General features: G+C 45.0%; 7 protein-coding genes across 12 annotated transcripts; all 7 read left to right on the forward strand.

Annotated features, from left to right (window-relative positions):
- The first annotated feature begins 507 nt into the window (after window positions 1-507).
- Window positions 508-9007, forward strand: LOC142564846 (uncharacterized). 3 transcript variants are annotated; one of them, XM_075676027.1, is made up of 4 exons: window positions 508-880; window positions 2798-2975; window positions 5527-5638; window positions 8581-9007. In XM_075676027.1, exons 1-4 carry the CDS (start codon window positions 793-795, stop codon window positions 8725-8727), a joined length of 525 nt encoding a protein of 174 aa, XP_075532142.1. In that variant the 5' UTR covers window positions 508-792; the 3' UTR covers window positions 8728-9007. The 3 variants fall into 3 exon arrangements, 2 of the variants coding, with proteins under 2 accessions (XP_075532142.1, XP_075532141.1); XR_012824690.1 differs by having other exon boundaries at window positions 513-880; window positions 2798-2862; window positions 5527-5668; XM_075676026.1 differs by having other exon boundaries at window positions 516-880; window positions 5527-5668.
- A 2558-nt stretch (window positions 9008-11565) lies between these two features.
- On the forward strand, window positions 11566-20818 carry LOC142564499 (uncharacterized). Its single transcript, XM_075675518.1, has 4 exons — window positions 11566-11707; window positions 19196-19373; window positions 19955-20096; window positions 20723-20818. The coding sequence occupies exons 1-4, from the start codon at window positions 11566-11568 to the stop codon at window positions 20816-20818; spliced, it is 558 nt and encodes a 185-aa protein (XP_075531633.1).
- An 11324-nt stretch (window positions 20819-32142) lies between these two features.
- Window positions 32143-46336, forward strand: LOC142563082 (uncharacterized). The gene is made up of 4 exons (XM_075673601.1): window positions 32143-32306; window positions 37626-37803; window positions 44415-44556; window positions 45942-46336. The coding sequence occupies exons 1-4, from the start codon at window positions 32216-32218 to the stop codon at window positions 46032-46034; spliced, it is 504 nt and encodes a 167-aa protein (XP_075529716.1). The 5' UTR covers window positions 32143-32215; the 3' UTR covers window positions 46035-46336.
- Window positions 46337-105119: 58783 nt separating this feature from the next.
- On the forward strand, window positions 105120-115288 carry LOC142563888 (uncharacterized). 2 transcript variants are annotated; one of them, XM_075674580.1, is made up of 4 exons: window positions 105120-105206; window positions 110756-110933; window positions 111770-111911; window positions 115072-115288. In XM_075674580.1, the coding sequence occupies exons 1-4, from the start codon at window positions 105152-105154 to the stop codon at window positions 115171-115173; spliced, it is 477 nt and encodes a 158-aa protein (XP_075530695.1). In that variant the 5' UTR covers window positions 105120-105151; the 3' UTR covers window positions 115174-115288. The 2 variants fall into 2 exon arrangements, with proteins under 2 accessions (XP_075530695.1, XP_075530694.1); XM_075674579.1 differs by lacking the exon at window positions 105120-105206 and adding an exon at window positions 109902-110039.
- Window positions 115289-121207: 5919 nt separating this feature from the next.
- LOC142563989 (uncharacterized) lies at window positions 121208-136258 on the forward strand. Of its 2 annotated transcripts, none has more exons than XM_075674767.1 (4): window positions 121208-121324; window positions 127570-127747; window positions 128826-128967; window positions 135920-136258. In XM_075674767.1, exons 2-4 carry the CDS (start codon window positions 127587-127589, stop codon window positions 136028-136030), a joined length of 414 nt encoding a protein of 137 aa, XP_075530882.1. In that variant the 5' UTR covers window positions 121208-121324; window positions 127570-127586; the 3' UTR covers window positions 136031-136258. The 2 variants fall into 2 exon arrangements, with proteins under 2 accessions (XP_075530882.1, XP_075530883.1); XM_075674768.1 differs by lacking the exon at window positions 121208-121324 and adding an exon at window positions 121556-121638.
- A 3640-nt stretch (window positions 136259-139898) lies between these two features.
- LOC142564636 (uncharacterized) lies at window positions 139899-165823 on the forward strand. The gene is made up of 4 exons (XM_075675707.1): window positions 139899-139994; window positions 153571-153748; window positions 154600-154741; window positions 165655-165823. Exons 1-4 carry the CDS (start codon window positions 139988-139990, stop codon window positions 165757-165759), a joined length of 432 nt encoding a protein of 143 aa, XP_075531822.1. The 5' UTR covers window positions 139899-139987; the 3' UTR covers window positions 165760-165823.
- An 11793-nt stretch (window positions 165824-177616) lies between these two features.
- Window positions 177617-219550, forward strand: LOC142564026 (uncharacterized). 2 transcript variants are annotated; one of them, XM_075674836.1, is made up of 6 exons: window positions 177617-177756; window positions 187825-188002; window positions 188881-189022; window positions 212183-212366; window positions 212509-212656; window positions 219415-219550. In XM_075674836.1, exons 5-6 carry the CDS (start codon window positions 212513-212515, stop codon window positions 219520-219522), a joined length of 252 nt encoding a protein of 83 aa, XP_075530951.1. In that variant the 5' UTR covers window positions 177617-177756; window positions 187825-188002; window positions 188881-189022; window positions 212183-212366; window positions 212509-212512; the 3' UTR covers window positions 219523-219550. The 2 variants fall into 2 exon arrangements, with proteins under 2 accessions (XP_075530951.1, XP_075530952.1); XM_075674837.1 differs by lacking the exons at window positions 188881-189022; window positions 212183-212366.
- Window positions 219551-288358: the final 68808 nt, after the last annotated feature.

Consider the following 288358-nt stretch of genomic DNA (forward strand, 5'->3'; position numbering starts at 1 on the left):
TCCCGCGTTTTAATCCACGTTCTGTTAGGCCGAGAAAGAGACACCACGGACACCTTATTAGCAAGAGGTAAGTAAGACCGACCATACCAATGGGTGTAAAAGTTTACTTATTTTGCGGCTTTTTCCTTTCCAGACGCGAAACCTTCGCACGTGGCAGCATCGACTAATCGTCCGTTCCGAGCAACCAAAGAACTGCCAACGCTGCCGTACTACTTGGAGCGGTAACACATGTGCAGCCGCCGTGCGCCCGTATCTTTGCTTTCAGAGCCACAGAAAGTTGCCCGCGAGTATAGCGACCACTGCACTTGCTCGGAAATATGAGCGGGTAGAGTTCCGAGACAATGGGAAAGAGCGATTTTGACGTGCATCCCATTCATCGTCGCACGGAGCGTTTGCAGGCATTGTTTTTGTTTCCCAGTTATAAACATGGGCAGCTCTCAGTGCCATCTGTATGACTGTTTGCCGGCCACGTAGAACAATGGGCTTAGAGAGGTTTGCCGCGAACAATGGTGAAAACGTTGCGTTGGCGACAAGCCACAATTACAACGACCTATCCGTTCCTTCTCTTCTTGAAATGTAGCCCTCTGAAGTTACACTTTTCTTCAAGAACCTCCGGTAAAGGTAGCAGCAATATTTTTTTTCTTGAAGACGTTGCTCTAAGGAAGACACTGAGATGGGGCATAAATGTAACCTTAGTTGCCTGTAGCCTGAGACACGGAAAATCCAGTTGAATAACCTCTACTTTGGCGGACATAGACCAGTGCACTTGTCCTGGAAATAAGGGTATGAAATATGCTTGCTCCTTTGACTCTTATCTGCCTGATACGCTATTCACTGGTCAGTGCATGGATACAGACGCCCAAGATTGAAGAATGTTCAGGCAAGTACATCTTCCTCTGTTGACCTTCACCATGCAACAATGAGTTACCAGTGCCTGACTGATGTGGATTCGATGCTCGTGTCAGTCAGGACGAACGTGATTCTTGGTACTTCTCACCACTCACATAAATGGTCACGGAAGGTGTGGTGGGAAAACATTTAGTTTTTTTTTTGCAATTTCATGTATTTATTACAGATCGCTCTGCTGGACCCGGAGCATTGAAACTCTAGTAAATGATCATGCATTCAACGAACACTAACTTCAAACACGGTGATAAACAAATGGCTAAATAAGAATGAATGAGTAATATCCGCCAACATATCAAATAATTGCTACACTCTCAAGTAGCGTGCTACATGTCCCTTCAACCGAGATAAAAAGATCGCAATATATCTTTGTGGCTTTGTTCGTAGAAAAGAAGAGAAAGTGAAAGAATCGAGGAATGGCAGGATTGTTAACCAGACGGATGCCCGGTTGGCTACCCTGCACACAGGAAAGGGGTTGAATGACTGAAAGAAAAACATGGTTGCAGACAGATGGAGGTTTGAAATGATGTGCAGCAGGTGAAAAAATTAAGCCACTGGTTCGGCAAAAAATCTAGTCTTCGTCCCACGGTAAGAACGGCCTCACTAGACAGCATTCTTTTCTATCCTTCTTACACAATAGGAGCCTAAGCTAGTACGAAAGTGTGGGCTGGAAGGTCGGTAGCATTGGGACTTTTGCCTTTAGAGAAAATTCGCATCATTAAAGTCTGTATTAGTGTGATGGCAACGAATGAATGCATGAGTGTGATGGTAAAGTGTGATGGCAACGCAACAGCACTTGATGCCGGATAATGCTGATCCCGCTGTAGTGCAAACGTTGTTATATTCGTCGGCTAGTCTAGGCAGATTACATTGAGTGTGCTTATTGATTATTCGCCACAATTTTTTGTCATTCCTCTGGCGACAGGTCCTGTGGGACTAAAATGTTCAAAAGGCCGTTTTTTTAAATGTTCTTCGGCAGAGTGGGCTCTGGAGGTGCTGGGTTGTTGATCCCGGAAGTTGTCATCATCCATTTCTTTCATCGCACTTGCTGCGAAGCGAACAATCGGCTTGCACAGCCGCTTTTCCCAACCTGTAGAGCTATTTCGTGTTGAAACTTTCGAGTACCGTCGAATTAACCGCGAAGATGTGTCGAGCGTTTCCCATTGAACAGAAGAATGAGCGAATGAATGCATGCATGGATGTATGAATGATGAATGAATGCACCAATAAAATAATGTATGAATGATGTATGATTGAATGACGGAATTCATGAAATAATGCAGGAACAATGTACCGAAGAATGAAACCTTCGTTGTTTCTAAAAGGGGCCTGAAAGCAATGCAAGCGAGATAGCTTGTACGATTCCATGGCTACAGGTAGCACGAGTATGACACGGACAGAGGAGCCAATGACCAGGAGCGCTCACTTTAAAAGATCTTTACGTTCGATTAATTTCAATGCCGATTCAGTGTAAGTGCTAGTGTAATCAGAGGAAGTGCTTGTTACTTTATAGTGAGTACAATTTAGGACTCGTGGTTGACTGCTTCTCTTTGTTTCATGCTCGCGCTGAGTGTAACCACAAAATGTGCCACCAGACCCAGGGAGACGCAGTCCAGGTGGGGACAGCTTTGCTTGTGTAAAGCTGGTGAACTTCTCCAAGAACTTATGGATGTAGTCTACCACATAGCTTTAGTGGTGGAGCGTCCTTGCGAGAATTACCCCGTCAGGTATCAAGAGAATGCAACACCAGAAATAGGATTGGTGGCATAAAAAGGGGGGGGGGCATGCCGCGTTGAAGCAGCGCTGTTGGTTGGCGGAATATTATTCATGCCATCTAAACTTGTGTATATTTTGGTAGCACTTTAGTTTGCTTATTCTTTGTCTTCTTCAGATCTCCAAGTTTTTCGCCTGAGCAACGTCACCATCAAGGACGCTACAATTTCAAAAACCATGACCGTAAGGTTTACGATTACACTGAACGAAACACTCGGAGATAACCCGAAACTGAAGCTTGTCTTGCGCAAGAAGAACGGGATGAAAATTCCCTGCTTCCTTGGTTACGGGAGTTGGTACGGTTCTCTTAGCAGTATACAGTTCGATTTCGAGAAGCTTAATGCAGAGAAAAACGCGTATTAACTTGTACGCGACGCCTGAAAAAGCATTAAAAACAAGTTCAGAGAAATACTTTCAGTATCATTACGCGCTTTTCTCAAGGGTCTGATTCACAGACCTGTGGGATCTTTTAAAGCAGGTTCAAGGGATAGTATCAACATTGTTTATTCACACGTGCTGAAGTGAATTTAACGAAACAAAACATTCTTGATTGCCGAGTTAAAATATGTACGAATTTAAACTGACATTTAGAAGTTATTCGTGTTATTAGACAATTTAGTAAGAATCAGAAATGTAACTTCGATGAAATGATTTACTTGTTATAGAAACTTTCTGTCAAGCAAAGCAAATTTTAGCTAAACTTTAACGGTGTTTCCTAAAGTGTGCAATAATTTGTTTTTGAGTCAGTATATCAGGATATATCAATGGGGAACGCGATCACTTGGAACAGCTCGAAAATCACTCTCGCGAGCTGCTGCAACAATGCCTCCTTGGTTGGCGTGGGCGTATACTTGGATATTATGTCTCCGGCACTAGTCTATGCATTGGCTGGCGTTCCGACAGTTCAACTAGTGCGCGGCTCCGTATGCAGTACTCTCTCACACACGCACGTGGGCACGGCAGTAGAAGCAGAAATCTATCATCACTGCGTATTGTACTATTGTAACTAGCCTGTACAAGAAGGTCGAAACGCATAGCCACTGATGCCCGCCCAGCTCTATGTCGGTCTCGTTTCGAGCAAGCTTGTTGATTCTCACGCGAGCTTATAAAACTCATTTGTCATCGCGAAGTTGGTATATGGCTACAATATGTGCGAAATAACATCGAACGTCTCCCATGTATGTATGTATGTATGTATGTATGTATGTATGTATGTATGTATGTATGTATGTATGTATGTATGTATGTATGTATGTATGTATGTATGTATGTATGTATGTATGTATGTATGTATGTATGTATGTATGTATGTATGTATGTATGTATGTATGTATGTATGTATGTATGTATGTATGTATGTATGTATGTATGTATGTATGTACTTTCTTGTTACGTACGTGTTGTTCGCAGTTAATTTAAATATCTAGCTGCCCGCATATCTGTATTTATTTTTTTGCCCTCTGTATTTATTAGTTTTTTTTTTCGCTGACATACAGCTGCTCCTCTCAGGATTTACCCTTCATGGAAGGTCCCGATGTAGTCATTGAGTATCGGACCTTCTTTTGTATTTCATATGCGCAAGGAATTTTTTGCTATTTCGTAAAGGAATAAAGTGAAACTGAAAGTGAAACTCGATGGTTTATGGAATACCGCAAACGAAGATAATTGTTTAAATTATTGAAATGTAATTGAGGAATGCGCGTATTACGAGATACCCGAATCTGTAATTCAATCAAGAAAGAGAGGACAACAGAGAGTGGCACAGAGCTAGTGGGTCATACCCAGTGAGCCAAGTTTGTGTAAAAGCGGCTCACTGAGGAGCTGCACATATCCAGTTCACCTAAGTTACCCAAGTGGGCGTAAAAGACGTTCCTTGAAGAGTGGCTAAGTTGATGTAAAGAGGCCCATTAAAGAGCGGCTATACCCACTTCAACATAGCCAGAGGCTCAAATCAATATCAAATACGTTAGTTGAAGCGCAGCACATACCTAGTTTCACGTATTCAGTGGCCTATGTTGAGGTTAAATGGGTTCATTGAAGAGTGGAACGTACCCACTTACACATGCCCTCAGGCACAAATTGACATCAAATATGTTAATTGAAGTGCGGCACATACGTAGTATCACATACCCAGTGACTCAGGCTGGGTTCAAAACGGTTCATTGAAGAGAGCCACATAAGCACTGGCACATACCAAGTAACATAATTTATCCTAAATTCACCGACTTCATTGATGTCCGCCACCTAGGCAGTGGAACACGCTCAGTTATCCAAGTTGAGGTCAGGTTCACTAATGAGCAGAGCAGGCCAAGTGGCCTACCCTGTGCTCCACCTTGGCATTACAGAGGCGCAATGAACAGCAAGCACATGCGCTCTTTGGTAAATGCCCCAGTGCCATATATCCAGTGACACAAGTTTGTCCAATGGTTGGTTTCGCTCCACGTTCCATCAGCGCCACAGCCTGATGCCCTACCCATTAGATGGCCCATTTCCAGTGACCGAAGTTGGCGGGAAAATGGTTACAGACATAGAAAGATCGATCGATCGATAGATAGATAGGGCACATAGATGACAGATAAATCTGTATGCTGTCGGGTAGATAGATAGGTCCCGCAAAGAGCGTTAAGCAACCTAAGAAAGCTAATAACCCTTGGTTTCCATGGTTGCTGAAGATTTGCAGGGCCACGTTTCCCTCCAGTAATCTTGAGATAAAATTCTGCGGACGCCAGTACTTTGGAAAGCACTCGTTGAGCAGTATTGACGTGTTCCTGTTTGCACCTTTGGTGGTGCCGTTATTATACCTGATTAATAGTTTCGGCTGAGCAGCGCCTTTCTATTACTTTTCAGCTCCTATAAGCTTTGTGATGGAACCACTGAACAAGAAAGAGCTTTAACACAGATGTGGGAGAACCACTGCCCAGTACCTGTCTTCGAAGAGACACCGTCAATAGACGCCAAGGTGATTCCATCTATACAGTTGGTTACCGGCGTAAGTACAGAAAAAATGCATTGTATCCACCGGAAAATGAGCCTGTGGATATTTGTTTTCTCAGAATGTAGTGTTCTCTTCGGCCTAATGTTTAAGCTTGCAATGGGGTTCCTCACGAAATATATCAGAAATTTGGTATATATACTTACTGTTACAGATGCCACATTTATTGCGTTGAATAGAGGAGCCATAGTCCATCAGTGTAGGTATTTTGGCTTGGAGAAGTGACATTTTGCATTTTTTTCCTGTACCGCAAATAGCACAAGGATGTAGAGAAAAAAACACAGACACACAGAGGCCCTAACTTCCAACAACAATTTATTTCCGGAATGAACGCCACTTTTATACCCTTACTTTTTCTTCTTTCTTTCTTTTACAACACGTGTCTACTGACAAGGTAACAGATCACATGACAGTATAATGCACTTACACACTTGGCAAAAGCTATTATGTTTAACACATGCGCAGGTATTTCAACTTCTTCTCTGATAGTGGTGGTTTCAAAAGTGCTTAAAAAATGTGAAGGTGCTACACGCATAATCTGTGAATTTCTTAGCCCACTTAATGTGGCCTTCGAAGTAACACTTCATAGGTGTATCCGCTTTCTGTATCCAAATATTGTGTTGCCTGACGATCACATCTGCTCGTGTTACCAGCCTAGAGTTAATAAGCCTCTTTATCCTACAGTTCTGCTCATTCCAAGCTTATTAAAAGGGACATAGCGAGAATGTGTTTGAGCAATAGTCGGTTAAAAAGAAAAATTTCGCAGTAATTCCATACGACCACCGCCTGTCGCATAACTTAGAGAAGATAGGACTATGTCGAAAGGTTGACAAACAAGCTTATAAGCTTGTGCGGAAAAAGAAAGTTTTATAGTACGATAAAGGAGGCGTGCGAAAAGCAGCCCAGAAAGAGACAGAGAGATAGCAAAGAGAGGAAAAGCAGGCAGGACAACCAGACAAGCGTCCGGTTTGCTAACCTACACTGGGAATAAGGGAAAGGGGGAATAGAAGGAAGGAAGTGATCACTCCATCTGTAGTGAAGCGCCGTGACACAAAAGTGGAGTTCCATAGCTAATTTTCTGCGTTGATGACATCTGGGAGGACCAAAGGCCCAGTGGTTGTTGCGCGGATAGGGGATGCGGGTGAGCCATGGGGCTTACTCGAGACTTGCCAGCAGTGGTTTAAGAGCATCCAGCACTTGCGCTGCACTTCGTGCTGACGGAGTGTGCAATTTGCTGAAGAGAGTACGTTAACTGTAAGACACGTGATATTTAAAGAATTCCGTTGCCCTGTATAGTTATATCGGACAAATGGGCAGATGAATTAAAGATAGGCTTAGGGAGCACTCCAATGAAGTTAAGAAGCCTTCGCCGGCTGGCTTTCTGGAAATTCATTGTCACAAGAGCTGACGCGTTCCCCGCTTTGAAGATACAATTATTGTAGGGAGGAGCAAATGCGAATTAACTCGTCTAATCATTGAAAGTGCTTCCATTGAAGAGTTTGGCGATGCCTGTATTAGAAAATCGTCCCTGTCACTATCAAAGAAGGAGTTGGGGTGTCTGCGCATGCGCTGAATAGAATACTTGTTGCCTAGTGTGGAAGTGTGTGATGCTATCATGTGCTCTGTTACCTTGACAGCGGACACGTGCTTTGAAAAAAGAAAGAATTAAAAAGCGAGGGTATAAAAGTGGCGTCCGTCCCGGAAATAAATTGTTTTTTTGGAATTCAGCGCCTGTGTGGGCCTCTGTTTTTCTTCTACGTCCTTGTGCTATTTGCGCTACATAAAAAAAAACTGCAAAAAGAGCGATATAGTCACCAAGGCTCAATGAAAAAAAAAATATGAGATAAGAGCCGATGGCTGTGAGGTAAAAAAATATCAATTATACTTTTTTTATTATTGACGAGGACGAAAAATACTGTGAAGGTAACTGCAGAAATGGGCAAAAAGTAGGAAAGTTAGGGTGTACTTTAAGGAAGCTATTCCTAGCGGGTGTCCCGGTTCCATAAGCTTTGTAGCATGATCTCGAGCGAAGTGTTTTTGCTTTGTGCTTTGTGCAGTCAGTGTTGTTGGAATTTCTGTATTATACAAACTATGATTGTATTACGCCTGGAATTTGATTTGCGATTTTGGTTTCATTACTGCAGTAAGTTGTGATTTTAATTATATGAAGTGATCATTCTTAAGTTTTACGGAATCTTTACAAACTTGCAATAACAGAGAACATAATTCTAGTCTTTGAGATGGATTATTCGGGAAGGGCGACATTATTTGCAAGAGAAATCAAGACACATATTCAACTAATTAACAAAGTATCATCAATTAGCTTCTTAATTATACTACAGCACATGTTACAATTTACGAATAGTAGCCAGTGAGCCTGCAAGGCGTTCGCGACTTCATATTGTTCCCAGCTATTTACCAACCTCATCCCACTACATCAAACATGACTGAAGCAGTGTAGCTTTGCTTGTCAAAAAAACTGCAACACAAGCTGACAAGGCATGCCACTAGCACTGGCAATCTACAAGAAGAACAGTTGTATGCCTAAATAATTAAATTCTGGCGTTTTTCGTGCCAAAACCACGATCTAATGATGAAGTGCGCCATAGTGGAAGCTTCATATTAATTTGGACCCCCAGGAGATATTTAATGTGCACCTATATCTTAGTAGACGAGCACTGCCTGAGAAATGAAGCCAATAGGGTACGATGAAAGCGATTCGTTCACCAACCTGTCTTCTACTGCATTTTCTACTATTTCCTATTTGTAATGCTTCCATGTCCTCCTTTTTGAAGGCGGGATATTTCCGGTGGCACGCTTCCAGCTTGCTCGACCTCGTGTTTTTGTCTTAATTTGCATATATGTTTTGAAATTAATGACTAGTAATCTTGCTTTCTTTTTTCTTGCAGTTCGCCCCGACGACCATTAGCATGAAGTTTAAGGTGACCAATGGTGAAAACATTGTTGGGTGCCAGTCTCTTAAAGTAAAGATACGACGCGGTAAACGGAAACGTACCCACGGAGTGACGGAGAGTGCCACAGGCTTGGAGGAATAAAGAGCTGGCATGCTCTTATTAGAGCTTAAATCATAAGTAGCAGAAGCTTTCCACTTTATCAAAAAAAAAAGCATTCAGGGCTTGTGTGTCATATAAGTTCCGCCTCTTACGACCGCCTGGCAGAGTAGTTCACCTTGGCGCCAAAGATTGGAACCTGAGCATTCGGATATTTCACGAATCTAATCTGGATAGAGAACAAGCAAATTCGCATGTTTTTTTCAGAGAGAGAACACGTAACTGTATTTTTTTTTCCTAGAAATAAAGCTGGTTCGACATAACTCTTGGTCAGGAATCGTGATTTCACCTTGATACTCGTGAGATTCGAGGTCGGGTCGGCGATTCTCGAAAATGACGTAGGTGCAACGGTAGCCTCTGATGTGGCTTGGTTCGAATCCACCAGTTATTCTTCAGGTTAGCAGACTTCCCACGCTAACTACGTGCTGATATGCTGTATGAGAAAATGAAAGCGCGCGTAAAAAATTTACAAAATAGTTACGGCTGTCCTTACAGCCCCGTTTAATACAAAGGTACGTGTGGGTTAATGTACTTTTTGCATTACACATAGACTCGTTAGTGAATGAGAAGGAAGAAGAGTAGCACGAAAAATAAACAAGGACGAAACGAGTACACAGGATCGGCGCTTGCTTCCAAGTGAGGTTTCCTGAAGGCGTATTGAAGACCCTGGATTGACGTCATCTTCGCGCTTGGTTTTCAGACGCTACGCTCGACGCGCGAGGAGGGCTGAGCTTGAACGAAAATATAAACAGTCATTGCGGCGCTGATACTCGCACAATCGAGAAAAGTAACTTGAGGTGTTGACCGATACTGTCGCGGCCTTACAAACCCCCGTACATCTTCCAATTCTAAAACCTCTTCAGCGTTCTTTAAAGGACTCAATCACAACGGCGACTCGTGAAGCTCGTGCAACCACGTTGGTCGCAAAGGGGACCGATCGCAACTATTCACGCATGGTCGCTTTGGCCGAGAATCGACCGTTTTGGGTCAGTCGTTCGGGGGCCGCTCAATTTCTCAGTCGCGCGGCCGCAGTCGCAAATCTGCTGAACCAATCAGTGACGCAGGAGCAGGACGCCGGAACACGCTGACATTCATTTTGCGTGGGGATGGCGGCGCTAGCAGACGCCAATAGCGCACGCCAATAGCAGTCACCGAGACATTTCGCTGTGGCGATTGCCAGTCACACTCGCCGGTGTGAACACCAGCCACTCGGGAATCGCGACTCGCCAGTAGCGGTCGCTCGGCCGTCCTCTGACAATCATCGGCGCGAAAGCGTCCTGGTCCGATTCGCCCTCGGTTGTGGAGGCGGCGCTCCCCGCTGCTGGAGAAGTGGCAACGGATCCCATCGCCCCTGGATGTGGTGGACGTAGGGCAAAGCACAAGGAACAGCCATAGGATCCAGGCGCAGGTCTTTACCGAGGTGCGGCCCAGTTAGACCAGATGTGAAGGACAGACGGAGTCGGTGCGCATGTGGATGTTTGTGCGCTTGATAACGTGGGCTAAGGTGAGGGCACGGGTACACTTGCAGTGCTACTTTAGACCAAACACGTGGGATGGAATGATCTGCGCCCGATGTGATGGACGACTAATCATTAGGGGGAGTGAGGGCTTCGTATTAGTAAGACATGCACAAAATGAGAAGGCTCAGTCGATGTTTCACCGGCTACGGGACAAACAACCTCTATGCCGTGTAACGTTGCACGCTGTATAGTTTCCCCAAACGGGGCTCTCTGAGGAACCTGGTCTTTTTGTCGTGAGTGCAGCGCAAGCAGACAAGAATCGTGGACGTTGGCACAGCGACGGCGAGCAGTGTGCCCTTTATGGTTTTAATAATTCCTCGCTTAACCCGCCCTTCTTTAAAAAGCAGAAAACTGGAGCTTCTGCTACGTTTGTCTGATATCATAGACGAGAACTCAGGCACGAAGGAGTGATGCAAAAGTTAGATGGCACATCTGAGTGATATATTCGACCCGTCGGATCAGGTGTGTAGTCGGAGATCTGCAACATGACAGATGTCGCAATGTTTGTGGCTTAGGCTTGCATGCGGGTAACGAAACTACACCAGAGTAATGTATTTTGGCATCATCGTCGTTTCAAAATTATGCTGCTTGTTGTTTAAATTTTGCAGAAAGTTAAAGATCTGCTTGCATGAGTGGAAATGTAGCAGTTGCAAGGGTGTGTAGAGGACTTTCAGTGGGAAACGCGGACGCCGCGGCAAACTTAGCACGCTTTCTAAGTGTAACTCTATTGGACTGAAACAAGTGTGCCAGGTTTGCTGTGTTTCGTTTGTGAGGTTTAGCGCCTCAAAGCAACACAAGGACCAAAAAGACGCTGTCCGGAGGTAGCAGAAAAATGTTCACTACTTCGGGCCTGAAAGCTCGGTACACAAACCTTTTTGCATGCTGTCCCCGTCGGGGCGTGGCTCCTACGGCAGAGAACCAAACCCTCGAGCTAGTGCTGAGCAGGAAAACGCCGCAGCTACAGAGTCACCATGGTGTGTACCTTACATGCTTTGACGGCATGAGATCGAATATTTCCGCGAGTTTCCGCGCACACTGCATTGGAATAGGAAAATCAGATTTGGACAACTGCTAAATATTTCTTTTGATCTGAAGGGCTAAGTACGCGAAATGCACAGTCGAAGATCGACTATGATTGAAGCCATAAAGCTGACGTTAGAAACAAGAAGTAACACGCCTGCGCGGCACAGGCATCACAGTAACAGCGTAAGTTGGAAGAGCGGCTCCATAGGAGCTCCATATCGGCACCACGCACTACAGGGTGTCCTCGGCAAAGTCTGTTCGCGTCGTTTTCGCGAGAGCCATGCGAACTGTGAGCCGGGCGTCGATGCCGAGCAGCGCCTTGCGCTGCGGCGTGTCGTGCTCCCTGTACTGCCGACTGCTCAGCCCGACGTTGGCCGGTTACAGCCACGCGCGCAGCTCTAAGATTCGCTCCTCCATCAGCGGTTCGTACCTTGCGAGGTGGCGCCATAACATGTGCCAAAGAGCAAGCACAGCTATCCAGACAACGTGGCGCACAGATCACATCCCTTGGCCCGTGGCACGGTACGTTGCGGTTGCTGATGATGGTGATGATGTTGATAGTGATGTGTTATTGGCATCCCCTTCGAAACGGGCTGGTGGCAAATAGTACCCTAGCCTACTTGGGTTAACCGGGCACAGGTACATGAAGCATGCAACTGCTACATGGAACAGCTTCATGTCGGGACACCTGGTGGAATATAACGTAGATGCAATGCAAAGTTTGTAGGTATCGACGCTACGTGGCGCACATTTCCCATCGCGTGATAAATGGCACGATACGATGCTAATTATCATGATGATGATGATGATGATTTAGTGGCATTCCCTTTGAAACGGGACAGTGGCAAACAGTCATTTAGCCTGCTGGAATTAATAAGGTGTGACATAAACGTTTTTTATTGGAGCAATGATTATACATCTGGATAACCTTCTTTTTCTTCCTAAAGACTTCCGTATCTATGGAACTATTGGATGATGTGCCACCTGGCGTAATAATACGTAACTGCAATGAAAAGCGCGCACGCATAGACGCTGTGCGGTGCGCATGTCACCTCGCAAGGCATGTGGCATGATACGATGATCATGAAGATGATGATATATTGGCGTCCCCTTTGAAACGCAGCGGTGACATAGGCACATAGCCAGCTTAATTTCACAAGTCGCACGTACGATGCTAATGATGGTGATGATGGTGATGATTTATTGGCTTCCCCTTTGAAACCCGGCTGTGTTTCACCTAGCTACCTAGCCAGCTTGAAACGTATATATATATTTGCCTTCTTTTTCGTTTTCATCTGTTTCTTCTTCATACCTTCTTTAACTGCCTTGTGCATCTGCGCCATGGCGTTCTACCGGAGGTAATAATGCGCGGCTGCAATGCAAAATGTGCAGGTATCGACGCCATGCGGCGCGCATGTCACATCGCGTGTCTCCCCGCGCGCTAGGATGCGTTTATAGGGGATCTTTTTTTCGCGGCATGCGAGCACGCGCTGGCATGGCTCAGGACACGCTTAAGTACATCTAGTAATAACATTCCAAACGAGGCGCACGATAATGGGGAACAGAAAGCAATGTGCCTATGGGTGCGGCAGAAATTTCTTTGCAGGACGCAGTGAACATATAATCCACATTAAAGTGACCCGCAAGAAAGAGAAATCCTTCAACAACCTCCTTCAAGAAGCCCCATGGAGCCGGTCGTGCATCTCAGACAGATGACGACGCAACTATTTCTGGAAGGTAATTGATTAATCGAAGTTGTAACATCGCTCTTAGAAATGGAGCGTTTACATCACGAAAGAAGAATAACCGGGAGAAAATTTGCCTGACAAGAGGTTAACCAGGTGAAGACCCTTACTCTCAAGAGGAAAAAAAAAACTTATCACGTCGCATGGCATCAACACGTGAGCTCCATACGTTGATAGCAGGCACAGGATGAAAAGCTTGCAACCTAAGCCGCGAGCAGTATAATACCTGCAAGACATAGATAAGTCGAGCTGCTGGAAACACATTGCACGCTTCAGCTCGGCTAAACAGCTCGGCTGGAAGTTGTTAACCTTACATTGCAGTTCTGCAACTTGCGATGACCAGTGTGGATTAATATAGCGATATTGATAGAGGAGTACAGCTAAGTACTTAAAGCCTTGTCTCTACTGAATACCTGCAAAGTGGGATGGTATCGTACACCATCGTTCACCAGCGTGCCCGTCGAATGATCATTCCTCCAGGGATCAAAACTTTTTTCTTTAAGTTACATTGGGCAACCTTTCCTGTCAAAACAATGTTAGAAAAATGGGTTGTTTCGTGCTGTGCTCGACTAACTGCCGCTTGTGCCCGCATGTTTGAACGATTGATCATGGTTTTGTGGATTGTATGGATGCCGTATTCTCCTGGCACATTTTCTAAAGAAGGTTTAAAAAGGATTTAGATGTCACACGATACACTATTCGTTTCCTACCTTTTAAAGATAACTGTGGCCCACCATGTGACATGTTCATGGTACTTGGCCTACTTAGACTTTGACGCAGCAGAATGGGTGACGGGCACGCTGAACCACCTCGAAGCACTCGGTCGGTTTTTCAGGGATCTGTTGCCAGCGTTCGTAATGTGTATGCTGCACAAGCAGCAGCGCTAGACTGGATACTTTTATTCGACGCTGTCACGTGTTTGCCAGACTTTTGAATGTGTTTTCAGGTGCCTCAAATTTCAGTAGCGCTTTGTTTTTCTTATTTTGTTGCCTAGTCTGCTCCAATGTAATGACGATAATAACAATAAAAGAACTGGCGTGGCTCAGCGGTAATGTAGCTGAATCCCACACAGTGGGGTCAGACTCGATCCCGACTTGGAACTGGGTATGTCTTTTTCCCATTCCCGGCGATAGCTGCTACGGACACCGGACGCAGGCGGAAGCGGTTATAAAGAAAATAAATAAAACGGCGGCGGACACCATCGCCAGCCGGAACGGTTATCGGAATGAGCCAATAACCATCTTACGCTGTAAAAGTAAAATGTTGTTTGCCGTTTGAAGAAGCCGGCGATGTAGCACAGCGGGGCCTCGAGACGCAGATAAATGGCTTATTCGAAACGCGCTGTGGATGCGGGCGTTGAACAGTTGAATGGTTTTTTGACCCGGTCTAGGGGCAGTGCATTCACAGAAGTATTGGAGAAAGTCTAGGAGTGGGACCCTTTTTCTGAAAGCGTTACGTGGATTTTACAGAGCACTCAGAAATGATATTTAAGTGCCTTGGAACACCATGCTCAGTACAAAGTATATGACGCTATTTTGTACACCTTTGAACGGCACGTGCTGCTGCCGCACTGCATGTGGACAGACGTGCCAGTCATGGTGTGTTAGCTTTTTCCTATCCTCTGAGGCAGTGACGTTGAATACGGAAACTAAAGGAAAACAAGAACTGTGGTCGTGATCGTGCCTAGGCAGTGTGATAAAGTGTCCAATACTCCATGAGTCAGCTTTAGGCGATGTCACTAATTTGGTGGTGTCATGATCAGAACAGTGGTTGTCATTATCAACAATAGCATAAGAAGAACTCCTTTTTCGCACACTACGAACTCCAATCAGCGTGCGCAAACAGAGCTCATTCCGAATGAGCAAATGTACCAGCTATGTAGATGTTCGCCGCCCTCCAATCGAATCGCCATGCCTTCCATCCCTCAAAATTACCCTTTATCTTTTCGTAGTCGAAATATTACATGTTCCCGATTTTTCTGATTGCACAAAATGGGAATCATATACAAAGACCAACTGTTAGTTACATTAAAAGCTGTTGTAGATTGAGCAATGCGCTAATAAATCTCGGAATTAGGCTGTCAGATTCTTCGACATCTCTGTCTGATTCACTCTCACGCTGTTTATCTTGATGCGCTTGATCATTGTCCCCATGTAAGAAATTGTAACATAATGTGCGCGAAAATTGAAAACAATTCATAGATTCTACATTCACTTCAATCAGAATATTCTAACACGTAATATGTTTAAAAATATAAAATTATTGCTGGTTGTACATGCCCCTCAAGTGGACCCTGCTGCCTATTTACTTGAAAATCCGAAAGTGAGAAGAATCCCGATAAAGAAATGCAGAAGGCATTGCTGCTGTTTTTAGTTAGCCTATAGACAATTGTAAATAGAAAGTTCGACACAAGCTCAAAAGCCATAATATACATTCTGTATGCTTCATTAGAACAGTGCACGAACACGAACATTTTGTGTACCCTCTGTTTATGATAATCAGATGCTTTCTTTTGCAGATTAATTGCGAAAGCTTTGTTTATTTATTCAATACCTCGGTAGGGAGGCGTGTTTGTTGCCCCTAAACTTCGTAAGTGAAAGGCACCCGACAAGAACGCCTGGACAAAGATACATCTGCACAGTGCGCGCGGCCCGGTTTTACCCTGGCTTCAGCCACTCGAGAGTTTAGCAAAGATAAATCTACCCATATATCCACTCCTCCTAGTTCTCGTGACAAGCCGTTCAGCCACCTCTTATGTAACATAGTCTGCAGGTACATAGCGCATACATATAAGGGCGGCTGTAGAATCGGGGCTCCGTAGGCAAGCATCACTTGATGTCCGCGGAGTGCCAAAGAAAGCTGGTCAAAAATGTTGTTTGCGTTGCTGTTTCTTGCTGCGGTAAGCTCTCCGGTAGTCGGTGCTTCGTTGCAGACTCCAACGCTTACTCCATGCTCAAGTACGTATGCTTTAATTCATTGTGATAGCCTTCGAAATTTTTACAAAGTCAAGATCGTCGTGTTTTGTTGACGCCATCGATAGATCGATTGATTTGGTGATGAGTAGAAAAGTTAGCAAAATATGCAGTAGGTCTGGCTACTCAAGAGCCTTAATTTGTTGCTTGAAGGATGAGGATAAGTTCGAAACTTTTCAGTTTTTCACCTTTTCGACTATTTAGAACTTTGCTGACGAGCACATGCCCTAACTCGATAAAACAGTATACCAGGGGCACCAAAAAATGAGAAAGCTGTGCGTCACTTTTGGCATACATTCTGAGATATATCTAGGCCGTAGAACAGAGTCTTGTAGCGTTCACTGGCGCTTCACAAGAATTTCAGAAACAGTCACATTAAAGAGAAATAGAGAGAATTGAGGTTTTACGCTGCTTTTCAATGCCACGCAGAAAGCGATTGACGTCATGAAAGCTAAATAACATGAAACACAAAATCATACTTGAATACATTACATGCACAATGCGTCAATCTGTGAAGTCATTCTACTCTACTAAGTAAATAAATAAATAAATAAATAAATAAATAAATAAATAAATAAGCAATCGAAGCTCTGCAGAAAAATTTGATAACTGCGAGTAATTGCGGTTTTAAAAGCAAAATAAGAAAACAACCACGCATGCATTAACTATGAAGGCACACTCCAATGGTTGCTTGCTTTATGCAATTGTCATATATTTCTCCTCTAGAGCGCGTGTATTTATTCATAATTGTAGGGACGGACAAGAATCAAGTATGCTAAGTTTTTCTTGGGCGAACTTTTTTGCCTAGAAAGACAATCATCACTCAAGTCACAACGATGGAATCAAGCACAGTCGTCGTTCGCCGAATCTAATCTCACGGATCAAGTGCGTCTGTTACTTATACGTGTCTCACCGTAAAGACTAGGGACCGAATTAACAAAGCTTTTCGTTCGTGAGTGCTGCATTTGTTTGGATGATCGCATTCGCTAATATGTCCTGCATCACTATTGGCTGGCACGAACGCTTTTAGCTTGAGAACGTTTTGTGAATACGGGCCTAGAGTAACAGCAGATGTTCGTGCCTATTCGACAATGTGCAACACTATTCGCTTCGCACGCACGATCTGATTGGACAAGCCTGTTGTGCTCTAGAAGCAACAACACTAAACAAATTACAGATCCAGTAGGCACTTCCTGGACCGAAGGGTAACTTTATAACAGCGATAAGCCATTGAAGAACGGTTACCGGAAAAGCACTAAACAATGTGAGCATGACAATAGGCAGTTTTAGCAGAGCGTCGCATATGCTCCGATCCGTTCAAATTTAACGCGCTGAAGAACGGTCGAGATGTGGGTTGATTTGGCATTTTCACACGGGCGTCTTCCAAAAAGACGAGGGACGCGCTGTCAACTGAGCTGAAAATGATGAAGTCAAGTGGACACATGCTCACATTCCGCTCTGTCAACATTCCATAGGAGTGAGGAAAGCCTATTACGTACCGCTGCATTCATGAGCGTTGCGGGCACGTGCACTGGCGCTTCCGCTAAGCGGCTGTCTGCAAATTTGCTAGAGTAAAAGGGTGCGATCGTAGGGAACCGTTAACGTTGAGCTAACGCTCTCTGTCTTGAAATCTTAGAACTAAATCAGTTTTGAAGCCCGGGCATGGTAGCCACTGAGCTATCGCGCATCGTTAGCATTCGGCAATTTGTGCATAGTTTTGTGCTCTCTGGCGGGTCGGAGCGTTGCAGTGTCTTTGCACGTATTTCGGAGACCACACCAGCAGCAGACGGATGTAACGCTGTATGCAAGGCAAAAGAGCCGTTTTCGATATGGAGTCGGTGTCCGTTGTGAGAGCCTGCTGCGGTCGCCGTCAATGAATCACTGCAGCTTGCAGACTTCTTTTTATATATGGACACTCCAGACGAATTTACGACGTTGCTGTCTCCGTGATGTTCCACATACCTTTACGTGTATGTATGCTGTATGTTTACTAAGCCATATATGAACATGGTATGCCACTATACCACTGAGGTTGCTCAAACATTGCCTTATGTTCTGCGCTGAAGTATTCCTGATAATTTTTTGGAATTGCAGCTTGAAAACAAGAGTCACGGAACGTTTAATTCACCGCGCACGCATTTTATCCTAAATCTTCTCAGGTTATTTCTATGCAAAACAATATCAGTGCTCACATATTCAATGTGATGCAATTTCAGTGTAGCCGCTCTTTACGGGCTGCACAATGGCGCCAGTGCGATGTCATTACAGACCCTACATGGCGTAATAAATCTTTTAAATGTGCTAGAAATGTTGCCGCTCTCACATATGTCGCATCCGCCTGTAGTCACACCCGAATGTAGTTAGAACACCATCCGAAGAGTTCAAGCTCCACACTAAACGTTGCTATCGGTGTCGGGGCATCAACCTTCGGGTGAAACTGCCAAATTGCTGCATATTTACTTCGCCTACAAGTATTTCTAATTAGCATTCAGGTGAGTCTTTTACGAAGAAAAATTCAGGTAGGAAGAGGCTAATTGCAAAGTAGAGATGTTCGAAAATGTCACCGCAATACTAAAAAAAAATCCTCTTTACAAAATAAGTCGAGGGTGATGCACTACGATAAGCGAATATTGTAGGTGGTTTGCTTTCACTGCTCGGATAAAAGGCTTCCCCCAATTACGTTTGGTACAGTGAAAGTCGTGTTTGCGTCATCACTCCGAAACATAGCACTATATTCACGAATGCTCCTTTGCCCGCCTGTGATCACTCTGCGTGCAACACCCACTGATCGAAAGTTTGACGGAGAGAAAGAAGATGAGAGAAAGCGAGATGTTGTGTTTAAGAGAAAGGTGGTGATGTTTAACAGAAAGGTGGTGTGGCATGTTACACTAGTTCTAGGGGGCAAGTATGGTTTCCGTGGGGCATCTGAATATGTTCGACGAAAGTAATCATGGCACACAATGGGTGAAGATATGAGTCGTTTACATAGGACATTTGGAAATAATATATTTGATGGAGAAATTTAGGTCACACAGTGCTCAAGCAGTTCTCCCTTGTCTGAAAGACGCCGCCGGCTGTCATTACTCATTCACTGACAAGTACCTGGCGCTTGCTGCCTTGTGACGATTCGCTGAGGTGGGGTATAGATGATAACCTGCTTTGTTTGTTTCTTTAAACGTTTCACGGTTCGCAGGCGAGCAAAAATTTAGGCTGAGCGACGTGAGCGTCATGGACGCAACAATCGGGAGAACTGTAACAGTGAACTTCACACTCGCGGTCACCGAGGAACTTGCCGACGACCCGAAAATGGAAGTGACTGTCTACAAGCAAAACGGCAGGAAAATTTCCTGTCCGCCACGGGGAGGCTCATGGTAGGATATCTTTCGTGCTTTGTTATTTTATTGCACTGGTAAAGGCATACGAAAGGTTAAGGCGTATTTACGACGCTAGTACCGGGCGTAAAAGCTTAGTAATGGTAAGGCTATTATACCGCACAAATCGGAACATACTCATTTATTAGCATGACATTTATTACGCTGTAGTATTAGTAATCACCTCTGACAGTTGGTTGTGCCTATAACCATTGACTGCTGAGCACTTCACATGGCGTGCTACTGCTATTATTTTTATTCTGCGGATGCCGTCTAGTTCTTTAACTCGCGTCTGCGGACTGAACAAACTAGCGGGAAGTAACCGCCCGTTTCGCTGTTTTCCCTTCCTGCCAGTGTTTATTAACTTTTGCGGAAAACACGTCCCCCAGAAAATACCAAGTAGGCCACGAACAATCTTTTCTAAAACAGGGAGTCAAGGCCCGACAAGGCTAGAAAATTTTACAGCGAAATTGGGCAAAAAGGGGCAAGCCCACAATCGATAACCGATAAGCGAAGTCGGCACCCTTGTTCCATGCGCAATACTGCGGTGAGGAGGAAGCATGTGTTACTCCATGTTCCAGCGTCTACAAACTGTGTGGAGGAAAAAGCAACGCGGAGAAGTTCCTCGGACAGCTTTGGAACAATGAGTGCCCAGTCCCTGCGATGGAGAGGCAGGAGTCCGCCAGCTCCCGGCTGAACCCCATGATACAGGCTATCATTGGTGTAAGTGCTAAACTAGATTTGTTATTCACGTATCGAAGAATTCTATTGCCCTTGTCACTTGCAATGTTGGCAGTTAACCAAACGGCATTATTTTCTTCTCTGTCATGGATACCCGTCTTAAGTGAAGTCTGAAGATAAAATTACTTGTACTCCTTTCTTCGAGAAAGGACACGAGCACAATATGGGTTTCTGTGAAATATTTTCCCTTTCTCTCTCCCCTCGTGTAGGGTAGCCAACCAGGCATGAACTTGGTTAGCCTCCCTGCCTTTGCTTCTCTTGTCTCTCGTATCTCGCTCTCTCTCCACTATGTCTACTTTAACGCTATTTGCCTTATTTGCCTTATTTGTCTACACAACGCTTGCAGACCACAACAGGCCAAAGTAAAGAGACCTATAGAAGACGTTAGTCTATTGGAAGCATTAGCGCTGCCACGATATCTTTGTGCGGACGACGGAAGTGACTCAAGATCCTTAACAATATTTTTGTATGTGTATTTTCATTAGCTTTGTAACACACATTATTAGCGAAGGCGGCAATGCCAAAAGGCAACACTTGCAAACAAAAAAAAAACTGTGAATTAGGCCCCTGGTGTGCTATGTTTGACATTTATTTTGTATGTTTTTCAGCGGGCACCAACGACGGTCACTATTGAGTATAAGGTGAAAAATGGCGGTTCTACGGTTGGGTGCCAATCTTTTAAAGTTCGCGTTGATGCTGCTTGAACGTCAAGGTAGGATAGGGGAACTTCCACAGGTGAAATGCGACGGCTGCCGACTTTGGCGAGTAAGATCCACTCGCAGCAATAAAGAATTTCACCAACAAGTCCACCAAGCATATCACTCAAGACAACGTTCTTGCACCACTGGCCTCGCCAACCGATGACGTGCGAATTTGCCGTGGGATACAGGTGTTTCATCGTCGGTCACTCAAATGCCTGTCCCGTGATACGCTTCCAAATGTGTGCATATGTCCGTGCCTAAAAAGACACGGAACGCTTAAGAGAGCACTCTAATCACAATGGTGTAATTATTAAAGCACATGGCGTGACGCGAGCGTAGGTGGATCTCTTCCAGCTACCTTAAAAGGTACCCTGCGCATGCGCAGTAAGTCATGTGCTCGCACACTTGTAGTTAATACCCGTGATCCTATGCGGTTTTACAGCACGGCGCTAAAATGATTTTAATGAATTCGTGATAGGGTGCCTTAGACTGGGGTAAAGTTGCGCTTCTCCAGCAACAGCAGTGGTTCTCTGTTGGCTGTCACATATGCCTGGGAGATGATTCGAAATAGCGGCGCGAGTTGAACGATGACGCCAGTTATTTAGCCGTTGATCAGATGACATTACATACCATAAGCTTGAATATAAGAGACTAAACACTACACCTGAATGTCGTTTCAGATATGGTGGCTGCAACGCAAAAAAAATTGCTGCAGTGTCACGCTTCCACAGAGATGACATTGCGACGACATGCCGTTCTTTCCAAGAGTTTCGCAGTTTCGTAGTAATCGGCCCCAGAGAAGTCGCTGGGTCACTGCATTCAGATGGGCAATAATAACTGCACAATTATGCATACATATATAACAATGTAGTTGTAGACGTCGTTGACTGCATAACTGAGTTTACAATGCCTCTTAATATGACGGTTATTATAGGTTCAGTAGGAGACCAAGTCCGCAATATATTTAGCGTGTATTGTTTTCTGCGAAATGAAAAAAGAAACCTCAGTCAATCTAGAAAATTGAAAAAAGGAACTTTCAAGGAAGGTGGAAAATGCGTTTAAGCTGCGAAATAAATTGATGACACCATTTATTCCAAGTCAGAGCGTTAAACGTGCAATTTGAGAATATGCGCTGCGTACGATGCAGTCTCCCCCTTTGGCACGTGAGTCTTGACGAGCCTTGACGTCTCGCAGCTGTGGCAACAAAAACTTTGAAGGGTACGCGTCATCCTCCGGTAAAATTGCGCATGATAACCGACACGAACGCAATGCGTATGAATGGAGGCGCGTTCGGCGCAGCGTTGCGACTTCACGTACTTTGCTGTCGCCTCAAATGCCCTTGATCCTGCAGTTGGCCGAGGTTGCTATTCTATAAACTGCCCCGCACGAGAGGTATCAGAGGACATGTGACCATACAATGAGGACATGTGACCATACAATGTGCAAGCGCTACAACTGCGTCGTCCTTTGTATCGCGAGCTGCATGGACTCCACAAACACGAAAACTGTGACGATATATCCGAGGGCCATTTTGTCTCGTTGCAAACACCTCGTAGTTTCAGCCACTTACGGCCCGTGTAAATTACCTGCATGGCGCGCAAGTGTACTACGTACTATGAGCATCACTAAGTGCCCCTCCCCCCCCCCCCCCCAGGCAAACGTGAAAATGCGCTTCATTTGCTAGGTAGCGTGTCCACAAACACATAAAGTTGAGACAATGAAATGTGAAGTTATGGTGGAATACGAGTTCTTACTTTTTCTATTCGAGCGACGAGGCTGATAGTAAGTACCGGATTCGGCATTCCTCGGCTCCACATGACTGGTTGAAGTTTGCGGCATTTGTTGAACGACAGACATTTCCCAACCAACACCATCGCAGAAAAAAACAACAATGCAGAATAGCTCTCGCTGCAATTTCGACGGACAACCTCCAGTTTAATTTCTTTTTATTTGTTGGCAACCAAAAATTACCGATTGCTGCGATCGATGTGGTGTGTTACGAACTTGGCGGTCGCACGTCACAGGTGGCCTTCGACGGATGCGATTGCGATTTCGGTCGCACGTGATGGAAATCGCACTTCGGTTGGGACGAAAATCGCATGTGAAACGGCGTCAACCGAAATGCTCACCTATTTATACGCCGTATAATTATTGGGTTCTCATTGGTCGGTTCAGACTGTTCACGGCTGTGTTGCATAACTAAGACGGAAAAAGTCGTGCGAAATTACCTCGGGACAACTGCGCGTGCTACCTGAAAACATAGAAGGAATGCCATGTATATAGAGGCAACTATTTGCATCCTGAAACATTCATTAAGATGTACTGCTGTAATTTACTTTTTGTACTGTACTGCTGAAAATCTATACCTGTTTTCCTTGTGTGCTTTACGAATGACTTCAAACTTCAAGATGCCTCAATCACTCCTGACAGCGAGCGAAATATTATCAGAATCTACTGGTTAATGAACAAGACTCCTCACAAACGAAACTGAAAAAAATAAAAATCGGAGTGTCGCTCCAAACCCGAAGCATCAATAGCGATAGCAAAATATTGGACAGCTATACGAAGCAAGGATAGTAGTTTTATCGGCCGCGTAAAGTTGTAAACATAGACATACTAACTAATTTAACATGCATGGTGTCACGCGGGCACAAGAAAACATGAACACGTCTCACGCGATCACTGCGGAAACTCGCTGTCAGAACGCTGGAGTGGGGAAGTGCGGCAGCAGTAGTAGAAGAAAAACTCTATTATGTACAGGAACCGGTAGGGCCCCTGCCCCAGTTCTGCAGAGGAAGTAGGGGGGGGCGCTGAAAAACGGAGTTTGTTCGGCAGGGTGATGCCCCTACTCAAAGGCCCCACTGGCACAGGCCATCCGCTCAGCTAGTTGGATCGGTCGTAGCTGATCTTCGAGGGCAGGGCTAGACAGCAACGCCTCCCATTCGGTTCATGTGCCGTTTGTTCCGTGTTCTGCACGTCCCCATGTGATGTGAAAGAGTATTGGAGTTGCTCTAGGCACCAAGAGTACATGTATGTATGTGCCGTGGGGTAGATCATGTGGAAAGTGTGCAGATTTATGCAGGTTTTCGTCTGTAATCTTCGCAACATGGATGCTTACGCAGCACTGAGTTTGCGGTGCGGGGATGCACAGATGTTTCTCTTTTCCCCTATAGTATTGTAGAATTGTTGCGTAGCAAGGGTCTAGGGGTATAGGGTCTTCTATTGCAAGGGCGTCGGTGTCTCGGTGATTTCGAAAGCCTCGAACTACCTCATCCCCATGCAGTTTCTCGGTGACGCCCTTGTGACCCCGTGCCCAGGTCATAGTCTGGATGAATTCAGCCGTGAGGTCCTATCCCATCCACACAAGTATTCGGAGCACCTGTGCTCGAATAGTGCCCGTTAGATAGTTGCTACAACTTTTCTAAGCTGCAAAAAGACAGCGCATGGCGCAATCTGTCCCGTCGCAGATGGCTTTCAAGATACAGTGTATATATATATATATATATATATATATATATATATATATATATATATATATATATATATATATATATATATATATATATATATACGTGTGTGTGTAAAGTGATGCATAGAAGCATAGGATCCGGCACAGCAATAGTTCCAAGAACAGAAGCATCATAACAGGACTTTACTGACCTTTTGGCCGGGGTCCGGCCTTCATCACAAGTGCAACTGCAAGCGCAGAGAGTTCAATTTATGGATTATTTTATTAAAGGAAGGAAAGAAGCGAGCAAGAGGAAACAAGAACGTGAATACAGACTTTACAAACTTGTGCGTGTACAAAAAAAAAAGGAAACGTAGTCTATGACCACAAGTGACGCGTACACAGGTATCACCTTCACTTTAAAAGTGCACAGGTAAAACACTGAAAAACCAGCATGCCATTTAGACAGGCGCTCGGCTATAAGAAGCTTTGCTCGGAACAGTCAGACTATTATGAAAACTGTTAACTTCAAGAAGCTTTAATCCAGCAAGAATACCCTTGTCACATCGTTGATGATGGCGTCAGAAAATGCGATGCGCTGAATAGGAAGGATTTGTTCCACGCGATATTGCAATCGTCCTTTCGAACACAAGGTACCCTTGTTCTAAACCACTCAGCATGCGTCCCGAATGTTCCGTAAATCCTTAAGGTGATCGCGGAGCGATCACCTTAAAGTTATCCTTCCAGAACCACCTCCGACAGTCTTCGGATGGTCTAGTAATCTGCATGACATGTTAACGTCATCTAAAACGTGGATTCCTGAGACAGTGGGTTGCCGACCTTCCAGGAGAACACGGTGCAAGGTTTGTACACACACTACGACATTATGCATTATGCATTGTGCCTCCGACTTCCACATGAAAATTAAAGGTAATTTTGCGTGCGACACTAACAACTGCATCAATTTGCTCGAATGTTCCGTTTGTAAATTACAGAACGTTCGGCAGACTGAAACGCCCTTCAGATACCGCTTTAACAACCACAAGCTTCATGCTGCTGCTCTCCCGGATCTTCTGCTATGAAAAAAAAAACGTGCTTATTCCGGCCACTCATTTTATAAAATCTCCGCAATAATCCTTCAATCTGGGTTTCGTTCCCATCACGAGAGAGAGCTTCGAGAATCGTATCAAATTCATAAATTCAAAGCGCTGTCTTATGGAGTGAATGAAAGTGCTGGCAAACTTTTCTTTTTACCCGTTTCGTTGGGTAACTCGTCACAAATTTCGTGTCCCCTTATTATTATTTTAGATATACATTTATTTTTACTTCTTTTGGTGGCATGATGTCATAATGTGAGCGCGTGCATTTCTAGCTGTCATGGTTCCCAACTTTTCTCTTTCATTCCAGTATTTGATTGCGCGGCCGAACCCCCCCCCCCCCCCCCCCAGTTTGGTGCACCATTGAATAATTTTCCTGGTTGCCTTATGCATTTCCTACTGGTTATATATGATATATATCATACGGCATGTTTATAGAATGATCTGTATATTTTCGCATGATATATTGCAAATCCTTCTCGCCCGGCTCCTATGTTAGTGTTTACGAGTTCACCATTTCATATAATGTTTCGCTTATATTTTATTCTTGACACGCGCGTAGACCTTGTATAAAAAACAGCTTTCCCTACGGTACAAAGGATGCATTACCCTCTTTGCATACCACTTGTGCAAAGAGGGCAATGGAACGCAGTGCGTTCAACTCAGAGGTCAGTGGAGGTCACGTTACAGGTGTCCGCTAAACAGGTTGGGGTATTGACCATCTTCAATGTCGCTGCAGCTGCAACGCCTCACATGCTCCTTGTTAGCATGTCACCCTTGTCACCCCTGCTTACATTCCACTGGCTACATCTTTTCGTCTTTCCTCTCTTGTGGACAAGACTGGATGCGCACCTGTTGACGCGTGAATTATTCACAAACTGCTTGCACGTTTTCTTTTCCTTCAGGGTTTTTGCTTTGCTTTCTTTCTTCATAGTACCCTGCGCAACTCTGCACTTCCGCTATGGCACCACTGCATGTTCGCGCAAGTTTGCATTCACTGTTGTTTTTATCGACTTTGACAAGAGCCAATGTGCGAGTTGGTATTCATGACGCCACTAAATGTACGCGTGCTTGTGGTCATAGACTACGTTCGCTTACTTTATTTTTGGGCACGTCAAGTCCGTAAAGTTTGTATTCATGTTTTTTTTTGTTTTCTATCGCTCGCTTCTGTGTTTTTGTTTACTGAGGAAAATATGTAAATTGAACTCTAGGAGGTTGCAGTAGCACTCTTGATGAAGGCGGGACCCTGACCGAAATGTCAGTAAAGTGCTGTTATTTTGACTAGGTGCTTCTATAGTTTCTTAAATATATATATATATATATATACATGCCCGTGTCGCGTGCACTGAGGTCATGTTAATGATGCCCTCGTGCTCAAAATTAATCCGGATTCCACCAATAAGGCGTGCCTCATAATCAAGTCGTGGTTTTGGCTCGCAAAGCCTAAGAATTCAAGTGAATTCAATTCAGCGAATGATTGTATGCATTTTGAGGATTTTGGTGCTTGAGCTAAAATTAATAAATGCAGCAGTTCCGGCGAGTAGGAATCTAACGCAGCGAGGCTTCGTGTGATTGCACAAAGATTCGAAACACGAGTCTGTGTTTATTGACTGGCCTAGCAAAGTGACATGGAAGGCTTTCTTTTGGCATTGTACAGAGTCTAATGCAGTACCAACCACGCTGCCGCGGATGGATGGATGGATAAATGGATGGAGGCGATTAGCGACCCCTTTGAAACAGGACGGTGGGTTGCACCACCGAACTCTGGTCATTACTTTGCCTAACGTCCCAGCTATCTTTAGAAAAATGAAATCCGCGCATCCGTGACGATGGATGGATGTTATTAGCGCCCGCTTTATGACGGTGCGGTGGGTTGCGCCACCAAACTCTTGCTGGTATACTGCCTAATGCCCTACTTAGGTTAAACAATAAAAAAGAAGAAGAAAACCCCATGAACTACCACACCCAAATTTTCTTATTTTGTGATCCAGGACAGGAAATATTCTGATCCCCTATTTGAAACTGTGCTTTTGTACGTCTCCGTTTTTTATCGTTTCCTTTTCTTCCACCAAATCGCCTCTTACTAATGCCTATTGCGGACATGTTTACTTTTCCACTGCTCTCGCTGAACCCAAGGGCTGCAAGGAGGCTATTGGTGCCTCAATCGACCACTAGGTAAACGTCTTCACATTGTAATAAAACATGCTCCATAGTCTCCCTAGCTTTACCGTAGCAAGCACATGCTTCTTCTTCCATCTTATATCCCGCTTTACAGGTGCGTGTTCTAAGGCATCCCGATCTCGCTTCGAAAAGTAACGAGCTTCCCTTTGAGTTATCATAAAATGTTTCTTTCCTGATTTCGTTTTATCCTCCTAAGTACTTACTCATGGCAGGTTCCTTTTCCATTGCCGCCACCCATGAGATTATTTCAGCCTCTCTGACTTTCCGCTTGACTTTCTTTGTTGCTGTGTTGCGCACCCTACAGGCCGCATACTTGCTGGTAAGCTTCCTAGTTCTTTTCGTCCACTGTGACCTCCGCGGAAGCGAGCGTCATCTGGTGGTGGTACAATGAACCCACTAGCAAGCGTCGTCCACGCTGCTTGGTTGGCCTTGTCAGGATTGGGGGCTCAATCCCAACGTTCGTGACCAGTTGTCAAGATTGTAGTCCGGTATGAATTAGAGGGTAGCAGGCCCATGCCGTCGTCCAACTAATCCACGCTGAGGACGTTGATGAAGGGAAGGACTCCTTCTCATAAAGAACGAGGAATATGGGTTTATTTACAGTATTTACATGCAGTTCATCAGTCTAGCATGACTGCGAGAGAAAGTACGTCAGTCTAAGACGACTGCTTGAGAGAGTGTCAGTCGAACATGACTGCTTAAGAAAGTCTGTCGAGCATCCACACAACAGCGGCTTATAAACACTCGGTCCCTCCTTGATTCCAAGGGGACGGAAACGTTCGTCCAGTCATTGTAAACACGCCGCCTCCCTCTGGGACGGCTTACACACGCACACGTACACACACACAGGTTCACGGTCCGGTCCGGAGCCGACGTCACACCGACTTCGTAGAACTCGGAGCGAACCCTCGCAGCGCGTCCGGGTAGCCATTGTCCTGCGTCTTCGTCGGCGTGTGGGAAGGTGTCCCTGACGACGTTCCCGCGGCAACTCCCCCGCTCGCGGCCGACCCGGTTGGCGGTGTCGTGTTGCGGCACAAGGCCTGCTTCGTCGAACTCATTCAGTCACAACGGCGACGAGGCTACAGCGTAACGTTGTCGTTCCTTGAAAGTTGACGCCGCCGTCGTCGCAACTGGCTGGCAACACTTGTACCTCAGCTGGGCCGTTCTTAAGAGCCTATTCGGCCACAGAGCAGCCCCGCCGCAGCACCCACGGCCCCGAAACGTGGCGAGGTTCGCAAAAAAAAAAGCGTCGCCTTTAAAACTGATCATGTTTTACACGCAAACGTGGGACAAACAGAAAAATAATTAGGAAGTTTACGCCAAAGGGGCCGGACCGTTCGAACGCGGCGTCAAGCTTTGGCGTTGCTCCGAGACTTCTCGGACGGCGTTATGACTACGCACGGGGGTGAGACACGTTCGCGCGACGCAGCACGCTGGCGTGATGAGCGCCACCACCTGTGTTGCATGTATGCGTCGCACCGCAATGACGCGCGTGATGAGGCTTTGTAGTTTTGAAATTCCTAGATTCAAGTACACCGTTCGTTCCGCTCTTACCAGTCTGCGCACCACAGTTCGGAATGCACACACGGGCTCAGCAGGAGCGCCCGTGTTTGCGCGCGCAACGCACATGCCAGCAGTGAGGGGCAGGATGCTGCCCTCTCAGTTGCAGAGGGATTCAGCGGAAGGCGAGGCAGCGTCCCCTCGTCTGTGTCGTTTTTGCAGCCAAAACTCACTGCTCGCATTTCGCGTCGTTGGAGGCTTGTTATCCTTCCGGTCGGGCGGTCACGCTTGCGCATTCGATAGTGAGACAGCCCGGCGGCGGCGCCAAGGGCGCAAACGCGCCTCGAGTTTCTATATACTTGCTGTTACAACAAACGGAAACATGCTATCTGAACCAAGGAACTTCTAAAATAAATTTTGTTTTAGGAGATCCTTGATTTGAATAGACATTTGCCTTGAGCATCACGCACGCGACACTTTGCTTGCACATATATCAAACGTATAAAAAGGAGAAGCAGCAAGCCATGCTATTTGACCAAACCGTCGCCCTTAATTATTACGTAACCAAAATTTTGCCTGAGCGTACATATACATAGCTTATCAAAGGAAAAAGAAACTGTTTTATTTAACCAAACAGTTGCCATTGCTATTACGGAAGCGACAAATTGCTTCCATGTACATATCATCCAGTATATAAGGCCGACTCGAATAAAATTACAAATCAAGATATTCGTATGACTACTTGTCCTGCTCGCTTCAAGTGCATTGCGATTGGATGGCCCCCCTCACCCGTGAGAGGCTTGCTAACACCCTCGTCTGTGTAGTAGCACTAAACCTGTCTCGTTGTTAAACAATTTAAGTGATGACGTAGGGGCCGTCATGCCTGATTTCGTGTTCAATCAATGAATGAATGAATCAATCAATCAATCAATCAATCAGCTAAAGAAATAATGCCAAACTCAGGCGATCATTCTGCCATCGCTATATTCAACAGCGCTCGTGATGGTACATGGTAAGTGACTTGTTAATCGACTGGGTTTAACTACCTAAAGCATTGTAAGGACTACGAGAGACACCGCAAAGAGATATCCGAATCGATACTGATCACTTCGACTTTTTCACCGTTTTGCCTAAAGCAAAGTGCGAGGGTGATTTTGCACTCCAACCACATAGGAATGCGGCCGCTGCGACCAGGAATTGAACTATAGAGACTCTACGACATCGATGGCACGGCTTTCTCACAGAAAAGGTCTAGATATACCCACTACCGGAAATTTTTTAGGCCCCCGCAAGACAACGATGGCTGATCCGACGATGACAAAGACGATGTCGAAGAAAACGGAGACAGACAATGAGGACAACTGCAATTCATCGGTAAGAATGTTTCCACAGAAAGAAACCCTGCAGATCCTCCATTCTAAGAGAAATCTTTAGTACCACGCAAAACATTGATAGCTGACTGGAGGATGACAAGGACACTGAGGATGACAACAGGGACAACGACGATGGGGATCATGCTAGACATCGGCGCGAACGTTTCAGACTGGAAAACCCTACGCATGCGACCTATCAAAATATTGTCTCACACAAAACAGCAACAGCTAACTCGACGATGACGACAGGAAAGATGACGCCAATAACGACGACTACAATGATTAGAAGACTGCATGGCAACGACTAAATGAATGTTTGTGCACAGGAAAATTGCAGATAACGAATGTGTTACAGAAAAGTGCACACAACCACTTAGCCTAAAGCCTTTAGTCTTCTGACCGCGGGGACGACAGCTATGATTTGACAGCCAATGAATATCAGAAATGACGGCAACTCTTTTTCCTTTTCATAACCTGTCAGTGTTACGGTATTTGTTTTGATTTACGCCGTTAGATCTTTTTGCTAAATGTATATTTTCATATGACTGTAGGGGCGCTTGTGACGCGTCAGGCAAACGGCATAAACACTGCTGCTTTCCCAAAATAAAGCTTTGTTGAAAGCTAAACCAACCCGCCGCGGTAGCCTACTGGCTATGACCTTGCGCTTCTGAGCTCGATGTCACTGGTCCAATTTCGCGGGGGCAGAGTGAGAAAAAAAAATCGTTCACCTAGATTTAGGTGAACGTTAAAGAAATTCAGCTGGTCGTAGTTTATCCGGCGTCCACACATACGCCGTGTCTCAAAAGCGGATCGCGCATGTGGCACGTTAAAATGTCAAGAATTTTCAATTTGGAATTTGGATCGCGGTGTGGGCCTTCTTCTGTACGCGTTCCTGCTTCCGCTGTGCTCTCATACTTTCATGTACATATGCATTCGTTACTTCAAACTACAAATTCTCACACGTAATTCAGTGAAATGCGCAATTCCCTCGAGGTAGCGAATTCTGAATTTGCCACTTTTTGCTGAATCGCCGTAAACTAAACACACACGTAATTCAGTGAAATGCGCAATTCACTCGAGGTAGCGAATTCTGAATTTGCCACTTTTTGCTGAATCACCGCAAACTAAAAAAAAGGCAGTCATTTCAGCAAATACTGCAACTTCGGAAGCTTTATAGTGACCTAAATGCACTACGATGAGTCATTGTGGGAATCTAGCACAATACACCGCACGTGCGTACACACAGGATGTGCTCGGCCACATTTTCATTTGCGGCCACTTTCATTTCCAGAGTGTCATTGATCACTGCCGAATCGAGTGTAAACTGCGAGAATGGGAACGACGACAACAAAATGACGGCAAAATCATAACGAAATATTGCCAGTGACGAAATTTGCATGCCTTCATTTAGTGCGCACTTAGCTTCGGCGGAACCGTGCACACGCGTTCGGAACAGGATGTATTTGATGTTATTCTGCCACTAGCTTATCACGGTGGCCTGCCACAAGTGTATCCGCCACGGGTCGGAGGCGGACATGATGAGGCACGTGCAAAGGTCGCAGCAGCCCCACCTGAACTCCACAAACGCTACGTCAGCCTTAGCAAGCTAATGTGAAGCGCTGCGTGTAGTGAACTCGGCACCGCTGATATTGCGTTTCATTTCCCCCCGCACCCCCCCCCCCCCCCCGTACAACCTGCGCAGCGACAGCACCTGTATATAGAGGCAACTCCTACCGCTGAGCGGTTGCGAGGGCACTCTTTTTTTCCCCACTTCGACACGCTAGCACGAAGACGTGAAAATATGCTTTCCGCAATACAGCTAGTGGCCATTGCAGGCTTTCCTCTGCTTGTCCGAGCTTCGGTACAGACACCTACGCTTACGTCATGCCAGAGTGAGTATGCGTTGGGTTTCGTTTTTTTTTCCAAGCTAAATTCAGCAGCTGACCGATGTCATGAAAGAGTACATGCGATGTAGTGTATTTTTGTCAGGACTATGCTGTGGAGTCGAATTTCAAAAGACAACGGGGAAACTTCAAATGAAAGGAAAACGCTCAGATATCAATAGAGCGAAAAGTGTCAGTTTGAATTTAGGCGGCAAATGACAGTCGCTCAAGTGCTGGTCGCGGTCAGGTGGAAGGCGGAGCTGTGTTGGTCTTGTAATGCGTAGAATTGGTAAATAGCGTGGTCTGTAGGAGTAGGAGGGTGGGGACCATGGGGAGAGAAATTTAGTCTATAGGGCGGTGACGCAGCCTGCATAATGGTGAGATTATGAGAATGTTCTGGCATTGGCAACTAGAGATATGCACAAGGATAACTAGAGATTTGTACGAGAGGCCCTCACCTGTACCAGATACACAGACCTGTAACCTGTAGCAGACTACACAGATTATTGATGATAGCAACCTGGGATTACACCATATGTAAATAAGGTACTCTATCGTTTAGCTTGCACGTGTTTGGCAGGATAAGCGTTGATAAACGCGAATAACCATCTGTGGCAACCTCGGAAATCTGTATTCGGTACAGCGGAATTACCTGGTTGTTTATGGTCACGGCAGTCCTCCGTCAACCACCTTCAACCAATACCTTAGAATCTCCATACTGGAGCACTCCAGATTTTGCGGTTTCTACGCTTACATTACACATTACTGCTCGATCACCAAGTCCGGCGTCTTGGCCAAGTCATCATATTTGTTTCATTTGCCCCTAGACAAAACTTAACATTAGTTAAGATAACTTCAGATAAACCAAGATGATCTCATTAGCTTCTCTCTTCTTAACATTCAGTGCTGAAATTTCAATGCGGGGAAGTGCTTGAGTCCCACCTAAATGGACGCGGTACAGTCGCACAGTCGACATTGCCTCGTTCGTAACCGCGACCACGCATGTGTTCAGAAGGGGAAGATCACGGCAAACTGAGTCACTGCAGCGGGTGTCGCCACGGCATGATGACATGTTCGAGCTGCGCCGCATTCGACATCACCACAGGCCAGAGTCAAAAAATAAAGATCAACCTGTCTTTTGTATTATTTTTTACGCGCGAAATTTTTAAAAACTGCCTGTGGCACATGGTACATACAACGTGTGCTCTGGACTCCTCGCGATATCGAGGAGTCCTGAGCCGCAGCGCGTTGAGTGCACGCTGCTGGGTGACGTAATCAAAACGTCACCCTCGAGGGACGCGGCTTCGCGCTCGCTACAGTCACCCAGTTTCGGTTTCGCATGCTCTGGTAGCCAAAATTCATCGTGCCACCATTCCGTGGGTAAGCCAATTTTTTCGAGGTCCAAAAGTCTATATGACTTTTAATGAGAGCTCGCTTCAGTTTTCCATTCGCGATTTACCCGCTGTAACTAAATGTTTAAAAGTTAATTATTGATTGTTTGTTAATTATTGACTAATTACCACGTGTCACTAGCCAACCTGCGGTTGCCACCACTGACGGAATATCTCCGAAGGAGCCTGGATCTTCATTTAAAACGGCTATTTCTGAAAGCTTAAGTTTTAAGACTTAAAGGGAAGCTGAAACGGTTTTCAATTTCTATGAATTGCTGGGATTGGGAAGAACAGACCTAATAATTTACGGTTCCGAATTTTTTTTTCGTTTTGTTAATATAACGGGCGGAAATCGCTTTCTAAATCACCCGCGCGGACACGCCCCCATCGCTTCCCGGAGCGCCGGGTGAGGACGTTGGCAGAGGAGAGAACCGGCGAGAGTGGCGTCATGGGCGGAGACCGAGCAAACCGAGCTGCGGACATGTGTGCTGGCATGTGCTGGGATGCCTCTTTCCGTCCTGCGCTTTACTGAACGACGCTACGAGAGATCTGCCGCCGCCGCCGCCGCCGCTCACATTTGTTTTGCGATTTTCGTAAACTGTTCTTTCCTTCTGTGCTGCGTGAGTGCCTACAGCCAAGGGCGCCCAACATGCCCTCGTTCTGTGCAGCATTCGGCTGCGCGAACACAGGCGGGCGGTGGTGTTTCACACCACCGCCCGAATTCCCGAATTCTCGAAGGAAAAAAAAATTCCCGAAGGAAAAGAAGCTTTCAGCGCAGTGGGTACGTGCGGTGAGGAGAGATAAGTTCGTGCCGACGAAATCAACTGTGCTGTGCTCGGACCATTTCCGCGACAGTGACTATCATCGGAGCTTGACAACGATGCGGGCAATCGGTATTCCAATTAAATCGGCGCGACTGAAGCCCGGCGTTGTTCCGCGCTGTTCCGCATCACTCTTTTTCCATTGGCTATATCATTTTCACACCTGTGTGTAAACTTCTTGCCTTGTCCAGCCGGTTCGACTCCTTTCTGGGCAAGTGCCAGTTCCAGTACTGCTCTGCTGAGGCACACAGTCCTGAATTGTCTTGAACTTGTTACGCACTGCGTGCGCTTCTGTTTTTTCCTAATCTCTTGCACCTCCTGGCAGCACAAGCAGTTCTCTTCATCTTCCATCAATACGCAGCACATGCAGGTGCACCTAGTTTAATGAGAGCGTGATTAGGCCCACATTGATGCACTGGAGAAATACGAACATTTGCAGCCGTTAACGTCTGGTAACACAGTTTTAGCGTAGCCGGATAGCCTTACGACAAATGCGAAAACGCGTTGTTGCTAGCGTTGCTATACTCCTTTTCCTACATCAAGTGCAACGCTGTGGAGGCTTGAGATACTTCTTGCAGTGGCTGCGTTCGCACTTAGAAAAAGTTCGGTGTTTCTTGACCCGATTTTTCAGAAAGCTTTCCATATATAAGCTCAGTTCGGAATGAAAATAAAAAAAGAATTTACCCATAGAAACCATCCGTGTACTTATACGGCTGCTAACACGTTCTTTTAAAAAAAATTTCTTTTCGGTATTTTTTAATCGCAGCCCGTCGCGGCAGCTTCACGTGCATGCTCGCGCGAGCAAACGCCGCTGGCACGTAGCGAAGCATAGACGGAAACGCGCGCAGTAATAAATTTTGGTGACCGGACTTCGAGCGTAGCTTCCACAGCGATGCACCTGAGGTATCAAATTGAGTGTAGGCTTGCCTAGTGACATTCGACGTACGGTTCAGTTATCGTGTTTACCACACGGCGGTGCTAAAACTGCCTAATATCTTTATGTCAACACTAGCATGGAGCACGCATACCGATTCTTGATCGAGCCACACTCGCAAAGTCGTCGAACCATAGTATGAATATTGCAGATATACCTCTGGTCATCTCTGGATGTGTATGATAAGCAACTTCCACGACTGTACCTCACAGCACTGCATGTGCGCGCTTTGAGACGCGGCACTTATGTTCTCGATCGTGTATCAACGCTTAAATAACCACGGGACTTTAGACAAGCAGCGACAAGGTGCTTGACATCACGGAATTGCACCCGTGTAAATCTAATGAGAAGTTAGTGCTTCGGCATTCTTCCAGCAGCATGTTCCCAGTTACACTTTAGCGCATTTTTTCCCGTCATTGCAACGTGCAGCTACATGAAAAAAAAAAGAAACATACGTACGAGCTAAGATTTCCAGCGCGCGAGAAGGTGCACACATCGCTCTCGCTGTTGGCACACTCAATATCGTCGTTGACTCTGTTGCCGCCATCGTTTTCCGTATCGGCTGTGGGTTCAAACATGTACGGGGACAATACAAGCTGTCGGAGACAGCGAGAACGTTCCATCTTGCAACTCAGCTATGAAGCCAGAACAGCAGAACCGCGTGCTACCAGAGAGAAAGGAATGGTGCTACGCATTGAAACGGAGACATGCGGCGGCGCCGACCGGCGACTACCGCCAACGACGTCACAGCGGCCCCGACCAATCACGGGCAACAGCGGCGTTCGCGCGATGCCCTGAGGCGCTGGTGCGCGTTTTCTTGGAAAAACCGCCGCTTGCGTTTGTTTCCGCCCTTTTTGAACCAGATATTCGTGTTCAGGGGACTCAAAACTGTAGAATGCCGCAGAGAACTCATTTTTTTCGAAAAGTGTTTCAGCTTCCCTTTAAAGTCTTCGTAGAAACACCCTGTATATACGGACAATTTTACCTGAAAGTACGTATTCACATAAAGTATAAGCGCGCTACATCTGACTTGGCGGTGCGCTTAGATGGCACGGAGCGTCGGAACGCTGAGCTAATAGAACAAGGTTCGATACGAGCCATAGAACCAACTTGGGTTACTCTGTATGTGTAACGAGTAATTGTTGCTGCCACTTAGACCACTGGATATGTGTCACCTGGTCTTTGCCGTCTTTAAGTGCACTCCTTTCACGCCAACTTCTGTAACTGGATATTGTGCCGAAGCGCATGTGCTGCCCTTCAATGACAACAAAACAGAACCGGTAAAGTTTCTAGGAATCGAACTTGTGCCACGCGCGTACTTTGCGGCGGCACCGCTAGATGGCGCAGCGTGTGTAGCAGAAAGCACGAAAGGCAATCCCGGCTGCGTACACGTTTAGGCGTTGGCAATAAAGCTTGTATGCCAACATTGTTTCAATGCTAATCGCACTAACATCGACATTCATCATGAGATCGGCTCTGTCGAAATTCACATCATGCGATATGTCTAGCGCAAACTGAGAACGTAAGGCTACGGAGAACACGAAGAAATCGCGATGGGCACAGTAATCATAGCTGCTACTAGATTTGATATGTTGTAGTTGTGCAATATCTGCTATGTAGTAACAGTGCTATATAACACTGTCTTCGTTTTCTCTTTCGTACTGCATGATCGCTTAGCACTAAAAATCACAATATGCCCACCTATCTCAGCACAGCGTGAGATGATTGCTTCCGATGCCTGAAAAACTTCCTCACCTAACAACCAAAACTAATCTTCTGCCATCCGCAAGTGTATTTTTCTTTCGTTAGAGCCCCATTCTGTCACTCGGATAGGCCACCGGTTGTTGAGTCTTCCACGTTACGTGCCCTGCCAAAAAGAAAACGTTTCTTCCTTTTAACCTCAACTAAAGTGCTTCTAATCCTTACTACCGTCCGAACATTTCATAGCATTTTAAAGCACTCAGTGCGTTGTTGCTATACTCTGAGCTCCTGTGTAGGTGCATTTATCATCACGTTTCGGCACAAAGGTTAGTACTGGCAGAGTATATGACGTCACAGTGAACAAGGATGAAGGCCCCTTGGGGTGGGACAAAAACAGACGAACTTGTGGAACTGTCCATTTTTGGGAGACAGGGTGACGCTCATATCCGTTCGTCTTTCTCATTTTCTCGCAATCATGCAGGTTCCCAGAAAGTTATGGTGAACGACGTCACCATAGTCAACGCCAAGATTGGGCAGACGATGACCATAAACTTCACACTTGTGATCAAGGAGCCTCTCACATCGAACCCCAAGCTAGCCGTGACCATGAAGAAGAAGAGCGGTGGCACGATCGGATGCATTGAGGACGTCGGGTCATGGTATGATATCCCAGAAGCATTAACTGTGCGCGGACTATATTTAAAAGGACCCAAAGAGAAAAAAATATTTCCCCTGCATTAGTAAACTACTGCACTCTTATTGAGAAGAGGTTTGCTTTATAAGCCAAAAAGGTGAAGAAAAAACGTTGAGCTCCGGTACCAGCTCGTCTCGATGTCATAAATTTCGACGACGTGTGCTCAGCAATAGGTGTTTTTCAGACAACAAAGGTGAACAGCAATGTATTTCAAACGAGACACAAACAAAACTGGGCATGTTTCATGAACTTTTATTGAGCCACCACGGAGTAAATGCCGAAAGAAACTACATTTTGAAAAAGCGTAGGTTAGGGCGTGTTGGTATTCCATAGCTGAGGTTTTTAGTGCACGAAAAGAGACGAGAGACAGAGGCAAGACGCGGACACAGCGCTACCTATACACCTTTTTTACATTGGAGTTTTCTAATCTGGCATCCAGTATCCTGTTTACACGATCAAGATAAAGGTCACTTAATATTGGCGCAATACAGGAACCATTCAAAATTCCTTGTTTTTGAAGATAAACACTTCCACCCACTTGGAGAACGTCGAGCGCAGATACATGGATAATAGTTTAAGAAAACTCTGTGTAGATATGCAGATGGTGTTTACAAACATCAGTTCATCGTAAGCATCAGTAGCCTCTTCAACACATACTAATAACTCATCATGTGGCAGTGAATAATATAGATATTTTACGTCTATAGAGAAAGCTTTCAGATTACTGCCTACATGCGTCTTCAGGTAACCTATTACGTCTGAGTTCTTGGTCAAAAAGGATCATTCACTGCTAGCAATTTCAACTTGCGTTGAAGAAAAAGGCGTACGGACTTTTGCCAAGTTCCACCTTCCGACACTATAATACGCAGTGACCATTATGGTTTATGGGTTTTAATCGAAAAAAAAGAACCTTTCAAGGCCCCCAGATTTTTTACTTTCGATTTCGCGGAGCAGTTTACTCAGGTTTAATTTCTGACAAAGCTTCTTAGCTTCCGATTTCACTTTCGCAAGTGAGACATCTTTCCTGCTATGAAAAACGGAATCCAAAGCCTCATCTACCTTCTGTTTCAACGAATTATGTGGGATGACCACAAAACCCCCTTCTTTATCTGCAGGAAGCAGTGCCAAGCTATTTTCGGGAAGGAAATGTTTCACACGTTTTAAGGGCACGGCTGGCCTGGATGGCCTAGCTCGCGACACAACATCCACACCTACTCAGATACACATTCCTACTTCATTTCCCTCAGCGCATTTTGAAACGTCTCTAACCAAGGTTAAGAGTTCAGGAGCAGACAGTTTAGGTTCAACAGCAAATTTTGGTCCTAGCTTCAGGGTGTCTCTCACATACCCAGGCAATCGTATGTCTCCCTCGATGTGGACTGCGTTGTTCCGGTTCCCTTGATTCTTTTTCTGTTTTGCCCGTAGCTGCCTGAGCAGAGGTCTCCAGAGGGCTTCCACACTGTCGTCAATTATTGTTGAGTATTCTCGCCACTTCTTCCTTTTTGTTGCAGATTGATTTGCCTGAAGGAACACTCTTGCCTGTAGCAAGGCCATGTATAGCCGAGCTTGCCTGGGACATTCTGACCTCAGAATCTTGCACATTCTTCATCCATGTCCTCTCGAGGGTTCAAGGTCGCCACAGACACGTTGCACGTCCGGCGGCATCTGGTCGAGCCGCGTGCGTGCCCTGCAAAAGGGAGCTGAGATGACGGTGACGAGTATGGAAGGATGCAACGTAGAACACAAAACAGAGCCCGATGTGCTAGAAATGTAACTTGAAAGAGCGTAGGTTAGGGCGTGTTCGTATTACATAACTGAGGTTTTTAGCGCACGAGAAGGGACGAGGGACAGAGGCGAGACGCGGACACACCGCTATGCCCGCGCTGTGTCCGCGTCTTGCCTCTGTCTCTCGTCCCTTTTCGTGGGCTAAAAAACCTCAGTTATGCATTTCGAAATTTGTGACGTCCCACTGGCGCACTGGCACGGAGATCTCGGCACAAAGTAGAATTAATGACTGTTCCGATTTCATTTCTTTCTTTTTAAATCAACATTATGGCACACAAAGGAGTAATGTAGAGTTTTCAAAGAGTGATTTATCAGTATAAAGCGATTTCGTGTTAGTCCTAATGTCCATTCAGAATGGTAGATAAGAAGAAGCTTTACATATGGGCGAGCTCCGACCTTCCTATTCAAGAATACATCTGAAACACAAAGCCGTGGCCGTTAGACAACCATTGGACAATTTTTAATAAAGTTTATTGCATTTAGGAGGGAAAGCAGCTTTCTACACGCGTCGCAGGAAGCACAACCTAAATGTTGGGCCACACAGTTGTTTCTTTTTTTCTTTTTGGAAGGACTGCCGAAGTGAGCACGTTTCAAAGAATCTGAAGCAAAAAGTTCAAAAATCCATAAGATAGCACTGAAATCAGATATCGCACTTTTGTAGACAGCCTCTGTTACAAAGTCCGAATTGGACGATTGTGGTACCTACGTTTTCAGCTTGTTTGTTTACGGGGATTTTGCGAAATACTTACTCAACAATTACGGTTATATATTTTAAACGCATCATATAGTACATAAAATTTCAACACTCTATATATCTGAACATTAGAGATGGTTGAATATAAATTTTTTTGACTACGAATTGAATACCCATATTAAGTATCGGATCTCGAATGGAATATCGAATATCCAACTGCAGACGCATAAGCGTATTTACGGCAGAAATAATATTTTCAATAATTGGGTACTATGCTTATGTTGACAAATCTGAAGAAATAAACAGCTTACTGTCAGGAACAAAGAGTCAGTTTTAAACAAGAGAAATTTAATTGTCATTAAAAACTGCAAGAACAGCTTCTTAGCATCTTTAGAGCCTGGTTGCAAACAAAGTTTCCAAGAATGATTGCCTGCTGTATGGACTGGCGCTTTACACAAAGATTAAACAAACGGCCACGGGAAAAAATGATAAGTGGTGGTATCAGAAAAAGAAGCTTCCAAAAAACTTACGCACCATAAGGACATCTAAAAGGGCCTGCTAGGACGACATCTGTGATCGTAGCTTAAGAGATAAAAATGCTAGATGACGAGAATGTCAATAACATTAAATGGCAGACCATTAGCACAAGTTGTAACGCATTCTTCCGCTATGAAATCGGAAGCAGAACATGCATTATCCCTCTTTCTTCTACCTTCCTTGTGTTCTTTATCGTTGTTTCACTTTAGATAAAGTTCAATACTTTGACTAGGAAAGGAAGAAGAGTAACAAAGATTTAGCTATCGGTTGCTGCGAAACGTAGGGTTGGTTTCAGGTATTAAAAATAATAGTTTCTTTTCGAATTCGACTGCGAATAGTACTCGTCATCGCATTCGTAATTTGTATTCACAAACTTGAAAATATTCGCCTATCTATAGTAGATTACCAAATTGTGACATCTTGTTTTTATTACTGCATTGCAGGAAAATTCGTAAACTTGATGCCTCTGGTTTTTTGAAGCGCTGTGAGTTTGGTGAAATGTTTCAAGAAATGACAGCCGAAATGAAAACTCTGATTTCTACAATTCGTAGGGTGTAGCTTTAATATAACTGAAACCAGGCTTATAGATTCGGTGTAATGACTGGCGATAAAAGTTGTTCACCCGTTCCGATGTATTTAGGTAGGAGGGCTTGAGGTAAGGATTCGTCTTTGCGTGACCTCGTGACGGCAATGTATGCGGAAAAGGACCTATGAATAAATGAATTAGTTGTCCGGTCGCCAGAATTGTTTCCAACGGGCCAACGACATTTCTTAACTCCCACTCGCATCGTGCCTATGTAAGTTCTTAGGCAGCATTGTCTGAGCTATGAAGGTTTTGGTGAGGATGTTTAAAGGATGCGGTATAACCTGAAAGAGCGTAGGTTAGGGCGTGCTGGTATTCCATAACTGAGGTTTTTTAGCGCACGAAAAGGGACGGAAGACAATGGCAAGACGCGGACACAGCGCTAACTTCCAAAAATTGTTTTATTCCACGAAGCGGTACACATATATATAGGTAACACACACCACCGTACACGTGCGCATATGTACTGATTTTTAATCAAATGAGACAGCAACACATGTTACACATGTTTACACATGTCTCGTTGCGGTCTCATTTGATATATGTGTACCGCTTCATGGAGTAAAACAATTGTTGGAAGTTAGCGCTGTGTCCGCGTCTTGCCACTTTCTTTCGTCCCTTTTCGTGCGCTAAAAAACTTCAGTTATGCGGTATAACTTTCGGCAGGGATAACAGCGGCTAGGAACTACGCCGCAGTACGTACTCTAGGGATGCCCTAAACCACCTAGTTATTGCACTGTGAACGTAAAAATTGATGCGAAGAACGAGTTGGCACTGTATACCATCGTTGGAATGCGGCCGTCACGGCAGTCATTGAATACGAAACCGGCTGCGATGCGTCAGTGCAGGCGACCGGCCAAGGAGGTCACCGAGCGGCATAATTGCCGGGGAGGTAAGGCTTGCCTGACATCCGTCGAAAAACGCGACAGCTATTGACTGGTGGCGTGACGTCTGACGTCACGCCAATATGATAGCCATTCCGCTTTTGCCGTTATATCATCTTACTCCTTTCTAAAGCGGCGAAAAAGTCCCGGCGAACAGGCCCTCCATGTTTGATAGTTTTCTCGCGCTGTTTTATTGCGATAGCGATTAGATCTACACTCCAGGCCAATATTAACTGTTGGCATCGCCGTGATGTTCTGGATATATTTGTGCATAAGTACTTACTGTTCTACACAAAAGCTGGAGCTGGGCAGGCCACGTAATGCGTAGGGCAGATAACTAGTGGACCATTAGAGTTACAGAATGGGTCTCAAGGGAGGGGAAGTGCAGTCGAGGACGGCAGGAAATTAGGTGAGGTGATAAAATTAGAAAATTTCGGAATCAGCTGGCGTAAGACAGGGGCAATTGGAGATCGCTGGGAGTTGGCATTTGTCCTGCAGATGGACATAAAAAGAGGCAGCTGCTGCTACTGCTGTTGCTGATGATAATGATGGCGACGCTATGTTCTGCCGTATTAGCAAGGTAGATGCTACACTATTCACCCACCAAAGTTGCTGAAACCCCAGGATTATGTTCTTAACTACATATATCCTCACGTCGTAAGGCGCTTCATTTATGCAGTGAAGCAACAGCGGTAACCCAGGCGCTAGCGGCCAAAAAGAGAACTGAGGTGTTTGTCGTTGTATCTTCCGCTCGCGCGGACAGCGACCGACCCAAAGCACCTCTTCTCGTTTTTCTTCATTTTAATGGCGCCGGGAAAGAATCTGAGCCATTCTGGCGATTCATAGGCTGGGTAGAATGAGCGGGTGGTAGCTTAAGACGGCTCACATGTGCCGTACGTGTCGCGATCGCCATGGCTCAAGTCGTGTGATGGTACTATAAGATCAATGGCGTAGAAGACAGAAGATGTGCGGTACATGCGGTGGCAACCATGATAGCACGCAGGAAATATATGCGAAATGCCGTGGCTATGAGGGGGCATCCACAACCACGCAAGGGGGCCATTTGAAGAACGTTGCGTAGCCAGGCCACTGTCGTGATTTAACTTTTCGTGACCCTGGTCGGTGGCTGTGAGGAAACGAGCCAGCTACGGCTGGTATATTTCGCCGCTTGAGACACTTAAAATGTAAGGTTTTACGCGCCGAAACTACAATTTGATTAAGGGGCACACCGTAGCGGCGGACTCCACAATAGGTTTGACCATTTAGCGTTCCTTAAAGTGAAAGCGATACGCGCCACAAGGACGTTCCTCTATTTCGCCGTTATCGAAATGCGGCAGTTGTGGCTGGCTTTGCGATCCCGTGATTTCGTTCTTAGTACTGCAATGCCGGAGAATGATTGGTCGCGATCAAACGACGAGCTAAAATTATTGAGGGTGACAAGTTGCTGGTGGTGCGGCAGTTCGAGGTCTGTGTCCAGGACATAACAAAGAAATGTCTGAACTTAGTGTGTCCTGCACGGGAGAAGGGAGGGCGTTGAGTGAACAGGACGTGTCATCTGTGTTCTCGGAAAACGTGAAGCAGAGGTCGACGGCTTGAACACGACTGAGTGATTCGGCACGCAGTAAGTTCACAGGATAGTTAACAGGATTGCTGACAAGCATAGTCAATGAACCAGCAGAAGCGTTGAGGACGGCAAACGGGAAAGGTACGGCCTTGCGATGAAGAAAAGTAGGCGATGGCGTAAAACGCGTGGTAGCTATAGCGCCTGGTGTGACGGAGCAATATACGAAACAAACGCCAACATTTCGGATGCGTAGGCTCTTCCTTCAGCCGTTGTGCTGAGCGGAGGCCTCTTGTTATTGTATAGTGCTGGGTAACACTCTTACATTCCGCGTAATTTTCATTGTCCAAGTGGAACATGTTAATCTCTTTCGACGTCGGGTACGTAAAATCAAACAGATTTCTAAAACTATCCAATTTACTTAGTGCAAGATATGTACAACGAGAGGAAGAGGGAAGGAGTCACGTTGAGCTTGGCCGTATTGGATGAAATTTATTGATGAGAGGCCGAATAATTGCGTTTTCTTTTTCAGCACGTACAACCTCTGCGATGGAACGAAGGACTTCGAGAAGAAGCTGGCTCAGTTGTGGAACAACCAGTGCCCGGTTCCACCTATTACAGTGCAAGAGACAATAGAGGCCAAGCTGGAGTCCTACATACAGCTTATCATAGGCGTAAGTACTCGGCGCCTTGCTATAGCACGCACACACATAAAGGAGATACAGCGAATGAAAAAGTAGAGGCAAGGAGGTTAACCGCGTTGCGCCTGATTTGCTATCCTGTGCACTGGGCCAACTTGGGTGGGTGTTGGTGAGCTTTAGTTTTCTCTCAATAATATATCTCGCCATTACAAGCAATATTATCTTACTTATTATAAGCATACATATACTACTGCCAGAAATGTCTACATAACCCATAATTGCACATAATCTACATAATCATTAATTCTTTCACTCCATAGGCGTCAACTACAGTTGAGTCAGCCAAATCCAGAAAACCCTTCGCAATAAACCATGAATGTTTCGCACTACGTCGCATGGGCTATATAGACGCGTTAGCTGTGCATATAGCGACAGAAGTTGACAGGAATATGAAGACGAAGTGACAGTGACCAAGGACGATCCAACACGGAATGGTCTCAGGCTGCAGTCAATGCTTAAAAACGGAAACTTGTGATCGCTCCACCCTAAGTGATCCCTTGTAGACCGCTATTATACGTGCTGAATGTACAGTATGTCATCTGTATATGTGGCATGTACTAGAGCACAACAAATTTTGCATAACGGATTGTATGGGAGCATACTTGTGGTCCACTTCCAGATTATGAGGCTAAAATTAGCCGGTGCCGTATCGTACGTCAATATCGCCTTTCGATGACGTAGACTAAAGAGAAACAGGAAGGCAAATAATGACCTAACTGTGATTAAACAGCTGCCATACGTCGCCAGAAAAATGTATTGGACGGCAAATTTAATGCATACAGTGATGGCGCAAGGTAATCGATATGGCTCGCGTCGTAAATGTTAGGAAACGTTCATAATGGAAAAATAGCGGTAATGGAGAAGTTAAAGCTTCCCTGAGGCTCCGCAGGTCCTTTCCTGGAAGAGAACAAGACGCGTTCGCTGTAGTAGCCAGTGAACAAACTTGAATATGGTCGACACCATACAGTCAAGAGGAATGCAAAATCCTTCCCGGGTCGCAGGCGATCTATGGCGACTTCCGTGGATCTAGTCCGTACTTACAGCATTCGAGGCTTCCTCGCCTCGTCTGGCGGAGGGGAAAACCAATCGCTTAGTGTGATGCTCACGAACATACGTGCACAACCAATGAAGATGTAGTCTGGCAACGTGCGAGAGGGATGTCCCATATTGCGTTTCATCATCTTGGTGCAGTACTGCTAGTGAGAAGGAGCACGGAAGGTAGACGCATCAGGCTGGTATAACGCACTAGAGTAATCGATGGACATTGAACAGTAAGCGATGAGCATTAGCGCCTGACAATACCAGTAAACAGAACTCTATACGCCAATACTTATTTTTCTCTTCTGTTCTTGTTGCAGTTTGCCCCAACGACCCTCACTATTGAGCTTAAGGTCACCGACGGTGGTGCCTCGGTTGGATGTCAGTCCTTCAAAGTGAACATAGCGGCTTGAGAAGGAGCGGCTCACAGAAAAAAAGGGAGGCCAATGACAAATGCTTAATGGTCCAGGAAAGCATGGACCAATTAGCAGAGGTCCAATTAAGGCTTCCTTTGCATCTAAGGGTGAGGGAAAAAAAGCTAAGCAATGAAGAAGCAGTGTACAACACCTGAATTCTTTATGGCCACATACCAGATACTTGTTCATGGACTCGTCGAAAAAAATGTGGAAGATAGCAGTGTCATCTGCTGCCATCAAAACCAGTATTAGGAGAATGAATTTGTATGTGTGCCCGAATAAAAAGACGTTGCGAACGATTTGTATTTCTTATTTAACACAACTGAAATACGAGCGTTCAACTTCCATTACCTGGGTGTAATAAGATACACTGCTAATCTGAGCGTTCATGTTAAATTATCACGCTTTTTCTTTGATAGAGGTACAACGAAAACATCATATTATGTGTGAAAAGTAAATGCACTGGCTATGCCGTACTGGTTTTATTTGATTAACGCGCAAAAAAAGTTACGCCTGAAAAATACAGACATGGAAAATTACTAGGTAGTTGTAGCCGATGAGAAGAAAATGTTCCCAATAAAAAGTAACGTAAAGAAATGTCGCAGGAGCACAATAATGTGAAGCGCTCTCGCTAGGTGATGCGCGGGAAGGGGCGAATGGTGAAATTAGAGAGAAATACGTTAGTTAGAGCCGAATGCCTAGCCCAAATCTTGGCGTGCTACTCTAGAACAAGTCCAGAACGCTAAAAAATGAAAGCATAAAGCACATGAAAAGAAAGTTAGAAAGTTGTAAAAATTCAAAATGTAAAAGAAGTGCAAGACCAGTCATTCATGAATAAAAGAAAGGCGCAGTGTAGCCCGAAAGACGAAGCATCGATTGCGGAAGCAAATTAGTAGACAGCTATACGAAGTAAGGAAAGTAGTTTTATCGGCCGTGTAAACGTGGAAATATTTACTTGCTAGCTGAATTAACAAGCATGGTGTCAGCGCCCCATCAGATTCGAACACATCACATTCGGTGAGTGCGGACGCTACTGTCAAAACACTGGTGTGAGCAAGCGCGGCAGCAGAAGCGAGCGAAGTGACCTTCGTGCGGTCTATCGCGGCAACCCAAGACTGGTGAGAACACAGTGCCCACAATGGTGTGAGCCATTTGCAGATCCCTTACGAGGTACGGCGCGCGCGACCACGCGGGGCAATGAAAAGTAGGCACTCGTTGGCGAAGTCGCAGCTGCCCCCCTCGCCCCTTCCTCTCGCGGTGCCTCCCCGCTTTCCTCCATACATGGTGTGCGAGATTGAGCCGCTATCCCCTTGCACCCGGTCGCGAAATGAGTTGTTGCAGCCGGAGCACAACGCCACCCCTTCTTTCCCTCTCACCCCCTCACGGCCTTTCCGCGACGGAAGACAGCGCGCGCGCCAGATTCAGCGCGATCGTCGGCTTCCCTCGCGTGCTTTTACTCGCGCATGCAGCCTATACAGTATACGACGCGCCGTGACGGTGTTATCATCCTTAGACTTTATACGGAACATCACGGCTAGAGCGACGGCAAAAATGCGCCTGGAGTGCCCATACAATAGCTATCGCAATAATGAGAATAATGTGTTGCAGTTTCGTCCGAAAGGCGAAGCGCCGATTGTAATAGCAAATTAGTAGATAGCTACAAGAAGTAAAGATAGTAGTTTTATCATCCGTGTAAACTTTCAAACATACGCTTACTAACTAAATTAACAAGCATGGTGTCACGCGCGCACACGTAAACACGAACACATCTCGCTCAATGACCGCGGAAACCTGTTGTCAAAACGCAGGAGTGAGGAATCGCGGAAGCCACCAGCCAGCGAATTGACCTTCGTGTATTCCTCGCTTCAGCTCGAACGAATCGTCGAAAGCACAGCGCATACGAAGCTACCGGCACTACAAGGACCTTGGAAGCATCGCAGGTCGCTTTGAAGATGAGGCCCATGCGGGCGCGCATTTTGGCCGCGCCGCAGATCGCTTTCAATGTATGGCGTCCGCACGGGCGCGCCGTAAGCAGCAGCCGCCGCAGAAGAACGCCCTCCTCCCTCGTCCCACCCCCGTGCCTCGCGCGCGACAGGAGAGAGCGCGTTTCCGGCCTGCCTTCCTCGCTGGCGCACGCGATATTGAGCCGGGTTCATTGGCTCACCTTCGAACGCTTTCACTTGCACATACAGGATATGGCGCCCGGCGACGATTATATCGCCCTTGGACTCTATACGGAGCCTCACGGCGACGGCGACGGCGATGGCAGAAATTCGCCTGGAGTGTCCATGTAAGTGCTACCGTAATACAAAGAAGACAAAACAAACAATCTCGAATAAACGAAAACACAAAGTGAAGATTTGGGCCGAAAGATGAAAACGGTGTAGGACAAAAGTTGCATAAACCAAGGTGAAGTGCCTTAGAGAGGCTGAATGGCGTTTCGAAAGGGGGACCTATTTTTAGCAATAGTCCCCTCGTCATATCCAAAGCATGTTAGCTTTAAGTGTTTAGTAGAGCGACGTCACGTTGTGTCATTGATTGCAGCCGCTATATGCAAAAAAGGAAACTAAAACGGAAACGAATACTGGCATTCGCGCTTCTAGGCATAGTGGATATGCGAACGTGATAAATCACACAGATTAAAGTCCGTGCCACATACATAGGAAGCACAGGTTGTTAAACAAGCATGCAACGCAAAACGAAGGAAAAACTAGCGCAGTGTCAGAAGAGCCTTGCGTGACCCCGTCTATCGCAACATTTGCTTACGTAAGCGCGAAATAACACGTGGACTAATTTCAACGCCCGAGTAACCTCTTTTAGGCAGGAAGCGCCGCAGATGCTTGATCGGAATCCAGGACATGCGTCGCTGCCACTTCTCTCGCGCCATTTATTACGCAACGAGAACAGTCGAAGTACTTAGTGGATTTCGCATTTCTATATAATAATTAGCCGGACTGAGTTAGAATCAGCTAGCGTAAAACAGTGGCAATCGGAGTACTGCGTCCTGCGTGGGCATAAAAGTAATATGACAATGATTATGATGATCATAATGATGATGACATGATATTTCCAAACATGAAATGGAAACGCTGCCATCCATCGAAGAGTGATACGAAGCTGATACGGGTTTCTAAGAAAGAGAAAGCTTCGTAATTGAAGAAGCACATTTGATAGCATCCCATAGTATCCGGGATTTGTTAGTCGTGTGAACCAACCCAGCATATTTAGCGCCAGCAAACAAAGACGGAAGGGAGACGACACCGCAATGTGCTGACTTCAACAACTTGATGTTCAGAAAATACACCTATATAACCCATGCACAGTGGCGCCACCTCATCCAAATCTTAACCATCCAAAATATGCTTTCAGTTTACCCACAAGCCCAAATGGCAATGCTGAAGCAACCCAGGACAGCTCTTTTCTGTGGTGTTCGCTCTACCATCTGAGGCTAGCAGATTGCAGGCGATGTCGAATTAATCTTCAACTCAAAGCGCAAAGGTACTACATATCAGCAAATCAGTTCTGCGGAAGCCTTGATTAGTGAACCATCGTCCACCTTGCGGGCTTCCGCAGAACTGATTTGCCACGTACTTCTAGTTGCCAATGATTCGGCTTCGTTCTGCAATCTGCGATGCAGCCCCCAGGCCAGCTCAAATGGGAGCAGCCACCTAGGAAGAGCATTGGTCCTGGGTTCAATATGCTGAGACAGGACGGATGTTTCTTCAACAGCGAGGCTTCGCTTTTGAGAAACCCGTATTGGGTTTCCTTTGTAGCCTCATGCGACAGTCGCGTTGATGCCATTTTATGCCTTCATGATTCTTGTGATGAGGAAGTGAGCTGACGATGACGAAGGCATGACGTATGGAGGTGGGGTCCAGTAGAAACAATTCCGAGCATGTAACTGCATTCGAAAGGAATGCATCAGAACATTATGAAGCCTCCTAGATATTATGCAATGAAGATAGCGTCTAGCTGCTACTGTCAGAAATATTCCCTAGGACAGCTAAAGACGAGCAGCAGGAACCAACCTCTGGGCATAATCTTGGGAATACGCCTTCTTTGTTATGTTCGCAGCTAAAAATTAAAACTTTGAATTACGGGAAACACTTTTGAAGATTGTATTTTTACCAAAAAAGAACACAAGAGCAATGTAAGGTTTTTAAAAGCGTAGCTTTGTACATGGTTTGTGGTTAAGTTCATCGATGCACGCTCTTACATTAGCGCAAATGTTTACGCTTAAGCTTATACATCTTGACACTTTAATGTAGACGCTAATGAAATGAGCGCACCAATTTTCTTGGCGCTGAAGGAAAGCAATGCCGTCGTCATTTCACAATACAATGCATAGCCCATCGCAGTAATGAGGTTCTCCAAGGCGATGTGACGCCGATACCCATACTGTGCGAGGAAACAACGAAGAACGGCAATCGTGGATAAGAGGCAAGGAAAGCGTCGCCTTATTACATTTAAATAATGATACCCCTTGAGTGACCGGCGCACATTCGTTCTTAGGGTCTGGCTGAGGACACACATGCCTGGTGGTATATACCCCCTGCCAAAGTTGTCATTTAAGGGTTTATACTCCTTGTGTGAGAGCGGCATATTCATTCTGCATTCATTCTGGGTGAGTGGCCAGGAATGCGAACACAGCCAGTGACAGGTGCACAGGTGACCCTACTCAGTCAACCAAGTTGTCTACAGCGCGACACGGCACAAAACACAGCGTTGCACTATAGAGACGAGAAGGAATTCTAAAATTACACCACTGTCCAAGAACATGCATCCGGAGCGCCACAGGGAGCGACGAGAAGCAAGGGCGCATAGCAGTGAAAGCAAAAACCACGGACGTAGAGGGCGTATCCTTTCATTTCCTTTCATTTCATTTTATTTGGGCCCATTTACAAACAAATGGAGGGGGCCAAGGTAGAAGCTGCTTATTGGCAGCTTGAGTGGTCCTACGTAGAGACGCCTCAGGGGGATGTTCGTCGTAGCGATAGACGTGGACGGGGAACCCCTCGCGAGCGGACCTGTGAAGGTGGACAAGGCCGAATGATTATTGGAGCTAGAATCATCATTAGCGACTCAAGAATCCTAGTTCATAATTTCGAGAAAGGACGCATCTCGTCAAAGGCGCTCAAAATTGTAAATACTAACAGCGACCCCCATCGCGGCACCATCCAACTTATCTGGGCGCCCGCGCACTCCTCTCTCCCCGGAAACGAGGCAGCTCACAACGTAGCTCGAGGCCTTGCCGAGCAATTGAGCCGGCTCAACCGGGAACGAGAAGAGACCGCATGGTCAGACACAAATGAATAACTATCGACTGAGAAGCGCCTGGTACCCACCGCATCATCGCGCACTAAACAAGGAACAGGCGGTAACCTGGCGCCTCCTGCAAGCTAACATGTATACGCACACGATGTGCTGCAGCAGGTTCTGTAAGGGCAATACGACGATCACTGAGAATTTTGTAAGGGTAGAGCGGGTTTGCCAGATATCTTCGGGGAATGCTCCAAGGCGACTCCTTTTGAGGTCCCCAAAATACAAGACGGGGAACAGTGAGAGATCCTGGTGCTCAGCTCATACAAGCGAGACCAGGTCTGGGCAGTCCAGCTGGCCGACGCAGCCGAAGACACCCAGGGAATTTCGGCCGTCTGCTAGGCGGAGGGAGGCTGCGTCCTCCCAGTGATTGCTGGTGTCATTAAAGGAATCTCTCTCCCTCGGCAAAACATCAGCTGGAACGTACCCAATTGCCCGAGTTTTCTAGATATATATGCCCATAAGTATATCCACCAAGGAAACGACGATGAACGCGAAATCCCGGGGAAGGGCCAACGAAGTCTCCGCTTTAAAAACACATGCACAATAATACACTCACGTAAGCGAAGTGCAGTAAGACACACTTACAAAATTTCAACAATGCTTTTATTCATTGAGCATGCTATGGGCGTAATATTGGGGTGCACGTCGGAGCGAGGACACTCCCACCGTCCGAGAACGTCTCTCAAGTCGGGTGTCGTGTAGCAAGTGTAGAGAATTCCTCAAGGCAGCTCTGGAAGTTGTGAAGCGATTGAAACTGCGTATTAAGCACTCCAAAGCATTGTAAACACCGCAAGACGGGACACGACGCTGTACTGAGCAAATTAATTTAAATGAAAATTTTGGTAGAGCCTGCCTCACGATGAATCACGATGAATCACGATGTGAGTAGCGATCAGCAATGCAGCGATACATCATATTGCTGAATTCTTCACTTATGTGTAGGTGACTTCTGACGCCTACAATTTCTTCACTTCTTTGTAGCTTAACCCTCCTCCTTCAATATGCACTTTGGTCCCATTCTGTTCACTCCTTTCTCCATACTTGGCGGCTTTTGATGACGACCTTAACAGTTCTGTGTAGCGGACTTCGTCGCTTTTCGATTTCCGACTCCCTCAATTCTCGCCTTTAGTTCTGCTAGTCTCTGTGCGCTTACACAGTGAAGCATACCCATCGTAGAGAATTGGCATGGAATGCTCACGCACCTAGTGTTACATGCTCAGCTGCACCTGCCCAAACACCCAAGTTGTCTAGTCGTGCAGATGCCTAGTCGTACACACCCAGTTGCACATATGCAGTGATTCAAGTTGTCTATTCCGCAACTTGTCTATTCGGACGCATACCAAGTGGCCAAACTTAGCATGAAATAGGTTAGATACGGAGGGATGTACCATAAAGTGCGTGGAATTCCCCCCAAAATGCTAACAGCATTTTATATAGTGCCTCGTGTCTGTACCTCACGCACGGTGTGTGCAGAGCTTGTGAAAACTCATCCTGAAGTTTTCTATGTGATGTAGACGTAGACTTAGGTAATGATTAGTAACTATTGATAGATTCCTTTCAGGGCAATGTGTCGGGGAATGGACGGCACAGCGCGGCCCGACCGCGGGGTAGGACAATGAGCTGCGGACTTCTGCTCTGTTTCCATTCGCTGTGCATGTCGTCTTGTTCACCCGTATGATGTTGTACTTCTGACCAGCGACGAACTTTTCGCATAGGAGGCCCTCGGGCGGAGCGATTGCCAGCATGCCTTGCATGCCTAGATCCTCCTCCTCCTCCTCCTCCTCCTCCTCCTCCTCCTCCTCCTCCTCCTCCTTTTCCTCAGAGTTTGTGCCCTCATCTACAACTCTTAAACAGCGGAGGTTCACCCGTGTGACGAATACCACTGGTGCCACTGAAAGTGGTTTAGCTCGAGGCATAAGCTCTACACAGAGTAGTTCGCGTAGGCGACACTCAAGCGAATGAGATGAAGCTACGTTCGATCTTGCCTATTGAAGCCACGTGCTATATAAATGTTGCAGCTGGGGTCGAAACGTTGTGTGGCTCGCATTGCCACTATGCGTCACACCACGATGGTGATTATGACGTCTTTGACGCATTTCTTAAAACGAGACGGCCACAAATAGTCAGCTAGCCTGCTTTATTTAATCAGGTTTTGCTACATCTACCGCGATCTAGCCCTTTGCCCATCTGATCTCGATATTAAGTTTCATGTGTAAAACCTCCACCAGTATACTGTGCCGTTAAATAGGCGTGCGATGACACCGGTTGTATCGACCTGATTTTTTTGCCACCAGTACGTTAAAAGTATGTCCCTTATCTCGACTGCTGACTAGTTAATCCTTCCATTTTCTTTGAATCTCAATGCTTCTGGATGGTGGACATTTCCCACGGTCCTCTCTGCAGGAATATCTTGCATTAAATTACTATGTGCAGAGTCGTTTCGGGGCGTTCGTTGCAACATACACATGCCTCATACTGTGGCACATATTTTCTCCTCCATGTTTTAGTCCTCGGGCAGCCACTTCGGTACTCAAATAGCGAATTTTCCCTCCTGATTTCTTCTCATTTTGTAAATTTCCATAGTCCTTTTGTTTACATATATTTATTCAATTTACCGTCTCTATTTCTTTCACGTTCTCGTTATTGTTTGTGGTTGTCTATTTGTACATTTAATTACGCTGTACTGGATGTCAACTTTCTTGACCTTTACCTCATTCCATATTCACGCTATTGGGGTAGAAATATGCCTACTCGTTAGTCGCCCATTTTATTTTACTCATATTCGTCAGTTTGTCTTCAAAATTATTTTTGCTCTGAGGTTATTTTACATAAGAGGAAGCTTAGACCCTGTCACTGTGCAGTGCCTCATTTTTTGATTTACCGCAAGCCCCAAAAACCAGTCGGTCCAACGACCACTGGTTAATTTCCAAACCCGATAAAATTTATGATTTAAAGCATGGAATTGCATTTGCAAATGTTCCACCTGGCACCACTGCACTTTTCGAAATTCCTAGCACCGCCTATAATATAGGTCGTTCATTCGTTTAGGTACAAACTCAGGTATTTATATTGCTTGACTTCGGATATGACTTTCTGTTTAATTGAATCCACGTCATCACTCATCTCTTCAGAAAAGATCATAAATTCTTATTTCTCTGTGCTAAATTTAAGTCCTTCTATCATCGCTGCACAGCCACTTACATTCGCATGTCTCTGTAAATTCCCCGCATTCTGTGCTAGTTGCACTATGTGGTCCGCATACGCGAGCCGAGGTCTCACCGTGGTTGCTTAGTGACTTTGGTGTTGCACTGCTAAGCCACTTGCTAAAATCCTGGCCGCGGTGGGCGCATTTCCATGGGAGCGATATGCAAAGACACCTGCGTACCATGCATTGGGCGCACGTTAAAGAACCCCAGGAAGTCAAAATTATCCCTCTATACGGCGTGCTTCAATATGAATTCGTGGTTTTGACACGTAAAGCCCCACAGTTTATTTGTTTAACATAAGCCCAGGGACCTTCTGTTGCACGTTTTCCCCATTGCGGATGTTATCATCCGTCAAAATCTAATTCACTGGCTTTCAGTAGTCTTTTTATAGTCGTTACATCAGGCACGAACAACAATGGAGACAGTATAGATATCCTTGATTTAGTATTCGGTGAACTGGCTGTAGTTCTTCGCATTTGCGACCTTCCCATTTGAGTAATGCTCGTTTGTCTTTATATATCTTTCTCAACAGCTCCACGAAATCGTTGCACAGACACTGATGCCTGCGGGCCTCGTGCCACAGTCTGCAGGGCGAGTGCCACGCAATGGCCGACAAAAGCGCCACTGTGTCACTTCTTGAAAGTCATATCAAGGTGGATGTATGCAGTGACCTGTTCGAAATGGCTTGTTTTAGAGACAGTAATCCTCCTGTTGCTGGCGACACAAAATGAAGTGGTCACAAGATCGAGGGAGAAAAATTCGTCGAGTGTGGGCGGACAAGGGAAGCCTTAGCTTGAGCACCCGTTTCGGCAGCAAGACGTCACGGCTACAGCTGGCTTCCTTGAGAAGGATTATATAGCTCACTATGCGTCAAGGGCAAAACATCCTGAGGGAGTCTCAAAGAGTGAAATGAAGGTGGTGTAAGGGAATTGTTCGAAAGAAGAAATTAGTCCTGTTAGTCTTAGAAGGGGACGAGTAGTAGAGAGAGTCTTGGTAGGCGGCTTTTGAACCGACGACTTGTCTGCACGAAGTAACTGAACAAAGTGGCGACAGCAAGCAGAGGAAGAAAAAAAGCAACAAAAAGTTAAGGACATTCACGTGTGTGCAGAGGTCCTAAATCTGGTGGACTAAGTGTTCCTGAAATAAAACAGGAAGAGCTGAAATGTGCTTCGCAGTTGGAAATGGTTAAGGAAACGAAAATTTCGTAGAGTAATATAGAAAGAGCTGTCGAGTTAATAGTAAAACGCCGCGATATGAATCTAAAGCAATGAGTAGGAGATCATGTCTTGTCGAAAGCAAAAAAGAAATAGACATGTCGACAATGCTAAGTAACACAAGATCTTGCAGTTATGTTAGCTAAGGGCTGAAATATGTAACAATGATTGGATGAATAATCTATTACATTCTTGAGACGAAGAACTATCAAATAATTATATCGCGTGAAAAATGTAATTGTCAGATACAATACAACTGCTAATTGGCCCTCTTTTCTTACTTTTCACGGGGAATTTGTTTGTATTTATTTTCTACTTATCTTATTAGGATTGTTTTTCTTAACAACGAGTTCTAATACCATTCCGAGGGTTTACCCCTAATTGTTTCTCCGCTTTCAACTGCACAACACATTTATATTTCTTTTCTCCTTTCTTTTCTTACAAATCTAAGCACAGCAGATTTACAATCCCCTGTTTGCAAGTGAGGTTTATTTTCCAACTCTATAAAGGTTTTTTCTTTCGCTTTTCGATTTCATTACAATATCTTCTTGTCTCTATTTTGCTTTCTAGTTTCAGATAACGCGAATGTTCACGAGTCACCTTCTTGGAATGTTTGTGTTAAAGATATCTTTCCTATGAAGTTTGCGCGGTACTCTGCGCTCAATTCGGCACTTTCTGAATGGTATGGTATGATGAACTTTATTTAATGTCCTGAAGATCAACCCTTAGGTTGACGCAGGCGGCTCCCACTTTCTGAATAGTAAGAAAATATATCTCTGAGGAAATGCTTTACACAATGTGGCCTACCCCCTTCAATGTTCTAAAACTGCACTTCCTGTTGGGCTAGTTGGTAGCTATTCATTATAAAATATAAAGACGCCAAATAAACAGACACACACAAGAGAAGGCGCCCTTTCCCGTTTTCTTCTCTTGTGTGTGTCTGTTTATTTGGCGACTTCATATTTTATTCTAAACCTGGTTAGTTATCTGATCTGCTTCTAACGCAAAATAAAAATGAAAAAGAAGATTAAAAAATTAAATTGCGGGGTTTTACGAGCCAAAACTACTTTCTGATTATGAGGTACGGCGTAGTGGGAGACTCCGGAAATTTAGACCACCTGGGGATCTTTAACGTGCACCTAAACCTAAGTACACGGGTGTTTTCGCATTTCGCCTCCATCAAAATGCGGCCGCCGTGGCCGGCATTTGATCCCGCGACCTCGTGCTTAGCAGTCCAACACCACAGCCAATAAGCAAACACGGCGGGTAAAAAAAGCAAAAAAAAAACCATTGTTGTTGTTAGTATGTCTTGAACGAAACCCGCGGCTGGGATACGGGCGATCAACCAATCCTTGCATACCACAATGTACTACTCCCCTCCCCCTCCCATCTCACGAGAAAGAAAGGAAGGTAGACAGAAATAAGTGTTGTCAACCGGTTTTCCGAGTTCACAAAATGATTTGGACTAGTCACATGCAATGTTGCATCAAATCTTATCAAATTCCGATTTTAATATAATCGAAGTTTTCGATTTACGCTTTAATATAATCGAAACTTATTATCAACCACAAAAATTTGACTTGTAGTTGATCCCGTATTTACAAGAGACGTAAATATTTTAAATTGAGGATATACATATCGTCCTTTTTAGTGGAGCATCCCTTACTCGCTGCTATCCCACAAGCAGTACTAGAATGTCGCCACAAGTCTGAGATTCTGGACTAAATAAGCGAAAACAAACTTACGAGTCGCGTTAGCTTGCACCGTAACGGTAAAGTTGTATCGCATCTCTCATAGATAGTGAAGGCAGGATAATTCTGCATTTTCTTTCTTTCTTATAGGCTAGCTTGGTTGTTTCCCAGCCTTTCTTTCCCCTATAACTGGCAATGCACTGTAATCGAGTAAAGATTTATTTCTATGCCCAAGTACAAAGGCGTTTGCCAGCTGTTTCCTTACGCTACAGCTGCCTCAATGCACCAAGCTGACGCATTTATGACTGACGCAACAGTCTTCCGCACGACTTTCTCAGTGGGAAATACAGGCCAAGTTTTTACAGTCAGTTCCTTTTTATGGCGCGCGCGGATAAGTGTTTATCCTTCCTGTGCTACCAGGGAAAACAAAAGTTCCTCTGTGATAGAAACCGGATGTGATGGAGTTTGCTTTATTTTGGACATGTTTACTTCAGCGCAATGAGGGACACGCCTTCTGCATAGGATGCATCGGACGCTAATCTTCGAATTTCTTTTTCGCTCATCGAGGCCGACTTATGCGATGATTTTCCCGCTGCGGAACATAACGGATCACGTGACGCTGACAAGCGTCAACGCGACACGTCCACGCCTGAATACGCCATCAGAAACAAGCAGTACGTTCCGCAGCAACTGCATAAAAGCGGCGTCTGAGACCGTTACCGGGGCACATCTTCTCAGCCGCCCAAAGGCCTGCGTAGAAAACGGCTCAGTCATGCTGCTTGCCGAAATCGTGGTACTTGCGCTCGCCGGCTTTGTGCTGGCTGAAGCTTCGCTGCAGAGGCCCACGGTGACATCATGCTCGAGTAAGTACGTGGCCATGTTTAATGTTCAGCGCTCCTCGCACTAATCGTGAACCTTCCCCGTGCGTTTCGCGGCATAAATTATGAGAAGGTTAGTGACCCGCATTAATGAAAGAATTCGTCAGTCAGTGTAGCTGGTGTGGCTAAAGAAGGTACCCGAAAGTGAGAAGTGTAAGGCAAAGCTTTACCTAGAGGCAAACTTTAATATTACTATTCATTTACACGAGAAAATCACCAGAGCTTTCAATAGAGAACTAATGAAAGGATTTCGTGTAGTTAACAGAAAGAAAAAAAAACTGAGCTTTACCGGCTCAACGTTGCTCAACACGTCATTTTTGTTTTACGAAAATTGCCGAGAATCGGTAAGCTACAAAAACATTGAAGCAAGTTGCTTACAAATCCCTAACTATGCAAAAACTTCTCTGATCTCTGCGATGAGCTGCTCATGTGATCCATGGCGAAGTGGTGAGAGTACACTCTGGAGGGCTGACTTGGAATCACAGAAGATTGACCATGGATTGGGTGGTTCCTCTTGACTGAAATCAAGAGCCGCACGCAGGACTATCAGTTCAGCCGCTGTCGCTGATATACATGTGACGTTTTTAGCTGTATTTTAACGGATATTGCTGGTATCACAACAGCGCCAGCTGAACTTGTAGGTGTGACTGAGCCATCGATGTAAAGATGTACGCGTCCACTGTGCACCTCATGTAAAAGTCCTAATGTGGCCTGCTTCAGGGCAAACGACGGCACGTTATCTTTCTTCCTAGGATGATGAGCCGTACTTAAGGTTTGTGCAGGCACCTTAAAGGTGAGGATGGTCTTGCTGCAGACATGTGGTTCGATGACAAGGAGGTACGAGTGGCAGCGATTATACGACTGAAAGTTGTGTGTGACCTTTCTGCCGGTAAAGAAGCAAGATGGTGAGAGGTAGTCGGGCAACGTGCCGAATATGCGCCCTGAGAGCGTGGGTGGCTAAGTACGTTCATATTTGCTGATCTCGAGCTATGACAATCGTGGCCGCTGTAGACGTACACTTAGGAAGACCAAGACACGTCCTTAGGGCTTGAGCTTGTAGTCCCTGGAGTACACGCAGGTTAGTTTTTTAGCTGTTGCCTAGAACATGGAGGACGTATCTTGCGAAACCGACGAACAAGGCGTTATAAGGCTGCAGCACTGACCGCACCGGTGTGCCCGATAACTTCCCACTCAGAAACTTGAGGAGGCGTGGTATTGTCCGTAACCACTTCCTTATCCAAAAAACGTGCGGGCTCCATGATAGGTCGTTGTCGATAATTACCCCTAAAAGCATTGTTTCCGTGCATTTGCAATTGCTTGCCCATTGACACTGACAGAGGAAAACCTCATTGTCTTCCGAGTAAATGTAATAAGGCAGGAATTCTCTGAAGACAACCCTAAGTTCTGTTTTCGCAAGTACAGAGATGTTAACGTGACTACCTTTTCTAGCTTTGCGTGTATTTGCAGTCGTGTTACAGCAGGCGCCCAGATGCAAATGTAGTCAGCTTAGATTGATACTTGAACTATGTAGGGAAAGCATCTGAATAGGTCAACGAGCACTAGGTTAAATAGTGTCGGGCCCCCCTCCCCCCCCCCCCCCCCCCCAACACACCGCCTTGCGGTACTCCACGGAATGTTTGTTGTCGAGTCGTGGCGCCGTCCTCGGTCATATTGAAGAAATGTCTGTCGGTCAACTGCCTAGCCACTCAAAAATGCAGCCACTTATTCTGGCATCATTCAGGGCGTCTATAATGGCGTAAGGTGCTACATTATAACAGGCGCTTTTTATGTCAAGGAACAATGCCGTAGAGAGTCGTTTCAGACATTTTCGATGTTGAACAAACGTGACCAAATCAATGACATTATCTGTGGATGAGCGTCCACGTCGGAAGCCAGCCATGGTATCATCGTACACGTTGTAATTTGCCAGGTACCATTCCAGGCGCGTCAAAATCATCCTTTTCATTATTTTCTCCATACGACTGGCCAGAGCGATGGGGCGGTAGGATGACAAATATAACGGTGATTTACCAGGTTTGAGAAGTGGAACCAAGTCTGGCAGCGACATTTTACGAAAATCCCTAGAGTTAACTACAACAGGGCGCGCACCAGTACCTACGGCGCTGAATCGGACTTAAGAATGATTCCAATTCCGTGAAGCGACAGCCCCGTTGCACCTTGTACTGGAATGGAGCTGGCGAGGCGCGCAGTCGAAGCAATCATGGAGACTGATTCCCCGTGCCTGGTTCGAGATCCTTGCATGAGAATGTGGATACCGTCGACACCTTTCTCTATCTGGCATCGTCTGGTCAAATTCGTGCTAATCATCCCTATAAATATACAATTCATGATTTCACTCTGAAGATAAGCAAGGAATTTCAATATCTAGGCGTTTTTGTTGCTTCTGACTTACGATGGACGTTAGATATATTAAGCACGTTAAATATATTGTGCATAAGACAGCGTCAGTCTTGGGATTCTTGCGGCGGAGTTTTAGTCAACTGCCGATCAACTTAAAAACGCAACTATGCTTTAGTCATGTACGCTCAATACTTGAATATGGATGTGTTTGTTGGGACCCACATACATCTGGGCTTGTAAGTAAATTTGAACAAATCCGGAATAGGGCAGTTAGACTTGTTCTTGGTAACTACAGCCGGCAGCTTAGCATGACGGAAAGCAAACGCAAACTTAAATGGCAAGAACTGAAGCACCGTCGAAGGCATGTTAGATTAAGATTTTTCTACAATATTTATTATTCAAGAACATGCATAAACCGCGAACAGTATATCCAGGCACCACATTATATATCAATGCGACTGGACCACTGTTTGAAGGTCAGGGACTTTTCATGTATGGGTGACGTCCTGCGTTATTCTTTTTTGTTAGAACTGTTCGAGATTGGAACAGTTCGCCATCGAGCATTCTACATATCGCATGAAATGATGCCTTTTTCCACCCATTGAAATAACTGTTCATATACCTAGTTAAGTCTGTAACCTCCCTGCTGTAATACCCTACGTGGCGATGCAGGTAACGAATTAATAAAATAAATAAAAAACTACGGTTTGGGTTTCAGCGCGCGATACCACGGTATAAACAGTGAAATGATTGATTTACCTCCAAACTTAGGTTGGCCATCCGTGAAAAAAAGAAAAGGTACATCCAAGATCCAGCAGTGCCCAACCTTGTGTGTATACTCATGCATTTCCTTTGTTTTGTGTGACAGTGAAAGAAGCCAATTTATTCCTCAGAACAGCCCAAACGCCGGAAGACGCGCATGAGTGGCTGGCTGATTCCGTGAACAAGGCAGCAGCCTGGGTTGGCCACCATGCTTAGTCAATCTAGTGAAATTACATGCTGTACTTCTCATAAGCAAGTTTCTTACATGGAGTGATAACTGATATAAGGTTTAGTCTTTAGCGCGCGTGCAGGAAATAAACTTTCTAAGCGAATGACATGGACATGGGCTGCATGCTTGCAAACACACATGTCAGATCCGTTTCCTTTTACGAACGCAGGTGTCCAAAAAGTTAAGGTCACGGACGTGGTGGTGGAAAACGCCGTCATGGGCGGAGTGATGACAACATCCTACACGGTGCAGTTTACCGAGGCTCTCAGACGGAACCCAGAATTGCACGTGGCAATACGGACGAGGAGCGGACTCACACTTCCCTGTGTCTTTGGCGTCGGGTCGTGGTATGGCATTGTTGAATGCGTATACGTACGGACGTTCCTGTTCTGAGTATGATTCACGGTAAAACATATTACGCGAGTGCCCCGGAATGCGGGAACTGATGTTATCTGAATGGATGGGTGGAAACAAAGTAGCTGCAGGACCGGTCGAGTGATTCCGCAATATGTCGCCAGATGGCGCCACATGCTCGTGCGACCCGCGTATGAGGCAGACAGTTGTGTTTGTGGCTCGAGCGTGTGTATTGCGACAACGGTGACGACAATGACTTGATGTGGAGGGCGAGAGCGCATGCCGACTGTTGAGGAAGCGTGGTTTTTATTGGCGCAAGTATGACAGTCGATCTATTGTAGGGTGCCTATGTTAATTAGGACTTGCACAAACTGGCCATATCCTGAAGGCCGTGTAATGGCACACACTGTCTCAAAACGTCAGTTGCCAGGAGGGAAGGAAGGGATGTGTTCTGTCACTGTCAATATGAAATTGCTACTGTGTGCAAGGGTGAAAATCGCAAAGCCCTAGCTTCCGTGAGCAAAGGAGAGTGGCGAGGTTGTTATTCATTCGTGCCGGGTATTAGTCTGTGGCCTAATGGTTAGAGAACGGGACTACCCTGCTGGGGGAACCTAATTTAAGTCAAACCATGGCACGGGTAATTTTAACGAAGGGTCTGAAAACGAGCCGTGTCGGGAACCTCGAAACCGGAAATTGCCTGTAAGTGCCAACGAACGCTTCGCATTATTAGAAGTATGCGTGAATTTCGCACTCTTTGAGATACTGAAAGCGTTAGCCAAGATGTAACGGATACTGCGGCAACAATTAAATATGGCAGCACTGCTTAAACTACTATGCCCTAGCAGATCATGAAGTTGGTAGCTGTTACGGCAAGCTGTAGTAGAGAAGGGCAAAATGTTTATTTAAAATCTATATGCAGTAGGAACTAATAATTGAAGTAAGCTATGTGGTAGCGAACGTCGCCTGGTGACTTGTGCATAGCTTATCTAGAATCGTGCTTTTCTTTTCTGAGAGATATAAATTAACGGAAATGCAAAGTCATTTCACCGAGCAGAGCGCAGTGCTTCAGTCGCAGCGCTAATAAAAATCTGCGTTTTATATTTGAAACTAAACAATGACGTTGCACAGAACATTTTGCGATTCATGTTGCCAATGAAGAAATTCGCCACGATGCGTCGATTGCTTTTCTGGCGCACAAGAAGTACGGTTCCTTGACGAGTCACACGAAGGAAGGAAAAAAAAAAAGCACGCGTGCTCTCGTCAACTTCACTGCACCGTACTCGGTTTACTTTTTCCAATCCTTTCCTGGCAGCGAACGCCTTTGAGGTGCTATGGCACGTCGTAGCGCCGGCTGGGTGAGCAAAGTTTATCGGGGCTCTTCGACGGACTAAACGTAGCTCATGAAGTCGCCACGACGTCGCCATCACCATCGTGCAATCGTCTTCGCCGATTTTATGCGGCCGTCACACGCGGCGCGCTCTCGAACTGCTTCCCTGTCTACCTTGTCCCGTTTTCTGGCAGTGCTTTTCCTGTGGTCGCGAAGCAACTAGCCCGCCAGTCTATTCTCGCGCGCACACGATTGCTATTCTCGCGCCAGCACGCTTGTCACATTTTGTGTGCATCATCACACACGCAGGCACACACACACACGTGTGCACACGTGCCACATCTACACGTGCAAAAATCTTCGCATGACATCGACTGCAAAACGTCCACGATTTTAATAATTTTTTGAGCCCTTAATATACAAATAAAGAAACGGACTGTGGGGAAATGTGTGAAACTTACATACTTCTGTTCATTGACGAAGCAGACTTCATTGAAAGAAGTCATGGTAGCAGGATGGCACGTTCCGCAATTTGTAACGAGTCCTCGTAACCACAAAGAATAATTTATCTCAATTTATTGTTCAGTAACTCACATGGCGTTTTTACATTAGAAATCCTGAATCAGCAGCTCAAAGCAACTGCACAAATTAATAATTGCTGCAATAGACAGGAGTAAGAAAAATAACGTTTTTCGCCTAACTAACGGCAAGCCGTAATGCCATTAAACATGATAGCGCCTTCAGCAAAGTCTTCGCTCAAATAGAGTGACATCGATTATGCAGTTTTAGTTTGACTGGCGGCTCAATGCACACGCGACAACTTGGCAGAATTGGCGAAAAGAAGTCGCCTGCGCAAGTATTCACACCGCGCCTGAAGGAGTTACGTAGTGGAACCCGAATATAAATAGGCCGAATAAAACGAATTATTCTCTCCATTAAGAACGCGGAACTCACTGACTGATACTCATATAAAATACTTCCCCGATATATAACTGCGACTTGTATTTATCGAATTCGGGTGCTGATGTTGATTTTACCCGGCTCACTCTTTTTTTTCGAGCATGCAAGAGAGGACGCTCGGAAACGTGTCACAAGCTTATCGAAATTTTATTGAGCCGAAATTTTATCGGGTTGCGCACATGCGTCGTTTTATTAAGTAAACGAGTTGCTTGCGCGCTTATTTTCCCTTTGAACCAAATGAAGCCACGTATGTCACACTGACCACAAGAAGTTTGTTTGGGTTCGTCATGTGCGAGTTAGGGAATATCGAGCCGCCCCATTTACCGACAATTTTTAGAGCCTAAGCCAGCCAAAGCCTGTTCGTTATACCCGGGTTTCACATTGCAGTGTGTGGTGGTATGTTATTAAAAGCGAAACCTCCGAACTCGTTCCGTAGCTCTCATCGGCTTTGCGGTGGAACCTCACACTGGGAGACGAAGCTGGGTGCGCCGTGGAAGAATGAGTGCCCGGTTCCTGCGACATCAGTGAGAATGTCGACATGGGTCTACCTTATGTCCTTGACGCAGCTTCTTATCGGGGTACGTGTACGTCGATGTTTCTTACCTTTTGGTAAGTAAGCAAAGTAAGGCAGCTCTTTACGACGGCAGCTGCCCGTGAGAATAGAGGCACACAACAACCGCTTACGGCTTATGTCGCACTGAAGATTGGCTCGCATGAACTCGTACTGTAACGAGTGACGACAAGGTTGGAAAGTTCGAGCATTTACTGTGTTTGCAACTGTGCCGTCGCATAGCGCTTTCGGCGTGGCAGAGACGGTACTTCCCTCTCCCTTTTGCGGTTGCTTGGGGCAGCGCACGCGAATATATTAAACGCACAATATACATTAAACACACAATTACAACTCTGTCAGTATACCTGTATGCGCATGCGTGAATGATCGGTATGCTAACGCTAATAAGTGCTTTAAAGAAAATGTGTTTTCGCGCTTTATTAGGTCAATACTGAAAAGAAAGGCATGGGCTACAAAAAAATGGGAGGGAGAGGGTACATGAGGAAAGGGAGCCAGTGCATCTGAGTGGGGGCTTTGGCTACTGGCCGTGACAGCAGAAGAGGGAGAGAAGACCCCAAGACTCGTCTTGCATCATCTTCGTCTTCATGAAAGCCCCATCCGCCGGCACAGAAAGAGCATAAAGGGAACTTAGGGTCTAAGTTTTTTTATAAGCACATCTACACAAAGCCAACAAAGATCGAAGCCAAGAAAAACGTAGGGGATATTGCGTGTGGTTCTCATTGCAATTCAGAAACGACACGGTAAAGTGACATGAATGTGTACAAAAAAAAAGAACTCTCTACTGTTGGGAGATGGCAACAGACGACTTTTGCAATACACATAAAAGTAATGTTGAATTCATTGATATAGTGATCAACGATATATACGGCTGTTTAATCGGCAGCCTATTAGCTTCCTTTCACTATTGTATAAAATATTCAAGGTAATTTCCCGTAGGATCAGGGCAACACATCAGTTCGATCAACCAAGAGAACAGGCTGCCTTCAGGAAGGGATATTCTACAATGGATCACATCTAGGTTATCAATCAGATAATGGTGAAATCTGCGGAATACAATCAACCTCCTTATATTGCTTTCATAGATTATAAAAAGGAATTTGATTCGGTAAAAATACCAGCAGTCTTAGAGGCATTGCGCAATCAAGGAGGGCAGGAGACATCCGTGAATATCTTGGAAAATATCTACAAAGAATCCACAGCTATCTTGGTTCTCCAGAAGAAAAGTACAACGTTGTATCAAGAAAGGGGTCAGGCCAGGAGACAGAATCTCGCCAATGCTATTCCCTGCATGCTTAGAGGTATTCTGGCTATTACACTGGGAAGACCTTCATATTATAGTTGGGGTCCTCCGCCATTAATTGTAAACTTGTGTAATTAAACTTATTTATTGAGTGAGTTATGGGGAAAACAAAAAAAATGTCTGAGTAACTATAGGCTGTTGCGAATAGTATGCGTTCTGTTCGATTTGCTTCCGACGCACCTTTCATATTTAAATTCTTGGCTCAAGTTATGTGGGATACCCTGTATACACTAGCACAGTGGTTTCCCTCAAGCCTTGTGTCTAGTCCGGAGATATTCAAGTAGTGAAGAGCAGTCCCTGTAGCTATCAACGCTACTGTACGATCGCCGTTGCAGACAAAATAGTATTTTCAGGCAATGTTTGCCTGCCAATGTGGCCGCAGGCACACACGCCAGTGTCATCGGCTGCGACGCGTATAGAGGGCAGTCGCAAGACAGATGTTGGAAAGTCTCGGGCACTTGTCAGCGTTCACAGTTAGGGCTGTCCGCACGGCGTACGCTCGGTGAACAAGGTCGGCTCCCGTCGGATGACGGGGAAAATGCATTCTGCTGGCCGAGCGCTGCCGATGAGATGATGAGCATCCTACAGCTTCATCGTCGCCAGGCACGATGCGGACGACCTTGTTCACCGAACGAACCCTTTAGAGCAGCACGACACCACTGCGCCAGCGCTCCGTCACGTGGCTTTTTTTCATATTTCGCGGGATTTCTTTGCATCCCGGAAAAAAGGACTAGGTGAGACATATCCTAAAGGAAACAACTCGGTCGGTGGTTTCTGAAGGTGCTCTACGAATCTGCATATCATACTTGGGGTCCTCAGCCAAAAATTACAAAGTTGGGTGATTAAACTTAATTATTTAGTGAATTATGGTGAAAAAATTTGTCTGCGTTACTATAGGCTATTGGGAACAGTATTATGTTCAATTCGCTTCCGGAACGCCTTTCATTCTTAAATTGTTGGCTAAATTTATGTGGGACACCCTGCATATGCGTCCCACCTTCCTGTCCTCATTATCATCTTTCATCGCTCTTTTGTCCCCTATCCTTTCCTCCCTCTGAAGAGTAGCAGAGCTCAGGACGACCTCTCTGCCTTTCTAATAAATATCTCCTCGTGTCGGGAACACGTGCTGCACTAAATGTTTTTATACAAGCAAACATGGTACTTATTTTTACTTACCGTGAGCAGCGCGGGGTAAAATGTCCATGTAATTGAGATTTCGTGTTATGGTTCGGTTTTTCTTTGTTGGCGTTGGGAATGTATATGTACTACAGTGTGAAGAAGTCAGATGCAGTAATCTGCATCAATCATAATGCCGAACTCTCTATTTTTCTCTCTCTCGCACACACACACACACACACACACACGCACACAAACACAAACACACACACACACACACACACACACACACACACACACACACACACACACACACACACACACACACGCACACGCACACGCACGCACGCACGCAGGCACGCGCACCTATCTATCTATCTATCTATCTATCTATCTATCTATCTATCTATCTATCTATCTATCTATCTATCTATCTATCTATCTATCTATCTATCTATCTATCTATCTATCTATCTATCTATCTATCTAATATAAAAATAAACATTATTATGAATATATTTATTATTAATAGTATTATTATTATCATGATCAGTACCACAGCTTTTTAAATTTATGGTAATGACGTACTTTCCGCTATTCGGAAAACTTAATTCCTTCTATGTGCCGATGATGTCAAAATTTTTAACAAATTTCATACTGTTGATGACTGTCGCATCCTTCAGTATGACCTGTGTTGTTTCTCTAAAATGTGCAAGGATCGTAACCCAACCTTGAATGCTGGCAATACCAAAGCCATGACTTTCCCACGTAAAACTGCGAGCATTTCTTTATACTTTTATACTGGACTGGAGGTTCTCTACCATTGCGTAAGGTCTGTGACATCAATGATTTCGGTGTACTTTTTGATACGACCTTCCACTCTTCACGCGACAAAACACGTGTTTTATTAACACCGATGACACTAAACGTGACACGTTTAGTGTCACGTTTGGTGTCATTCTTCACGTGACACTAAACAGCTTTGTTAACACCGATGATGGACATTGTTCTAGCACTCTAAGGTTATTCTCATTGCCCTTACTTCGTTCCCGCCACATTTGCAAACACCTTCTGTTTCTTCTCAAACTCCTTCACAGTGACCTCAACTGCCCCGAACTCTTCAGTTTTATCATGTTTCGTATGCCGCACAGGGTCGTCAAAGAACGTAGACCTTTTCATGTTCCTGCTTGTCATCGCCAGCACCTCAATCATCCACAATATAGGGAGTTTTGATAACGTTTATTTTCATGATCTCTATATTTTCATAACTCGCTGTCATTGTTCTTTTCCGGGCTTTGCATTGCCATGTCATAGTTTCGCACATTGTAAACTGCCCTTACCCTTTTTCTTTTGTATTCACCTTGCATGTGAATTTTGTATGTATTCTTCAATTCAAAACTGTTTTTTATTAATTGTTTTTTTATATTCCTATGACGTTTTCTTTCCTTTTTTTATTGCCAGCATGCAGCTGCACTCAGACCTTACGGTTGTTCCTGGGCACGGTAAACAACTGATTGATTGATTACCGCAATAAAAGCGCATAAATAGCCCCCATATCTGAAACAATTAACGAGTATGTAAATATTGCGGCACAGGGACGGAATTCCGTTCTGGAGGATCGATCAAGAGTGGACACATTTCCAGTGGCACGTCTACCCAATGACCAAATGAAAGAAAATCGAATGAAGTAAATCAAAGAAGCCATTGAATGTTACACACTCTTCCATTCAATTGGCCTTACGTATGCGGCATTGTACGTATGGTTTTTATGTTGCGATTTGTTGCTAAATTACACAGAAGAACCATGCGCGGGCTTCAACACCTTTATGAGTGTTTAAAGGGTGCTTGTTCCTTCCATGGCAAATACCCTCTTCCTTGACGAGTAAGATCGAATCGTTGATGTCAAATGAATTTTTTAAAATTTCTTTTCCGGAACACGTGCCTGCTGCTGCTGGCGCTAGTCTTCTGAACGATTGTTTACTGAAATTTAAACTGCCAATAAAAGTACCTGAGTGGATTACCAACTGGATTATGGAAGATGGATTACCCACTATCCCGGCTTCAAGATCTTCTATATTCCAGATTGTGAGCAGGGCTCCCGTAGTGGGGCCGAAACGTCTTTTTTACTTTTAGAGCGCAGCTCTTTGGCGTCCGTTCCTGGGTTTCGCGTCGTCGTCGGCCTCGTAACCAGCTCCGCCCCCCTTTCATCCCCCCAGCGCTAGCAGCGACCGACTGATACCGCTGGATGCCGCTGACGCCGCTAGAGAGTCAAGATAACGTGACTGCATAGAACACCGTCGCCGCCATGCAGAAAGAGGAGGAAAGGGTCCCCCCCCCCTGTTCTTGTGTGGCGGATAGGGTGCTCTTCAGTTGCCGACGCGCCGGTTATTCGTTGTCCCTGAAACCAACTCCGCAGCTGGGGTTGACTCACTATCGGCGTCAGCGGCATCAGTCAGTCGCTGCTATCTCTTCCCTCCTCCCTTTATCGTGTTGTCCGCTTGCTGCGCGCGCTTCTGCCCCCATCGTTTGCCGCTGGGTGTACACGCCGCCCCCCTCCCCCCTCTTCCTGCGAGTCTCCGGTTGTCAAAGCGCCGGCTCGAACTTAATTCCTTTCTTCGCTCCTCCTCCAATGCAACCCCTGTGCGGTGGCAATCAGAGAGCCAGATCGGTGGCGGCGGATCTGTATATGTGCACCGCCCGAGCCGAAATTGCCGCTGCCGTTCGCCCTGTGCGGTGGCAATCAGAGAGCCAGATCGGTGGCGGCTTGACATAAAGACAAACAGCAATTTCCTAACACTTATGCGGGAGAACATCCCGTTCCTCTCGCTCGTAACGCGTCCCACGGCTGTGACAACCTCGCGAGGCACTTGTATAGATCTCGTCTTTGAGAATCAAGCATTGGTGTACCAAGTCGAACATATATCAGTCTATTTCTCCGACCACAAAGCTTCCTTCATGACTGTCAAGAACTGTTAGTGGAGTCTTTGTTAAAGGAATACGTATGAAAAACAAAAAAAAATTCTGTGATAGCGCATACATGTGTTGCTCGATTTCTTTGCCTCAATCTATCGAAAAGGTGAAACAGCTTATTTGCTGCGCTCAAATTTCGCATTAGGAAGTAACGTAATCGTCGGTAATTTTTTTTTTCAACGATTGGTCAGCGCTCGATATTTCCCGCCTATATTCCAGTACGTTGATATCACCGCCAATGCATGGTCCTCTGGGTGAAACTTCGACTTTTCTCTTTGTTCGCACAATACGATTGTCATATTGTTTTGCTTAGTGCTACATTTTTTAGTGCTTTTCTTAGTGCTTTTTTGCTTAGTGCTGACCTGACATGTCGTGTATGTTGGATGACAGCAGATCGTACATTTCCCCATCTACTCGCTGTATTTGTGTATTTCCAAAGAACGAGCGCTGTTGATCGCCTAACCATCGGTACATTAACTTTTGTACAAGAGTTGCGGTGAGCAAAAATATGCGAAGTGTTCCTGCAATAGGGGGGGGGGGGGGTTCCACACGCTTACAAGTGTCCCATTTTCTCCAAAGTATTGCTATAACTATCATTGTCCCGTAACAATATTTGTACAAGAATATAAAAGAAGACCTAACATTGCAGGACTAATTTTTCTGTTTTTTTGCTTATGTGTTCCAGGCGGCACCAACGAGTGTGAACGTGGAACTGGCTGTGACCGATGGGGGGTCAGTGGTTGGGTGCCACTCATTTGATGTGGCAATTTCCGACCCTCAAAGTTTTGACCTATTGAGCTTCCTACTTCGTGCAGGGTAGCGAACCGAGCTCAGTCCTGGTTAAGCTGCTTGCCCTTTATTTACCATCTTCCCTCTCTAAGCATGAAGGTGAATGTTCCTATTATCTGCGATGAAGCTTATTTAGCAGTTCCTATGTCTTGCCGTTAACATTTTAAAGTTTTGCACAATAAAATACCGAAAATTGTTTGTTTGTTTGATGTGTTTGCTCCGTGAAATACGGGAGTTTCTCAACCTAAGACGCTTAGTCAATTTTGCTCACAACATCTAAACTGGGCTCGCTGTCTGGCACGCCGTATCGAAATCTCTTGAAAAGCATCGATGTATCATTCTGGCAATGCGTTGGTGCCAAACTTATGGCGGCAAACTCTTTGGTAAAATCTACGTTTCCTCTTTTCTGGAAATTCCTGAGCATCAGATTCCACTTCTAATGCAATTGGAATACATTTGCTACACGTCGTTAAGCTCAGTGAAAATCTGTTGGCTGTACATCTTGGGCAAACTCAGCTACGGTCAAGCCAACTTGGCTGTTTATCACAGAGCTGAAGTTCAGCATCTCTTAGCCAAGTACCACGAATTTCCTGTTTTATCCTGCTGTAGTAAATTTTGTCCAGTGTATGCAAATTTTATATTAGCAGTCCATTCTACTCGAAGGGCGTCCTACACTACTGAATGAAGTTAGTTCAGATCACCAGAAGAAGGCAGCTAACTTGCAGTGAGCGTAATGAATCTGGAGACTATGATAACGACGAAGACAACTGCTAATAATTTTGATTTTCTACCCTTGTTTAAAACTTTCCGAATCTAATTTCAATGGTTGACAACTCTCAAAACCCCTGCTTGCGCCACCTGATCCTTGGACGATCTCTCACAGTGGATGTCCCATAGTTGTTCAGATCATCGCCATTTTCAGACTCATATTCGTTGTCATCGGCAGGAGCGTCCAGCCCCGGCCTATTTGATCAAATACTGCTTGTGAAGGCAAATGAGCGAGTGAACGAATGCAGAAAAAAAGGACGCCCACAACAAACCACTAGAAATTGGAAGGTATAATTACATGGAAAGGAATAAATAGCATTAGCAATTAATACATAAAAGCAAGAGAACATCTCTAGGTGAAGATGCCAGTGCATGACACAATAAGAAAAACTAACGTTGAAGGTTTCTTGACAAAATCGTAATATAATGCATGCGGCCTTCTGTGGGCTGCCTTTAAAATGCACCGTTGATATATTTTATGAGTTGACGATCAGCATGGCGTGCTTGCGAAGGCATAAGCCCTTTTGTTAATCGCGCATGCTTTCGGAATCCGGCAAGTACATGTCCGTCCGTATCGATCCATCAGCTTTCAGTTCGAAAAGTCCGGATCTCATTCACACACGCCGCAATGAAGTGCCATATGAAGTGCCTAGCTCTTCTGGATGGATTTACGTTCACCAGGCGGGCCGTTTTCTCAACGAGCGGCTCAATGGGCATGCGGGAAACTGTATTGAGAAATAAGGCATAAACATGGTTATAGCTTCGGTGGTCTTGTGCGTACTAGACTACGTCTGTCAAAGACCCACGACCTTCCAGAAATAGTCTCTGATGGAAGCGGCTGACACTAATACGCCGACCATGTTGTTCACCATCGAATAACGTTTAAAGGCACAGAATGTGCTCCTATAGTTAGTTCACATCCTCAAGAATTGCATGCGGCGCCAGCCAACTAGACCGAGGGCGACAGCAAGGGTCTCAAGCGTCTCAAGATTACCTACTGCTAGCACTCGTTGGCGGGACGAATGGTAAGGCTGCTTGAGAATTAGGAGCTCAATGATATGGTGTTTTTCTTTACACAAAGGCTAGTTCTTGTTCCTGATTGGCTGTCGCGGCCACGTAGCTTTTTATGCTGCGCTTCGATTTACCGATGCCGATAATAGGGCCGTACTAATGCCACAACGCTCAATCGTGGTCGCTTCGGAGAGACCAAGTTGTACGCTCCTCGGCCACGTTTTAGATAGGATATTAGCAAAAATAAAAAAAAGAGGCCACATGTTGGAATTTCTATGACCTGCCATCGCGAGCACCTGAACGCTCTGAAAGCGTGCGCACATGGTCAGAAAAACGTGTGAACTAGTTTCACGACATCGCTGACCTCGTTGTAGATGGAGCTGCAGCATTTGCATTGCAAGCGCGAGGAACTGACATGAGGTTTCATGCGCAGCGTACGATGCTTGTTCGCGTGACGCACTTACTAGCGCTGGTGACACAATGCGTATGTCGAACGTACACACCGGACCTTTTGTCATGTTCTGCGAGGCCAGGTGAGTAAAGTGACTACTATAGTGAAAGGGGGCCGCCAGTAATTGTGCAACGTGCTTACTCACTCTTGTGCTAGCAGAGGTAGATACCTAAAGGAAAGGAATGATATGCGGCAATCAATCTGTCTGAAAGAACAGTAGTCCCGTTTCCGAACAGATGCGAACCATCAGTTCGTAGTAGGCACACATTGCATCTGTACATCTTGATTGCTTTAGCGGTCAGGTTAACACCATTACTACTAGTAGTTGGGGTTGATAATGTTCAACACAATTACTAAAAATATACAAAACCCCTGTTACGTCACTCATATTGACATGCACAATAATAATATTAGTAGTAATAACAATCAATGTGAGGATTCGTTAATAAGCAAGTACGCGTTTTCTAAGAATGTGCAAGTAGTTCACAAGGAAGTGGCACTACATGGCGCATTGCAAAGTTACAGCTATGGCAATAAACAGATGAAGCAGCAAAATAGGCTAGTCCTACGATGTTGTTTTGACACATGCTAAGAGGAGAGACTGCACAGTTTGTGCAGGCAGCATGGATACACTGGCCTCAGTGGTGTTCGTGTACGCAGTGATACAGGTAAATAAGATGACTTTTCTTTCCATCGACCAGGATGAAGTGCCGTACCATCCTTGGTGCAGTGGATTATCGGGATGGAAGGAAGCACGCAAATTATTAAGGTTAACGTACAATTACCATGATCACCTCTATTGCGTGATATCTTGAAGACAGAGAGTGGTGCAACACAACGTAACTGGTGACTGCTTGTGCGACCCTTTGTGGTTATATCCGGCCCTTGCACCACTAAGCTCCACTTTATCATGGCTAGCATCCCTAACCGGTCCTTAAATAGTGTAAACCTTCTAGCTTCATAATGAAAGAATTGATTGCCCGTTCACATACATTGGCAAACATGGGAAATCAAACACATATCTTGATTGTTTCTTTGATTCATTGAGTTATTGATTGATTTATTTCATGGTATTGTATGTGTTGACAACTTCTTTAGCTGGACTTTATACCAAAATAAGACCCAGATTTGCAGCTGTCCTGTCCCGCTTATTTCTCACTTGAACCGACTGTACATGACGTTCTGCTGAATCTTATCTCCAATTCAGGCGGAAGTACGATGACTGTCACGGATGCCGAAGTCACCGAGTCCCTCGACCGTTCTTCAGTGACCGTTGTCCTACAGATTCAACTCAACGCTGAGCTGTCTACGAATGCAGAGGTTGAGGTTACAGTTGACAACGGAATAAACCCGTCCTGCTCTAGTGCATCGGGTCCTTGGTATGCTGACTTACACTGAACTGCTCTTTACATGACAAATTCGGCACTGTTGGCTCGTTCTATACTTGAATATATTGCTTAGGTCAAAAAGCAAAACGAAGGAGTAGATATTAATTTCGCGAGCAGGTTTCAGTCGAACCTCTGTGTTTTCTTCAAGTAACCCATTAATCCGTCAAGGAACGTTCAAGCACAGTAGAGGACACGCGCAAAGCCAGTGGATAGAGACAATTCGTTCCGGAAAACAGAAAACGGCTTTCACTGTCAGGACATATTATTCTTTGTGCCAATGAAAACAGCTCTGACAATATTTGATTTAAGCAGAGAAACGTTCGAATGTGCCAACTTTGTTTACTCTCCATGGTGCATAATTAGCTATGGCGTAGGGATCCTAAGCGTGAAGTCCCGGGTTCGATTTCGACCAGGGTGGCCTCACTCCCACTGGGGAGGAATGCAGCAAGGCTATTATTTTATTGTTCTTTGGGTGCAGGTTGAAGATCAACGAGTTTTCAGAATTAAGCCAAGATGTATCGCTACGCCGTCCCTCAAGATCCACTGAGTAGTTTAGTGACGCTAAATCCCAGAATTCACCCGATTCCAACTTTGATACCAACTAAAAAAATCTCAAATGCAATGTGTTCCTTGTTATTGCAGCCATTACAAAATCTGCGACCCCCTAACGGATATCGAGGAGCAACTTTTCAAGGCCTTCGGTAGCCAATGTCCCATCCGCAGTGGTAATTACAGAGTGGACGTTGTTCTAGAGGAGGCATCCTCGCCTAGAGACGCTGACAATGTAAGTACCTCATTAGGTTCTGAAGATCGAAAGTAGCAACCTCTAGCGCTCAACTTAAGGCCACGAAGCACTTTTGTGCATAATTTTAAGAACTGATTTTTAGTAGTGTGTCTTGGCTATAACACTTCCTTAATGCCCTGACGCGAATAAATCAGTGAACACATTTGCAGGAAATATTAGAAAGGTGATTTATACCCAATTTATTGGAAAATATTTCGCCATGCTGGACTACGACTGTTTCACGAAGTGTTGTGTTTCTCAGTGGCACTAACCAGACGCGAAACCGGTAAATCACCTTTGGGTGATATATATTGTTTCATTTGTAGTTCTCTTGATGGTACCCCACATAACTGAGACATAGACTACGTCTGTGAGACTATATATAGTATTATACGTTGAACAATATATCCAATAAAAGCATTGTTACACTGTTCTTACCATCTCTCAGTGGTTTGTGTTTAACATTTGGTTGGCGCAGCCACCAAGGTAAAAAATAGAAGAAAAGGGACAAAAAGTAGACCAAGCACACCAGTCACTACGAAATGGCCCCCAAATAGAACCTCGTATCAATGGTTCAAAGCTCGGAAGAAAATGGTATTCTATCGCTGTAGGCGGCTTATCATGCGCTCCCTTGGAAAGCAGGGCCAAGATTTTAATTGAATGGCGTGTTAATTTGAGAAAGCATCACCGCCTTGAGACTTTTTGAAGAGGATAGGAAACTGGGCAAGTTGGCGTTGTTTCACAGCTGCAATAATAACACCACACTGAAAACTAAGACAAGGCGCTTCCGCTTTGTCTATGCGTTTGTCGTCGTTTTGTGAGCTGTTAATATTACCCTACTCATGACCCAACCGTTTCGATTGTGCCTCAAAGTTTAATTCAAGGGACACTTATGAGATACACTCACTCAGTTTCGATTGACAAAGTATCCTTGAAACACTGTACTTTCATCGATTCCATGGCAATTTTTTCAATATTCCAAGAGAAAATGGCGGTCAAAGTATTCTTTTACTTTCGTAGTGAAACGCCAGGGCCGCTACGTCGGTGTGTTGTCTAGCGTGAAAAAGCATTCTTTCGCATTTCGACCTTCGTGGTGAAACTTCTTAAGTCCAGTCTTTGGCTCTATTAGAAAACAGTGCAGCCTGGCCCACGCATGCGCACTTCTGTAGGCGATCCGGTAGATACGGTCACTCCAGTAGACTTTGCTTGACCATTTTTACTGACGAAAATTTTGCTGCGCCCAAGGAGACCGCGTCAACATCTGTGACGTCACAGCTAGATGGTGCCAGAATATCAAGGCGACGTCACCACCTGTCTTTTGTTCCTGCTTTTTTTTTCACCTTACCAAGGGCCCCTTCTCAGAGTAAGAGTGGCTGTTTTTGCTATTGTGGACAGGTAATTTACTAACACAGTGCAAATAATTTTTTCTTTATTATCTCTTTGAGAGGCGCGGTGACAGTAGCCACAACTTCATGTAATATATCGCCCCCAAGCCACCTCTCCTTCCAAATAAAAATAATTCTTTTGTAAATTTTATAGTTTTGGAAACTAACCATTCGCGATAGAGTGAGGTAAGCATCATTGGCGCAACTGCTTCAGAAAAACTTCAGTCCGTTTTCACTAACAAGCGGGCGTCACCAGGGTGGACCATGCCGTAGTGACTGCGCTGTTACAACCTCGTAAAATAGTTCGTTTCCGGTTGAGGTTTCCCCGGGTTACTCATTCCTGATGATTTGATCAAGTTGGAATATGTTCTCGTGTTCCATGTCATCAGTAGAAACAATTTGTTGAAGAAATTCAAGAGGCTCTAAGGTATTGCTTGACTGATGTGTGTAATGAAAGAGCATGGAATACAATTTGCTTACGATAAGATTCTAGAAGCATATATTTGCGGCAAATAAAGCTACAATACTGCTGAAGCTTTGAACTCGATACTCTCAGCTTTCTCTACTTTCATGAACTCCAACAAGAAAACAGAATGTATTGCCTATTATGTATGCACTTATTTATTAAGGTATGCTAGCTCCAAGAGGCATTGCCTTATAAAGGGGAGTGCAATAAACGGCAAAGCACAATTAGATAGGGTTCGACTGTAGAAGATTTCTGCTTATGACGTTGTTTCTTGCAACAAAATTTTTGAAATGCGGTACGAGATTAAAGTAAAAAGAACCACTGCCAGGTAATCTACTTTCTCTAAGAAATATAGAAAAATAACACCATGTATAGTTACAAACAATGTGCCGTTAATTATTCGGCCAACAGGGCACTACCTACCGCAATCTATTATATAATTTCTGGACTACTGTTGTTCCAGCAAACGGTAGCCCAAGACATGAGCCAGAACAAAATTATTTTGACCAGATCGTGGTGTTTAATACAATGCTTGTATTTCCTTTATATGTACGCAGTGCTCAATAATTCTATTTTTTGCCACCACGTCCTGCCTTGACGTAGGTTTCGAAAACTCACAATATCAATTCATTCTCCCTTTGCAGGTTCAAAGCGTTGTCCTGCGACTGAATTTCACAGACGACAAAAAGCCTGTGGGTTGCACGTCGCTTTTATTCGGTGGAGACACCAATTCTCTGCGTTGACGACTCTGGTAGCCACGCTGCTTGCCTAAAATTGTCAGCCAGATGTAACGCGGCCTTTAAAAAAAGACACTTTTAAAAATGACATTCTCTTCATCGCGCCAAGTTAAAATACAGCAGAGCATCCTGCTATGCCGCAATTGTGAACTCTCAGGTTATATCTTCTTCGACCGAAGAAGATTCTCTCTCCGTTTCATTCGGCCATCATCAAACCGTCATGCCGAGGGGCTAATGACCATGGAACGGCTCACACACCAGCTCTGCAGGTGTTTCAGGCACAACATTTTCAGCCGCGATCATTAAGTTACTTCTAAGTCATTAAGACACTTACCTCAGCCGACGCTTGTCACGTTGTCTGGTTGGATGGTTAAGGCTTTGATCAATTAGCGCATCCCATAAAGAGTGAAGGAAAAGAAAAGATGAAAAAAAAAACAGGAGACAGGGCGTGCCCTGCCTCCAGTTTCGTCGTGTTCATATTTTTTTCCTTCACTCTTTGTGGGATGCGCTAATTCACCAAAGCATTATGGAACTCAAACTAGCCCAATTTGCCACTTCTGGTTCAGGTGCTTGATACAGGTGGGGGTAGCCTGGCGATCTGGGCTCGGAATCACTCCGCCTGGTTAGTCATGTTCTCCGCGGAGTATTCGGCCACCATTCAGCTCACAGATTGACTCATCGAGGCTCTGCCCCTGCGTCTTCAGCCTCACCGCTTTGACCAATGATCGAGGGGTGCAAATATCGATTTTTGAGACCGAATAGAATATGAATTGAGTAGTGGCAGAAGCGAATCGAATCGAATCGAATATGGAACAGTTCTTTAATCGTTTTCCAATACTGAACAGCCGTTATCACAATTTTTACAAAATGTTATGTTGACATCCTAGTATTCTTAGTGTCTGTCTTTGCATAGTACGTGATGAAACCTTGTTTATTAAAAAAGCACAAATGGAGAATTATGAACAAACAGTAGCTTCTTCGCTTGCACAGGAGTCTTCATAGAGTGCGAATGATCGCTGTAGAACTTTAAAGTGTGGCTACGTAAGAGACATAGCCTGCTCCATTGCGCAAGTTCTCATGTTTTAAGCCTGTACTGTATCTGCTGGGGTGAAAATTGGGCACAGTCGACATTTTGAACTATTCGAAAAGTATTCGCAAAATATTCGCATTTGCGAACAGTGACTATTCGGTTCGAGGACCAAATCGAATAGGACACTATTTGATTCGTCATTCGCATGTTTAGAATATTCGCACCCCCCCCCCCCCCTAACTGATGGTACCACAACAGGTGACCATCTTCCAAGACAGATGCTGCCCTAAACGTTCCTGGACAGCATCCTGGCATTTCTCGACTAGGCAGGTTTTCAGAACGCAATCTAAACCTGTAGCTCTTACTGCTCCTACTCCTTCCGTCTGACTCCTTCCGTATGACTCCAGTCAGCGGTGGAGCAAAATTTTAGAACGCTCGTATACTTAAATTTAGGTAAGCGTTCAAAAAACTCTGGGTGGTCAATTATTACGGAGTCACTCTATACAGCTCACCTCATAATCACATTATGGTTTTGGCACCTAAGGCACGGTAATTTTTTTATTCCACTCCTGAATTGACGCTGTAGTAACTATACCATTGAATAGAAACATTCTTCTCCATTTTCTTCGGTGAGCACGTTTGCATGGTTAGCTACCATTCCTTCCTAATTTTTCGTTGGCGCTGGTCCTGTTTCCTTGGCTGCCTTGGAAACTTTGTTAGAGTGTGTAACAAATTTCTAGTTATAAACCACACTTTTTTATTTTGGGCGAACACGACCGTTGACACTCGCTTAAAAATTTCTTATCAGTGACAAGGCGTGTGTCAGAATTTTTCAATGCAGGGAGAACATATTATGCTGGAATTACTCAAATGCTATGCCTGTTTTAAATAAAGATACTTTTTTACAATATAATATATTGCCCTCAGAGCTCTTCATGGAATCGACAAGGGTGGACATGGGGGCTCGTTGGTCCATCTTGACTAAAGAGAATTGGGCGCAGCGTAACACGAGAACACAAGAAGGCAAGTTGAACACACAGGCGTTTCGAGGAACAAAGGTGTTTACTTCTTTCGGCAAGCCCATCAAGAATACTTTCAGTAAACGATGTCACAACTCACGTGGACCTTCTTATATTGAATACCGAACACCCAGAAAAGGCAAATATCGTGACGGCATATGCCCAAAAATTAAATTATTTTTCATTAAAAGTTAGGAAAGGTTTCACGATGCACGGGTCACCCAAATTGTCAATTTGCTCATCTTCAATTATTAGGCGAGTGACATCACTCTTATTTCTGGCTACTATAACGTTTATGGAAAAGGGGGTTCACAGCCACATATCTGGCATAGTTGCGCAGGAAACCCACCAGGTGGCATTTCTTTCAAGATTGCCGCTAAATAGTTAAAATAGACGGAAGTATCAACCGGTCAGCAGTCGAAATAAGCCAGAGACCTTTAGAGTATTGGTGGAAGATAAGCAGGGAAATGACTGATACTGCCGGATTCATTGCAAGCAAAGGCAGTGGCACAACGTAGATTGAGAAGAAAAGAAACATGTACAAGGATGCTAGAAGGAAAAGCATTGATGGCATACCTGAATAACTCAAGCAGGCTAGGGGACGATTTGTCCCGGACCCGTTTCGAAGAAGACGCCAACAAATCATCATCATCGCTATGCTCCCTTAAGCGTTTGTTAACGCAACGTCCTGTTGGCGCGACCTAAGAATGCTTGCGAGACAACGGACTGCGATAGATTACAGAGGCATCGAGCTCAACAATTTTTATCGGTACTGCTCTTCGCATCTGGCGTTCACCTATTTGCGGGATCTGTTTTTGTGCACAAGCGGTCCAGTTTGCTGGGTGATGGAGAAGCCACTTGTATTAGCCCTTGTGCCACTACTTTCCTTAAATTGTGATACACCTGGTGGATGCACTGGGAACTGTACTGCTACATTTCTTTTCACAAAAGTCGAGCAAGCTGTGGTGTTAGACATGTCAGGCATGTACTCGCCTGAGTAACTCTTGCGCTACGGAAATCATCAAATGGGTTGATGGCCTGCTTCAAAGAGCCGTGAAGCTTGCTGCCTAAAACATACGTCCATTAAATATAGGCATGAAAATATTAGGCGCGTCATTACGGAACGTCTCAGTTATGCCCTTCGTAATTAACTCTGAATGACCGGGAAGGAAAGGGAGAAGTTCATTATTGGCCTTAGATTCATAACATCAACAAGTAAAGGGATCAGTAAACACAAATTTAATATCTAGGAATTTATTGGTTTAGTATTTCGACTATCATTTTAACTGCGACGCTACAATGAGAGATATTTCCCTTCCAATGAACCATTTTCCATCTGTCTATGGCATACAGGCACATCAACAGCTTTGTTGCCTTTTTTCACCACTTCTCATCTTTTTTTGCGAGCATTTGTTAAGCGTTCTTGGAAAGGTAGTCTTACAGCTGCCATTATTCCTAGAATGCTTGTCTATAACCAGACTCACTTGGTTGACAGGCTATTTGTTTAGCTTTCTTTATGACAATTTGTGAACTTGCGCGTAAAACTGACCATTCGTGCTTAACCGTTAGCTCTATTTCTTGCACTGGGAGGTACAGGCTTGGTGCCTAATCATACCGAAATAAATATTCCTGCTATAAATATATGCGTAAGCGTTTGACTATGCGATATTCGATTCAATATTCGATGCTTGCTTAACGCATTCAACTCGTATACAAGAAATTTATTATCCGCCCACCACTGATGAAATATATACATATATGCCCTCACGTCTCCGAGTTCTCAGACTCTGAAGTGAATTGCTTCAACAGCAGCAAGCGCTCGCAGTCTAGAACTACACACATGTTGTTCTTGCCTCGGCGCATGGTTCATAGCACATAGTGCGTAGTTCATAGCACAATAATAACTTACTCCTGATGTGCACAATGTAGTATTTGTTTGCTACACTGTCTCACGTCGTAGCCCTCAATATACGGGCGTATACTGGGTTTCGTGCACAGCAGGCCAAGCGCTGATGAAGCTAAGCAATCAGTATAATTAGTTTAGCTATAGCGCGAACTTCCTTACAATCAATAGCGAAAACCTAGAAAAGACAAAAACCGTCAAGGAGTGCACGCTAAAATTCGGTTCTTTGTTATTCAAAGTTAAGGAAGGTTTAACGATGCATGGGTAACCGAAATAGTCAATTTTCTCAGCTTCAATTAACGGGTGAGTGACTCCGCTTTCTTTTTTCTGCCTACGATGGCCTGTTTATTGAAAAGGGTTCTTCACGCACATCTGTGGCAGTATCTCAAAGCATGGCTTCTTACTGATGTGCACGACGTTGTATTCGTTCGCCACGGCATTTCGTCCCGCGGCCTTTAGTATGCAGGCATATACTGCGTTTCATCCGCACAGTCGAAGCGCCGCGGAAGGATCGCAAGAAGTTCAATTAGTTAAGCTATAAACTCCGCGCGTCTCGCCGGTGTGTACATGGTTTTCCAAGTTACGTTTACCTGCGCTGTTATTGTAATTAGTACACCAACGAGCTTATCCCCTTGTAGAAACGCAAGGCGCCTGCGATTAAAAAAAATCAGTGCCATTCCATTCTGTGAAGGATGATCAGTGAAGCTCAGTATGCGGGCCTGTTAATGGCGAACTGTACTTCCATCGTGGGTCGGCCCGGTATTGCACTATCTTCGGGATCGGCACGCGCATGGGGAATGCTTAAAGATTGATTCACCTCCGCCGCTGGTCGGCGCTCGTCCTGCTCATAACAAGTTCAAAGTGCAACTTCTGATAACGTCGACGATTCTCGCTTGCCCAAGTTCACGCGCCATTTACTAGCCCCTCCCGCGACGAACAAGCGAGCGAGATAACAGTAGACAGTTCGTCTCCTACCACTCCTTTTTGTCCCTCCCTCTCTACCTCACTGCCGGAAGGTCGCGTTATAGGTCCCCGAGCCCACAGGAGTATTTGCCATTGAGCTTGGACCCTTTCTGCGCTATTACTAGGATCGGCCCACATGATGTGTTCTTCCTCTCACCATCTCGGAAAAATTTTTTTGCAGATCGTAGCAGTAGACAGATTCGCTGTAAAACGCACACGCACAGTACTACTGCTTATGCGCCGAAGATCCGAGACGCGTAGCGATGGTGGTGGTTATGTATAGATCACGAAGGTGACATCGATATTATAAATGCTAACAATATATATATATATATATATATATATATGTGTGTGTGTGTGTGTGTATATATATATATATATATATAATCATACACACTCATGTGATATACATGTCGTAAATGGAGTAACCGTTCGCTGCCTAACGACGACAGCTGGAGTATAACGTGTTCAAATTTGTTCTTTGCCATGTGGCGACGGTAAGACTGCTGACGAAGAAATAAATTTCATTGTGGGACATCACGTCCAAAAACGACGACCCGACATACACGCACGCGGCATTTGGGAGGCTTTGGATTAATTTTGACTCTCTAATATTCTTTAACGCGCACCTAAATCTAACTAAGCATATACGTGCGTTTTTGTATTGCGCCACGATTTAAATGCTGCCACAGCCACCTGTATTGAACCCGCGACCTCCAGCACAGCACCGCAAAAAGTTATAGCGATGACCTGAAGACGATGACGCGATAACGAGGACGACTTGATTTTGTCGACCACGGCCGCTGGCGTCGGCGCAAAAAAAAAGAAAGGATCGACGGAGGACTGACGTAGTGAGCCCGTGTCCAGAAAAAAACGTTACAGAAAGGTCAGCTTACATGAAACGCGGGTCATGCATGATGCGCTTCGGTGGTTGTAATAACGTGCGTCGCTACCTAGACGTCAGACTCACCTGGTGTACTGTTTCGTACTTTGCAAGAGATATGGGAAACACTCAAAAGAATCCCTAATAACTTCCAAGTGGTAAAGGTCATTTCTTAAAATGAGGTGCTTCGAGTTTTGCCAGACGCGTAGCGCCACCTGCCGGTGCGAAGAGGCAGTAATTGAGTAGTGCGAAGCCCAAATCCCTTGATAAGTTGCCCATGCAGCCCGCTACTGTGAAACAACCATTTAACTAGATTTTGGTACATATTGTGTTTTGCGCATATAACACCCAGACAGAGAGTTATGAATGTTTCCGCTAGCCGGACTCACCGCCAAACTGCCATAAAGCGCTTGCTGGCTCACTCGTCAGACTGATGGCGCAAACGACAGCAACCTCGATAGCTCCGCGCGCTACGAAGAAACGCCGCAATCGATGCTACTGTTGTGTTGTAAATTGCCACGAACGTGAAGGACTGAATAACAACGTTCAGTTTTACCGATTTCCATCGCGATCGTATGAAGGGGAAAGGGGAGAGCGCTGGATGCGGGCCGTTCAACCTGTTGGGTAATCGAATTGCTTGCATTCCCCACAACACCGCGGCTTGCATGAGAAAGTGCGACAATATTGTTCAGCTGTAATTGGGTTACGTAGCCCTGACAGAGGACCGCGGTAACCAAGTGAGAACTCAAGAATCAGCAGCCGCCGCTTCGTTACTAACAAAAAAAAACAACAACATTGCGAACCATCCTGCGTTTGTGCCATCGACGTTTCCAACTTTTAACAGACGTCCGCCTCCGCTTGACTCAACAAGTGGAACGGAGAGATTTGGCAGGTCAGTTCAACCAAACATCTTCGTTCGTTTATGAATTCAAAATCCTGTTATAGAGCATCGTTGTATGGCGAGCTCATTTCTAGTTTCGGTATTTTGTATGTCCTGCACCGATACAACAAGCACGTTTCGAAATGTGCTGAGCCTGCTCGACTGCGTTTTTCAAATGTGAGTAATAAGGTTGCTGCAGGAGCACTGGATGAATAATTGCGAAGTAATGCACGTCTGTAAAGAAGAAAAAATGTCGCGTTTATTTACATTTATTTGAGCGCGCTTGTTGCTCGAAGCGTCTGCGAAAAGTTCAAAGGTACTGAGCGATGCTGTAGCTCCGGCGAGAAAGAAAGATGCGGCGCGTAGGCACTGTAGGAAGCTTACTTTCGTCTTGTTCGCCCGCAGTCTGCTGCCTTGGAAAACGTTTTCTGTTTTCGTCCCTGAAAAAGGCTATGGAAGGATTTACTATCTGTAAATAATTGCGAGAAAAAACATTACAATAAGATGCATAAGAATATAGGAGATACTTAGGTGTTGTGTTCAAGACATTTCCAATATGAACAAACTTGAAATGCTCATATATTTTTATGCTGGTATGCCTACAAACAAGCCTGATGCTCTCTGTACTTGCGAGTTGCAGCACGCCGAAACAACAACTGGTACTTCTTTTGTCTTGTACACGTACTTCGCCCTGCTGAGCTTCCTCCCTTTCTGAAGCGAGGATGGGCGGAAGAAGCTTTCCAGGTCCTTGATTTTTAGGAAACCATGCCTCAACACAACCGAATGCGGAGAGTCCATTGTGGCCTGTGCACCGCTACTCAGTTCGCGCCAAGTCTGCGATGGTGACGGGTTTTTCCGCAGCGCCGCCTGGGCAGAGTCTGAGGTCTATTGCTTGAATGCTAATTGCAATAACAACTTGTAGGACAACGGGGCACAGAGACCGTTTCAATGAGAACGCCCTTGGCATCGCTATATTGGACTCTAGGCTCTGCTAATTATGCATGAACCTCCCCGCAAAAACATTCCAGAAGCTGCCGCGTGAGCCTTTGAGATTCTGTGACACAGTCCGGAGAGGTGGTAATTGGCCTTTCCGATCAAGACGTCTATACGACCCTTTTTACTTTCTGTGCAAAAACACTTCTCAGCAGCAAATATGTGCGTTTATCTTTTGGTAGGTGGTAGGTGGTGCCTTCCCTCTAAATGTTTCAGCACTTGATGCGAGAATCTTCTTGCGCATGGGTACTAATTGGCGACAAGAGTGCAAGACCAACAAAAATTATTTTCATTTTTCGAACGCTTCAGGAACTCGGCCCACAATGTTTCGCGACAAAAATGTTTTCATGATGTCCGAAAAGGTATGCCACTTTGCTCGATTTGGACTTATACATTTAACTGACAGTAAGCATCTATTTTGAAACTGTCACTTGTGAACGCGCGTGTCGAGGCATGCACGTGACCAGAAAAGGCGCTGATGCCATTGGTGCTCGAAGGTCTGGCGAAAGTTGCGCTCAAAATTATTTTTAGTTATAGCTTGCTGAGGAGATGTCGCATTTAATGGGCGCCGCGTAGTACTTTCCAGGTAGAGATATAAAAAATGAACTAAGTTAGATGCAATCAAACTAAAAGTAAACTTCAAGCCACAATAACGCGAAGTCTAATCGCACAGGCACACTAAAGCAACAGTAAAGCTGAAACTAAACTAAAAGACGCAGCATCAGAAACTCCAGTCACATGAGTGCGCTAAAGTCAACACATAGTTAGGTCACGTGATTACAATAAAATCAGAGCACATGAGGAAAGACCGATTAGATTGAAACAACAGTACAAAAACTCAGGCATTGAATGGGCCATAGTCGGGTCAGGTTAATCGCATAGTGGGAGCTTATGATAGAAAAACATTCCACTCATTAGTTTTACAGAACGTTGGTCACTTCTAGAAATCTTCGAAGGGCCAATAAGGTTCGCATTTGCAATGAATTTGTTGGCCAAGGACCTAAGAGCTTCATCAGCCTGAAGCGCCTGCGGTCCAATGTCATCAAATCCCGTGCTAAACGTTGTCTCTGTGGATTGTGCCCTGGACCTTCTAACAGATGTATATCGTCATCCGCACGGTCACAAGTGCATTCCGAGCTATCAGCTCTTCAAAACTTTTGTAGCGTTTCAAAGGCTCTGGTTGTATCCAGTGTGGACAGTGTTTTAAATTGAAGCGACGGGACAATGTGAAACCAATTTTAATATATCGAATTCTGATCAAACCACGTCACTCGGCAACCACGGGCTGAAATCTGTCTTAGTACGTGCCGCAATTCGTGCTGTGGTAGAGGGAAACCAGATCTTTTGTTGTTAAGGTGAGCTTGTCCAGCTGCCTTTTCTGCTTTGACATTCCTAGGGATATTGCAGTGGCGAGATATCCCTTGGATCATTATTGTGCGGTTCTGTTCTCTTGCGTTTGGGAGCTTTTCTAGTTCCTTGGAAACTAACGTCACGTTTTGGGAATTGCTGATGCCGTCATGAAGTGACGACAAAGCTGCCTGTGGGTAACAAGGGATGATCCACTGGTTCCCTTCTTGCACTGAATTTATGTATCGAAACAAAGACAATGTTGCGAAAGGCTTTGATGTCGTTGATGATGCGGTGTGAGACCGTTAAAACGTCTTTGATCGGTTCCATTCTGGAATGAGAAACGCGGCTGTTGAAGAATTTGTTTGACAAGAACCATCTGTGTACGCTTGAATATTACAAGGATATGGAAGGCATTTAGAGTGTAACGCTAATTTCTGTGCTGCTAGCATTTCCGAATAATTCCTTCAATTAAAAGTTCTATCTTCAGGGCGACGAGTCGCCATGGAGGGTAGGAAATATCTGAGATCCAAAATTTTTCATGCGGTAGTAGAGTTTCGTGCACCTGAATCACTGTATCGTCGCAGGCCCTGTGTCTCTCAATAAGTGCAATTGCTTGTAGGTGGCTTTCTTGCTGCACTGAAACAGAAAAGAAGTGTTCACAGGTTACAACCTTCCCCATAATAGGAAAGGGAGGATGACGTGCCACTGCAATTACTAAGGAACTCGACGTTGCTCGAGGAATGCCTAAGCATACTCTAAGGCTTCCAGCTATTAATTTTTCAAGTCGCTCTTCAAAAGAATGGCAGCCTCTGGGCCGAACAGGTGAAGAATGTGTCATCTTTTGCTTTACAAGTGCATTATGTACTTTTGGTAGTAATGGACTCGGCGTCGTACCTGCTACACGGCGAAGAAAATTTGTTATGGAGTTTATTTGTTCCTCAACGACTTTAACGGGAAAATTCCAAGGAACTTGTCTGTCTAGTATAACCTACTGAAATGTCTGTTGTTTTATTATGTTCAAAGCCACCCTTGAAAGGTTTTAGATATGCCGTGGTGAGGGAAGGCACAGCCATCTTCACCAGTCCTGCTGTACGACAGTTCATTCCTCTTTCCATTAGGAATTTGTCCACAATGTTTAAGCCTTCCTGCAACCTAGGTTGAACAAGGTTGGCGCATGAGCCAGGGGCCCAAATACAAACAGCATCTACGTATACAGAGCAGTGTAATGCAGGTAGAAATCTCCGCGGTAAATCCACCATCACACATTTAAGGAGAAATGGGCTTAAGACACTGCCTTGGGGCATTCTGACTAAGGTTAAGAGAACAACGTTTTCCTTCGATTGAATGAGTAAATATTGATCTGACATTCAAGAACTTTCATATGCACCGTAGCCCCTCCCAGAGACTATCAGTTCTAACAGGTCCTATGATATATAGGCACGGATGAGTGTTGAAGGCTCGATTAATGTCTAGAAACAGCCCTATTGTGACATTTTGCTTTTTGCCTCCACTGAGCCACTTTGTTAGTTGTGCTTCGGTCGGTTTTAGGAGATAATAGATACGCATAATTTTTTAAAAAAACTTCGAAGATCAGTTTGAAGAAAGAGCCCAACTTCTCAGAAAAGTAATATAGCGTTAGTGGCTCATATACCTAGCATATTATAAAATTACATGGCTCTTTTTTAAGGAAATGCGCTTAGTTACAAACTACCTCTGAGCATCCATTTCATTTATAGGAGAAAAAAAAATTCCTGAGTTTTCGGTTCACGAGGGATGTGGTCAGAACCAATGTTCATTGAGATTCAATAGTTAAACCGCAAGTATAAAATATTACGTATATGTTTTTGTATTTCAAGTGCTTAGCAAGCTGTGTAAGATTAACCTTTTTTTCTTTTTACGTGAATGAATTGGGTACTTGTGTTTAAAAATGTGTACTATTTTAATTTCATATGTGCTGTCCTGAATGCCGACCCTGTACGGGTGGCACGGCCTAGTTAGGCAGCTGGTTGTCTTTAGCCGTGTCCCTTAAGACAAATTGAATGTTGTAGAAAATAAATCAATAACAAAAGAAAGAAATGGGACATGCGCGTCCCACTTTTGAAATATCGTTTATTGTCAGCGGTAGACACACTTCCGACTTAAAAAAATAAACGTGTTGTAAAGAAGCGAAATTTGCCATAACATATTTTGAAGCACCTCGTTTACTTATACCACGGCAGAAACTTCAGGGGTTTTTCAGTCATCGCGAAACGGGTTCTGCCTGACTGTTTCGTATTCTAAAACGTACATTAGTCTAATAAATACTTGCTATTCAACAGCAAACTAAACTTTTTCATTGCTAATAGAGAGGGCAAGTATGTAGAGGAAAGGACCAATGCATTGACACGACAGAAAAAAATGAATGTTGGTGAGCATTCTTTCTAATTCCCAACGTTTAGCCACGGCAACCAATGGTGTTCGTTGTCTGCCGGATGTTATTTTGATGGGTTTTTGGTGGAGTTCATTGCATGCGAAACGGCTGACCGTTGTAATGTGAGCGCTGCGAAGTACACTCAGTAAACACAGTTCTCTAGATTTTTTTCACTAGGCAGCTTGTGTAAGGCAAGCCATGCTTTCGTTTCAACATGTTTTGGCTATAACCGCTTACGCTCATCGTTTACTTGTGAGTCATATGCCCACTTTTTGTTATTTCTACTTTTAGTTCAGGTACTAGAGCAGCAACGTTATGTTAGCTTTGTGTGCATTCCGTCCCGCGATATCCAGTGATCTTCGCGATTCTCGGGATTGCTGCCAGTAGGGCAATGGTACGAAAGAAGGAAAAAAAGCTCACACTCCGGGCGCAAAGTCCATATACAGTTCGAGGGTTTTAGTATGTTCCTTTCTTTTTTACTGTTTTTCTAAAAACAGCGCTCATTAGCCTAGTCGAGGAGAACGAGATGTATATATAGAGAAGTGGGATACGCGATGGTCACATACACCTAAACGAGAGACCAACGCAAAAGCACTCTCAGAGATGCTTTGTAGACTGACACTCGTTGCTCTTGGCAGTTTTGCACTTGTCGAAGGCTCTGTGCAGAAACCGAATCTTACTTCTTGTTCAGGTAAGTGTAGAACGCCATAATAATTACATGTGCTGGAATTACAAAGCTTTGTTGAAAAATATGACAATGCCTGACGCTCCTACCGATATTCATCAAACTGGCTTTTCGAGGTATAATCTACTTGAAACCCTGTTGTCAGTGTCATTTCAGTGTAATGTAAGCACACATGCTTGACTTTAGTTAGCTGTTGTTAGTTATTAGCGGTCACCTGTTCTAATATATGCACAAGAAAATTTGTTGGTGCCTCTTCTAACGCACCGTCCTAGTAAACAGCTTGGCGAGTAGGGACCTGCGATCACTAAGGTTAAGGTGCTTGTGCGTTAAATGATCCGAGTAGGCTTGAATCTTTGTCACACGAGCACGGCTTGAAAGAGGCGGGCTCGCAGTGATCTTGATAAGCGTCGACCCAGACCCATCCCGTGTGTTTTCTGCTGTGGCCAGTACGCCAGCTCTGTATCCACTCTTCACAAGCCTACTGCAACTGGTACAGCGCAAATATAGCAGTAGTCCCTCGTTTGCCGTGTAATGTTTCACACGTCGTGAAAGGCGTCGTGTAATTCCATGCCATCTCGTGATTGCAATCGTGTTGTAGCGACCCCCCGTTCCTGCATTGCTCCGCAAAGCTGCTTTTACTTTTGAATAAAAACCAGTTGACTCTCCGCTCTCAAGCTGTCAAAACGTGTATTCCTTGCCACCGCCAAACCAAGCTACCAGCATTGTCATGGGATAGACTAAGTCACGCGGGGCTGCTGCAAGAATGGGACCGCTTCGAAATTCCGACACCATAAAAATTAACTTCCTTTCCTCTGCTTTACACCTCTGGCGCAGATGGCGCTGAAATTAACATCAGTGCCGTCGCTATTCAGGACGCACAAATTGGGAAAATGATGTGCATTAACTTCACGCTCACCATCAGCACGCCTTTGGAGCGGAACCCCACGTTGAATGTCACCATAAAAACCGAAGAGGGCAAGAAAGTTGGGTGCTTTAAATTCATCGGATCATGGTAAGTAATGACCTCCATCTGCCACCCTGTAAGTACGCTTCTGTGACGGCAGTGCTGTAACAATTTTACAGGCAAATTGACGTAACGACATTTTATAATTGCACATTTCCTCCCAGTGAGTAAATGAGCATGCCTAATTAAGGGGACACCTTTGGTCCTGCACACTATTTAATATGTAGATTCAGCGCCGATATACTGCCACAGGACGGATCATTTCAATTGATAATTTTGGTCTAGTGCTACCTTCTCTGGCTTGCAGAAGTCATGCGCAGAATTTCGCATATTGTCGGGGTCCTTAATGTATATTGAACGCGTCGTTGGTGTGCCATTGCGGTGGTCACAAAAGTGCGCACAGCACCGTTAAAATCTCATCAATAAAAAAAGAGCAACGAAAGTCAACAATCTTTTCGATCGTTTTTGTATGCAATCGATGTTCCCAAAATCTTTTGAAGAACGTGCAGCAGCTAATCGTTATTGTCCACGGCAACGCTAGCTAAATTGCACTGAGTCTCATTGATTATTTCATGATGTTTAATGCACCAAAGCAACTCTGGCTCCCGAGGCGCCTGAACGGGCACCTCAGATAAATTTCGTCTACCAATATATATTTAACGTAATCGAAAGCACGCTACGCAAGCATTTTTGCATTGGTCGGCCCCTGGGACCCGGTGACCAGGCCGGGGTTTGAACCCAGAACCCTTTTTCTTAGTAGCAGATCACTGCAGTAACTGAGCCACTAAGGAGGATAAACTTACTTTCAGGAAACGACGACAAATGAGTTCTTTCTTTGTGTTGAATCTTTCTGTTCTTTGTCTGTTTGACATGTCTATCTCCCTTTCCCAGTCCGAAGTTTACAACAGGATTCTTTTTTCAGTGATTACGCAATGTGCGGTGGAAAATCGATGTTGGAAATGTCATTGGGGCAGAAGTGGAACAATACTTGCCCCGTTCCAACTATAAGGTCACCAATAACCGTTCAATTTCCGGTGCCGAATTTAATTCAATACTTCATCGGAGTAAGTTGGGCCATGGTACTTCTTGCGTGCTACAAACTTAGTGCCCTTACTACCACGATTCTTTATAGAGAAAACGTATTATTCACGCTGATGTCCGGCAGGGGGGGAGGGTGCCTGAATATGCGAGCAAACAGGAACCTACAATTCAGAGATGACATCGACAGTATTGTGCTTGAGTTTGTTGACGGAGGCGTGAAGCATAGCCTCGTTCTTCCGTTTGAGTAATATTGTAAAGAAGTTTTTATTTGCCTGGGGGATATTCTCTTAAGAAGCATTTATTTTTCCTTTGTGGGAGAAAAGTGGGCGGTACCTTAACTTTTTCGCGTCTTATTTTGCTGTCACTAAAGGAACACTGCATTTTGGCATATTCCAGCTCTCACAAATCAATTTTACACTAACAAACAACCATATTGGAGAAATAATTAATTAATAATGATAAATGCAATTCACTGCTCGTCGCTAGCGGTCTTCTGCTATAGTGCGGCGTAGCGTTATTTGAACCTTATATAATCTTATTTGGCCATTCTCAACTCTTCAAGTACAACAGAAAACAAGAGTTACATTAAGTTCTACAAAGTATGGCGGAACTCTGCAGCAGTAAATGATTTTCAGTCACACAAGTAAAGCAGAAACACAGATAACACTCCCCATGGTCAGAATTGCCTGAATAACAGAATAAAAAAATGTCAGCATCGTTGTAGGCTTCTAGAAGTGGTAGCTTTAATTACAGGTCATACCTGCTGTGAGTATACGGTACTCTTATTGTTGGATAATAATACGAAGCATTTTTCGCCTAATTTTTGGTAAATTTCGGCAGGTAGGCAGCTCGGTCAGGTCCCTGTTTCGCCTCGCTAATGAAAAAAATATATTGGATGAACGACGGGGGAATCGCAGCTCTGCACTCGAGCGTAGCAGCCACTTGCTCTAGTCGTTAGGTCAAGATAACACTTTTTTTTCGTTATTGCAGGAAATTATGATTAATGTCGTGCGAACATTATCACACGCATATTTCTGTCATTCAAAAACCAGCCAGGTCTTCGAAACAGTTGGCGCGTGCGATCCGTGCCACTGCCTTGTCTTCGCTCCTTGTGAGAGCTGGTGCTATGAGGCGCTGAGTTAGACTGCAACATCTCCGGGACCAACCTGCTTTCCTGAGTTTGTTCACGTATGACGATACGTAGAAATTGTACGGCGGTGTAGCGACGTCATAATCGCCCAAGTCAATTATGCTTTAACATTTATTATCTTATTATCCGAAGTAGAAGTGTGTGAATGAGTTGGGACATTTTACATGTCAATACCAAGATCTCCTTATGAGGCACGCTGTAGTGGGGACTCCGAATTATACTGACCACCAGGTAATCGCTAACATGCCCCGAATGCGCGCTGGACACGGGCATTTTTTCATTGCGCCCCCATCGAAATGAGGTCGCGGGGCCGGGATTCAATCGCAAGACCTCGTGCTTGGCAGCGCAACAGAATAGCCGCCGGGCCACCGCGGCCTGTGGAGTAAAAATGGTACTGTCGTTTTACACGCGCGCGCACGCACACACACACACACACACACACACACACACACACACACACACACACACACACACACACACACACACACACACACATACATGCATACATGCATACACACATACATACATACATGCACACACACATACATACATACATACATACATACATACATACGTCACAAGAAAGCCGTAGGTACATTCGATTGTGTAACACGTAGTCGCTGATGACGTCACAGTCTGTGTTGCTCTCTTTTACGCTCTTCCATACTTAGGCAGAAACCAACAACTGCCGTGTCGTATGCTCGCCTTGAACGGCTGTGGCAGAAATGATGCCACTGCCGCCATCTAATCGTCTTTAACATAATCGTCCTTCTGCTGCTCTCGTCACAGACGTACGCCCGCGAAGTACCCCACACCTTCACAAACCTCTACTCAATTCGCACACGTTAGTTGGCCTGGTTTGGCTCTGAGGAACGTCAAACAATGCTAGATGGTCAGATATACGCAAAAGGCGTCGCATAACGTCGATTCCCACAAGGCGTGTTATCTGCGCAATTCATCATGCAGTGTTATGTTGAAAACTATTTCGTTATATTTATCGCTGTCCGTTCCATATTTAGTATTGACCGGCGTACAACTTTCTGAAAGATTATATCGACGTCGCAGGCAAAACAAATATCTTGAAATGTATTTTTCTACCACTATGGGTATCGCATCTTTCGGCAGGCGCTATAGCGAAGCTAAACGTCCGTGATGTATGCATGATATGGGCGGCACTGTTTTGGTCGAGAAGGGTATCGTAATTAATAATAAACTTAGGAAACGTGGTATGTTTTTACGTGCATGTTTTACATTATGACTAATAATTTTGCTTCATAGAAAGGGGCTTGAAATCAGTGGGTGTTCCAGTATATTCCACTTTACATATAGCTTGCACAATTTCTGTGGTGTATGACTACCAACCCTTCACGTTTCTCTGTTTGAATTCTTGTACTATACCTGCGGAAGAACATGTGAGGAACAGTTGGTGCACGGAAACTTTGTGGAATCTTCCTTTCCCAAGCCTTTATTGTACAAGTCTTTGTGAGCACCCACGAGTGGTCTCACAATTCTTTATGAAATCGTCGTTTCAGAAGGCCCCGACGAAAATCAACGTAACGCTTGACGTTTATGATGGAGGTTTATCTATGGGTTGCGAGTCATTCTATGTCCTCATAGAAGCTGAAGCCAAAGCCAAAGCCGAAGCCAGAGCCGACGACGAAGAAGACGACGAGAACGACGAGTGAAAAAGCTGCGTAAATCAGTGAAATGTGGAAGTCACTAGCGAAGTCGAATGATAACCAAATGGAACGTCGGATATTGTTGAATAAACACTTTATTTAGGTTCATTGAACTGATATTACCTCAAATATTTATTGTTGGGCACTTCACCCTTGCATGAAGATAGGGCGAAAAGTAACAGCGGGAGTTATGTACGTCAGGTATATGACTTGCAGCGTCGGCATATATGACATCAGGTTTGAAATAGGTGTGCTTGGTGAAAGTACGAGCGATTGTTTCACAAGGCCAATCAGACCCTTCATGATTAATTCTTGTTATTGTGTGCAAGGTTGTCTTTCTGAACTGCCTGCTGAGAAACGTAGGAGCAACGACTGGCGTGCGCGAACTCATGAACGTATTGAAAATCTTCGGTTTAAGGAGGAGCGTTGAAGGAAGTCTGGTGGGCCAGAATATTCACCAACAGATGTAGAGGAACACATTTCCTTCTACGTCCGCTGTTGTTTCTAACGCAGATGTTTCTCTTTGAAAAGACATGCACATGCAGATAATATTCAGAATGCGACAATAACGCGTCAAGTTACTCCCTGTTGTTTAAGCAAAAGGCGACTGTAAGCAACTGTGGTGCAACGCAGTACAGTGTCGCGAGCAGCCTCATGACAGATTTAGCACGAGAACTGCGGAGTCCTTCTTTGAAATAACGCTACGTGGTATCGGATGCTCCTTCGATGTAACGTGTGGGGCTGGCACGTCTGCCAAAAGATAAGACCAAAAGTTAAAAGAATGGAGAACATAGGTTATCGTCATTTAAGGCTCAGCGTGTCACGGTCTAACCGTTCGGCGCTCAACAGGGGCTCGGTTTGTACTGTGCTCTGCTGCTGAGCTTGAGATCGCGGCTCGACTCCCGGTCGCGACGGCCAGATTCCGATGAGGGCTGCACCCAGAAACGGTGACGCACGCGCATTTGATCCACGGTAAAAATTTCTAGCTATGAAAATTAGTCTCGAGGCCCGCCCTTTCAGCATCCGTCAAAGCCCGTGCGCTGCATTGGGGCGCGTGACACCCGATCATTCGATTTTGGTTTTGCGTGCGATAGCAATTATACGGAGGCCGGACGCGCACTCAGGCCGTAAGCGCAGCCGTTATCGCACTGTCCTGCTTGGCGGCGCATGCGCGGCTCGCGCGCGGTGGGTTAGAGGCTCTTTACAGAGGTGGAGTGAGTTTCGCTGCAAAAGACGACGAAGCGAAGTGGACGCGTAGAGTAATAGCACAGTAAACGACAAGAGTGGACACTCGAGCCGTTTCGCGGCCGAGCTATGGAGATTCACCGATGCCGCCAGGTGGTCCCTACGCGCTCCACGGTGCGGTGGCTGCGGCCATGGTTGGCTAGCGGCTACGGCTGCGACCATGGCTAGCAGCTTGACAGGCGGCACGAATCAGCACGTGCGAAGCCCAGTCAGACCCCGTAGACGGATTCGCCGCGTCCTTACTCTGTAAAATGAGCCCGATGATCGTCATTGGTTTATTCTGCTAGCGTCTGACACTACTACTTAATCGCCGTTTCATGGTAAGGGCGCAGCAAGGTATTTAGCACGTCGTTAAAAGAGTTATTCTCTTGGTATTTGATAGTGTCACTGGTAGTCGGATGAACGAGTGACGGAGGTGGACATGGCAGCCTTGAAGTCATAAGCAGCTGCTGCCTATTTGTACCGTTCAACTTCATTTTGCATTTCCTGGGTTTCTTATCATGCGCAGCAAACAGTGGCGATGCGAGCAATAACAGCGACGCGGCAGCGTCCGAGCTGTGAGACACGTTTGAAACAATGACGAAGTTTGAAAAGAAAGGAAAGCGAAATGGTTCTTCAAGGGGTGTACGGTAGCGCGATTAAAAGACGGGACAAAGACACTAGAACACACACAGCGCTGCGTGCGTCCCCGTTTGTCTTCGTTTGTCCCTTCTTATAATCGCGCTACCGTACACCCCTTGAAGATGCATTAACAACAAGCCCCTCGTGAAACCCTCGTAGAATGGTTCTTTAGAAAATGCGACCTATGAACACACGCCATTTGGTGCAGAGGGCTTTATGTTGATTTATTCAAGGTTGAGCACGGTGGCTTCTGAAAAAATATGGTGTGCCAGTTTTTGCGAAATAAGATCATTTCCTAGAGCCGCACACGTGAAATATATGAAAAGATACGCGTTTTCATGTTTTAATTGTGTATGAAGTCCTTACCGTAGGAAGTTTGTTTTTTAGTGTTTGTAAGAGGGCTTCCTTGACAGCGATTCTTTTTGATGACGTACACTAATAACAGAGGCAGTCGTTGTGTTAGATAAGAAAAATATGCATTATGCGAAGGCACGTAGCATATACAGTCAAAACCTTTCAAGACTCCGGTATTGCTTACCTTCTGCCTCTGTCATTCTGCGTATCGCAGGAAGCTCCACTGTTCCTTCTTCAATATAGTCGACAGCCAAAGCATATCATACATATTCAAGGGCAACTTTCCAAGTATCAGGAAATGATTGCAAGGCTTCCAAGACAGCAGGGGAAGACCCTCCGCACAGTCGAAGCGCTTAATCGGCTGATGTGCCAGTATCTTGCAGCTGCTTAATGAGGGACTCACTGAATGGCCCATTAGAGACGATGGTGTTGGTGCGTCGCCAATTGTTCACGCAACCATTCTATTTTGGCACGCAACCATTCACATAATTTTTCTACTTTAATTTGCCCTCCTTCGTACAACTACAAGAAACAGCATCATGTTTATTCTTTACAATATAATCCCATTTTGAACACTTGAATTGCTGCGTTATTTCTGTAGCATTCTTTCTTCATTATCTGAGTACTTGCAAGACGTCTTGTGTGGGTTAGCTTGCGTAAAGTAAATTACCATCCCGCAATTAATTTCCAAGTGTTCTCGATCCCTTGCATTTCGCAGTTCTTCTTAAGGTATTATTTGTCTGCCACTTTTCTCATAATCTTGCTGCAATAAATTATTCTCTGTTACTTACTTGTTCTTGGCTGTCAAGCAAGCTCGTTGATATTGAAGGAACGCGACACATTTATTTACGATACTCCTTCTGGCGGGAATTATTAGAAGTACAATGTCACAAGCGATAAAGTTCTACTTTCTCATTAACAGTCGGCACAATTGGTGCGCTAAGTTACAGCATGGAACGTAACGAATATGAATTTAAGTAAAACTTACATAAATTGAAAGCAGTACCTTTGTGCGCTCGTCGTAACAGATAAACAGCGCCGTAGGCGCCTGCATGAGATCACTCCCTGATGCGTCCAACGTTACTGGTCACACAAAGAGAGAGAGAGAGAGAGAGAGAAATCATGGCCTCCGAGATTCGGCGGCGTGTGGCGGTCATCTAGGAGGCTGCTGCGTTTCGCCGATTCCGCTAGGTGCGCCGAGAGCCACAGTCCGCCACTGGGGCCTACGGGAGTTTCCACTGTTTAGGTTTACTATATGTGATACATGTACTATACGTATCTACGTTTATGCAGTGTATATGTTTATGTGTTATACTGTGTGTTTATATACGTTTATATACGTTTACTATAAACATTTACTCTGCTTTTACTATGGTGGACGCACCGTCAACACTATGCTCAATCGCCTCGGTGACGAAGGAAGGGCCGTGTTATGCCTTCCACTGCTGGCGTCAGCGTTGCCCGCACGCACACGGTAACGTTCCTGCTGAGCTGCTGTGCGTATGCACTGCTCTGGGTGGAACGGGACAGCACGCGTAGAGCCAACGTTCTCTAGCATTTCACTGGGCGATGAGTTACGTCGACGGCTTCCCGTAGACCTCATCCCGCGAATCGCCGAATCGCGACGCCTGCAACGACACTGGCGACGCGCCTTAACGTGTCAGCATTATGAGACGCCTGGTAACTGGCAGGGCGCTGTTCCTTCTATCTAGCAGGAGTTTCCTGTGAGCACAACTCAAAACCTTGCTATCGGTGTCAATGCTTCGTCCTTCGGGCGAAACCCCCACGATTTCTTTTTTGTATCCGTGCGTAAATAGCGGTAAAAACCATAGTGTGTTTTGGAAAGAAGAATGCTGGGCTGAATTAAACGTGGGCAGAACTTGGAAGAGACTGTCTGGGTGCTTTCCACACACTGGTCATTTGCGGCTTTGTGGTTGTTGGTGCGGCGCTCTTGTCAAATATGTGCCGAAGTGTCGCAGAATTTGCGATGGATAGGGCATCTTTTAGGTATTGTGTGGTGGCATCCATTAAAGTGCGTTTCCCCGTAAAAAAATGTGCATGTCCGGAGCTGAAATTTGAAAGAATACTTCTTATTTACATCGAAAATTTTGATAGAGATGGCTGAAATCACGATGGAAGATGTTATAAAGAAGTTTAGTTAGCGAATCCGTCAATTTCTCAACGGGAAAAATAACTATCCTTGTCGCTCGGAAAGAAGCAACATCTTTCAGCTGAAAACTGCCGCCCGCCTTACGCACAAAAAATACTGTATACGCAGAAGAAATGATATATACTCTGTGTGTCGTGCTATACATTGGATACCATTGATGCCAAATCGGGTGGCCTCATCCGCACGGTCGCTGTCCTAGATGCAGCAATGGTCCGGTATTCACTGACATGCTGTGTGACGTTATTTTTCTTCTGCATGGCGACGAAATTGCCTTATCTCTGCGGATCCCCGCTCAATAGGTCTGTAATGAAACGGCGAGAAAAGATACCGGAGAGCTTCCCCTGAATCACAGTAGGAGCACCATGACTCAGACGGTTCCCAGCTTGGTTAAGCGCATTACTGCAGGAGTTAGACAACGAAACATGTAAGACAAACACGGTGCTACTTTCAACTGGCATTTATTGAAGGATTACAGAATATGTAAGAAACAAAACATAAGCTAAAAGCAGATAATGTTGTTATCAGCGTGATTAAGGTGGCATGCGGAAGGACAGGGACGGAGCGCCGACGCAGCCATTTCCTCACACCAATTGCAAGTGGTGCCATGTTGGTCTTACATTTTTCTTCGTGTAAATCCCATCATGGCTCTCTGTGAGCAGTCGTGTTTACCAAGATAATGTTTCAAACGCGAAAGCGCTTTTAAATACTTCATATTTAGATGTGCCGCGTACAACATTAAATACTTTTAATTGGACCTGTGCTGCCCGTTTGATTATGTGTAAAGCGACTTAACAAAACCAGTCGACAGGTAGACAGCTGGGAGTTTTTTGTCGATCTCAATACGTCAACGTGTAGCAGGTTGACTTCTTCCAGCTTGAAGTCTTCACACTTGAAGTCTTCAGACATTGCGTATAAACAGCCTCAAGCTTTTCAAACATTATATTCCCGACATCTTGGATTAAATTTACTGTTATTTCATCTTCCCCTACCGCTGTTCCCTAGGACAGATCGGACAAGCCCATTGTAACTTCATAACTTGCTACATAAGGGGCCTCTGTATCCTGTGCGCCCCTACTTCCAATGAAGGTAGCGTGACTGCTATGGGTACTGCACAGGTCAGTATATCATTCTTCTACTGTTTGAACTGTATTGTCGAAATTGCTGATGTCATTACCATGCTTATCTTTCACCAAAACCGGTACAGAATTTGATTGGCTGTGACGGTGAGGCGTAATAGTGACCCCGCATCCATTGTCGTAGTGATGACTTCTTAATTATCACTGCCCCAACTCTGGCAAAACAGAAAGAAGTCACCACACGGTGTTTGAATGTGCAGCTACCAAAAGAGTGGGACATGTCGTGAGGCACTCATTCGGCCATGCGCGTTTGTTCCTGCAGTCCATCGTGGTCCTTTCGCACAGCTGCTATTTACTTTTCTCATATTCGTGTTGTGGCGTCTGCGCTGCTCAGCTGAAACGCAGAGAAAACCGCAACGAGCCACCTACCGGGTGCTACAGGAAACTTGTTGAATTATGGCGCGGTATCTCACGGAGCAGATAGGAGCGCTCGAGGGATAAGCCGGCCTTAGAAGGTGGGATACTCGATTTTCTTTAATAGTGAAGAAGCGCCCTATAGAGTTTCCAACGCTGCCACTTTAACAACACTCCCCTCAGGGCAGGAGTAGCAGAAATTCGTTTGTTAAGTTGAAGGCGTACAGTAAAAAAATTAAGGTGCCATCAGATGTGTTCGCTAGGCGCGTAAGCACAGGCAGTAAATTTGACAGCTTTGTTGGGTTTTGTATGTGTGTGAGTGTTTTATGTTTCCTCCCTTTTCTCTGTTGAGGGATCCGAACTTCTGATGCTCCAGAGGGTACGCATTTGGGCTGGTTGGTTCATGATTACGAGCAGAAAACAGCACCAAACGACAGGACGAAGACAGTGACATAGACCACAGCGCTCACTAACGGCCTAGTGTCTTTATTCTTAAAGTTGGCATATATATACTTTACCATTATCTCGAAGCACAAAAAGCAACAGAAATTCAGCATGTGCAGCGGCAATAAATAAATTGCAAACAATGAGTTAGGAAGGCTATCTCTTTCGGAAGGAGAGAAATGGAGGGGAGGCTTGCATATGCTTCGCCGCTATTATGAATGTGAAAGGTTTCAAAAATAGGACGTGCGTGGTCATCGTGGCAGTATTTTGACAAGTAGGTAACATCTTTAAAAGACGGTTTGTAGTTGCATTCATTGTAATGCAGGGACAATTGACCATCTCTAGTTTGCTTTTGAGCCTTGTTTGAGCGCATGCGATCGTTGATGCACCACCCCGTTTCTCCTTCCATTGCTCTCCTTCCGAAGGAGATAGCCTTCCTATCTTATTGATTGCAATTTAATCCCACCTGCGCATGCTGAATTTTTGTTGGTTTTTGTGCTTCGAGATAGTGGTAAAGTGTACAGGTGTATATATGCTGACTGAAAGAATAAAGACGCTTGGTTCTTAGTCAGTGCTGTGGTCTGTGTCCCTCTCGTCATCCTTGCGTTAGGCGCTGTTTTCTTCTTGTAATTCTGATGCTCAGTGACGGCGTGCGCGCGGAAGAAACTATTTTTTGCTTCACCTGTACGGGCTGTATACGAGGTTTTCCAAGTTACAGTCACCTGTGTGGTTAGTGTTATTAGTCCATCAATAGGCTTCCCTTTGTAGAAATGCTAGACGCCGGCGGATAGGAAAATGGACATACAGAGTACAAGCGGTTATACGCCGAGGATAATCACACGAGGTGAAGGTGACGGTTGTGTGGAGATTAGGAAGATGACGCCGACAATATAGGCGCTAACAACATATATACGCATAAACAGATACATCCATATGATACACATGTCGCAAGAAGAGTTGCCGTTCCCTGCCTAGCACTCATATGATACATAACGATGCCCTAAAGCATGGTTTCGCACTACGTAGAAGGCAGCCATGGAATTCAGTGTGTTCAAATTGAGGATAATAAAAAAGTTAGGTTCCGAGGTGTTATAGGCCAGAACTAATATCTTACTTTCAGGCAAGCTGGAAGGGGAGGGGGGGGCTCTGGCTTAATTTTGACTACCAGTTATTCGTTAACGCGCACCTAAATCTTAGTATACGCGAACATTCTTTTATTTCACCATGATTGAAATGCTTCCACAGTCGTCTAGATTGAGCCCACAACCTTAAGCACAGCAGAGCAAGAAGGCAAGATGGTGGCCTGAAGATGATGGCACGATAATGAGGAGGACTTGATTATAAAGACGATGTTCGCTGTCTTTAGCGCAAGAAAAAGGATCGACGGAGGAGGGACGTAGTGAACCCGTGTCCAGAAAAAAAATGTGACAGAAGAGCAAAGCTGCAGGACACATGGGTTATGCATGCCGCGTTTCGGTGGTGGTAATACAGTGCGTCGCTACATTACTTGAATGCTCATTGCATTAATCCTTTGTAGGACGACGGGGAATAGAGACGTTTTCAACGAGAACGCCCTTGGTGCCTTTTGGTCTGAGCGAATTGCGCGTGGAACCCCGGGCAATAGCATTCCAGCAGCTGTCGCGCGTGCCTTTGTGATCTAATGGCACATTCCGGAGAAGGTTCTCGCTCTCTCTGATGAAAAAGTGTATGCGACCCACTTTATTGTGTGCGCAAAAACGCTAGCCAGCAGCAATGGGGCGCATTTCTCTCATTTATTCTGTTCTGCCTTCTACCTAAAGTTTCAGCACTTTAGGCGAGAATAGTTTTGGGAATGGGTACCAACCGATGACAAGCGTCTAAGACGTAGAAAAATTGTTTTCGTTGTTTAAACGCTTTCGGAACTTAGCCCACAATGGCTCGCAACGAACAAGTTTTCATGATACCCGAAGAGGTACTCCTCTTTCTATATATAGGTATACGCATTTAGCTCAGAATAAACATCCATTTTCTTTTCTTGAGCTAATAGCTAGTTGGCGAAACTATCGCTTGAGGACGCATGTGAAAAATTATGCACATGGCAAAAAGGCGTGGACGCCGTTGGTATTGGGTGCTATGGTGAAAATGCACTGAAACATTTTTTTAATTTTTCGGTGCTTAGGAGATGTTGCGTTTCATTGTTGACGGCTGCTCAGTTCAGGTAGAGATATAAAAAAATGAATAACCCTTAATTCATTAAAAAGTGAAAGTCAACTCCGAACCACAATAACACAAAGTATAGTCAGGTAATTACACTAAAGCAACGCTAAAACTTAAAGCGAACCCAAAAGCAAAGCAACACAAAGTTCAGTTACATGAGTGCACTGAGGTCAACACAAAGTTCCGTCACATAACTGCACTAAAATCAGGGCACATAAGATAGAGCAGATTAGATTCAACGAAAGTACGCGAATTTAGGCATTGAACGTCCTCAAGTGCGTTCAGGACTATTAGCTCTTGAAATTATGTGTAAAAAGTGTTATGTATACGCGGTACCAAGCTGGAGACAGTAAATTAGCGCTTGGAAGACTCTGGTTGTAACCAGTGTGGACAGGAGTTTGTATTGAAGTGAGGGGTCAACGTGAAGTAAATATCCAAATATCAAATTCTGATCAAACCATGTAGCTCTGCAACCACGGGCTGAGATATGTCTTAGCATGTGCTTCAATTCGCCTAGCGTAAGAGGGAGCCCAGATGTTACGTTGTAAATGTGCACTGGTCTAGCTGCCTCGCCAGATACAACATTCCCAAAGATATTGCAGTAGTCATGCGTCCCTTGGAACATTATTGTGCAATTTTTTCACTTGCTTTTGTAAGTACTTTTAGTCCGTAAACTAACGCCATGTTTTACGAATTGTTGATGTCAAGATGAAGTTACCACAAAGCTGTCTGCGAGTTACAAAGGATGACTCATTCTTGCTCTTTTTGCCTGGAATTTCTGCATCGTAAGAAAGACAATATTGCAAAAAGCACTGATGTTGATGATGTTGGCACTTTGGCAGTGCCGGCAGCATCTGACACAAGTCCGCTGAAACACGTTTTTGAAATATTACAGCTTAGGCACACGTTTATTTGCCTATTCTGACGCCCGCGACTTGCCGCTGCTACCGTTGCTGCCACAGTGCTTTTCTTTCTTTCTTTTCTTATTTTTTGAACTATGTCATCTAGAAGTAAGTCTGACGATATAGAGAAGCTTGTCAGGGATTTCCGGAAAGAATTTCAGGACCCGTGTTCGGCTCTTGAAAGAGAGCTCAGAAATCAACCACGACCGATGACAAAAAGCCTCGAGTTTTTCAACAAAAAGTTTGAAGACATGATTGACCACTGTAAAAAAATTACAGGAAGAAAATCGGGAACTTAGGACTCGGAATGAGGCACTTTTTAAGGATTACGTTGAACTATAAAACCAGGTTTCTGACACTTGCAAGAAGATTATCGCGCTAGAACAGTATTGCTGCCACAAAAACATAGAACTAAAGAATGTACCACTTGCTACAAATGGAAACTTGCTTCAAATGCCTGACGTGCTTGGAAATGTGATAAGTAAACCCATTGCGAAAAATGACATTGATGTGTGCCAGCATGTTCGTTCAAACGATAGCTGCCCGCCAATCATTGTGCAATTAAAAAACAGGTCAGAACGCGACTCTGTTCTTCGCAAGACACGAAAGCTGCGTCCTTCCGTGGGTGATGTGGGCTGTTATGGAAAATCTCCCATATACATAAATGAGCATCGTTGTCCACCGTTCAAAAAGTTGCTTGCCATGACCATTGAGAAAAAGAAGGAAGAGAAATGGCGGTTTGGGTCGACCACTGATGGTAAAATATTCGCAAGAAGGACTGAGTCTTCAAATGCGCTTCAAATAACATGCGTCACTAACCTAGGGAAGATCGGTGAACACCTGCAGCAGGCATGTGTTCATCATTAGCTTTCCCTCGTAAATTTTTAGATTCCACTCTGGAATGATGGATCCGAATTTCAAATTGCCAAGTGATTTAAATATACCTGTCCCTGTTAGCAGCCATATTTCAGCTCTTCATGTTAATGCCCAGTCGGCCCGGAAGAAAGAAGACGTCATCACAACGTTTATAGAAAGTATTAAATTTTGTTTTGATGTAATTATGAAGACCGAAACTTGGTATACAAGTGAACTGGAGGTACTCAAATTGCCTGGTTATAAGTCTTACTTTCTAAATCCTTGCGGTAAAAAATGGGATGGTCTTACGTTAATGGTTCAAGACAGATCTGAAAGCGAACTGCTCTCGAATTATTCTCGAAATGCAAATGATAACGAAATTCTTACGGTGAAGTGCGAATATGGTATTTTATCGGTTATGTATCGCGCACCTGAGAGACACCACCTACATTTTTATCTTTTTTAGACGAATTTCTTGTTTGGATTAACGACAATAATTACAAACTAATTTTGGGACGTCATCTTAACATTTATTTCTTGAACAACTCAGCGCGCCATGCTCAACTTACGGAAATGCTCGAAGTAAATGCGTTACTAAACGTGATAAAATAACCGACACGTATACAGTTGAGTACGTCAACGTGTATTGATGCTTTTATAACAAACTGTCAAAATCAGACAATTCACTCAGTAGTTCTCGGATCACATACTAGGGACCCATTTACCCATATACATAATACAAAGCTTTAACAAGCGAAACTCAAAACACAAACATGAAAGGTCTGTCACATACCGTAACATAAAGCAGGAGACATTGCAGCGTTTTCGTTCAATTTTATTAGCTACAGACTGGCGCTCCATCTATGGCAGTGGTAACGCTACTAGCGCGTATGAACTACTAATGGACAAAATTAAAACAGCCTTCACCGTAAGTTTTCCTTACATCAAAAATACCCGTCCCCGTAAGGCAAGAAAGCCGTGGCTTACTTCAGATTGCTTGAAAGCTATCATCGATAAAAATGCACTGTTTCAAAGGTTCCTTAGGACAAAAAGCGCCTCCAATTTATGCGCCTTTAGGAAAAATCGGAATGAAACAAACAACCTTTTGCGCAAACAAAAAGAACGATACTTTTACAACTTATTTAATCACGAAGTATCTAGCGAACCGGAACTTGTCCACAAAAGGCTTAATACTTACTTAGAAGGTTAATTATTGCAAAGAAGAGACGTCTCTCGCTTTGATCAAACTAGATGATGATACTTTTACTGGCCGTAAGCTAGCTGACCTTCTTGACAATTTTTCTTGGCCTCTGTCGCAAGCAGTGTGCATAATACTTCCTGCATGGAATTTATGCCTTCAAGAACACGTGAATCTGCGTAATGGTTTCCCGTCTCGCAGCCATAAGTTGGATCAGCTTTGTTATCCCTCAAAAATAGCTACTAGCCTACCTTGATGATCTACTAATTCGACCGGTCAAGTACGTGCTTGACATCATTGTCCCAGCCCTAACACATGTGATCAATCCTATCTTTTCTTGTGGTGATTTCCCGAGGCAGCTACAAGTTGCTAAAGTCACCGTTATTTTCAAAGGCGGTGACAAAAATACTGTATCAAACTGCAGGCCTATTTCGATACTGCCAATTTTTTCCAGAGCTATTGAAAAGTTGATACACATAAGAATTTATAGTTTTTTGTGTCGCCATAACATCATAACGCCGTTTCAATTTGGTTTTAGTAAAAAATGTTCCACGGAATCCGCGTCATTTGTTGAAAAAGAAATCATATTAGATGCTTTCGGGCGTCAACTTTACATAGTTGGAATATTTATCGACTATTCGAAAGCCTTTGATCGGATGAATCATACAACACTTTTAAGAAAGCTAAAGCATTACGGATTCCATGGAGCATTTTTCACACTTATTCAAAGCATCCTAGGGCCTCCACTTTTAATGTATATATTATTGACGTAGTAATGAACATACCAAATTTTTAGTTTATGCTGACCTTTTTTTTTGAGGATCAGATTTATTGGAAATTCAAACAAGAGCAAATAACGTACTCACGAAACTGCATACCTGGATTTTGAACAACTTAGACAGTTTAAAAGTTTGTATTTATTTCCGTTCTGCAATGACAAATGCGTCTATCGGAGAATTTCTTTGACGAGAACCACCCGTGTACGCCTGAATATAACAATGGTATCGAAAGCGTATCTAGTAGAACGATAATTTTTGTGCTGCTAGAATTCACGAATAATTCCTTCAATTGAAAGTCCTATTTTCGGGTGAAGTAGTCGCCATGGAGAATAGGAGATATCTGAGATGCAAAGTTTGTGATTCGATAGTAGCTTTTGCGCACCTGAATCACTGCATTGATGGACGCCCTGTGTCCCTCAGTAAGTGCAGTTGCTAGTGGGTGGTTTTCGTGCTGCACTGAAACGCGAAAGATGTGTCGACATGTTTCAACAGCCCTCATAATATGAAATGGAGGAGGCTGTGCCTCTGCAATTACTAAGGAACTTTGGGTTGCTCGAGGAACACCTAAGCATACTCTAAGACGTTTAGCTATTAATCGTTGAAGGCGCTCTTCGCATGAACGGGAGATTTCATACAGAATATTTTTTTTTTATTTTTATGTTAAGTGAAGAAATGGTGAAATGAATAGGTGAAGAGAAGCCATTTGTTGCTTTATAATTGCATTATGCGCTTTTAGTAGTGATGAAGCCGACCCTCCCCATGTCGTGCCTGCTACTCGGCAAATAAAATTCTTTATTGAGTTGATTTGCTCCTAAGGGCTTTATTGTGAGAAGTACAAGAACGTTGTCCGTCTAGTACAGCTTCCAGAAGTATGTGTTTTTTATTATGTTTGAAGGTTGCCCTTCATGGCACAGCTCACAGCCATTTGGATGTTCTATGGTGGAGGTTAGCACAGCCGTCTTGCTGTTAGTTGCATTCTTTTTACTTGAAGAATTTGTCCACAGTGTTTAGGCCTTCCTGCAACGTAGATTGAACAAACTTGGCACATGAACCAGAGGCACAAATACAAACATCATCCGCATATATAGAGTGGTGTAATGCAGATGGAAGTCTCTGCGGTAAATCTGCGGTCACACAATTAGAGAGAAACTGCCTTGTAGGAGTTCTTGACTAAGATTATGAGAGGAACGTTTCCCTTCGCTTGCATGAAGAAATATTCATCTGACAATCAAGAAGTTTGATATCCACCGTAGAGCTCTTCCAGAGACTCCCAGTTCTAACAAACTAAATAACATATGGGCATGGCCGACGCTGCTGAAGGTTCGTTTAATGAGTAAACACACCGCTATTGTGAGATTTTGCCTATGGCCTCCACTTTTCTAATTTCTTGGTCTTGTTTCTATATGTTTTAGGAGAAATGGTTTACATATAATGTTTAATTGAAGCCCTGGGAGCTTAGTGGCTCAAATTAGTGTCACTTTTCGAAAAAGGCCATCTAATTCTACTGAGACAAATACTTAGCACTTTGGAAAACTAGTCGGCGTTTTGTAAAAAAGTGCGATTACTTATAAACTACTTCTAAGCATGTAATTTACTTATATGACACAAAAATTTCCTGAGCTTTGGTTGGCGAGGGAAATGGTAAGAAATAATTGCGTTGAGACCAAAGAGAGTCAATGGGCCATATACGTCCCACGTTTTGAAAGACCATTTAGGGCTAGTGAGACAAATACTTTCCACTTTCTTTCACGAACAGTCTATTGTGGAGAAGCAAAATTAGCAATAAACTATTTCTAAGAACCTAGTTTATTGATACCACGCAAAAAAAATTCAAGGATTTGGTTAAGATTATACGGTGTCCTACAAAAGGCTAATGTCGGCAGTCATCGTGACGTGAGTTCTGCCTGAATGTTTTCTAGTCTAAAACCAATAATACTATAGTGTAGTAAATATCTGCTAGTCAACAGCAAAGACAACGTTTTCTGTGGAAATAGAAATAGGAGATCAGTTTATAAACCTGCAAGTGTGTAGAGGAAAAGTTTAATGCATTGACACGGCAAACAAAAATGAACGGTGGCGACCCGTTCTTTCATTCCCAACGTTTGGCCACGGCAAACAATTGTGTTCGTTGTCTGCCGGATGTTATTCTGATGCCTTTTAGTTGGACATGATTGTGCACGAAAAGGCTGAGCTGTGTTCTTTAAACGCTACGAAGCACAGTCTGTAAGCGTAGTTCACTATGTTTTTATCACTACGCACCTGCGTGCAAGCGAAGCCATCCTTTCGTTTCAATATGTCCTTGCTCTAAGCGCCTACGTTCATCGTGTACCGATGAGTCATAAGCACACTTTAATGTTACTTCGATTTTTATTTGGGGCAGTAAACCAGCAACGTTATGTTGGTTGTCTGCGTAGACGGGCCTCCAATGTCGTACAGTTTTCGCGATGCTTGGGAGTGCTGCCAGTACGGCAACGGTAAAGGGAAAAAAAGCTAGCCCTCAGGCCAATAAATGTGTTGTTAGAGTATATTAATGCGTTTCTTTCTTTATATTCTTTTCTAAACACAGCGCTGATTGGCCTAGCCGAGGCGAATGTGATGTATATATATAGAGAAGTGGGATATGCGATGGTTACACCTGATCGAGAGAGCGAAGGATAAGAGATTTAAGCCATGCTTTGTACACTGATGCTCGTTGCTCTTGGCAGCTTTGGACTAGTAGAAGGTTCTGTGCAGACTCCGACTCTTACTTCTTGTTCAGGTAAGTGTGGAACGCCATAATAGCGTTACAAAGCTATTCTTCAAAAATATCACATTGCAGGAGGCTCCTACCGATATTTGCCGAACTGTGTTTTCAAGTTATAATCTACTTGAAATACTATTGTCAGTGTCATTTCAGCATAATGTGCGAACACATGCTTGACTTCAGTTAGCTGTTAGTGATATGGAGCCAGCTGTTCTAATATGTGCACAAGAATATTAGTTGGTGACTCTTCTAATTCACCTCCTAGTGAACCGGCTTAATGAGAATCTGTGATCATTTAGTTGAAAGTGCGTGTGCGTTAAATACTTCGAGTAGGCTAGAATCGCTGCTACACGAGCACTGCTCGAAAGTGGAGGGCTCGCCTTGAACTTGATAAGCGTCGAGTCAGAGCTCTTTCGTTTGCTCTGCAATATGGCCCACACGCCAGCTCTGTATCCACCAGTCACAAGCCTGTCGCAGGTGGTACAGCGCAGATATAATAGAGGTCCATCTTTTGTCGCATAATGTTTCGTGTGTCGTGCGATGTGGGGGTGTGATGTCATGCAGTCTCGCGATTGCAATAATGTCATAGGATGCACACGATTGCTATCCCTATCCTCATGTTACGTAGCTCGCGCGGGAGGGCCCTAGCCATGGGCCGCTTTAAAATGCGGACACCCATTGAATGTATGCATTCTTAATGTAACTTCGTCTGCATTACTTTTCTGACGCAGACGGTGATGAAATCACCATCAGCGACGTTGCTATTCAGGACGCACAAATCGGGAAAACAATGCGTGCTAATTTCACACTCATCGTCAGCGAGCCATTGGAGTCGGATCCCACGCTGCAGCTCACCATAACGACCGCAGAAGGCAAAGAAGTTGGGTGCTATGTTTCTGTCGGATCATGGTAAGTGATGACCGCCATTCACCCATCTGTAAGTACGCCTGTCTTTGACTGCAGCCCCATATCCATTTTGCATGCAGATTTAAGTAACAACATTTTATAATTGCTCACTTCCTCCCAATAAATAGATCAGCATGCCCCATTAAGAAGGAAGCCTTTTGTCCTGCCTATATACTGTCGCTCGATGGATCATTTTAAATCGTCCCCATTTCGGTCATGTGCTACCTTCTTTGTCTCCCAAAATTCATGTGCCGAGTTTCGCACGTGTTCCTGCTTTTTGACTGTCCGCTTTCTTTTTGTGTGTGTATCATGTGATGGCCAGAAGCCGGTGCCACCTAAGAGCGTGAACCATGACTTTGAAAACCTATCGTTGAAGTAAATGTAAGTGAACAAACTTTTAGGTCGTTATTGTAGAGCGCCGATTTTCCCAAATCTTTTGAAGAACACGCAGCAACAAATCGCCATCATCGAGGGCAACGCTGCCTCGTACTGTGTATCGTTGAATCATAATGTTCAACGCGCCAAAGAAACCCTGAGTCCTGAATCGCTTGAATGGGGCACTCTGGATAAAGTTCGCCGACCTGGAGTTTTTCAATCCTATCGAAAACACGCTGCACAAGCGTTTTTGCATTTGTCGGCCCCTGGAACCCGGTGACTCGACAGGAAATCCAACCGGCGAGCTTTGCTCTTAGCAGCAAAACACTATAGTAACTAAGCCATCAAGGAGGATAAACTTACTTTTAGAAAACGACGACGAAATAGGTTTTTTTTTTGCTTTGAATCTTTCCGTTGTCGACTTGACGCGTTTATGCGAAGTTTACAATAGCGCTTTTTTTCAGCGCTTACAAGATGTGTGGTGGAACATCGACGGTGGAACAGTTATTGGGAGAGGAGTGGGACAACACTTGCCCAGTTCCAGAAATGACGTCACGGATAAGCGTCGACTTGCCCTTGCCGAATTTCGTTGAAGCACTGATCGGAGTAAGTGCGATAACGGTAGCTCTTGCGTGCTTAGTGTCCGGGGGGGGGGGGGGGGTGAGGAGTTCACTGATTATTCGAGCAAATAGAAACCCACGATACGGAGATGGCTTGGACAGTTTTGTGCGCGCCAATGTCGACGTAGGCGTCTAAACTATAGCCTCTTGCTTCTATTGGAATAATTTTCGTGACGTTCTTCCGTTGCCTGTGTGATGTTCTTTCGCGACATACTTATTTTTCGTTTATGTTATAATGTATCTTAATGTTGTGACGGTTTACCTTGCCGTCAATAAAAAAACTGCATTTTTCTCTATACCAGCTCTCACTAATCTGTCTTATAACTGAGAATCATACTGGAGAAATGATGAATAAATCATAATGAGCACAATTCAGATAAAGCTTTAGCTCGGGGGCTCGTACCTAAATACATGGGAAAGGAGAAATAGTCTTTCTCGACAACAACTGGACCAAATTTGATGAGTTGGTTGCACTTAAAAGAAAAATGTAAAACCTAGTGACTGCTGCAGTGAATTTTTGTTTCAGGCCGCGGATCTTTTAATAAAAATTGTTGAAATACGGAAATTTTCGTAAAAGGACAGGATCAAGTTTACAATATAACAGAGCAATGAAAAATATCACAGTTCTGTAAACTGCATGTAATAGCCCTTCGAAAGCGAACGAAACGGATTTATTAAAGATGGCTCCCCAAAAGCCCATTCGCTAGCATGGGAGTATGAATTTAGCAAACTGCTTGTAAACAATGTACCGCATTGACGCAAGATACGAATTTTTATACCAATTTTGTGCAATTTGGATGCTCTAATGGATGAAGTTGACACAACTACAATATCTGTTGTTGGTACATAACTTCAAATTTGTAAACTGCGTGCTTCTGTTTTCATTCAGACTTACCAATTTTTGAAAAAGAAAGCTTTAAAAAATTCCCGCTTTAAGTTGAAGTTGCGCTTCCAGAAGGCACTAGAATTTATCCTTCTCTCCCAAATTAAACTACTTTTATTAAAATCAGCAAAGTGGTGTTCTCAGAAAAGCGTTTATGCGTTTTACATGTATTTGAATGCGCGGAGTCTGTGTTGGGTCTGAGCTACAGCTTCATTTTACCTGTTCGTGGCTACCAGTCTTCCGCTGTAGTGCAGCGTAGCTTTATTTGAACCTATTTAAATTGATTTGTCATTCTCAACTCTGAAAGTACAATATAAAATAACGGCCCCATTAAGCTTTACAGTACATGGGGGCACTCTGCAGCAGTAAATGATTTTGACCCAAATAAATAGAAAAAAGTTCAGCTTAACATTCGCCATCGGAACCATTGAGAAAATCACACAATAAAAAATAAGTGGTAGCAACGTCGCAGCCTTGAAGAAGTAGCGGTTATAATTAGAGGCCGTAGCTGCTTTATCATGCGGCATTTTTCATTGTTGGATAACAATGCGAAGCATATTTTGCTCCATTCTTGGCACTAGGCGGCATGTGGGTAGCTAGGCCGGTTCCTGTCTCACCTCGCTCGAATAAAAAGAAAATGTTGCCTGACCGACGGTAAAATCGAAGCTCTGCAAACAAGCTCAGCAGCCCGTTGCTCGGACCATTAAAATAATCAAATGATACAGTTTTACTTGCCAAAACCACGATCTGATTATCAGGCCCACCGTATAGTTAGGGACTGCGGAAATTTGGACCACGTGGAGTTCTTTAACGTGCGCCTAAATCTGAGTACACGCGTGTGTTCGCATTTTGGCCTCATCGAAATGCGGCCGCCGCGGCCGGGATTCAGTGCCGCGACCTCGTGCTTAGCAGCCCTACACCATAGCCACCGAGCCACCGCAGAGGGTGCTCTGACCATCAGGCCCTCCATGAACGCACTTCCTTTTTTTTTCGTTATGTGTGTAATGTGTGTAATGTCACGTAAGCATTACCGCATGTATTGTTATTTCTTTCCAAAGCCAGCCAGCTCTTTCAAACGCTTAGTGAGTGCGCCCCGTGCCATTTCCTTGTCTTCGTTCCTAGTTAGGACGGGCCCTCTGAGGCACCGTCTTAGTCTGCACTATGTCCGGGACGAGCCCACATTCCTCAGTATTTCTCACGCAATGCGCTACGTAGAAATTGTGCGGTTGGGAACCGACGTGATAATCGCCCAAGTTCATCATGCTTTAACAATTCTTATCCGGATAACAAATGTCGTCATTTTGCATACATCACACGACACAGCCGTAGGTACAGACGATTGAGTAACACGTAGTCCCTGATGACGTCCCATTTTGGGCTGCCCTCCTTTACGCTCATTCACTACCTACGTAGAAATCAACAACTGCCATGTCGTTAGCTAGCGTCGAAAGGCCGGGATAGAAATCATGCCGTTGCCGCCATACGAACGTCTTTAATGTGATTGTCATCGTGTTCCTGTCGTCATACAGGTACGCCCGCGAGATCCCCAACACCCCACAAACCTCTACTGAATTTAAACAAACACGTTAGTTCCCGTGGTTTCGCTCTGAGGAGTGTCAAACAATGCTCGATAGCCAGGTATCCGCATAATGCTTCGCAAAACCTGGGATTCCCACAAAGCTTGGGATCTGTACAGTTGTTTATGCATCGTTATATTGGAAACCATTTCGCTAGCTTTATTCCTGCCTTTTCAATTTTCAGCATATAGCAGCGTACAAATTTTTGAGATAATATACCGACGTCCGAGCTGAATTTTTTTACCCTTATGAGCATCGCATCTTTCGGCAGGCGTTATACCGAAAGGAAATGTGGCCGACAATCGCATGCATATGGTGGTAAAGCTCTAGGTAAGAAGATTATGGTAATAAAATGTAAATTTATGGAACGTGGCACGTTCCTACGTGCATCTTTTAAATTACAAATAGTTATTTTGCTTCACAGAGATAGGCTTGAAGTCAGTGAGTGTGCCCATACACTCCGCTTCACATCCTTCTTGCACCGGCATTTCTGTGGTGTATGAATACCAGCCCTTGCGGTTTCTCAGTTTTAAGTTTTCTTGGACTATGCCTGTTGAAGAGCGTGGGAGGAACAGTTGTCGTATGGAAACATTGCGAAGCCTTCGTTTTACGAGTCTTTCTTGCACAAGTATTTGTGAATGCAAACGTACGTTATTTCACAAGTCTTCGGGAAATTTTCGTTTCAGATGGCCCCAACGACAGTCAACTTTAACCTTGACGTTATTGACGGAGGTTCATCAGTGGGTTGCGAGTCATTTGATGTTGACATAAAAGCCGAAGACGAGTGATGAAAGCTTCTTATATTCGTCAAGTGGACATGTGAATGCTGAAGAAAAGTGACGTCCAATAATAACCAAATGAAACGTGCGAAATTTTTGGATAAACACTTTATTTACTTTTGAATGTACTGGTATAAGTATTGTTCTTGGGGACATTACACAAGGGTAGGGCAACAAATACCATTGGTAGTTATGCACCTGAGATATGGCTTGCGGCGTCAGCATATTCTAGATCAATAATGAAGTAGGTATGGTTAGTACGGTTGGTGTTTTTGGCATGGTATGAGCTATTCTTTCTCAAGTCCAATCAGACTTTCATCAACAAAATTAAATTATGGGGTTTTGCGTGCCAAAACCACTTTCTGATTATGAGGCACGCCGTAGTGGAGGACTCCGGAAATTTCGACCACCTGGGGTTCTTTAACGTGCACATAAATCTAAGCACACGGGTCTTTTCGCCCCCATCGAAATGCGGCCGCCGTGGCCGGTATTCGATCTCGCGACCTCGTGCTCAGCAGCCCAACACCATAGCCACTGAGCAACCACGGCGGGTCGAGACTTTCATCAACAGTTCTCTTTTCTGTGTGCGAGGTTTTATTTTTCTACTAGCTGCTGAAAAACGTAAGGGTTACGATTGGCGTGCGCATACTCTTAAATGTCTGAGAAATCTTCTTTTCCAGAAGGGGCCTTCAAGAAAGTTTGATGGGCCAGAATATTGACCAGCTGATATGGAGCAACAGATTTCCTTCAACGTTCGTTGTGATTTCGAATGCAGATTTGTGTGATTTCAAATACTGGATATACCCATGACATACAGAATTCGAGAAGAGCTCATCAAATTACTCGCTATTGTTTAAGTAAAATTCGACTGTAAGCAGCTGTGGTGCAATGAATCATACCATAGCAAGCAGTGTCGCCACAGATTTAGCATGAAAAATACAGAGTCGTCTTTAAAATAACTGCAAAGTGGCATCTGACGGTCCTTCGATGTTACTTGTAGGGATGGCGCTTGTTTTGAAACGAACTGCCAAAGGATAAGAGAACGGAGAAGATAGGTTATCGTCATTTAAGGACCCAATGTGTTATGGACTAACCGTTCTGTAGGCAACAGCGGCTCAGTGGCTATGGAACTCTGCTGCTGAGCTAGAGATCGCTGACTCGATTCGCAGATGCGACGGCCACATTCCGATGTGGTCTGCACCCAACTACGCTCGCATACGTATAGAGTGGTCCACTGTTAAAGAGAACACTTGAGTGGGAAAGCATTCCCAGCTTTTCCTCTCGAGCAAGAGTAGGATCACCTAGATTCGGAGCAGATAACATGCATTTGGTAGCTCTCACCCCTTCCGACCGCACCTGTACAGAACACTGACATTGCTTCCGCTGCCACTTGCAACTAGGGTCTGAGTTTGCCGTACATCTGAGTTTTCCCTTTAACAATGTGCTGGACTGTACACTTATTCCGCGTTAAATATTCAAAGCAGCCAAGATTAATCTGGAGACTCGCACTTTCAGTATCTTCCTAAGCCCGCGCGTTGCCTTGGAGCGTTATTAACCATCATTTGATTTTCTTTTGCATGCGATGGCAATTATACGGGCCCGTGAGGCGCATTTACGTCATCAGTGCCGCCTTTATCGCGCTGTCCTACTTGACGGCGTGCGCACGATTCGCGCACGGAGGGTATAGAAGCCCTTCAGAGACGCGAAGTGCGCTTAGCTGCAAAAACGATGAAGCCAGGGCGCCTCGAAGTCGAGGTACCCTAGAAGAAGCGAAGTGGACTCACCGTCAACGTTACGTTCAATCGCTTCGGTGGGAGAAGGAAGGAAGGAAGGAAGGAAGGAAAAAGTGGAGAAGTAAAGGCAGGCAGGTTAACCAGTTTAGCTCAACCGGTCAGCTAACCTACGCATCGGAGCGGGATGGGGTGGATGAAAGATAGGGAGGAGAGAATGGTCATTCTCGACTGTGTAGGCAGGTTCACAGGACGCAATCTAAATTCGTAGGTCTCGGCTATCTTACTCCTTGCATGCGCGTACGACTTCAGTAAGCGATGGCGGCAAAATTAGAGAACGCTCTCGTTTGAAAAAAAAATATAAATAAAAAACAAGTACAAGTAAAAGACGCTCAGGGCGTTGGAGAGCGCACACCTTCGCTATATGGCGAAGGTAAGGTTGAGGATAACGAAAAAGATAAGTTTCAAAGCATTACGGGACGAAACGACATTCGGACTTTCAGGTACGCGGCAGTGGGAGGCTCCGGCTTAACTTTGACCCCATGGTATTCTTTAACGCGCACCTAAATTAAGTGCACACGCGCGTTTCTTTTTTCTTTCGACACGATCGAAATGCTGCCGTAATCGTCTCGATTAAACCCGAGACCTCGAGCACAGCAGTTCAAGAAGGTAACGCAATGACTTCAAGACAGTGACACCATAATGAGGACAACTTGATTTTGACGACGACGGCCGCTGTCGTCGGCGCCTGAAAAATTAAAGTGACGTTTCACTTGGCGAACGCGCGTTACGCGCGCCACATATGGATGACATTTCTAAATAATTGCAATAGCGAGGAGGTGTACATTCCAGGCGCATTTCTGCCGTCGCCGTCGCCGGGATGTTCCGTACGACATCCCGGCGATAATATCGTCACTGCGCGCGGTATTTTGTATGTGCGAGTGAAAGTGCACGACGGTGAGCGGAATCGCTCACGAGGAAGGCAGCGCGGGAGGGAGGGGCGTGGCCTGTACTCTAGTGACAACAACGCAGTTTGCGCGCGTATCTTGAAAGCGATCTGCAGATAGCTCATACCGTTGTGCGTGCTGTGTTCTCGCCGCTCAGTTTGCGTTGATGCGATAGACAACACGGTCGACCACTTCGTTCGCTGCCCCGCACGCAGTATCTTCGAAGCCATGTGCACACGGCTTGTACCTTTGTACGAAGGCACGAAGGCATAGTCAGGAGGGTCAGTTCGCAAGTTGCTGCTGGAAACAAACCACTGACGATCCTCACGGATTCCCAGCAGGCCTGCCGCAACTTCCTACAGGGAAGAATTCGAAGAAGACCTGCTGCACAAGTACTAGCCGAAATACTCAACGAGAACCCTGAGGGCGTCACCACCCAAGCCATCATCTGGAAACCAAGCCACACTGGCGCCACGGGCAACCTGCAGGTCGACAGAGCACCTGGAGGATTCGTGCATAACCGAGCACTCACCACGCCGGCTGCAGAAGGCCCGGACCCTGTCGATCTCGAGTGTTCAGCCATCGCGAACTACCACAAAGGGAGTCGCTTCCGATATCCACCACCTCATCGCAATCTACAGACAGTGGATGCCGCTGCCTGGCGTAGGCCCCAGACAGGTACTTACGCGGACCTACACATATTACATCGCATACACCGCACAGCGTACAGGGACGAATGCCCATGGTGCGGGGCCATGCCAACCGTATACCACACTACGCAGGAGTGCACACTACACAACCTAGGACACCCCGACACGAACACCACAAGGAAGCAATGGGAGGCACTGCTGTCCAGCTCCGCCCTCGACGACCAGCTCAAGCTGATACAGAGAGCCGAGAAGATGGCAAGAACCAGCGGAGCCCTGGGCTAGGGGCCCCGACCATTAGCGATTCTTCTGAATATTGTCTTAATAAAGTTTATCTATCTATCTATCGCTGCTGCTGGCGCGCTTCCCCCCTCGAGCACTTATTCAGCTCGTGCCCGGCACTTGGCCATAGACAAAGAAAGTCAGCAAATGGGGACACTGGGTACAACTCGCGACAAGAAACACGTCATGCCTCGTGTTCGCCGCGTCAGTTAGCTGACGCGGGCATCGGAAAAGAAGAATGTCAAATGAACTCACAATGTGTTACATTTGTTATTCTCTGTTGCTAAAACTAAAAGGGTCTGCGCATAAAAGAAGTTACGCATTGCGACCTACTTATTATGCGTCATCTAGCGAGAAGACAATACACGTAAGACACGCCAACTGCATTCCTCATGCGCCAGACACGCCACCGAAGCGAGCGAGGCCGTTTGCACATGTGAGCGCTCGTCTCCCGCGACCCGTCTGTCTTTTATTGTTCTAACCTGGTTTCTTGGGCTCCCGGCGTATTCTGCATTCCGTATGCACTTCCACTTTTCACTTCGTTGAGTTCCTATAGTCTCTCCTAAGCCAACGCTATGTTTTGCGAATACAAGAAAGGTATATTAAGAAACGTATATTAAGAAAGATAATATTGCAAGAAGCTCTGTTGTCATTGAGGATGTGATATGAGAGAATTTAAACATTTGAAATGGGTTCCATTCTGGCATGACAAAGGTGGATGTTGAAGAATTTGTTTGCCAAGAACCATCGACGTGCGCTTAAATATGACCAGGGTACCGAAACTATATCTGGTAAAACGCTAATTGTTGTGTTGCTAGCACACACATATCTTGATTCCGAATGATTCCTTCAGTTGAAAGATCTGCTTTGGGAGTGATCAGTCGCCACTGAGGGCACAAGATGTGTGAGGAACAAAACTTGCGATTTGTTAGTAGATTTTTGTAGACGAGAATCACCGTATTGATGCAAGGCCTGGCTCTCTCAATAACTGCAATTGCTAGCGGGTGCCTTTTGTGCTGCACTGGAACGCGAAAGAAGTGTCGAGCGGTTTCAACCGTCCTCATAATAAGAAATGGAGGATTACGTGCCCTTGCAATTACTAAGGGACTTGCGGTTGCTCGAGGAACGCCTGATCATACTGTAATGCTTCTAGCTATTAACCATTAGTCTCTCTTAAGAGTAACGGGAAACGCCATATAAAATAGATGAAGGATATGCCATCTTTTGCTTTATAAGTGCATTATGTAAGTGATGAACCTGAAGTCGTACCTGCTACGCGGCGAAGAAAATGTGCCATTCAGTTCATTTGTTCCTCAAGGGCTTTACTGTGAGAATTCCGAGTAAGTTCTCTGTCTATTATAACCCCAGAAATTTGTGTTGTTTTACATTGTCCAAACGTTCTCCCTTAAAGAGCAGCTGAAGGTCATTTAGATATTATCTGGTGAAGGGTGGCACAGCCATCTTGTTGCAAAACAGCTCTATTTCCCTTCAAGAATATGTCCGCAATCCTTAGGCCTTCCTTCAACGCAGATTGAACGAGGTTTGCGCACCATCCAGAGCCACACATACAAACATCATCTGGATGCTTGCAGCAGTGTAATGAAGGTGGAAGTCTCCAGGATAAATCCGCCATCGCATAACTAATGCGAAACGGCCTTAAGACCTGTTGATCTTGTTCAACTCTTTGACTAAGACAGAAATTAGTCAAGTTTGAACTTATTTCTTGGCGTGTTAAAATAAATACTGATCTGCCTTTCAAAAACTTAGATATCAAACGTAGTGCCCATGCAGAGACTGCCAGTTCTGAGAGGTCACATAATAAATGGGCCTAGCTCACGGTGTCGAAGGCTCGTCAGTGTGGAAAACCACCACTATTGTGACATTTTCTTTATCGCTTCCACTGTGGTACTTTGGTGGTCATGTTTCGGTTCATTTTAGGAGAGAAATGGTTACCCATAATTTCTGATTGAAATCTTCGAAGGTTAATGGACCAAATGAGTCCCACTTTCCGAAAAAATCCGTGTGCTGTTATTGGGACAGATGCTTAGCACTTTTAAAATCTAGATGCATGTGTGTAAGAAAGTGCAAGTAGTTATAAACTACTTCTAAACACCCAATTTATCTGTCTGACAAAAAATTTCCAGGGTTGGCTGCCAAGGGTAGTGGGCAGAAATAATTTTCTATTGAGACCCTTGAGAGTCAAAGCGGCTTGTGCGTCCCACTTTTTTGAAATATGACTCAGTACTACTGGGATAAATAAATACTTCCCACTTTTTAGGTGAACGCCTGTTGCGAAGAAGCGAAATTTGCAATGAAATATTTGTAAGCACTTCGTTTATTGAAACCACGCAAAAAAATTTCAGCAGTTTTGGTAAGAACTTTATAGCGATCCAGGCAGCAAGTAGCACCTGCCATGTACTAAACCCGGACCTTGCATCTGTGCAGCGTTTCCCAGAGAGTGGATCAACACAGATCTAGCGTCGCCGTGCCTGCTGAATCCTCTTCTGACGGCGCAGCTGCGAGGCATATCTACGAAAGATTGCTTAAGAAGAGGGCGACTTAACTGGTGGCCTACGACGGACCTATCGCCCGAACGGCTGATCGCGCTGTCACCACAGCGGCTGATGCGCGCAGCGGCTATTCTGGCAAACGACGCACCTTGGCTTTGTTATAAGAGCCCTGTATGGATGGAGCCAGCATCACTTCAGAGCGATCCAGGCAGCAAGTAGCACTTGCCTTGTACTAAACCCGGACCTTGCATCTTTGCAGCATTTCCCAGAGAGTAGATCTAGCGTCGCCGTGCCTGCTGAATCCTCTTCTGACGGCGCAGCTGCGAGGCATATCTACGTAAGATTGCTTAAGAAGAGGGTGACTTAACTGGTGGCCTACGACGGACCTATTGCCCGAACGGCTGATCGCGCTTTCACCACAGCGGCTGATGCGCGCAGCGGGTTTTCTGGCAAACAACGCACCTTGGCTTTGCTATAAGAGCCCTGTCTGGATGGAGCCAGCATCACTTAAGAGCGATCCAAGCAGCAAGTAGCACCTGCCATGTACTAAATCCGGACCTTGTATCATTGCAGGTACGTAAGCGTTCAAACGTTCATCTCGGGTTCAAATTATAGCTGCTGGATCGCTCTGCATTGTTGCTCTGTTGTAGGAAAATTGTAATGGGTGAAAATCCGCTGAAATCATTTGGACAGGTTCTCGCGGACAAACCGCCGGGTAACATTAAAGAACTAGCTAAAGTCTTGCTTGACATAACCTCAAAGCTAGAAAGTATCACAAGAAGCATCAGAGTTGACATAAAAAGCTTAGTAGCAGACAACAAACAGTCCCCGAGGGACATGCAGGACTTCAAGACATCCATGAATGTCATGAATAGGACATTTAAGCAACTAAGGACTGACGTGCACAACGTGCGCCGTGAACTATCAGAAGTGAAACACCAGCAGGCTAGCATTATTGGCGATGTGCGCCAGTTGCAGGGGGAAGTGAGAGAAATGCGACAGGAAATAATCGAGCTCAAGCAATACAGTCGTCGGAACAACTTGGAAATAAGAAATGTTCCTGTGTCGGCAGACGAATCGCTGCCAGACATGATGCAAAGCATAGCGACTTGCTTGAAGATGGAACTTCGTACCGAAGATATCGATGTAGTGCATCGAGTTCCGACCAAAAACAAGGCTCAACAGAACATTTTTGGTAAGGTTTACCTCCATTGCAGTCCGGGACAAAATGATAAAGAATGCCAAGAAAGAGAGATTGTCTATATCGACCCTTGGCTTCCAAAAGAATGAGCCCATATTTAATAATGAACCCCTCTGCCAAGAGAATAAGATTCTTCTCGCAAAAGCTCGCCAAGCGAGAAGAGAGAAAAATTGGAAGTATGTATGGGTATCGCAGGCCAAAATTCTAATGCGGAAAACCGAGAATTCTCGTGGACTGCACATCATTTCTGAAGACGACCTTAAAAAGGTAGTTTAGAGCCTCTAGAGCTGAGTCTTGTTTGCCACGCCAATCATGGCGTTCTCAATCCGTGATGTGGAACGGGAATTCCACAAAACACAGGGTATATCGATACTTCACGGTAACATTCGAAGTTTTCGTAGAAACAAAGACACATTGTGTTCCTTTTTGGCACAGCATAATTTTACCTTTGATGTAATTGGCTTAACGGAAACTTGGTTACAAGAAGGTGAGCACATTTCCATTCCGGGATACAGTCTTGTAAGCAATCCCAGGAATGCAGTATCGCGCGGTGGTGGAGTAGCTCTACTAATCAAGCAGACGGTACCCTTTAGGATAATCACCGATACTGAGATTAGTAACAGTACGGTTGAATCTCTCTTTGTTCTTTTAGATTCACGCATAGTTATTGGCACAATATACCGGCCACCAAACTCGAGTCTGCCCGTTTTTTATCAATAGTTGGAATCTATCCTTTCCATCCTAAGCAGTAAGAGCTATGGTACCATCACTATTGTTGGCGACTTCAACATTGATATCAGCAAGGACACAAATTGTGAATACATGCACCTACTGTAGTCATACAACTTTAAGAATACAAACCAACAACCTACTAGATTATCACCAAGTGCATCTACAACTATCGACCATGTATTGTGTAACAGTGATAACATACATTCTGGCGTATACGATACGAGTCTCACTGACCACTGCCCTATTTTTGTGTTATTACACAGTGCAAATAATACCATTTCAAAAAAGACCATCTTGGCAAATCGCAGGGTTAATTACAAAATACTGCGGCAAAAAATTAAGGAAAAGTAATTTCAAGATGAATTTAGCAGTGACGCTCATATCGAATGCACAAACTTTGCAAATGCATTAGACCACATGATATCTCAGTGTACCACATATAAACAAAACAAATACGAGGAACCTTTGTGCCCGTGGATAAATAAAACCATACCTACAGCAATAAAAGAAAAGGAATGGTGGTACCAAAAATGGAAAAAAACATACAGATAACACCTATTATTTGCAAACTTATCGAATATCTCGTAACCACGTAGTAGCTGTTATCCGGAGGCGGAAAAAAGAACACAACGCATTCTTAATAAAACAAGCACAAGGCAATACCAAAAAAATGTTGGAAATTATAAAAGCAGTAATTGATAAACCAAATTAAAAACCGACCACTCCTGAACATGTCGATGCCAAATGCGCCGACACTTTTAATGCGTATTTTACTAGCATTGGCCCAAAGCTAGCGGAGCGTATTCCAGTTACTGAAAGCAATGTCGATTGCCCCATCATCCATGCATGTTTTTCCTTGGATCAAGTGGACGAGCATACCATAACCTCAATAATATCAGGCATGTCTTGCTACAAAGCTACTGGCCACGATGGCATTACCGTAAAAGCATTGAAAGACAATATGGATATTCTTGTGCCAGTACTCACTAAAATAATTATTAACTGTATAAGCCGAGGCACATACCCTAACATCTTAAAGATCGCAAGAGTTTCTCCTATATATAAAAATGGCGACGTCAATGACCCTGGAAGCTATCGGCCTATCTCTGTGCTTAGCATAATAAATACTGTATTTGAAAAGGTCATCGTGGCTCAACGGAAGCACTACCTAAACGAAAACAAGATCTTAACAGATTCCCAACATGGATTTAGAGCCAATCGGTCAACGTCATCAGCAGTGTTAGAACTAACCCAGAGCATATACACAGCTCTACACAAAAACGAGATTGCCGTAGGATTATTTTTAGATTTAAAGAAAGCATTTGACACGGTCTGTCATTCCATACATCTAAAAAAATTACGAACTTATGGTTTTAGCACAATTACAATGGACCTCTTTTCAAGCTACCTAAATGGTCGAAAACAATATGTAAAATTTGGCTCCTTTGTTTCCCAGTATACTACTATAGTCACAGGAGTTCCGCAAGGATCAGTTTTGGGGCCCATACTGTTCTCGCTATATGTAAATGACCTCCCAAGAATACTAAAGTCATCAAAATGTATCATGTACGCTGACGATACCACGCTATTATTTTCGGGTAAATGTCCTGGCGTATTGCAGAACAATATAAACAGCGAGTTATCCAACATATCAACTTGGTTTGCATGTAATAAATTAACACTAAACAGAGATAAGACAAAATACATAGTATTCAACTCCCGTTATTCTAGGGGTGGCACAATTGGCATGCAAATTCACCTTCTAGGTGGAACAATAGAACAGCTCGACCACATAAAATATTTAGGGGTATTACTGGACTTCAACTTGAACTGGAGACCACATATATCTAGTATATGCGCGAAATTAGCTTCGGCTTGCTATTTATTAATAAAATGCAGGGAATATCTTGACCTTAGCATACTTAAAGTTGTTTACTTTTTCATATTTCACTGTCACATCACATACTGTCTGAATCATGGTCTAGCACATATAAAACATACATAGATCTCGTCTTTCGGTTACAGAAAAGGGCCTTGCGCATTATGACATACACAAGCCCACATGATAATACTGACATGCTGTTCTGTCGTCTCGGTATATTACTATTATCTCTGGCATGCGAAATGAAAGTTGCCATTTTGATTAACAATATTTTACATGGGAATCACTCATTATCACCAAGCCTGTTTATTACACCTAATCGCAATACCAGGGGTGCAACAAATATAAATTTCAACCTACCAATCACTCGCAACACGTATGGCCAACGACTACTTGAGTTTCACGGTGCCAAAATTTGGAACACAGTAGCTCTTGAGGTAAAAATGGCCAACGATTTCCTGTCTGCTGTTAAAAAGCTATACCTATCAAAAAGTACGTGATTTTCCGTCAGTCTGGTTCTCCACTTGTTTCATACTGTGCAAGATTATTCCTCATGGATCTATTCAGAAAGCCTAAACACTTCAGCACAGACCCTTGCAAATATGTTACTTCTACGTATAATATGCTATTTCGGTTTTTTTTGTGTGTATGTGCATGTATTCTCCTGACAGTTCTGTTTTATTACCATTGATTGATATGCACTGTTTTTCTTTTTTAATGGTTTTAATTGTATGTGTCCACCTAACTGTATTAGGTTCTATCATTAAAAACTAGATATGCGCCTGACATTGTAGCTGCTACTACATATATGACTATGGGCCTACACTAGCCTTTGGCTACAGGCCCAAGAGTTCCAGTGTACAAATTATTATGATTGAAAAATAAACTGAATTGAATTGAATTGAAAATTTAATATATGGTGCCCAAGAAAAGCTTATAGTCGATAGTGATCGGGAGTTGGTTTCTACCTGAATGTCTCATAGTCTACTAAAACGCATAATATTAGTATAATAAACATCTCCTAGTTCACAGGAAATTCAATTTTTTTTTTATCGTTGTAGAAATGGGGCTTCAGTGTACAAGTTGGCACGTGTATGGAGGAAGGAGTCAGTGCATTGTCACGGCCGTAAAAATTAATGATGGGGAACAGCTGTTTTATTTCCAACGTGTAGCCACGGCAACCGACAATGTTCCTTGCCTGCCGAATAATACTCCTGTGCGTTTTAGGTTGATTTCATAGTACTTGAAATGGCTTTTTTGAACTTTAGAAAGGAGACTCAGAAAACATAGTTTCCTAGGCTTTTTTAAGCTAGGCCGATCTTCGGCGTGAACATGTTTTCGCGATAACGGCCAATGGTATTTCTACATTTAATTGAGGCACAAGAGCAGCGACGTTATGTTAGTGATCTGTGTAGGGCGTCCTCCCTTATCGCGTGATGTTCTCGATGGTCGTGATTGCTGTCAGTATGGCAATGGTTCGCAAAAAATTAGTAAGCTGCATCTCGGAGCGGAAAATGCATAGTTGGATGATATTATTGCGTCGCTTTCTTTATATCTTTTTTTTTTCTAAATGCGCTCGTATGAGGGTTGTCGAGGTAAATGAGAGGTATATATAGAGAAGGGGGATGGTTAGATCTATCGACAGACCGACGCCAAAGTGATCTCAGACATGCTTCATACACTGATGCTCCTTGCTCTTGGCAGCCTTGCACTTGCCGAAGGCTTTGTGCAGTATCCGGACGTTACTTCTTGTTCAGGCAAGTGTGGACCACCATATTAATTACATGCGCTGGCATTACAAAGATATACTTGAAAGATATCAAAATGCCGGACGCGCTTACCGATATTCGCCAAGCTGTCTTTCCGAAGTACAATCTACTTGAAACCCTATTGTTCGCGGCAGTGTCGTTTCAGGTAAAAGTGCGCACAAATGCTTGATTTTATTTAGCGGTTGCTAGCGATTAACGGTCACCTGTTCTAACATGTTCGCAAGAAGATTGATTGGTGCCTCTACTAAGGCACCATGCAAGTATACTACCGGCTTCGCGTGTACGGACCTGCAACCATTGAGTTGAAGGTGTATGTGCGCCAAATATTTGAAGTAGGCTGGAATCGGTGCCACATGAGCACTGCTTGTAATTGGCGCGCTCGCCCGGAAATTGGTAAGCGTAAAGCCAGACCTTTTTTGCGTGTTCTGTACTATGACCCACACCTCCCTTCTGTAACTATTTGCCACGTGCCTGCCGTGAGTGGTACATTGAAATTATAATATATACTGCTCCATCAATTGTAGCGTCATGTTTCATGCGACGTGTAATTCCATGCAATATCGCGTTTGCAAATCATGCCGTAGGATAATAAAGATTCATAGCCTTGACGCCTAGCCTGCCGCAACAATAGGTCGCTTCAGAATACCGACACTTATTGAATGTACACATTCTTAGCGTAACTTCTGCATTACTCCTCTGGTGCAGACAGCGATGTAGTCACCATGAGCGACGTCTCGGTTGAGGACGCACAAATCGGGAAAAACAGGCGCCTTAACTTCACGCTCACCATCAGGGAGCCTTTGGAGTCAAACCCCACGTTGCAAATCACCATAACGAAGGCCACGGGCGAGAAAGCTGCGTGCGACAATTTCATTGGATCATGGTAAGTGATCACAACCATCTGGCCATACGTAAGTAAGCTTGCCTCTGACTGCAGCGCGATATCAAGTTTACATGGAAATTTAAGTAAGGACATCTTATAAGTGCACGTTTCCTCCTAGTGACTCGATGAGTGTGTGTGCAATTAATGAGGACAATTTTTGTCCCATGGACTGCTTATTATGTACTGCCGGTGCCAATATACTACCACTGGATGGATCCCTTTATATTTTGGCCCTTTTGCTCGTAGGCTACCTTCTCAAGTTTTGAGAAGTTTTGCGCAGGCTTTTGCACGTGCTCCTGCTCTTTGGCTATATGTTGAATGCTTCTTTTTTTTCCGCTCCATGCGATGGTTAAAAGTCGGGGCCACCTGAAAGTGCAAACCACACATTTAAATAAGAAAAACCTATGATTAAACACCAAACGAGAGCGAGCAAACTTTTAAATCTTTCTTGTATAGCGTAGATGTACCCCAGATCTTTTCAAGAACGCACAGTAATTAATCATTATGATTGACCGCAGTGGTGCATTGAACAGAGTCTTATTAATTCATAATGTTTAACAACCCTATGAAACTCCTGGTCCCGAGGCGCCTGAGTGGTATTTTATCCGCCTGGAGTTTTATAACATATTTGAAAGCGCGCTACGTAAAAATTTTCAAATTTGCCGCCCCCTGAAACCCGGTGACACTACAGTGTAATCCAGCCTGCGCCCTTGGTTTTCAGCCGCAGAACACCATAGCAACCCACCTACCACGGAGTTGGGGTCACTAAATATTCGGGAAAACGTCTAAAAATTAAATATCAGTGTAAGAAAACATCTGAAGTTACTCCCTGGATGACGCGCGAAATGTTTCACATCAAAAGGAAAGTCAAGGGCTTAAGACGACAAGATATTTCTCGTGTCAAAGCTGCTAGCTTTCGAAGAAAATTATATCTAGCAGTCAGAGATGCCAAACTACACTACTTACATTGAGAAAACAATGAGGAAATCTTTCTTTTTGTTGTTGAATCTTTCTTAGTTTGACAGGTTTCATCCGTTTTCCGTTTCGTCGTGACACGTTTCAATATGCTTTTTTTCAGCCTTAACAAATTGTGTGGCGGAACATCGATGAAGGAACAGTATCTCGGAGAGGAGTGGAACAATACATGCCCCGTTCCAAAGATAACGACGCGCATAAGCACTGAATCGCTGCTGGCAAATTCATTTCAAGCCCTGGTTGGGGTAAGTTTCGGAACTCTGTTTCTTGCGTGCTATGACGTTAGTGCCTTCAGTATCGTATTTGCTTTTAGAGCGAACGTATTATTCACACTGATGTCGGGTTGGGGTCACTAAATATTTGAGAAAACGTCTAAAAAGAAAACATCTGTCTAAGATAACATCTGAAGTTCTACCTGGATGACGCGCGAAATCTTTCACATCAGAAGGAAAGTCAAGAGCTTAAGACTGCAAGATATTTCTCACGTCAAAACTGCTAGCTTTCGAGAGAGAAGAAACTTTAATAATGAATGGTCCGGCAGTTTCGTTCTGGTGGCCTCAGGTGGCGGCTCGAAGTCCTTGGACTCGGGCGGCATCATTGGCTTGCCGGACGGCCCAGAGCTGGTCTGCCAACTCTGAACTTTTGAGAGCCGCCTCCCAGTGACGGCGACGCCGATGGAGAAGGTCCCCAGCGAGCTCGAGGCTTCCCGTACTGCGGTAACGGCCGCGATTACGGACGCGTCGGCGAATCGAATAAAATTAAATATAGCAGTAAGGGAGGCTAAACTACGCTACTTTCAGCATACGTTGCCCAACTTCATTTGGACTGATCCTAACAAGTTTTGGGGCTTTCTTAGCAGAAAATGCAAATCAGTGGACCAGTTTCTGCATGACGGAAATCTCATCATCGCGAAGCAAGATATTGCGGAACGGTTCGACAGGTACTTTAGCAGTATATTTCTTGCTCGTCTGATCTCCCCCTTTCTGATCTCATCACACACAATGATCACCGGTGTCGACGAGAGCAGTTACTTGATGGTCGTGAACAGAAACCGCAATGTCAGCAGAAACTTTGGTGTCAGGTGAGATGTCGGCAACTGGACGATCACGTGTCGATTTCTCTTCGCTCACACATTGTGTCGAGGAAGGAACTTCGCATATAGCGGCCTCACTCCGGCATGTTGCTATTCCTAGTGTCTCGTAAGCGCTGCGGCTAGGGGCACAAAGCGCCTAGGAGATGGTGTTTGAACCTTCCGTCACTGTGGAACCGCAGGATGACGATTTCCTGCCAAATGCGCTTTGATTTCCTGAGCGCGCTTGCCGTAGCGCAGGTAACGACGCGTCCGGGTAATTGCCGCGGAAACCCATTTCGCGGAACGTACAGTCACGGTAAATGTGACCGGCTCCCCCCCCCCCATTGGTAACACAGTGGACGATCTTCGACCATGCGCCTTCGTCATGTTCAGTTGTGGGCCACTGTATGCAGTCGTACGCGCAGTTGCGACTCTTTTAAACCGTGGTGCTGCCTGTGCCGTAGGAGACGAGAAGCTTACTGTAGTTGGAACTGGTGCGCGCACCGCTCCGGCATAATTGATCAAGGGGGCGGGGAGTGGGAAAGCTTGCGGTACCTGCCGGATCTGAAGATGTAAGCGGTTGATAAAAAAACATTGACAATTTTGGGGACAAAGTTTCTTTTTCAACCAGGTTAAAATTGAAAAAGAAAACCAAATGGCAGCTTCCCCGTATTGCTTCTGCTGCGATTCCTTTAAAAGATGGCGCAAAAGAAGGAGTTTGGGAGTGTGTGAAGAACCTGGATTCAACCAAGTGGTGGCAAGGACTTTGCTTGAACCAACCCTTGAGACCCCTTGCCTGTCACGTACTATAGATTCCCCCTTCATCTGGGGCATGTGAAAGAAACTGGTCCGAGTTTGGAAATATGCATATCAAGCTACCGAACAGGCTGCACGCCGAACAGGCGTGCAAAAACTAGTATGCGCGTACTCGAATCTTAATGTCCAGAAGGTTTCGTCCGTTGCACCGCCAACCGTTCACATGTCAAGCAGAAATTAATCGGACACAGATAGGTAGAAATGTCGGTGAAATGTTGATGTGAAAGCGATGCCTTGACCTGAAATCATGCCTATACATTGAACATGGAAGCCTGGCTGGGACTTTTGTGATGCAATAATGTAACAATGATATTCTCGTCAGCGTTAGAGAAATAAATGTGTTGGGTTTTTGATAGCTCTGTGAGCAATCGTCTTTTGTCAGTTTTTTGTATTTTTCTAAAACTACATAATATAAACTAGTTTTTTTACGCCCCTCAAAATTTCATGAAATTTTACATCTCTAGCCGGATCTCGTCACGAATCACATCTTTAATTGCCGGCAAGTTCGGCACGGAACGCGCAGCTTGGAACTTTTGGAGTTATTCCCTCCCGCCACGCCGCACGAGGTCTGTGAAACTCATTTTCGTTTTCAGCCGCGAGGGAGCAGGCGATAGCTGGACACGATCATATTGCGACAACCGCTGCCGAAGGATCCCCTCCATGGTTGATGCCTGATGAAGAAAGTCCACTGCAGTGGAAGGAGCATAACGCACAAGGCAGGCAAGCAGTTGCTTTTTCAGTCCATGCATCAAGAGCCGCACCTTCTTCTCGGACATGGAAGGATCCGCTTGCCCAAAACATCCGAGATATGTCTTCGACGAACATAGCAATGTCCTTGTGTGGCCTTTGGTTTTATGGCAGGAGCACTGGCTCGGCTTGTTCTTTCCTTTGACTGCTGCTGTAGGTGTGCCGAAGCTCTCGCCGAAATTCTTGTCAACATGTCAGAGGAGATTAGTGGTTCCCTTACCATATGCACGTTGAAGCACCGAGAGCAAAGTAGACGTACCGGATCTACTTGGTGTCATCCCAGTAGTAGAAACTGGCGACTCGTTAGAAGATGTCCAACTAATCTTCAACGTCCTAGAACGCGTCGCCGTGGAAAGATCGAGGCGTGCGTGGCGCGTAAGCAATCCATGGGACAGGAGCAGTTTGGGTCTGATGCATCTGGCCTGCCATAGCGGAGGAAATGCTTCTCGTTGGACTTACCAGCAGGTTGAACTCACGTGATAGCCCTTGCAGGCGACGGCTTCTTCGCGGCGACTTGGGGTACGAAAGCTACTGGCGTCTGCAGCTTCAGATCCAGATCGCCTAGGGTGTCGCCTAGGTCCACCCGGCACCTCCACCAGTTTATCGCGAGAGGGAAGAGGAGATCAGTCTACCGGCGAAGCTGTTTAACCCACGACACAGAGGAGACGCAGAATTTTGAACAAAGGTACCAACATATTTCTTGTCCTAATCTGTGGTCATCGTGAAGATATAGCCCACACATTCGCACATACATTCGCGTATCACCTCAGTTATTAAATGTGCCGGTCACGTAAGATAGAGAATGGCTCATAGCCCTGTAAATACGACTGCCCCATTGCGACGACAAAATAGAATTAAATTCTACGCTGGAATGATTCTACGCTGTGGACGACGACGGCGCGGTTGGCGCCGATAATTTTTTAACGGTCCTTTTGTGAAAAGTTGCACAAAACATTTTTTTCCCAACAACATATGTTTTTACCCTTGTGCATGAGACTGCTCTGGGTCCTAGGTCTGACAAAGGTATTTCACGGACGAGTTACAGGTCACCGAGCCCACAGGTGTATGTGCCATTGAACTTGAACCCTTTCTGCACTATCACCAGAATCGGCCCACATCATAATAGTTACTGCACATAGAGGCCACGAAACCCAATATCTGAGCCACATACAGCTTTGCTGTAAACAAAACAGGCTCCTGAGCCAGACAACATACTCAATACTCTTATTCATAGCGTTATCTCACTTAGTTATAATATTTCGCACAACTTTGTCTTCACTTCTGCTTCCTGGAGACAGGCTTACTGCCGGTGTTATCCTACTACTAAAGAAGGGGGATTCCAAATAGCAAACTATCGTCCCATATCACTTACCTCCACATGTTGTACACTTGTTGATCATATAATAGCTAATGATATTAACAAGCTTTTGGGAAACCGAGACATTCTGTCAACCCGGCAGCGGTTTCCTAAAGCGCTTTCCAACTTTAATGCTAATTAACAGCTCTTATTCATTATTTCGCTAGCATACTGCACAGTTCTGAGCAAAATGACCTTATACTTTTGGATCTCGAAAAAAAAACATTTGATCTTCTTACACACTCAAAGCTAATATAACAGTGCTGCTTACCTTTACTAACCGCAGGCAATTCATTGTTATTGGTACTTACTTCTCTAGTGAACTTTCAGCAACTTCTGGCGTTCCCCAGGGTAGTGTTTCGGGGCCGTTGTGACTTAACATATATATTAGCGACATTGTTGACACTGTTACTCGACCTGCAAAAATTAAATTGCATGCTGACGACTGTTTGCTCTTTATCAAAATTACCTGCCCTCAAGGTCCAATCGCACGAAATTCCAACCTTCAAAACATTCAGTCTTTGTGCGCTCATTGGAATACGGAACCTAAAATCAGCGAAAAAGTCCTCATAGAGATTACGAAAAAATTTATTAAGCTTTCGTTTCCCTAGAGCCTCGTATATCGGCCACTATCGAGGTTAGCGAATAAACATATGTAGGTGTCACATGAACGAGTAACCTCAGCTGGGATTCCCACATTTCTTACTTATGCGACTCTGCTTTCCAGAAACTTCGCCTGCTTAGACACAAATGAAAAATTGGCAGTTGCTTAGCTCGGATATGCCAGGATATACGTAGCGAAAGCTAAGGCATAGCATGGTTAGCGTTAGTTAATCTTGATTGCAAGTGCAGGTTAGTGTGGTTGACTAGCTATGTTGCGGCGTTTAGACAGATCGGCGCGCTGTTCGTCGATTTCCTGGGCGATCCGTTTTCTCTTCATCTCTTTCCGATGTCTATTCCAGGCCTCCTCCTGCTTATCAGAATTGTCGCCGTCCATACTGGCGCCTCAACTAAGGCTGCAAGCAATTTTGTTGATATTAGACAGAAGACCATTCACTCTAAAAAAAATACTTGGCCCATGGCCAACTGCGGGCCTTCAAAAAAGAGCGCTTCTTGCTCTGGAAAAGTTGTTAGAGGAGACCAACATTTTGGGAAAATATTAGGTATCAGATGATCCGAATGCGCTAAATGAGTAACATAAACGTTGTTCGTGATTCATAATTGGTTTATGTGGCGATCGCAACTTTTATGCAATATGTATAATTCTGTTCTGTACTTGCAGTGCATTACATGTGTTGTGTGTTATGGCTGTTCTAAATATCTGACTTTATGTATGCGTACGTGGACTGAACTAATGCAGAGACCTTTGCGACGCATGTACTGTTGGACTGTATATTTTTTATTCATCCAGTGTTCTACTGAGTGCCATATTTCGTGTCGCTATTCTCCCTTTCTACGCAAATTTATTTCCTTTGCCAAGTGACAAGGAGTAGCCGGTGCCACCATAAAGGCGCCAACCTCTCCTAATATTCACTTCAATAAAAAAAGAACGCTGCGGTGAACGCGAGCTCTCCTTTTCAATCCTCCCACATGTCATCAGGCATGCAACGCAGCTGGCGAAGCGAGCTGAGGCGAGCGCAATGACAAGGAACGCGGTGAGACATCCAAAGGGCGGATTCGGAAAGGCGCGGCGCTGCGCAGCGGCGGAGCACCTGTGGCTCTGTGCTACTAGTAGCGTATGCCCAGTACTGACTACGGAGCGAGCGAGAGAGAAATATCCGCTGGGAGGTGGCGTTGTGACGTCATGTGCCTCCTCGGAGCACCGCCATGGCGAAATCGCAAGTCGCGGCCAGTAAAGCTTTCGTTTTAAAAAAGATGCTCCTGCTGGAACTGGTCAAATTGCTTATACATCGCTCACCCGTCCTTAACTGAAATACGCAGCTAAGATGTGGTATCTTTATACTAAAACTAACATTGATGCTTTAGAAATGATTCAGCGTAAAGCAGTACGGGTAATCTTTTCAAAATATTGCTTAACTGACTTCCCAAACAAACGAATGATTGCTCATAATGTTCAGTCATTGCAATTTAGAAGAACAAATCACAGACCTAAATTTCTTTTTTTAGTTATTAAAGGAAAATCCTGTCTTCCTCCCCCATCTTACATACATCTAATTACCGGCCGCTGAACAAGGCATTGTCACTCTCCGCCCTAACACCTCACACTGCCAAAACTAATGTTTTCAAGTATTCTTGCTGCCCTCGCCCAATAACAGAGTGGAACAGCCTGCCCATTGAACGACTGATCTGCAGTGACTCGATTGAACATGTATGCAATTAAATTGGCTTAGTTCATCATGTTTACTTACCCTCCTGTAGAACCAGCCGCTTAATGAAACGGTTATTTTTGCTGTTGTTTTTCTAGTTCATAAGTGACTTCTGATTTTGCACTTCTGAAGCTTTGCTGTATAAAATGATTTTTGCGTATTATTTATATAACATAGCATTTAGTATTTTTTCTAACATGCTTGTGGCAATATATTGAGGTTGTCCTTCCATTCTACATGAACTGCCTTATTAACTTTACCGCTTCTGCGTGGGTCTTCAAATCAGTGCAGTATTTAAAAAATAAATAACTAAATAGCAAAATGAATTATTAAATAAAACTCGAAGTCCACAATTCAGAGATGACTTCGACAGTTTTGTGCTTGAGGTTGTTGATCTAGGTGTTGAAGTATAGCCTCGTGCTTCAGTTTTAGCCATTCTATGACCTTTTGCCTGTGTGATGTTTCCCTGTGACATATTTATTTTCATTTTTTGATATAAAAGTAAGGGGGGCCACCTTTATCACATGTTATATTGCTGTAAGTAAAAAAACAGCATTCTGCCGTATACTAGCTGTGTCAAATCAATCTTACATTAATTTATTTCGCTTCATAGAAAGGGGTCTGAAATTAGTGAATGTGCCCGTATAATCCGCTTCACATCTAGCTTAATCCATTTCTGTGATGTACGAATGCCAACCTCTTACGTTCCCGTGTTCGAACTTTTCATGGGCTATACCTATTGAACAGCATGAGAGGAACAGCTGGTGCACGGAAACTTCGTGAAATATTTGTTTCACAAGCTTTTCTTTCACAAGTCTTTGTGAGCATACTTCTACACACATGTCGTTTCACAATTGTTTATTAAATCTTCGTTTCAGGTTGCCCCAACGACAATCAACCTAGCATTTGAAGTTTTTAATGGAGGTTCATCTGTGGGGTGCGAGACATTCGATGTCCACATAAGAGCCGCAGACAAGGACGACGAGTGAAGAAAGCATCGTAAACCCGTGAAATGGGGAGGTCAATAGGATGAGGTGTGATCTTTAATGGCGCAAGGACTTGATATCACCAAACAGCACCATGACACAAGATGGTGTGTTGTGCGTGAATTCTGGATAAAATGGAAAAATTGAGTGCTAATGATATGGATATTATTGGTCTAAAATGCATACAAATCTGTCACTATAAATGATGTAAAATGAATAGCTAATAAAATTATGGGAAATACTAGTGTGGCTATGACAAAGAAAATTTCATTAGAGTAGATGATGCTATAAACATATCAGTAACACCAACAACAGTGCTTGATGAGTGCCCTTAAAGGCTAGCACTAATAGGCACTTGCTACAAATATCTTGGCCAAATGATTTCCAGGATGTTTGTTTCGTCGAAAAAGTTTAAAATAGTTTCAAGTTAAAAACCTTCTCGTTACTAAGAAAAACTGACTGGTACAAAGGGAGGTTTACACAGTATGCGGAAGGGAAAAACTTTTTCCTTTCTGTTTCTGTAGCAGGGTATGGGAGAAGGACATGAATAACTGTTAGAGTATTGCCACACTTGCTACATGTCGGAGGGTTGCTTCCAGTCAAAAGGCAAGGGTGAGTACCGTAAGTGTGCCTTATTCTTATTCTGTAAACAGTGGTCTCATGCTGATTTCTCCGATATCCAGCTCCCTAGTTTTTACATTCATCAAGTGGAGTTTATTGGATACCTGGATATCTCAGTACTTCTGTCAGTGCTTCTTCAGCTTCTGCCGCGAGTATGGTTTGATGTCGGTAGCTGAAACGAGTACGCATGTGTCGGTGTCGCTAAAAGCTACTGAGGTAGCATTCTCTTCAGCAGCTTCAGTGCCTTTTGTGACACTGTCGCCAGGTACAAGGCATAGTACGATGAATTGTTCACCCATATAAGCTGAGCACATCGATGCATATAGTTCATTAAAGACAGTGTTTTTATGTTTTGGTACACTCAATGAATCCGTGAACACAATAGGCCTAGTGACATTAGTTTGCTTGATGTGTTTAACTGCAGAGAGAATCGCGTATGCTTCCCTCATAAAAAATACTTTATGAATTCGAGGTACCGGATGTTAAATACGAAGGTCCTAGAGCTGCGTAAGCAACCCCAGAGGTGCCATTTAGAAGCACTGTATAAAATTCAGAATAGGAATACTTCCGAAGTTCAGGAAAATGTAAATATACATGTGCCTCAGGTGTTTATTTCGATATTTCTAGAAAAGAGACATTAGACGAGATTGTCTGTCACTCCTAAGGCCGTGTAAGTCGCCTATGAGCTATTAGGACGTTCTCTTAATAAGAGACGCCTCTTCCTTGGACAGTGCTTCCAACCGGAGGGACAGAGGAGGCCTAGTGGCTGGGCCTCTACGGAAAAGCCTGGCTGTGGACAGGTTGCAAGTAGCTGAATGGCACAGATGATGAACATCTGATTTCACCTTCAGGGCGTATGAGAAACTTAAATAGGTCCTTTGGAGATGCAGAGAGAATTCGTGGGATTCAGCGCACTGGCTTTTTACGGGACTAGTCTCGAACGCACTTGTAGCAAGACAGATACCCTAGTGATGTAGGGAATCCAGCTTCTTCAAAGCACTAGGCGTGTTACATTTATATAGAGTGGCTCCGCATTCGAGGCGTGACCGTATGAGACTTTTCCACAGGGTTAACAGACATCTTCTGGCACTTGCCCAAGATGTGCGTCACAAGAACTTTAGTAGATTCATTGTATTCAGGCAATTTGTTTGAGATATTTCAAATGTAGGATAAAAGTTCATTTAGAATATAAAATGAAGCCTAAATATTTATGCGTAGTTGGAGAGATAATTATGAATCGCCTTTAGCAAGTTCCCTAGGACGCCCATTCCAGCCAGATAACGAAGCATTCTGAAACGTCAAGTAATGTCATATGCTTTCTCCATGTATAAAAATACCGATAAGAAAAACTGTTTGTGCACAGGTGTAAAATGCTAAAAGGAGTAAAGCAAAAGGGTAAAATGCGAAAGGGAGTAAAGATTTGTTTGTAGGGAGTGGTGAGTTCTGTAAAAAGAATGATCCAGCAAGATTGTTCATCTGCTACATCTTTAGGCAAATAAGCGTCATTTACGCTATCTATAATCAACAAGAACCTCATGAGACAGATAAAGGTAATTTATATATCAATGGCATAAAATGCCAAGAAACCGACTGCTCGGACTGTGCATATATTGTTTTCGCCTGACCAAATAGCGTAGTCCTGAAATTTTCATTACACAGAATCCAGTGTTTTGAGCGCTCTACTTAAATGTATTTCGGATTAGAAGCTGAGGCAAATTGTACACAACATATATGCGCCGAGCCATTCCGAGACTGTGTTGCATCATATTGCTACACGAGTATGGTATTTGATTGTTTGAACGAGGCGCGTGGGCGCCATCACTCGAGAAAAGAGGAGGAAGAACGCACTGGGCTCGCGCTGTGAATCTAACCGGTCAGTTCTGCAACCGCTGTTGTAAATATAACCTGTAAATAGTTGTCCGTCGTACTGACTCGTCCTTCGCGTAACGATATAAAAGGCCCAAAGCACAATATTTGGTCTCTGCATTCCAAGCAACACATGGCACGAAATCTGCAAGACTTCTGGTTTAGATGCATGAATGAATAACCAGACTGCACCTTTCACAATAACCGCGCACTGCTAATGTGATCAATTGTCCAGAAACTCTAAAGACGAGCACAAAATCTTTAACATTCACTGCTTACACGTCTTTGACGAATCGCTTGTCCACATTTTTTACGAAGCCTAAAGTGCACAACTGCGTCTGATTGTCCCTCTGTTTACGCTGTGACCCTCTCGTGCAGCCACTATGGTCCTCCCAATCGAGTATGACATCGTTTCAGGGTCGAATGTTTCAGACATTCAGGCTGACAGCGTTTCAGTCAGGAATGCCAAACTGGGAAAAACAGCGCAAGTGAGAGCGAAGCTCCATGTGGAGGAAACCAAAGGAAGTCAGCCTATCCTGCAAATTTACTTCAACACTCCTAAGGGTAGAGCAATTCGTTGCGCACGCGCAATCATCCCGGCGTGAGTGATGAGTAATGCTCCTTAAGTTCATTGTTGTTAATAAGCTCACCACCAACGTAGCCAGGGTTCTCTGCTGCTGGTCATGAAGCAGCCTTCGTGCACTTCGTAGTTATGTTTTATTCATCTCTTCACGCGCTGAAAGATTAAGCACTGTGACGGCACCAGTCGGGGGGGGGGGGAAGGCAAGGGGTAATGAAAAGAAGCTCAACTCCAAATGGAACAACAAGTGTACCATTGAAGACTGTACACTGTTCGGTTCTCGTTCTACCTGTCTGGAACTAATTTTGCGCGAATGTTCCCAAGGGTAAGATAAGCTGCTTTCGTTATGTTATGAGCTCAGAAGTTAAATGGGCCATGAACCACTTTTTGTGTAAGTTGAGAAATGCATTTGAAGTTAAATTAGGCTGATTGAGAAGCATATTTTTCGGTGCGTTCAGCAGAGGCGAAGTTATTGGCAATCAAACATGGCGTTCGCGGTGCTTCTGCTCCTTCGTCGATGATTGGCACGCCGAAGGCTACGGTGGAACAGGGTGTGCTCAAAACGCTGCGCCTAATCAACGTCAGCGTGGCGCGCTGTTCAAATTTGATTGTGAATCTTCACATAGACGCCAATGTTACCGATTACGGCGTCTACGACGCGCCAAACGCGGGGGGCCTCAGCGAGCCGCAGTGCGCTCAACCAGTGGACTCGTGGCGGCACCATGCGGTTGCTACGGTATCTACGCTACGTAGCAGACTGCAGCTGCATGCAACTGCAGTTTTCTTTGTACGCGACAGGGCTAGAGTGCGCGCTTGCGCTTCATATGTTCCTGACTAGCTGTGCCACGTGGTCCTACCCAGCTTTGTCCTGCACCAGCTTGACCGATGGATAGATGCCATGTAAAGTATGCGCGTTTTGGAGCGTTGTCAATGGCTCATTACGAAATGAGGTCTGCCAAGGCGTCTTAACAGGAGCGAGCGAGCGCCTGCAGGCGTGCGTGGGGTCTCCCCTTAAATTTCACGGGTTTTGTGTCTAGTTGAGTGTTAAAAGCTAGTCGAAATTAGCGAGACCCGTCGGCTACAAGACCGATCAGACACCGGCCAAAGTCTAATTTGTGAGCGGGTGACGGTGGCCTAGCACGAGCAGACGATAGTCGGCTCCTTTGAGAAGTACGAAATTATTATCGAAATTTCAACGCAGATTTTTGTTTACTTCAACCTGTTTATTAAACTGCGTCAATAAATATTCACAGTAACATTCGGAAGAAGGGTACAGATACACACATCCTTCTTGATTGATGTCATCTATTCTCCAATAGTATCCGCGTAAGGGAATCATCAATATTATGAAATAGAGCGTTCGCTATACAGTGAAGATAAGGCTTCTATTGTAAAGAAAACGTTTGAGAGAAAGCTGACTTCGCACCCCGCTTGCTATAATCCACGCATCGCGCCCGACTATCAAATTTGGCTGTGATATTAACAGAGGCGTATGCTATCCGGACTGTGTATGTTCACCAAATCCGAGAGGTGATTCAGGGCCCGAGGGAACAACGTAATTGCATGGGGGCCAATTGTCCCGCCAAGGGCCATTTGCGCTATTAGCGAAACCGATTAACTTTAACCATTAAGTTACCTGGCACCTATTAAAAGCTTAGCGCAAACATGACGCTGAACACTGGTGACTTTAGGAGATACAATAAGTAATGTCAAGTGCTGTTCACAGGCGCACTTTAACTTTTGTGCTACATTTTACGGTGAATCAGTAGCAACACGAGGTCATAGTCACAATTTACTGCCAAGGCGACCGAGTTCAAGCATTGGCGGAATGCAAAAAGAAGAATGCTCGTGTGTTTTATTTCAGTCCACTCGTTACAACACATTACAGAAGCCCAGGTGGCGTAAGCGAAGACGGATGCTTCTAAGGTGTTTACTGTGGTATCAATAATTCACTGTGAACTTAAACTTCATCAATCATTAAACACCACTGCTACAAGAGCTTGGCGTCACATCCGCTACTGTTCTGTAGAATGTCACAAGAACTTATGAATGAAAAGGCGTCAAGCAATAACTATTCTCGATGCAGACCAGCATACCGGCAAAGGCCAAACTGAAAATATGGCACATTTACTAATTTTTATGCCAGAATCCGGCTACCACATAATAATAGCAGTGAGCAAAACATTACTTTAAATTACCATTACGCTACGCTTGTGGGTGACAGGCGTTTTAACCATTTTGCTCGCTTGTAGGTAATATTTCGGTACACTGTAAACCAAGTTACATATTTAGGGCTTATGAATGATACAAATACGTATATCTATATCTCACATCCTTACACACCTAAGGGTGGGAATGGTGTAAGTTATAGACAAAAATCACTCTTAAAGATGTAAATAGGTTTACAGTGTAGCTTTCCCTGTCTTGCTCAATAAACATGATTTAAGGACATTGACACCGAAACTTTGTACAAATGACGGTTCGTTTTGCTGTATTCAAGATTTCATTACCAAGTTCCTGAAGAAGAAGGCAACTGATCAGAAACAGTCACGTTATATGAGTATATAAAAGAACTATAGCTCTTGAGTTTGCTTATGTGCATGCGTACACTGCTACAGAAAACAAATTTATTCCTTGTGCGCACGTTGTTGCTCACACGAAGGGCACTTCACCTATTGGCGGTATCACAAGCTACGAAATCTAAGTGTATACTTCGAGGTCATATACCGTATTGACTCCCGAATGTTGAATCTTTCACGATGTGTAATGTTCTTCTCGTAGAGTTCATACAATTTTTCAATTGGCCAAGAAAAACAGGAACTGCAGGGCACGTTCCACAACTATAATTTTATGATTTGATTGCACCATGCAGAAAATTTTAGAAACAGCCTTTTCTTGCGGTGCACTAAATCCTCACTGGCGCCCTAATTACTGATATCGAATGAAACCATTAATATTGACACGTGCACTTGTTTATCTTTATCCGGTGACGACGTCCGCCATTTTTATCAGAAGTGTATTGGGGGCAACTAGCGTAGCACTCGCATTGTTTTGATAAGGAAATAGCTGAACTGAAACGATTAGTCAACGCAGGCGTGGCAGAAGAGAACTTCGGAAAGATTTCTCGATTCAAGGAGATGCTGGTCTAGCTCACTGTTACCAACGAAGAAAAGAAAGGTGCAGACCAAACCAGTGGAGCGTAATAATGGCTTAACCAAAACAAGTTGTCGTCGTCATCATCATCATCATCGTCATCATCATCATCATCCTATTATTGTGCACTGCAGGCCGAAAGCCTCTCACAGCGATCTCCAATTACCCTTGATTGCGCTAGCGGATTCCAACTTGCGCCTGCAAATTTCGTAATTTCTTCACCGCAGGTAATTTCCGGCCATCCTCGACAGTGTTTTTCTTCCCTTGGCCTCCTTTCTATAAATCTAATGGGCCGTCGATTATCTACCCTAGGGGTTACATGTCCTGCCCAGCTCCATTCTTTTTCTTAATGTCAACTAGTATATCGGCTATCCAGTTTAGTTAGCTGGTCCACACTACTCTTTTCCTGTCTAAAGGTTACGCCTAATATTTTCGTTCTATCGCTCTTTGCGCGGTGCTCAACTTGTTCCCGAACTTCACTGTTAACCTTGCAGTTCTTGCTCCATATGTTGGCACCGGTAGAATGCAATGATTTCGCACTATTGATTTCAGTAACAGTGGTGATCTCTCAATCAGGACTTGGTAATGCCTGCCGTATGCACTCCATCGACGTACTTTTCTTTTTCTGCAAGTTTCATTTTGAAGGTCAGGGTTCCCTGTGAGTAATTGACCTAGAAAGCCACATTCCTGCACAGGCTCTAGGGGCTAATTGGCGATCATGAATTCTTGTTTTCTTGCCAGGCTATCGAACTTTGCTTTTCTCTTCTGTACATTAATCTTCAACCCCACTCTTGTACTTTCTTAGTTAAGTTGCTCAATCACTTGTTGTATCTTATTTCCAGTGTTATTGAACAGGACAACGTCACTACAAAGAGAAATCTGCTGAGATATTTGCCATTGAGCCTCACTCCTGAACCTTCCTAGTTTAATAGCTTGGATATTTCTAAGCATGCAGTGAATAGCATTGGCGAGGTTGTCCTCTTGCCTCCCCCCGTTCTCGAAAGCTAATTTTCTACTTTTTAAGAACCAATGTATCTGTGGAATCATTGCAGATATTTATCAAGATACGCACGTATGTCTCCTTTACTTCTTGATAACGCAGTGCCTGGTACCTCTGCTGAATCATACCAGCAGAGAATTCGGAATTAAGATATTAATGCACACAGTGTTATCAACAAGAGTGATCAGCTTGACGCGATTATTATTGCGCATAACTAACACATTCTCGTCATCACAGAAACATGGCTGCATGACGAAATAGAAGATACGTATGTATTTCTCTCTAATTACCGTGCTTTACATCGTGATAGACCTATTAAAGGCGTCGGTGTTGCTATTTCGGTGAGACAAGATATCTCGGCAGTTCTCCTACCTCAAGCTGCTAATCTTAAAACGATCTCTTTAAAAATTTTATGCAATAATGCCTCTGGTTTGCTTCCTGCTGTTTATCGAGCTCCCGATTCCGCTCCGCAGTTTCTCAATGGTCTGCGTGATCACATGACGTCTTTTTTACACGACAAAATTTTTCTAATAGGCGATTTCAATCTACCGGAAGTTGACAGGATTCGCGGAATTTCTAGCGCTGATGTTAATATAAATAATGAGCACTTGCGTAACATCATCTTGATGCACAACTTGCACCAAGTGGTTACTGAGCCAACCCGAATTAGAACTGCTTCTGCCTCAATACTTGACCTTGTATTTATCAGCCGGTCTTTATATAATGATTCCGTCTCTATTGAACATGGCATTTCTGATCATGAACTTGTGGCTTTTTATTACTACCTTGATCCTCTCAGATCAACTCATTCTAAAACTATTACTGTAAAATGTTTTCCACGCGCGAGGGATGAGAACATACTGGATTATCTTGATGTTCGTCTTAGCGGTTTTGGGGGACATGACACTGTTCAACTTTGGGATGAATTTAATATTATTTGCATGCACTGTATCTACAACTTTATTCCGAATAAAACCAAGAAAACGTCTACAGCTACTCCCTGGATAACGCCTGACATAGTGCACATAAAGAGAAAGGTTGAGCGACGAAGACGACAGGATATTTCTCGTGACATGGTAGGACAGTAACAGGAAAAATTAAATGAGGCTGTGAGTGCTGCTAAGCTTCGCTATTGGCAGTTAAGCCAGCCTAACTTCATCAGAACTGCTCCTTCCAAGTTTTGGAGCTATCTCAGTAAAAAGTAAGTAAATCAGTTGACCATATTATGCGTGAGGGCAATACTGTCGTCGCTAAACAAGATATCGCTGACAACTTCAATGCTTATTTTAACAGTGTCTTTTCGAACTCGCCCATTTCCGCCGACCTCGCTCGGTATGCCGAAATGCTATCTCACTTTCTTCTTATTATCTTTCCTGCACCCCTTTCATCGGCAGTGCTTCCTAACGACTGGCTTTGTGCTTGTATTGTTCCGATACCAAAGATAGGCGATCCATCATTAGTGGCAAATTACCACCCCATATCACTAACCTCATTGTGTTGCAAGCTTTTAGAACGCATTATTGCTTCTGAAATCAATAATTTACTCGATGATAGAGTCATTCTATCTCCTATGCAGCATGATTTTCGAAAGCGCCTCTCCACTGTAACCCAATTAACCATTGTAATTTACAGTCTCGCTAGCACTGTCGACGAATCAGGGCAAGCAAACATCATATTTTTGGACTTCAGGAAATCATTTGATTTTGTATCGCACGCAAAGCTAATGGAAAAACTTGAACCATCTCAACATTCCTTCACATCTTGTAAACCGCATTCGCGCTTATCGTTTCAACCATACGCAATTCGTAGTTGTTGAATATTGTTCTTCCAGTATCCTTCCTGTCACTTCTGGTGTTACCCAGGGTAGTGTTCTTGGACCATCATTATTTAACATATATATTAATGAGATTGTAGACACTGTTACTCAGCCCGTACAAACAAAACTATTTGCTAATGACTGTCTCATCTTTAATAAAATCATCTGCTGAAGAGATCAAGTTACTCCAAACTCTAACCTTCAGAACATACTAGCTTGGTGTGTACGCTGGTATATGCAGCTTAACGTTCATAAAACAGTATTTATGAAGATCACTAGAAAAATTGATAAATTGTCGTTTACGTATCCTACCATCCAAACCTCTTACGAAGGTGAAAATATATCAGTACCTCGGTGATACAATAAACCTTCGTTGAAACTCGCACATCTCTCATCTTTGCGACTCAGCTATTAAAAAGCTTTGCTAGCTCAGGCATAAAATAAACGCTCTCGATAAACCCGTCTTATCGCCTTCACCTCTCTTGTCCGTCCTAAACTCGAGTACGCAGCTATTGTAGGGGATCCCTATCACTAAAACTAAGATCGATATGTTAGAAATGATACAACGTCAAGCCGTAAGGTTCATCTTCTCTTAATACCGCTGAAGTGATTCCCAAAGTCAGTTAATGGCTGAACACAATATTCAGTCTTTGCAACTAAGAAGATAGATTGACAGGCTTAAATTTCTCTTCTTATTGAGTAACAATAAACTATCTCTTTCTCCCGAACCTTATTTAACACCCCTTACTGGGGGGGGGGGGGGAGGCGAACAAGACATCGCCACGCTGCCTAATTAATGCCTTAAAATGGCAGAACTAACGTCTTTATGTATTCCTTTTTCCCTCGTACAGTAACAAAATGGAACCGTCTACCTTATAGCAAACTTGTCAGCACAGACTCAACAGCGTCTATTAATATCTAAAATTAATGCTTGTTGTTACGAAATATTGTTTCACTTTGTATCGTTATGCAATATTTATTAATTTACGCGTTGTAATATTTTTGAATTCTACCCTCCTCTTTTTCTCTATTACATTTCCAGTGCTTCGAAATTGTGCTTATGAAACAGTGTTTCAATATGTATTTGCCACTTTCTATGCATTATTTGGGTTCCTTACTCATCATGCAGTCCTACTTTCTATTACCTTTTTTTTGAGCTTTTTCTACTCCTTCACCAATCTATTGTGTTTTTTATGTACTTTTCCCCTCCTACCTCGGCCTTCTATGGCCTGCGGTATTCCTAAATAAAATAAAATAACAAATACTAGCAGTGTCACTGCTGGTATCTCTACGGAATCAAATGCCTTTTCATAATCAATGAAAGCCATAAAGAGAGATTTTCTATACTCGGCAGATTTCTAAACTACCTGATTGATGACATGGATGTGATGCACTGCAGAATATCGCTTTCTGAAGCCAGCCTGTTGGTTGATTAAACTGTCGCCCTGATTTTATTGGGAATTATCTTTGTGAATATTTTATTCAACACTAAAAGCAGGCTAATAGGCCTAACAGTTAGCTCACAATAAGCAGCCATTTTCTTTCCTTGAGCTGTGAGCCAGTCCGTGAAACTCTCCATTGTGGAACGCACGCGCAAAAGCATGCAGTGTTGTGAAGTCGGGGGTGCGTGCAACCAAGAAGGTTGATGGATAGTACCGTGCAAGGTGCCGGGAAACAAAGATCCCGAGCGGAGTTTAAGATATGAAGAAAAGTGTTTAAAAACAAATATACCTTGCGGGTTTTCGCAAAACTATTACGTCAAATATACGCCTTGATTAAGTTTTGCAAACTTTTCTCCAACTCTAGCAACACACTACACGTTAGAGTCTTCGCATGGCCGAGCCTCTCTTCACAGCAGTCCAGATGCTCTTTTTACGCCGTTTATTTCTATCTTTCGCTTGAAGAGGCAATGCACTGGCTAGTTACACACGCCTAACCGTTCACATTCTATCCCAGCCCCAACGTCCCACCTTTTTGCAGTACTCAGACTTTTCTGCCGTAATCCTGCTTGTCTCCAACGTCCCACTCGTCTCCAACATTGCACAATAGGAGGCAACCACGTGACGAAGTGTTAACCCGCCGTGGACGTCCTTCCCAGGGAATACTTGAAAATGACCGTGTCATCCATAAGTGGCCTCTTCGTGACGATCAATTTGTCAGGATCGGAAGACTGGCCTTCGTGGTAGTCGGAGGGCGACGTTGTGGCCTTGTGGGAACGATGAGGCCTTCTCAGCACCCGAGACAGTTTCATGTCTGCCAGTGAGGCATCCTTTGTTGGATGGGATCGCCAGGCATAACAGCACGTGGCAAAAAGGCACTGATGCCATTGGCGTTCGATACTCTTGCGAAAAGTGCGCTCAAATTTTTTTTATTATATGGTGCTTAGGAGATGTTGTAGCCTTTAATTGGAACCGGTTAGTCACTTAAGGTAGACATATAGAAATGAATAAACTAAAAGCATTAAAGCTAAAAGGCAGCGCCAAACCACAGTCACGCAAATTCTAGTCCTAAATTTACAGCAAAGCATCACTAAAACTGAAAGTCAACTCAGAAACAAAGTGACACAAAGTCTAGTCACAGAGGTGTACTAAATTCAACACAAAGTTTGGTCCCATAACTACACCAAAATCAGGGCAAATAAGATAAGTATATGTATTTGTTCATTGAATGGGCCAAAGTCAGGTCAGATTAGTATCATAGAGTGAGCTTATCACAGACAAACATCCCACTCAATAGTTTCTGAGAATATTTGTCTCTCCTAGAAATCTTTGGAGCACCAATAAGGCTCGTCTTCGCAAAGAATACCTTGGCCACGGAATTAACACCTTCCTGAGGCTGAAGAGCATACGGTGCAATGCGATTAAATCACGTGCTAAACATTGTCTCTGTGTGTCGTACCAGGGACCTACTGATAGAAGATCCTCTGTATCATAACCCGCGTGGCCACAGGTGCATTCTGGACTGTCAGCTTTTGTAATTATCTTTAGAAAGCGTTTCGTATACGCCGCACAAAGCTACAATCGGTAAATGAGAGTTTAAAGGGCTCTCATTGTGTCCGATGTGGACGGGACTTTACATTGAAGCGAAGGTACAATGGGAAATAAATCTGAAAATATCAAATTCTCATCAAACCATGTCACTCAGCAACCGCGAGCTAAGATCTGGCTTAGTATGGGCTTCATTTCGCCTAGTGTTACAGTCAGTACAGGTGCTACGTTGTTCACGTGCGCTTGCCCAGCTGCCTCGTGTGGTGCAACGTTCCCAGGGATAGTGGAGTGTCCCGGTACCCATCGGAACATTATTGCGCGATTCTCTTCACTTGCTTTTACGAGTTCCTTTAGCGACTCGTAATGTAACGCCATGCTTTGCGAATTGCTGATGTCGCGATGAAGTTACGACCAAGCTGTCTGGTTGTCATAAAGGATGACTCATTGTTGCCCTTTTTGCATTGAAATTATATATTGGCTGTTTCCTCCCGAAAGAGTGGGCAGGAATTGTGCCTTTCTTGGTGCCAGTTGTCAGCTTGCTCCCTCCCTGTTTCCTTTGTGTGCTTGTATGTTTCCATAATTAATAATAACAACAATAAGAAAGCCAATATTGCATAAAGTTTTGCTGTCGTTGATGATGTGGTGTGTGAGTTTAAATATATGTAATCAGTTCAATTCTGAAATTGCAAAGGCGGCGGTTGAAGAATTTGTTTGACAAAAACCATCTGTATACGCTTGAATATACCTAGAGTATCGAAAGAATATCTAGTATAACGCTCATTTCTGTGCTGCTAGCATTTTCGAATAATTCCTTCAATTGAAAGTTCAATTTTTGGGCCGACGAGTCGCCATGTATTGCAGGAGATATCTGAGGACCAAAATTTCTGAAGTGGTAGTAGATATTTGTGCGCCTGATTCACCGTACTGATGCAAGCCTTGTGCCTCTCAATAAGTGCAATTGCTAGTGGGCGGCTTGTGTGCTACACTGAAACGCGAAAGAAGTGTCGACAGGTGACAACCGTCCCCATAATATGAAATGGAGGTTGACATGCCTCTACAATTCCTAACGAACATTGGATTGCTCGAGGAACGGATAAGCAGACTCTAAGGCTCCTATCAAACGTTCAAGGCGCTCTTCACAGGAACGCGAGATTTCATACAGAACAGGTGAAGAATAGGCCATCTGTTGCTTTATAAGTGCATTTTGTACTTGTAGTAGTGATGAGACCAACCCTCGCCATGTCGTGCCAGCTACGCCGTGAAGAACATTTGTTATTGAGTTCATTTGTTTCTAACGGCTTTAATGTCAGAATTCCAAGAGCATTGTCTGTCCAGTGGAACAGTTAGAATGTATTTTTTCATATGTTCAAAGGCTGTCCTGCATGGCACAGCTCAAAGTCATTTGGATACTCACTGGTGAAGAGTAGCGTAGCCGTCTTGCTGTTAGTTGCATTCTGTTTCCTTGAACAATTTGTCCACAATATTTAGGCCTTCCTGCAACGTAGATTGAAGAAACTTTCCACATGAACCAGTGGCTCAAACACAAACATCATTCGATTATATAGAGTAGTGTAATGCAGGTAGAAGTTTCCGCGGTAAATCGGCCATCACACATTTAAGGAGAAACGGACTTAAGGCACGGCCTTGGTGGGGCTCCTTGACTAAGGTTACGAGAACAACGTTTTCCTTCGCTTGTATGAAGAAATATTTAGCTGACATTCGAGTAATTTGATATCCACCGTAGAGTCCTGCCAGAGACTCCCAGTTCTAATAGACTAAACGATAGTATGGCTGACGGAGTTGAAGGTTCGTTTAATGTGTAAACACTGCTCTATTGTGACATTTCGTTTGTGGCTTCCGCTGCGCCAATTTGTTGGACTTGCTTTGGACAGTTTTAGGAGAGAAATGCTTACATATAATTTTTCATTAAAGCCCTCGATCGTTAGTGGGACAAATGGGTGTGACTTTTGGAAGAGGTCGTCTAGTTCTACTGAGACTAACTTTTTAAAACTTACTGATTTACTTTTAAAACTAGACGATGTTCTGTAAGAAAGCGCACTTAGTTACAAACTACTTCTAAGCACGTAATTTACTTCTTTGACACAAAAATTTCCTTAGCTTTGGTTCACAAGGCAAGCGGTAAGAAATAATTTTACATTGAGACCAAAGAGAGTCAATGCGCTCATACGGGTCCGACGTTTTGAAAGAGCATTTAGTACCAGTGGGACAAATACTTTCCACTTTTTTCCATAACGGGTTTGTTTTGGAGAAGCGAAATTTGCAATAAACTATTTCTAAGCACCTCTTTTTTTGATAAAAGGCAAAGAATTTCAGGGATTTGGTTAGGAAAATGTGGTTTCCTACAAAAGGCTAATGGCGACGGCCATCGTGAGATGAGTTCTGCCTGAATGTTTCTCATTGTAAAACAAATAGTACTAAAACCTAGCAAACACCTGCTAGTCAACAGCAAATTCAACGTTTCCTGCCGTAATAGAGACGGGGCATCAGTGTACAAGTCAGCATGTGTGTAGCGGACGGGGTCGATGCATTGACATGGATGAAAAAGTGAATGAACGGCTGTGAGCAGTTGTTTTATTTCCAACGGTTAGCCACGGCAACCAGTGGCGTTCGTTGTCTGCCGGATGTTATTTTGATGCTTTTTAGTTGGATTTCGTTCCGTGCGAAATGGCTGAGTGGTGTTCTTTGAACGCCACGAAGCACACTCTGTAAACGTAGTTCACTAGGTTCTTATCACTACGCACCTGCGTGTAAGGGAAAGCACCCTTTCGTTTCAACATGTTGCTGCTCAAAGCACCTACGTTCATCGTGTACCGATGAGTCATATGCACGCTTGAATGTTATTTCAAATTTTATTTAAAGGGGTTGGGACACCAAATTTTGAGGCTATAAAAAGCATGTTGCAGGCTGCTTCCGTATGCAAGGACACCCAGAACGAGGTATTGGACGCTGTAAACATTTCAAAATAATTTTAATTCAGCTCCAATAAGTCATTAAAAACTCCTTCTCGTAGTCGAGACCCATCGCTAGCGCGGCAGTTACTACGTCACAGAGGAGGAACGAAAATATTGACGTCATAGCACACTAGCACAAAAACGTGACGTATGATGAGTAGCGATGAAACGCCGATTACGGAGCCTGCTGAGCCGAGCGACCGAGCATAGCCCCCACTATGACCGAGCTACAGGCATATAGAAATCCTTTCTTAATGCAAAAAAGGGGTAAGGCGTGCAGACACGGACACAAGAGGAGAGAAGTGGACAACACGAACGCCGCACGGCGGCCCGCGAACGGCAAACTGCGAGCGGCGAGTTGCCGTGTGGACGGGCCTACGTTTGAGTGTAACACTAGCCGGCCGGCCCCGAAAGGGACCAGGATATGCGGCGTTCGTGTTGTCTGCTTCTCTCCTCGCATAGTCGCATAGTTCGGCAGCTCGGAGCGGTCTCTCGTTCGCTTGGCCTTTCTCAATGTGAGGGCCCGCCCACGTTACCAGCACGGAAACTCGCCGCACGCCGTTTGCCGTTCACGGGCCTCCGTGCGACGGCGGTTTCGCTCGCGAACGGCGAGATTTTCTTGCCGTAGAGAGGGCGGGCCCAGGACCCAATTGTGCGGCAGCAGTACGGCGAAGCGGCCAATCAGCGACCGAGGAGTGGTCACTCTGGCACCGACGGCAGCTTCACCGCCTCTGATCGTTCAGCGCCGCCGATATCGTCGCTAGGCCTTTTCCGGTTCACTTCAAAGCTAAAGCTCACGGAGCTTCGGAATGAATCACCGACTCTCACAAGCCGCAATATTTTCTTACCGTTGTTGTCGCTCTTCGCAATAATTATAATAATCGCGACATGCACTTCGAATCGCCAGTTGTTGACCTCTGCTGGCAGAGCACGCATATGCGCGAGCAGACGACGCAGCATAGTTTTACGTCACTATTTTTTGTGGCCCACGTGACCAAGCCATGTTGCATTTCCTACTCTGTGACGTCTTAGCATCCCCTGGAGCCCAGAAACCGAAATCGAAATCGCTCGGTATAATAATGCTATTATTAAATTATATATCGGATATATATGAATCCCGCTGTGTGTATCGTGCTCCCTGAAGCATGACGCAACGTCACCCACCCCTTTAAGGCACTAAAGCAGCAACGTTATGTAAATTATGTGTGTAGGTGGTCCTCCGATATCGCACGATGTTCGCGATGTCTGAGAATGCTGTCAGTATTGCAGCGGTAGAAAAAAAAACGAGCTAACTCCTATGGCAATAAATTTACAGTTCGAGGCAAAAAATGCGTTTGTTTCGCTATATTCTTTTCTAAACACAGCGCTCATTAGCCTGGTTGAGGCGAACGTTATGTATATATAGAGAAGTGATATACGCCATGGTTGCTTACGCCTAATCGAAAGACCGAAGCAAAAGTGATCTCAGACATGCTCTGTAGACTGATGCTCGTTGCTCTTGGCAGCTTTGCACTTGTCGAAGGTTCCGAGCAAAATCCAACTCTTACTTCTTGTTCAGGTAAGTGTGGAACGCCATAATAGCGTTACAAATGTATTGTTGAAACATATCAGGATGCTGGACTCTCCTACGGACATCCACCAAACTCTATCTTTGAGGTATAATACATGAAACCCTATTGTCAGTGTCAGTGTCGTTTAAGTTTATTGGGCTCATAGATGCTTGATTTTAGTTAGCTGTTGTTAGTGAGTAGCAGTCACCTGCTTTAATATGTTCACGAGAAGATCGGTCAGTGCCTCTTCTAATGCACCGTCCTAGTTAACCGGATTTTTATGTACGGACCTGCTACCATGAAGCTGAAGGAGCATGTGAATCAAATACTTCAAGTAGGCACGAGAGAGAAATGAGTCATAAGGGAAAGCTAGGGACGTTAACCAGTCTGAGCCCGGTAGGCTACCCTGCACTGGGGAAGCGAGAAAGGGGATTTAAAGAGGAGAAGGAAGAGAGAAGGTCACATTCTCCACTGTTAGGCACACAAGCGTGAACCACTGAGTCAATCACAGGCGGACATACAGGCTGGTGCATGTTAAGAAACGATCTAGCGCCTCTGTGGCCTTGCACATAGTATACGCACGATGCCACGTGTCCAAACACACGAATCACTGCCACACGAGCACTGCGTGGAAGTAGCGGACTCACGCTGAACTTGATAGGCGTTGAGTCAGACCGGTTTTGTGAGTTTTGTACTATGGCCCACATTCCAGCTCACTAACCATACGTGACAAGGCTGCCGTAAGGGGTGCAGCAGATATATAAGAGTGGTCTATCCTTTTTCGCGTAATGTTCCGTGTGTCATGATAAATTTCATGTGTCCTTCAATGTCACGCGATCTCGTGATTGCAATCGTGTCATAGGATACACATGATTCCTATCGCCGTGTTACGTAGGTCGCATGAGACGGCCCCAACAATGGGCCGCTTCAAAATGCGGGCACCTATTGAATGTATACATTCTTGACGTGAATTCTCCTGCATTACTCCTCTGGCGCAGATGGCGATGAAATCACCATCAGCGACATCGCTATTGAGGACGCACAAATTGGAAAAAAAATGCGCGCTAACTTCACACTCATCATCAGCGAGCCTTTGGAGTCGGACCCCACGCTGAAGCTCACCATAAAGACCGCAGAAGGCAACGAAGTTGGGTGCTACGGTTCCATCGGATCATGGTAAGTGATGACCGCTATCTACCTGTATGTAAGTGCGCCTGCCTTTGACTGTAGCACGTTAGCACTTTTGCATGGAGCTTTAAGTAAGGACATTTTGTAATTGCACACTACGTCCCACTAAATAGATGAGCATGCCCTATTAAGGCGAATACCTTTTGTCCCACCGACATACGCTCGCTGGATGAATCATTCTATATCATCGCCATTTCGGTCATGTGCAACCTTCTCTGTCTCCCACAATTCGTGCGCAGAATTTCACATCTGTACCTGCTCTTTCATATATTTTGAGGATGTTTTTTGGTCTTCCATGCGATGTTCAGAAGCCTAAGTGCGAACCAAAGCTTGAAAAACCTACCACTAAAAAATAAAACGATGCAAGTGAATGAACTTTTACATCGTTTTTTTTGTATACTGTCAATGTTCCCAAATCTTTTAAAGAACACGCAGCAATTAGTCGCCATCATGGACGACAAGGCTGCCTTGCACTGAGTCTCATTCATTATTTCATGATGATTAATGCGCCAAAGCAACTCTGGGTCCAGAAGCGTCTGAATGGGGAACTCTGGATAAATTTCACCTACCTGGAGTTTTTTTAAACGTAATCGAAAGCACGCTACGCAAGCATTTTTGCATTTGTGGGCGCCTCTTACCCGTTGACCAAGCTGGGTTTTCAACCCGCGTCCCTTGTTCTCAGTAGCAGATCACCATAGCAGCTGAGCCACCAAAAACGTACTTATAGAAAATGACGACGAATTAGATTTCTTTTGCGTGCTTTCAATCTTCTTGTTCTTTGTTTGACGCGTTTGGGTCCCTTTCCTAGTGAGAAGTTTACAATAGCGTTTTTTTTTCAGCGCTTACAAAATGTGCGGTGGAACATCGACGGTGGAACAGTTATTGGGACAGGAGTGGGGCAACACTTGTCCCGTTCCGAAGATGACGGCACCAATAAGCATTGAAGTGCCTCTGCCGAATTTAGTTGAAGCACTGATCGGCGTAAGTGCGACCACGGTAGCTCTTGCGCGCTATATACTTAGAGTCCAGTAGTGTCACTGATTATTCGAGCAAAGAGGAACCCATACATGCTGTACACGTGGTGTCCGGCGGGATCACTGATTATTCGAGCAAATAGGAACCCACAATTCAGAGATGACTTCGACCGTTTTGTGCGAGAAGGTATCGACGTAGGCGTTGCACTATATCCTCTGTTACGTTTCGCCTACGACGCGCGGTTTAGCCGGCGCGACTGCAACAAAGCGGCAGACATTTTGGCCCGTTCGGCGTCGCCGCTACGCTCCCCGCCAAGCGCGTCCAGGCATGTTCCAATGCCACGTGTCTTCGGTGTGCGTGTGTGTGTGTGTGCATGTTGGTGCCCACGCTTGTCAAAGCGCGGCAGCCGGGGAGAGGAGCTCCCCCAACTGTGAAGCGAGGAGGTCTGACCGGCCCGGCGGATGCGTCACCTACTCATCCCAACGTGCCCGAGCGGCGCCGGCCCTGCGGATGCGTCACCCACTCATCCCAACGTGCCCGAGCGGCGCCGGCCCTGCGGATGCGTCACCTACTCATCCCAACGTGCCCGAGCGGCGCCGGCCCTGCGGATGCGTCACCCACTCATCCCAACGTTCCCGAGCGGCGCCGGCCCTGCGGATGCGTCACCTACTCATCCCAACGTGCCCGAGCGGCGCCGGCCCTGCGGATGCGTCACCTACTCATCCCAACGTGCCCGAGCGGCGCCGTCACGTGCGCCCCCTTCCAGAGACGTCCCTTCTTGCCCTCGACTCCGAGAGTATAAGAGCAGCTGCTCCCGGACGCCAAAAGGAGGGCTCCGATTTCTTCTGTTGAGTAAAGTGCTCTCCCGTCTCTCTACTTCGGTCAACCTGACCGCCAACTCTTTGCGATGTTAAAATAAACAAGTTGTTTTGTTGTTACCAGTCGACTCATGCTTTGCCGGGACCTTCGGATGCTTCCAGTTGTACCCCAGGCCGCCAGGCCAACGCTACCCTTGGGGCTTGCGACCCAGGTGCAACAACGGGCGTCAGCGCCAAGTTCCCACCAGGTCGTACCATCGGTGCGACCACAACAACCGTTGCCATCGGTGGGAATCAAACAACTGTCTGCCAGCGGTGAGATCGCGACAACGGAGGCCAGCAGCGAAGAGATGCAGTTGACTGTATGCTGAGCAGCTCATCGACGATCCGGGAGCAGTGCAACGAGCCCTGTGTGACGACTGGTTGCCTGCAGCGGAACGACTGCGCGGAATTCCTGCCTGCGAGGTTTGGTGAGTGCGGGACTTTCTTCTTCTGAGCTTTGCCAGGCTTTTTGTTAGTGTCAGAAACAGAGCTGGTAATTGTGGTTGTCGTTGCTGCCGGGTTAGTTTGCGGCAAGACAATAATAGGCAGTAGAGAAAGCAGCATTCAGAGCAGCCATGGATTTGAAGTCGTTGCGCAAACCGAAATTGTTGGAGCTTGCAAGAGAGTTGGGTCTGGATGTCTCGGACAAACTCAGAAAACCAGAACTGCTAAAGGCTATTCTTGAGTTAGAGGCTGAGGATGACGAGCTGTCGGAATGCCTTGAGACTATTGAGGAGAGGTCAAAAAGACAGGAGCGCGAACTTAAAGAGCAAAAAGAGAAACAGGAGCGCGAACTTAAAGAGCAGAAAGAAAAAGAAGAGCGCGAACATGCTTTGGAAATGAAGCGTCTCGAGGTAGAGATGGAACGCGCTCGTAATGGAAGTCAGGCACACGGTGCAGGAGAACGCGTATTGTTCAAAATGACTGACCTGATGCGGCCGTTTAAGCTTGGAGAGGACATTGGTTTGTTCCTGGTTAACTTTGAGCGAACGTGCGAGAAGCAGGGGTTCTCTCGGGAAACGTGGCCACAGCGCTTGCTCACTTTGTTACCCGGCGAGGCGGCCGACGTAGTCGCTCGCTTGGATAGAGAGGAGGCAGAGGATTTCGACACAGTGAAATCGAGTCTTCTAAAAAAGTACCGGCTGTCTGCGGAGGCGTTCCGTCGGAAGTTTCGGGAAAATGAGAAAGGCAAAAGTGAGTCATATACAGAGTTTGCGTATAGGCTTATGTCAAACATGCAGGAGTGGCTCAAAGAAGAGAAAGCGTTTGGTGACCACGATAAAGTTCTGCAGTGCTTCGGGCTAGAACAGTTTTACAGTCGGTTACCGGAGAACGTGCGATACTGGGTCTTGGATAGGCCAGACGTTTGTACGGTGGCTAAAGCCGCTGAGCTAGCCGAGGAGTTTGTGACGCGTCGGGCTCGCGGAGCTAAGGACGGTCAAAAGGGTGAATTTGGCTCGAAGTTTGAGAGGCCGAAGTTCACACCCATGAGAGCAAAGGGGAACACGCGTAGTGCGGATGCGAGTGGAAGCAGTGCGACCGAACCTAAGGAGACGGCGGCAGCCGAAGCCGAACGCAGAAAGCGGTTCGAGATGAGGCAAGCGCGCGTTTGTTATACGTGCCAGAAGCCGGGTCACTTTTCGGCGCAGTGTCCGGAAACAACACCAAAAGTTGTGTTTTTTTCATTAGGCAGCACTGACGAGAACATGAAGCTTCTCGAGCCTTACATGCGAGACCTCCTCGTGAACGGGAAAGAGTGCCGAGTGCTTTGCGATTCCGCAGCTACAATGGATGTAGTTCACCCGTCTTACGTAGAACCCCATATGTTCACGGGCGAGTGCGCATGGATCAAGCAAGCTGTGGAAGCTCATAGCGTGTGTCTGCCGGTAGCAAAAGTGCTTATTGAAGGACCTTTCGGAGCGCTTGAGACGGAGGCTGCAGTGTCATCTATGCTGCCACCTCAGTACCCGTACCTATTTTCAAACAGGTCCGATCACCTCCTGCGCGAGAAGGGGCTTTTGTTTGGTGAAGCTAGTGTTCAGGCCTTAACCAGGTCGAAGGTTCGGGAGCTCGCTGCAAAGGCGGTAGTTGCGGGGCCGACGTTATCAAACAACGAAAAAGGGTCAGAGGCGCAGCAAGCTGATATTCAGAGCACGCCCGAAGTGAATAAAATGGAGTCTGTAGCGTTGAAGGCGCCAGATACTGGAGAGGAAATGCCCGATAAGGGAAAGTTAGAAGAGCTATCTACAGATTTGCTCATCGCGCCTACGTCAGACGGACTTGATAGGTTGCTAAAAGTCAGCCGGTCGGCTTTGATAGCCGAGCAAAAGAAGGATGGCAGCCTGGAAAACGTGCGCTGCAATGTCAAGGAAGGTATCGCCAGGAAAAATGCGCGTTTTATGGAAAGAGGTGGAGTCCTGTACCGGAAGTATCTAGACCGCAGAGGAGTGGAGTTCGATCAGCTGATCGTGCCTCAATGCTATCGTCAGGATCTGTTGCGCTTGACGCACGGGGGTTCGTGGTCCGGACACCTAGGAGTTAAGAAAACTAAGGACCGTCTCTTGCAAGAGTACTATTGGCCAGGGTGTTTTCGGGACGCAGACCATTTCGTGAGGTCATGTGACACCTGTCAGCGGGTGGGCAAACCAGGGGACAAATCGAGGGCGCCGTTGAAATTGGTACCTATCATTACGGAGCCTTTTAGACGGCTCGTTATTGATACAGTGGGACCTCTGCCGGTAACAGCCACGGGGTACAGACACATTTTGACTGTGATCTGCCCAGCGACAAAGTTCCCTGAAGCAGTGCCGCTTAAAGAACTCAGCTCAGTTGAGATAGTCAATGCACTACTGTCCATATTTGCGCGAGTTGGTTTTCCTGCGGAAATCCAATCAGATCAGGGCACAGTGTTTACTAGCGCTTTGACGACAACTTTTCTCGAAAGGTGTGGGGTAAAGCTGTTACACAGCTCAGTGTACCACCCACAGTCGAATTCCGTTGAGAAGCTCCACTCCGTCATGAAGCGCGTGTTGAGAGCATTGTGTTTTGAACATCGAACTGACTGGGAGCTGTGTCTGCCTGGGGTGATGTTTGCATTAAGGACCGCGCCGCATGCAGCTACGGGGTTTTCGCCAGCTGAACTGGTGTACGGTCGCTCGCTTCGGTCTCCGCTTCGCATGCTTCGAGAATCGTGGGAAGGCAGGGGCGACGACCCAGTCGTGGTGGAGTACGTGCTCAAGCTCCTCGAACGCTTAAGAAGGGCACAGGAGTTGTCAGGTGAAGCAATGGCAAAGGCCCAGCAGAGGGCCAAGGTTTATTATGATCGGACCGCCAGGGCCCGTCGTTTTGAGGTGGGCGATGAGGTCATGATATTGCGCACATCGCTAAACAACAAACTAGACGTGCAGTGGGAGGGCCCAGCACGAATTGTTCAGAAACTGTCGGACGTTAACTACGTGGTAAGTCTGCCAGGAAAGCGGAAAGCACAGCAAGTTTACCACTGTAATCTGCTCAAACCCTATAAACAACGCGAAGCAGTGGTGTGCATGATGGTAAACGTTCCTGAAGAGCTTCCGGTCGAGCTTCCGGGACTAGGCTCAGTGACGAACAGGGAAGACACCGGTCAAGTCATTAGTGACCTTATCAGTAAAGCACCGCTGTCGCCTGAGCAGAAAACCGAACTACACCAGCTCTTACAAGAGTTTCAAGGTCTGTTCTCTGAGAGGCCTGGTAGGACTTCTGTACTTACTCATGATATAGAACTTACCTCCCCAGAGCCAGTACGATCCAAGGCATACCGGGTGTCACCCCGCCAGAGCGATATTATGGAGGCTGAGGTAAAGAAAATGCTACAGCTCGGTGTTATTGAGGCAGGTGAGAGTGATTATACCTCCCCTTTGATTTTAGTTGAGGTACCGGGCAAGGAACCTCGTCCTTGCGTCGACTACCGCAGGCTTAATTCCATCACTAAGGATCAAATTTATCCGATCCCTAACATCGAGGAGCGCCTTGAGAAAGTTAGTAGCGCTCAGTTTATTTCCACCCTAGATCTTGTCAGGGGTTATTGGCAGGTTCCACTTACACAAGAGGCTAGTAGGTATGCGGCGTTCATTTCACCAATGGGAACATTCCATCCTAAAGTGTTGAGTTTTGGTTTGAAGAACGCGCCATACTGTTTTTCAAGCCTCATGGATAAAGTGTTGCGGGGACAGCAAGAATTCGCTTTACCGTATCTAGACGACGTAGCGATATTCTCCGCATCCTGGTCTGAGCATATGGCACACTTGCGGGCAGTGCTAACCCGCCTGCGCGAAGCGGGCTTGACAGTCAAGGCTCCTAAGTGCCAGTTAGCACAGGCCGAGGTTGTCTACCTCGGTCACATGATTGGTCAGGGTCGTCGCCGCCCCTCTGAAATAAAGGTGGCCGCTGTGCGAGACTTCCCGCAACCGCGCACGAAGACCGATATTCGGTCGTTCTTAGGTGTCGCCGGCTACTATCAGAGGTACATCCCCAGGTACTCTGATATCGCGGCTCCCCTGACGGATGCTCTAAGAAAAACAGAGCCTCAAACAGTCGTCTGGGACGAGACAAAGGAAAGAGCTTTTAGCGCCCTAAAGAGTGCCCTAACAAGCCAGCCTGTGCTACGATCGCCAGACTATACAAAAGGGTTCGTAGTTCAGTGCGATGCTAGTGAGCGAGGCATGGGCGTTGTACTGTGCCAACGGGAAAATGGAGAAGTAGAACACCCCGTCCTGTATGCTAGTCGTAAGCTGACCAGTCGTGAGCAGGCGTATAGCGCCACCGAGAAAGAGTGTGCATGTCTCGTGTGGGCCGTTCAGAAATTGTCATGCTATCTAGCCGGCTCGAGGTTTATCATTGAGACGGATCACTGCCCTCTCCAATGGCTGCAGACCATCTCTCCCAAAAATGGCCGCCTCCTGCGCTGGAGCCTCGCTTTGCAACAATATTCCTTTGAGGTGCGTTACAAAAAGGGGAGTCTCAACGGTAACGCCGATGGCTTAAGTCGAAGCCCCTAACGTAGGAATCAGCCTCAAAATTGTTGGTTACTGATGTTTTTCTTCCTGAGGCAGGATTTTTAACATATTGCTTTTGTTTAGTTTTTCAAAGTGATGACATGCTTTCTAGTGTAATATTCCAATTTGTGGACGCGTTCTAAGTGCTGCTAGACTACTGTAAGGAACTAGGCAGTGGTATAGAAGGGGAAAGAGCCTGGCAGGGCTTAGTGAGGGTTGTGCCGTGCTTGCTGACTGAGCGGTTGAGTTTCAGCGTAGTTCTAACGCTTGCCGGGAACGAGAACAAAAATGTGAACTCTCCCGAAGTCACTTTGCAGTGTCCTGTGCGAACCTGAACGAGAGAACGAGGCCTTCTCTGTGCGCTGCGCTCAAGAAACGTCGAGGGACGCCAGACTTCGGTTATGAGCATCATCGAGCGACATCCCTCCGGACAGCGGATGCAGTCCCCTGTCCATCGGGATCTCCTTCCCCCGGCGGGGCGGTCTGTTACGTTTCGCCTACGACGCGCGGTTTAGCCGGCGCGACTGCAACAAAGCGGCAGACATTTTGGCCCGTTCGGCGTCGCCGCTACGCTCCCCGCCAAGCGCGTCCAGGCATGTTCCAATGCCACGTGTCTTCGGTGTGCGTGTGTGTGTGTGTGCATGTTGGTGCCCACGCTTGTCAAAGCGCGGCAGCCGGGGAGAGGAGCTCCCCCAACTGTGAAGCGAGGAGGTCTGACCGGCCCGGCGGATGCGTCACCTACTCATCCCAACGTGCCCGAGCGGCGCCGGCCCTGCGGATGCGTCACCCACTCATCCCAACGTGCCCGAGCGGCGCCGGCCCTGCGGATGCGTCACCTACTCATCCCAACGTGCCCGAGCGGCGCCGGCCCTGCGGATGCGTCACCCACTCATCCCAACGTTCCCGAGCGGCGCCGGCCCTGCGGATGCGTCACCTACTCATCCCAACGTGCCCGAGCGGCGCCGGCCCTGCGGATGCGTCACCTACTCATCCCAACGTGCCCGAGCGGCGCCGTCACGTGCGCCCCCTTCCAGAGACGTCCCTTCTTGCCCTCGACTCCGAGAGTATAAGAGCAGCTGCTCCCGGACGCCAAAAGGAGGGCTCCGATTTCTTCTGTTGAGTAAAGTGCTCTCCCGTCTCTCTACTTCGGTCAACCTGACCGCCAACTCTTTGCGATGTTAAAATCAACAAGTTGTTTTGTTGTTACCAGTCGACTCATGCTTTGCCGGGACCTTCGGATGCTTCCAGTTGTACCCCAGGCCGCCAGGCCAACGCTACCCTTGGGGCTTGCGACCCAGGTACAACCACGGGCGTCAGCGCCGAGTTCCCAACAGATCGTACCAGCGGTGCGACCACAACACCTCGTGCTTCTGTTTGAATCATTTTGTGGCGTTCTTCTTTTGCCTGCGTGAAGTTCTTTTGGAAGACTTTGGGAGATTTATTTTTCTTTTATGTGAAAACAAGCAGGCGACGCCTTCTTCATTTTGTTGTCAGTAAGAAAACAGCATTTTTGCACACAGCAGCTCTCACAAATAAATCTTATAACATAGAGCCATGCTGGAGAAATGATAAATAAATAATAATCAACACAATTAAGAATAAGCTTTAGCTCTTGGGCTCCTGCCTAAGTGCATGGGAAATGAAAAGTGGCTTTTCTCGGGAACCACTGGACAAAATTAAACGAAATTTGTTGCATTGTGAACCTACTGTCTGTTGTAGCGAACGTTTGTTTTAGGGCGCGAATGTTTAAATAAAAATTGTTGAAAGTTGGAGATTTTCAGAAAAGGGAACTATCAGTTTAAAACTATGCAACAGAGCAATGAAAAATGATATTGTACTTCAGTAAATTGCATGTAGTAGTACATCGAAAGCGAACGAAACGGATGTATTAAACATGGCTCTCTAAAGGAGATTCCCTAGAACGTGAGCAGGACATTTGCAAAACCCTTGTAAACAACGTAACACATTGACGTAAGATATACATTTATATACCAGTTTTCTCCACTTTGGATGCTCTAATGAATGCAGTTGACAGAACTGCGAAATCTGTTCTTGGACCAGAGCTTCGAATTTGTAAACTTCCTGGTTCTATGTTTTAGACTTACTAATTATTGAAGATTAGTTAACAAAATTCAGGTCTTAAGTCGAAATGGCGCTTCCCGAAGTCATTAGAATTTAAACTATTCTCGCCAATGAAACAAATTTCATTAAAATCGGCAAAATGGTTATCTCAGAAAAGCGTGTATGCATTTTACATGTATTTGAATAGGCGGTATTGGTGTTGGATCCGAGCTAAAGCTCCATCTGAACTGCTCATAGCTACCAGTCCTCCTCTGTAGTGACGCGTAACATTATTTTAACCTATTTAAATTGCTTTGTCATTCTTAACTCTGGAAGTACAACATAAAATAAAAGCTGCATCAAGCTCTACAACGCATGGCGGCACTCTACAGCAGTAAATTATTTTCAGACCAACGAATAATTAAAGAAGCACAGCTTAACATAGGGACAATCGAGAGAATCAGAGAACAGAAAAAATGATGGCATCGTTGCAGCCTTGAAGAAGTGGTAGTTGTAATTACAGGTCGTAGCTGCTGCAAGTATACGACACTTAAATTGTTTTATACTAATTGCGAAGCATATTTTGCCCCATTCCTGGCACATTACGGCGTGGCTAGGCCGGTTCCTGTCTGAGCTCGCTCGAATAAAAAGAAAATACTGTGTGACCGACGAATCGAAGCTCTGCAGACGAGCACAGCAGCCCGTTGCGCAAACCATTAGGCACCCACGAACGGACGTCTTTTAAATCTAAGCTTTCTATATCTTCCTGATTCGTCAGTGAGCACCGAAAACGCACTGCTGGAAAGCCAACTCACACATCTGCGTAGAACAGTACAGTTTACATTCGCAGTACCGCGCCTACGTCGACTGGCCGGCCGATTAGTGCCTGATAACGACAAAAAGCGACGAGCTCCGCAAGAGTAGCGCATGCGAACAAAGTTCACTGGAAGCGCAAGTTGCGTCTGCTAGGCATGACACCACCCCTGTCGCGATTAACTGAGCTTCCTGCTTACCCGCCGTGGTTGCTCAGTGGCTATGGTGTTGGGCTGCTGAGCACAAGGTCGCGGGATCGAATCCCGGCCACGGCGGCCGCATTTCGATGGGGGCGAAATGCGAAAACACCCGTGTGCTTAGATTTAGGTGCACGTTAAAGAACCCCAGGTGGTCAAAATTTCATGAGTCCTCCACTACGGCGTGCCTCATAATCAGAAAGTGGTTTTGGCACGTAAAACCCCAAATATTATTATTATTATTATAGCTTCCCTGCTTGTCGGAGACAGCAACTGCTCGTGAACACGGGCTCGTCTTAGGATCTCGAAAAAAAAATAGCAAAGCCCCGTTCTTAAAGAAAGATGGTTGAACGCCACGCTACCCAGACCAACTGTATATATATCCATTATATTACGCGCGCCACGCAATGCATTTCCGGCCTTCACCATGGGTGGGCCGCGGGCCCAGCGTGTGGCATAAGAAGAGGCTGCCGTACGCCAACGTGAGCGCAAACGAAATCGTGCCCGTAAGGCCGATCCTGTGTATCGACATCGGCACGCAGAAGTCATGTGGGAGACGCTTGTGCCGTCCAGATGCCTGCTGGTCTTGTGATCGTCAGCGTGTACATCAGACACTACGCGTCTCGTTGTGACGCTGAAACGTTCCTGGCAGAAACGATGAAGACCTTAAAGCCACATAGTACGCCGCCCCTCGTGTGCGGTGACTTCAACATCAATCTGGGGAAAAGGCACGGCAAATGGATCAAGGGTTTCACGCTAGGTCGCTCGTTCAAACTGAAGACCCTACAAATTTAGACTGAAAGTTAGACTGATTTAGACTACAAGTTTAGACTGAAATATCTCCATGACCAGCCTACTTTCCTGAGTATTTTTTTGCGTAAGATGCCACGTAGAAATTGTACAGCGGAGTATCGACGTGATAGTCGCCCATGTTAATTATGGCTTAACATTTCTTCTACGGATTACGAATGTCATCGCCGTTTTGCATACATCACACCGCAGATACATACAGTTAAGTAACACGTAGTTGATGATTACGTGCCAATCTGTGTTCTCTTTTACTCTCATCCATTACCTATGCCGAAACCAACAATTACCGTGTCCTAAGCTCTCGTCCAACGGCTGGGGCAGAAATGATGCCACTGCCGCCATCTGATCGTCTTTAACGTAATCGTCATTCTGCTTCTGCCGTCGCAGACGTACGTTCGCGAGATTTCCCACCACCCAGCAAACCTCTACTCAGCTTATACAGGTCATTTCACCTGGTTTCGCTCTGAGGAACCTCAAACGATGCTAGATAGCCAGGTATGCGCATAATGCTTCGCATAACGTCAGTTTCCAGAAAGCATGGGATCTGCACAATTTTTTATGCAGCCTTATATCTGAAACCATTTCGTTATACTTACTGAGGTCTTTTCCACTTTTAGTATAGAGCGCCGTACAACTTTTTGAAAGACTGTACTGATCTCTCAGCAGAAGCAAATACCTTGAAAAGTATTTTTCTGCCATTATGAGTGGCGTATCTTTCGGCCTTATACCGAAAGTATGTGCGGTCGACGTAGGCATCAGTATGCATACGTCGTAGTTCTAGTGCAGCTCTAGTTGAGAAGAGTAGGGAAATGAAAAATAAATTCGTGAAACGCCGTACGTTGTTACGTGAAACTTTCAAATTATTATTACTTTTCACTTCGTAGAGTTAGGCTCGAAATCAGTGAGTGTGCCCGTACCCTCCGTTTCACACCTGGCTTGCGCCGGCATTTCTGTGGTGTATGAATAGCAACCCTTGCCGTTTCTTCGTTAGAAGTTTTCTTGGACTACACGTGTTGAAGAACGTGTGAGGAAGCGTTGTCGTATGGAAACTTTGTGGAGACTTCGTTTTTACGAGTCTTTCTTTCACAAGTGTTTGTCAACACACGCACATCGTTTCACAATTATTTATGAAATCGTCGTTTCAGGCGGCCCCGACGACAATCAACATATCACTTGACGTTCATAATGGAGGTTCATCTGTGGGCTGTGAGTCATTTGATGTTGACATAAAAGCCGAAGACGAAGAGTAAGAGGATGAGTGATCAAAACGACATATTTCAGTCAAGTGGACATGGGACTAGTCGAGTGAAGTGATGCCCAATGATTACCAAATAAAACGGGCGAACTTTTTGGATAAAGACTTTATTATTTATTGATACTACCTCTAAGATTTATTGTTGGGTACTTTGCACAATTGTAGAACAACCAATAACAGCGACAGCTATGCACCTCAGATATGACTTTCGGCGTCGGCATATTCTAGATCATGTTAGAAGTAGGTATTGTTTGGATCGCACCGCTGGTACGATCTGTTGGGAATTCAGCGCTGACGCCCGTGGTTGTACCTGGGTCGCAAGCCCCAAGGGTAGCGTTGGCCTGGCGGCCTGGGGTACACCTGGAAGCATCCGAAGGTCCCGGCAAAGCATGAGTCGACTGGTAACAACAAAACAACTTGTTTATTTTAACATCGCAAAGAGTTGGCGGTCAGGTTGACCGAAGTAGAGAGACGGGAGAGCACTTTACTCAACAGAAGAAATCGGAGCCCTCCTTTTGGCGTCCGGGGGCAGCTGTTTTTATACTCTCGCAGTTGAGGGCAAGAAGGAACCCCTCAAAAGACGAGCACGTGAATGTACAATGGGCTAATGGTGACGCACACTGTCGTAGCGCTGCCGTAGCACCATGTCGAGCACGATCTCGTAGCACCCTGTCGTAGCGCTGCCGTAGCACCATGTCGAGCACGATCTCGTAGCACCCTGTCGTAGCGCTGCCGGTCGGGCACAATGACTGTAATGAGAGGATGATCCCTGCTTTCGCATCGCCTGGTTCGGGCACAATGACTGGAATGAGAGGGTGATCCTTTGCGGTCGCATCGCCGCAGTCGCGCCTGGAAACACCTGGCGATGAGCGTTGCGGCGACGACGATCGGGCCAAAATGTCTGCCGCCCCGCCGCAGTCGCGCCGGCAAAACCACGTGTCGCAGGCGAAACGCAACAGACCGCCCCGCCGGGGGAAGGAGATCCCGATGGACAGGGGACTGCATCCGCTGTCCGGAGGGATGTCGCTCGATGATGCTCATAACCGAAGTCGGGCGTCCCTCGACGTTTCTTGAGCGCAGCGCACAGAGAAGGCCTCGTTCTCTCGTTCAGGTTCGCACGGGACACTGCAAAGTGACTTCGGGAGAGTTCACATTTTTGTTCTCGTTCCCGGCAAGCGTTAGAACTACGCTGAAACTCAACCGCTCAGTCAGCAAGCACGGCACAACCCTCACTAAGCCCTGCCAGGCTCTTTCCCCTTTTTATACCACTGCCTAGTTCCTTACAGTAGTCTAGCATCACTCAGAACGCGTCCACAAATTGAAAAATTGCACTAGAAAGCATATCATCACTTTGAAACACTAAACAAAAGCAATATGTTAAAAAAAATCCTGCCTCAGGAAGAAAAACATCAGTAACCAACAATTTTGAGGCTGATTCCTACGTTAGGGGCTTCGACTTAAGCCATCGGCGTTACCGTTGAGACTCCCCCTTTTGTAACGCACCTCAAAGGAATATTGTTGTAAAGCGAGGCTCCAGCGCAGGAGGCGGCCATTTTTGGGAGAGATGGTCTGCAGCCATTGGAGAGGGCAGTGATCCGTCTCAATGATAAACCTCGAGCCGGCTAGATAGCATGACAATTTCGGAACGGCCCACACGAGACATGCACACTCTTTCTCGGTGGCGCTATACGCCTGCTCACGACTGGTCAGCTTACGACTAGCATACAGGACGGGGTGTTCTACTTCTCCATTTTCCCGTTGGCACAGTACAACGCCCATGCCTCGCTCACTAGCATCGCACTGAACAACGAACCCTTTTGTATAGTCTGGCGATCGTAGCACAGGCTGGTTTGTTAGGGCACTCTTTAGGGCGCTAAAAGCTCTTTCCTTTGTCTCGTCCCAGACGACTGTTTGAGGCTCTGTTTTTCTTAGAGCATCCGTCAGGGGAGCCGCGATATCAGAGTACCTAGGGATGTACCTCTGATAGGAGCCGGCGACACCCAAGAACGACCGAATATCGGTCTTGGTGCGCGGTTGCGGAAAGTCTCGCACAGCGGCCACTTTTATTTCAGAGGGGCGGCGACGACCCTGACCAATCACGTGACCGAGGTAGACAACCTCGGCCTGTGCTAACTGGCACTTAGGAGCCTTGACTGTCAAGCCCGCTTCGCGCAGGCGGGTTAGCACTGCCCGCAAGTGTGCCATATGCTCAGACCAGGATGCGGAGAATATCGCTACGTCGTCTAGATACGGTAAAGCGAATTCTTGCTGTCCCCGCAACACTTTATCCATGAGGCTTGAAAAACAGTATGGCGCGTTCTTCAAACCAAAACTCAACACTTTAGGATGGAATGTTCCCATTGGTGAAATGAACGCCGCATACCTACTAGCCTCTTGTGTAAGTGGAACCTGCCAATAACCCCTGACAAGATCTAGGGTGGAAATAAACTGAGCGCTACTAACTTTCTCAAGGCGCTCCTCGATGTTAGGGATCGGATAAATTTGATCCTTAGTGATGGAATTAAGCCTGCGGTAGTCGACGCAAGGACGAGGTTCCTTGCCCGGTACCTCAACTAAAATCAAAGGGGAGGTATAATCACTCTCACCTGCCTCAATAACACCGAGCTGTAGCATTTTCTTTACCTCAGCCTCCATAATATCGCTCTGGCGGGGTGACACCCGATACGCCTTGGATCGTACTGGCTCTGGGGAGGTAAGTTCTATATCATGAGTAAGTACAGAAGTCCTACCAGGCCTCTCAGAGAACAGACCTTGAAACTCTTGTAATAGCTGGTGTAGTTCGGTTTTCTGCTCGGGCGACAGCGGTGCTTTACTGATAAGGTCACTAATGACTTGACCGGTGTCTTCCCTGTTCGTCACTGAGCCTAGTCCCGGAAGCTCGACCGGAAGCTCTTCAGGAACGTTTACCATCATGCACACCACTGCTTCCCTTTGTCTATAAGGTTTGAGCAGATTACAGTGGTAAACTTGCTGTGCTTTCCGCTTTCCTGGCAGACTTACCACGTAGTTAACGTCCGACAGTTTCTGAACAATTCGTGCTGGGCCCTCCCACTGCACGTCTAGTTTGTTGTTTAGCGATGTGCGCAATATCATGACCTCATCGCCAACCTCAAAACGACGGGCCCTGGCTGTCCGATCATAATAAACCTTGGCCCTCTGCTGGGCCTTTGCCATTGCTTCACCTGACAACTCCTGTGCCCTTCTTAAGCGTTCGAGGAGCTTAAGCACGTACTCCACCACGACTGGGTCGTCGCCCCTACCTTCCCACGATTCTCGAAGCATGCGAAGCGGAGATCGAAGCGAGCGACCGTACACCAGTTCAGCTGGCGAAAACCCCGTAGCCGCATGCGGCGCGGTCCTTAAAGCAAACATCACCCCAGGCAGACACAGCTCCCAGTCAGTTCGATGTTCAAAACACAACGCTCTCAACACGCGCTTCATGACGGAGTGGAGCTTCTCAACGGAATTCGACTGTGGGTGGTACACTGAGCTGTGTAACAGCTTTACCCCACACCTTTCGAGAAAAGTTGTCGTCAAAGCGCTAGTAAACACTGTGCCCTGATCTGATTGGATTTCCGCAGGGAAACCAACTCGCGCAAATATGGACAGTAGTGCATTAACTATCTCAACTGAGCTGAGTTCTTTAAGCGGCACTGCTTCAGGGAACTTTGACGCTGGGCAGATCACAGTCAAAATGTGTCTGTACCCCGTGGCTGTTACCGGCAGAGGTCCCACTGTATCAATAACGAGCCGTCTAAAAGGCTCCGTTATGATAGGTACCAATTTCAACGGCGCCCTTGATTTGTCCCCTGGTTTGCCCACCCGCTGACAGGTGTCACATGACCTCACGAAGTGGTCTGCGTCCCGAAAACACCCTGGCCAATAGTACTCTTGCAAGAGACGGTCCTTAGTTTTCTTAACTCCTAGGTGTCCGGACCACGAACCCCCGTGCGTCAAGCGCAACAGATCCTGACGATAGCATTGAGGCACGACCAGCTGATCGAACTCCACTCCTCTGCGGTCTAGATACTTCCGGTACAGGACTCCACCTCTTTCCACAAAACGCGCAGTTTTCCTGGCGATACCTTCTTTGACATTGCAGCGTATGTTTTCTAGGCTACCATCCTTCTTTTGCTCGGCTATCAAAGCCGACCGGCTGACTTTTAGCAACCTATCAAGTCCGTCTGACGTAGGCGCGATGAGCAAATCAGTCGATAGCTCTTCTAACTTTCCCTTATCGGGCATTTCCTCTCCAGTATCTGGCGCCTTCAACGCTACAGACTCAATTTTATTCAGTTCGGGCGTGCTCTGAATATCAGCTTGCTGCGCCTCTGACCCTTTTTCATTGTTTGATAACGTCGGCCCCGCAACTACCGCCTTTGCAGCGAGCTCCCGAACCTTCGATCTGGTTAAGGCCTGAACACTAGCTTCACCAAACAAAAGCCCCTTCTCGCGCAGGAGGTGATCGGACCTGTTTGAAAATAGGTACGGGTACTGGGGTGGCAGCATAGATGACACTGCCGCCTCTGTCTCAAGCGCTCCGAAAGGTCCTTCAATAAGCACCTTTGCTACTGGCAGACACACGCTATGAGCTTCCACGGCTTGCTTGATCCACGCGCACTCGCCCGTGAACATATGGGGTTCTACGTAAGACGGGTGAACTACATCCATCGTAGCTGCGGAATCGCGAAGCACTCGGCACTCTTTCCCGTTCACGAGGAGGTCTCGCATGTAAGGCTCGAGAAGCTTCATGTTCTCGTCAGTGCTGCCTATTGAAAAAAACACAACTTTTGGTGTTGTTTCCGGACACTGCGCCGAAAAGTGACCCGGCTTCTGGCACGTATAACAAACGCGCGCTCGCCTCATCTCGAACCGCTTTCTGCGTTTGGCTGCCGCCGTCTCTTTACGTTTGGTCGGACTGCTTTCACTCGCATCCTCACTACGCGTGTCCCCCTTTAATCTCATGGGCGTGAATTTCGGCCTCTCAAACTTCGAGCCAAATTCACCCTTTTGACCGTCCTTAGCTCCGCGAGCCCGACGCGTCACAAACTCCTCGGCTAGCTCAGCGGCTTTAGCCACCGTACAAACGTCTGGCCTATCCAAGACCCAGTACCGCACGTTCTCCGGTAACCGACTATAAAACTGTTCTAGCCCGAAACACTGTAGAACTTTATCGTGGTCACCAAACGCTTTCTCTTCTTTGAGCCACTCCTGCATGTTTGACATAAGCCTGTACGCAAACTCCGTATATGACTCACTTCTGCCTTTCTCATTTTCCCGAAACTTCCGACGGAACGCCTCCGCAGACAGCCGGTACTTTTTTAGCAGACTCGATTTTACTTTGTCGAAATCCTCTGCTTCCTCTCTATCCAAGCGAGCGACTACGTCGGCCGCCTCGCCGGGTAACAAAGTGAGCAAGCGCTGTGGCCACGTTTCCCGAGAGAACCCCTGCTTCTCGCACGTTCGCTCAAAGTTAACCAGGAACAAACCAATGTCCTCTCCAAGCTTAAACGGCCGCATCAGGTCAGTCATTTTGAACAATACTCGTTCTCCTGCACCGTGTGCCTGACTTCCATTACGAGCGCGTTCCATCTCTACCTCGAGACGCTTCATTTCCAAAGCGTGTTCGCGCTCTTCTTTTTTCTCTTGTTGCTCTCGCTCTTTCTGTTCTTTACGTTCACGCTCTTCTTTTTCTTTCTGTTCTTTAAGTTCGCGCTCCTGTTTCTCTTTTCGCTCTTTAAGTTCGCGCTCCTGTCTTTTTGACCTCTCCTCAATAGTCTCAAGGCATTCCGACAGCTCGTCATCCTCAGCCTCTAACTCAAGAATAGCCTTTAGCAGTTCTGGTTTTCTGAGTTTGTCCGAGACATCCAGACCCAACTCTCTTGCAAGCTCCAACAATTTCGGTTTGCGCAACGACTTCAAATCCATGGCTGCTCTGAATGCTGCTTTCTCTACTGCCTATTATTGTCTTGCCGCAAACTAACCCGGCAGCAACGACAACCACAATTACCAGCTCTGTTTCTGACACTAACAAAAAGCCTGGCAAAGCTCAGAAGAAGAAAGTCCCGCACTCACCAAACCTCGCAGGCAGGAATTCCGCGCAGTCGTTCCGCTGCAGGCAACCAGTCGTCACACAGGGCTCGTTGCACTGCTCCCGGATCGTCGATGAGCTGCTCAGCATACAGTCAACTGCATCTCTTCGCTGCTGGCCTCCGTTGTCGCGATCTCACCGCTGGCAGACAGTTGTTTGAAGTCGGAGGCGATCTCACCGCTGGCAACCAGATGTTTGGATCGCACCGCTGGTACGATCTGTTGGGAACTCGGCGCTGACGCCCGTGGTTGTACCTGGGTCGCAAGCCCCAAGGGTAGCGTTGGCCTGGCGGCCTGGGGTACAACTGGAAGCATCCGAAGGTCCCGGCAAAGCATGAGTCGACTGGTAACAACAAAACAACTTGTTTATTTTAACATCGCAAAGAGTTGGCGGTCAGGTTGACCGAAGTAGAGAGACGGGAGAGCACTTTACTCAACAGAAGAAATCGGAGCCCTCCTTTTGGCGTCCGGGGGCAGCTGTTTTTATACTCTCGCAGTTGAGGGCAAGAAGGAACCCCTCAAAAGACGAGCACGTGAATGTACAATGGGCTAATGGTGACGCACACTGTCGTAGCGCTGCCGTAGCACCATGTCGAGCACGATCTCGTAGCACCCTGTCGTAGCGCTGCCGTAGCACCATGTCGAGCACGATCTCGTAGCACCCTGTCGTAGCGCTGCCGGTCGGGCACAATGACTGTAATGAGAGGATGATCCCTGCTTTCGCATCGCCTGGTTCGGGCACAATGACTGGAATGAGAGGGTGATCCTTTGCGGTCGCATCGCCGCAGTCGCGCCTGGAAACACCTGGCGATGAGCGTTGCGGCGACGACGATCGGGCCAAAATGTCTGCCGCCCCGCCGCAGTCGCGCCGGCAAAACCACGTGTCGCAGGCGAAACGCAACAGTATGGTTGGTGAAAAATTAAAGCACGAGTTATTCTTTCTTAAGTCCAATCAGGCCTTCATCCAAATTCTCGTTGCTGTGTGCACCGTTTTCTTTTTTCTACTAGCCACTGAGAAACGGAGGAGCGGTGACTGGCGTGGGCATACTTATAAATGTCTGAGAAATATTCTGTTTCAAAAGAAGACTTGAAGGAAGTCTGATGGGCCAGAATATTGACCCTGAGATATGAAGCAACAGGTTTCCTTCAACGTTCGTTGTGATTTCTAATGGAGACATTTCTCGTTTGAATTAAGATGGATATGCCCATGACGTAGAATGCGAGAGGAACGCATCAAATTGCTCACTTTTGTTGAAGTAAAATTCTGCCTCTAACCAACTACGGTGCACTGAAGTATACCATCGCGAGCAACATCACTCCGTGGTATTCTTTAACACGCACGTAAATGAAGTACACACGAGCGTTTTTTTTTTTTTTACTGTTAGACAATTGGAATGCTGCAGTGATCGTCTCGATTAAACTCGAGACCTCGAGCACAGCGATTCAAGAAGGTAATACCATGGCCTGAAAACAGTCACACGAGAATGAGGACAACCTGATTTTGACGACGACGGCCGCAGTCGGTAATTACAACGACGTGTCAATTTATGTATGCGTATGCATATGGATGCCATTCCTATATAATTGTGATAGCGATGAGGTGTACATTCCAGGCGCATTCCAGCCGTCGCGGTCGATGGGATGTTCCGTATTAACACGTTCACTGCGTAGCCCGTTATCATAGTTTTGATCTCTGTGCGTCGTGGCCCACCGGTGGGTCACCCGAGGCTTTCCGCGGGTGCGGCGTGACACACCGGTGGAGCACACTTCTGAGGCTGTTTTTTTCCGCGTGCTGAAAGATGGCTCTACTGGCATTTTCGGTCGCAGCTTGCGCGGGTTACTTCAATCACGTATGCTAGCGAAGAAAATCATCACGTGATTCACTTGGCCCGTGCACTTCTAGGAAGTTGCTTCACTAGAGCCGCATTTTATAAGAATACATTGTCCATTTTCGGCTCCATTTCGCGTGACGTAGGCCTGACGGGATCATCAGACGAAAGCAGCTCTCGACCAATCACAGAAATGAAAAGCAGCAGATACCCGCGTTGACGATAGCGTTCGCCATTCATTGTGCGCTGTGGTTCAATATGGGCTGCAAGGTGCATCCAATAGTGAGGTCCAGTCGCCAATGATCCAATAGTCAGGTTGCTTCCCACGGACGTTTGAACGGCACGGCTATACGTCATCGAACAATAATGACCTGACGTGAAGGACCAAATGGATCATAAAAACAAAATGGATAATGGATCTTTGTAGCATACGGCATCTGGAGAATTTATCGAGTCATTTATTACTGCGACTCTGCTCGCTTCATCCCCAGTGAACGCGACTGAAGCGCATTCTCAAGGATGTCCTTGAAAAGCGGCGCGCTTTCGGTCTACAAAATTTCTGCTTTATGTAACTAGAGCGCGGCCAAGAGTTTCGGTCGTTCTGGTCCGAACAAGTGCCAGAAGCGCTTGTTGCTCTCGCACCCTCAATTCTTCTTTCTTTTCCTGGGCATGCACAAGTTTCCACAATAAAGAGTTTGCGTTTTGAAGCCGTTGCCTGCTCCGTTTACTACCCACCGACCAGCTACCCTTTGTAGAGCAAAGCCACGTGACCCTGCGTTTCAGCATTCACTAAGCACCAAGACTCAAGAACAAGACCTCAAACTCGACATTTTATTGAAGTACTTCCAGAATAACTTTCGGAAGAAAAAAAAACAGTTGAAATCACAGCATTTGCAACTAAACGTCTTACGTGCCACCAGCTCACGATGTCTAAAACGTAGTCTATGTTCAGGAGTTCTACTCGTGCAGAAGATTGAAACATGGCAAACACATAAATGGCCTTCCCGCGCAATCTGCGCAAAATGTAACAACTTTCTTCACCATTACCCTTGCCTGCTCTGGACTTCTGCGAGCTCTCAGCGATGCGTAGCATCCAGTACATCTCCTTCGGACAGACCGTGCAGGTCCATCGGCCTTTTCCAGCGTATGGGCGCGCTTTGTTCCGCGTGTCCTTTCGGTCTCAATGTGAGCTGTGGCGAAGAGTGCGCGTGCCAACTCCTCGCGGAATTCGATGATTGGCGACGTTTTACCGTCCACCATTGAACGGACAACCCATGCGTTCACAACTGCAGTTCCAACGATGAGCTCCACCGCAGCTTTCCTATACCACTTGAGCCCTTTCCGTAGGCAGGAGTAGTAGGACGTCATCTGGTCACTGTAGTCTACGCCCTTTTTCGCCACGTTGTAGTCGAGGACTGTGCGCGGTTTCATAATCGACTCACACTTTCTCGTTTTTTTTCCGGTATCAACAAGGCTGGCGTCATGCTCAGCAACCGTTGTCATCATGAGAACGGGCCGTTTATCCAACCACTTCAGCACCTTTACGCCGTTGTGGGATTCAAGACCAACGACTTCCCCTTTTTTTACTGTAGCTTGTGTAACTTCTTTCGGAAGCCCCTTTCGGTTCGATCGGCGAGTGCCACATAAAAATGTATCATCTTTCAATAGGCGTGACGCAAGCGGCATGCTCGCGTAGAAGTTGTCGACGAAAAGTGTGCGACCACAGCCGGTGAAGCCAGCCATCAAATTTACTACTACTTCTTCGGCATGCCCCATGCCCGCTGTGGCGCCAGATTTTCCGGCATATATTTGCACTTTCAATGTATAGCCCTCCTTCGTGCAGGCCTTGTATAGCTTGACTCCATACTTGTGGGCTTTACCAGGGATGTATTGCCTAAAGGCGAGACGCCCACGCCACGGAATCATCGTTTCGTCAATGACAATCTCTTTGCCTGGCTCCAGCACTGAGCAGAAATTGCGACTCATTTTTTCGATCAAGGGTCGAATACGATAGAGGCGATCCTGCTGTGCGCTGGGTTCCTCGTTATCTGCGAAATGCCAGAACCTTAGTAGCAGCAGAAACCGGTCGCGGGCCATGTTCTGGCGAATGCAGTTTACGCCGTACAGATCGCTTCTTGCCCAGTAGTGCTGCAGATTAGGAAGCCTTACTAGACCCATGCAGATCAGTACACCAACGAACACTTTCATTTCTTGCACGTTTGTCTCAGTCCATTTCTTCACGCGCGATTTCTCTTGTAGGACGTTCGAGTCTATGTACTGCTTCCCATACCTGTTTGTCTCACGAACCATCATGTCCCAAATGTCATCAGTCAAAAAAAGAGAAAACAAGCTGAGAGCATCGTTGCTAGTCGGGAGGCTGATTAGCACAGGGGGGCTCGAATATGACATCGCTCTAACTCTAGTCGTTATCGCATTCCAGTTTTCGGCAGGTAATGCAGCCTGGACATCACCGTTTTCCGAATCCTCAGATACCACTTCACTGCAACCGCTTGACTCACCATCCCACAGTTCAGAAGAACTTTCCAATAACTCTTCGAGGCTGTCATCGTCGCTGCTTGAACACTCAACGTTCGCTGGAGCAGAGGTTGTGCCGCGCGAAGTGGATGGCAACGTATTTGGGCTGCCGTGTGACCCGGCGGATCCGCTTCCACCGCAGGGTCTTTTCTTCTGGTTTTCTGTAGCTCCGTCGAATTTTTGACAGTCCATCACGATTTTTGAATGCTCGTAAAAAATGGAAAGCACAAGGATGAGGACCACGAGGTTTGGTACTGAGAGTTACCCAAGTTATTGAGAATAGGACAGACTAATTCTTCAGCTGAGCTCTTGGACACATTGTGAGCGCTTTTCAAAAGTACGTTGCGCATGTGGAAAGCGCCCGAACAAAAGGCTCGAGCGGGTAGCTGGAACATTTTCTTCGCCGTTTCCTGATAGCCGTCAGCTTTATCATCAGACGCATTGCAAGCGCCAATGTCAATAAATACAGGCGTGCTTTGTATCTCTACCGCCATCTGTCATATGATAGTGGAAACGCATTTTCATGCATTTGTGGAAGCATGTCGTCGCCGCACTGCAAGAATCGCCTCGTTGTTTGCGCCAGCACGGCTGGACTGCGTTGCGTGACCCACCGGTGGGCCACGACGCAGTGAACGTGTTAAGTACAAGGCGATAACATCGTCACTGCGCGCCGTATGCGGTATGTGCGAGTGAACGGGTACGACGGTGAGTGCAATCACACACAAGGGAGGAAAGGGGGACGGCTGAGTGGGAAGGAGCGGGGCGGGTTGTACTCTAGTAACAACCGCGTGCTTTGCGCAGCGGCATGCGCCGTATCTTGAAAGCGATCTGCAGATGGCTCATACCGTTGCGCGTGCTGTGTTCTCGCCGCTCAGTTTGCGTTGACGCGATAGACAGCACGAAGGTCAATCACCTCGCTCGCTGCCGTGCTCGCCATAACTTGAACGTGATATGCAGACGGCTCGTACCTTTGTAAAAGGTACGAAGGTATAGTCACGAAGGTCACTACGCTCACTGCTGCTGGCGCGCTTCCCCACACCAGCACTTATTGAGCTCTTGCCCTGCGCTTGACCACAGAGAAAGAACTGCAACAAGAGGGGACACTCGGCGAAAACAGGCAACAGGAAACAGGCCACGCCTTATGTTCGCCCCATCAGTTAGCTGACGCGGGCATCGGAAAAAACGAATGTCAAATGAACCTATAGAGACGATGTTTCACATTTCTTTATTCTCTCTCGCTAAAACGAAAAAAAAAATTGCGCGTGTAAAAGAAGTTACACATTGCGGCCTACTTGCGTTACCGGGCGGCAAGACAATACACGTCAGACGAGTCAGATGCATTCGACACGCGCCAGACACGCCACCGAAGCGAGCGAGGCCTGCTGCACATGCGAGCGCTCGTTTCCGGTGACCCGTCTGTCTTTTCTGGATGTAGCCTTGTTTCTTAGGCTCCTCGCGTATTCTGCATTCCTTCTGCACTTTTACACGACACCACTACAGTATTGAACTACGGCAAGGTGAGAAATTTGGTTTGAAAGTTGTCTGCGCTGCATTTCAAGCGATTTAGACTTATACGGCACGTTACCAAACGCTGTTACGCAGTTAGCAAGAAACAGCCCGACCGTTATGGCCAGTTATCTATCTTGGACATGTTTGTGGCGCTTTCTCTGACCTCTGACATTATTGGAACTAATTTCGCTGCTTTTGGGGTACATTTGAAGCGCGGTGGCCGCGCCCAGCTTTGTGACGCAGTAAGCGAAAACCAGCTCGGTCGTGCTGTGGTGACGTAGTTATTTTTCGGTGTACTGAAGCTTACTGGGGAAAGTTTCTGCTGATATTTATGCACCCCCCTCCCTCCCCCCGCACAACATACAACTTCTTTCGGTGCTTACGCTTGTATAAAACGCTACAAACGATTGCAAATAGTTATAACAAGGGAGTGTGTTGCTTGCACCGGCAGAACGCGCAAAAGATAACGCCGAGGAGCTCAAGAATCAGGGCCTTTTAAGTCGAAAATTTTGACTTCTGAACGACTGAAAACAGGCTTTGCACCCACGCATTTGACATGAGTGCGAGTAGAAGGTATCCTGCGAGCGTCTTGTTGGGAGCCTTTGTTTTGGCGCGCTGGTATGCACGGCGTACCGTCACGTAGGCTGGGGCGAAGTTCAGTCGAAAACGGGCAGTCGTCTATGTATCTGTACTTTTAAAGAGCGGGAAGTGATACTCGAGAATGGAGGAATGCTTGGGAATCGGATGTTTTCGTCATACTTTCTTTGCGATACTGTTCGGGATGAATCAGGTATTTTCGACGCCATATTTGTAAACGCGGATTTATTTTGCTTGTAATGTCACCCATTAAATATTTTGCGCGTTTCGCCTGTACACGCAGTTTTCGTATTAGGCATAAATGCCAAAATGGCACATGCTTTTCATTAATTTTTTTCTTCAAATGACGCCATCCGGTGGAACTTTCAACGGGAACTACTTCTGTTTACCTGGTGCCGCAACGTTGGATGAACGCACCAAAAGCTTGAAACGAGCATTTAATAGAGCAAAATATACATTGCCCCATTTCATAAGACGTCTTGCGTCTACTTCATCAAAATGCACGTTGCACAGATTCGATGGAGGCTTGTAAACACCGCTCTCAGTCGCATTTATTTTACTAAATAAAAAGAAAGATTCCTCAGCAAGAGAGCGTGCGGTTGAGCAGAAGCAAAATCAAATGCCACGCCGATCAGCGCAGCAGTCGTAACGCGCAGCTGCTATAGCGTTCAAAACGCGCGCGCCCAAAACCGAAACTGGAAGTGTGGTTCACGTTTTAAGGTCATGCGCTTGGTGCGCTGCAGTCAATTCGAACACTGGGGTCTATTCGAGTGTCCATTCTTGTTGAATGCCTTTCTCTATGGCTTAGCGACCACTTCGGAGTCTGTTAACTCGCGGTCGTCCTGCCGCCGTTTGCGGTGCTGCTCCGACCTTCTCGCAGGGCGCTCGGCAACTCAATCACGAGACGAATCCGGCACCTCCATAGCGCGCTTACAACGCGTTGCAACTGCCACAGGAGGTCAACCCAGCGTGCCTCGCCTATCCTTCTCCTTTGCGTAGCTTCGCCTCCTTTCTCTGCCTCCACTTCGCTGAAGGCCACCTAGGCTCCTCTAGGTGGTGATGGCTAAAGCCCCTGAAACTTCGTAAAGTAGTGCCACTCTCCTCCTCCGCCTTCACTCCTCCTCGTTTCTCCTCTCTTTCACGCTCCCTCCTCGACCATGGCGCCGCCTACGATGCTCGAGCGCAGCAGACGACCTTTCGCAGAGTGAATGCACGCATAGCAAGGCAGTGCTCTTTAGGCGTTCACGTTGGCTTTCCAGCACCGCGTAACTTCGTGTACAGCATAGAATTTCTAGTCGGATGCTTGTACAACTTCGGTAACGGCAGCTTTTGTTTCATTTTTTGATAACTATTTCTTAAAAAGGTATCTGAAGGAGTGTTAACGCTGTGCGTTGACGACTGCGAATGTATCGCGTGCCCTACAATTAAGTACGCAACATTTGTCAAGGGCGTGTCGCAAGATCTTGTTGCGAATGGTTGTAAATAACACGTTTACCATCGAATAACAACCTCTTGGCTTCCAGCAAGCCCTCAGCCTAAAGAATCCGCGCCGCCTTTACCATGTGAATTCGCGGCGCGTATGAGCTATGACGTACAAAGGCTGACGGAGATCATTGCTCTGGAGGTTCGAAAGTGTATTACAAGCTACAGTGCCGCCAACGTGCGTGCTTGCCATTCTAAGCGCGCGCAAAGTCTCAGAGGTGGGCGCTGGTGCTATTATGTTTCTCGTGTCTCAACGCCGACAGAAATACCGCGGCTGATCATCGAGTCGGGACTGTGCGTACACAAGAAAATAAAATGAGTTTTTAGCATTCGTGCGCGAAGCGGGAGCGCGATAACAATGCTTGACTCAATCTCAAACAAGACCACTGTGGCCTTCAGTAATTTTTTCAGGTTAATGACTTATCACGAATAACACTTCATCGTGCGTTGGTTCGTCCGTTTACTAAGCGCCGTACTTGTCGCGAACCGAGTTGCACTGAGGTGCATGCATTCAGGACGGTTGCACTCCCTTCGAAGTAACATTTGCGAGACATGACTTTACTAGTGAAGTCATGATCGCGCGAAGAATCCCCCCGCCATGACGCGGCCGAAATTGCGGCAAGTGAAATGAAGTTTTATCCATAGGTTAAAATGATATGAAATAGCATTCGAGTTGCAAGTTAACAGTTTATTTTCACATAGATACATTACAGATTTGCGTTTGCAGTTACAAGTTCGTGTGCACCATTTATTGTCTCATTGCGTAAATAAACGCACCAGCCTAGGAGTCCTACAGCAAGCGCGTCTCAATTAGGGATAATGACTGTAGAAACTAATAGTGGCATAGACGAGCAAGCGAACTAGTATATCAGCGCGCGAACTAAACGAGCGAGCAAAGGACTAAACGAGCGTGCGAACGAACGAGCAAACGACTAAGCGTGAACGACGACTAAACCAGCCAGGGAACGGGCGGGCGACCGCACGTTTTCTTTGCGAGTGCCCCACCGCCGCATCTTAAGCTTCGCACACTTTAAAGCTCACGCGAATTAGCACATATGTCTCAATTACCTATGATGCGGTCGCTCGACGACGGACGCACCGCGTAACACGGTTTCGGGAGAGCACGGACGCTTTTCATCGGTGCCTCTGTATCGCAAATCCACCGGGCGACCGCCAACGAGGAACACGAACAAATGTGGCAAACAAAGCTAGTCTATCTAAAGAAGGCTGGTAAGTAACCACAAAAGGCAGAGAGTTGCTCCCCTGAGGCGCTTTCATGATCGAGACTGAAATTTTATCAAAAGGACTGCGCTGAATCTTCAAAATTTCGTAATCACGTTATCGTACGCAACCTCGCGTGCCCGCGAACTCAAGCCGGTTGGCGTTCAAAACGATTAAGCGCACCGAATATGACTAACACGACCACGTAGTGCGCATATAAGCAAAGCAGACGTTGCGTAAAAATCATGTTAAAGCGTGCGTACAAATTACAACATGCACAGTGAACTGTGCAATATCTACTACGTTATTGCCCGCAGCACAATACTCAAGCCTGGCACATACAATACTCTGAGAGAGCCACAACTTACATCACATAGTCGCGCGGAGGAAGTTTGTCGGAAGTTCTCCCTCTCGATTCGGTGAAGCCATGTCTTTCTTCATAACGGGTTGCGCTTACCGGACGGTATCGCGAACATATTCTTGCCTTTGCTAAAACTGTATTCGCATCCAAACGCGCAGCACGTCATGGTAACAGAAAATGACGTGAAGCGACGTCGCACTTGCAACAAAACATCCTTCAAGGCGTTCACAAGATCAAAACAACACAGCATAGGAACGGAAGGAATGCCGCCAACAAGCGCCGCTTCTCGAGCAAAGATGGCACTGAAGCGCGACTGTAAACAAACGAAGCCGGCGCAAGGGGCCACGTGATGCCATTAGGCGAATAGCGACGCGGCGTCGGCTTCGGCCAGAGCGCTGGAGGAGGAGGCGGCGTTCTTCAAAGCGTGTCACTACTTTACGAAGTTTTAGGGGTTTTAGGTGATGGCATGCCGCTCTCTCCTTCGTGCATTCCCCGGCGCGCGATTCCCTTCTCCACCACCAGGAGCCTTCCTCCTCCGCTCCCTTCGCGGCTTCACACTACCCCTCGACGCACCTCGGCACGCCTAGCCATTTACGCTGGCGCGTAAAAAGATCCATGGAGGACGGCCGTAGTGACGCGTGTCCAAAAGGAAATCCGATGGAGAAGCTCGGCTGCAGTATACATGTGTCATACATGACGTGTTTCAAGGATTGTAAAACGGTGCGTCGCCGCATTGCTCGAATGCTAATTGCAATAACTCTTTGTAGGACAACGGGGCATACGGATCTTTTCAACGAGAACGCCATAGGTGTCGGTCTACACCCACCCGGGCTGTGCTGTGCTAATTACAGCGTGAACGCTCGCGCAGAAGCATCCCAGGACCGGCAGCGCGTGCCTTTGTGATCTCTTGTCACTGACCAAGAGTGAGGACGTCGCTCTTTGTTTAACAATCTGTTTTAACAATCTTTTTGAAAATAGTGTAAAAAACATTTTTTCAAGAACGTCGTTCTAACTCTTGTGCCTGGGACCTCTTTGAGTCCCATGTGTGACAAGGGTATAGGTCTCCGAGCCCACAGGGGCACGTGCCATTGAGCTTGGGCCGTTTCTGCGCTATGACCAGGATCGGCCCACATGATCATTTGGTTTTCTAAACATCTCGGACGCGTCTTTTTCCAGACCCTAACTATAGACAGTTTCGCTGTAAAATTGTTTTCATTGTTAGAACACTTCCGGGACTTGGCCCGCGACGCATCGCGATAAGAGCTTTGATGATGCCCGCGAAGGTGTTCTTAATTTCAATATTCAAGCGGTAGCTTTAGGGACTTTTTACGCAGAAAACTCGGCGTCACTGGCGTTGATGGTGCGTTGACCAGGAGCAAAAATTTTCTAGCGCTCACAGCGCGCCACGCGCAGTGTTCTCTGGTCGCTTCCTTGAAGCACCACCAGAGGGCGCTCGCCTACGCGGCTGCGGCAAAAAACGGTGACGCAGAAAAGCACAGTTCGCAATAGGCGATCAGAAAATTTTGGTGTGGTAGTTCAAAACGCTTTTTCTTCTTTTTTATTGCTTAACCTAGGTAGGACATTAGGCAGCATAATAGCAAGAGCTTGATGGCGCAACCCACCGCCCCGTTCCAAATGGGACGCTCATAACATTCATCTATCCATCCAGCGGCGGCACCGGCCATGCGAGGGGAAAGATAAAAAAAGAACCAGAAAGCTCGCCTTTTGGCATAGCTTTCGCCGGAAGCGTTTCCCGGTAAAGATTACGTTTGCATCAGCTGTAGTTGTCTGGAAGAGTGAGAAGTCAGAGAACCTTTAGTGCTACCGCGTTCAATTCTTAAGGCGAAGCTTAAGCATCTCCCCAGCTTTTTAGATTAAAACATATAGCTCGCAACTGCCAGCAGTTTTCCTATGTTGAATTAATACCTAGACTGCGAAGGTCTTCCTTGTCAACGAACCTGCAAAAGCATGCACATGGCAAAGAGGCGCTGATGCTGTTGGCGTTCGATGCTCTGTCGAAAAGTGTACACAAACATATTTTATTGATATGTGGTGCTTCAGGGAGCTTGCTGGTTTAATTGGCGCCGGCTGCTTCTTTGGACATAGATATATGAAGCAACGAATCAACTTAAGGGCTATGAAAGTGAAATTCAACTCCGAACCACAATAACGCAAGTCCAGTCACATAAACACACTAATACAACACTAAAAGTGAAAGTCAGCTCAGAAATACAAACACAAATTACAGTCACATAAGCGCAATAAAGTCCACACAAACTGTGGTCACATAACTGGAACAAAATCGGGGCACATAAAAAAGCACGGATTAGATTCAAATGAAATGCATGAATTCAGGCATTGAATGGGCCAATGTCTGGCCAAATTAATCACATAGAGTATTACATAGAGCGTATTACAAATGGACATTCTACTCAATAGTTTCTGATAATATCGGCCGCTTCAAGAAATCTCTGGAGGGCCAGTGACGCTCGTCATTGCAATGAATATATTGGCCAATGACCTAAGATCTTCATGAGACTGAAGGGTCATTAAATGGCGCACTAAACGCAGTCACTTTGGGTCATGCCGCGGATATTCTAACAGAAGATGCTGTATACCCTCACCCGCACGGACACAGACGCATTCCCGACTATCAGCTCTTGAAAGTTTTTGAACGTGTTTTTATGCACAGTACCGAGCCACAGACCATGGATGAACGTTTTCAAAACCTATGGTTGTCAATATGAAATAAATTGGTCAATATGAAATAAATATGAAGAATTCGAATTGCTATCACACGAAGTTGATCTGCAACCGCGGCCTGATATGTGTCTTAGCATGTACCGCAATTGCCCTCGTGTTGGAGGGAGTCCATACGTTACGTTGTTACAAAGTCCTTCTCCAGCTTTCTCTCACACAGCGACATATACAGGGAGATTGCAGCGGCCGGGTATCCACTAGAAAACTTTTTTGCAATTCTCTTCACTTACTTTCGTGAATTGCTATAGTTTCTCCTAAGCTAACGCCATGTTTTGCGAATAGATGATCCCACCATGATGGGACAAGAAAGCTTCCTGCAAGTCATGAAGGACGAACCATTGTTTCCCTTCCTGCATTTAACTTATATGTCGTAAGAAAGACAATAGTGCAAGAAGCTCTTTTGACGTTGACGACGTGATACAAGAGAGTTTAAACATTTGTAATTGGTTCCATTCTGGCATGACAAAGGCGGATGATAAGAATTCGTTTGCCAAGAACCATCTAAGTGCACTTAAATATCACCAGGGTATCGAAAGTATATCTGGTATAACGCTAGTTGTTGCACTGCTATCGTAAAGATATCTCGTTTCCGAATGATTCCTTCTGTTGAAAGATCTATTTTGGGAGTGATCAGTTGCGACTGAGGGTAGGAGATGTGTGAGATACAAAATTTGCGATATAGTAGTAGATTTTGGTAGACGAAAACCACCTTATTGATGCAAGCGCTGTCTCTCTCAATAGGTGCAACTGCTATTGGGTTCGTTTTGTGCTGCACTGGAATGCGAAAGAAGTGTCTACAGGCTTCAGCCGTCCTCATAATAGGAAACGCAGGATAACGTGCATCTGCAATTACTAAGGAACTTGATGTTGCTCGAAGAACGCCTGAGATACTGTAAGCTATTAACCATTGGAGTCTCTCTTCAGATGAACGGGGAACTCGATGTAAAATAGGTGAAGAATATGTCATATTTCGCTTTATAAGTGCATTATGTAGTTTTGGTAGTGATGAACCAGACGTCGTACTTGCTACGCGGTAAAAAATGTGGTGTTGAGTTTATTTGTTGCTCAAGGGCTTTACTCTGAGAATTCCAAGGAAGTTGTCTGTCTATTATAACCCTCTTAAATTTGTGTTGTTTTAAATTGTACAAACGTTCTCTCTTAAGGCGCAGCTGAAAGTCTTTTAGATATTCTCTGGTGAAGGGTCGCACAGCCGTCTTGTTGTAAGACAGTTCTAAAAATTTGTCCGCAGTGCTTAGACCTTCCTGCTACGCATATTGAACAAGGTTTGCGCACCAACTAGAGGCACACATACAAACATCATCAGGATGCTTACAGCAGTGTAATGCAGGTGGAAGTCTCCAGGATAAATCCGCCATCGCATAACTAATGAGAAACGGCCTTAAGATCTGTTGATCTTGTTGACTCCTTGGCTAGGACTGAAATTATTCATCTGAATTTTTTCTTTGCGTATTTAAAAAAATATATATCTGCCATTCAAGAAGTTAGATATCAACCGTAGTGCCCATGCAGGGACTCCCAGTTCTGAGAGGCCACATAATAAATGGGCCTAGCTAACGGTGTCGAAGGCTCGTCAGTGTGGAAAACCACCACTATTGTGACATTTTCTTTAAGGTCTCCACTGTGGTACTTTGATGGTCCTGTTTCGGTTCATTACAGGAGAGAAATGGTTAGCTATAATTTGTGATTGAAACTTTCAAAGGCTAATGGAACAAATGAGCCCCACTTTCCGAAAAAGCCGTGTAGTGTTATTGGGACAGATGCTTAGCACTTTTAAAATCTAGATGCATTTGTGTAAGGAAGTGCAATTAGTTATAAACTACTTCTAAGCACCCAATTTACCTGTTTGACATAAACTTTCCAGAGTGTTGGCTGTCGAGGGTAGTGGGCAGAAATAATTTTCTGTTGAGACCCTTGACAGTCAAAGGGGCTTGTGCGTCCCACTTTTTTGAAATATGACTCAGTACTACTAGGACAAATAAGTACTTCCCGCTTTTTAGGTGAACGCCTGTTGCGAAGAAGCGAAATTTGCAATGCAATATTTGTAAGCACTTCGTTTATTGATAGCATGCAAGAAAATCGCGGGAGTTTTGTCAAGAATATATGGTGCCCTGGAAAAGCTTATAGTCGATAGTCATCGGGAGGTGGGTTCTGCCTGAATGTTTCATAGTTTCATAGTCTAAATCGCATAATATTAGTCTAATAAATGTCTCCTAGTTCACAGGAAATTGAATTTTTTTTGTCGTTGTCGAAATGGAGCTTCAGTGTTCAAGCCGGCGCGTGTGTAGAGTAAGGAGTCAATGTATTTGCACGGCAGTAAAAATGAATGGCGGTGGACAGCTGTTTTATTTCCAGCGATTCGCCACGGCAACGCACAATGTTTCATTTCCTGCCGGATAATATTTTTATGCGTTTTGAAATGGCCGCTTTGAACGCTACCAAGGAGACTCGGCAAACATAGCTCACAAGGCAAGAACTATGACCCGTTTCAACATGTTTTTGCTACAACAGCCATGCTATTTCTACATTTAGGTAAGGCGCGAGCACAGCGACGTTATATTAGTGACCTTTATAGGGCGTCCTCCCATATTGCGCGATGTTCTCGATGGTTGGAATTGTTTTCAGTAGGGCAATGGTTCGCAAAAAAAATAATAGTTAGCTACATGTCGGGGCGGAAAATTTATAGTTCGAGAATTTTTATGCGTTTCTTTGTATTTTTTTTCTAAACACAGAGCTCATGAGACATGTCGAGGTGAATGAGTTGTATATATAGAGAAGCGGGTGGTGATGGTTAGATCTAATCGACAAACAGAGGGAAAAGTGATCTGAGACATGCTTCGTACACTGATGCTCCTTGCTCTTGGCAGCCTTGCACTTGCCGAAGGCTTTGTGCAGTACCCGGACGTTGCTTCTTGTTCAGGCAAGTGTGGACCGCCGTAATAAGTACATGCGCTGGCACTAAAAAGGCATAGTTGAAACATATCAAGATGCCGTACGCTCTCACCGACATTCGCCAAGCTGTCTTTCCGAGGTACAATCTACTTGAAACCCTATCGTTCGCGGCAGTGTCATTCCGGCCTAATGTACACACATATGCTTGATTTCATTTAGCGGTTGCTAGCGATTAACGGTCACCTGTTCTAATATGTTCGCATAAAGATTGGTTCGTGCCGCTACTAACGCACCGTCCAAGTGTACTACCGGCTTCATGAGTGCGGACCCGCAATCATTGAGTTGAAGGTGTATGTATGCCTAATACTCGCTGTAGGCCCGAATCGCTGCCACATGAGCACTGCTTGCAAGTGGCCGGCTCGCCCTGAACTTGACAGGCGTCAAGCCATACCTTTTTCGTGTGTTCTGTTCTATGACCCACGCGTCACCTCTGTAACTATTTGCCACACGCCTGCCGTGAGTGGTACAATGCAGTTTTACCATATACTGCTACATCAATTGCAGCGTCATGTTTCATGCGACGTGTAATTCTGTGCAATATCGCTATTGTAAATGATGCCGTAGGATAATAAAGATTCATAGCCTTCACGCCCAGCCTGCCGCAACAATGCGTCGCTTCAGAATACCGACACACATTGAATGTACACATTCTTAGCGTAACTTCTGCATTACTCCTCTGGCGTAGACGGCGATGTAGTCACCATGAGCGACGTCTCAATTGAGGACGCACAAATTGGGAAGAACAGGCGCCTTAACTTCACGCTCACCATCAGGGAGCCTTTGGAGTCAAACCCAACGTTGCAAATCATCCTAACGACGGCCACGGGCGACAAAGTTGGGTGCGATAATTTCATGGGAGCCTGGTAAGTGACCGCCACCATCCGGCCATCTGTAAGTAAGCTTGCCTCTGACGTACTGCATTGCGATATCAATTTTGCGTGGAAATTTAAGTAAGGACGTTTTCTAATTGCAGGTTTTCTTCTAGTGACTAGATCAGTGTGTGTGTGTGCGTGTAATTAATTAAAATGCCTTTTGTCCTGCAGACTACTTAATATCTAGTGCCGGTGCCAATATACTGCCGCTGCATGGATCCTTTTAACTTATCGCTATCTTGCTCGTATGCTACCTTCTCTCGTTTCCAGAAGTCGGGCGCAGACTTTTACATTGTTCTAGTGCTTTACGTCTGCGCGTCATGCGATGGTCAAAAGCGGGGGCCACCTAAAAGAGCGAACCACACATTAAAAAAATACCAATCATACCGATAAAAAAATACCGATACCGAACGAATAAGAGTGAGCAAACTTTTAAATCGTTTTTGTATACCGTTGAAGTTCCCAAATCTTTTCAAGTACGCGCAGTAACTATTCTACATAATCGACCGCAGCGGTGCATTGCTCGGATTCGTATTAATTAAATATCTATAACGAGCCAATGCAACTCCTGGTCCCGAGGCGCCTTAGTGGTATTTTATCCGTCTGGAGTTCTTTAAGATATTTGAAAGCAGCCTACGTAAGCATTTTTGCATTTGTCGCCTCCTGAAACCAGGTTACCAGGGGATCCAACTTGCGACCTTTGTTCTCAGCAGGTGAACACCATAGCAACTCACCCACTACGGAGGATAAAACTTACATTGAGAAAACGACGAGGAACTCTTCCCTTTTTTTGTGTTGAACCTTTCTTAGTTTGACAAATTTGTCCGTTTCATCGTGAGATATTTACAATAGAGTTTTTGTTTTTTCAGCGATAATAAATTGTGTGGCGGAACATCGATGCTGGAACAGTATCTGGGACAGGAATGGAACAATACATGCCCCGTTCCAAAAATAACGACACAAATAAGCGCTGAATCGCTGTTGGCAAATTCATTTCAAGCCCTGGTCGGAGTAAGTTTCAGAACGGCACTTCTTACGAGCTATGACGTTAGTGCCCTCCTTATTATCTTTGTTTCCGGAGCGAACGTATTATAAACGCTGATGTCCGGTTGGAGCCACTAAATAGTTGAGGATACGTTTAAAGAGAAAACATGTATTTAACAAAACGTCTAAAGTTAGTCCCTGGATGACGCGCGAATTCTTCCACATCAAAAGGAAAGTCAATGCCTTAAGACGACAGGGCATTTCTCGTTTCAAAGCTGCTAGCTTTCAAAAAAAAACTAAACCTAGCAGTAATCATTGCCAAACTACGCTACTTTTAGCATGCGTCACTGAACTTCGTTCGGACTGCCCATAACAAGTTTTGGGGCTTTCTTAGAAAACGGATATCAGTCGACCAGATTCTGCATGACGGAAATCTTATTACCGACAAACAAGATATGGCGGAACAGTTCGACAGGTACTTTAGCAGCATATATTCGAGCTCATGAGATCTCCCTCTTCCTGATCGCATCACACACAATGATCACCGGTGTCGGCGAAAGCAGTTACTAGCTGGCGATGAACAGAAACGGTAACGTGGGCGGAAGCATTGTTGTCAGGTGAGGTTTCGGTAACTGGACGATCACTTGTCGGATGTTCTTCGCTCGCACGTAGGAAGGAAATCTGATAGTTTCGCATATAGCGCTCTCCCTCCGGCAGGTCGCTGTTCCTAGTTTTCCCCAGATGGGCTGGAACCCCTGCCTCCGACGGAATCGAAGGGGGTAGCATTACGGCTATAAGGGGCAAAAAGCGCCTAGGAGAAGGTGTTCGACACTGCCGTCGCTGTGGAACCGCAAGATGATGATGTCATGCTGAATACGCTTCGATTTCCTGAGCGCGCTCGCCGCAGCGTGGCCAACGATGCCTCCGGGAGAAAGCCGCGGATACCCGTTTGGCGGAGCGTACAGTCACGGTAAAGGTGACCGCCTGCCCTCACAGTGGTAATACAGTGGACGAATGTCGGCCGTGCGCGCCACATTTGCCTTCGTCATGTTCAGTCCTTGGTCACTATATGCAGCTTTACGCGTAGTTGCGGCGCTTGGAAACTGCGGTGGTGCTTGTCCCGTACGAGACGAGAAACTGACTGTAGTTGGAAAATAGCGCAGGCACCGTTTCGGCTTAATTGATCAAAGGAGGGGTGCGAAAGGTTGCATTACCTGCCGGATCTGAAAATCTAAGGGTTTGAAGAAAAAAACACGTTGACAATTAAGGGGACAAGATTTTTTTTCAACCAGAATAAAATTGAAAAAGAAAACAAAGCTTCGCCGTAGTGCTTCTGCTGTGATTCCTTTTAAAGGATTACTGAAAAGGAGCTTGGGAGTGTGCGATGCACCTGCATCAAACCACGTGATGGAAAAGACTTTGCTTGACCCAACCCTTGAGGCCCGTCGCCTGTCGCGCACTGCAGATTCCCCCTTCTTCTGGTTTTGTGAAAGAAACTGATCCGAGTTTGAAATTGTACACACCAACCTACGCAATAGGTTCCCAGGGGATCGCGTGCAAAAACTAGTGTACGCGCACTCAAACCTCAATGTCCGGAAGGCTTCGTCCGCTGCACAGCGAACCGTTGACATGCCAGGCAGAAATGAATCGGACACAGATTGATAGAAATGTCGGTCTTGAAGCGTTGATGTGAAATCAATGTCTTGACCAGAAATCATACCTAGATTTTGAATCTCGGCGCTCCGCTGGGACTCTTGTGATGCAATTCTTGCGATTTGATTCTTGTCAGCGTTGGACAAATGAATGTCTCGAGTTTTTTGATAACTCTGTGCGCAAACGTCCTTTTTCAGTTTTTTTTATCTTCCTGAAAAAAAAAACACCTGAAATAAACTTGTTTTTACGCCCCTAAAAATTTCATGAAATTTCACATCTCTAGCCGGACCTCATCACGAAGTACATCTGTTATTGCCGTCTCGTTCGGCAGGGGTCGCGCAGGTTACAACTTCTCAATTTCTTCCCTCCCCACACGCCGTACGAAGTCCGTGAGACTTTCATTTTCGTTTCCGGCCACGAAGGAGCAGGCAGTAGCTATGAGACGATCATATCTCGACGACCGCTTCCGAAGCATCCGCTCCATGGTTGATGCGTCAGAAAGAAACTCCGCTGCAATGGCAGGAGGATTACGCGCAGGGCCGACGAACAGTTGCTGTTTCAGTCCACTCATCAAGAGCCAGACCTTCTTCTCGGACATGGAGGGTTCCGTCTGTCCAAAACAGCCGAGACATAGCAACGCCATTGTGTGACCTTTGGTTTCCTAACGCGAGCACTTGCTCGGCTTGTTCTTTCCTTTGAGTGCTGCTGTAGGTGTCGCAAAGCTCTCGCCGAAATTTCTGCCAACTCGTCAGAGAAGATTCGTGGTTCACGTACCATATCCGCGTTTAAGAATCGAGTGCAATGTAGACGTACTTGGTGTCATCCCAATAGTTGAAGCTGGCGACTCGTTAGAAGTCGTCTAAGTAATCTTCAACGTCCTCGAATGTGTCGCCGTGGAAAGATTGAAGCATGCGTGGCACGTAAGCAATCCACGGGACAGGAGCAGTTTGGGTCCCATGCGTCTGGCCTGCCATAGCGGTGGAAATGCTTCGCGATGGACTTTCCAGCAGATCAAACTCTGGTGGTAGCCCTTCCAGGCGAGGGCTTCTTTGGGGGGACTTTGGGTGCGAAAGCTAGTGGCGTCTGGAGCTTCAGGTCCAGATCGCCTAGGATGTCGCCTAGGTCTACCCAGCACCTCCACCAGTTTATCGCGAGAGGGAAGAGGAGAGCAGTCTACCGGCGAAGCTGTTTAACGCACGACACAGAGGAGACACAGAATTTCGAACAAAGGTGCCAACATATTTCTTGTCCTAATCTGTGGTCATCGTGACGACATAGGTGCACACACACACACATTCGTGTATCACCTCTGTTATTCAATGCGTCCGTCACGTAAGACAATGAATGGCTCATACCCCCGTAAATGCGACTTCCCCGTTACGACGACAAATGGGAAGTTAAATTCTACGCTGGAATGATGAGTGGCAACGGAGCCAGTGTGGACGACGATGACGGGGTTGGCGCCGATAATTTTTTAACGGTCCTTTTTGAAAAGTTGCACAAAACATTTTTTTAAAACATCTGTTCTTACTCTTGTGCCTGGGACCGCTTTGGGACCCAGATGCAACAAAGGTAGTTCAAGGACGAGTTGCAGGTCACTGAGCCCACAGGGGTATGTGCCATTGAGCTTGGACCATTTCTTCACTATCATCAGGATCGGCCCACATCATGATAGTTAGTGCCCACAGACGCCACGAGACCCCATATCTGACCCATATACACCTTTGCTGTCAACAAAACCGACTCCTGCGCCAGGCAACACACTCAATGCTCTTTTAACGCGATAGCGTTAAGGAGCTCGTGTCGCAGAAAAGCCGGTGTCGTCGGCGTCGGTGTCGGTGTCGGCGTCGGCGTCCGCGGCATTGGCCGTGAGCGATAAATCACGGCAGGCACTTCATAAAAAAATTGGAGGACGCTTAAGCTTCGCCTTCAAGAGTGGAACGCGACAGCGTTCCCGTCTACCCGCCAAGGGGTGTAAGACAATGGGCTACGGCACAGCGACTACGCGCCCGCATCGGACGCGGTGAGCGTCGAGCAACGCAGCGTTCGGCGCGACAACGAAATGTGCGCCTGAGCAAGCGACGCACGCCTGAGCCTTAGAAACAGCTCGTTTCTAAGGCAACACCGCGTTCACTAGAGGCGCTTTTGTACCGCTTTGAAGCATCGAACTCGTGGCGCAGTGGTAATGTCTCCGTCTCACACTCCGGAGACCCTGGTTCGATTCCCACCCAGCCCATCTTGGAAGTTGCTTTTTATTTATGAAGTGCCTGCCGTGATTTATCGCTCACGGCCAACGCCGCGGACGCCGACGCCGACTTTTCTGCGACACGAGCTCCTTAACGCTATCGCGTTAAAAAAAGCAACTTCCAAGATGCGCTGGGTGGGAATCGAACCAGGGTCTCCGGAGTGTGAGACGGAGACATTACCACTGAGCCACGAGCTCGATGCTTGAAAGCGGTACAAAAGCGCCTCTAGTGAACGCGATGTTGCCTTAGAAACGAGCTGTTTCTAAGGCTCAGGCGTGCGTCGCTTGCTCAGGCGCACATTTCGTTGTCGCGCCGAACGCTGCGTTGCTCGACGCTCACCGCGTCCGATGCGGGGCGCGTAGTCGCTGCGCCGTAGCCCATTGTCTTACACCCCTTGGCGGGTCGACGGGAACGCTGTCGCGTTCCACTCTTGAAGGCGAAGCTTAAGCGTCCTCCAATTTTTTCATAGCGTTATGTCATTTCTTAGTTATAATATTTCGCTCATGTTTGTCTTCACTTCTACGTCCTATAGATTGAATTACTACCCATGTTATCCGAGTACTAAAGAATGGGGATTCCAAACTAATAGCAAACAATCGTTCCATATACTTACCTCCACATGTTGTAGACTTGTTCATGATATAATATCTAATGAAATTAACAAGTTTTTGGGAAACAAATACTTTTTATCATCCCGGAAACGGTTTTCTAAAGTGCTTTCCAACTTTAAAACAATTAACAGCTCTTATTCATTATTTCGCTAATAATAATAATATTCGGGGTTTTACGTGCCAAAACCACTTTCTGATTATGAGGCACGCCGTAGTGGAGGACTCCGGAAATTTTGACCACCTGGGGTTCTTTAACGTGCACCTAAATCTAAGCACACGGGTGTTTTCGCATTTCGCCCCCATCGAAATGCGGCCGCCGTGGCCGGGATTCGATCCCGCGACCTCGTGCTCAGCAGCCCAACACCATAGCCACTGAGCAACCACGGCGGGTGTTATTTCGCTACCATACTGGACAGTTCTGAGCAAAATAACCTCATATTTATGGATTTCGAAAAAAAAACATTTGATCGTCTTACACACTCAGAGCTAATTACACACTTGAACCTCTCAATTTACCCCCGTATATTATTAATTGAATTGCTGCTTACCTTTACTAACCGCAGGCAATTCGTTGTTATTGATACTTACTTCTCTAGTGAACTTTCCCTTGCTTAGGGCGTTCCCCAGGGTAATGTTTTGGGGCCGTTGTCACTTAACATATATATTAATGACATTATTGACAATGTAACTCCACCTGCAAAAATTAAGTTGCTTGCAGACGACTGTTTGCTCTTTAGGAAAATTACCGTTCCTCAAGGTCAAATCACATGCCATGGTCACATGGTCAATCAGTAGAATGCGCAACCTAAAATGAGAGAAACGTCGTCATAAAAATTGCGAAAAAATTTAACAGGCTTGCGTTTCCCTACAGCCTCGTATATCGGCCACTTATCGAGGTTAGCGAATTCGAATATCTAGCTGTCACATGAACGAGTAACCTCCGCTGGGATTCCCACATTTCTTACTTGTGCGACTCTGCTTCCCAGAAACATCACCTGTTCAGACACAAACTAAAGGATACTCCCGCTGAAACTCGTCAAATTGCTTATACATCCCTCGTCCATCCTCAACTGGAATATGCAGCAAAGATGTGGTAGCTTCATACTGAAATTAACATTGATGCCTTAGAAATGATTCAGTGGAAAGCAGTACGGTTTATCTTGTCAAAATATATCTTAACTGACTGCCCAAGCAAACTAATGATTGCTCATAATATTCAGTCATTGCAATTAAGAAGAACAAATCACAGACTTAATTTTTTTTACTTCTTAAAGGCAAATCATATCTTCCTTCCCAGCCTTACATACATCTAATTACCAGCCGCAAATCAGGGCATTGTCACTCTCCGTCGCTAATACCTTACACTACCAGAACTAAAGTTTTCAAGTATTCTTTCTGCCCTCGTACAATAATAGATTGGAACAGCCTGCCCATTGAAGGATTGGTCAGCAGTGACTCGATTGAACATATATGTAATCAATTTGGCTTAGTCCATCATGTTAACTCACCCTTCTATTGAACCTGCTGCTTAATGAACTGGTTATTTTTGCTGCTGTTTTTCTAGTTCTCTAATGGCTTCTGATTTTGCACTACGGAAGCGTTGAGCCATAAAATGAGTTCGTTGTATTGTTTATATAAAGTAACATTTTGAATTTCTTTTCTAAGTTGCTTGTGGCAATATTTTTGGGTTGTCCTTTCATTCTACATGTACTGCTTTATTGTATAAGTATTTTACCGCTTCTGCATCGGCCTTCAAATGACTGCAGTGTTTGTAAAATAAATAAATTAATTAATCAATAAATATAGAAACCCATAATTCAGAGATGACTTAGTTTTGAGCTTGAGATTGTCAATGTAGGTGTTAAACTATAGCCTTGTGCTTCTGTTTTAGTCATTATATGATCTTTTGCCTTTGGGATGTTTTCGTGTGACATATTTATTTTCATTTAGTGTGATAAAACTGGGCGCCACCTTTACCACATGTTATAATACTTTAAGTAAAGAAACGGCCTTTTGGCATATACCAGCTGTCTAAAATCAATCTTACAGTAACTAGTTCGGCTTCATAGAAAAGGGCCTGAAATTAGTTAATGTGGCCGTATAATCTGCTTTCATCTAGCTTGCATCATTTCTGTGGTGTATGAATACCAACCTATTACGTTCAAGTGCTCGCACTTTTCTTGGACTATACCTTTTGAAGAGCATGAGAGGAACAGCTGGTGCACGGAAACTTCGTGAAATATTCGTTTCACAAGCTTTCTTTCACAAGCCTTTGTGAACACACACGCACACACATGTCATTTCACACTTCTTCATAAAATCTTCGTTTCAGGAGGCCCCAACGACATTCAACCTAGCATTTGAAGTTTTTAATGGAGGTTCATCTGTGGGTTGCGATTCCTTCGATGTCCGCTTAAAAGCCGCAGACGAGGACGACGAGTGAAGAAAGCAGCGTAAACCCATCCAATCGGGAGGTCACTTTGATAATATGTGGTCTTAAGTCGTGCAAGAGCCAGGTATGTCGAAAGAGCGCCATGACACAAGAGGATGTGCTCTCAGTGAATTCTGGAGAAAATGGAAAAGTTGAGTGCTAATGGTATCAATAATATCTGTCTTAAATGCATAGAAATCTGTCACTGTAAATTATGTAAAATGTATAGCTAATAAAATAATGGCGATGACTAGTGTGGCTATGACAAACAAGATTACTTTAGAATAGATGATGCTGTAAACATATCTCCATGTGCTCAAAACAGTGCTCCATGGGTGCCTTTAAAGGCTAGCACTAATAAACACTTGCTACAGATATTTTGGCCAAATTATTTCCAGGATGGTTGTTCATTCTAAAGAGTTTAAAACAGTTTTCAAGTTAAAAACTGGTTCATTACTAAGAAAAAATGACGGATGCGAAGGGATGTTTTCATCATATGCGGACGGAAAAACATTTCCCTGTGTTTCTGTAGCAGGGTATTTGAGAAGAACCTGAATAACTGTTAGAGTATTGCCACACTTGCTACATGTCGGAGGGTTGCTTCCAGTCAAAAGGCAAGAGTGAGTACCATAAGTGTGCCTTATTCTTAATCTGCAAACAATCGTGTAGAGCTGTTTTCTCCGATATCCAGTGCCCTAGTATTTGCATTCATCAAGTGTAGTTTATTGGATACCTTGATATCTCAGTGCTGCTGTCAGTGCTTCTTCAGCTACCGCCTTAAGTATGGTTTGATGTCGGTGGCTGGAATGAGCATGCTTGTGTCAGTGTTGCTAAAAGCTATGACATAGCGTTGCCGTCAGCAGCTTCATTGCCTTTTGTGCCACTGCGGCCAGGCGCACGGCATAGTACGATGACTTGTTCACCATATAAGCTGAGCACATCGATGCATGTAGTTCATTAAAGACAGTGTATATGTTCGTACGCTCATTGGGGCTCGAGCTGCACTCGACGAATCCGTGAACACAATACCGCTAGGGACATTAGTTTGCTTAATGTGTTCAACTGCAGTGAGAATCACGTATGCTTCCATCGTAAAAATACTTTATGAATTCAATGTACCGGATGTTAAATATGAAGGTCCTAGAGCTGCGTAAGCAACACCAGAGAGGCCATTTAGAAGCATTGTATAAAATTCAGGACAGGAATACTTCTTAAGTTAAGGAACATGTAAATGTACATGTGCCTCAGGTGTTTATTTTTTATATTTCTACGAAAGAGACGTTATACTGGATTGCATGCCACTCCGAAGGGCGTGGAAGTCGCGTATGAGCGATTAGGATTTTTCTAAAAGAGAGACGCCTGTTTCTTGTACAGTGCTTCCAACCGGAGGGACAGAGGAGGCCTACTGGCTGGGCCATTATGGAAATGCCTGGCCATTGACAGGTTGCGAATAGCTGAATGACGCGGATGATGAACATTTGATTTCACCTTCAGGCCATAGGAGAAAATTAAATACGTCTTTTGTAGATGCTGAGACACCTCGTTGGATTCCGCGTGCCGGCTCTTTACGGGACTAGTCCCGAACGTACTTGTGGCGAGACATATACCCAAGTGATGGAGGGAATCCAGCGTCTTCAGAGCACTAGGCGTGTCACAGTAACAGTGGCTCCGTATTCAAGCCGTGAACGTATGAGACTTTTCCACAGGGTCAACAGACGTTTGCTGTCACTTGCCCAAGATGTGCGGGACAAGAGCTTTAGTAGATCTATTGTCTTCAGGCCCTTCGTTTCAGATATTTCAAGCGTAGGAATAAAGATAATTTAGAGTCTAAAAGGAAGCCTAAAGATTTATGATTTATTTGCGGTAGGAGATATAATTATGAACCACGTGTAGCGTTGCTTCGGGCGCCCATTCCAGCCAGATCACGAAGGATTCTGAAACGCCAACTAGTGTCATACGCTTTCTCCATGTCTAAATATACGGATAAGAAAAACTGTTTGTGCACAAAGGCATCATCGATATTTGTCTCGATGCGGACAAGATGATCTGCTGTGGATCTACTTTCCCTAAAGGTGCACTGCAAGGGATCTAGTGCTATGTTGCTTACAAGAAAATGGATCAGACGCCGGTTAGTGATTTTCTTAAAATGCTTGCATAGACAACTTGCTAGAGCTATAAGGCTATAGCTGCTGGCCGATGACGGATAAATGCCCTTTTTGAAAATACGAATTACGACTGCTTACTTCTAGGCGGACGGAGTATAGCTGGGAAAGACTATTTATAAAGAGATAGGAGCGTTTTGTGTGTTTCGGGGTGTAGGTGTTCGATCATCTCGTAAACTATTTTATCGTTTACAGGGGCCAATTAATTACAACGATTTAGTGCAGTCTGAAATTCCACCACGTTAAGTGGACGGTTGTAAAAATATTTTTTTCCATTTCCGATCCAGAAGCAGTCGCTACGCTTGTTGCTTTTTCCCCAGGAATGTATCTGAGTAATGGGATGAGTTATAAATGTACTCAATATGCGCCCCTAGAGAATCAACTTGATCCTCAAGAATACTTCCCTGCGGGTTTACCAGTGGTAGAGGATGAGTCTGCTGACCTTTCATTTTGTTCACTATGTTCCAGGCTTTTCGTTCACCAGTATAAGAATTATTGCTGGAAAGGTATTTTGCCAGGTCTCCTTTTTGACATGGCGCCGCGTTCTTCAACACTTAGATTTCATTTTCTTGAAAATGATCGGCTTCCCAGTAGTTCGAGAGTCTCGTAAGGTGGCTCGAAGTATAATCTTGATTTCTGCGTGCTTCCTTGCACTCGTCATTCCACCAGGTAACACGTCGCTTACATGGCAGTCCATTTCTTTCGCGTATACATATTGACGCCACGTCAGCTATAAATGCCCCTGCATCATCGATAGAAAGTGTACAGAAGGCATTCCAGGTCAAATGTGGGAGCTCCCTGTATCCCGTCCAGTCGGCACAATTCACTTTCCACAGGGTAACACGGAGAGCCCTCATACCCTTTATGACAATGGGGAAATGGTCAGTGCTCTACGGATTCTTAATTATGTTCCACTTCAGATGCAGCATGAGTGTACTCGATGCGATGCTTAAATCGATAGATGAGAATGTTTTGTTTGCGACACTGTAAAATGTAGGCTCTTTCCCATTTAGCAAGCATGCATCTGTAGAGAAGAGGAAGTCTTCTACTAAGTACCCTCTTCCATCACAACGACAATCTCTCCAAAGGGTGCTGTCTGCATTAAAATCTCCGACAACAATATAAATTTTGGGCACTCCGTATAGAAAGCTGTGAAATTCTGTTTTTCAAAGATAGTAGTTCGGAAGGAGGTATAGGGAGGTTTCGTGACCAGCTTATTAAACCGCGCCACATGGAGCGGAACTGCTTCTAGGGGCAAGTTAAGCTGTAATTGCCACCAAGCAACACCCTTATCGACTGCTATGACCACACCACCCGGCAAGGCAAGAGCATCGTTGCGGTCTTTTCGGTAAATGACATACTGCCGGAGAAATTTCGTATCTGAAGCATTAAGAAGTGTTTTTTGGACATACAGCACCCTTGGATTGTACATATGTAGGAGTTCCTTAATGCAGTCTAGATTGTGGAGTACACCCCTGACATTCTACTGTAATATCTGCGTACTTATGTTAAGTGTCTTTTGTGCTGTGCGTCTAGTATATGTAGTTTAGGTTAGCTCACGAGACATTTCCAGGCCTCTGATACGGGATTTTCTTTCTTCCCGGCGCAGTCGAGGGAGTTGAGCCGTTCCTTGGACGTCTGAGAAGCTGGAGCTATGCTCGATGTATCCATCACCTCTTACGATGCGGCGGATAGTGCCCGCACAGAGGGCACGCTCGCGGAGACTTTGGGCCTACCTGCATGGGTCGTGGCCCTGGTTCCGGCACGCCCGGGGGTCTGCTGTCCCTCCTTGGAAGTGGGCTGAACAGCTCTGGCTGCTCCAGCCGGGGAAGGGGGCTGCTGATGGCGTGATGACCGTCGCGTGACTTTTTGCCGCAGCCGAGCGATGTGGCGCTTCCCCCGGCGCGAACTGGACTGATCGCATGAATAGAAACGCTTACGTGCCTCTGGGAATGATACATTTAGTTTGACCTTCAGTTCTATTATTAATTTTTCTTTTCACCACGTGGACAGGATCGCATGTAAGCAGGTTGATCTCGTTCAGAGTTGGCACGGCGGGTTGCTGAATTGCAGACGGTGTTCGATGGAGCTATCTTTAGCGCAAGTATCACGCCCTCTGACCCTTCATGACCCAAGACCAAAAGGTTGACGCTTGAAGCATCGACGCGGATTTGGGTAGTATGGTCTGACACCAAGCTGAAAGTGACTGGTTTCGATAGATTAAGGAAAGTTGCTGGTTCCAAGAGTAATGATTATATGCCTAGTTGGCATTTCCTAGTAATCCCACCTTATTGTTCCCCTTTCACTTCGACAGCGTTCTGGTCGTGCCATCGCTCAAGTGGTTCGCTTTTTCTGAATTCAAGAAGGTCATCTTCTGAGATGACACCGCGCAGTGTGTCCATCGACTAGTGTGGGTCTACTGAAACGGGAATTTCCCCAAATGCTACAAGTTTCGAGAGCTTGTCGTACTGTGGTTTTTTGCGGACTTCGGGAGAAGATCCCCACTTCCCATCTTCGTTACTTTACGTATAACCCGGTCCGATTGGTTGAGTGAGATATTTGAGTGCAAGAAATGGCCAGAACATTTGGACTGTCTTAGTGTCGTGCTCACTGTGGACAACGGTTGCATAAAAAATTGAATGTTACATTAGTGCGCATCCATTCAGGGAGCGATCTGGTAGGGGGAAAGCATTTACCATACAAAATTGGAAAATTCGGCCGCGATGGCAGGCCACCTACCCCCGAGCCCACCAAGGGGACGCTACAAGGTTAGAGGGAATACCTACAGATGCCAGCTATGCATCGCCACTATAACCGAACATAAAATAACCAAGATTCGATAACTACGCGGGCTTTACTCTGGCCGCACAGAAGTTGGGAAGGGAGAAGTGAAAAGTAGACGGAAACAAGAAAAGGCAAGAGAAAAAGAAAAAGATTGAAGAGCAGGACAGGAAAATGTGATTGCTGATTTCCTCCAGAAGGGTCAATGTAGAAGTGCCTTCATGTAAAACAAAGGTCGCAGTGGTACGTCGCCTCCGCTGGGGCCTTAAGTATCCAAATATCCAGCATCGGCCCAACTCCTACGATCCCCCTTTCCCCAGGCACGGCTAAGCCACGCACGGCTCCGCGTGGTAGGGTGCAACCCTCATGTGCAGCCCAAGCCACAGAACAAGCCGCAGCTCGCCGTCGACGCCGGGCGCACAGTTGAGATCGTTCTCGTAAAAATGACGCGAAGAAACTACGCCGCGAACACCTTGTAGTGCGTGGTGCTGGAAATAGAGCTCCTATGGAGCCGCTCCTCCTGCTTACGCTGTGACTGTGCTGCCTGAGCCGTGCAGGTCTTGTGACCGTTTTTGAAGTGCCGGCTTAGAAACATAGGAGCAACAGTTTGCGCGCGCAAACTAAAAAATGCCTGCGAAATAGGCTGCTTCAGGGATGAACCTTCAGAGAAGTCTGATAGGCCAGATGATGATGATGATGAAAAACTTTATCCCTCTTTAAAGGGAAGGGGGCAATGGAATAGAGGGTGGGGGAGGAACTACTTGAAGTAGGCCTCCTTTATCCTCTCAGCCCACTCCAGGATGGCCTCCTGAAGATCGGGCCTGGAGCTGCGCAAGGCAGCCTCCCACTGCTCCTCACTAGATATTAATTGCTTGAGGAAAGGGGGAAGGGGGTGCTTAGGGCACCCCCACATGATATGGTTTAAGTCTGCTCTGGGAGATACACAGAATTTACAAGAGGGAGAAAGGTAAATTGCGGGATGAATGCGGTGGAGGAGGTAAGGGGACGGAAAGGTGCGAGTCTGCAGCTGTCGCCACAGAACTTCACACCTACGCGGGGATTTGCCCATGAGTGGCGGAAAGGTTAAGCGGTCTAATCGGTAGTGTGTGCAGATTTCGTGGTAAGTAATAAGTCGATCCCGCGCTGTAAACGGCGCCTCCTCCGTGGCGAGGTCCGACGCATCTGATGCCTGAGCCCGGACTGTAAATCCTCGGGCACTGGCATGAGATAGGCCAGAATATTTACCAACAAACATGGAGCAACATATCTCCTTCAACGTTTGTTGCGATCTGAAATGCTCATTATTCTCTTTTGAAATAAGACGGGTATGCCCATGAAGTATAGAATACGAGAATAACGCCGAGCGCCGGCCATCGCCCCTGGATGATGCTGACGTCTGCTGCCTGTAACCTACTCTCCCTTTCCCCCTCTATCCTCTCATCTTACTTTCCCCGCCCCCATTCCCCATTACGCTGCGCCGTGCTCCCATATGGGCTGCAGAACTGAGCGTATTTCCCTCTCCCAAATCACGAAGAAGAAGAAGAAGAAGAAGACTAAGATATGACTGTGTGCAACTATGGTGCAAGGAAGTATACCATCGCGAGCAGCTTCATAAAATATTTAGCTTTAAAACTACGGAGTTAGCAAAGTAGCATCGGATGCTCCTTGAAGGCTACTTGTGGGGCTGGCGCTTGCTGTATAACGCAAAGGAGAGAAAAGGTTATAGTCAATTAAGAACACAAGGTGCCACGCATTAACCTTCCGCACGCAACAGAGGCTCAGTGGCTACGGCGCTCAGCTGCTGAGCTATCCCAGATGACAACAAAGCTAGGCCCACGCGCACGCACGTGGGGAGAGTCCACTCTTGTGTTACTAGCCAAGTAGCGCCGACGTTTTGCGGTAGTTTAGGGGGCCAATAAAACCGGACATGGGCACCAAAAAGGCAGAAAACTAGGAAAAGGAAAAACAGAAATCATTTTCCCAAGCAAATTTATTTCTTATGAAAAAAATCTTGAACGAATATAAAAAATATTTGTTACTGTTTGTTTTACGCTGCGCAGTTTCCAGTTGCTTACATGTGCTTACATTTGCGGACTATATGCAGATGCGCAGTAAAAAAAATTACAGCGACGTTTCACTCCGTGAAGGCCGGTGACACGGAAGCGTATGGGTGCTATAGCGCGTACTATGCTATCGGCCTTCGGTGTGCCTTGACGCCTGCCCTGTCCGCATCGCAGATCGTTTTCAAGATAAGGCTCACGCGGCCGCAGGAGTAGATCAGCTCTCGCCACCTCCCCCCCCCCCCGGTGCCTTGCGTGCGACGGAAGACGGTGTGCTTCCTCCCCGCGTTCCTCCCTTGCGCGCACGAGATTGAGCCGCCACCGTCGGCTCATCGTCGCGGGCTTTTACTCGTACATAAAGCATACGGCGCGTGGGGACCATGTTATCCTGAGACGAACCCGGTAAGTCTAAAGTCCCTGGACATTTCTTGCTTTTTAAAGAAGGCAGAAGGTCTAGGGACTTTAGGTGCATCCATACCGCAGAAAGAAACCATAGAAATTGTCAAAAGAGGTCAACCCTGCACGCCTCCACCTAGCCTCCTATCACATTCCTTTACGTGACGTTGCTTTGCGCCGCGCTCAGCGTGCTCCTTCGTACTTTCGCCTGTACGCGATTCTCTTCTTCACTTCAAGGCGCCTTCCTTCCTCCTCCAGCACTCGCTTCCATCGTGGCTTCAAACATACCTTCGCCGATTTCACCGGCGCACCATGTACGCTTGCGCGTATAAAGTTCCGTGGTAGTTCAGCGTTTACTGCATGTGGCTCCCCTTGGTACGTTCACGTCGGGATATATACGCTCGATTGCCAATGGTGGTACTTAGAAAACACTGAGAAGGAAGTGGTGCGTTGCTTGACGATGGCTAATGTTGACGACTATACGAGTTGGTGCTTGCTCATGCGTACTTGCTGCGAGGTAGCGCTGTAATACCCAAAACCCAAAACAGACACGTACGTATACACACAGAGCCCTCTGTATCTGTAAGCCTCGGACACGCTCGAAAGCTACGCGCGGACTACGCGTTGGCGCCTCCAGATGGCGCAGCGTGTCCAGAGGGAAGTGCGAGGATGGAGCCCAGCAGCACTAGCCGCCTCATACATGAAGCGCTTCGGTGGTAGCAATACTGTGTGTCGCCACACAGCTTCAATGTTAACCACTGCAGCGTCGTCATTCGTCGTGAGATAGCTGCTGCCGGAATATTTTGCATGAAGTATTGTGTTATCAGCAAGGCTGACGACAGTGCCTTGGAAATAACTGACGCAGAGAGGTGCGGACATATAGCAGACCAAATATACCTAGCTTTTAACTGCTGCTACAGAGAAAGGTTAAGTAGGGTCTTCTGTTCATTGGTGTATCGGTGTTTGGTGACACATATTCGCATCGGTGCAAATCAACAGGCATGCATTGTGAAGTTTTCCTAGTGGTTTGAAACGGCATGTAGAGACAGTATATTTTTTTTGCCTCTTAGCGAGAGTGTCAGCCGTACTGCTACTCTCGACACCAGGTGTTGCATTCAGAAGATGGGAAAAAATGGCAGCACTTGCGGTGCGTATTTGCCTGTTGTGGTGTTTTTAGACGTGTTATTACCACACCTGCTGAGCTGTCGGTTTTCTGCATTGACTGAGAAGCGGGATGTACAAAAGATATTCATTTGGCGGCGCTGTGCCTTTGTTGGTTGCACCAACAACCAACGACAGACGACGCGGCTCATTCAACAGCCCTGCGATACACACAGAGACGCGAGAAGCTTCAGTTTGTTCGATGTGTATTCCCTGCATGAGTTTGCCGCCGCGCTGGAAATACACCATTTGGTATTGGCTTTGCACAGAGTGGACTTCGCGACCAACATGTTCTTTCGGGTGGGTATTGGCTACACCAACGTAAACTATGCCATAGTGTGAGTCCTCCCTTTCGAAGTTACGGAGTTTAAATAGCAGTGCCGTTTATGGCCGTATGGCTCCTGCATTTGTGGTTTTCTCAGTTTTTTTTCCGGATTGACCACAAAGGTCAACCCGTACCCAAAACGATGTTTTGGATATGAAAGAAAGATTCGAGTTTTCGAGTTCGAAACATCCGCAGTTGCTGTTTCGTTACGGAAAGTTTAGCAATACTGCACGCAACCTTACGTTTTTCTTTTGTCCTGTGTTTTTTATGCACATGAATGAGCCACATTCGCACACTCATGACTGTGAAAACAAATATAGCGCGCACAGAAACAGGGGTGCGTACGTGTCAATGCCTTACTTGATTGTTTTCTGTGTCGCGCAAGGTTGGGCAGTATGAAGAGCTGCAATTCTGCAATGATCACACTCAGCCACACGAGAAGCATGTTCTCTTTCTAACGGAGCTGCGTGGTACCCCCTTCCGCGAGGTCATGCCTGGATACCGAAATTATGTTGTGTTCTCCTATTGAAGGCGATAGCATAAAAAATAAAGAGGCTGTGGCTGGCAGCACGTGCGATTTAGAATGTAATGCTTCTACCTCGTTCACATTGCGCTGGCCCACTAATCGGTGAAGTGGCACAGTGTATTGATGGAGCGTTTGAATACATCCCATGCATACAGTTTATGGGGCTCAACTTACTTCAATCGTATCCAAGTCTCACATAAACAGGTAAGTGCTACAGCTTTCCTGTAACTGCATGCAATCACAGAAAACACATACAGGCACTTTATTGTGCTCATCTCGATAGTGCTGCGCTAAGAGCATACTACGATGGAGATTACAAAGGAAGGTAAAAATGCAGCACAAGTTATAGCGGTAGCACGCGACACAAACAGGTTACTTGCTTCCTCAAAAACAAAGTGCACGATACCAGATGTCCTCTAGTCCCGGAAAATACTGTCTGAACCCTGCCCCCCCCCTCGAAAAAAGTAATAAATAACACTTTTAAAAGTTCACAAGTGTGCAGAGCGCATAGAAAAAGAAGTTTGACCAACTACACCAAGATGCCACTGTAGTGAAGCAGGCGACGTTGTATCTCCTTTAAAGCAGACATCCCACAAAGCAGGGCTCTCGTTAAATAATATCCGTGGTATGATTGTCATCTGAAATGTGCATTATGGGGGGAAACACCAACAGGCCTCCACAAACGACAAGACGGTGGCAGCGCATTCGCAAAACCCCATCGCGGGCGACTAAGGACCGCAAACGCGGTGTGGCCTATTGTCGCCCGCGCCGTTTGCGTAATCTCCAGGCGGCCCTCACACCGTCATCATCATTATATTAAAGAAGAATAAAACATGGCGGCCGCTGGAAATTCTTGTCTACATCAGGTATTGGTGCTCTTAGAGACGAGCTATTTGCTATATTTTCTCTGAATATGGCTGTGGGAAATAAATATCATATCTTTATTCGTGCTCACTATACAAATGTGACATTCTGTAAACATGGCGACTTATCGTTCGACTCGAACTTCTACATTCTTTCTTTAAAGGAACTGACAACTGGTGAGGATGTCTTGTGAGACGTTGATGGAGATGAAATGACCTTGAATTACATTGATAGAATCCAGCACACACTTTGCTATTCAAGTAGGGGTAATAGCTTTAAATTGGCAAAGAAAGTCTCAAAAATCAGGAAGTGGTGAGGCCTGGCGGTGAAATGTTGGTACTTCGAATGTAGTCTATTATATTTTAGTGCATAAGTCAGCTGTTATTAAGCACAGCATAATTATTGCTTAAAATTGGAATTGCTCTATTATTAGACACGCTTCTTTCTATGCTTTTGTCTTTCTACTTATTTTGTCAGGACTGCCGTACTGCAGTTTCATTTCTTTCCAAAAACAATCTATTGATGAAATTCCATACCTTTTTGCTATCCTAACTCCTTTAGATCGCCTGTATTTTTTGTTTGCGACGGTTGGTTCTCAGTCATGTTACTGTTTTGTGCAGCCATATTTTTTACTCGTTTCCTTCCTTTGTAATGTTATACTAGCGTTTTCAGCTTTCCTATTGTGTTCGGGTATTTGTATTTTGCGCTTCCTCCTTGGATCATGAGGCCTGTAGCAGGCTGTGAACGATTATAAGAAATATCGTTTTGCAGAAGCTCCCAAACAGCATGAGGCTTTTGTGGCTGTTCTGAAAAAATTCCATGTCAGAAATACCAGAGCTGCCTTGATGGCCATCAAAGGGCCCTTCGAGATTAGAATGCCGAGTTTCGTCTATATGTCGGTTACATATACTTCCAGTTTAAAAACGCCAAAGAAAATAAATCTAAAATACAACGACGTGATTGCACGCCTGTCCTGTGAGATTGGCCATCGTGAAACTGAAATGCCACCCTCTACACGTTTCTTTAGTTCATTCGCTGACGCTAATACGTTTCCTTGGCCGCTTAGAATTTTTTCACAGATAAAATTTATGATAAAGTGCAACGTCAGTAGACGATAGCTTTCTCGTTATTCAGCCTTGTTTAGTTGTGCACAAGTTATAAAAGGGATATACGTCACGCGCAAGTCATAAGAGTGATATACCGCATACGCACGTGCGTGCGAGTCGACAGGCTAGAAGGATTGACATCGATCTAACGATGTGCTCGAATTGCTAGTACAGTGGGTGCAGATGGACAGAAGGAAGCTGTAAAACAATGAATCAGTGAAAGACCACACGATATGAATAGCAGTGGAATGTGATACGCCTTAGATAAGGGAAATGCATACAACCAGAGTAAATGTGTTTGTTATTTGCGGTAATGACATTTGACAACACTTGATGTGAGTAATCAAGGCCGGAAGGCTGTAACTAAATGGTTCGAATGCCTTTACGAAAGCAAATTAGGACTAAAAAAAGACAAAAATGTTTAGAGGATGGTCCGGCAGCCTTGGGGCTCCACAGTATAAAGTTTAAGCTCTGAGCTCGAGGTGCAGATTCCCACATCCTTGCTCCAAATTAGACACATCTCAGGCGGTTGACTGGAGGCGACTTCAAACCAGAACCTTCCCCTACCCGGTGTACCTACGTCGCCTCTACCCCGAACTGTATGCAGATGACTTGTGTAGACTATGTACGACAGAACACACCACCCTAGAACACATTCTATGGGAATGCGCACATGTAGAGGATAAAAATGCAGTCTCCTCAGAACAGCTTGGGGCGAGGTGAAAAGCCGCCCTGATCAGCTCGCACCTGCAAGACCAACTATGGGCCATCCCGCGAGCTCGACAGGCGGCTGGTAGACATGGTCTCGCTACCACGCCTGGTGCGTCATAGACCCAGGCCTCAATCCGCTGGTTTCTTCAATAAATTTGTTTTGCTCGCTCGCTCGCTCACTCACTCACTCACTCACTCACTCACTCACTCACTCACTCACTCACTCACTCACTCACTCACTCACTCACTCACTCACTCACTCACTCACTCACTCAAGTTCTTTTCCTACTTTCACTCAAATTCTGAGCGCACGGCTTTCAGTCACTTGGCTATCGCTCATCGGGGATGGCGGTGCATCCTCTGCGCCGCGCCGCTGTGAAAGGTACGGACTCGCTGTCAAACCGATGCAGACAGCGGCAGCCGCTCACTGCACCGCGGTTCGCGCTCACCCTGCGTTCTCTGGAAACACGGTTGGGACCGCTCCAATACGACAGCCCATGATCACAGTCAAATGTTTCCACTTTTATTTCAAGACATGGTTTTCCTTTGCTGAGTTCAGTTAGATTTGACGTTGGAGGAATCAATGTAAGTGGCCCCTTTTGTCTCGTAAATTGCAGAATCTCAAGCCTTCTTTCGGATGTAGGACAACTAAAAATGCCTCAAAGTGAACGGTATCTGTATAGCGCACCAAAACAAGGACACTAGAAAAAACGAAGACAAGCGCTTGTCTCCGTCTTCGTTTCTTATTGTGTCCTTGTTTTGGTGCACTATACAGATAGATGATAATGACTTTCAATGATGACCGACCAACAAGCCCATATCGCCACCCTCGCCAAAATGAACCTTGGAACGAAAAAGACGCGGAAAAGTAGCGCATGGTTATGTACGGGGCAGTAATAATGCGGACTCATCGAAAGAAAAGCGGAAATCAAATTCAGATGCGCTAGTTACAGCGGCGCGTGCCTAAGACCCGAAACGGAAAACGTGGGCGGATCCCGGACAGTGCCGTCTAAACAAGCCGAGGTTTCGCCCGAAAGGCGGAGCATCGAGTGTGTTGCCACATAATTGCTATCGCAATAAAAAACAAGAAAGGAAGAAAAGTGACGAAGGCTGAAGAAGTGTAAAGGTTAAGCAAAGGACACAAGCAAGAGTAAGATGGTACTAAAGCCGGAAAACGTGACGCAGGTGAAGTTGCAGTGACCAAACAGCTGCGCACGTCGAAGAAAGAAGGACAAGATATTATGGGCGAGCACCTACTCTTTCCCCTGAAAATAAGCATATAAAATCATGGAGCAACAAAGCACGCGGTACACTAATGCTCCCCCGAAAGCCCTTGTTTTTATTCGGTGTCAACCGCTGTTGATTCACCTTTTCTTTCTCTTTTTTTTAATGTTTCCCAGTTTTCTTTAAATGCTGGAAAACGCACACTACAGGAGGTACGTTGCCTCAAGAAACTGAATCGGTAATTGTTTCTGGACTGTAAATGTTTTTAATAATTCCCCTAAGTTTACGGAGCACCACATGAATGCGCACGATATCTCATGGTTTTCACCGAGCTGCGATTTACAGCTTTCTTTAAGTATACCTGGGCTCAAGCTACGTGAAGCAGCAGGTATGCATACATGTGGGCTCCTACTTCACCGCTATACCTGCATGGTTCAAATTCTGACTATGACGAAATACGTCTAAAAGAACAAGACACACATGGCGCTGTGTACATCGTTCTTTTCTATGTGTTTCATTGGAGAACTGCTCTTCCAGAAGTTCAACATTGCTACAACCAGTGGTCCAAGTTTATACCCTATAATGCTGGGTTCCTGATCCTCCTCCTCCTCCTCCTCCTCCCATTAACGTGCAACGATTGAAGCAGACATATCTATAGTAATAAAATTACTGGCTGAAGCCTATGGATGATCATGTAAATGATATGCGAAGGTTCTTTACTCCGTGCTTAGCGATACCGGCATGCTGACCTCCCCCATGGGTGAAATAGATATGTGAACATTTTGTGAAGCCAGAGCCAAAAGTCTACGGTGCCTATTTTCACTTGGCAGTGAGGAGGCGGAACACTAAAGATTTATCTTTAGGAGTTCATCGGCATAAAGAGAATGAATAACGACTCGGCTGAAAGCACGACCTACGAAACGACTAGATGAAGCAGTTCAGTCAACGTTTTGCACTGGGAACGGAAGTATTGTGAACATAAATCTCAGGACACTTCTGCAGATTCGTTGGCTGGACAGGTCCGTGGTAGGTTGCTTGAACTCTGTTCACTTTTGAACATGCTGCTATACTCGTGGGACATGGCAGCGCTTAAAAGCGCGAAAACACTGTCTTCCTGTTCAGTGTGCTTCTATCAGGCTGATGAACATGCAGGCCCTTACCTGCTTATGCTTTTTGGCCGTTCTTAACTTCGCGGTCGGATTACTGTTTCAAAGGCCTGAACTGACAAGGTGTCCTGGTAAGAAAATCTTGGTGAAGTTAGCTTGGCTTATCGATTCATAAGCTGTCCCGAATGGTAACGCCCGTACAAGCTACGTCCTATTTTGAACTTCATCTCGAAGTCTTGTATTCGTCCTGCGCTGTAAGGGCAGCTTGAGGATTGTAATTCCTTTATTATTTGTGCTACATTGAGCGACGTTTTATTCTGGAAAGCTTGTGGCCTCATACCGTAACTCTGATTGTGCTCAGCTAAAGTGAACGTACTCCGCTTGGGTGTAGTGTAGTGAAAATTCTATAAATTGAGTCATACTTGGAACACGCACTTACTCTCGCAACAAAAGTTTCCATCAACCCCTGTGCTCTTACGACGTACATTTCTTTTGCGACTATGACTGCATAGCCCGTTGTAAAGCAACTGTGGCGCTGACCGGCTTTCGAACGGCTGTTTAATTCTCATGCGTTAATCGAAATGTGAAATTTTTGCCCATCTGCCTCCTGAGCAACGAATTTTCTTGGTCATTGAATGTTACTCTAACCTCCCTAAAATGCCAAATTCACAGGTTGTTGCATCGCCTCAAAAGAATTATTTCCATGTGCTGGCAACGTCCCACCGATCGCCTTGAGCAAGGTTATACATACGACGGCCTATATATTTGTGATCTTATTTTTTTTTTTGATGTTGCTAGACTTAGTAATTTCCTTATATCGTGAAATTTTTCTTGGGCAGCCGTGCTAACCTGGCATCATCATTTCGTTAGTAAAATATGTTCAGGAATATACTAGCACATTGAGGAACATGGAAAGCCTTCGGGGTTTATCGTGTCCTCAAACAATATTCATCAGTTATATGGCGCGCCGTTTCTTTCTTTAACGTTGTGCATTGGGTATATCCCAGTAACGAATAGCATATGTTTTTCTACATGACACAGAGTTCTTCACAGGAAGGCAGCGCGCGAAGAGCTTTAAAGACATGAAACTCAAGCAACACAGATGACGATTAATGTTTGGGACCTAAATGCTAAAAGGCATAAAGTTGTGTTTATAGGGAGTGGTGAGTTTTGTAAAAAGAATGATCGAGTAAGATTGCTCGTCTACTATGTTTTGAGGAAAATAAGCGCGATTTACGCCATCGATACTCAACTAGAGCCTCATGAGACAGATAAAAGTAATTTATATACCAATGGCACATAATTTCAAGAAGCCTTTTGCTCTGGCAGGGCATATATTGTTTTCGTCTGTCCAAGCAGCGCGGTACTGAAACTTCAGTTACACAGAATTCATTGTTCTGAGTGCTACACTTAGGCGTATATCGGACTGCAAGCTGAGAGCAACTTTTACACAACAGATATGCGCCGAGTCATTCGGAGACTGTGTTGCATAATATAAATGGCCCAAAGCACAACATTTGGTTCCTGCATTCTAAGCAGCAAGTGGCACGAAATCTGTCCGACTTCTGGTTTACATGGATGAATAACCAAACTGTACATTTCACAATAACTGCGTACTGATAATGTGATCAGTTATCGAGAAACTGTAAAGTCGAGCTCAAAATCTTTAACGTTCACTGCTTACACGTCTTTGACAAATCGCTTAGCCACATTTTTTTTACAGAACCTAAAGTGCATGACTGCGTCTGATTGTCCGTCTTTTGATGTTGCGAGCCTCTCGTGCAGCCACTGTGGTCCTCCTAATGGAGTATGACGTCATTTCAGGCACGAATGTTTCAGACATTCAGATTGACAGCGTCACAGTCTGGAATGCGAAACTGGGAAAGGCAGCGCAAGTGATAGCCACGATCCATGTGGAGGAAACCATTGGAAGTCAGCCTATCCTGCAAATTTCCTTCAGCACTGACAAGGGTAGAGCAGTGCGTTGCGCAAACGCAATCATCCCGGCGTGAGTTTTGCAATGATCGATGTATATGAAGTACACTGCTCTTGATAACCTCACCAAGGACGTAGCCAGCGTTCTCTGCTGCAGATCAAGAGGCAGCCTCCGTGCACTCTGTAATTATTTCTTCTCATCCCTTTACGTGCAGAAAGATGAAGCTCTGTGACGGCACCACTCGTAAGGAGAAGAAGCTCAACTCCAAATGGGACAACAAGTGTCCCATTGAAGCTGGCGAGTACACAGTCCGGCTCTCGTTCTACCTGCCTGGAACCGATTTCGTGCGAAGGTGCCTAAGGGTAAGATTACCATTGCTTTCTTTGTGTGATACGGTGAGCTCGGAAGTTAAACGGGCCCTGAAACCCTTTTTGTCTAACTTGAGAAATCCATTTGAAATTGAATCAGACAATTGATAAATACCTCGTCCCAAAAAGTCCTTCAGTGCGTTCAGCAGAAGCGGAGTTATTGGCAATCAAATATAGCGTTCACGCTGCTTCTGTTCCTTTTTCAATGATTTGCACGGCGTAGGCTACGGCGGAACGGGGTGTGCCCAAAGCGCTCCGCCTAATGAACGGCACCGTGGCGCGCTGTTAAAATTTGATTGTGGATGTTCACTAAGACCCGACTATTCCCAATTTTGGCGTCTACGAAGCGCGAAACGCGGTGGCCCTCAGCGAGCCGCCATGCACTCAGCCAATGGACTCGTCGCGGCACCCCGCAGTGTTGGCGGTGTCTACGCTGCCTAGCAGACCGCAGCTACATGCAACAGCAGTGTTGCCTTTGTGCATGACAGGGCTAGAGTTCGCGCTCCCGCTCATATGCTCCTGTCCGCCTGTGCCACGTGGTGCGAACCAGCTTTGTCCTGCATCAGCTTGACCGACGGATAGTAGCCACATAAATCTTTCGCATTTCGAAGCGCTGTTAATGGCTCATTCCGCAGTGAGGCCTTCAAAAGGGTCTAACTGGGAGCGAGCACGCGCGCTAGCAAGTGTGCGGGTGGTCTGAACTTAAGTTTCGTGGGGTTCGTGCCTGATTGAGTGTTGAAAATTAGTCTAAATTAGCGAGACCCGTCGGCTGCGACACTGATAACAAGGGTGGCCAAAGCCTAATTCCTAAGTGGGTGACGGTCGCCTAGCATGAGAAGGCGGTAGTCGGCTTCTTCCAGATGCACGTAATTATTAACGAAATTCGAAAGCAGGTTTTCGCTTACTTCAACCTGTTTATTAAACTGCGCCAATAAATATTGGCAGTACCAGTAGGACGAATGGTACAGATCCGAACGTCATTCTTGATTGATGTCAGCTATAGTTCAGTAGTATGGGAGTATTGGAATCTGCTGTATTACGAAATAAAGCGTCCTCAAAAGAGTGAGGAGCAGGTTTCTATTGAAAAGAAAGCGTTTGAAAGAAAGCTGACTTCGCGTCCCGCTTGCGAGATCCACGCATCGCGCACAACTGCAAAAGTTGGCTGAAATATTCCGAGCTGCGTATGCTATCCGTGAACTGTATATTTTCACCAAATCCGAGAGGTGCTTCAGGGCCCGGGGCAACAACGTAAGTTCTTCGGGGCAAGTTGTCACGCCAAGTGCGATTTGCGCTATAGCCGAAAGCCGATGAACTTTAACCATCAAGTTGCCTGTCTCCTATTAACAGTGAGCGCAAACGTGGCGCTGAACACTGAAAACTTTAGGAGATATAATAAGTAAGGTCAAGTGCTGTTCACAGGTGCATTTTAGATTTTGTGGTACTTTTCACGGTGACACAATAACAACACGAGGTCATATTCACGATTGCCCGCCAAGGCGATCGTGTTAAATCATTGGATGAATGCAAAAATAAGAATGCTCGCCCGTTTTATTTAAGTCCACTCATTACAACACGTTACAGAAGCCCAGGTAGTGTAAGCTAAGCCGGATCCTTCTCAAGTGTTTACTATGGTATCACTACTGCACTGTTAAATTAAACTTCATAAATCAATGGACACCACCGCTGCACGACCTTGGCGTCACATTCGCTACCGTTCTGTCGAATGTCACAACAAGAACTTATAAATGAAATTGCCTAAAGTATTAACTATTCTAGATGCAGCCCAGCATACGGGCCAAGCTGAAAAATAAGCACGTTCACTAATTTCAATGCCAGAATTCGGCTGCCACATCATAATAGCAGTGAACAAAACATTGCTATAAATTACCAATACGCTACGCTTGTGGGTGACATGCCCTTTAACCATATCGCAAACTTGTAGATAACATTGTGGTACACTGTAAACCAAGTTACATATTTAAGGCTAATTAATGGTGCAAATACATGTCAATATCTCACATTCTTACACCCTTAAGGGTGGGAAGGGTGTAGTTTATACACAGAAAGCACTCTTAAAGATGTCAATTAGTTTACAGTGTAGCTTTCCCTGCCTTGTTCAATAAACTTTATTTAAACACATTCACACCGTAACATTGTACAAATGACGGTTACTGCTGCCGCATTCAAGATTGCATTGCCACGTTCCTGAAGAAGAACAGAGCAACTGATCAAGAACAGCCACATTATATGAATATATGAAAGAACTAGAGTGCTTGAGTTTGCTTCTGTGAATGCGTACACTGCTACAGAAACAAATTTCTTTCTTGTGTGCACATAGTTGCTCACACGAAGTGCACATCACATATTGGCGTTATCACAAGCTACGAAAGCTCTTTGTATATTTTGTGCCCATATAGCATATTGACTACCGAATGTTGAATCTTCCACGATGTGTAATGCTCTTGTCGTAGAGTTCCTACAATTTGTCAGTTGACCAAGAAAAACAGAAAATGCAGGGCACATTCCGCAAATCTATAATTGTATGGTTTGATTATATCATGCTTAAAATTAAAAAAAAAGAACATTGTTTTCTGGTGGTGCACTAAATCCTCAAAGGCTTCCTAATTACTGATATCGAATGAAACCTTTAATATAATTCACTATACTAAAGGGTTATACACTCAAGGCCAATAAATAGCCGCTGCAGATGACCTCCGGGATGAGTCACGCTGGCTATGTATGAACTCAGGCGAGCGAAGAAGCCCACTGCGACAGCTGTGCTAGGGGAGACGTGCGCTCTGCTCCCCTAGCGGGCACTCGAGCATGCCTTTTTATGTTACCGCCAACACTGGTCGTGCGGGAACAGGGCGCGCATCAAGACGTCATCCTTCTCAGCTAACCCTCGCACGCTGACCCTCGCACTTACAGCGTACGACACGCTCTCAGACATTAAACGGAACATCACGACGACTGCGACGGCGAAATTCATCTAGTGTCTGCATTTAATTGCTATAGGATTACAAAAGAAACGAAAACGAATATCTAAAATAGCAGTTAGCTTAAAATTATTTTCCGCTCATTTGGGAACGTATTACAAACGTCGCTCTTTGCGCGGTCCTTAACTTGTAGTCAAGCTTCTTTGTCAGCCTCCGAGTCTCTGCGCCGCATGTCAGCACCGGTAAAATGCACTAATTGTATACTTTCCTTTTCAATGATAGCGCTAAGCACCCATTCAGGAGCTCACGGTGTCTGCCATATGCGATTCAACCCATTTTATTCTTCTGTGAATTTCCTTCCCATGGTCCGGGTTCCCTGTGATTAGTTGACCTAGGTAAACGTACTCATCTACAGATTCTAGAGGCTGGCTTGCGATCTTGAACTCTTCCCTTGCCAGGTTATTTATGATTATATTTGTCTTCTGCATATTAATCTTCAGTCCCACTCTTACACTCTCCCTGTTAAGGTCCTCAATAATTTGTTGTAACTCGTCTGCATTGTTGCTGAATAGAACAATGTCATCGGCAAACCGAAGTTTGTTGAGGTATTCGCCGTCGATCTTTACTCCTAAGCCTTCCCAGTTTAATAGCATGAATACTTCTTTTAAGCACGCATTGAATAGCATTGGGGAGATTGTTTCTCCTTGTATGACCCCTTTCTTTATAAGCATCTTCCTACTTTTCTTGTGTAGAATTAAAGTGGCTGTGGAATCTCTGTAGATATTTTCTAGGGTATTTATGTAAGCGGTCTGTACTTCTTGATTGCGCAATGCCTCTATGACTGCAGGTATCTCTACTGAATCAAATGCTTTTTCGTCATCTATGAAAGCCATATAGAGAGGTTTATTGTACTCTGTGGTTTTCTCGACAACCTGGTTAATGACATGGGTGTGATTCATTGTAGAGTAACCTTTCCTCAAGCCAGCCTGCTCCCTTGGTTGACTGAATTCCAGTGTTGTTCTTATTCTATTGGAGATTATTTTGGTAAATATTTTATATAATAGTGGGAGTAAGCTAATGGGCCTGTATTTTTTAGATCTTTAACGTCGCCCTTTTTGTGGATTAGTATAATATTTGCATTCTTCCAGTTTTATAGGACCCTTGCAGTCGATAGACACTTCGTATAAAGAGCCGCCAGTTTTACTAGCATTATGTCTCCTCTATCTTCGATTAAATCGACTGTTGTTCCATCCTCCCTTGCCGCTTTTTCCCGTTTGATGCCTTGCAAGGCCTTTCTGACCTCATCTCTATTTATAGGAGGAGTTTCTGTATACTGTTCATTATCGTTTTGAATAGAGTGCTCCTGAGTATTCTGTGTACTGTAAAGGTCAGTGTAGAATTCTTCCGTCGCTTTTACTATATCTTCGAGATTGCTGATGATATTACCCTGCTTATCTTTTAGTGCATACATCTTGGTTTAGCCTATGCCAAGTTTCCTTCTCACTGATTTCAGGCTGAGTCTATTTTTTAAGGCTTCTTCAGTCTTTCTGAGGTGATAGTTTCGAATGTCACTTATTTTCGCCTTGTTGATCAGGTTTGACAGTTCCGCAAATTCTATCTTACCTCTTGAGTTGGACACTGTCATTCTTTGTCGTTTCTTTATTAGGTCCTTTGTTACTTCGGAGAGCTTGCCTACTAGTTCCCTTGGTACCTTGCCTCCCACTTCAACTGCTGCCTCTGAAGCCAGCCTCATTACGGTTTCATTCGTTACCTCTACGTCATCATCATCATCATCGTCATCATCATCATCATCATCATCTCTCTGTTCTAAGGCCGCATATTTGTTTGCAAGTACCAGCCTAAATTTGACTGCTTTTACCCTTACTGCCTCTGAGTCGACCTACTTTTTGTCGACCAATTTAACTCTTTCTCTCTTCAAATTGAGGTGAATCCTAGCCCGCAAAAAGCGATGGAACAAAGAATGCTAGGCATAACTTTAAGACACAGAAAGCGAGGAGTTTGGATCAGAGAGCAAACGGGCATAGACGATATTCTAATACACATTAAGAGAGAAAAACGGCGCTGGGCAGGTCATGTAATGCGCAGACTAGATAACCGTTGCACCATTAGGGTAACAGAAAGGTTACAAGAGTAGGGAAGGGCAGTAGAGAATCGCAGAAGACTAGATGGTGCGACGAAATTAGGAAATTTGCGTGTGCTGGTTGGAATCAGTTGGCGCAGGACAGAGGTAATTGGAGATCGTAGGGAGATGCCTTCGTCTTGCAGTGGACATGAATAAGCTGATGATGATGATGATGATGATGACAAACGTTACCGGATGGGTAGAGAAATATAAGCTATACCTGAGCACAGATGAAAAGCAACACCTTTAGAAACTTGGAAACAAAGACTGGTAGCAGAAGTATCTGCGGCCATTTTCACCGACATATTTTAGTCCCGACTTCAGCAATAACTCAGCTAAGTTTGGACTACTGCTTTCGCGGTCTCAGATCCACGTTTGAATACTTTCTGCGTGGCTGAAATATTTAAAATCACGTGATATTTCAAACTCGATAGGCTAACGCAGACGTAGTGGGTTCTACTCGCTTGGGTTCACTGAGAATGGCCGATAACGACTCGGAATGAAGCAGAAAAGCTTAGACTGAGAATCAAAAATGGCTCACTCAGACTCCCGCATGCGTAAGTATAAGTGAGCGCGCTGACAAGGAGCGACACAGACACGCACATGTTGCGAGTCTCAGTCGCTCATTGCGACCGGTCTAACCAATAAATGTGCCAAGTTCTCAACAGTTTTCGTTTGTGTAGATGGCCCGTAGCTTTTTGTTTTATTGGAAAGACACACCCCGTTGGGAAAAATTCCTGAAAGTGTATTGCACTTTAATTACCCCTTTTTAAATCGTGCAGTGCTTCTGCTTATCTAATTCAAGAAGACGAATACGTTTCTTTGCTTTCATTAACGAGCGTAGATGCACTTTCAAAATACGCTTAGCTTAGAATTCAAACGTGAAAGACTGAGGTTGACAGGGACGTGAGAACCAAGGAATCAACAGCGGGCGAATGAGGTATGTATCGGGCGGGAGCAACGGTTTCAGCAATAGAACCTGTCTTTGTCAGTGCCGCCACAATTTGTTTGACAGTGCCTATACACTACACCAAGCTCCACCTAACCTCCCATAGGCGAAGCGAATAAATGGGCGAGTAGAGAAGGTGACGCCAGGGAGACCACTGATGTCTTTTGACCACTGAGTGCTCTAAGCTCCACTTCATTTATCAGGAAATTTAAGTTTACTTAGAAAGGCAAAGTTTCAATTGACTTTCCTAACGTATCACGCACAGTATAGTTCTCAGAACGTCTGATACTATTGAGATACTGGCTTGTTCAGTATTAATGCACCAACGTTATGGCGAGCACATTATTTCCAAATAATGTATATGGTCCATAACAGTACCTCGCATGCAATATTATCATGTAGCCATGCTAAATTTTCTGTGCTGTCACTGTAAAGATTCGAATCACGCTTTTGTCTCGTAGTGTTACGATATCATATTTCAAAAGCACTTCACCTTCTCTAAAGTATGTACAATATTGTCGAATTGGCAAGTAAGGTAACTGTTGCGAGGTAAAGCTTGTAACAGCACTGAATAATCGGTATCATCAGCTGTCGTCAACGAAACTATGAGCGCACACTTGGGTTGCCTTATTTCGTTGTCACCTTTTTGTATTTACTGAGGTTCATTTGGAGCGGAGTGAGGGAACCTGTCATACCGTGACTTAATCTCTGTCATTCCTTGTAGGATGGACACCTGGTTGCGACTTTGAAGATTCAGGATGGTGAAGAGACACTAGACTGCGTGTCTTACCCGATTACTGTTGATCTGAACAGCCAGAAACTTTCTGAATGAAGGAACGAGAATGAAGCAATCCAATACAGCGGACTATGTTTTAATTTAGTTAACGACATAGAAACTGGTTTCCGCAACTTTGGTGGTTGAGTCGTGTATCATCTTCTTTCAATATAATGCATACATTAAGATGCACCACACACTTGAATAAATATATACAGAGTATAGCAGTGACGGCGAGAATTCGCCTGTCCTACTTTGTTTTGAAGACATCGTTTCGTCGGTGGCAGCTCCTAGCAACCATAATTTTACGACAGCAACCATGCCAACCACAGTTGACGTGGCAGCGATGAGAACGCTGTGCAGCTGTGGTGAGCATTGGCTCAACGTAACGTTCAGCCTTGAAGGTCCTTTCGAGAGCCTCGACATTGTGATGGTGGGAACTTCAAGGCGGCACGTCAGTTGGTATGACCCTAGTCTTGCTATACTCAAAAGTAAATAAAGAAAGGTTCTATCTTGCAAAATTGCTGAATTTATTCTACAGCGGGTAAAAGTGTTATTAACGTTTTGCACCCTAAACACAGAGATGCTGCAGAAGAAACGATCAGAAAACGGAACCACATCTTTTTCACCAGCAGCGGCCTTCCTTCCCGAAAGTGCCAGGTGTCAGTGGGGTACCTAATGGTAACCTGCAAAATGATGCAGTTATGGACTTAGAAATGTATCCTGGGGAGCTTCGGCAGCCCCAATTAAGCTTAGAGGTTTCGTGGCATCTGTGACCTACTGCTGCGGTGACGTATGGTTGTACATTATGAGCCACACTTCCAATGGCAGTGTGCCTTATAGTGTTTTTCAAAATATCTTAAAACTGCAAATCTGTTTGGACAATGATTCCGCGCGACTCAGTGACTATTGAGGAACACTTATCAAAGTGAAAGATACGGCACTTTGCCTAGCACAGAAAATCTGCCACCTTGGTAGACAACGTCGCTCTGTTTGTGGAAGAATGGAGGTGATTTCAAACAACTTGAGCAAAAATGTGTACCTCAAAGATAAGCTAAATCACTCAGTCTAAAGGTTAAAGGTTCTGCAAACAGCATTCGTTAGCCTACAACAACATAAAACACAGATGTAGATGGTGTATATACTTTAGCGAATACAGGCTACGATCATAAATTAATACGCCACTTTTAATTCCATTGATCCTGCAATGGACTTAAGGTCAGGTACGATGATGGCAAAAATTCTGGCACGCGCTATGTTTGAAGCATAATTCCCTATATAAATTCGTCATTCCAGTAAGATACAAGGTACAAAGTAGTTCCAAAGAGTGACAACGCAGAAAGCATACATCCACATCTGCACCATGCCTAACTAGCTCGTCCCATTCTTAACAGTGCTTGTTACTTCCGAAGCAATGTTCGGCGAAGCCACATGGTGGCGTCGTATTAAGCTTCAAAATAATGCTCGTTTATTTCTCATTGCTTACCACTGGTGAAGAGCTATGCTAAAAGCTGGATAAGGCTCTGTCAGAGCTTGTTGAATACTTAAGTCAGTTTTGCATAAATGTCCAAATGTCACGTTTTGTTCCTATCCATTCTCAAATAATGGAAGTAAACATAGGTAAGAGACAAGAACAAATAATAAAGGGACAACCCCAAAGCGGTGATTGAAACTGCAATGACCTACCTACAATGACTACGTGGTCCGTGCAGTCAAAGCAATAGAAAATACACAGCACAAAAAACAGCACAAATGTATCCTGGGGAGCTTCGGCAGGCCCAATTAAGAGTAAATTTTAGTTGAATTTCCGCGCCTGTCTTGTGTGTTCCTTCTTTGTCCCTGGTTTTGTGCGGTTACATGATGCATTCCAATAACGACCACCAACTAGCCTGCTTATCCCTGTTAAACAAATAAACAAGACATGTCGCAGGCATCTCTTGTTTGTTTTAAGAATAAAAATTCCTTTATGAATTTACTGCACAGAACAGTTTGCTAACCGCAGAACAAGTGTCGCTAAAGCTTTCTCAGCCTTTTGTGAAGGCACCGAGCGACAGAAATTACCGACACCAGGAATGCACTCTTCCAAGAGTTACCCCTGCTAACCTCCTCTTTCTTGTTTCACAAGACGCCTGCAGGGTTTGCACTGCTGCTACATTTGTGAAAGGAATTCCTAATTAGTAAATTTCACACCAGTTCGAGTGCACGTATAGTGATTCATTTTTTTTGTTGCGAATAAACTTTATCCCATAGCACAGAACAGAAACATTGCGAATTCATTTGCTTGTTACCTGGATATCAGACATTTTGGCAGCCGCGGCAGAGGTAGCAGCACCTTGCTAAACCGTTCTTCTGATATACTGCAGTTGCTGCTGCCGTGACAGATATTTCTAGCTGCCGCGCTTGACCTCTATCAGCTGCTACTGGACGTCTGTGGGTCAACCGCATCAGCGCACTTTGCTTTTCGCTGCGTCTGTCAAAGAAGAATAAGGCTGCTTCCTACGTTCATCGGGAAACCGTTGCTCTGGAGAGAACTCTGGAGAGAACGTTTCTCTGGAGGGCGCCTTTTTTGGCGTCGCATTTTGGCAGCGGTGGCAGAGGCAACAGCGGTAGAGGCAGCAGCACCTTAATGAACAGTTATTCTGATATACTGCAGGTAGGTCTCATCGTTTATACTGATACGTCTGTGTTTACTGCCGCTGCTCCCATTTTTGCATTTTTCATGAAATGTGTAACTGTTTTGATCCAACTTGAAACCAGTCCCGCTGCTATACTTGCCGCTCTGTCATTCGTGATGACGGAAATGCGATTTTATGCACGGATTGTGAATTCAGTTTTCATGGTGTTACTTGCTCTTGGCTAAACGAGCAAGCTTTTGCTAATAAGAGACCACAAAGCAAAAGAAAACTGGAAAAGTGACACGTGTCGTCCGGGCAGTATGAAAGGAAACCTTGAAAGCGAGGAACAGAAGAAGATGCTCATGTGTAAGCTTTCATCACTGAAATAAACCTCTAGCTGACGTCTCTCCTCCCTCTAAACCAGAAAGTAGATGGTATCGAGCGAGCAATTCAGGTGATCTCGGATCAATGTGATCGTATACAAGAACGTTTGAATGCACACGGGAAAGATATACAGCGTTTCAAAGACCAAGACGACAAAACTGAGAAAGACCAGGATGCAGCTAACATGACCCAGTTTAGATTGGATCTTGATGATTTGGAATGGCACAGCAGGCGTCTAAACATTGAGATTCATGGAGTCGCCCACTCGGAAGGGGAAGATCGCTTAAGTAATATTAATGATGTAGCGGGAAAGCTTCCTCAAACCGACATCATGGCCCTCCGCATGCTAGCTGAGAGGGCAAGTAAAGTACATTGTGCGGTTCGCTAGGCAGAAAACTAGAGATGCCTGGCTAGGAAAAATAAACTCTAAGACAATGACAACAAGGCATTTTTACAAGCGAAATCATGAGATAGCGCTCTAGGACTCTGATGGCAATCGCAAATAAATGGTGAAAGGAACCAGGTTACCAGTTCGTCTGCCACAAAAATTGGAATGTTCTCGTTCGCAGAAAAAGCGGGGACCTGTGCACGTTATCAGGCACGAGAGCAACTTAACCGCTTTAGGTGAATGATCTTTTCCATAGATACACTTGACTTGAAATATGGTACAACTAGGCCATATAACACTAGAAGAAATTTCTGGCGTTTTCAAGCCTTGTAAAACATTTTTTTGCTGTTTTTTCTCTTAAATGTCCACTCAGTTGGTACTAAAGTCGGTGAGCTTGAATGTTTGCTTTCTAAACTGTATAACAACCTTGATGTGCTAATGCTCACTGAAACATGGCAGCGTAGTACATTTGACACCGTCAAGCTGCCAGAAATGCAAACTTTTTTCTACATAGGTTAAATCACCAAGTATGTGGTCTGCCCTTGCTGGTTAAAAATTTTTAGAAGGTAGTCTCATGACTGAATTTTCTGGTGTAAACGCGCATTAAGAACTGTTTGTGTTCATGTGCGTGATACTATTTGTCGCTTATCACCCTCCAAACGGTTCCATACCTATTTTTCTTGATTTTCTTGAGGGTATTCTGGTTTTTATCAGCCAAAATCAGTGTTATTTGGTACTTAGAGGTGACTTCAATATTTATATGAGCTCTGACAGTGTCAAATTAATTGAACTTGAAACTATTTTGAGTAGCAGCGGCTGCACAAATTCCATAGCTTCACCTACTCGGCTGACATCATCCACAGAAACAATTCTTGACTTACCTATAATAAATTATGATATATCGCGTGTATCAGTTGTACTCTCACTTACTTGATAAGTGCTTACATGGCCGTCTGCTATTCCATCGCAACACATTCACCTGCTCTGTCAGACGGCAGGGCTATGTTTAGTCTCCAAGTTGTGACGCAGGCAGCCTTGGAGTCCTTCTGTTTAGATGTTAACCAACTTTTCTGGGATGACACTTTCAATGAAACTGATGTTAACGCAGCATATGAGGTGTTTCTGAGGGCGATCAGGAAGTGGAGGAAAGCAACTTGCCATAGAAAAATTGAGTTTTCGGCAGTAACACCAGCCACCCACCGTGCAGCCCTACGAGGGGACGCTACAGGAGCTGTAAAACAGGTCCTGCAAACGCCAGCTGTACGTCATCACTATAACCAAATATGAAATAACCCAGGTTGGCTTTTCACACAAGGTTAACCCTTGCTGCCTGGAAACTTGGAAGTAAATGAAAGTTAGGAGATGACAAAAAAGATGGAAAGTGAGGAAAAGACGGAGGTTGGAGGGAGAGAGAGACAGGAAAAGGCAACTACTGATTTCCCCCTGGAAGCCGAGGCGAAAGGGGTGTGTTGCCGCCGCCGAGGGGCCGTAAAGGTGCAAACACCCGGCATTGGCTTAACCCCCAGGATCCTTTTTTCCCCGGACACGGCTAAGCCGCGCACGGTTAGACGCGGGAGGGTCCAAACCTCGTGTGCTCGGGTACGTGGTGTCGCAACACACCAAACGCCTGCTGACGCAGACGCCCCTGTGGGGATCACAGAAAAAGTACCTAACAGTATTGTTTTGAAAAGTTGATTGTTGGCAAGGAAAAGGGCTGTAGTGAAAGGTACAAAGTGCACATTATATCGCACTTCCTGTCACAGCCTATACAAGGGTGACAGTATTTGTCAAATAAATAAATAAAAATAAAGATATAATGGCTGTTATGGAATAGTAAATTGTGGTCATCCTGTTTTATGGATAGACCTGTTTTATAGACATGTATTATGGCGAGACTCGTTCTCCATAATGACATGGAGAACGGGTGAACCCTCCGAACTTGTTGCATGTTGACAGCTCAATGCTCATCACAAGGTAAGAATGTGTACATGCCACCCATTTTTGTTCACCACATTCCAAATTCCATCCACCTTGCTTGTCTTTCCATTGGGATCAGGTTGTACTAAGCGTAAAAAGATAAAGACAAAAAAGCTAAATCAGGCTGCCAAACAAAACATGCGTCAAAGTGTGTATGCTCCTTACTAGACTTGGTATACCTGATCCCGTTATGTTGTGACGAGGCGTAACACGAGAGTGCAGATGCACCGCCATTCATTCGCTTCGTCTCGACTGTCTTCCCATTTGGCCAGTCACTGTCACTCATGAGGATGTAACCCCATGCTCAATCACACACTTGTGCTTTCTCATCATTGTAACAAATTAATGAGTGAAATATTCAGCGCGCGACCTGCTAAATAAACCGTCGAGGCTTCACGGCTGTCTCACAATAAATATTTCACGACGACCTTGTGGAATAAATATTTAACATTGGTGCTTGTTCCATGCCTACTTTTTTTTCCTGCCATGCCTGCTTGTTGCATTCACAAATCATGTCATATATGCACAGATGTATGAATACTTGGTCAGCATACAAGGGTTATGTCATCTCGTTTTCTGTTTCTTTCATTCAGCACACAGAGTGTTCGTACATGCAAGTTGTCCCAGCTAGCTTGGACCAAGTTTTCAAAAAGCCTGTGCGTTCTTCAGAACACAAGTCACGTGGATGTTGTTAGTTATCTAAACTTACAGTATGATTTTCTTCGTCTATTTTTGAGTAATTAACCGACATAAATTAGTTAACTTTTTAAATATAGCTTGAAATGTGCAGGTGTCAATTGAAAAGTTGTGGAGCTTCACAAACATTAGCCAACCCAGGTAATCCCAACGAGATTGACTTAGCGTGGTCGCTTTTATTCGTGAAAAACGAAAGGCCGCCGAATGCTTCCGCATGGTTTCCGCAAGTTCAAATAATACCACGCGACAGCGCACTATGTGCGCCCGAATGCGTGACGATTACAGCGCTCTCGTGAGTGATTTGTAAAAACATCGCCAGCGGCGCACCTTCCGTTCGCTTACGGGAAAGAGCTTGAACCTGTGCTCGGCTCTGGCATTACCGGCAGCGGCTGGCAACGGCGCTCTGAAAAGCGCTTCGTCAGCAGCCGCTCGCACCTATCGCCGAAGAACGCGCCGTGATCAGCCGCTTATTCCGCTATCACGAGAAGAGTAAATTTTTCCCAGCGTTCAAGTCGATACGGAATAGAAAAAATACACACAAAACATGCATCATACATCTGGAACATGTGCGAGAGAGAGCATAATTTATTACAACGCCGCTTTTCTTCCAAGCTGTGCCAGCGACTAGATGCATATGAGCTCGACTATCTATTACTGTCGTGCTGCGCAACCGTTTCGAAGAAATTGTTTGGAGTGCCTAAAGTATGCCGTACTCAAGCGAGCAGAAGGCGAACGTGGTCTTAGTCTTGGAAGCGGCACGGGGCGACAAGAGGAAAGCTGCCAAGGTATACAGAAACTGGCAATATGGGGGGAAGGCCTAGCGCGAACACAATTATGAGGAGTTACTTGAGGCTGGAAGAAACAGGTAGCTTCAAGAAGATGCGGCACTGAAGGGGGACCATCATTGAAAAGGCTGAAGGAGACATTTTGGCTCATGACTGCAAACTCTCATTCCAGCGTGCGTGATGTGAGTAATGAGGTCAGCATTTGAAAGTCTAGGGTGTCAGGAGTTCTTAGGAAGGCTGGAATGCATCCGTACCACCTCCAACTGCATCAAAAGCTGGGAGAAATAGACTTTCAACGGTGGCTTCATTTCTGAAATTGGATCGTTGTGAACAGCGAGCAAATACCGGATTTGGTTGACAAAGTGCTTTGGACAGGTGAGGTAACCATCTCCAGAAATTTTCAAGATAAATAATGCGCCTTACTTGAGTGATACGAACCCGCATTGGGTGGCGCAGACCAGACACCAGTACCAATGGTCATTTAGAATGTGGTGCGGTATTTTGACGGAAAAATAATTGGCCCCATATTTTTTTACCACATGCTCACTGCTCAGCGGTACGTTAATGACATCTTGGAAGGCCTAGTCGAAGATTTTTGTTGTGATCTTCCTCTTGCCCTTTTAAAGCGGACTTGGTAATGCACGACGGCGCATCAGCTCACAGCAGCAGCCTTGCCCGAGCATGGCTTGACGAAGCCTTAGAACGCCAGTAGGTCGGGTGACGTTGACCAGTTGCATGGCCTGTAAGGTCACCGGACTTGACACCTCTTGATTTTTTGTGGGGACATGTGAAAGACTGAGTGTACCGCAAACCGACAACCACACCTGAAGCGCTAAATGCAGAGATTGCTGAGGCCTGCAGTGACATACCGCATTGCTCCATCAAAAAAGCTACATCGGACGTGCTGAAAAGGTGCCAAGACTGCTTTATGGCAGAGGGCGACTTGTTTGAACAGAATCTTTAGACGGACATCACCGTGAGTAAATCTGTACAACCATTATACATGAAAAGAGCCGTCTGTGTGAAACTTTTGCACTACATGGAAAAGGCACGTAAGTAATATGAAAGTACAAATTCTCTGCCGACAAGAAATGGACAAGAAGCTAAAAAGCAACTTTCTGAGTCAGTTTACAGTTCTGCCTTTTTTTGACAACCAGCTTAGTTCACGCGACGTTATCAAGCTTGTTATAATGCGTGTTTGCTTGTTGCGGTCTTGCTCTCAAATTCGAACTCATCAGGTTATTATTTTTCCTCCGCATGTATTCCTCTAGCGTGAGAGTGCAGTTATCGCCGCATAAACGGGAGCCGTGGTGTAGTTAAACTGCCACCCAATCCCACTTGCATAAATCTCGGAACCAAGCACCCCGGAAAGCTCTGTCGTGGGCATCACGAAAGGCGCAAAGCGAGCGATATTTTTTACAAGTTGCGGTTTGACAGCGCTGTAATCGTGGCGCAATCGGGCGCACAAAGTACGATGTCATGTGGTATTTTTTAAGGCGGTAACTGGTGACACGCGTATGGTAGAAGCGAAATGACATGCTAAAACGCTGCTGCCACGCACGGAAGTGACTCACAGTTGTGACGTGTTGTGACGTTATTTAAACAAGTATGGCATGCTCCGGTTCATAGTTTTGCGCGCGCTGCTGGACCTGGAGCTACTTCAGCTTTTCAGCCTAGCCAAAACGCAGTTTTACGGTTTCTTACTGTATTGTGGGCTAGAATGTTGTTCTAGTTAGTTGCGCTGGAAGAACCGGATGGTGTTATAGCTTGTGATCACGAGCAACACTTAGGCGCAACGCTCGAGCAGCTCCTTTCTTTATGCCTTGCAGCGCGTTTATGGTTGGTAGTGCGGTCTTGTGCAGCTCCTGTTACGTTTTTCAGTACTGTTGCTCTTGTTTGTTGAATTTGCTGTTGTGAATTGGGCACATGTGTGCTCTCAGCTTGGCAGCACTTTTTTATCTTATGGCGAAAACGTTGGAACCCGTTTTAAACATTTGTTGCTGCAGTCATCGATCGCAAAAAAACTTTTTCATCCTTCGTGGGATTGCTGTTGCTGATATTGCCCGAGTAAGTGAGCTGTTGCAATTTTTTATGGCACTCAATGTAGCATTTACCTCTACTGTTTCTTTTATTGCACGTTCATACTGTTTCTCTGTTCATCTCGGATTTCGGCGGCTAGCGAATGGCGACTTGCTTCAGCACCTGCTGGCCACAGTTGAAAAGGCCCATGTTGAGCAGCCCGAATGTGACCTACGAAGACAAATATTGAAGAACCTGGCCCAGCCGCTCATAGTTCTACTGAGGCTCAATTTTGTTGTATAGCCTGGCTGTCTTGAAGACCAAGAAATTTTCTTACATTTCTTCCAACTAGTTTGCTAAGCTTCTATTTACTATTGCTTCTTTTGATGGTGCTATGCGAGGTGCCAGGTTTGTGCAAATGTTCCCTGCAACTTGTTTGCAAACACGACGTAAGTGCGTTGCAGGAACCTGGATTATGTCTTAGATGTAAGATGCACGCGAATATTGCCGGTGTAGGTTTGCAGGTCCACGCATGCCACTCTCAAGCAAATGCCAAGTTTCTATTGCATGAATCTCCCTTCACCTTGCTGAACTTCACAGGGCATGTTTGGTTAATCTCTTGATCTGTAATATAGAATGATGATACGACTTGAGTCTTACCCTGATCTTCTTGTCCAACAAAAAAAAATTGCCGACGATTACGTTACTTCCTAATGCGAAATTTGAGCGCAGCAAATAAGCTGTTTCACCTTTTCGATAGATTGAGGCAACGAAATCGAGCAACACATGTATGCGCTATCACAGAATTTTTTTTTTATTTTTCACACGTATTCCTTTAACAAAGACTCCACTAACAGTTCTTGACAGTCATGAAGGAAGCTTTGTGGTCGGAGAAATAGACTGATATATGCTCGACTTGGTACACCAATGCTTGATTCTCAAAGACGAGATCTATACAAGTGCCTCGCGAGGTTGTCACAGCCGTGGGACGCGTTACGAGCGAGAGGAACGGGATGTTCTCCCGCATAAGTGTTAGGAAATTGCTGTTTGTCTTTATGTCAAGCCGCCACCGATCTGGCTCTCTGATTGCCACCGCACAGGGCGAACGGCAGCGGCAATTTCGGCTCGGGCGGTGCACATATACAGATCCGCCGCCACCGATCTGGCTCTCTGATTGCCACCGCACAGGGGTTGCATTGGAGGAGGAGCGAAGAAAGGAATTAAGTTCGAGCCGGCGCTTTGACAACCGGAGACTCGCAGGAAGAGGGGGGAGTGGGGCGGCGTGTACACCCAGCGGCAAACGATGGGGGCAGAAGCGCGCGCAGCAAGCGGACAACACGATAAAGGGAGGAGGGAAGAGATAGCAGCGACTGACTGATGCCGCTGACGCGGATAGTGAGTCAACCCCAGCTGCGGAGTTGGTTTCAGGGACAACGAATAACCGGCGCGTCGGCAACTGAAGAGCACCCTATCCGCCACACAAGAACAGGGGGGGGGGGACCCTTTCCTCCTCTTTCTGCATGGCGGCGACGGTGTTCTATGCAGCCACGTTATCTTGACTCTCTAGCGGCGTCAGCGGCATCCAGCGGTATCAGTCGGTCGCTGCTAGCGCTGGGGGGATGAAAGAGGGGCGGAGCTGGTTACGAGGCCGACGACGACGCCGACGCGAAACCCAGGAACGGACGCCAAAGAGCTGCGCTCTAAAACTTTTTAGGCATTGCATTAGGGAATATGTCTGGATGACCGTGTGACAATGTTTGCCTCTATAACCTTTCTTTTCGCCCATCTATATCAGAGTTGTCAACCACTTGCGACTTTGTTGGAACAGAGTGCCGTGCAGTGATAGAATTTCTCATCACAATATGAAAACCTGTGAAGGAGATTTTCGAGACTCACGAGGACTTCCTCTTGGGCAGGTTGGTGAAGTCTGCTACACATTGTTTTTGTGCGCAGACAGATATTTAAAGAGGAAGGACACATGAAAGTGCAAACTACCAACTGATGTAATATTTCAATGGACGGAACATGCATGTGGACTAGAGTATATCTAGGAACATCGGACATAAAGACGCGTACGTGAAACACTGCGGACAACCGATATGCAAGTTGTTCCTCAATTGTTCTGTTGCCGCATTTTCATAGTTTACGCGTAAAACTTTGTCACCGCAGTCTCGGCGTTGTGTAAACATGTATACTTTGATCTCGTGGCAGTCTGCGTGCTATTTTGTTTGTGCACGTCATGTGTTGTCGTACACATTTATCGCGCTCCCTGGATGTATATTTTTGGCAACGATATTTTGAGCCAAGTAAATGGATCGTTCCTGTCCACGTGTACCCTTGGGCGTTTCTAAAGCGTGAATACAAAATTAAATTATGGGGTTTTACGTGCCAAAACCATTTTCTGATTATGAGGCACGCCGTAGTGGAGGACTCCGGAAATTTCGACCACCTGGGGTTCTTTAACGTGCACCTAAATCTAAGTACACGTGTGTTTTCGCATCTCGCCCCCATCGATATGCGGCCTTCGTGGCCGGAATTCGATCCCGCGACCTCGTGCTCAGCAGCCCAACACCATAGCCACTGAGCAACCACGGCGGGTAAAGCGTGAATCACGTCGCCGAAGTTGAACGCACTAATTTGCATTGAAAGTGCACAGTATATGTCTATTACATGCATGTGCAACGAGGAGATAATAATTTTGTCTGTAGCTGTGCCAGGATCAAGATTTCTTGCACACAAATGTGAAAAAAAATCCACTAAACCAATTGTATGGTTCACAGAGTTATTCATTAGTATATTATTTATTTGTTCGTTTGTTTCAGTTCGTATGAGTACTGTAACTATCCAAGCTTCACTCTCGACGGGGAGAAAGAAATGCCGCATATTGTACCATTCAGAGCCTAGAACATAGGAACGGCTCAAAAAGAGCCTGCCACGCAGTATGCAAAACTCTCACAGCAGACCAGCACCGTCTTTTAACTGCATCATACTAGTTCAGTGATCAAAGACTCCTTGCAAATTGTTGACACTGCTGCACGAAAAAAAAATTATGTATTTTATGGTTGACTAATAAAGCTCTAAATAGAGAAAACAATGCGAACACGTGTTTTTTATTGCGTGTTACGTATTTGTACTAACGAGTACGGAGAATATTTCGTGGCGTTTAATTATACATCACATGTCAATTACGCGCACATCGCGTATATTTATTGTCAGAGCGAGTTCAACGCCTCTAATAAACTGTATATTGTTGACTTGAAAACGCGACACGCAGCAAAAAAAAAGAAAAACCTGATCTGTTTTTTAGTACAATAAAAAATAAAAGAACGTCCGCAGCCAGCCGAGGGCCAACGGCAAACCGGTGCCTACGAAATGATGGGTTATAGTCGGCCCGCGTCCAGTGTGCACACAGCCACGTCGGCTACAGCGGTCGGACGTAAGTTGCCGATTGTCGCTAGACGTGAGGCCTGTGTCAATCCCTGATGTCGGGCCCCCATCGGGTGCCGAGGTCGGGCCAACCGTTTTGCAGTCAGCCAGAGACGTCGGACCGATCTTGTAACGGGGACTTTCTGCTGCTTATTTTTAGCGGCCCGCTGATACTTTTTTCCGTTTCATATAATTGTACGTGCAATAACATGTTCTCATAATTGTTTGAAGCATGTTTTTTGCAATAATAAAGCTAAAACTGCTTTTAACAAGCTGTTTTAGTAGAAAATAATCATTGTAACAGACGGAACCATGGACGGAACGCTGCTTGCCTGGCTCTCCGAGAACGATGACAAAGCGAAGTCACAATATACCGGCATTCCCATGCATACCACAGCGCAGCACCGCCAGATTTCCCTCTATATAATATAGTGAGAAACTCTATGGGAAAAGTAAACGTGTCCGCAATAGAGATTAGTAAGAGGCGATTGGAAGATCAGCAGAAGAAAAGTAGAGAAACGGCAAAAAACCGAGACGTACAAAATCAAAGTTCGCAATAGGGGGTCAGAAAATTTGGTTGGGAGAGTTCAGTGTTCTTTTTTAACTTAAGTAGGACATCAGGCAATATAATAGCAAGAGTTTGGTGGCGCAACCCACTACCTAGTTCCAAAGAGGACGCTCATAACATCCATCCATCTATCCATCCTCACTCATGCAACCTGCCCCGCACATTCCGAAGTCAAGGCGATCGCCAAAGAAGGCGAAAAATCAACTGCGGCGCGTTCCAGCATAAGCGCGCAAGTGTATCTACTGTAATTGGGTGAAATACCTTAATTTTAATTTTTTATGCTAGGGGTGCTCAACGCGGCTAAACATTTGATCTATAGATGTACATATAACAACCGTCATACATAGTTAACGTGTAATCTTTTGCAAAGTGGACAGACAATTGTTTTCTTAAACTTACGTTATTAAAGCCTGTGCTTTACTACTTGAATACCAGAAGAAAGGTTTCTAGGCCTCTCTGATGTGTGATAAGCAGCAGCCCATTGGTATTGATTGCAGTCCGTGCCGTTTACAGATTCATATTGTAGGCAGCTATATTTGTGAACGAGGTGGTAGTTTCCTGTGTCGTCCTACATTCGATAACCGCTACTAGGCGAACTTGTTTAAAGATGGTGAATCTGATCAGCTGCGGCCTTTCACTGGTGTAATGGCTACATACACGGTTTCCGTAGTCAGTGATCTGCCGCATCTGGCCGCGTAATTACAGGTTGCTTGAAAAAAAATGTGCTAGCTAGCGTGAAAACTCGTCGCTAGAACCGGGCACAGTCTGTCTGGGAACTATCCAAGAAAGCGGATTAACCTCTCAGCCTCTGGATGTGTGTACCGGTGAGTAAAAAAACACTGCTTCGCGTTTTCAACTTTCAGTCTCTTCGGGTTCGAAGCGGATCAAACAAATTGCTGTAGTCATTTTGTTTCAATGTGGAAAATCATAATAATGTTTTTTCTCTTCAAAAGCAAATCCAACAAGGCTCTAGCAATTTTGCCACGTTGGTAAAATTGCTAACACGGTGTACAGCACAAAAAAGAAGTTTTCGCTGTGTCTGCATGAACGATACACTGCGATAAATTCACAGCACAATAGTGCAAGTGTACTTCCGGTGATACAGTTGAATTAATATCCTTTGGTTTATAACAATATTACTTTATTTACTACTCAGTAGCTGGCAAAAAATTTATTCGAATCTTCACCAAGCACAGCCCGCACAAGGCCACAATTGAAAGAAATACATTTTGAAAGCAGTGTTGTGTGTGTACGTGTTCTTTTTTGTCATGGAGGCGTTTTCTGAGCTGTTCTTTGTCATGCATAAATCACAAATTCAGCCAGGCTTCCACAATAGTAATTGAGGGTTTCTTCTTCTGCCTCCAGCCTCGAAGATGCTGCTCACATTTGATCACCGTTTTGGACTCTATTGTCTCTGGACGAACAAGTCAACAGTTAATGTGTCACCAAAGAGCTAGAATCCTCGCAAGGTATGTTTCCGAACACTTCAACTAGAACCGTCATTTGTTCATTTATTGGACCAACTTTTGTTTCACCATTGTCTACTTGCATGTTTGTCGTGGCTTCGTGATTTCTCTTTTCGGGATGAAGGACAAAAGAGAGATTATTGGTTTCCAACTGCCCACGCCAAGCCATAGGGAGCACAACAGTCACCATTATGACACCAGGTCCTTTTGAAATACGACACTCACCATGAAATATTTGCAAAGTTACCAGATAGAGGGCTATGAACCCTATCAGCAAAGCAGCCTTTTACAGCTGTGTATCTTACCGAGCGGGAATGCAAAAATTTGACATACAAGCTTACATAATTTTAAGGACGTTTTAAGACAATCGGAGAAATAACAAGTTGAGTCCCAACTTGTCATTATTTCTCGTCATGTTGCAAGCTCCTACTTGGTAATGCACAAACTCTGTCATCAGCTATTTGCAAATCAGATTGACCGGCATTACCACGGAGTATCACATGTTCCATCATAGCGTTAATTTGTTACATGAAACTGAAAAGAATTTTAAAGCCTTTAAAACCACTCAGTGCAATTTTCAGGAAATGATGCTTCCCCGTGTTCACTGAAACTCCGGCAGTCATTCTTCAATTTACTTTTAAAATTTAAACTAAGCGGAACCTATATGCCATTAAAGGGGGGAGTGGGGACAAAGCAGTAGAGTGAAACAAACGAACAAGAGCAGTGAGTTCTGGTAATACAATGATTCGCCTGAATATACAATTTTAGGGAATGTTTTGCAAAAGAATACTTCTTATCGGTGATAGCTACGATACTTGAGCGAAGGTGGTTCCATTCCTGAGATGTACGGGGGATAAAAGGTTGAAACAAAGATTTCATGTAGTAAGAATCAAGCCCTGCGTTACTGCGATGATCGATGTAGTTTGAAATGTACTTGAGGCCGCGGTATTAAGTCGTCGTGAGTTGTGGTATGACTGAAAATTTTATGAAAAGCGAAACATGGCGACTGCGGCGATTAGCTAGGGGAATAAGTGCTGTTTAGTTTCATTAAGGTTGCACTCGCGCTACGGGTATAATAAGAAAAAAAGAAACGAGCAAACTTAATTTTTACTTCATCAAATAAAGTAATAAGAAAAACGTGACGGGTATCATATGTTGCAGGTTCATATTGAAGTTTTGAGTAAATTATCGCCTAGTAATGGAGTAGTTTTCGAGTAGACAGAGCTTTGGAAAAGTGGCACTCTAAGTACCCGAGCAGACGAATAGCATTGTTAATTACATACACTAAATTGGTCCAATTTAAATTATTTTTAATGTGTACATCAATATATTTATAGGACATGACGAAATCTAAGGGAACATTGTTAAGATGGCAACTGATAGGATTAGACTTTGATCTGGATATCAATTTTTTCATATGTTAACTAGAAAAGGCTCATGTACAGCTTGCATGAAATCAGTAACTAGGCAAGCCCTGTACTGTAAGAGATGACCAGAACAGGCAACTTCGCATAGCTGGCCGACTACACACTTCTCGAACATGCGAAATCAATGAAATCAATTTTTCTTTTTCTTCAAACAGCACATGACATAGCTGAGGACAGTGCGTTCATAAAATGTTTTTGAAATATACTTGAAGTTTGGCTTAACCAATACAAAAACTGTGAGCGAGCAAGGAAAGCCTCAGCGTGGGAACGTAACTTACCTTCGTTACGGCCCTCAGAAATAGGTTTGATTTTTGAGACATTGGCTACAGTCGGAGGCTTCCCTTGCTCACCTGTGTTACTCAACTGAAGTTTCCATCTCCTTGTAGCCTTTTTTCATTGTTCAAACATGCAAACCGAGGTGTTTTTCAACATGACACCCCAAATTGCATTTTTACAAGGATTCGTGAGCATTAATTGGTCATACTTATACGTTTATTTGGTGTCCTTGTTTATACAGATAATTTACAGAGGTCCTTGTAAGCACTGTCGCCTCCGTAACGTTCCTCGCCTTCCTACGAGTACTCGACTTGTGTCAAAGCCTTTACTGCTCCACCTGAACGCTAAATGTGCAGCAGAAATATCAAGAACACACAGTATGTGATCTAAAATTTAGCATAACGTTTTCTTTCCCTATGCACTTCGTGCCTATCGCCAATGTGTTATGAAAACAATGCGACATTCAAGCTGAAGCTTACCTTACTGACAGTAAATCTTCGCCGAGCACTCATTATGTTTCTTTTTTTAAAATCTAGCTGAAATCATCGAAGGCAGACAACATCCGTATTGTATGAAACACGTCAAGCGGCACTGTACGTAACACAATCACGAGTACAGTCGAGTACAATGTCGTTGTCCATGTTTTAGCGGCATACCAAACACGATGAAAAAACTTTGCTCGATTTCAGCTTTCAATTCCATTAAATAGATTACTATCCGTGTTTCTGTGCGTTGTAAACTCGGTGGCTCACTGCATTAGCTCCAGCTGACTCCAGTACGAAAATTGTGGGCATGTACTGCTTCAGTCACCATTAAATATGAATAATGTAAGCTTACTTGTCTGACGTGATTTTTTTTGCTAGTTGTGGCCTCTCGGTCACCTGGCAATCCAATAAAGGTATCGGTAGTCATTTTAGAGCATCGTACACACGAACACCGCTCCGAAAGCGGTAGCAAAACGCACAAAACCAGCGAGCGAGCATCACAACGAACCCCACCAGCCGCTACCATAGCTACCGTAGTGGCCATATTGCTCATTGCGTAATGCTGATGGTATTAGTAATGATATTGCCAGCGTCATCTCTCGGTTGCATAGTTTAGTTCACAACGCCACCGCTACTCTTATTTCCGTTGCACTGTGGAAGGTGCAGTGTCCCTTCTCTAAGTTTATATAGGTGCAGTCATATAGGTGTTCTGTGATGCAGCGCCGAGCGAGCGTGAGCCGGCGGTGCATTGTTCTCGATGCCGCCGACCACCGTTGTGCCGCCGGTTGGCGCAAAACACCGAAGAACGTCGGAGCTTTCTTCCGTGCGGTTGGGCCTTAAGAATATCGCGTTCCATTGTGCGAGTGCTTTACGTCTGGCTGTAGGAGAAACCATATAACATAAATACCTAATTTCTTCATACGACGTGCACCAGAACCGTGACCGGCGACATGCAATAAACATAGAGTGGGTCGGTGATGGGAGGTCTAGGTTTGAAAAGTGCGTATGTGTCGTTGAGGATTCACTCAGTAAGACAGCGCGTGTCGAGGACATTCGTGTTGTACAATGAAGTCCAAGCGACATAGGTGATCTTTGGGAAACCAACACGCCGGTGAAATTGTGGGCACAGTACGGCTTGAAGCCGCGAAGGGACAGGCCTGTGCGGTATGTAGCACTCCTCTGTAGACACTGGCAAGCTATAGAGTGAGAGGCGAACACCAAGACATTTTCATTTACAACTGATGATTGCTATGTCTTTTGTGAACTGCTGACATAGGTTGCCTAGATATATGGCGCATGGCTGATTACGGTAAACATTTTGGCAGTTTGCAACAAAGAAGAACGACTACATCGACGCTGGAACTTCGACGCCAAACCTTTCACACAGTGTAAAGTCCCAGGAGCTCGTTGTACAAGCGTGTAAAGCAATAACTGTGTTAGGTCGTACATGTCGGCATAAGCGTGTGGCATCGAGCGGTACCAGATCCAGTTTCTAATGGTGATTCCTTCGGACCCAAATTATTTTAGACCACTCACTGTGCAACACATATGAGCTAAATTACTAAATGAGACAAATACTAAATGACTACTAAATGAATGAATATGATAAAATAATAGTGACCTAAATGCATCAATATGATAACTTCAATACATCTCACTCAAAATAAATACAAATTTTTCCCATTTGCATGGCACTTTCGTGTTTCGCAGGCTTTTTTTCAGGCTTGGAAGAAGCTTTTATTAGGTAGTAAGTACCTGCAGCAGAAAGCTGCAGTGTAAATTTTTCATGATGGTCAACAATTTCTGATTTGACACGTTTGCTTTGAATAATTCATAGGTTTAATAACTATTCAATTAAGTATTTAGGCAAAATACAAAAAAAATTACTTGTTACAAGCAACAGCAAACATTACCTTGGTTCTGTACAGCTGTGTGGCACTTTTTCTAACCTTCGGCACAAGTTGTGTGGGACACATGGTATACATATGAAATCAATTATGCTTTAAACTGTGAAATCAAATATAGAATGATTGTAATTACGAAAATTGTAAAGAAGCTCTTAATATAGGAAATTTTACAAGAATATTTTAGAAACTGGCAGGTATAATATTGTCACACATTAGGTCAGTGTAGCAAGCTTGAAATTAGAATTTTTTAAAAATTTGCTTTTTCTTGGCTAAAGCTTCAAGCAACGTCACAAAACAGGATTAGTAAGTACACTTCAAAGAGAGTTTCCTTTCTTCAAAGTGTTCTTTATTGTGCTTGCAAGCATACTTGCAAATTGTGCGGAGCCGCAAGTTGAAGCAGAATGGTGCCTGTAGTTCCGAAAGTGTCAAAATAGAGACAGTGAAAATGACTTTTGGAGTGCTAGTTTCAACCATAAACGTCTTTTTTTTCTTTTTGTCATCGAAGCACAGAACTCAGAATAAAGCACCGATGCAAGTTACGCAGGCATGCATTTGGTCACTGAGCCTTTTAACCATAAATTACGTGCTCTACTGACCATGGAGGTTGTGCCAATAATGCCAATGAAGAGTCACACTTGCTGAACCCGATTCTGCGCTGCTCTCATTGCCAAAGACAACTTGGCACAGCGGAGGCAGCACGGGCAATTGACGTAATTGCGGCACCTGCTATTTTTACAGCTGCCTTGGAATCTTCCCTGGTGCGGCGACTGCTTCGTCAAGCGGCGGCTGCTGCTGTTGCTGAAGGAAAGAAACGCCGGTGACAGCGCAAGCAAGTTACCGGCATCACATCCGCCAGGGGAAGCAAGCTTAAAGCCACTGGTGCTCCAGGACTACGGCCACTTGGCACAGCAGAGGCAGCACGCGGACAATCGACGTAATCGCTGCACCCGCTATCTTTGCAGGATGGCACTTTTTCGTACAGTATCTCTTTCAACCCAAAATATTTCTGTTCACGCAGCCTTGACTGCTGCCAGGTTTTTAGCATATTTTTTCTCTTAACAATTTACCTGTGTTGTACCATGGCTGATGCTGCCCGGTTCCAGGAGGAGCTAAGAAATGAATGATTTTAAGGCAAGGTTGGAGTGTGAATTACGCAAAGAAATCCGCGAACTTAAGTCAAGCTTCGAATTGAACTTCGAATTTGAGATAGTAAAGAAGGAACGTGACGAGCTTGTGCAAGAAACCAAATCAATCAAAAAACTGATGAGAAGCTTGTTTTGGACTGCGAAGCCCTTCAAAAGCAAGCGCTTAAGCTTCAGCAACGCATCACTGCCTCCGAGCAGTACTCCAGAAATAGTAACCTCGAGGTGAAGGGTTTGCCTTTCACTTAAGGTGAAAGCATTCTTGACAGCCTGAGTGAGATTGGTAGACTTGTTGGTGAGCCCATTTCGGAGTCAGATATTGACGTCTGTCACCGTGTTCCAGCGAAAAACTCCAACGTTGCTCCTAACATTGATGTCCAGTTCAAATGTCAACCTAAGCATGACGCTGTAGTCGAGAAGGCAAGAAAGCTGAAACTTTCGACGCGTGGCTTTGGCCATAAGTCTAGCGAACCTGTGTTCATCAATGATCAATGAGCACCTTTGCTCTGCTATAAAACAGTTGCTCGGAATGGCAAACGCGCAAAGAATGCGAAGAACTGGCGCTTTGCTTGGACACGTAGTATCAAGGTCTATGCACGAAAATAGGAAAAATCTCCTGTCTTGCACATCCGTAGCGCGCATGACGTAGAAAAGATTGTGTAAAGTGTTCCGGTTTTCGCGAGCCTGAGCAGTCTATCTCGAATGATGAACGTGTCACCGCGAGATGTCAGCAACATAATTAAAATCAACCCCGATGTATGTTTTCTTGCCTACGCCTTAACATTCGTTCGGCTAGACACAAAGAAGATGAGTTATGAGTTTTATAGACGAGTTTAGTTTCCAGTTCGACGCTATCATGTTGACTGAAACATGGTAAACATGTGGCGAAGAAATTTACAAACCGCATGGATATCAGAGCTTCTTTGTAAATCGATCCCGTAGGATGGGTCGTGGGCTTGCTATCTTGGTTAAAGATATGTTCAACTGTGAAGTTCTTTCGGAATTTTCGTTTATAAGCATAAAGTTGGATGTTTAACTTTGTTATCACGCAATTATATTAATTCCGTAGTGCACTGGCCCCTTCTTGCCGACAAAGATACCTTCATTGAATTTCTAGACCGCCTCTTTAGCTACGTAAGCGACAAGTTCAATTTAATTCTCGGGGGCGACTTTAACATTGATCTCCTGAAACGATCTCCTGCGCAGGAAGCTCTTTTAATAACTGTGGAATCGAGTGGTAATTGCAAGGTTAAGTGTTCAGGCGGAGACGGTTGAGGTTCAACAGCAAATTTTGGTCCCAGCTTCAGGGTGTCTCTCACATACCCAGGTCTGCTCCTGTCTCCTGACTGCGCTCGACCATTCTGTCGCAGTTACGCGATGTGCCCACCGCTGGTCACTTGGGTGTCTCCCGTACGTACCAGCGTGTGCGCATGGGATTTTTCTGGCCTATGCTATATGGCTCTGTTCGGAGCTACGTCGCTGCCTGCGAACTTTGCCAACGCCGGAAGAAGCCTCCGTTGTCCCCCGTTGGGCACCTTCAGCCTATCGATATCCCCAGTAAGCCGTTTTACCACGTCGGCCGGGACCTCCTTGGCCCCTTTCCAACTTCATCCTCGGGCAATAAATGGGTGGCTGTTGCGACGGACTATACCACGCGTTATGCCATAATGCGGGCTCTGCCTACCAACTGCGCAACTGATATGGCTGATTTTCTCCCCCATGAAGTGGTCCTACATCACGGTGGCCCACGTCAGCTACTCATTGATAGGGGCCACTGTTTTCTTTCCAAGGTTGTCGACGACCTTCTTCACTCTTGCTCCATGTCCCACAAGTTCACGAGGCATACCACCAGTAGACAAACGGACTTACTGAGCGTGTCAACCGTACATTCACGGACATGCTCTCCATGTACGTGTCTGATGATCACCGGGATTGGGACTGCACGTTGCCCTTCGTGACATTTGCATACAACTCGTCGCGTCACGATAATGCTGGTTATTCTCCGTTCTATCTGCTATATGGCCGTGGCCTATACCTATCGCGTGACTCGCTGCTACCTTCCGATGCCGACACAACCACGCTCTATGCTGAAGAGGCCATTGTTCACGCGGCCACAGCACGTCGCATTGCCCGTGACAGTCTTCTGGCGTGTCGGACTATCCAAAAGCACCGTTACGACAGTAGTTGTCGGGACGTTCATTTCACCACTGGGTCACTTGTTATGCTTTGTAAAGCCCCTCAGTTTTGATGTTTTCTCGCTCCAGCCTCCTCCACTCCCCCATTGGCCAATCTGTGTCACGTGGAAGCAAGCGCCGCGCTTTTGTATATTTTTTTCTTTCCAGTGCGCTCCAACCGCTATTGTTGGTCCTGCGCGGCGAAAGTACGCGCAAACGTACTGATCTAGTCCGTTAGCGGAACAAAACGAGTGTGTTAGAGACAAGAACTTAATTGTGATGCCGTGCTGCTGCGCCTTCGGTTACCGCAACCGACACAGCGACGGCAAAAGGCTCATTTCGTCACCATCCGTGAGAGTGAAACACAAAAAGAAGCAATGTGTGGATAAATAGGATCGGGCGGGCTGACTTCGAGGAAGTGGAAAGAAACGCGCGGCTCTGTGAAGTGCCAAGGTTCCTCGCAACCTCTTCTTCTGAGCCTAGTTGACGCCTGCTGCTTCGAAAAAGTGTATGCGTTCATGCTGTGCGTGCTTTCAGCTCATTTAAGTTGACTGTTTTTTCAAATGTGCTCTCGTTGTTTCATGTAGTTTCGCCTTGAGGCGAAAGTGCACGCATCTGCAGCTTGCTTGTGCCATAAAAGCGACTTTATTCATGCTGTTTATTAGCTCGACCAGAGGTTAGAAAATTCTCGATGCTTTTCCAAGGCTCACCATGACTTACGGATGCCGTCTTTTAGCTTTAAATGTACGCCCGCATGTATTGATTTGCTTTGCGGTGATTAACCCTTTTAACGTCGCGAAGCGACTAAAGCTACGAGGCAGGTCGTAGTGAATGGCCACGGACAACTTTAGTTACGTCGCCTGGGGATGTTTAACGTGCACTTTGGTCGTAGTTGTACGTGGGTCGGTAAATTCCTCGTTAGCGTTTCGCAATTCTCGCACGAGCGCGCTAGCGCGCTACATTGTATTTCTTTATGAGATTCTATTTACTGGTTGCCACTTTATATAGTGCCCTCGTGTACAGCTTGTAACGGAAACGGAAACATTTGTAATGTCACCGTGCTCTCCAAAGGCCTCTATTAGCCGTCACATGTGCCCTCATGGAGCAGTACTTAAAAAATATTTATTGTCGCGATTACCAAAGCACCTCGCAACGAAAAAAGCGCCCCGCGACTGCAGCTATATACCGCGCCCGTGCGAGGAAAATTACGGAATACTAACGAGGAATCTCTCAACTGGCCTCTTGCATTTCGCCTCTATCCCGGCTCCTGCCGGACGCGTCCTCAATATTTGAGGCATGAGCAGCGGCTACACGCAGGTTTTCTGTTTATGATTACAATGGCCGAAAAGGCCGCAAGGGACAGCAGGCCCGCTGATAAGGATTAACATTTTTGCAGCTTAACGTTAACATTCGTATGCGTCCGATTTAGTAAATGGTTATCGCATGCGTCACATGCACCTGTATCTGAACCTACGAAACCACATGCACACTTTCATGCTGTCAAAACCTGATGTTCTGGTAATTACGCGCATGTTTCTCAACGCAACTCTCAACGTGTACGTGCTTTACGGCTTAAACAATGGTTCTTTTCTTTTCTTTTTCCGCAATTCCAACGCGACATTTTTAAGGCCAGTTACCGCCAGACGAAGCAAGATCTCAATTGAAGAAAACTTCTCAGGGCTCCAACGAACGTTTCCGCGGATTTCCTCCGGTAGCGCGTTAGCCGTCGTCTGCTACGGCAGGGTGGATGGATGGATGTTATGAGCGCCCCTTCGGATCGGGGCGGTGGGTTGCGCCACCAAGCTCTCGCTATTCTACTGCCTAATGTCCTACCTAGGTTAAGCAATAAAAAAAGATAAAAAAAACACTATGAACTACCACACCCAAATTTTCTGATCCCTTATTGCGAACTGTGCTTTTGTACATCTCCGTCTTTTGTTGTTTCCCTCCTTTTCTTCCACCAATCCACCGATCACCTCTTACTAATGCCTACTGCGGACATGTTTGCTTTATCACTGCTTCCGCTGAGCCCAAGGGCTTCAAGGAGGCCAGTGGTGCCTAAATCGACCGCTGGGTAGACGTCTTCACATTCTAATAAAACATGCTCCATAGTTTCCCTGGCTTAACCGCAGCAAGCACATGCTTCTTCTTCCTTCTTGTATGTCGCTTTATAGGTGCGTGTTCTCAGGCATTCCGATCTCGCATCGAAAGGTAATGAGCCTCCCTTAGAGTTATCATAAACGGTTATTTCCTGATTTTGTTTTTTTCCTCTCAAGTAGTTACTCATGGCAGGTTTCTTTTCCGTTGCCGCCACCCATGAGATTATTTCAGCCTCTCTGACTTTCCGCTGGACGTTCTTTGTTGCTGTGTTGCCCGCCCTGCAAGCCGCATACTGGCTGGTAAGCTTCCTAGTTCTCTTCCTCCACCGTGAATCAATGTTTTTCCTGTACATCTACCTAAACACTCTCCCAGCCCATTTACTTTCTTCCATATACCTCAGCCGTTCTTCATACTCAATTTTACTGCGAGCTCCCCTCACTTCAAAACTAGTCCAGCCCATATCACCCTGTGCAGCTTTATTTGTGGCCTTTCCGTGAGCGCCCGATGCGCGGCGTCCCAGTGACCTTTGTTTCCCATCGAGTCCTGATTGTACCCCTGATTTAAAGCAAACAACCGCATTTCCAAAAGTAAGTGCTGGAACCGCTACACCTTTCCACATACCCTGCAGCACCTCGTACCTATTGTATCCCCATCGCGCTCTGTGCTTCATTATGGCTGCTTCTCTCTTCCTCTTCACTGTTGTTTTTTCCTGTGTTTCCATATATCTATTGCCTTCGTTTATCCATATACTAAGGTATATCTATTCTCTTACCCGAGGTATTTCCTGGCCCTGTATTGCCACTGTCTGTTCGCTGTTTTGACTGAAGACGTTGCAAATCACTTTGCTGATTAGCTAGACACACAATCTCGTTCGCATAAAATAAACCTGGAAGCTGCTGCTCTACTACTGCACCCGCGTGTTTGTATGAGAGATTAAACCCGATATTACTTCCTTCAAGCGCCCTCTCCATCCTCACAATGTACGTCATAAACAGCAGTGGAGATAAAGGGCACCCCTGCCTCAGTCGCTTGTTGATAACACCTTTCTCCGCACTCCTCATCCCTTACCATTCAACGCAAACGGTATTTTCTCAAAAAAGTTGTGGACAATATTCGCCTAAATCTAACTACAGCGACCTCTGGGGCCGAGGACGCTGGCAGTCGACAGGCTGAAGACTTCCGATTGACGCGAGCAAGGACGGGAACCGATTCGACGTCAACTGCAGCTGAACGGAATGATCGGCCTTGGCTCAACATACCGGTGGTGATCGATGGCTACGCGGTTAGCGCTTTAGTGGATACCGTTGCCGACTTTTCAATTCTAAGCGGGAAGATGGCGTTGTGTGTAAAGAATGTAATTACTCGTCGGAACGGGTCGCAGATTCGGACACCTGGTGGTCACGCCATTACTGCGCTGAAAACTTGCACGACTAGAGTGCGAATTCGAAGATCTATATTCGTGACCAGCTGCCTTGTCCTGCGAGAATGCTCCCGTGATGTCATTTTCAAGGTTGACTTCCTGCAAGAATATGGGGCCGTTATTGACCTACGGGGAGATGTAGTCACTTTCTCGGCCGATCGAGCCATCGACGGGTAAGACGACAAGCGACGTGGCGACCCCCTTCGTGTTTCCGCCGAAAGTGTTACGCTTCCTCCACGAGCCAGTGTACTCGACGAAGTTATGTGCGGTGGAATGCGCGAAGGTGTAGTGACAGCAGAAAGTAACTTGTTACATCTACTGAAGCAAGGTGTTTTTGTGGCTAAGAGTGGGCTCCAGCTTAGTATTGGCCGTTCTCCGTTGCTTGTCACAAACTTCAGTAACTAGCATCGGCACCTTTCCCGCGGCACTTCGATTGCGTTCGCCGGCGAAATCGAGAACGTGGCTGAACGTTTTCCCTCTGAAGCAGTGGGGATGGTTGACAAGTCACTGGTTAACATGACATTAATACAGAGCTATCGCAAGACGACCCGGTAGCACTGCGCGAGCTCTTGCTTGAATTCAGGGCATGTTTAGCAAGTTCGTCTGAGGTTCGCCAGACTTCAAGAACAACGGCGATGGCATCAGGCTATCTAGCGTGCCAGGGGTTGGGGAGGATAGCACGCGCATTTCTTCCATCTTGGCCTTCCTGCCTCTTCTTTTTCACTGTTGCCACTACTGCTAGTGGCAATATATAGGTCACGATTCGTTATGTAAGTGCGGTTGCTAGGCAGCAGCAGCAACCACGATGAGCAGAGTCCGGGAGGGTTTGCCTGAAAGCTTAGCTGTAAAATGAACAAATAATGGACCTTCGTAAAACAATTTGGTACGCAGCATTCCTGTCCACACCAATCTAATGGTTGAGCTAATACACAAATACAGGCTATCAGTTTTATCAGTGTATTAGATCTGTTTCATAAACCACTACAGGCTATCAGTGTATCAGGTCTATTTTATACTCCAGTAGACCAATACATGCTATCAGCAATATTAGTGTATCAGCCTGATCATTTCAATATCCAATAATATGAAACCTATAGAAATCAATTAAATATTTCTATTGGAATTTTTGCTAAGGAAATATAACACAACACGAGTAGAATTAAGCATATAAACAGCTGTTCAAATTCTTTTGCGAGTGTTTGCAAAAAACGTTCGAAGTGCATGCCGTAGACACTGCCGCTGTGCACTGCATCTATATTTTTTTATTGATATTGTTTATTTAGACATACATTAACTCGGATGAAGGGGCTCAATGTAGATGCAGCTGCCTAAGCAAGGCGCCCCTACATGTACATTGCACAGAGGCAGAAAGCAACAAGAACACAGCGAAACAATACAGAAACAGACAAAAACAAAAATCTAAGCGAAAGCGAAGTCAGAAATTACACAAAAAGCTTAAAATTTATGGCAATCTATACATGCATCATTCTAAGTAAAGCGAAAACAATTAGGAATAGTTCTGACAACCAACAATGCTGAGCAATTGTGCAAGAGTTTAAACAAAACTAAAGAATATAGAAAGGATTGAAATGACTCCAGCTACACTACATATCGCACGACGAGCAATATTCAAGACAGCTAAGCCAAAGATAAACTTTTTTTGAGGCTATGAACAAACCTGCATTGCTGAATCGTACTAGCGATTTCGCGATTTCTGATTAGGTAATCAGGTATTAGGATGACCAAGTGCCTGTGTTCCACATTTAGTTCTGAACATTGGTGTTCTAAGTCGAGTATTCCTAAGATGACATTGTGTATTGTCAGGCAGAGAAGATAAGGAATGAATATACTTGTCACACATCATGTCCTTCTGTCTATGCATAGCAAGCATTACTTGAGCAGCTAGTTAACTTTGAGTATGTTAAGCTTCGAAAAGAATAGTGCCGTGGTTGACCTTTTGTTCTAGATTTTTTAGGATGCAGCACAAATCTCTTTTTTGTACAGCTGTCCACTGCAGAGCTCTACAAACCTGTCTAAATTTGTCTTAGAAGCGATATCCCAGATTAGTAGTCAGTAGTGAACATGAGAATGAACAAGTACATAATATAACTGAAATTCTAACCTTTATGGCACCAAATTTCAAATATTGTTCATTACTGATATTGCCCTACACATATTTGCACGGACCTTGTTTATGTGAGGTTGTTCGCTTCGAAAACAACACCTAAACATTTTTAAGTATGTACTCGTTGAATAGCACAGTTTATAAATTTAGTACAAGCATTATAAATTAAAAATTATGAAATTAGATTCATAGTTTTGAAATGTTCAATTGAAGTAGATTTAAATTTAATCAATTCAATCACAGTGAAATCGACAATCCACTAGCTACCTTTTCAAGATCGAGGGAGTGCATGTTTATCTGTAAAATTGTACTAGAGTCGTTTGCATATAGTAGCATATATATAGCATATAGTAGTTTGTAATAGTGAGGAAGTTGCGGTATATACAGAATATGGGTTATTTATTTATCTATTTATTTATTTATTTATTTATTTGTTTATTTATCTATCAAGACCTTCAGGCCCTCACAGTGGGTCCTAGCAGAAGTGGCATAAATATACAACAATGCATAATATCGATTCAGCCTAGTGACAGCACAAAACATAAGAGCTCATTTACAATGGGACAGGTTGTACAGTGAAAAAAACGAGAAAATTGATACAGCATGAAACATGACAATGAATAATAAGCAATAAATTTGTGAATAGATTCAATGGTCATAATCGCATCAGAAGGCAGCTTGTTCCATTCCTAAATTGTACGTGGAAAAAAAGAATACTTAAAGGCGTTTATATTGGCGTGGTGTGGAGTCAGAGACTGACTATGATGATGCCTTGTACGACGAACAGTAATGGGCATAAGATAAGGTGGAGAAGTTCTAGAAATTTGTTTTACCTAAGTAAAAATAGAAATTTTAGTCTGACTTTTCCTTCGTAGTTACAGTGAGAAATTCTTTCTTTCTTTTTACATATGTCAAGTGCGTTGCTGGTGCAGTTTATCAACGTGGGACTCGTGAAAAATGGCGCAATGTGCAACGCCTTGCTTTGTGTTCCGTGTTTTGAACGTATTGAATCATGTTGGAATGTCGTCATCAAGAACTGGAATTCCTTTTTCGGTAAGCTGTTCTGGCTGTACAAAACCCTGTATCTGACTTTGTAATAGCTTCGTGATTTCTCTGTAGGGCAATTCTTTAATAATAGTGTGGGTAGCATCAATACAGAAGTAACGTCTCCATTGGCATGGTTCCTCGGCAGGGTTCCAGCAATTTTTGACTGGGGGTTTCCCCGCCTGAAATTCAGCAACCGTTGTGATGTGGCTTCCTGCTTTGCGTGTCCGTCATTCAGGTTGCATACGCTGGCAGAATGAGTAAAGACCGCAAGCTTTTCCAGATGGGTTATGGTCTGTGTTTGTAGGTGGTCGGAGTTGTCAGTGTTTTTTTCTTCTGTCACTGAAACTTTCACAATCCACTTCACAAGACGTGAAATTGGCAGTTTATTTGTAGCGTGAATCAAACATTGGCTCAATACAAAGCTTACTTTACCACAAGAAAGCAGCAATTCATGTTTTATAGTATGCTGCAGTTCTTCAACCAGCTGGCCTACAAAGCCAGACCAGTCAGAATAGCTTTTCAAAGAATGAAACAAACGAATTGGCGAAATTTTACATTAACATTTCGCACTCATTCAGGCCACTCTGAGAAGCCCTTTGGTCAATAAAACATGTTGCAGGGTAGTTGGTGCATAATTTTTTACCCGTATTGGGGCGCCACAAGAGAGCAGAGACGACAGAACCAACTGTTACCACCAACCAACAGGTAAGTGAAACGTTCGCTACATGCGTACCATCGCATAGCTCTTGCGATTCCTGTTCGTTTGATACTCATCTCACTGTGTTTGTGAATCACATGTGGGCTTGCGATAGTTACGCTAAATCACGTGACATCCTTCACCACGTGGTCTAGCGTACCCTTCGTGGGTACTATCACAGAGCTCCTTCGAAGCCCGATCGTTTGATATCCATGTCAATATGGTTGAGCATGAGGAATATGCTGCGAATCTTGCGTGAGATACCGTAACACCCTTTTCCACGTGATGTCAGATGCGTAAAGGAGTTGTAATCGCACAGATTGTTCGAAGCTCGTTCATTTGATATCCACGTCAACGGGCCTTGCAGGAAACAAAATGATGAGAGGTCACGTGACGTTCTTTTTAGCCTGTTTTTATCAGCTTACGAATGAACACTTTGTTGCTGGATGCCCCTTTGCTTCAATGCATGTCAGCAAAGCCATCAAATAGACACTTTTTGCATGACTTGATAACGGCAGTAATATAATGTTCATATCACTGCAATATTTTGATGATGTATCGCGCGGGAAAGGCATTTCTGCCGCCCAATGACAAACCTCTACAAGAAAGCTCTTAAGTTATGTTTGGTCGCGCAAAATTATAAAATTATGCCATTGTTTTGAACTTCTATAAGACCTCCGCAAATGCATCTTTACTTTGGATTAAATTCACTGGCGTTGGGATTAAAACACGTGGCGCGTAGAATAATTTGGCGCTAGGATTAAAGCGACTGTCGCTTCGGATAAAATACCTGGCGCTTGTAATAACTTCAGGGGAAAACCTGTAGTACAATTTTTGAGAGCCCAGCAATTGGGAATGATAAATTTTAAAGAACGAAAGGTAAGGAGGTTAACGAGACAGGATATGTGGCTCGCGCTAGTGGCTGCAAAAATAACTACAAGAAATAAACAGAAGAGAGAAAGAGAGGTAATTTGGGTACAAGTACAGATGAACAAATACCAGGGTATCCGAATATTAGGCTATCCGAATATCCCGTTACTAATAACAGTATAACCAACCGAATAACCGATCACTTCGGTTATCCGGTTTTCAAATTCGAATAACCGGTCAATCGAATAACTGGATAAGCGGTTTTTCCGCAAAACCGGTTTGATGTTGCTGCACTAGTATGTATGGAAGCATGCAAATGATAGTGCTTCCCAACACGCGGAAATAATCTCAGAGAGCCAGTTGACATTGGCACGGCAGAGACCTCCAGCTTGCTGGCTAATCCCCTGTTGTGGCCATGTGTCATTGTACCCCGTTGATGTTGATTATAATTTTCAATATTTTGTATACTGCTATGACGAGGACACGCTTCTTCGCTAATACCCCGTTGTGGGTATGTACCATAGAAGCAAAATTATAATCATCATCAATTTGAGACGATCATCTCAAAGCTCCTTGGCGTTATAAAAGCATCATTATAATCAGCATGCGGACACGTTTCTTCGCCAATCCTTTCTTGTGGGCATGTACCATAGTATGGAAACCGTTAAAAACGCAGCGATCATCGCAAAGCGCTAGTTGTGGCTGACATAGGAGGATTGTACGTTCAGTTGTGGCGCAGTGGTAAGGGTATCGAGCTGCTACTGTTGTGGGCCGAGGTTCGAGCCTCGCCAGTAGACGCACTTGCTTTTTTAAGTATATGTTAATGTTCTCAGAGAGAACCAGACCAAAGACCGACCGACCGACCAACCGAACGCCTGACAAATCCAGGAGACACCATTAAATGGTAGCCAAAAAAAGATTCGCTAAGGACAGCCATATCACACGGCAACAAGTTTAAGCAGTTTAAGTGCAATTATTCTGTTTGTTTATTCTAGACACGCTATTTCAAGTATGGCTAAAAACAAATAGTTATGAATGAAGCGAGAGAAGCATGGATGATTTTATGATGCCTCTTCACATGCCATGCATTGAAATCAGGCCCAATGAACCAACGACTGCATTAAAGGTTCTCACGCTCTTACTGCTTGACATGGTCATCGCACTTGGCCTTGCCATCGGGCTCGAGGCACTTAGTGAGAAAGGAAATAGTGCTTCTGAAGTCAGTCACATTTCTGTCAGTGCTGTTTCTGTAATCAAGCAAGACTTGAAAATAGATTTATATTTATTTCATCTCAATTGGTTTTGGCTTTTGACATTATACGTCACGCTTACCAACTTCACATTAAGCAATAGTTGGGAAATCCGACGGAAAGTTGCAGTGAAAGAGCCCAATATAGTTTTTTGAAGTACTTAGTATGATTAATGAGAAGAGATGAAACCAAGACTTTCAGCACGTGAATGTTGCTGAAGGCTGTCACCATCATATGTTCGTCACTAAAGTTCAAGTATTCTGAATGCTTCGAGGAGTTTTCACGTACTTGCAGCCAGCTCCATAAAGCTAAACTACACATGGCGAGCATAATAACTTTTGAGGGCATCGGAAAAACACGGATTCTCGACTTCCCCTTTAAACATTTCATAGAGTGCAGGATGACTACAAACTTTTTCTCTAAACGCGCAGGCCAACATATCTACTGATGCTATAAACTAGACTTTATGTTGTGAAATGGAATAATGCCTACGTGGGACACTAGAGCTTATCAACCATTACCGAGAAATGGGAAGTCTTGCACACTAACGAGTCAAAATAATCCTTGTTAAAGCTAATCGTGCACTAACTGGGAAACTTAAACAACAATTATTTTGCGGACGACCTTATCAAGTTCAGTTTTCATTAGTTTGAGGGCCCCGTCCACATCTTTATCGGAAAACGAACTCCTACTCATCTGCAGACACAGGATGAACACCTGTGACCTGCCAGAGTTAATTTTGTTTTATATTTGTGCTCTTTATTTGTCTATTTCATTGCTGCCATTGCAGTCTATAGGCATACACTGCCGGTCAGAGCAATAAACCTCGGTTGTAACCATAACTGTGGTTTAAAGTCTTCCTTTCTAGCTCATTTCCTTTTGTACTGTTTACTTTCATCATTTGTCGACGAATTCGCTGAAGCTTGTTCGTTAGCGTATGAATAAAACTAGGGGTAATGCGTGGCACGATAACCCTATTGAAAATCCCAGCATGGTCCATCATGAATTTTATACTGGGCATGATGGAAAATGTGCTGGGTATGATCGGATTCATTGTGTCTATACTGAGTGGATAGTGGGTACAGTGGAGAATGGTGGGATGTATTGGTGGGATACGTACTGGGTGACTTGTCTCAATGGTGGGAGCGCTGAGTGAATGGTGGGTGTGCTGGCTGGATGGTGGGATACATACTGGGTAACCTGTGTATATGGTTGGTGATTGATGAATGTGCTGGGTGGAACGGTGGGTGTGCTAGGTTGATAGTAGGATACATACTGGGTGGTTTGTGTAAATGGTGGGTGAATGGTGTGCATGCTGGGTGAATCTTAGGTGTACTGGGTGAATTGTTGGATACATAGTGGGAGGATAATGGGTGGATGTGTACGACAGCGAGAAAATAATAGGTGGCTTATGCAATAGTAGTGACACAGTGATAATGGCAGGTGCATGATGCACTTTCAATCATCTATTTCCCAAATAGTATGACTGTAGTCCCATTTTTTTACGTATATAAACGTACGTCTATTGTAATTGTTTCAGTATTTCATGTTAGTTTTCGCTCACAACAAGATGTCGCTGCTTTGCTACTCATTGTAGGCATTAGGAGCTGGTCAAGCTGCTTCAGCTTCTGCTCCCACAATTTCCTGTGTGCATCACATGAAAATTAATATTGGGCTGAATTCAACTTGGAAACGTTAAATGCCTTGGTTTATAAATGTCACTTCTTGTTTGTGTATGATTGTTTTTAATGCTAATTTGCTGCTTTAAAATTAGCATCACCAAGAGATTGAAACTTATTTCTTTTATTTATTTCAGCATAGCGTAACCCCGTAGGGCTATTGCAGGAATGGAGAGTACAGAATACAAATTTAGCAAAGAAATAAAGCGAAAGCAAAACAAGATGTACTGCAAGACAAGTGGTCAAAATATAACAGAATTCAGCAGGTGACAAAGAATGATTGCGACTCCGTAAATTATTCCATAGTTCTATAGTGGGGACAAAAAACAGTATTTCAATGTCTCGGTGCAGTGTTGAGAAGGAGACATATTCAAAAAGGATGGTGTTAAGTGGATGTTAGTCTAGCAGTTTTGGTGAAGCTGCTGAGTAAAGGAGAATGTGGAGAGGCGCACCGCATGGTAAAATTTCAATAGTTCAACGCGGCGACAGGAAGGGAGAGTGGCCAGCTGAATATTCCAAAATGAGTTATTTAATGTAAACAATTGCATAAGAACTGTGCCTGGAACTTATGACAGAAAACATGAGCTAAATTATGGCACCAAGTACATTAACATTAATACGAAAGTTTCAATGACCCCGAAGTTACGCGACCCCGAATAATGACTCATGACCCAAAATAACGACTCAATAATGTCCCCGAATAACGACTCATATGCTCTCTTCAGCGATTCTTACTGCAATGACGTTGCCTCGCTTACATATGCTTCGAGATTGTAAATAATCTATACTTAGGTTTCCGGTTTACGAGCACCTATAGAGAAAAAAATTAAGCAATAGAAGCTTGCTGCGGCACCCACCTACTTTTTGACACAAGGTGTGTTGACACAACTTTGACGTAACGAAACATGACAAGAGAATGTTGGTTAAACTAAGTAATAAAATAATGAATTGTTACGTGAAGAAGCGTTTCTTTACGATGTATTGCTGCTGCGCGTCTGTGAAAAATTTTACTGTCATGAAGGATCCCTATTTTCATGATATTCATCAGTGAGTTCGAACTTGTCCTATGTTCGCACCCTACAGTGGTGCGACCATTGTTTTCGTGAATCTTTAGGCGCTCCTTGAATGTGTTAACAATATTCCACCTTCAAAGTGCCCTGCTATAAGTAAACTCGGAAATTATCTTGTAGTGGAGAGGCCGCTACTCACAACAGTGTCCATGTCAGGGAGGAGAAACCAAAAATGCAGGGACCCCGTGGGTTTGGCTGCAGCAGCACCGCGTGTAATTGGATGGTCGAGTTAGGTATGACTGACGTGTCCGTGTTCGCAAAAGTAGAATCTCGGTATCATTCGTGGATAAGTTTATGGACGTATTACCTAGCACGGCTTACTAAATCGGCTAAATATTAATTCCACTTTATTCAGCTTACTGCTTATGTGTGTTTGTAGACATTATGTACACTTTATCTTGATCACTATAAAACTAGGCCTAAGATGTCCTGATTTTTTGTATTTTTTTCTTGCATAAATCGCTTGGCTGCAAGTTACATTTTATGTTTGCTTAGTACACAGTATACTTACCACTTGTATTTTGTTTTATTGCTCTGAAACCTTTCTATGCTGTAGCTTTTTTATTTCCACATTTTTTGTTTATGCTACACGCTCGTGCAGTTTCTGTACTTGTAAGGATTCAAAGTGTAATGCGCCAAATATCTTAAAAGGTGTAAGCATGTTGCGGGCTTCATCAACATCAGCCTGGTTACGCCCACGGCAGGGCAGAGGCCTCTCCCCTACTCCTCCAACTACCCCGGTCATGTACTAATTGTAGCCATGTTGTCCCTGCAAACTTCTTAATCTCATCCGCCCACCTAACTTTCTGCCGCCCCCTGCTACGCTTCCCTTCCCTTGGAAGCCATTCGGTAACTCTTAATGACCATCGGTTATCTTCCCTCCTCATTACGTGTCCTGCCCACGCCCATTTCTTTTTCTTGATTTCAACTAGGATATCATGAACTCGCGTTTGTTCCCTCACCCAATCTGCCCTTTTCTTATCCCTTAACGTTACACCTATCATTCTTCTTTCCATGGCTCGTTGCGTCATCCTCAATTTAAGTAGAACCCTTTTCGTAAGCCTCCAAGTTTCTGCCCCGTACGTGAGTACTGGTAAGACACAGCTGTTATAAACCTTTCTCTTGAGGGATAATGACAATCTGCTGTTCATGATCTGAGAATGCCTGCCAAACGCACCCCAGCCCATTCCTATTCTTCTGATTATTTCAGTCTCATGATCCGGATCCGCAGTCACTACCTGTCCTAAGTAGATGTATTCCCTTACCACTTCCAGTGCCTCACTACCTATCGTAAACTGCCGTTCTCTTCCGTGACTGTTGAACATTACTTTAGTTTTCTGCAGTTTAATTTTTAGACCCACCCTTCGGCTTTGCCTCTCCAGGTCAGAGAGCATGCGTTGCAGTTGGTCCCCTGAGTTACTAAGCAAGGCAATATCATCAGCGTGCTTACCATTGTTTAATATTGATATTCACAATAATTGTGACATTGATACTAGCGCGAACAAGACTAACAGAAAAAAGGTGTTACAAGACAGATCTCTAGGCGTCAAGTGACAAACTTTATTCAGAGAAGCATGCAAAGCGGTCACCGAATAAAGCATTCCAGGCATAAAGAATTTGCCTGGTAGGAGACAAGTGTACAACGAAGCTAATAAGCGCCCACAACAAACAATTAAAAGCATTCACCAGGTTGTTCTCAAAGCACAACCCTTCTTTATCAGTGAGTGCCAGTAATGGAGTGCTTACGCATTCATCAGCAGCTTTTGAAATGCTAAACAACTGAAACATTTCCCTACATAACTACCTTGCGAACTCTCTGAGCACTTGTGTGCTATGAAAACAGAGGGAGCAGTTACAAGTTGATCTACGGCATCGGTCAGACAAAGGAGCAGCGCCTGCTAGAGTGTTTACAGTATTCCGGTGCTCCCTAAAGCGGTTATTCAAGCACTTGCCTGTTTGTCCAATTTAACAGTTTCTACAGGGAAGTGGAATGATGTATAGCACCCCCATATTGCAGTTATGAAAGCGAGTGACATGCTCCCCAATGCATGTGCCTTGACTCTCGGCGTTGCTTACCAACCTGTATATTCTTGCGAGCTTTAGTGGCGCTGAAAAAGCAACACCTACGCCGCACTTGTTTGCCACCTTTTTTAGGCGGTGGGACACGCCATATCTGTATGGTAAAGCCACAGGGCGCCCCCTTGGACGTGCATTTTTAGCACCGAGAGACTGCCGGGCGGGCTTTTATGTTTTTACTGAGGCTCTTAGTGACTGCAACCAAGGTTTTATCGGGATAACCGGCTCTACATAAACGACTTGCTTGTTGCTAAACGCTGCAGGAAATCTGGTGTACAAGATTTAACCAATGCAGGTCTCGGGGAGTTAGGTTCTATGCCTATTTTAACTAAATTGGAGTGCATTCAGCGATAGTCAAGTCTTGCTGAATGATAGATAGATAGTCTTGCTCCTATCTATTGCGATAGATAGTCTTGCTCCTAGAAGAGGACATCCAACAAAGCAAACTATCATTTCGCAAGAGATGAATATCGAAGAATTGCAGGCGACCATCAACTGGCAAATCAAGTGTGAACGTAAGTCCTACTGCACACTTTTCAAAAACACCCACAACATTTTCAGCAGCAAAACCACTCCCCTCAGCACAACAAGAAAGTTATCCACGCTACCTATGCTTGCCCCCTTGTCAGTTGAAGCGTGCCGCTCTGTCTTTTCCTACGTCATTTCCGTCAGCCTTGTTGTGACTGCTGGAGTCAAATTTGTGGTTGATGAACGTGCTTGTTTTTTGTGCACTTACATTTCTGTGGTGTCTTAAGCATTGTAGCAGTGTGACAGCTGAAGTATTGCAGCAATGTCGTAGCTATCTTCCACCCACTATTGCTACAGTATGCCAACAGCTGTCACCCTACCTGTGTTTTCTCAGAACCAGCTGCATCCACTAGGTGAAATTTGTAGTGTTGTTTTACGTTTACCCCTAAGTTAATATAACCTTTCAGGACAAAGTTTACAAAGGGAGTGAAGGAAGGCCAACAACCTGACCAGTGGTAACGACTATTTTGATAAAACAGTTGAAGATAATAACACTAGATGTGTGCTTATATTGTGCACAAGTTCTTTCAGAAGGAATATGTGAGTTCTAATACAAAGGCTGCAATTCACAATGAACAGTATCTGCGTGAAAAAAAGTAAATAGGCACATACTAACGTCTTTCCCTTGTGATCTAGAAGGGACGCTTTTTTCATGCCTTGATAATGGGGGCCTGCTCACATATGTCTTATTTATGTGGTATGCCGCACTTATTTTTCTTGTCAATTTTTCACCATGGGTGGAAACACATGAACGATTTTAATCCGACCTGAAGCCCTACCATGCAAATGCAAGGCCCAGCCGGACGAGCATACTGGTCTTCTCCCTGAAATAGGGTGAATTCTTTGGTACATGTTTAATTACTGGCCATTCTGCTATGCGTACCATTCACCACACATGATAGGAATACAGCACAGTGCCTCTGACGCAAACTAGACAAATTTGGTGGTATCTTTACCCAGCAAACCTCACTTGCTTGCTCGCTTTTCTCAATTCACTTGTATACTATCCTTCATTTCCTGGCTACTTTATTTTTTGCTGGAAATGTGTCCATAGCAGTCCACAAGCTAATTGAGAAAGGCATCCAGGCAAGAGAGATTTGCTCTAAGGTACCACCAAATTTGTCTCGTGTCCATCATTGGTAGTCTAGTCTATTTCTTCGATCATGTGTATATTTGGTCAAATGCACATGGGGAAGACAGGCTGCTGCATCAGCACATGCCCAGGAGAGCACCATTATTCAATCAAGGGACTAGTATGCTCGTCCCACTAGAGGATGCATTGACGCGACTGGTGGGGCGTGCGAGATTTAGGTGATTCATCTGTTTTGTTCACCTATGGCAACTGATTTATCAACAGAATCGCTGAGCCATACCACTTAAAAATGGGACATGGATCAGCCCGCGCTGCTTATGATTGCATGAACAAGAAGACTACCCTCTAAATGGCATGGAAAGCAAGCACTCCATGCTCATTTCTAATTTTATGCAAGTACTGTATATTATGCTTTTGTACATTTGTATTGCAACTTGCGTCCTTTATCTTACGGACGGGTCCAGCAGTAGAAGTGCACACGAAGTGTAAATATTATGTTTAATGCTTGCATCAAAATAAATATTGAATTGAAAGCTTTTCTGTCCTGTGGTCTTCCTTCTGTCGCATGTCTCCCACTCAAAAGTTAAACATTAACGCACATTAACTATCTTAGTTACTTGTCATTCAGTGTTGATAAACTCGAAATGTTGTTTTGAGCCATAACATTCTTTTTATGCAACTTGCGGTCAGTACAGTACTACACCTCTGGCTTTTTATAAAGCGGGCTAATGCGTACTCCTGATCAGTGCAGCAGTTGCTCTAGCTAGCGGTAACTAAACTTGGACATCATGACAAGCGCAAAGCACGCGAACACAAAGGGGCACAGACTGGAAGGGCGCTAGATATCAACGGAAGGGTTTAATGCAAAAAACACCAACGCACATATTGCACAGAAACCTACAAAAAATGCTAAAGGTGAAGTTGTCACGCGAGAGAATTCCAGTGTCGCTCGAGATATGTTTTTTTCTAGTCATGAAAGGCCAGGCAAGGAGTGATCACGTATTTATCAGTAGCGGTGGTAATGCAGATGGTCTCGAAAATTTTTCTAGCTTGCTTCGCATAATTGCGCAGGACACGGGTGTCCTAAAGTGAGGCTTCCACGAGCACCGCCTGCCGTGACCTGCCAAATGTCGACCCCCTACCAATGACTACACAGCGGCACCATGTCCTCTCAATCTTTCAATGACGCATCGGCTGATCTGGCCAACACAACATTTTGCACATGAAATCTTGATCTTGTTCACGACACCCACTCTGCATATCTCGAAACGTGTAGTGCGCTTTGTTGGACAACTTGCCTTGGTAGCATCATTCACGATATTGTACTTGCGAGCATGCTTACCAGGCGCTGAAAAAACGACTAGGATGCCGCATTTCTCAGCCACCTTCTTGAGGCTCTGGGTCAGGCCATGAATGCATGGCACAACCATAGGCTGCGCATTTTTTGTTTCACGCTCATTTTGGCACGTCTGGCTCCCTCAATTCACTTCTTTAATCAGGTTTCCTTCTAAAGGCCAACAATTCTGCAGCAAAGCCAGCATTGTCAGTCAGTCAGTCAGTCAGTCAGTCAGTCAGTCAGTTTTTATTTGCAGGAAAATCACATCATCCTGCGGGTGGCAGAGACTAAAGGCATAATTGCCTGACGAGGTCTCTGCCCCCGTAACAAAAGGAGCAGTCTACAGCAGTATAGCAGAGAGCTGGTAACAAAAGAGAGGCGGCGTTACAAATAGTACATGCACACAACCTACATCATACATTCTATACAATATGGGTGTACTGAAACACTACGGACAGTTTATTTTTGAAAAATCACATTGAAGATTCGCTCATATCACAAAAATACTTAAAAGGAAGTAAACAATTGAAACGGAAATTTACATTTGTCATTGTAGCTTAACAATTTCAACCAAAAACAGAGTCGACGGAAAACAAAATGAGCCGCAGTTCACGTTTGAATGTTTTTCTGGGTAGGCAGAAATCCAGAATAGAAGCACAGTTATTTAACATGTCTATTACCTGATATTCCAGATCCTGTTTTCCATAATTTGTTCTAACTTTTTTATTTCTGCGGTTGGGGTTACGGATGTCATATTGCGCCAAGACAGGTGTGTAAATACTGTGGAGTTTCTGTTTATATATTCGCTGTGCCAGTGTCCATAAATATACTTTATTTGCAGGTAAAACATCAAATCTAGGAAAAAGTGGTTGTGTCGGCAACAAACTAATAGGGCCGGTGTGGTTCACAAAAATCCGGAGGACGCGTTTTTGCAGCAGCTGTAGCCTATCGTAGTTCCCTTTTGTCGTTGTCCCCCAGACCAGAATGCCATACAAAAGTTTAGAATAGAACAGGGAGTAATATAGTGATTGCTTTAGCCAAAGGGGTAGAAGAGGAGCTATTTTTCTAATACATCCAACAGACTTCGCGAGTTCGGAGAGCAGATAATTGACATGGGGGGTCCAAGACAACTCTTCACTAAACCATACCCCAAGGAACTTTTGTACACTTACTTGTTCTAAGTTATGTCCTCTGTAGTGTAAGTTAATCATTTTTGTATGCTTATTGATTGGCTTAAATATCATGTACTTTGTTTTTACTGCATTTAACTGAAGTTTGTTTTGTTGCAACCATGCGGATAAATCATTTAAATACAGATTGGCCGAATGCTCAATGTCATGCAGTGTTCTACCTGTAAAGAATAAACTAGTGTCATCTGCAAACATGGTTATTGTGGGTGTTCTTTGTAGTTCCGTAATGTCATTAACATATAAGAGGAAAAGTAACGGGCCTAATATCGAACCTTGCGGGACACCTAGTTTAATGTCAAGCTGTTTTGAAGAACTGCAGTCTATTTTAACAAACTGACGCCGAAACGATAAGTAGCTCTTGATAAGGTCCAATGTGATACCTCGAATTCCATAGCAATCTAATTTTATAGCTAAGATTTCGTGGTCAACGGAATCAAAAGCTTTGCGCAGATCGAGAAATATGCCTAGGGTGAAGAGCTGATCTTCAATATTTTTGATTATTTGCTGCTTGACGGCAAGAAGAGCGTCCTGAGTTGTCTTGTTTTTCTGAAAACCATACTGTGAGGGTGATATTATATGATACTTGGTTATATATTTTGACAGTCTGTTATTGATTGACAATTCGTAAATCTTTGAAAACACCGGTAGCACTGAGATTGGCCGGTAATTACTAATATCGTCAATTCTACCTCCTTTGTGTATTGGAATTACTTTGGCCAGCTTTAATTTATCTGGGAAGACTCCAGTAGAAAATGCGAGACTAATGAGATAGGCTAGGACAGGGCTGATAATTAATGATACTCGCTTTACAGGTTCAACTTTAATTTCATCATACCCACTTGCGACATTATTTTTTAAGCATATTATAAGACCATTGATTTCTCTTTCGGTAACGGCATCCAAAACAAATGAATTTACTAGACGAGAAGGCCAGTAGAGCCCACTTTGTTGAATAGACGGCTGGGGTACGGCTGCATTAATGAAATACTCGTTAATTTCATCTGCTAGCGTCTTACCTCCCATAGAGTCATTGATTACTATTTGGTCAGCCTTAACCGGTGATTGGTTCCTTCCAGTAAGGTAATTTACCTGTCTCCAGATCTTTGCCGGATCCGTTCTTATCCTAGCGAACATTGCTTCATAATATGCAAGTTTGGCTTTCTTTATATCGGCGTTTAATTGATTGCGATATTTTTTAAATTCTTTGAGCAAGTCACCGTCTTTGCATTTTATGAATTTGTGGAACATATTATTTTTCTTCTTGATGCGTTTTAGCAGGGCGGTGTCAATCCAGGGCTTTTTAATCTTCCCATTGCATTTCTTATACTCTCTCAGTGGAAATGCATCATTGTAGCAGCTAAGAAAGACCCGAAGAAAAACCTCATACGCAGAATTTGCATCCTGCTGTAAGTACACATTTGACCAGTCAGCCCGCTCAATTAAAGAATGAAAGTAGCTTAACGATGAGTCGTTCACCACCCTATGTTCAAGCCTGCTGCGTTTATAGTTCGTGGTTAGGATGTGTTGTGTGGCAAAGAATATAGGCAGATGGTCACTGATGTCACATGATAATGCCCCTGCTTTGAAATCTGATGCATTCAGGTTTGAAACACATATATCTATGGAAGTAGAACTTTGTGAAGTAATTCGGGTTGGCATAGAAATAGCATTTTCGCACCCATAAGAGGATAAGAGATTCATCAAGTCGCGCGCAGAAGGGTCGTCGGCCAACGTGTCGATGTTTACATCTCCCAAGAGAAAGAACAGCTTATTAGTATTAATACAATAGATTATTACATTTTCTAAATGCTGTAGGAAATGCCACTTGTATCCAGACGGTGGTCTGTACAGATCAGCAATTAAAAACGTGCTGGTTTCCACCGTTAGGCACTCTATATCCCTATTCATAACTGTGCACTCATCAACAATATGATATGCATACTTTCGCTGTAGATAAATAATCAGGCCACCACCTCTACCTGTTCTGTCTAATCGTATTGGAATGTAATCAGTAAAACAAGGAGAAGGCTCATCTTTGCTTAACCATGTTTCTGTGAACATGAATGCGTCAAAATTAACTTGCAGGGATTTCAGCCAAATGTCCAGCTCATCTTGTTTGTGCCTCATGCTACGGACATTTAAGTGTAATAAGGAAAAACATGGGTGTAAATATTGAAGATTTGATTTGAGCGTGGACGATTCAGTAATGAAAGAGGATGAGTTGAGCATCATACTGATTAAATTAAAAACCCGGACTTACACAATGACGTCTAAGATTATTTGATGCGGGCGATATCTTGTTTGTTTGCAATTCGAATGGCGTCGGTCTGTTCATCTTTCCGTGCCAAAATTTTACCCGAGCTGACCCAGACGTATTTCCATCCGGCTTTTTTCTTTTCCGCAAGGGCAGCCCCAAGAAGTTGCTTGTTCTGTCGTGTTAAGTGCTCATTCACGTAAATGGTAGTGATGCCTGTGCCCTTATATCCCACATCTTCAGATGACAGCTTCTTTTTTGTGCAGGTGTATAACTTGGAGCTGAAGGTTGCTTGTAATCTCATGGTCACAGAACTTTTTGAGAATAGTGTGCGTGTAGTTTCTTGCAATAAGCCTTTTCACAATCTTGGAAGGGGCCGACTTGTGGCTAAGGACTGATTTTTTGGACCGTGGATAGTATCAATAGCACACCTGACTGTCATGAAAAATGATACCGATATCGAGAAACTTGAAGATCCTCTATTTCAGGTAACTCAGACGTGAATTTGAGCCTTTTGCCAGAGGAATCATAAGCACCAAGCAGTTGGCTCACAAGCTCTTCAGAATGGTCCGACCGCATATCCTTATAGATAACTTATTAATCATAAACATTTAAAAATTTGTAAAGCCTTAGCTGCGAATGCTGTGTCAACGCATGGGGAAATACGTTTGTCACTGAAGTATAAAACAACACGTAAAAAAGGAGCTATATGTGATCCAGTATAAATCTCCTTTTAAAGGACAGTGGTGAGATTAAAGGTACGGCAGCAGAGCACAGGTAAAATCTTAAAAGTTCCTTGATGTTGTCAATGTTCAAACCAGTGCGGTTTTGAAAGGCATCAGGACCAAACCATCGATGTTTTCACGGACAGCGCAAAAATGTTGGCCATGCGGAATATAATAAAAAGATTTACTGCATGAGTAGAAAAGTGGTATAGCAGCTGCAGAGAATACTCATACTTGGAAAGAAAACCTAAACAACTCTCCGAATTGAGTACAAGGTAAGGGTCATACTATTGGAGTAACTTGAGGTGCTTTTGTATCAATCTAGAGGAGGCGCCTTGCAATGAATCTTTTTAAATTCCAATCGCCCTATTTGGCATCCCCTTTCTGTGTGTTTTTTTAAACGTATTCAGGAGATCCGTTTTTGCACCACCTGTGGTCTTGTTGAGGCTTTGCAATTTCATCTCATCCCATAGAACCAACGCTTTCTTCCATAATTCTTTGTGTGAGCATTTGACGGGCAGGAAATTCTTTGATATTGCTTGTCGAACTGTTTCCGAGAAGACTACATTCGGATAAACCACGAATCCACCCTATTTATGAGAGAGCAGTAGCACTAAGTTAGTTTTTCTAAAATTAGAGTAATGACGAAACCAAGCGTTCTTTCAGCAGGCGTTGACTGTCTTATGTCTAGATGACTGCATAATAACGCTGGATTTCAGGTTCGGGACACTTTTAAATTTTTGAAGAAAAGTAATTTAGCGCTACTGGTGTCTAATAAAGATCGTGAATTCATGGCACTTCCCAAGGTAGTCTTCTCAAAACAGCCCAACAAGCAGCATCAAAGAATTTCACGCCCATCAAGTGTTCATGCAAAGAATTAAGGCGAAAGCTTTGTCTCCTTGCGATGAGGTGAACTCGCAAAGCCTCAAGAAGGCCATAGGTGCTGCAAAAAGGATCTCCTCGATGTTTTTCTTCATAGAAATGCACAAAAAGGGGACGCCCGTTCAGGGCTGTTTGTGACTGAGGAAGGTTCATGGCAAGGCACCTCCTCTACATTCTTGCAAGAGCATCTCAAATTGCTTCAGGTCTATGACCCCCACCTCGTGCCCAATTTGTAGAGTGTCTTAGGTTATCTTTCCAAGCATTAGTATCCTCTGCAGCCGATATATACCTTTTCTATTGATGTAGTAAATGTTTTTTTTATTTCTATGCCGCAATGCCAACGTTTTTGTGCTCTCCGTAAAGCATAGATGACTGTGATCCTATTGCCTTTCAAAATTGCGCTACTTTGAACGTTGAAAACTTTATGGAAATTTTAAGATTTTACCTGTGCTCTACAGCAGTCGCTTTTAATCACGCAACTGTCCTTCAAAAGGAGGGGTTTTGTACTGGGTCATGTATTGCGGCTCTTTTAAGTAATGTTTTATACTTTTGTGACCACCGTATTTCCTTATACCTTGACACAGCATGCGCAGCTAAGGCTTTACACGTGTTCAGATATGTTTATGATTACTTAGTTATCCTAAAAGATGTGCGGCTTGAGCATTTTGAAGAGCCTGTGAACCTACTGCTTTGTGTTTTTAAATCTTGTGGCGAAGGGCTAAAATTACCTGTAGAGTTAACTGAAGAGTTTGCCGATATTAGTAACATTTTGCATGATGGTCAGGCATGCTGAAGATATCATCCATGGTCCGGAAAATAAGTCCTTGGCTGCAATTTGTCCGATTACAATATTTTCAAAAGGGGTGTTGCAAAAAACTAATAGCGCTTGTGGTTGAGTGCAGGCTTCAGCTTCCAAGTGCTACGCGTGCGTAATGCAGGCTTTGCTGCAGAATTGTCCTCTATAGCAGGAAGCCTAATTAAAGAGGTGAATTGGGTGAGCCAGACATGCCCCCCCCCCCCCCACGATCAGCTTGAAACTAAAAAGGCATGGTTTGTGTTTGTGCCATATGTTAGCAACCTGTCCCACAGGATCAAGAAGCTGGGAAATGCGTTATCCCAGTCGTTTTTTCGGTGCCTGGTAAGTTTACACGTATGTGCAATACCGTGAATGGTGGTACCAAGGCTAGTTGCACAACAAAGCACACTACACGTTTCGAGGAGTGCAGAGCGGGTGGGGTGCACAGGATCCCAATTATATGTAGAAAATGTTATGTCGGCCAGGCCGGCCTATGCGTAAATGAACGATTTAGAGAGCATTGCACAGCTGTTAAATCAATGGAGGGGGCGGACACTTGACAGATCACTGCCGGCAGTGCTCATACATGCTCGAATTCAGGGCACGGGCGTCCTGCGCTGCCTTGCAATGAGCAAGCTAGGAAAATCTTCGACGCCTTGTGGATCAGCGACGAAACTGACCGATGTGCGAGCACTCCTTCCCTAGCCTTGCATGCCAAGAAAAAAGGGTATCTCAAGTGGCACTGGAATTGTTTTCAGTGATAAATGCATCTTCACTTTCTTTTCGTACCTTTCTGCGCAAGTATGTGCGTTGCTCTTTTTTCGTGAATAAACCCTCGAGTTGATGTGTAGCGCCCGTCCAGTCTATGTGCCTCTTCTTTGTGATCGCGTTCCTTTGCACTTCTTATGGTGTCCAAGTTCATCTACTTCTGTATTTATGGTTTATGTAGTGATAGCTTCATAGCACAAGCCAATTGTAGTAGGGGTACAAGCTGTATTTTGGCTATCAGAATTACTCACGTTGTGACAGATGCACATGCTAGGAGAGCTCTTCTGGTTGGCTGGCACAACCTGTACCTCTGTCTGCACTTTCTGAAATGCTCTACTTGGTTTCACTGAAACTGCTTATGTGTTGCTTGTATAGCCTCTTTAAAAATTACTTTAACAAAGAGGTGTCACATATAATTTTGTTTGCAGCTCCTAACTAATGCCACTGGACGTACCTGCTCTTTCCGGTTACATTTATCGCACAGTTAGTCTTCTTTTTGCTACCAGTATTTAATGACATAAAACTAGTAATCCGCTAAACTTATTAGATGAAAATTTTTTATTGATGTCAAGGAAAAGTTTAGGCCAATCCACTCATGAAGGTAGTTGTTCAGCGAAGCTGTGGAGAGCAACCTACAAACTGCTTTTGATATTTTATATATGAAAGAATTTGTCGGCTGCCGGTGTCGCGGCAGCGTATTCACCTGCAATCGAGAAACGTTTGCGATGAGCTCTACTTACTTCCCATTGTTAGTAGGCTAGTGTCATCCCTCCCTCCTTCGTACTCTGTTGTTGCCGCGGCAGCTTACGTAACAGCAGTTTTCCTGGGAACGCATGCGAGGGAGCGCTAAGTGCTTTGCAACGTTCGTGCACGCCTTATCATCAATCATGTGGTTTTGATGCTTGTTGTGCCTTTTGTTTATTGAAACAAATGCTGTGCTGTTTATTGTACGTGTGATTGCTTCAGAATTCATGGAATGGTTTTTTCTCTCGGTGGAGACGAAAAAAATCCAAGGATTGGGGCCATAGACAGCCTTGCTATAAGAGAATATTCGGTGATGTCAAAAACTAACTTTGTCTTTTACAAGCAGTACTGTATCTCTCGGCAGGATCAGATTAGCTGTGGACTGATTGCAGCTTCCACACGACTTCCAAGTTTCATTACAAGGTTCTTCTAGGCATCAGGCTGAGGTTTCATTCTGTCAAAAATGAAAAGCTAAACAACTCAGACTTAGCATACTACATTGAAAACTTAATTGGTTGCTAGGACAACAGAGCGCGTGCGAGGAAATTTGGTGCACTTATTTATATTGTGCTCATATTTTCATAACAAAATAAATTTTTATTTAATGTACTGAATGAATAAATATTTGCGCTGCTCTGTTGCTTCCCATATTACAGTGAATTGTCATCTACAGATAAACGTGAACTAATTCGTTACTATAGGATATATGCATACTGCGGCGTGAAACTGCGGTAATGTTATGATGGCATATGTATATATATGGACATTTGATGCATGCTAAAATTTCGCAAATACAAGAAGGCACCAACAAGATAATGCCACACCAGAATACAGAAGGCATCAGGCGAGCACACCAAACACACTACGTCGAACGCACCAAATACACTATGTCGAACACACTAGACTGGGCTCATTATAAACACAAAGATGGGTACACGAGACACATCACACTCATGTCGTAAAACGCACTCTAGTATAAATGATCTGATGTATTTTTCGACTAGCTACTGAGCACGTAGGTGCCAAAACAACAAAGCATAACATAAGCAAGGATGCTCATCTTCGGACATAATGTCAAATCTTGAAGCTTTTTTTTTGCTTTAACGTGTTGCGTAATGATCAGCAGAATGCAAGTATGCTACATTTTCAGTAAATCTTGCTCTACTGGCTTCAATGCAGGATGGCCCATATATTGCAGCAGCTTTCTTATGTAGTTTGAATGTAAATGTGCATCAACAAGTTGCACTATATGCATTATAGGAGACCAAAGCATTAGTATCTAATTCTTTAAAGGCACTCGTTTGAGAAACTACATGTACATCTTTTTCATTAAGTACTTCATTGCAATGTAGTCGTGCTGGTTTCTTTACTTAAGAAAAATAGAACTTACCGAAAAATATATGTATTTTAATAAAGCTACACCTTGGAGCAAATCCAGCACCTCGATTTGTCCAGTACGCAAAACATAGAATTGTACTTTACAAAAAAACCTGTTATGATAAATAGGCCTTGTAGAGTGAGCTTAAAGCACAGATGATCTGATAATTTGTTAGAAGTATGCCATTTTAATGCAAGGGAAAATGGGTTAAGATATCTTTAAATTTCAATTCATAGTTTTCACAGACCTTCATTGGCAATCACTGGTCCATTTATGTGCAATAAAGATTGTGAAATATTCTCTACGTGCAACACCTTTTAAGGGATATAGAATTACCTTTACGTAATTTTTTCCGAGCATGCTACAGGATAATTGTGTTTGTTTCCTTGCATTCCATTTCTGTCACTAAATGTGTTTTACATTCCACCATCGCATCGAGCTATCGAGTTTTGTGCAGACGAGATGCTTTGATTGTACAAGCACTGCACTATAGCACAAAACAATGACGTAGGCTACTTCGTGGAGCATTGTCACTGGTGTTCCAGCGTGTAACTTCCAGCATGCCACCAAGCACGCTGCCTGTCACTTAGCAAGATGCCCGTTACCCATCATGCTGCCCGTCGCCCATCATGCTACCCGTCACCCAGCTTGCTGCCCAGCACGCCCATTACTTTAACCCACCCTGATGATGGATGCTAGATTGCATCACGCCCAGCAACAGGCAAATTTTCAATAGAGCTTCCCAAGGGATTAGAGCCAAACAAAATTTGGGGCTTCATTTTTCTGATCTGAATGGCAATCACCTGTGACACTGAAAAGCTCGAGCAAGTTCACAAACTATCGTTTACAGCCTACTCCTGCCAATCCGCCTAATCAGCGGCTCCAGCGGCTGAGGCACTAAAAATCTGTCGCAAAGAAGCACCCTGTTAGCTCATCTCAATCACAGTATATTCAACCTGCGCAGTTGAATTCAGCATGGCATCAGTGACTTTTGCAAAAGGCACCCATTATCGAGCGACAGTGGTCCAGCTACCTGAACTCCCAGCCAAACACAAAAGTGATAATATCACAGCACAACAAACATTGCGGACTACTACCTATGGCTCCAATTTTGTAAGCCGACGACGCCTTTCAAACGCAAATCGCGATCCTATCAAAGATGCCGTGCAAGGATGCGAGGCCGCGCGCTGCCTTTGTGCTCAACTTGGCTGTAACGTCAGTTTCTGTAGGACAGCCGCGGTGCGTTAGCACTTCACTAATTGGCGTTCGCAACGCTCAAGCATGAGTCACTGACGCGTATCACACACGTTACTAAGCACAGCTACCTAGAAGACGCAGGCCTTTCGATGTTGGAGCGAAATATCTGCCGCGGCTACCAGAACAGCTGATCTCGCTGCGCAGTTGCACATTGTGCGTAGATGCCGCCGCCGCCTCAGCTGCAGCGGCAGTGGATACTATACGCCATAACGCGGAAGGACACCAACCACTTCCGCGAACTGGACGGCCTTGATTTGTGCACGCGTTTCTGGTAAAACAGCCGACGGGAACTTATGCTGGCTCGCGGTACTTCACATTTTCTAGCAGTGCCATGGAAAAGTCTAGTTTTGTCTGTGTGCTTAGCCGTGCTTTTGGTACATTGCAGCACACAATCAACGGGACCGCGAAAGCAAAAGCGAATTCGACCTTTAAATGGAGGTATAAATTCTTGTCAACGAATAGTGTGGCCATTGTGGAAAGTTACGCGGCACTGAAGGGGTTAAGATTTGTTCGCCCTCCTAATTTGGTAACGAACGCCCGTAGCGTCCACAGGATTCAGAGGAACTACTGAGTGACATCCAGCGTCCGAAGGTGTACACAAAAGCCCCTACACGTACAAACAGCAAACTGGCGAGGAGGGGCGAAGAAAGCTATCGCTTTGAAACAAGTATTTGTGCGAACACTTCATAAGTACTGTTACCGAAATTGCTAGCTGAGACCATCATGCACAGGTGCTTTCGGAGTTATGCAGGCTCAAGTGATCTTCTAAGTAAACTGTAGTGCTAAATGTAGCACACTGCAGGACCAACGTTTAAAGTTGACAAAAAAATTTCCTTCGATACACTTCCTTTATGCTCATAGAGATTCTGCACTTCTGATTAATCATGCAAGTGACATTTTCTAGCTCTAAAGTATATTTCTCTTCGATGATACTGCCGGTAAATACCGAATCATCTCTGCCAATTTTCTGTCATAAATGTGTCTCCTGTCGAAATAACATGAGGTCAATGACTTCATGTGCTCTTTAGCTTGTTGTTACTGGTGGCATTAACCTACCCCTGTTGCTTCCAGAATTATTGCACTTGATAAACGAACCCATATCTGCATGTGTGAGGAAGCAACTCTCTATCCAATCCAGGAAATACAAAGGTTTAACAACTGCCTGTTTTGCTTGGAAGGGAGCCAAGTAACCATGGGAGTGAGGTGATTTTTGCTACGCAGTGGTGAAAAGCTGTCGGTACGCACTCATCTACTGAACCCATAACACTAATTCAAGTGGTCTAACAATATCGCTTTCTAAAACTCGAGGCATAGTGCAAGCTACAAACTACAAGTGCAAGGATATAATTCTACACGTGATCTCAAACATCAACAATGTTAATGGAGGATAATGAAAGTTTCGTGGTGAAGCTAGTGCAGTCAATCGCTAGGCGAGTGCGATTATGCGAAATATTGAATACAAATTGAGTAGTATTTGGTATTAAATTGGTGTTGGGTAAACGTTTATGTCTTCAAAATTAACGAATATCAATTTATGTTATTCGAATATAAGGCATGACAACAATCATAGGATTCTACAGGAGGAAATATGACAAGGAGTGACTCTCGATTGTTTCCGCTGCTGAGGAGCCGTCATAGCTCTGTTGGGCCACGATTGCTGAGCCGTAGTTGCCGCACGAACCTATGAAGTGCCTGATTTTGGTCTGTAGTTTCCAATCATTAAATATGGGTTTCTCATCGATGTGTAGCTTACAACTTGTCTTTATTTAGGCAAAACAATTTATTATTTAGGGGATCTTTACGTCTCCTTAAAACGATGCTCGTTGCTGCATGATTACACTTTGCTGCAATGAACAAAGCGCACTACGTGCATCAAGTGACGTTTGGTTTCTATGCATTATCAGTTTCATTGTGTTCGTGCACGTGATCCACCGTTTTCACCATATCACGAAATCCTAAGTTGTCTTCCTGTCCAGTTCAAAACGGCGGTACAAATGAGCGAAATAAATATTGTCTTAGTTTTACGAATAGAATCCTTACAATATTTAGTTTCACAGTTAAAAAGAAATTGCGATGTGTTACGCGCCCAAATGTAGATTTAAATATGAGGCGCGCTGTAGTAGCAGGCGCTGGAATAACTTAGTCTGCCTGGGTTTCCTTCACATGCACCCCATGCATGGTACAGAGCCGTTTTCGCAATTCGCGCCCATCAAAATACGGCTGCCGTAGTAGGCATTTGATTGCGCGACCTCGAGCTTTGTAGCTCGACATTCACATTGCCTAGAAATTAGAAAACTATTCGATACTCGAAGGTCACTCAGCTCGGATATTCGCATTGGATTCAGTTAACAATTCCTGTTCGAGTATCCCACAGAATATAAGGGTGGATTTGTAGTCAACAAATAACGTTGTCTGTCGATGCAGTGTATCGGTTTTCAGAATATCGTATAGCAGCTAAGAACAATTGCAGGTCAGTGCTCTAATAATACTGCAGGCAGAAGCGGCAGTTATGCCTGAAATATCCAGCTGTATTAGAGACAATTGCATTCCACTTTCGTTTATTGACTTGATAGCGGATGTACGATGAAGTTCAATTTGTGGATAAACCTTGGCGGGAAATGCAGCTTGTGATGAGGGTTTCTGACTCACTACAGTGGTATCTCTGCTTCGAAAGCCACAAAACGCGGCGTATAAAAATGAAACCTAACGCCGCAATGGCATTCTCGAAGCCTTGGAGAACTATGACGACGCTGGCGATCACCTGCTTCGGCATTCTGGCCCTTCTCAATCTGGTTGCTGCGGAGGGATCCGTCCAGAATCCGAATGTAACGCAATGTGAAGGTGAGGCCCCTATCATCCTACTTTGTTCGTTTAGAACTACTTCCGAGATTGAAATTGAAGGTGTCGCCAACTGAATTGCGACATTTTTTATTGAAATGTAATCACTATTGAAATGTAATCAGATGTAATCAAATGTATGTAGTATGTATGTATGTATGTATGTATGTATGTATGTATGTATGTATGTATGTATGTATGTATGTATGTATGTATGTATGTATGTATGTATGTATGTATGTAGTATGTATGTATGTATGTATGTAATGTATGTATCAAATGTAGATAATCAAATGTAATCAGATGTAAGATGTAATGTAATCACTATTGAAATGTAATCAGATTACAGGTGATTACATTTCAACGACATTTTACTCATCTGAATGAAGAAATAAATTTTGAACATTTCAATGAGAAAAGTTTATTCACTTAAAGGCTGCCATCTGTTTTGAAGCATGAAAAAATTTTAGTTCCCTTTTTTGGTGACCTTCAAGCGACCTTGAGCTAAAAGTCAGAGCCGAGCCATTATTGGGGCACTCGAACGAGAACACCAGGGCAAGTTGTGAGGACGAAACGAGATCATCCGGTAAACAAATCAAAACTTCAGAAAATGCGGTCTCTGGCCCACAGTCTTATTAAGGGGCCGCATTACATACGCTAGTTACTTAGCAAACGATTTAAAAAATAATGCTTCCAAGTTCTCCTAATGTTTGTTCTCAATATCACTCAAGCCCTAACTTCTAGTACACGGAGTTTTATTTATCATTTCCAATAGCGAATTTCAAAAGGGAGATACAGCGCAGCATAATACACTTCAGTTTCATTATTTGGCACTGTGCTCTCTTGAACGCTAGCGGTCCGTGAGTTCCGTGGTGCGGGTTTTGCGTCGCCTCGAGAGATGGTGCCACGCTGCGTGGCGCCTTCTTGAGGCACTTCTAGCTGGGCAGTGCGTACTGTGGCCCTGGCGTATTCTGTTGCCGGTCCTGCTGCCTTCAGCCTGTTTCTTTTTTCAATTCTAGCTGGGCAGCGTTCATAATGACCGGCGCAAAGTATGAAATGGTGCAGTGCCATGGAATGTTGTGTGCCATCGCTAACATGCAGTACCCCCATTTTATTATTGTATCTAGTACTATCTCTAACAAATTTGCTTTTCCGGTCGCGATTTCATGCTTACATCTACTCTCAATTACGGGAGAGCCAGGAATTTTTTTTTCATATCAAATGTACACGAGTGACCCAACAAAAACGACAAGAAGTTATTTGTGCATTGTCTGTGCAATTAGTGCGCTTTAGTAGGAGCGCACATATAGCCCATCGTGAATCATTGCAGAAGTAATGGCTCTCTGAATATTGTTGCGCATCTCAAACCTTTCACTCAAGGAATCCGACAAGATACAGCTGATTTCAAGACGCGAGAAAAATTCGCGATGCTCGTGACCTATAGGTAAGGCGTGTAGTAAACCGAGATGGCTGCCCGGAAAAGTAATGCGAGCAAAGCGCAGGTCACAGAAACGTGTGGTATAGCACGTTGTGTCACCTTTGCGGCACCATGTCACTTTTGTTACTGGACATATTGAACAGCATAAAAGCGGAACTGCGATTATATAGCTAATTAAATTGGAATATGTACACATTACATCCATGCTAATGCATTTTCTGTGTCATTATATGGCTTCTTCCACTCGTCTAAGCACAGTGCCACAGGAGAAAATTAAGGGGAGGGGCGGAAAAAGCCCCAGTACATGCCCTGCCTGAAGTTTTACGACTCGAAAAAGAAAAAAAAAAGGGGGGGGGGGGGGTAAGAGGCTGTCAGCTGTAATGTCCGACAAGTGATACCATTTTACCGCTCAGCTCTTCGTGGCATTTTCTAAAGAATAAAGCACTCCATCAGACACCTAAATGTGCTCGACTCTATGAACATTACATGCGCAGGGAAGGAAAATCATTCGGCGATCTTAACAGTAATATTCATTATCTCAACTATCAGTATCTCACATACTTCATTTTTTGCACATTTCCTCTTTGGGCAAATGTAGTTCAATTGAGGTGCGATGTTTTTGGCATAGTGCTTCGACTTCTTGCAAGGTCACTAAGAAAACGCGATTCTCAGCCTCATTTATGCCGCGTTTCATATGCTGCATCAACTTGAGCGCGTTCATCATATGGTAAAGCATAAAACTCAAATAAGCGTGTACCGCGAGAATGTTATTTGGCTAATATGACTGCGGAAAATCCAACAACCGGAGTGCTAAAAATAAAGAAAGAAAAGAAAGCTCTGAAGAAGTGTAGACCTAGCAGATACACACGAGTGTCTGTATTTATACTATCTGTCCAGTTCGCGCTTTTTTACAGCGAAGCTGTGTATGGTTACCCAATTCGTCCATCCATCCTGTAGGCCTAAAACTGCTCCGGTGCAGCCTCATACGCATGTGCGCATGCGCTTTTTTACAGCGAAGCTGTATGTGGCTACCCGATTCGTCCGTCTGTCCTGTAGGCCTAAAACTGCTCCGGTGCAGCCTCATGCGCATGCGCGAAAACAAAAAAGAAAGGTGTGCAATTGAGTGCGTCACTAGTGACGTTGTTGCTCTCCATAGCAGCCCAGCGTGCGCGCAGCAGTTTCTCTCCGGCGCCGAAATGGGTAGGCCACGTGTCATACGTCCTCCTGAGGAACAGGTAGCTTTCGATCCGCAACACCGCGAGCAGAACCGGGAACTAGTACGTCTACGCCGTGCCGATGCTGCAACCCGAGCACAATAACAGGCTCCTGCAGCCGAGTGAAGGCAGTATATCCAGCAGCCTAATAAGTTGTTGTTTATTCAACCTTCGGGAATAACCAAGTGATACACACCGGGGCCGCAGGTTTCAGCTTCGATGGTTCGCCATCCGTGCGGTGTGCTCGGGTGGGGATTATTGTTTATTCTTCTTAAGGAAAGCGCCTGCTGCCACTTTCTGTAATTGCGCTAATCCCCTTCATGGATGCGGTCACGACCATGTCTATAGATAGTCTCACCACGCAGTAGTTCTCAATGGATATTGCCTGAAAAAAAAAGACTTAACTCGTCGTAGAAAGTTCGGTTTATATAGAGAGAAACACCCCACATGCGCTTACTATTGTTCTTGACTATCGTACGAGCGAAAGAGGTAAAGAAAAGCCTGTGTCTGCACTGCAGGTGGTGGCACTGCCCGGACTGTCCACGTAAAAAACATGGCCAAACCGCGTTGTCGTCTGCTCATCCTCCTCGAGGCGTTTCTCTCCTTGATCGCGGCCTGACTCTACCGTACGGGCATTGCAAATACAGGTTCCGTGGGAGTGAGAGAGCTGGTAAGAAAGAGGAAGTGGAGTGGTGCGACCTAGCTAGGCAAGTGACAGGAACATGGGCGGCAAGTGCTTTGGTGTGCTGCTTGCGCGCTACATTGCGCAATAACCTCCGCCGCACAGCTTTGCGTAGAGGAGGCTGTAGCAAAGCTGTAGCTGTGGTTCGCACACGTATGTGCATGTGTCTGTGGCGGTATAGCAATACCTATGGTCAGTGTGTTTATTGAGTTCTCTAGCGAAAGCTTCATGATCTCTAACGTAGCGATAGTGGCGATGTATACGAATAATGTTCAAAAGGGGCGAACAATTAACCTTTTGAGTAGAGGCGACGCTGTAGGCATGAGGATAGAAGTAGGAAGACTGAGAGCTGCACAAGACACCAGCAGTAGATAATAATTTAGCAACTGTCACCTTACCATGACGTTGTAGCTATACGCAGGTGCCGAGGGAGAATCACTAGAGGGGCGCGATATCTGCCTGTTCTCGCAGTGCAGACATATCCATAAGGGGAATGGAAGCATGATATTTTTTTTTAATTATTGTTAAGACTTGCGTTCTTCTAGTTTTGCTTAGCGCCTAGTGCAATTGATCAGCGTCTGTCGTGTATTTGCGTCATTTCTTTAGATTTGCTTTATAGCCGCATTGTCACACCGTGCTGGCTTTAAAGCAGATGTTTTACTTCGTAAAAAAAACTTCAACTGGTAGTTATCGCATGTCCTGTCAGATTGCTGTCGTTGTGCTCGTCTCCTTGCCCCATTCCTTATGAATCGATCTAGACCACGCTGGCTTTACGGAGCTTTGTAGAGCTCAAACCGAGGTATTTCGAACCAATGCACGACTGCTGAATGTTGAGCAGACCTCCCTGAATTTTATTAGGATAGCAATTATAGGGACACTAAAGCCGCATTTCCACCGTCGTCGTCAGCGTGAACGTCACCGTGATGACGGTCCGTGTGCGATAACGTCGTGGCCGCGCGAAGCGCACCACCTTCCATCATGTGAAAGACACCGGGGGACGGGGGGGAGGGGAGCGATCCACTTCAGTGCGGGCTCCGTACTGCATGGCCGAACGAGGCCACGCGGCTCCCAACTTGAAAGCGATCCGCGATAGGGACAGAGCGCGCCGGATGGTGATAGCTTCGTGGGCGCTGTGTTCTCTCCGTTCCATCCGCTTTGACGTGAAAGGCAGCACGATGGCCTATTCGCTCGCTGCTGCTGCCGCGCTTCTTCACGCCAGCGTCTTGACAGCGAGTGTCCGCGATCATAGTTGACTTGTGTTTATGTTTGCTTGTGCGCGCGTGACACCATGCCTGTAAATTTATTTAGTGAGCGAATGTTTACAAGTTTATACGGCCGTAAAGGCTAATAATTTGCTATCTCAATCGATGTATTGCCTCATGGTCAAAACTGCGACTTTTGTCAGGTGGAAGCAAATTTGACTGTAATTTTTTTTCTTCTACGTGATTTCAGGCACGGATGACTCTTTCTTAGTGATCCAGGATGTCACAATCACCGACGCCGAACTCGGGAAGACAGCCCAACTTGGCGTCAACGTTCAAGTAAAGGAGACATTTGGCACTGATCCCGTACTGAAAATTTCTTTCGCGAAACCTGACGGAAGGCCCGTGCAATGCGTTCACTTGGTTATCCCAGAGTGAGTATGCAATAGCATTGCTTTTCGCACGGTGACCAATGCGACAGTAGCTCTTAACTGAGTGTGAATGATCGGCTTTAAATATTGTGAGGCGATTTGGTCACTTGGTCGCCATATTTGACCTCAGCCTTCTGTCTTCTTCTGATTCGCCTCCTTAACAGCCGCGGCATCCTTCTTTACCTGCATCTGCTTGCGCTCAGGGCCATCGAATTTTATATATAATACCTATAGACGAATAGCAGACTGCTTTGCTGTCCTTCAGACTATCCCGCTTAGCTGTACAATATCTACAGGCGGTAAAGAAACACATGTCACTAGGACATCTCTGTCGCTCCATTCAAAAGTGGCACTGACCGAAAGTACCAACATTATTCAGCGAGATGTGTGACACCATAAATACTTTAAAATGTCGTACAGGGCCTCCGGACTTCAATGAAGAATGCTGGTGAATCACGTACAGAATACACAAATACTTTTAGGACTGCATGCAGAATAGTAATAAATTTTTATGAGCGAACACACTGAGAATGGGACACACACTCAAGCGTCACTCTATCTAGTCATACAAGGGAGCGTTTCGGCTCTCGGCGTGCTCTGTCTGCTCCGGGTTTTAAGGGAAAAAAAAACAGAATTTCAAGGACTCGCCAAGCATCCATTTATGTAAGACTTAACAGATGGCGTCCAAAAGACCCGTTATTATCATCTCGGTGCAACAGCAATCGTACGAGTGCTGAATAGGCACCGTAGCCGCAATGTTAAATACTAAATCATCCTTTCAATCTCTGCAAATGGAAACCTACTTTATTCGGTAGTTTTGGTCACCACTTACCACGTTGTGAGGTTACCAGCTCATGCAGGCGTGTAGGCCTTGAACCAAGGTATTTCAACAAACGTAATCGCTTTACAGAGCTGCATTTGGCGCATTTTGACGCACCTCTGTAGTGGCAGAATTTTTTTTTCTACTTCGCACGCCTTTGGAACATGCATGAAGACATTTCACTTGCCACTCAGCAGCGGTCTGGTACTTTTATAAGCCATAGAAACAATGCTATAAGATTGTCCGATGTAATGAAAGTGCACACGCGCGTGCCCTGCATTTTTTTATACGCGCAGTATAAAAAGTATAAAGCGCACGAACGTTTTTTGTGCCTCCATCCTAATTTGTATAGCCCGGTTTTACCATACCAGCATCTCAATGACGTCATTTCACAATTCGCTTGTCTCAGTTCCTTCACACTAGCACTAGTTGTTGATCACTGCATAAATGTTGCCATATGTACGAAACATGCAAAACATTGACAGAACCGACACATCGGACGTGGTTTTCCGGTGCCACAAGCTCACATGAAAGAAGCAAGTTTTCACGCTAGCGCCTCTGACGATCTGGGTGAACACTGAAGTCTGCGGAAGTAATAAATATTTTTTCGTCATGTAGGCGTATTGTCACTCCAACGGTAAATGTCAAAAATGAGATATGCCGTAAAAAAGTAAGACATTTAGCAGAAAACGAAAGGTGTGAGACCGTTCCGAGCCTAGGAGCTTTCGATTATCAGTCTAGCGCCACAATCACTGGCGCAGCAGGACAATCGCCGCTGCGGGTGGAGCAACGGAGCGAGGGGAAATCCATATTTCATGTCGTCTGATCTCCTTGAGAAGCTGTTAGGAACGGTGTCGATCGATAATTTTTGCGACAGAATTTGGCTAAACAAAAAGTTTGGAGTACGCTAAAGCTTTGCCTTTAAAGGTGGAAGGCGATAAAATTCACAGATTCCTGACTGCAACAGCTGTCCAAAAGGAGGCATATACAAAACGCGCAGTGTAAGAGTGTCGCTGCTTTCAAACCGCACAATTTGTCTAAATTACTTTGTGACTGACGCCAAATAGGAAGCTTCTTGCGTCGTCGTACAAATGGCAGCTGCCTTTATCAAAGAGATATTGCCATTGCTTACAAAGAAGCTTGGGCTACTTGTTCTCAATGTTGCTTGTTTATCCCCCCGTCTCTGAATAATAGGCAACTGAAGCTTTGTGGTGGTGACACGAAGTTTGAGAAACAGGTGACGGCTGAATGGAACAACAAGTGTCCTATTGAAGAAGGCACATATTCTCCACGTCTGTCCGTATATCTTCCTGATATGGACTTAGCCAAAATTTGCATTGGGGTAAGTTTAATCTCTATATACGTGTCTGCCATACATAAACAAAAATTTAAGGTTCACCTGTATTTCTGGGTCAGGTGGCACATGAAAGCTCTCGTGGGCTTTGCTGCACAAGAAATGATTTAAGCAATAACCACAATGAAATTTGGGGCATCACTCCAATCTGATGGTTGAGAAATAAATACTGAAAGGAGCTGTCGCTTTTTCGAACACTTTTCAAGCAGCAAGCTGGCACTCTCGACTAACTTCCTGGGTTCTTTTGGATTGATTTCAGGAATTAGGTTAACTGAAATGAGATTGTTCTCAAAAAGCAGGTCCGATTCCGTCTGTTGGTACACGCCTGAGTAAAGACAAGTGCATAATATTTTACGAACTTATTATGTAAATTTGTGTTACGCAGCACTGCGTTATCTATGATTGAGTAATATATCGCTTAATTTCTGAGGTTATGACCATCGTCTGAGGTATCTAACGCCCAATAACTGATAATAATGAACACTTCACGTTACAATATGACCTGGATAGACTTCTTTAATGGTTCTTGTAGTGGCAGATGGAATTTAACGCATCAACACAAAGTTAATGAGATTCACTAACGGGGCAGCTAATATGCTCACACTCACATGAAAAACGAAAAGACACAATTCTGATACCGTAGAGGCAGTAGAACATTTCATGTACTTCGATGCTCACGTTACTACTAGCCTATCATGACATCGACATATTGACTTCATTTTCAACGGCACGTATAGAATATTCATTCTCACTCATCAGAGAATCCGCCGCGCTAGCTACAGCACCAAACTTCTTGCCTTGACGCCTGACCCGGCACTTAAAACATGCTTTTGTTATATTCATTCCTAACCAACGGTATGTAATATACGAATTGGAAGCGTTACGTATATCGGTTAGGTTCATCACCAAAAATATTCTTCCCATTAAAGCATTACAGCCATTAAAATGTCTTGATATGCAATCACTGAGACTACAAGGAAAACATCACTCCTAAAAGTTTTGACAAATTCCATCATAATCCAACTAAGTGAAAAACAAAATTATATGAAATAGCGCACATTAAATTTACATGCCTTCATCGCGACTTCAAGGTTAAGCCTCCCTTTGCGCGGACAGATGTAACGCGCTATCCTTCCTATAATTCGGACACTAAAGCGTGGAAGTCCCTTCCCGAATATGACGCTTGTATAACTCACTATGACCCCATTCATGAATAAAATAAGAGGGTTCTTTAGCAAGACTAATTAAACCAACCACAGCTGAAGAAGAATCTGTTCCTTTGATGTGTTGCTATACCATGTACTTTCAAGAACGAAACATAATCATTTTCCCATGGTGCTCGATTTCACATGTGAGGGCAATTTTAGTTTTTTGCAGGCAAACGGTATCTCTAAAATTAGTTAGAATGAGTACACCATAAAATTATCTCTCTTTTATTTCCAAAATAAAATAACATTTCGCAATTACTGCTGCCTAAGAGGCGTACAAATTTCACTACAAGATCGATATATTTATTTCTTCGCACCGTTCAAAACGTGGGCCTGTGCATATGTCATCGCCTATACTGAGATGGCGCTTTAATAGCTATCGCGATTACCAGCCATGTTCTTATATGTATAAGTTCTATCGTATTCAAAATTCTTTTTGAAAATTCCAGTAATCAGTTTGTAGCACTTAAAACGTTAACTAATCTGGCACTTTCATGAACGACTTACATTTATGTCCATTAACGAACGCACTCCTGGAATATCCCACAACAATGGCACGCACGTGCTATGTCCTTGACATCGTGACAAACCCTGACACTTCTTGCGGCACATCCTGCTACACTTTTAACGCCAAAGTTTTGAGAGTGCGCTCAGCGCATTTCCTTTAGTGCTGAAGTGATAATACGAGAGTAAAGATGTTTATTTGGCCCATCAAGGGGCAGCGAGAAAGGCAGCGGTGGTACCATCTGTCAGCAAGATAGGAAAACTCGCTCCGAGTCCCACCATCGCGACATGAGAAGTGTATCAAATTTTTCTTTACTAGAGCATTGTATTTGTGGCGCAATTCTCAAAACCTTTCATTCAGAAGCTTTATTTTTTGCCTTTGGATTACATACTCCAATAAAAGTATGTTCAATGTCGGAGTTTGGTAGAATGTGTACTTATTAGTAGTTTTAGCGCCGGAATTTTTCATGGACAGGGCCCCAGTTTACAGCGTTTCTATAAAATTAAGCTCCACCAAGTGTCTGATTTTCTTTTTGATGGTCACTTTCAGGATGGCAAATTTATCGTCACCCTCGCGGTCGCAGATCAAGGAAAGACGTTGGAGTGCGTGTCCTTCCCTGTTTCAATTGATGAGCACTTAGGAAGTCTTCTGCCTTCCATAAGTGTGGTTCCGCTTTAGAGTGGTTACCCTGAGAATACGATCGAATACAAGTGACAAAAATGTTTACATATAGAAAGCATGTACGTTAAGAATATAGCAGTCTGACATTTATATCAGTGTGCTCTTAGTGACACGAATAAAAGCTTAATACAATATCTGATAAATGCAGAGTATTGTCTTCTCATTTCCCCATGATGGAATACTTTATCTCGACAATCTATGCTGTGAAATTGAGATGCTGGAATCCCATATGAAGCTAATTAAATGAAAACTGCCGTGCAGCTCAATAAAAAAAATTATATCAAGCAGGCATCACAAGGGCGCATGGCATAGTACTCTTTGGGGGCTTAGCTTCGAGTGTAACTAGGTTTATTCATTTTTTCTAGGAATAAACTTGATCCCGTAGTTTCCTTTTCGCAGTGCGAATTCATTTGAATGTCACCTCTGCATCGCTCTGACAATAAATAAAACATGCATGTCCAATTTAGAGTTTTTCATTGGGAGACAATAATTACCGTCTGGCAGCCTCGGCACCATCCCCAGTTTTCGATTTTGGCCAGATCAAAACATAAAGCCTCGAAACTGATTGTGAAAAAAAATTGTACAGAAACAGTGCACATGTCAGGACCTATGTGAAATGAAGCTTTCACGAAGTTTATAGTGGAATTCTCCAAGTGGGCCCATTTCATACCTGCGTGTTGGGCGTTAAAAAAAATTGGTTCGCAGGCATGTGCTCTCACGTACCCATGCTACGAAATGGGATAAATCTTGTATTGTCTTGGGTTGCTTTATTTGTTCTTTAGTGCAAATGTGCACAGGCGCTTCCTGAACAATCCCTCATTGTGGGCATTTGCCATATTATGAAAACCTCATCTTATTGCACATGCGGACACGTTTCTCGGTCGATCCTCGATTGTAGGTATGTGTCATACTATAGGTACCATAATTACCAGCATGTGGCGATCATCGCCGAGAAATAGTTGGGGTTGGTACGAGAGGAGTGTGCTTGTTCTCTGTTTCACCGAAATGCCTGTATAAAAATACTGGCACATATGACGAGAAAACGCAATATGCGTTTTCCGCCTGCTTTATAACCATCCTTGTACATCGACTTACTTCGACATCACGTGCTTGCAGGGTTCTGTAAAGGGGCTATTTCTCCGCAGTCAGACTCTCTTCTACAAAGTGCTTAGTGAAACGACGCCTATGAAAGCTTGGTTAATTAGGAAAGGCATTTTTGTAATATCGAATAAGTGCCTTCCCTATATTGTACCGGAAACCATAGAGCACTGCTTTATCGACTGCACCTAGCGGCTTCTTGTTAGAGGCACTTGGTGAGAATGGAAATGTTGCCTCGGATGTTGACCACATTCTTGCCAGTGCTGTTCATCTCCTTCGAGCAAGCCCTTAAAAACATTTATCTTTATTTCACCTCATTGTTTTTCATTTTCGTACAACATGGCATGCCTACCAAGCATACATTAAGCGATAGCTTGAACAGCAGGAAGTTAGGCTTTCAGCACTTGAATATCGCTGAATGGTGCCCCCCCCCTCCACAATAATATGTTCCTTATTAATGTTCAAGTATTCTCAATGCATCTGAGAGTTTTCATTTACGCGTAGCAAGTTTCATAAAGCTAACGTACGCCCTGCGAACATAATTTTTGAGGGCATAGGTAAAGCACGGATTCCTGGCTGCACTTTTAAAGAGTTCAGAGAGTGCGAGAAATGCAATTATGCCTGCGCGGGGCAATGTAGAGGTCATCAAACAATGTGGAAATGAAGAGAATCTTGTACACTAAGTAATTAAAATAAGGCTAGTTACAGTTATAAAAGAGCAAGGTAGCCGGGCACACAGTCAGAAAGTCAAATTTAATTTTTCTCAGGTTTGGCGGTCCGTCTCAATGCTTATCATAATACATGCTGCTTTTCTCCAGACACAGGAAGGGCACCTGGGACTTCCCCTGCTTCGTTTTCTTTAGGCTTTTGTTACTTTTGTTTTTGTTGAAGTGTATATCATTGCTGTAATTGCAGTTTGTACACATGCGCTATACGTCAAAAGAATAAACCGTCGTTGTAACCAGCAGTGTGATTTAACCATTTTATATCTCTGCCACGTTCCTTCGCACTGCTTACTTTTACCATGTATCGACCAATTTTCCAAAAGCTTTTATGTTAGCATTTGAATAGGATCAGGTGTGAACCATAGCACGCTGATCTTTACAAGCAATTTGTACTAAGCTAACCTTGAGGCTTGATATTTCTCATTTGAATGTAAACCATCATCGACTCCGAAGACTTCGAGCAAGTTTCCAAACTCTTTTACCGCCTCATCCTGTTAGTCGGCCTGCTCAGCGGCTCTAACAACTAAGCCGCAAAACGCAGCCCCAGCTTAGTTAATCTCATTCGCAATAATTTTAACCTGTAACAACAATATGCGGTTTTTATTGGCGCAAGGGCCAGATATGACTAAGCAGCGCTGGGATATATGGTGATGGTTTCTCAATTATTTATGAAGTGGACAGTGAGTTGCAAATGGTAGAAGAGAGAGAGAGAACGGAAGAAGGAAAGGCAGGGAGGTTAACCAGACTGAGTCCAGTTTGATACCCTACACGTGGGGAAGGGAATAAGGAGTCAAAGAGAGGGAGAGAGAAAATAGAGAGTATAGTATAGAGTATACTCTCTATACTATATAGAGTCTCTATAGATTATAGAGAGTATATACCGCATTTTCACATGCACTAAGTTAGATGTAGGATGTTTACAGTCGGGCACTCAAGTCTGCCTTCAAGTAGGGGAGAAGTGCTCGAACTGCTTTTTGGGCGAATGAACTCTGAGGCCAGGCTCCCAAGGTCTTTGCTTCTGTAAATGGCCTGTCATCCAGTGTATTCAATGCACACTGGAGAGTCTGACGTTGGTTATCAAAGCGAGAACAGCGGCACAGAAGATGACTGATGGTCTCTTCACACTTGCACTTAGTGCATATTGGGGAGTCCGCCATTCCAATATGATAGTCATGGGAGTTGGTGAATGCTACTCCTACCCACAGCCGACACATCAATGTTGCGTCACGTCGTGAAATGTTTGCTGATAATTTAAATTTCAGTAATGGGTATACGCTGTATTAACGACAGTTAAAGTTCTGTTGTGTATGCCAGCAACTGAAAGTGATCGTACAAGCGAGACTGTGAAGCTCTCTAGCAGCATTTACTCTCGATAAAGGTATAAGGAGTGTCGGTGCGCCATCCTGGGCACGTCTGGCAACGTCATCGGCGAGGTGATTACCAACGATGCCACCATGTCCCGGCAGCCTCTGAAAGATGATATCATGTCCTCGTTCAGAAGCGCAATGGCAAGTTTCGTTGTTTCTAGACACCAGCTGTTCATAATTGTGATGTCGTAATCCTCGCAAGCTCTGGAGGGCTGCTTTAGAATCACAAAATATTGCCCATTCTGCACATTGCAGTTCCTTTTCAATGTATTCGACAGGAGCGCGAAGTGTGGCCAGTTCGGAACCTGTAGATACCGTTACATGTGAAGTCTTAAACTTGATGACGACCGATTGAGATGGTATAACAATGGCCAACGTCGAATTTTCCGAGACGGAACCGTCCGTGTAAACATGGATTCGGTTATCGTATGAACAATGCAAAAGTTCCAATGCGATCTGCTTGAGAGCCGCGGTGGTCAGGCTAGGTTTCTTCACTATCCCTAGAACCGCAAGGTACACAGGAGGCTTTTCCAAGCACCACAGAAGGGATGGCGTTCTTGTTGCGGGTGAGTGCCTCAAAAACAAGGAGGGCCGGTTAGCCGCAACTGATCTGGAGAACGCTGCATAGGGTCTTTTCTCAGATAAGCGAGCGAGATGGTGGTCAGGGACTCTGGATATATGGCGAACATGCGCCCGAATTGCGTCGATAGCTATATAGGTAATTATTGGGTGGTCTCTCGGGGTGGCAATTGTTGCTACGGTTGAAGTACATCGAGGTAGCCCCAGACATCTTCGAAGGGCGTGGCCTTGAATGCTCCGTATGGCGTGGATGTTAGTTTTGTTAGCATTGGACAACACTGTTGTGCTATATCGCAAGTATCCTAGGAAGAGCGTCTTGTATAGTTGGAGCATAGACGCCACGGGTGTGCCCCACGTTTTACCGACAAGAAACCTTAGTATATAGGTGATAGAAATGAGCCTCTTCTTCAAGTATGAGAAGTAGGGGCCCCATGAAAGGTCTTTGTCGATAATGATGTTTAGGAATCGGTGAGATCTTGCATATGGGCCTCGGCAGTTACACGTCTGCAGATGTGTGCACGGCTCCAAAAAGCACTGACCCTAACGTCATCGTACCTGCGTGCTCAAGGCCGCAGCATTTCAACCGAAAAGTACGCCTTAGTCGCTTTTACCCACAAGCCCATGACCTGGTACTCCACTTTTACTTACCACCAAACAATTTCATATGCAAATGGAAGAAGTACCGTTGGTATATAAGTCCTTAAAGACAATTCGATGTAAACAGAACAAAATATATGATTAATAAAGCATGACAATGACTTATTTGTGCTATGAGCATAAATGTTCCGTTAAGAAGTGATGACATAGCACGTATGCTGTAGTACTAGTGCCTGAAGAGGGTCCTTGGAATCGAGTGGTAAGAGTCTTATGCGGCGACAACATTTTTTACTGCCGCTGCAGCCTAGAGGACGACGCTGGGCTACAGATAACCTCGCCAAATAGTTTGTAAGGTGTTTACATCTGCTAAACACTTTCACAGTGTTTTAACATCAAAAAGCAGTTCATGGTTCAGAAAGAATGCTTAGTTAAGGGGGATGTGTTCACGACGTGCGGGATAAAAGTACATTCTACGTTGGGCACCTTTTTCAGGCCACTGGATAAGACCTTGGAAGACTAAGATTTTAGCCTCCCTTATCACACGTCCGAGGATCCCTGCAAGGAAAGTCGTAAGAGTGTGTTCCATAGGTATGTCCTATACTTAGTCTGGAAAGAAGAGCTTCCCTGTGTCTTGTTTTCTCCGATACCGATTTCACGATTCTTGGTTTGATCTTATGTAGCTCATTTGGCACTTCAATATCTCACTGCTTTTGCAATATTTCCGCAACTCATTGCGCAGGAAAGGCTTTAAGTCTGTGGGAAGGACAGTTGTGTTTGTGCCGGTTCATTAAAACATTACTACGTGGAACGTTCGTCTGCAGCTACATTTCCTTTTATGCCTCTATGTTCAAGCACCCAGCATACTATGATAACTTGTTTGCCCATATAAGCTGAGCATACCAAGCCGTACGGTTCACTAAAAAAGTGAAGTCTTGTCTTTTCGTAGATTCGTTAGAGCTCTATCGATACTCAGTGAGTCTGTGAACACAATTTTTTTCGCTAGATTCATTACCGTTATGTGCTTTCGTTTCGCGAAGATTACGTTGCTTCGGCTGTGAAAATACGTGAATGCGGACTTACTCCACCAGACACTTAAAGAGACGGTCCCAGGGCTGCGTAAGCAACGTCGGTAAGCGACCTGGAAGGGTCCGCATGAAATTCTGCAGAGCCTGAACTTCGCCTGAAGTTCGAGGAAGTGCGAACGCATATGAGTCTCAGGTGCATGCTTGAATATTTATGCAAAAGATACATCGCGCTCAACAGTCTGCCCCTCCCAAGGCGGTAGAAGCCGACTGGAAGCCATTACGACGCTCCCTTGAGGTAGTACGCTTGTTTCTGCAGCCAATGCTTCTAAAGGCATCAACAAGAGAGTCCGGCCACACGGACGGTTTCGATAAAGCCTGGCAGCAGATATGTCGCTTATAATGGAATGACATGGGTGTTCGACAACTGTCTGTACCCTCGAGGAGTAACGTAAACTTAAATACGTTTTTGGAGATGCAGGGACTATACACCCAATTCAACATACAGGCTGTGTACAGGGCTAGTCCTGAAGACACCTGTAGCAAGTTGGGTACTGAGATGGTGAATGGGGTCTAACATTTTTAAACGCTAGTTGTCGTAGAGTTATAAACTAAGGCTCTGTAGTCAAGCCGTGACCGTTTAAGACTGTTGTATAAGCTAAGGAGGCATCTCCTTTCGCTTCCTCATGATGTGCGTGGCAAGAGCTTCAGCAGATTTCTCGCCTTCAGGCACTTAGTTTTCAGACACTTTCCTTACGGGAGGAAAGTTAACTTACAGTCTAACATGATGCATAAGCATTTTATTGACGGCTTCCAGACAGTCGTTCTCCATTGACGTCTGTCATCCACTCCAGCTGTACACCGTGAATTTTTTACTGCGGCTAACACAACGGCTGATCTCGCTGCGCGGTTGCACAGAGTCCGTAGATGCTGCCGCCGCCTCAGCTGCAGCAGTCGTCGATGGCAGACGCCAAGGCGCGGAAGGACACCTTTAACCACTTCCGAAAATTGGACGGCCTAGATTCGTAGGCGCGTTTCTGGTAAACACAGCCAACGGCGACCTCTAATGGTGCGCTGTACTGCGCATTCTCATGCAACACCGTTGACGAGCTTAGTTTTGTCTCTCTGCTGATTCGTACTTTTGGTAGATGGCGAAATACAATCGATGGGACAGCGAAAGCTAAAACTAATTCGTTCTCTTAATTGAGGTAGAACCTATTGGAAACTGTGATATTCAATATAATTTGGATATTCTTGGTTGAAATCCCGGAATATAGCGTGGCATGGACTGGGTTAAGATTCGTTCACCCTCCAAATTTGTCGAGGACGCCGGCAGAATCCACAGGACTGAGAGGAACTACTCAAACCAGCTTTAGGGACATCTAGCATCCGAAGTTGGCAATCAGCGACCCTAAACATAACAACGGCGAATTGGCCAGAAGGGACACAGAGGTGTATCGCTTTAAAGCAGAAATACTTTTTTCCGAACACGTCATCGGTACAGTTACCGAAATTTTTAGCTAAAACCATGACGTACAATGTTTTCGGAGAAATGTAGGCTCAAGTGATATTCTAAGTACACTTCAATGCCAAGTAGGAGCTCACTGCGAGACGAACTGTTGAAGTTGTCAAAAAATTTTCCTGCGATGTTCTCCCAGTATCGCCATTGAGATTCTGCTCTTCATTTTATTCATGGAAGTGACACCTGTTCTAGCTCTAAAATATATTTCTTTTCCGAAATGCTGCAGCAAAATACGAAATCATCTCTACCTATTTCCTGTCGAAAAACTGTCTCCAATCAAAATAACTCGGAGCCAACGACTATATGTGCGCGTTGGTTCGATGTTAATGGCGGCAATAAGTAATTTCTGTTGCTTCCGGAGTTATTGCACTCATTCAACGAACCCATACCTACACATGCCAGGAATCAGGTCTCAATCCAATCGAGTAAATACAAAGCTTTAGCAAGTACCTCTTTTGCTTCAAAGTAAGGAAATTAACCTTGGGAGCGAGGTGATTTTGCTGAATAGGGATGAAAAGCTGTCAAAACAGACTAATCTGCTGAACCCACAACACTAGTTCAAGTGGTTTAATAATATCACTTTCGAAAAC

The sequence above is a fragment of the Dermacentor variabilis genome, chromosome 11 (assembly GCF_050947875.1).
Source record: "Dermacentor variabilis isolate Ectoservices chromosome 11, ASM5094787v1, whole genome shotgun sequence".
Lineage (NCBI taxonomy): Eukaryota > Metazoa > Arthropoda > Arachnida > Ixodida > Ixodidae > Dermacentor > Dermacentor variabilis.

Coding starts and splice junctions, on each gene's coding strand:
- LOC142563989 (XM_075674767.1), top strand. CDS start 127,587: ATGAGCGACGTCTCGGTTGAGGACGCACAAATCGGGAAAAACAGGCGC. Junction 127,748..128,825: donor GACAATTTCATTGGATCATG/GTAAGTGATCAC, acceptor GCTTTTTTTCAG/CCTTAACAAATTGTGTGGCG. Junction 128,968..135,919: donor CATTTCAAGCCCTGGTTGGG/GTAAGTTTCGGA, acceptor TCTTCGTTTCAG/GTTGCCCCAACGACAATCAA.
- LOC142564499 (XM_075675518.1), top strand. CDS start 11,566: ATGCGAACTGTGAGCCGGGCGTCGATGCCGAGCAGCGCCTTGCGCTGC. Junction 11,708..19,195: donor GATTCGCTCCTCCATCAGCG/GTTCGTACCTTG, acceptor CACGGTTCGCAG/GCGAGCAAAAATTTAGGCTG. Junction 20,097..20,722: donor TGATACAGGCTATCATTGGT/GTAAGTGCTAAA, acceptor TATGTTTTTCAG/CGGGCACCAACGACGGTCAC.
- LOC142564846 (XM_075676026.1), top strand. CDS start 793: ATGCTTGCTCCTTTGACTCTTATCTGCCTGATACGCTATTCACTGGTC. Junction 2,976..5,526: donor TTCCTTGGTTACGGGAGTTG/GTACGGTTCTCT, acceptor ATTACTTTTCAG/CTCCTATAAGCTTTGTGATG. Junction 5,669..8,580: donor CTATACAGTTGGTTACCGGC/GTAAGTACAGAA, acceptor TTTTTCTTGCAG/TTCGCCCCGACGACCATTAG.
- LOC142563082 (XM_075673601.1), top strand. CDS start 32,216: ATGCTTTCCGCAATACAGCTAGTGGCCATTGCAGGCTTTCCTCTGCTT. Junction 37,804..44,414: donor ATTGAGGACGTCGGGTCATG/GTATGATATCCC, acceptor TTTCTTTTTCAG/CACGTACAACCTCTGCGATG. Junction 44,557..45,941: donor ACATACAGCTTATCATAGGC/GTAAGTACTCGG, acceptor TTCTTGTTGCAG/TTTGCCCCAACGACCCTCAC.
- LOC142564026 (XM_075674836.1), top strand. CDS start 212,513: ATGAAGCTCTGTGACGGCACCACTCGTAAGGAGAAGAAGCTCAACTCC. Junction 212,657..219,414: donor TCGTGCGAAGGTGCCTAAGG/GTAAGATTACCA, acceptor CATTCCTTGTAG/GATGGACACCTGGTTGCGAC.
- LOC142563888 (XM_075674579.1), top strand. CDS start 109,952: ATGCTTTGTACACTGATGCTCGTTGCTCTTGGCAGCTTTGGACTAGTA. Junction 110,040..110,755: donor GACTCTTACTTCTTGTTCAG/GTAAGTGTGGAA, acceptor TTTCTGACGCAG/ACGGTGATGAAATCACCATC. Junction 111,912..115,071: donor TCGTTGAAGCACTGATCGGA/GTAAGTGCGATA, acceptor TTTTCGTTTCAG/ATGGCCCCAACGACAGTCAA.
- LOC142564636 (XM_075675707.1), top strand. Junction 153,749..154,599: donor TACGGTTCCATCGGATCATG/GTAAGTGATGAC, acceptor TTTTTTTTTCAG/CGCTTACAAAATGTGCGGTG. Junction 154,742..165,654: donor TAGTTGAAGCACTGATCGGC/GTAAGTGCGACC, acceptor TCGTCGTTTCAG/GCGGCCCCGACGACAATCAA.